This window comes from Cheilinus undulatus, linkage group 15, assembly GCF_018320785.1.
Source record: "Cheilinus undulatus linkage group 15, ASM1832078v1, whole genome shotgun sequence".
Taxonomy (NCBI): Eukaryota; Metazoa; Chordata; class Actinopteri; order Labriformes; family Labridae; genus Cheilinus; species Cheilinus undulatus.
The window spans coordinates 44,421,877-44,701,836 of NC_054879.1; the positions used below are offsets into that span (position 1 = coordinate 44,421,877).

At 38.7% G+C, this 279,960-nt stretch overlaps 4 protein-coding genes and 1 long non-coding RNA gene across 7 annotated transcripts; 4 read left to right on the plus strand and 1 right to left on the minus strand.

Annotated features, from left to right (window-relative positions):
* The first annotated feature begins 7,825 nt into the window (after positions 1 to 7,825).
* Positions 7,826 to 56,285, plus strand: fign (fidgetin). Its single transcript, XM_041806334.1, has 3 exons — positions 7,826 to 7,942; positions 8,744 to 8,778; positions 53,844 to 56,285. The coding sequence occupies exons 2-3, from the start codon at positions 8,754 to 8,756 to the stop codon at positions 56,078 to 56,080; spliced, it is 2,262 nt and encodes a 753-aa protein (XP_041662268.1). The 5' UTR covers positions 7,826 to 7,942; positions 8,744 to 8,753; the 3' UTR covers positions 56,081 to 56,285.
* Positions 51,845 to 127,564, minus strand: LOC121522194. Of its 3 annotated transcripts, none has more exons than XR_005992957.1 (4): positions 127,365 to 127,564; positions 126,552 to 126,596; positions 121,663 to 121,800; positions 51,845 to 52,181 (listed from the first exon to the last, which is right to left on the minus strand). It is a non-coding gene; the product is annotated as an uncharacterized LOC121522194 (long non-coding RNA). The 3 variants fall into 3 exon arrangements; XR_005992958.1 differs by lacking the exon at positions 51,845 to 52,181 and adding an exon at positions 117,227 to 117,547; XR_005992956.1 differs by lacking the exon at positions 51,845 to 52,181 and having other exon boundaries at positions 119,684 to 121,800.
* Positions 127,565 to 158,832: 31,268 nt separating this feature from the next.
* On the plus strand, positions 158,833 to 231,051 carry LOC121522742 (potassium voltage-gated channel subfamily H member 7-like). Its single transcript, XM_041807378.1, has 17 exons — positions 158,833 to 158,968; positions 159,259 to 159,489; positions 178,503 to 178,658; positions 188,799 to 189,239; positions 191,879 to 191,899; positions 193,713 to 193,924; positions 198,640 to 199,065; positions 209,268 to 209,667; positions 209,861 to 210,060; positions 210,193 to 210,195; positions 213,990 to 214,242; positions 220,574 to 220,779; positions 223,890 to 223,980; positions 224,140 to 224,301; positions 226,219 to 226,375; positions 228,936 to 229,116; positions 230,749 to 231,051. Exons 1-17 carry the CDS (start codon positions 158,893 to 158,895, stop codon positions 231,049 to 231,051), a joined length of 3,519 nt encoding a protein of 1,172 aa, XP_041663312.1. The 5' UTR covers positions 158,833 to 158,892.
* Positions 231,052 to 237,788: 6,737 nt separating this feature from the next.
* On the plus strand, positions 237,789 to 259,481 carry ifih1 (interferon induced with helicase C domain 1). The gene is made up of 16 exons (XM_041807726.1): positions 237,789 to 238,520; positions 238,683 to 238,854; positions 241,456 to 241,596; positions 245,023 to 245,088; positions 248,216 to 248,442; positions 249,068 to 249,278; positions 250,157 to 250,374; positions 251,941 to 252,042; positions 252,139 to 252,262; positions 252,337 to 252,552; positions 254,149 to 254,405; positions 254,496 to 254,645; positions 255,218 to 255,379; positions 255,461 to 255,654; positions 257,592 to 257,685; positions 258,624 to 259,481. Exons 1-16 carry the CDS (start codon positions 237,939 to 237,941, stop codon positions 258,816 to 258,818), a joined length of 3,111 nt encoding a protein of 1,036 aa, XP_041663660.1. The 5' UTR covers positions 237,789 to 237,938; the 3' UTR covers positions 258,819 to 259,481.
* A 1,289-nt stretch (positions 259,482 to 260,770) lies between these two features.
* Positions 260,771 to 278,344, plus strand: LOC121522256 (fibroblast activation protein, alpha). Its single transcript, XM_041806425.1, has 26 exons — positions 260,771 to 261,062; positions 261,233 to 261,314; positions 264,338 to 264,427; positions 264,526 to 264,620; positions 264,714 to 264,788; positions 264,906 to 264,958; positions 265,148 to 265,220; positions 267,269 to 267,389; positions 267,474 to 267,628; positions 267,902 to 267,999; positions 268,110 to 268,239; positions 270,351 to 270,389; positions 270,472 to 270,570; positions 270,653 to 270,723; positions 270,818 to 270,871; positions 270,975 to 271,099; positions 271,248 to 271,298; positions 271,696 to 271,794; positions 273,440 to 273,509; positions 273,610 to 273,804; positions 273,934 to 273,988; positions 274,086 to 274,185; positions 277,289 to 277,347; positions 277,443 to 277,515; positions 277,661 to 277,734; positions 277,921 to 278,344. The coding sequence occupies exons 1-26, from the start codon at positions 261,060 to 261,062 to the stop codon at positions 278,020 to 278,022; spliced, it is 2,241 nt and encodes a 746-aa protein (XP_041662359.1). The 5' UTR covers positions 260,771 to 261,059; the 3' UTR covers positions 278,023 to 278,344.
* The last annotated feature ends 1,616 nt before the right edge of the window (positions 278,345 to 279,960 follow it).

Consider the following 279,960-nt stretch of genomic DNA (forward strand, 5'->3'; position numbering starts at 1 on the left):
ATCAGCAAGTCTCTCATCCATTCATTTTTACTATTTCAAACACTGCAGGTGCTAGAAAACTGAAAATACAGCCTTAAAATGATTCTGATTAGCTCCATTAAAGAAGGGGAATATTATTTTCATAAATGCTGCACAAGCTTGATTTAATCCGACATGTATCGCGCTTTTAAAAGCCAATCATTTCACATTTTTATAGTAAATCCCCTTCCATCACATCATGGCGACTGGCTAACTTTTCTTTATTCCTGCAGGTTTGATCTGTGTCAAGGAGGATTGAAAAGCGTGATGGACATGAACTGTGCTCCCCGCAGCTGCATGTGCGGCTGTCTGCATGATGTGTGTATTGACGTGCTGTAGCAAGAGTTCAGGGAGGCAGCTGAGCAAAATAATTCAGAATGTCCTGCCTGCTGACACAAGGACAAAGGCACAGACTGAACATGCCCATATGAGGAAGGAGACAATGGACGTGGCTACACCTGGAAATGCACCGCTGTTGTTTTTCACCGTGACCTCTGCAGCACACTGAGATTTTCACAGGCTGGTCGTACAAGCATGCTGGACAATCACATCTGCTCGAATACGCTTATAGAGCTCTGGCATCATCGTGTAATTAGCAACCACGCTAATGGAATCAAACATATAAGGTCATTATGATATGTCATGCTAATTTCTTATTTTTCATGTTTAACCCACAAATGATAAGCTATTGCACAATATACCTACTATGTTTCCTTCAATATCCTCTGAAATATAAGGAATAAATTAAAGAGATGTAAACGGGGGTGGTAGCAGCATGGAAGCTTAAACTGTCATTGTCCAGAGCAGCTCCGTGCCCTGCCTTTTGGGTAGGATTTCTCCAAAACGCTTGTGCACTTGGAATTAGCATGGTGCAGTCAAGGGACTACTGAAGGCTGAATCAATGCATCACTCCCAGGGCCTTGGGTATGGATATGAAAAGGGCATAATGGGACCTCTTTGTTTTGTGCCGATCCTCATATCATGCGTCTAACAACCAGGGTCCTCATGCAAAGCTTCCCCAAAGGAGGCGAGATCACCCCCCGCTCTCAAGGCCATGCATGGATAATAGAGATGAGTGGGGGGGTGCAAAAAGAGTGTCAGTAAGTCAATTTAGACTTAAAATGAATAAATAAATAAAGTTTTTTGGATAAAATCTTCTTTATAGGATGGTTTGACTCTTTAAGAGTCCAATTTCTGCTTCCAGGAGTGAAAAGAGAAACTGTTTACTACTATAAATTTGTGCAAAAACACTGCAATGACCTGCTGACAGTTAGCTTAGCATAGTGACTTAGCATAAAGATAACAAAAGAGGACATAGCTAGGGGTAAAATTAAAAAAAAATCCACCTACCAGCTATTACATGTTCTCTAGAATACACAATATAATCTATTTACTTAAAGTTTGACCACAACTTGCCTCCATAGTCCTCCAAAAGATGTTTACGTGCCTGGAGGTGAAAAGGTGAGAGGGTCAGACACAGCCAGCAGTGGTGAGTGAGGAGACAGACCCAGGTCTGCTTAATGGTGATTTTCTTATTAAAAAGCTGGAGAATGTTAGTGAACATAAAACCAAAACTGTGGGTACATGCTGCAGTGATGAACTGTCTTTACAATGAAGCACGAGTCTTCAGATCCACCTTCAGGCAAAGTACATCTTTGCTAATGTTAGCAAAGATGCTAACAACAACACGGGATCAAGCCATGGTCATACCACTCTGTCCAGCTGCTTCAGGACAGTTTTCTTCCTCAGCTGCTCAGATAAATGCTGAAAAGTGCTCCAAAACTTTGAGACAGACCTGTTTGATAACAATATTAATCCAGTGTAGTAATCTGCGGTGGAATCGACAAAATTGAAGTTAATTAGCGAACTTTAGGAGCTGAAGACGGAAAATATGATGCGTTCAGGTAACCTCAGTAAATTAGATGACTGTAATCTACATGTTATGATGTGTTCAACTGTCACATAAAATGGGAAAATGTAGTTTATGACGAGAAACTTCAATAAATACAGTGTGAATATGTGTTTATATTTTGTCTTTTTTGCTCTTTTTGTCCGTCCTTATTTTGTCTTTCCACTAAACTATAGAAATACATGACAATAACAACTTTTAAAAATCGAAAAACATGGGGCGTGCCGATAGTTGAGTGGTTGAGGTGCACACCATGTACTCGGGCAGCCCGGGTTCAAGGCCCTTTTAAAAACACAAAAATATACTTAAACTATAAAAAAATGCTGTGATTAATCATGATTAATCACAGCGTAGTGATGTGATTAACTTGATTAATCTTTTAAATTGAGTAACAGCACTACTAAAAACATGGAAAAATACTTAAACTATTAAAAAAACTGTAATTCATTATGATTAATCACAGCGTAGTGATGTGATTAATTTAATTAATTTTTTAAATCAGGTATTGGTACTACAATTTACTCTAAAAATCTATCATTCTGGGACTTTTTGCAAGCACATATTTTTGTTAAAATCCAGGGGTTTAGTTGTGTCTTTAGGGTTATTTGACAGGCATTATTGCACTAAGCTAAACTAGCAAACTCACAACTGTGGCTTAATATTTAACTGGAGAGATTTAACCTCAAAATTCTTATCAACATCCCTGAAAAACAGCAAATAGACCAGTGTTGGGTCAAAACCTTGTACGTCCATTTTTATTATTATTATTATTTTAATCAGAGCTGTTGGTCAGTCCTTCAATCTGTCAGAATTTTTAAACAAGTTTCCAACCAAAGAGTCAGAAATATGCTGACTATAATCAGCATTCCTTTCATTCCCTGAAAGTGGGGATTTTGAAGATAGGAGGTTTTGGTCTGACGCCAGCAACATCGACCTGTCCAGCTGCTGTGAAACAGTGGTTTTCAAATTGTCTGGCCTCAGGACCCACCACCATTCCTTAATGAGAGGTGAAAATCTAATAGTTTTAAACCGATCAGACCTAGTCAGTGTAAAATAGTAGAGGTTAGACTTCAGATGGTACAAGGCAGTGGTTCCCAAACTTTTCCTGTCAGACCCCCCTTTGGCAGATGAAAATATTCTCAGGCCCCCCCTCACCCCTCACCCCTAAACATACATATCAACATGTAAAAATATGTAAATGTACAACTGCCAGTCAGGAGTAAGACAGTAAGTCATTAACTCAGTGGATAACTTCACCTATGGTGCAGAAGAAAAAACAACTAAGATCCACCAGAAACATGAGCTAAAGGAATCCCAGCAGTGATCACTGTACAACCTGCAACATCTAAACACAAACTAATACAGCAAAAAACACAGTGAAACACTTTGCACAAGGGCACGATGGGAAAAGGCGCCCACTAAATGTAGTGGGTGACGTTTATTTCAATTGCAGAGCTGGACTAACACTGACAGTGTTTACACTGTTTAGTAACTCTAACACTGAAGGCCATTTAACTGAGTTAAAATTACATTATGGGGGTTAAAATCAAATCTGAAATTTCCAACACTACAGGTTTTAAAAATAGCTCTACGACCCACTTTAGGGTCTTGACCCTCCAGTTGAGAACCATCGCTTTGGCATATTTTGTTGTCGCAGAAAAACACAAGTTACTCTGCTGTGAAAGAAGCAATGCCATTGGCTGTACATAAATATGGACAGCATAACCCTATCTCCTTCCATTGTACAAAAGTGAAGTCTAAAAACCCCAGCAAAAGGGAATGATGTTCCTCGGGTCATGTTAAAGATGCAGTGTGTAAGATTGGGAGCATCAACGGCCAGATTTTAGATTCTGATGCTCACTTCAGATGGCAATTAGTGGAATTTTATTTTTATCTTATTCCATCATGGCAAAGTCCACAGAGGTGACCCTCCCTATGTATGAATAATTCAAATTTTGTAAAAAATAAAACAAAACAAAACAAACAAAAAAACATATTTAGGTGATAAAATACTTAGTTTCATTTATTTATTTATTTATTTTTTACCAAGTTTGTCCCACAAAATGAAGCAGAAACTCAAATTAAAAAAAAAATTTAATGATTGTTTTGTTCAGTTTCATTAAATTTTTTTCACGGCTTTTCATACGTTTTAGGCATGGTTGGGCCAGAAATTCAAGGCTGCAGTAAGGCAGACATGTGGCTAGTAGAGGGCAGGAGGATTGCTCTGGATATCCTTGCATATTACCAGGGGGCATGGGAACTTAACCTGTTAAGAAAACAGCAAAACCCACACCTTTAGGGCGGAGTAAGGGGCGGATGGTGAGAGTAAGCATGGCCTGGGTTGCCATTCAGGCAGATAGTAGGGTTGCCATGAGCCCCTGGCAGGGGCATAGCACAGGGGGGAAAGGGTACTGATTACCCGGGCCCACAGTAGAGAGGGGCCCTAAAGGAATCTGTAATGAAAATTTTGTTTTTTATCTATTTTTTTCTTAGTAATTAGTGTCATTATTGAATCAATCAATCCTGCTGTGGATGTCCCTCCTTGGCAAAAAAGATGCCATCGAGTTTGACCTTGGCTGTTGAGCAACACACATGTGTCAACATGTGTCCAGCCTGACTTCTGACCTCCTTCTGACCCCTGGACTGTGGCACATTGGGTTCTGTGATGAATCCAAATTGTATCAATTGACTAATGAAAACTTAACTCTTTAAGCACCAAAGTAGCAACACTGCGACAAGCAACATTGCTGAATAAACAGGCTATAGCTGCAAATATGGTGCCTAATGTTGTTACTACTTTACACCAGGAGATGGCGGACATGAGTAACTTCAATCCCAGCAGCATTTGTGGGTGTGTTTCTATTCAAAGTTTTGGAGTTTATAGAGTTTGAAAGACGCACCCCCAGTCGAGGAGACGAAGAAGTAGTAGTAGTGGTTGTAGTCGGAGCGAGAAGAGAGAGAGAGTGAACTGTAGCGAGAATGCTCACAATGCCAGGAGGTCTGTTCACTGTTGAGGTATATTCACCGAAAAGGAATATTCACCTTCTGACGATGATATTCAGTCATCCGGGGACACCGAAACTGATGGTGCGTCTGTAAACAGCGACAGCAAGTCCGTGCGCCATGACAGTCCACAAGCAGCACGTACCAAAGCCGATGCTTTGCTTCACTGTGGCCGGGGTGGGAGTAGCAGGGGGGGTGAAAACACCACGAATAGTGACAGAGGTAGCAGCGGATGTGGTAGAAGCCATGGGAGAAAATGTACATCCAATGGTGGTGGAGACAGCAGTGGTGTTCATGGTTGATGTCAGAATATGCAAATTAGATGAGTGAATTTACTTCAGTCACGAACTTTGGGTCATACTAAAGATGTTTCTTATTTACAGTATGCTTTTATCTCTTACCACTTTCGAGCTACAGCCTTTTGAAATCTTGATATCAAAATTAAATATTTTCTTAAAAAAACTGTGGCGCCTAAAGGGTTAAAGGGGCTCTATGTAAGATTTTTTCTTTAAAACTTCCCACTTTAGCGTATATAATGGTGTGCACTTTATCCCGATGTGAAGAATAAGGCTCTTTATGTCTTCATTGTTTGCTTGTATAAGCCTGTGAAGTCATTTCTCTGTGAAGAATTTGGGCCGAATTTTTCGCGAAATCTCAACGGAAGTGACGTCAATTACTACGTAATGCGTGCACCCCCTTGCTCTGTTTATACCTGACAACAGCATGCTGCTTCCGTGAGTAAACGACCGGCTAGCTCAGCCCAAACACCCACACAAACTCAGCAAAAACATAAAAACACTAAGATAGTTTTATCTGCTGAAGCCCGTTAAGCTAAAAGAGAGCGTGACTGACACAGGGGGAAATCGAGGATAAATATCAGTGGAGCATTTGAGAAATGGAGGGAGCTCCGCTCGGCGCTCGGGATAAATACCGATCCAGAGATGGCCTTCTTTCTGTTGAAAAGGTAAGGCATCGCTCCGGACCATGAAATACAATGTAGTGTTTTATGTTGTATAAACCATATGCTACATCACGTTAGCTTGCTAACGAAGATGCTATCCAAACAACGAGAATGTCACATTGCTCATTTAGTGTTTTCCGTATAATACTGCATTTTTTCTTGCTTCCTGGCACTGGACTCAACTTACTGAGTTTATTTTTTGATACTTAGTTTGTAAAATATGTTCAACACATAATGTCAGCTATCTGATATCCACGGTGGAGGCACCATTATCAGAGCTAAGCAATGTTTGCCCTGTTGCTTCTGCTCTAAAATGCGTCCCATTCAATACACATTACACATTACACACGTAAAAAGACAATAAAATTGGTCAATGCTGCACTAAGAGCAAAGTTGTTCATTCATAGAAATGGTTGCCCTTTTTTAACCGCCTCATATAAACCGATATTTAATTTTGTGCTGTGTCCGCACTAGAGGTTCAAATATACTTTTATTCATTTTGATTTTTAGTTCCTGGAACTTTTAAGTGTTACTTCACTTACCTCCTCTGTATACGTGATGCCGGTAAATCACCTTGGTCCAGGTGTGTATCAGCTGATAAACCGGAGGCTCGTTAATGAGCAAGGAGCACGCCGTCGTGGACGAGCAACACAATGTTGTTGTAGTTTGCCTAATGGCCGTCGCTACACTGATATTTTTCTAAATCTTGCATAGAGCCCCTTTAACTAAATGGAAAAATGAACATTAAAAAACAAATCCCCATGATTATAAGCACCTATCATGATATTTTACGAATTTGAAAACAAAGTACAGTGCTTAACAAATTTATTAGACCACCTGTCATATTTGTCTCAGAGCCCATCCAACATCATGAAGTGCTTTAATGCGGACACTTTCATTTTCAGTGAGCTCCCCACGTTTTACCATTTTGAACAGGAATGAGGAATTTCAAACTGAATTCACCCAAATTTGAGCCGGCTCACTGGGCTTCTCTGAGAAGTCAGAAATGAATCAAGCATGGCATTCAACCACTGAAACCCATTTTTCTCTTCAGGAATGACAGTAAATAACTATAATTTGACATATTAATCAAGAAATATTAATGTGCTTTACTATTTTTTCAGTTTTTTTTGTAAATCAGTAAATGTGAAAATTAATGGATAACAATAATAATGATATTTTAGCATTGAAAATATCATTTGGGTTAAAGAGCTTCTACATATTGGTGTATTAACCATTGCAGAAAGATAAAAAAGGATTTTGGTAATTACTAATGCTGTTAATTTAGGGCAGCTGTGGCAGAAACCTTACTTTAGTTTGGGTTAGGGTGGTCTAATAAATTTGTTCAGCACTGTATGTGATGTGTATTTTACTTTAAAATTTGACCCCATGTCCCATCTGTTAACATAGAGGAGGCGGAGCTTGTCTTTACTCCCTGCTGCTGTTGTTACGTCCATCTTAATATACAGTCAATGTAAAGCAAACAAAGCAGCACCTAGAAATATAGTTCGTAGATTTATTCAAAAGCAAACACACCGGATCCACACTCCTGGGGCTTTATTATTGCTTTAAAGTCATGCAAACTTTAGACACAACTCCATATCTCTGCAGATGAACAGAGAACAGTGTCTAAAAGGGTGTGAGCGGAGCAGACAGGCTGCTAGAAAAGAGGCAGATCCCACTAGTGCGTGCAGACAGGCTAAGATAAAACTGTTAATGAATCACACAAACTACAGCATAACATTGCAATGATAGGCTACTTGTGAACTGCTGCTCATTAGGGCTGATTTTTTCTTTGAATTTGGCTCGCGCTGCAAAGCGCATGCGCAGTGCGGCGCGTGCTGCTGCCTTCAGTCAGTGGAGCAGCTGTCCAGGGTTTGGAATTCCAACATGGCAGAGGCTGTGGTCAGTCTTCCCCTCACTAACTTGGAATGGTTTCAAATCGCGAGCAGCCACGCTTAACCTCTCCAGCCCGTACCAGCCGCTCACGTGCACACTTTTAACGGATCGATGGTGCTATAAAGCGTGACGCTGCCCTGTCACCTCCACAGGTAAGTCTTCTTATTGTGTCTATCAGTGATGTTGACAATTAGAAAGAGAAACGGAGCAGGGCTGTAACGTTACGCACGCGGAGAGGCAGAGAAGGAGAGAGGCTGTGTCGCGCGTCACGGAGCTGCATTATTCCGCATTTTCCGGTCTTAAACCACTTGTCATCGCTTTGTGGAAGACTGAATAAACGCTAGCAAGTTCTGGGGGGTGTTTGCATACTGGAGTGGGACCTGTTTCTTAAATAACTTTGCAGCTACGGGAAGTTTTTTGCATGCCAGTCTGAATAAAACTTGCCGCGATATCCGCAGGCGGGAGGCTAATAGATGGCTTGTCATTGCGCTCTTAGTGGGACAACTGCTGGCAAGTAATCTATTTTAAAAGTAAAGGGAGGGTGTGGAGGGGGGGCATCACGCTGCTTTAGCCTCTTCCTCTAATAGGCGGCGTGAAGAATGTGTATTTTATGTCATCCACAGTCTCTCACACGCTTCCTATCCTCTCGTTCCAACTCGCGCAAGAAGTGACAGGCTGCAGCCGTGTGTGTGTCTCCATCCACGGCTGCTTTTCTCTTTCTTTCTTCCATTTTTTAAGTCCTTCCTCCCGCATGTGGGTTTTTTTTTTCTTTAATTAAACGTCCTAAATGAGCAGCCGAGGACAGAAAGAAAGGAAGGAAGCGTGCGTTTTTGAAACTTGTGAAATCCGATAGCAGAGGAGAAAAAGTGCCTGTAATGAGAAGCAACCTTTGGAATTCCTCCTCGTGAAAATTCCGATTCTGCCTTTTTTTCCCCCTCTCCTCTTGTTTTTAGGCTTGAAGACATGATCACTAGCACCAGTATTTATGGTACGTTCATTTTGGTATTCTCTCTTATATTATTCTTTATTTCATGAATATAGGCTGTTACTGCAGTCCTGTATGGTGTGTGTGTGTGTGAGTGTGTGTGTGGGAGTGTGTTTTTGCATGTTTGACTCAAAAAGTTAAATTATTATGTGCTGTAGTAATAAATGTCATATTGTTTAGACAGGGGGGCATCATACCATTAATAACACATAAGAGGCATTATAAGTCAGGTGGAATTATTTATGTTCTCTAATATTACTTACATTTATTTTTTCAAAATTGCACTATTTTTTATATATTTGCACGCTAAATGCAATGGCTGTGATTGGCTTAAAGCAAGCTCATTTAAAATATGAATTTTGCAGAAATATTCTTATATTATGCATTCATTTAAATTCAGTAATTGGCACTAAAATAAGCACCAGCTTTTAACCCCTTAAAACCTGTTGTATCATATTTGATACATACTTTTATGATACCTCTATCTGATCAAAAAGCTACTAAAAAAATTCTGAGTTAAATCTGATACATGATAAAAATGCCCTCAAGTGGATTATCAGTTACCAAAAACACCAAATGAGATACAAAAAATTATAAATGTTAAATTTGATGGAAATTTTGATTTTTTGGGATTTCAGTAGAAAGTGAAACAAACATTTCAGTTCCAAAAAATGAGAATTTTCTGGCTTTAATTTGTGTATTCAGGCTTTAAAGGGTTAAAATGAGTTTTATTTTGAAATTTGAGACAAGGTTTCAAGATTCAAGAAGCTTTATTGTCATACTAGCACACATTTACACATGGATAGCAGGAAATGTCACCCTCAAGGTCCTGTTCTTAAGCCCAATAAATATCTAAGAAAACAATATATACACATAGGATAAAACTAAGAAAGTATATACAAATAGCATAAAAGGACCATAAATATAAAAATATAAACATAGTTTAAGATCATAATCTCCTGCAGAAGTTTAAAAAAATATATGGCTTTATAATTTCTAACCAGCTATACTTTTAATTCAGCAGCGCATTGATGAACATTTGTGAATATTAACATCTGATTGCAGTTTTTAAAAAATAATATTCTATTGAAAATAGTCGCTCTTTAGGAAATCTTGCACCTGACCTTGTACGGTATGCTCCTTTAATGTATATCTCGCACTCTATAACTGCCATCTAAAGTGAAATTAACCCTCTTTCTACCACAGAAGCAGCTTTTAATCCTAAAAAAACAGACAGACATCAGGACACAAAGTCATCAGAAGTCACAAGTTCTGTTCCACCACCCCTCTCTCTATTCCAACAAACACTTTGCCCTCAGTAAACCTTTCCAACCTGCACACAACAATTTACTTAATTGTGTCCACACATTTCATTTGCATGTTTTTGCTTGGAGAGGAAATTAACATCATCAGCAGTGAGCTGAAGTATGTTTTCATTCCTCTTGAAAAACTAACAGCATGGCAGCATCCGTCACTCAGCGGAGGAGAAAAAAAATGTACATTACACTCACGTTCATTATGTTGGAGTGTTTGCTTGTAATGTGTTTTTGTAAAGTGGGGAGTAAATGTGTTAGTTAGCCCTCCCTTATGCATGTGTGGCTATTTTTGTCAGAAAAGAACTTTAATGGAGTCAGAGGAATTTTTGTTTTTATCTGCAGGGTTCATGATTGTGCAGAAAAAGTGATTGTGCAAGGCAAATTTAAAAATGAGTTGTAAAAGTCACTTTATTTTGAAAAACTACAAAAATCTGCCTGATCTTTTATCTGAATATCCTAATTATGAAATCCGCCTCACAGGGAGTCCATGTGTGCTCTCCTGCAGCGTGAGGTGATTCTTGCAGGTCCTTATTTAACCCCGCACACCTCCGCTGTGCATGGAAAAGCAGCTGACAGCTCTGTTTATTCCTGATAGGAGAGCACTTATGATAGCTATCTAAGCTGTCGCCTGACGCGAAAATCTCGCCGCCCGATTTGACAACAGATGCTGACCCCGCCTGTTTTCATCACCCCCTCTTTGCCGAGTGTCACACATGTTCACACTTTTAAGAGTGCTTGTAAATAATGACAAGAAGTTGTGTGATGAAAACTAAATAATTGCACACTTTTTTTTCTAGAGAAGTGCTGAGGAATTGAAGCAAGACGGCGCAGTTTATTTTTAAATAATAGTCAAACTTAGAAGCTTTAAATTCTACAGAAAATTGTATTTTTGGTGCACCAGAAAAATGAAATCATGCTCCAGAAATATTGCCAGTGTTTCCCCCAGTTGCAGCTTCTTTTATTCCTATATTTCTTGCCTAATATTTCTTGCTTTTTCTGTTTATTTTGCTGGGAAGGCATGCAGCAGCTTTAAGTGACGTGTTCATAACCTGAGGAGTGATCGCTAAAATTGACAGCCTGACTTTACATCATTCCTACAGGGAGGATGTGTGTTCGACAGGCCCCGGCTCTCTCCATATATGTGCTCTAATCATGACAATTAAAGGCAGCTCCTGAACACCCTGAGCCGCCTCTGTGTACACACCCCCTGGGATGTCTGCGGCGCTGCTGTAAATTGATGAAATACTCATCTTTACTGATGGATCAATTTGTCTGCAAACTACAAGAAAAAAAAAACATCTTCGAGTGTGCTGCTAGGATCAGGGAGGGATTGTCATCTTTGAGCAAATATGTTAAGTGGTGTCTTTTATTTGTCATATAAAAAAGCCAGGGAGGCCCCAGTGGAGGTAAAAGACGCTAGCATGAGTGACAAAGAAAGCCCTCTAAGTATTCTACGGTGTTCCCCCCCTTGTCTGTTGGTCTTGTATTCACATCTCTGCCGTTTCCCTCATGGCAGCCTTGCTGTGTGTTTTCTCTTCTCTGCACTGATCTAAGTTGGACTGCATTAGAAAGTGGAGGCAGCTGTCTGTTGCTATACTGAGGGACGTGTTTGCTCTACTGCAAAGATGAAGGACCATGAATCCTTGACATCCTCCCTTTTTCTCCCCCCCTCCTCCTCCTCCTCCTCCTCCTCCTACCATCTCATTTAGACACAGCGACTGTCTGCTCAGACTTGTTTTTTTTTTCTTCTTCTTCTCTTTCCTCTGAGTGACAGCATATGGCATGGACATTTTCTAAAATGCATGTGCCTACCACTGGCTGCTTGTACTTACCCTTCACATGTCTGCTAGGTACAGGCCCACCATGTTATCTCAAACCAAATAGCTCAGCTTCCTTTGCAGCATTTGTCTAAAACTGTGCATGCATGTGCAATCTTTATAAAGAAACATATCCTTCACATGCATCCTATAATGTTATAATGAGACATACATTAATGCACAAGGGGCTTAAAGAGCTTATAGGCTCCCCTTAATGACTGATTAGAACAGCAGCACGTTCATAAGTCATGTTTTATGGCAGCTTTATTCAGGCCAAAAGCGTGTCATTTACACTGTGTTGCGTTCAAACTCTCCTCCTCCTTTTTTCCAACATGCAGGCTTTTGTTTCATGCGAGGTGTCTCTGCGCTCATAAGGAGACGAAGGCAGCGCAGAGCCTGTGGGGGATTGGCTAGAATAGACAATCCCCAGGTGTACTAAACTAGGTTTAGCACTAAGGCTTTTAATCTGGACTTGTAGGGAGATTCATGTGCATTCATAGATTTGCCTCAGTAATTATCATACCCCCAGTGGCAAGCCGAGGAGAGAGACGTTTGCCTAAATCACTGATGTCCTCATTACACTGTTTACATTTTAATTAGACATGCTAAAGTCTGGATTGTTTTTCTAAGTGGACGAAAAGATGCGGATCTGTTGCTATGTTTAGTTTTAGGAAGGAGACACGATGCTTGGATTGCTGCCTGGCTGTAAACTGACATCTCTCGCCTTGTTTATAACCGTCTTTATAATGAATTATAGTCCTATTTGTAGGCTGCTGTAATTGGAGATAAAAAATATTAAGGCATGTTAAAAAAAATCCACCTTGACTAAATTATTTACAGCTTCTTTCATAGTGAATAATACTCCCTCCTTCAAGGACTTAAATAAACAAAATCCACAATCCCATCACTTTTTCAGAATACTTTGAGGTGTCATTGTGTGCCTGAGTCTTGTTGCTTATCATTGAATAACCTTGGTGTAGAGGTGTTTTTTCCCTGTCCTCCTTCCAAGGTGTTTTTTTTATTGCATGCTGTTGGGGAGTTTTCATATTGTGAGAAAGGCAGCGAGTCCTACAGAAGAGAGAAATCAGGGCTAGGGTTATTTAAAACAAGGTGTTTTCATGTGGCAATCAAGGCTGAGATTGGAGATCTTTTTCAGCTTTAAAGCAGGGGTGTCAAACTCAAGGCCCGGGGGCCAAATCTGGGTTGTGGCTTAGTTGTAACCGGCCCGCAGGATCATATCCTACTGGCCCACCAGTATGAGGTCTGCAGATTTCCTCCAGTATAGAAATGAAATTTATCCTTGATGATTGAAAATATCCTTGTTTAGTCAGAAAAATCTGAAAACATGAAGGGTAAAAAGATATATTTAGACAAAAAGTAAGGAATGTGCGAAAAGACATTAATTTATGTTTATTTTGCATCTCATAATTATGACTTAAACTCATAGTTTTGATTTTTGGTTTCATACTTTGATCTTTCAGATTCACAGTTTTAAATAATAACTCATATTTTCACTTTAAAATGCATGATTTCAAATTTCCAACCATCTAAATTCATGAGTTTAAATTTTATCTCATATTTTTACCTTTAAAACTTAGTATTCCATAATTTTACCCAATAAATTCATGATTTTAAAATTTTATTTCTTTTTTTGACTGTTTAGATTGACAATTTTAATTTATACTTTGACCTTTTAAACTCATAACCTTGACTTTTATTCCCACATTTTGAAATTTTACAATCATAATTTAAAATTGTATCTCATATTTGTACCTTTAAAACTCAGTATTCCATAATTTTACCCATTAAATTCATGATTTTGACATTTTATTTCTTTTTTTGACCGTTTAGATTCACAGTTTGAATTTATATTTTGACCTTTGAACTCCTACATTTGACTTTTAATCCCTTATTTTGACCTTTTAGACTCATAATTGAAAAATGTATCTCATATTTTGTCCTTTAAATTCATGATTTTGACGTTTATAACAAATTTTGACCTTTTAAACTTGTGATTTCAAATTATATTTCATATTTTGACCTTTTAAACTCCTAATCTTGATTTTTAATCCCACATTTTGAAATTTTACAATCATAGTTTAAAATTTTATCTCATATTTATACCTTTTGCTCAGTGGTTCTCAACTGGTCTAGCCTCAGGACCCACCAGTTTCTCCATTGACAAATCGGGAGCCAAAATAAAATTTTAAAAAGTTTATCTAATAAATATTTTTGCAGTTTCAATATTGGATAGTACAAAAGAATATTAGGGCCACTAAAAAAATTTAGAAATATATATACATATATATATATATATATATAGTGAGATTAAAGTCAGACTTTTGACTTTTTTCTCAGAAAAAAAAAAAATTGTCCCAAAAATGTTTTTTTCCATTGGCCGTGATCCTCTTCTGTAGGATAGAACAAGATAAATTACTGCAAAAAAAGGAGACATATAAACATGTTTAACACCCCACTTCCCCATGAATACATGTGTTTTTTTTAATTTCAAAAGATTTTCAGAAATTGCCTCAATATCATTGGAGTTGCAAAGTAATTTTTCCCAGAACAGAAGACAAATTTGCTGAAACACTGAGAAAACATTTACCCATTATTATGATAAAACACAGTGAAATAACATGCATAGATGCATGTCCAGCGTTACTTCTCGCACCATTTGCCACAATTTTTTTGCGACCCACTGGAAACAGCTCTGCGACCCACTTTTGGGTCCCGACCCACCAGTTGAGAACCATTGCTTTAGTTCATGGTTTCAAATTGTATTTCATATTTTGACCTTTAAAACTTAAGATTACCTACTTTGACCTTTTTCACTGTCTGTCTCATATATTTTCCTTTAAAGTATATTTTGACTTTAAATCTCAGATTTTGAGCCTCATTTTGACTGTTTTTAATCTCCACATCATTTATCATCACCCATAATTCATTAGTGGTGAAAATGAGGCTTACGGTTTATGGTTTAATGTTGATCTTGTTGGGCTCTCAGGTACTCAGAATCTGGCCCCTGCTGTGATTGAGTTTGACATCTCTGCTTTAAATAAATGTTTGATATGTAGTGGATTCTTAAATTTCGCCTCATCGGCGTGACCTCTAAATTATGAGCGTCTGATCCAAGGATTTTTGATTCTGCAGAAAAAGGAGCCAAATTTTATAAGAGACAAAATCTGAAAGCATAAGAGCAAAATTCAGAGCTTTTATTTTGACATAATGGGACGGTTTAATAGGGTTATAATTCATGCACTGATTCAACTCAAGAATAGGAAGGATCTGCTTGAACATGAAAGTCCATTGTCCCATACATTACATGCCATTCTAATCGACTTAAATTGATATTTGAGACAATTAGCTCAAACAGTGATCACACGAGATGCTTTTTTTCCAACGCAGTGATTCATTCATCCTCAGCGGAGTCGGGGGTTTGCTGGCAGGTTGGCGCAGCGCCAGGTGCTAGCATAGGGGGGCTTGAGTGCCAGGGATGAGAGAGAGCGAGAGAGAGAGAGGGAGAGAGAGGGAGAAAGGGTGGGCTGAGGTCTGATGCCTGATGGTGTGGAGAGTGGAGGATGGGGGGTGGAGGGGTGCTGCCGTGGAGGTTTAAGGTGTCAGGCTGCAGCGGCGCAGCAGGAGTCTGCAGTGACACTGAGCGGAGCAGCATGTGCAGAAGTGAGGGATTGGACATTTGGGGGTTAGCCAGGGATGTTAAATTGTTGTTTTAGTGACTGGCTTATTAAGGTGGAAAATGCTGCGTTAGTTAAGGGCACACACAACAAACAAGCTTTTGTTTTCCTCCAGGCAGCTGCAGCCGAGGTAAACCTGTGAGCTATTTGGAGAATTTTCAAAATGCAAAACAAAAGGAGTATTTTCTTCTGATTTCAGCCGGATTATCACATGTAGACAATTTAAATTCATAAAGCACTTCTCCCCCCTCTCTCTCTCTCTCTCTCTCTCTTTCCAACAACTGGAGTCTCACTTGTTGTAAGTGAATAGTCACTAGAAGCCTCGCTGCCTGGCGGGTGGCCTATTTGACAGTCCCTCTAAGAGTCCACACGGAATTAGATTAATTTAAATCAGAAAAATAAAGAGTGCAAGGAAAAAAAAAAGAGTGCTCAAGAGTTCAGCGTCATCGCAGAGCTTTATGAGGGCTGACACTTCTTTTGTGTTCATTATCAGGAAATCACCTCGGGGAGTCGTGTTGACTTTGCATGCTCTAAAATAGCTGGAACAGTGGACTGCCCCGCGCTCGCTCGCTTGTTCACTTCCACTTGAAAGTATCTGGGGAAGAAAGGTGGAAATACCAGACTGAGGGTTTTTAAACGCTGAGAGAAGATAAACAGTCTAAACTCCTACTTCTGTAAGAGGAATCATCCAGTCTGTCCTGTTGCTCTGCACCGGCCTCGGCTCTTTGTTGCTTGTTAGCACCACCGTTTCTTTCCCATAATTCCTATCACTCCTTACTGTGCTGGGGAATGGTGCAAAGGCAAAAACAATCAGGGCAGTCAAACTCAATCACAGCAGGGGCCGGATTCTGGATTTAGGTCTAACCTGAGAGCCTAAAAGGGTCAACATTTCACAAGTAATAAAATATGAAAAAACAAAACTGATGATAAATCATTTGGATATTCAAAAAAGTAAAAATGTTATATGTTTAAAGGCTCAAAGCTGAGATTAAAAAAATCCAATTTATTAGTTCAAAAGATCAAATATTAAAAATAGAAAAATGTTTTAAAAGAGCAAATATATGAGGATAAACTTAAAATCATACGTTTGAAAGGTCAAAATATGAGATTAAATTTGAAATCATGAGTTCAATAGTCAAAACATTTTTAAGATTTTAAATTGTGAGTCTGATAGGTCAAAATGTGGGATTAAAAAGCCAAAATTACAATTAAAAAGTTTAAACATGACTTAAATTTAAAATTGGGAGTCTAAAAGGTCAAAATAAAATATAAAAAGTAAAAAATTATAAATTTAAAATGTCAAAATATGAGAAAAAAATTGAAATCATGGGTTTAAAAGTCAAAATATTGGATTAAAAAGCCAAAGTAAGGAGTTGAAAATGTCAATTTATCAACTAGCATTCAAAATGATGACTTAAAAAGGTACAAATATTAGTTCAATTTATAATTGGGAGTCTAAAAGGTTAAATTATGATATAAAAAGTAAAATATATTAATTTAAAATGTCAAAATATGAGAAAAATTGAAATCATGAGTTTAAAAGTCAAAATATGGGATTAAAAAGCCAAAATTAGGAGTTGAAAAGATCAAAATATGACCTAAAATTTAAAATTGGGAATCAAAATGATAAAAACGCGATATATCAAGTCCGAATTCTGAGTTGAAAAGGTCAAAGTATGAAATGAAAAGTCAAAATCATAAGTTTGAGTCGTAATCTTGAGATGCAAAATTGAAAATATGAAATAAAAGCACAAATTTATTTCTTTCCCCACATTCTTGACTTTTTAGGAAATCTGTCTTTCTCTTTATTTTTCAGATTTTTATGGATTAACAAGGATGTTAACAAGGATAATCAAGTTGAATTTTACATTTTTATACTGGAGGAAATCTGCAGACCTCACACTGGTGGGCCAGTTAGAAAACAAAAACAATATGATCTTGTGTAATGTTCCGCGGGCCGGATTTGGCCCCTGGGCCTTGGGTTTGACACCCCTGTTTTACACCATACTTTTAATGATGATGCAGGTTCTGTTATTTTATTTATCCACAGCACTGAAAAGCACTAAACCTTTGAGAAATGTCGGATTTTATTTAGTTTTTTGAGGTGGCTTTCATGCCTTTATTTTACAAGGTGGCTGCTGTAGTTTCTTTTATTCTGTCCTGTAGTTACATGCTCACTAATCATTGCTGCAGATGGGAAGGGTCATGCATTCAGGGTTCTTAGCATGGCTAAATTACAGCTCATGTTTGATACTGGAATCAGAATACAAATCAAAGTAGAGACTAAATATGGACAAACAGTAAAATAAAGATTTAAGGTGAAGCATCCTGGAACTCTTAGGCTGTGCGCTACTACAATGCTTAATACCCAGTTCTGATTTTTCTGCTCTCATCTTTCTTTTGCGTAGCCTGTTATCAGACTCTCCCATTCACTTCAGTGGATTCTCATGAAAGCGGTGTAAAACAGGGAGAATTATGCTGTTCAAGCGGTTGTGAAAAGATCTCATTCCACTTTGTCCTGCAGTGTGAATGCATTCTAATGTAAAGCTTAGATAGAGTCAGGAACAAGGCTGGGGTGCACCGGTCTAACCAAGCCTATGTGCAGCAGCTGATCCAACCCAGTCTCATCAGTTTGCGTGCAAACAACACGACATTGCACTCTCAAAAAGTGTGCAATGCATGTGCAAAACTCCCAATTTTGCATGCAGTTGACTCTCATATTTAGGGCTGAGCAATTAATTGCAAAATTGCTGCTGTAATCTTCAAATCACAGAGGGTGAAATGTTTCTTTTACCCAAAATTTGTGTCAAAAGTCCAGTTTAAAACTTTTTTTGCAGCAGAGCATCATGCATTTCATTTCATGCAATCATTCTAGTGGCATATGTTTAGAATAGTGTACCAAAAAATCCTGTTTTCTTTGTTTTTGTATGCTTTTCTTGTTGAATTATATAAAATGATCATTCCCTTTAATACAACAGTTTATATCTAATTTGCAAAATGAGTCAAAATCATCACAATTAGATATTTTTTTCAAAATTGTTCAGCCCCAGTTTAATCTAATATTGTGTTGGTTATAGTGTAGAAAGAATGAGAAAATACATGAGATGGGGAACTTAAGAAAAATCATGTATTAAATCCCAATCATAATATTTGGTAAAGAAAATCACATTTAGATTATTGTCTTAAATCGTTCAGCACTATGCATACTCCTCACATCTATTCTAATGGACAGCAGACGCCCTCCAACCCAAACTCACAGGATCGAAATCCTCATCCAAGCGCTGTTCGGTGCATGCCGTCCCCTACTCTCCCTCCTATATATCCTGCAATAGAGGCAAAAACCCCAAATAATCTTCACAAAAATAAGTATCAGACGTCCAAGTCAAACCTAAGCTGACGGCTTTGAGGACTACAGCCTCTGTGCGTTAGTTAAGCCACAAAACCACGAGGCTATCCAGGTCATATCTGAAAACAACAGTCTAAATCCTGCCATCACATTGGCAACCAATTTGTACAATGTGGGCAATAACCGAGAGTTTGCATGGAATTACAAAGAAGACATTGGGCGCCTAGGAGTTCTTTTATTGCTCCTCTGGTATTATTCCAGGTATTAATATCTGCAGATTTACACTGGATTCATAGCAAAGTTGAGGATTTGTTACTGTAGCAGTCCTGAAATCCAAGCAATCTAAAACTTTGATTTGATGAAAATTAAAGCTGTCAGCATTTCTGTATTAATCATTATTGATTAAGGTCCATAATTAATGTATTTATCTAATTGCATGTTTTTTGTCCCTTGCAGCACTTTGTTTAAACCACAGCCACAGTGATGTTAAATAACTCCATCGCTGCTCTTTAATTTCTTATTTCATTTTTAAAACCTCACAGACAGCTCAGTGGACCAATCAGAAGTCACCTAAACAAAGTTTTCCCTCATGGTGAAGTTCATGCCGTTATCTTGATTTACCAGACATTTCTTATTTATTTATTTATTTATTTATTTGACAATAATTCTGTATTTAGGGAAAGGTTGAGGGAATTTAACAAAGCAAAAAAGGTCCACAGTGAAATATGCTAGTACGAGCTCTTCTTAAGAGTTCTTTCTTTCACAATATTCTCATTTTCTGTCTTTATTATTTGAATCTTTTCACTCAATAACTACAAACAGTCTTTACAGAGGATGTGTAGTCATTTACATTTGAATGCAGAGCTCAACAAATGTCCTTCTTCCACCGAGTAAGACCGCAGAGAAGAAACGATGAGTGTTCAAGAAAATACAGAATATAGAGGACTGCATGTCTGCATCATAGCAGCGCTCATACAGAGGATTCATTTATGGGGTTAACATCAGGTAACATCTGGAAAAGTGTCATACTTTAACCCACGTTGACTGTAGCTGTGGAAATCTGTGCATTTGTAAACAAAGTGAGAAAGTAAATTTTTGTATATCATAGACGTCAAATCCTCCCACTCCTCAGTCGTGGTGGAGTCAGGGTGCAGCCAGTGATGGGTTTATTAATATGACTATGTAAATATGTCTAGGTTGTTATGTTGTTATTAACAATAATGTTTGAATGTTTAATGTCTAGGCTAGACCAGTTGTTTAAAAGTTGTTTTTTTTAATGCAGTTTTTAATAGTTTTATGTTTAAACTTGGGCTGAATGATTTGGGAAAATAATCTGAATGTGATTTTTTTCTCTAAGTATTGCCATTGCGGTTTGATATGTGGTTATTAAGTTCCTTATATAAAATATATAATTGTGATGATTTTGGCTTGAATTGCAAATTGGATAGAAATTGATTTATTAAAGGGAGTCAAAATTTTATGTCATTCTCTTATTAACCCCTTAAAGCCTGAAAACACAAATAATAGCCAGAAAATTCTAATTTTTTGAAACTTAAACGTTCATTTAACTTTATACTGAAAATTAAAATATCATCATTTCCATAAAATTTCACAAATATATTTTTAGTATCTCATTTCATTCATTAGGTGTTTTTGGTAACTGATAATCCACTTGAGGGCATTTTATATCAGATTGCATTCAGAAGTTTTTTGAGTAATTTATTGAGCATATTGGTTAGATAAAGGTATCATAAAAGTATGTATCAAATATGCAACAACTGGCATTAAGGGGTTAAGTAAGAAAAACGTACAAAAAAGTAGGATTTTTGTAGACTATTCTGAAAAACTGCCTGTGGATGATTGCATAATATGTAATGCATAACATCTTTGCTGCAAAATAAAGATGTAAACTGGTATTTTGAAACAAATTTAAGGTTAAAGAAATATTGCATCTTCCGTGATTTAATCTAAGTTTTGATTAATTACCCAGCCCTAGTCTAAACTGAATTTGGATTTCATTTTTGATGTCTGTATCGCCTAAATTTTTTTTAAAATATTGGCATATCGGGTGAAAGCAAAAATCCAATATTTTGCATCCCTAAAAAGTAGGTGTGTATTCAGACAGGAAGTGAGACAACCCTAGTTATGACAGTAAAAAAATCAAAATAAAACAAAAACAGGGACGATTAATCCCAATTAAAAAATCTTAACTGTTTAGAGCAGTTTAGATTCAACATCACTACACCTGTGTGTATACCAAAGCAGCAAAAATGCTTCTTTGTGTATTTATTTTGTTTTAATAGCCTCCACCACACTGTGTTAATGTTACAGAAGCACCGGCGTCCTCCTAGTATTGAATGTTTCCATATTTCTGCAGCTATAACTGGACTCTCCGTCCCTGTCTCGCTGTTGCTTCTGGTTAAAAACTCGAGTTAACGTGTGGTAAAAGTTTGATTCTTTCCAGGATCACTGAAACAACAGAGAGTGTATGATTTAAAAACACATAATATTAGAAAGTATTCAAATATCAGCAGTCTTAATCTGAAATTGTAAAAAGTGTTGTTTTTCTCAGTGGTTGCTGCTGCCAGCTTTTCTGGCCCTCGGTTCATTTTTGTCCTGAGGTGAAATCAACAACTAAAAGTTGACTTTTTTTATTCTAATGCTCTCCTTATTTAAAGGGAGCTGCATGAAGTCATTGCTGGCATTATTAGGCCTGCTCTCAGTTTACAGCAGCATTTGTATACTGTACAGAACAATAGCGGATTCATTTACTGGGAGCGTGATGTTCCTGACTGCTCTGCCTCTCCCACATCTTTAAATGGATCCCATGAGTCTCCAGCTCTGTTGTTTCCATTATTCATTTTTCCAAACTTCCATGTAGCATGTAGAGGCTAGAGGGGTGAAAAATTATTTTGCGTCTGGAAAAAAAAAAGGAGAGAAAAAAAAGTGATGTAGAGCAAAGTCACTGCTTTATGCAAAGTGTGCCATGCCTTGGGAGCCTGTGAGTGTACTGTAGGAGTGAGGGATGGACTCCGTGTGTGTGTGTGTGCACTCGGTGTGTCGCTGTCAGTCTGTCAGCTTAGGCCCCTAATGTGGCTCCCTAGAGGTACCTGGGGGAGACCCATCTAGCACCCAGTCAGCCTCTGCTGGCGGCCAAGTGGTGACAACGGGTTCCCACAGAGAGAGGAAGTGTCATAGTATGTATGTAAACTAGTGACAGATGACTGGAGACATGTGGCCTGTAGACACCCAGGCCTGAAAGTAAAGCAGTTTCTGCCTCTTCTACTTCCTTTTTTCCCCGTCTTTCCTTTGAGACTTCACAGAGCGAGCATCAGGCTGCAGAATACATTGACAACAAGTCAAAGATGTGAATAAAACGGATGCAAATCATTTGGCATGAAAAGACAAATGCTATGCAAGAAAGGTTTTATTTGCCCTTTGAAAGAGGCTGCAGCAAAGGAGTGAGGTTTTTTTAGTGTGCAGAGCTTCAGGCAGCTTTTCTAGGCCACAGGTCATGTGGGTCAGTGTTACACTCCCTGCAGCCTCACTTCAACCCTCGGTCTGGAAATAGAACATGCAACGTCACCCAGCCAGGAGGGAGGTGGATTCCAGACCTCAGTGGCCACGGGGCTGCACATGTGGAATCTGCTCGTGTAGTTGACCCCAAATGTTTGAAACCCAGAATGCTCCCAGAAGGATTTTTTTTCATGCATACCCAAATGAGCGAGGCCGAACGAAGCGCCATGTACAAAGTGAAAGCAGCATACTTAAGACTCCTCACTGTCGGGCTATGAGCGATTCACCGAGGGACTTTGCTGTAGCCAGAGGCGGATTTATTAAACAGTATGCACATAACCTGTAAGAGAAGATAAACATAACAAATAAACAGAGCAGTTCTTTTTTTATTGCATATTTCAGCCAGCAGCAGGCCGTTCGCCTGATTCTCTCTTTCATTGAAACGGACGGACGGTTGGCACATGCACCGTACACGTTCGACCCAAATGTAGAGAAGAATCAAGCAAGATTTTGTTTTTCAAATGTCATCCAAGCCTTGCAAACATCAACCACAGAGCACTCCCTCGATTAGTTTGCAGCTTCTTTTAGAGCTGTGGCTGAAATTCAGTCAGTAATGGATATAATTGAGTTTGTTTTGCTGTAAAATGAGGCGTATGCAGACAACAAATAACATCATGCACACAAAATTAATCATTATTTTCAACTCATCCACGCTAATGAAGCTAGCAAGACAATGAGGGAATCAATAGCCTGACAGGAGTCAGGAGAAGGTCAAACACCGACTTCAATGAAGGCGCATCATGCCGCTCAGTGTGGACATTAAGCTGCCTGGTATATCTGCATAGACGAGTCAAAGGCAAAAATATTTCTCTTCTATTAAACTCGTTCAGTTACGCACATTTAGTCACTTTATCAGCTTTTGAATGCTGTGCAGAGAAAAGCTGGATTCAGCTTTTTTATGTTCTCTTTGAATGTTTAAATTTCTGCAGAGTGGTTTAGGGTTCATGATGTGACCAGTGTTTAAGTCAATGTATTTATACAGCTCTGTAAAGCAGTGGTCTCAACCTTGGGGTCGGGATCCCCTTGGGGGTCATGAGACACTAACAGGGGGTCTCCAGATCCCCCCCCCCCCCAAAAACTAAGAATATTTTTTTAAATTCCACTGTTGCCACTTTAAACCAATTTATCAAAATCTTTACATGTTTTCATCATTTTTTCCACAAATTTTAACACATTTTTTTCCATTTTAACCCTTTTCAACCACTTTTTTCTGCCTTGTTTTGCCACTTCTAAACCAGTTCTTGCCACATAAGCCTAATATTGCCTCTGTTGATCCATTATTGCCACCATTTACTAGGACTGGGAAATTAATCAAAAATTAGATTAAATTGCAATATAGCCTGCTGCAATTTTCAAATCACAAAGGTGCAGTATTTCTTTTACCTGTAATTTGTGTCAAAATACCAGTTTTAAACTTTTTTTGTAGCAGAGATGTTATGCACGACATATGCAATCATTCAGGTTCCCCTTTTTTTAGAATAGTCTACAAAAAATCCTACCTTCTTCATTTTAGTAATTTTTCTTATTAACCCTTTAAATCCTAGCGCGTTGCCACCGACGCGCTGTTGAAGCACACTTTGCATGACCATAATTGCATGACTGTTTGTGTTGTCGGAAAAATTCAAACAGTTTCTGAAAGCTGAGAAACTGTGCTTCACAGCCAGCATGTGGTTATTACTGTAATTTCCCCTTTTCTCACCAAGATTCTAGCATAAAGTTCCCCTGGTTTTTGTGTTTTTTCATTTTAAACAGATAAAACACTTTTAACATGCAGTAAAATGTGTTTTATCCATGTTAATTATTTTTCTGTCATTGAGTTATGATTATAAGGGTTTTCTCTGTTTTTTAAACTTATTCGGTCGGGAGCTCCTCGTTTTAGCTGTCTACAGTCTCATCTACAAACCAGAAGTCCCAACATGTAGTAAAATGTACATAACTGCCATGTATTAAAAGTTCTAAGTATTGTGGAAAAATGGGCAAAAGCACATACTCACAGGACATTTTCTGGGCCTTTTATGGTTAAAATAAGAAAAGAGTCCAGAAACTCAGGTTTTAAAAGGTTAAATATAAGAATGTCAAAAACCCTGCAATGCAATAACCCATATCAAATTTGCAATAAGAGTCAAAATCAGCAGAATAAGGCATGTTTAAAGAATTGTTCAGCCCTTGTTTAGGAATAAAAGAAAGTTGTGGAATAATCGCATTTCAAATCGCAATTGCAATATTGGGGAAAAAAATTGCAATTAGATTATTTTCCAAAATCGTTCAGTCCTACTGTTAACCCAGTTGTACCAGTTTTATGCCAAGTTTTTCCCATTTTAACCAGATTTCCCTGTCTGATATGCCCATTTTTTTTTAAAGTTTGACCAATTTCTGTCAGTATCTGCCAATTTTTTCTCTCATGTAGCACTATTTTGCCAGTTTATATCGATTTTTCTTCCTGTTTCACCAGATTTCCACCTATTTTTGCCAATTTAAAGCCTTTTTAGCCAATTTTTAATTCCCTTTTACCACTATGCCCATTTTGCCTTTTTTTCTGTTATTTTTTGCCATTCTTATATAATTTTTGCCACTTCTAACCCATTTCTACTACTTTTGAGATCTAATTTCACCACCTTTTCAACCATTTTTGCCATTATTAAACCATTTTAACCCATTTTATTGTTATTATTTTTTTTAACAAAATATATTTACACTTTGAAGAAGGCTATATACTACACAAATGATTCAAAAAAGACATTTGTTTCATTGATGGTTATTTTTTCAGGTTAAATGTAAAATATGCATATCACCATGATTTTGTTGACCTCCATGGGCCCCCAGAAAGCTCTCCCCTTTATCCCCCCTTAAGGACGGTTCAACCACCTTCAGGTACAGTGGGGGTCTCTGGTCTCTGGCACATTTATTTTGGGGGTCGTGGGCTGAAAAGGTTGAGAACCACTGCTGTAAAGAATGAAAAGAACCCTGCAGAATAATGGTTTTCTACAGATCTGCCATATTTCTATTGTAGACAAAACTTCCAAACAAAATATCCACATTAAGGTAGCAGAAAATGGAAGCTGGTTGCAATAACAGAAATACAGATAATTTCTCACTGCAAATACTGCAAAGAAAATGAGTTAATATTCATGTCTAAAATGCAGAATGCTCATTTTTTTCTCTTTGGAAGAGCTCATAAATCAATATTTAGTGGAATAACCTTTAAGTTTTAATTACAACTGTCATGGCTTGGCATGCTCTCCACTCTCTTTCACATTGCTGTGCACAAAAATCAAGCTGCTTGGCTTTGTTTGATTCTTATCAGAAGATAAATCAGCTTTTTTAAGCACAATGAGTCGTACCTGTGTTGAAATTCAACAAACAAAAGGGAAGAATTGTTTCAATGCATGCAAGAGAGATGATTTAAAGAAGAAGATGAGTGTTTTTTTCTGGAGCTGTATTTATATAAGCTTTTAAACTAAAGAAAATCTTACTTTATTGCTTTATTGCTTGCTTTTTGAATGACTTGTAGTGTTATGAGTACATTTTAGGAGTGTGTATATTTAGATTAGGGCTGCACAGTATATGGCATTTAATGCTGTCGAGGTTCACGCTAAATTTATCAGTTAAGTCAGAGTTTACTTGATGAAATGAGGACATTTTTAAACTATATTGGTGAGGAAACTTGAAAAATGTGGAGAAGACGTTAGGACATTATTCAAACAAACAGACAATGATGTACGGATGGACTGCCCTGGTACTGGACCTGGTCATGGAGCTGTTTCTAGTGGGTTGTGAAGATGTGCCTGGAAAATCTTTGGCATAGAGTCCATGATGTATGCAAGGCTGGTAGACTGAAGATTATGAAATTAACTTTACCATGTAAAAATGAACTTGTTATGGATTGTAGGAACAGAAAAGGTGCAGACGATGATGTCTCGTCCACTTGGCTGTCTGTACGTTTGATTGAGACATGAAGAAGAAGTAGTGTGGACTAGTTTTTACATCACTCAACTAAAGTGTGCAGAAAGAGACAATAAAGCATGACATAAATGGGATGAAAAGAAATGAATGTACTTTTTATTCACCTAAATTGCATCAGGATTAATGCTGACAGCCCTAATTTAACCCAATAGCTGAGTATAATGGTCAAGAATCGTTTTCCAAGACAGTCTGGCAGCAGGCCGTCCATCTCTAACGGCCACTCTCACAGACGCCGTCTCTGTCAGAAAGAAAGGGCCATAATTTGCTGGTAGAATGTATTTCCAGGTTTAGATTTTTTTTAAATACAACTTTATTCATATACAACGTCTGAAATAACCGCACTGCAGACATTTCAGACTAGGAGATATTTAACAGATAAAACAGAAGAAAAGGTCAGACCTCTAATCCAGGATTGAATTATGTAGACACGTTTTAGAGCTAGTTCCAAGAACAGCTCACTGTAGCTTTGCTAGCTAACATAGCTATGCTAGATACGTAAGGAGTGTTACTACATAAGCCAGTGTAGCTAAGTTAGCTTAAGCAACATGACCTTTAGCAAATGTAGCTAAAGCACATGTAGCTACATAGATAACGTAGCTAATATAACTTACGTAGCTGCTTGTTGAGCTTAGCTTTAGTTTTATTAGCTTTGTAGCTCCAGTTGTGTAGCAATTAGTGGATCTACGTAAGCTACATTTACTGAGTTTAAAGTGTTTAAATGGAGGATTCGCTTTTTCCTGTTAGCACCGTTTAGCCGGTTTTATTAAACTTCTTAGCTGCTTGGTGAGCTTAGCTTTAGTTTCCTTAGCTATGTAGCTCCATTTTCTATGTAGCTTACGCAACTAATGGAACTACGTAAGCTACATTTGCTGTGTTAAAATTAATGGAGGATGATATTTTTTTCCGTAAGCAATCTGTTTAGTTGGCCTTATTAAACTTCTGAGCTGCATGGGGAGCTTAGCTTAAGTTTCAGTAGCTATGTAGCTTTATTTTCAACATAGCTTACGCAACAAATGGAGCTACATAAGCCACATTTGCTGCGATAGAAATGTTTTAATGAAAGACAAGCATTTTTCCTGTAAGGACACTGTTTAGTCAGCTTTTTTAAACTTCTGAGCTGCTTGGTGAGCTTAGCTTTAGTTTTAATAGCTATGCAGCTCCATTGTCTACGTAGCTTACGCAACTAATGGAGCCACATAAGCTATTTTTACTGCGTTAAAAATGTTTTAATGGAGGATTTGCTTTTTTCCTGTTAGCACACTGTTTAGTTAGTTATCAGTTAGCTGCTTGGTGAGGTTAGCTTTAGTTTCATTAGCTTTGTAGCTCAAGTTATGTAGCAATTAGTAGACCTATGTAAGCTACATTTACTGAGTTTTAAATGTTTTCATGGAGGATTCGCTTTTTCCCCGTTAGCACACTGTTTAGGTGGTTTTATTAAACTTCTTAGCTGCTTGGTGAGCTTAGCTTTAGTTTCCTTAGCTATGTAGCTCCATTTTCTATGTAGCTTAGTCAACTAATGGAACTACATAAGTTATATTTGCTGCGTTAGAAATGTTTTAATGGATGATGAGCTTTTTTCCTGTAAGCAGACTGTATAGTCAGCTTTTTGAAACTTATGTAGCTGCTTGGTGAGCTTAGCTTTAGTTTCCTTGGCTATGTAGCTCAATTTTCTATGTATGCTTAACCAACTAATGGAGCTACTTAAGCTATGTTTGCTGCATTAGAAATGTTTCAATTGAAGATGAGCTTTTTTACCGTAAGCAGACTGTTTAGTCAGCTTTATTGCATGTTTAGTAATCAGGTTTTGCAGCTCATGTTTTTATCTGTTAGCCGTACCCTAAACATTACCATGACCCTTACCCTAACCCTAAAAGGAAGTTTAATCTGATTTTATTTCCAAAGTTTTTGCATTTTCTCCATTTTGCTGCTGTCAGGTGTAGATTAGTGAGAGCTAGCAGGTACCCTTGGATTAAGCGGTGCTAAATTAGATTATTATTTATTTGTTTAAACCTTTTTTTCAAGCAGGAAGAGATAAAGATCTGCTTATCAAGAGTGCCCTAGAAAAGACAGGAAGGAGCACAGCAGGTACATAAACGCATCATAAACACGCCATAATTAAATGAACAAATATCTGTCAGAAATTTGAACATTTCAGGCAGATGTGTTCATCCAGGTGTGTCTGGCTCAAATGAACTAAAGTCAACACTTAGTGGTGAATTTATTACAAATACATATATATGCATATGCAAACAGCAGGTAGATATATAGACTTTTCCTTACACTACTCTAATGGAGCCTCTTTTTGATGGTACTTCACAGCGTTATGAAAACTGAACCATTCCTCGTGCTGGCCCGATTTAGACTCAAGCATTTAGCACTAGTGAGCACCTGGCCCTTCTCCTACTCTCGGCCTTCTGAGAGCGGCCCGTGCGTCCAAGTGTCCCCTCCTGCTCCTGCTTTCTGTCCAGGGAAGTGAAAATCTATCAGCTCTGATGAGTTCCTGCTCTGTCAAACATATCTGTGCCAAACTGTTTGTGGCGAGCTCCAAAAGTGCTTTTGTGCCATTCTCTAGTCACATTTTAGCACAGGCTGACCTCAGGTTGTGTATATTGATGAGTGGGATTTGTTTCTTAATAGAATTGTCTAATTAATTAGCTTTTAATTGGTTGAACTCTGAACATGCAAATGCAGCAGAAAGTAGAACAATGACGACTTTAAAGAGCAGGCAGAGCTGTAGATTGAGGTCGGCTACTCTACATCACACTGTTTATTCCCACTCCTTAAAAAAAATCACTCTGTTAACTTTAAAGGAACGTATTCAGGTGCTTATTGCACAAAGAGAATCAAGAAATGTATGCATTACTTCACTCCAGACTTCTATTAATTATCTCATTTATTTTCACAATTGCTTCATGCCACAGATTAACCTTTTTTCTTCCCTTCATTTCATAATCTATTAAGGACGACTCAGGAATAGTTTCCCTTGCACGGCCCTTCTTGATTTCTTGCCTCATTTCTATCAAAGTGCTGAGCTCTTTGAAGGTTGACACTCTCTCATCCACCTGCTTCACACACTTTTCTACACACACTGACAGCTCTCACTCCAAACCTCTGCTGCTTTTACAAATCACGCCGCTGATGCAACTACAGAGCGCCGCTGCTGCAACATGCACTCTGAGAGGCTGCACAGCACTTTGAGCTATTTGCTCTAAAGAGAAACATTTGTACCTCGTTCACTTTTCCAGCTTTGATTTGATGATTATAGGCTTTTTTTTCCTTTTTTTTTTTTTTTGCAGGGTAGATTTTTTTTTTTTTTGTACGGCAAACTAGAAATATAGCAACATAGCGTAACTCATAATATTTTACATCATCATACTGGGTTCTCAGTGTGATTTTGTCATGTTTTTTCTCATTTTCAAAAGAAATTGGATTGAATTCAAATTATGAAAAACTTTTTTTGTGTGTTTTATTAATTTTTCTTGACTTCCTGTTTAAAAAACTGAGTATAAATGACAAGAGTATTGCATTATATTTCTCTCTTTTATTTCAATAGCTCATATTTGTATTGACTTGTTGTTGCATTGAGATGCATCCTTACATCTCTGCAACTGCTGATAGCTCCTGATCTGTTTTTAAGAGCATAAGTTTGTTCAGATGCCTCTTTAACCCTTTACCTACTGAGCCGGCGCTGTGTTTTATATGTCCGGAGTTTTATTACCATAACTCTTTCAAAGTTTGTCCGGTCAGAAAAATTCCAACTGTGTTGGAAAGCTGAGAATTGTAGGCATGCGCACATATATGGTACATTACGGTACTCACAACCATATGACGTGGGCATTCATAGCAAAACACCAGAAGTATCGTGAGACTGCTACATGGATTCTTAACACTACAACTCAACGAAAGTTTGCTTAATCTAAAAAATTCCAACGCTGACAGAGAGCTGAGAATCTGTGCTTTCTGGCAATATATGATGTGTGGTATATAGAGTGCTGAACAAATTTATTAGACCACCCTAACCCTAACCAAAGTAAGGTTTATGCCACAGCTGCCCTAAATTAACAGCATGGGTAATTACCAAAATCATTTTTTATCTTTCTGCAATGGTTAATACACCAATATGTAGAAGCTCTTTAACCCAAATCATATTTTTAATGCTAAAATATAATTATTATTGTTATCCATGAATTTTCAAATTGACTGATTTACAAAAAAACTGAAGAAATAGTAAAGCACATTAATATTTCTTGATTAATATGTCAAATTATAGTTATTTACTGTCATTCCTGAAGAGAAAAATGAGTTTTAGTGGTTGAATGTTATGCTTGATTCATTTCTGACTTCTCAGAGAAGCCCAGTGAGCCGGCTCAAATTTGGGTGAATTCAGTTTGAAATTCCTCATTCCTGTTCAAAATGGTAAAACGTGGAGAGCTGACTGAAAATGAAAGTCTGCATTAAAGCACTTCATGATGCTGGATGGTCTCTGAGACAAATATGACAGGTGGTCTAATACATTTGTTAAGCACTGTACTTCTTTAAAGATTGTCTACTGAAATATCAAGTAGCTTCTCTTTTCAGCTTCCCTTATAATGCATAATGCTGTTGCTCCACATGTATTTTTCTGTGCAGTATCATGTGCAAACCTTACATGTGCCTCTTTTCTACACGTATCTTTATTGTAGTGTTTACATTTGAAATGCTAATGCTGGAATATCCCTAGTTTGCATATTTATTGCTTCATACTGCGTTGGCATGTTTTGTTGTCATAAACGGGTGACAGACGCCGTTTGCAGGCTTGGTAGACATTTCCATGGTAGCCAGAGTCCCCGCCAATCATTGACTTCACTGTTGCACTTGTGGACTGTGGGTATTGTAGTGTTTTTGGCTGAAATCAGGAATAAGCAGTTCTTAGTGACTAGAGCACAGGTGTCAAACTCAAGGCCCGGGGGCCAAATCTGGCCCGTGGAACAGTTAAATCCGGCCCCCAAGATGATCTCATATTTCTGTTCTAACTGTCCCATCAGTCTGATGTCTGCAGATTTCCTCAAATATAAAAATGTGAACTTATCCTTGATGATTAAAGATTTCCTTGTTAAGTTACAAAATCTGAAAAAGTAAGAAGCAAAAATATTTAGATAAGAAGTCAGGAATCTGACTTTTTAATTTCACATTTTTAATTTCACATCTCACAATTAGAACTCAGTTTTAGGATTTTGACTTTTAACATATACTTTGCGTATTTCAACTCATAATTTTGACTTCTCATATAATATTTTGAGCTTTAAGATTCATAATTTTAATTTTTAAGTGATGTTTTGACCTTTTTAACCAATTATTTTGTATTTTATCTCATATTTTTAACTCCAAACTTTGACGTCATAATCCCAGAGTTTGACCTGTTAGTCTCACAATTCAAATTTTTTAATCATATTTTGACTTTTAATTTCATGATTACCAATTTTATTTCATATTTTGACATATTTTGATTTTATTTCATATTTTGACATATTTTGATCTTTTTGAACTGATAAATTTACTTTTTTTGCCTTGAATCTTATCTTTTTAACTTTATAAATATCAAAATATCAGAAGTTTTTTGATATTTTATTACTGGTGAAACAAGGTTGACAGTTAATGGTTAAAAAGGGGACTGTGTTAGGCCCTCAGGTAAGTCCTGAATCCAGAATCCGGCCCCTGCTAGATAGAATTTTACCCCTCTGGACTAGAGGTTGATTTCTTATGAGCTTGTGTCTTCTACAGGACCACATACCGTCGTTTCACTCTCAGGTAGCTCGGATATGTTTAATAATATGACCAATATTCAAATCGCTATGGAGAAAACAAACTGGATTTTTACTTCTGGTTCCACACTGTTGAGCCGGATTAAAGGCCCTGTCTCAGACGGACTTCCTTTCAACCAAGAGACACAAAGCAGTGGTGCTGAGGCAGGAAGCCTCTTAATGATCGGCTACAACATCGGCTTGCAGTCAGATCAGCTGTACTCCTAATTATACTTAAAAAAAAAAAAAAAAAAAAAAAACAAGTTATAAGAAAATTACGCATGAAATATTCCAACCAATTCCCTTCTCTTTTTCCTACCAGGGTGTAAACTAAGGCTGAACCATTTGCAAAAATAATCTAATTGTGATTATTTTTCCTGATATTGCGATTTAATGTGCGATTATGTTTAGGTTACCCATCTAATGTGTTAAACAAACACAAGCAGTAAATCACTCTTTATTCAAACAAGCACCATATTAGAAAAATAAAACTAGGAATGAATAATTTAAAAAAGAAATTCTAATTGTGGTTTTGGTTCATATGTCAAATTTGAAATCAGTTGCTTTATTGAAGGAGATGAATATTTTTTGTTATTCTTGTTTTGAATAAGAAAAGCACATACATGAAGAAGAAAAGTAGGATATTTGTAAAAAAAAAAAAAAAAATCTACAAAAGAAACTCTAATGTTTGCATATGTAGAGCAGGGGTCATCAAGTACATCTGCACAAGGGCCAGATTTAGTCTTGACAGAGACACTGGGGCCAGACTTTCAAGTAGACAAAAATTACATTATTGCATTAGAAATTGTATTTTTTTCACCATGCAGGACATTTTTAAGCATTACCAGTGAGATCTATCTCTGTTATCTATAATGCAGCACACCATAAGGAGACAGGCCTGCCACAACATTGACTGGGCCCCTGAAATTCCCAGAGTGGGCCCTCCCTAAATGTGATTTAGCACCAGTGTTAACTCATACTTGACACTTTTAAACCCCTTTTCACTGCTTCATTCGGCCATTTCTGCAACATTTTTCCCCCTCTCAACCCATTTTTTCCACTTTTGCCACTTAATGCCCATGTTGCCACTCTTTAACCCCTTTCACTACTTTGGCTATTTTTGCTATATTTTCTGCCATGTGTAACCCATTTTTGATACTTTTTGCCCCTTTAACCCATTTTTTTCCATTCATTGACCCCTTTTAAACCATTTTTCCAGCATGTTTTATCCCCTTTGTGCCACTCTTGTATCAGTTTTTGCAAAAAATTTAACCCCTCTTGCACCATTTTTACCACTCTTAACCCATTTTTGACATTTTTGCTTGTTTTTTCCTCTTTGACCCAATCTTTGCAGTTCTTTAACCCCTTTTAAACTACGTTTCCAGCATGTTTTCCCCTTTGTGCCACTCTTTTGTCAATTTTTGCTACATTTCAATTATTTTTGCCACTCTTTAACCCCTTTTATCACTTGATCTGGCCATTTTTGCAACATTTCTGCCAGTCTTACCCCATTTTTTAAAATTTACTAATAATGGCTGAAAGGTGATTTCTGTAAAAACAGATAAAATGTTGAGTCATTCTAAAACTATTTCAATATTAATGTGTTTTGGGGTGGATTTAACAGCTGCAGACATTTAAAGCCAAAAGAGACTCTTAAAACATCTTCTTTTCCTTCTCTGAATTTAATGATCTCCTAGGGGCCGGACAGGAAGCTTTGGGGGGCCTGATTTGGCCCTCAGGCCTCCAGTTGATGATCAGTGGTGTAGAGCATAAAAGGTCTACTGCAAAAAATTGTATCTGGTATTTTGACACATTTCAGGTTAAAGAAATATTGCACTGTCTGTCATTTGAATATAGCAGCAGGATTGCAACTGAATCTAATTTGCGATTAATCGCCCAGTTCTAGTGTAAACATGTTAATTTCTGCTGTAGAAATAGACATTTTCCTCATGCACACTGGAGGAACTGCAGTTTTTTGCACCTCTGCACTATAGTGGCTCTTTACCTCTTAAAGAAATTTTTTCATATTTAACCAAAGGATGAATGCGACCATGCTTTGCATTTGATGGCATTGTGTGAAAAAGGTTGGGACACATCAAAATCATAATCATCACAATGATGGCAGCTTAAATCAAAGCAGAGAGCAGATGAGCTCAGTAAAAACATTCATTTTATTTTTCAAAACTTGCTTGAACCTAAAGACATTAAACATGTCTTAACTTAAATTCTGCCTTAAGCATGCAAACATTTGCATCGACTGTGATTGAAAGTTGCATCAGTCAATCTCAGTCCAATTCCTACACACCCTCTAATTGCAGTTTTTTGGTCTGGATGCATGTAAATAAGTCGTTTTTTTATTTATTGTCCAACTAAAGTTTCTTTTTAAAATCCAATGCTGCAAAGCGCTCTCCTCTGACCACGCCACCTCGGCCCTTAGAAGCCATTGTTTGCCAGTGGGCGAACCAATCTCCTCTACAGCTCTTTCCTTGTAAAAGTTCCCCTTTATGGCTTCACTACTTCACTTCAGTAACTTTATTACACTATAGCTGAGAGATTTCTATTTCATATTGACCTAAGATTGCTTCAGTTGTCTCATTTCACCTTTTGCCTGGCCTGTGTTGGAGAAAGTGACCTTCTTTGAGACTTGCAGTCGATAGCAGAGAATGCTTGGACGGGAAAAGCTGCCAGTGGTTACAGGCAAACATCCCTTTCACTTGTTCACTTGGGTGTTTTCAATTGAAGTTCAAGTTCAACTTTTAATCAGTTTAATGGGTGGGAAACAACAAATAGAATGATGGATAACCCTGGCTTTGCTCGTCTACAATACACAGATTTTTTACTTTGGTTGCTGTGATTTTATTCTTTTTGTTTCTTTTGAGACTGAACAGAATACATCTACTTTTCTTTAGTTGGACATTCTGCACGTCTCGCCTTTATTCAGGAAAGATAGCAGCACTGTGCTTTCGAAGATGCTTTTATCAGGGGAGGTGACTGTAAATCAGTGTTAATTTTAGTCTTAGTTTTAGTCTTTAAATGAAATGTATTTTAGTTTTATTCCCATTTTAGTCATTTCTGTCCTTTTTAGTTTTAGTTGACGAAAACTCTAAACATTTTAGTCTAGTTTTAGTCTGTAAAAAGTCCTCACATTTTAGTCTTTACTTTTAGTCCAAGCATTAATTCTCTTGCCTAAATGTGGTACCAAATCATGGTAGTGTGTTCTCTGCTCTCTGCTAAACCTGGGGTCCCTGCTTTCTACAGCTGAGAGGCAGAACAGATACAGCTGCATTGCATTTTGACAGGTTTACCCACAGTGGAGAAATATCACAGATTTTTAAAGTCCAGTGAAAACAAAATTACATTTTAGTCTAGTTTTAGTCATCTTGAGGAAAACTAAACTCAGTTTTTGTCATTTTTATTCATCACAGATCTGTTTTTGTTAGTTTAATTCTAGTTTTTATCATGGAAAAAAGACTACTGATGAACATTTTTAGTCATAGTTTTAGTCGACAAAATTAACACTGCTATAAATATATATTGTTTATATAATAGTGGTGTCAAATTTTTCAATTTGTTCCAATTAATGAATCCCAGCCAAGTTTCTAATAGTTCACTAAAACTAACTAAATAACTAAAACTAAAATCCAAAACTCATTTTAGTTAACTGAAACTAAATCAAAACTAAGCTTTAACTAAAAAACGAAAAATAAAACTGTATAGTGCACTTACAAAACTAACTAACTAAAATAAAATAAAAATCCTACACCAGAGTCCGGGGAGTGTAAAATCGCCTGATCTGATTGGTTAAGACTTCACACAGTTTTATGTCACACAAAATCACAACACAAAATCCCTACACTTTCAAAGAAACTAGCTAAAATATCTTTGAAAAGTTCTGAAAAAAACATATTTATAAAAAGCACCCCTAAGTTTCTTCAAATCATCCCGAAATGTTTCAATGAAACTTTACCATAAAGTCTAAATTTTAATAAATAATAGAAAAGAAATTCTATTTACATTCCTGGAAAATTCTCAAGCAAATTCCTATAAATTTACAAATATATTCCCCAAGATTCCATGAAAAATTCCCCAAAATATGCCAACAAATTCCCTGAAAATTCCATTAAATCATAGAAATTAGCCTGCCTCCCAATTCCCAATCAAATTCCCAAAATTAAAAAATAAATGTCCAAAGTATCCATGAGCATTTTTTTTCCCAAATAAGTCAATACAGTTTCGCAAGCATTATAAATACAGTGCTTAACAAATCTATTAGACCACCACCCAAAGTAAGGTTTATGCCACAGCTGCCCTAAATTAACTGCATGGGTAATTACCAAAATCATTTTTTATCTTTCTGCAATGGTTAATACACCAATATGTAGAAGCTCTTTAACCCAAATCATATTTTTAATGCTAAAATATAAACACTATTGTTATCCATGAATTTTCAAATTGACTGATTTACGAAAAAACTGAAAAAATAGTAAAGCACATTAATATTTCTTGATTAATATGTTAAATTATAGTTATTTACTGTCATTCCTGAAGAGAAAAATGAGTTTTAGTGGTTGAATGTTATGCTTGATTCATTTCTGACTTCTCAGAGAAGCCCAGTGAGTCGGCTCAAATTTGGGTATAAAAAGGTGAATTCAGTTTGAAATTCCTCATTCCTGTTCAGAATGGTAAAACATGGAGAGCTGACTGAAAATAAAGAGTCTGCATTTAAGCACTTCATGATGCTGGATGGTCTCTGAGACAAATATGACAGGTGGTCTAATACATTTGTTAAGTACTGTATATTTTCAATACTAACACTAAATGACTGGAAATTTAGAAAAAAAACATCCAAGAAGAAATCCAAATTTTTCATTCAAATACTCAAAAAGTTCAACACAAAAACACTTCCAATAAGGCCCTCAAAAAAAATACAATAGTCTCCCAAATTTTCTATGAAAATTCTGGAAAATTTCCAAGATATATTCCTAAAATCATCACTGACAATTCCTGATAATTTGTCAGCAACTTCTCCTAAATGAATAACTTAAACTTCCATGGAGAGTACAGACAACTTTCTCAAAACTTGTAATATTAGAAATTGCTATTATGTTGTCAGAAAGCCAGGATGTAATGCCCTTATATGGGCGTGCAGGCTCTTAGGAGGTTAAGGAAGTATTTACCCAGTAATTACATATTAGTTATAAATAATTCTTGGTAATATTGTGGTGATTCTCTGTTAATCAGGTGGTTTTCTGCCACGTTATTTCATAGAAATAAGTTGATAATTTTCCAATTGCTTGATTTTTCCCTTGTAAATTCTTTATTTTGGCTTTTAAATTAAAATGAGTCCTTCCTGAATAATCAAATGATTTTGAAGGTTAGGGGTTAAGGGTTAGAGTTAAATACCACCTAATTACCAGATTCCACAATGTTACAAGAAATTCCATGATAATTAATACATTATTATTACAAGGCAAATACTTATATACAATATTTCCAAGTTATTGCTTGGTAAAATGCTAACTTATTACCACCTAATTCTTGAGAAATAACTGGTTAATTGCACTGATTACTACAAAAATACGAGGTAATGACCCACTAAAATAAAGTGTTACCTCCCTGTATTATTATGGAATCTGATTTTATTTCTCAGTGGGTTGGACTGGACATGCTGGTGTGGAGGGGCTCTGCATGTAATTCTTTTAAAGCTATCACTGCTGGTAGGCCTTTTCGGTTGGTTGAGTCTAAATAAAATTTTGGGACAAAAAAAACACTTATTAAAAACGTGTTGGCTTATAATGTTGTAAAGAAGAATGGAGGTTGTGTTTGTGTGGGACAGAGCACTTCCTGTTTAGATGCACTCTAAGCAGAGCAGCGCTGTTTCTGTGAAAGGCTGAAGCCATGCCATCAGCTCTATGCTGAGCTGTTTGGAACAAAAAGCACAATTTTATTGTGATTTGTCCCTCATGATGAGAGGATAAAAAAAATGAGATTTTTTTTACAGTCCGTCTTAACCAGGTTGACACGGCTGTAAAGTCTAATGGCTGCACGTGTGAGGTAATCACGGTTGTGAATCGGACCAGTGAACAAGTTAATTTCCAAAGGGGGCCTTTGTCCTGTTGGTTTGTGGCTCCTGGAGCCTTCGAGTCAAAGACAAAATCAGCTGAAAATCCCACCACAAAATTTGTGTGTGTGTTTTTTTGTGTGTGTGCCTCTTTGATCATCTTCCTCGGGGTAACAGGACTTTGGGGAATGAAGATGTTAGCGAGTAGCTTTTGGTCAATGAGCCTTCATGTAGCGAGGTCACAATCGGCCTCTCTTCTCTTTTGAAGTGTGTAAGTGATCCCCTGAGAGGCCGAGCAGCCAAGTTCACAGAAGCTTGTAAAAAAAGAAAAAAAAAAAACACTTCTTCTACTGTACAAGTTTCTCCAAGTGCTCCAACTCAATGACTTTTATTCTTTTAACTAACAAGCCATTTGAGTATTCATCAGTATTATGCACTACAGAACACTCTGAAGCCTGTCTCCTATAATTGTCTTACTTTTAGTCAGTGTACAAGTTCTCCTCATGTTTTGAGAGCTGTTAGTTTAGCATGTGTGCGGATTTAGCTGTACTTATGGTAGTAATGGAAGATGTAGCCCCAGGGGCCTCTTGGCCTGAAGAGTCCTAGTTTAATTAGCATCAGTGAGAGAGAGAGAGAGAAATGACAGCTCGGAGAATCCCTCAACCTCCACATAGTACTGGATTACAGAGAAATGAGAGAATTACACGTTTGCCTCAACGCTGTTTATCATTGGTTCAACCAAAACCTATAAGATTAGACGACGCCAAAAGCTCAGACATTTCTATTTTTCTGACACTCTCACTTTGCTCCAAGACTGTTTTGTTATTGCTTAAAAAGCAGATTTAACAAAGTTAAAATTCTCTTAATGCTTAGTTAGTTTGTACAACAGAGCAGCAGGACTGTGTATGAGGGAAATAAACTTCACTGTCCACTCGTTTTTAGGAGGAACAAAATCTTGGAAGCAAACCTCTGACAAACGATTAGGTACAGATATGACAAAATATGCTAGGTTAAAGGTCACATATTAGGCAAAAGACAATTTTTCAGGCTTTTCTAGCGAACACATGTGCACCTGGCCTGTCAATCTCTCCAGGAATCAGAAAAATCCACCCCCCTGTCTTTCTCCACCTTTCAGAAAATGTGTGCTGAAACAAGCTGTTCTCATATTTTCCTGTCATGATGTCATGTGGGGAGTTAGCCCCGCCCCCAGGTTCTGTTGGCCCTCCCCACTTGGAGAAAAAGTTTCAGCCTCCTCTCCTGGTCCTCCTCTCAGCTGAGAGGAGGATCAGATGAGCCACATCCATTAAGCCACAGCTATTTCCTGAGAGGGGCGGAGTCAGACTGCTCGTTGACATTTAAAGCAACAGACACAGAAACAGCTCGTTCTGAGCGGGGCTGAAGCAGAGGGGTTTTTTAGACATGCAGAAATTTCAATACTGGAGAGTTTTTTCAGAAACAAACTTCACAGACATGTTTTGGGGACCTATACATTTGTATACATACCTATACATTTCTGACCTGCTCACAGTTTATAACCCAGCCTGACCCCTCAGGTCCTCAGGTGAAGGTCTCTTAGCAATACCTAAAATCAGAACGAAGGCTGCTGTGGGGGCCTTCAGTTACTGTGGTCCTTTTCTTTGGAACAACCTCCCTGCAGACCTGAGGTTTACCCCAACTGTTTCCTTATTCAAAAGTAAACTTAAAACACGTCTATTCTCCAAAGCATACAAATAATTTCTGTGTGTTTTTGTAATCCATGTGTGGCCACATGCCCACTTTTGTCTCCCATTGTTTATTTCTGTCTTGTCTCTGATATGATTATTCTAAAGCCTTCTTAAAGGGTTTTTATGATTGTGAAATACTTGTTGATGTTTTTAAACCCTCCTTGTAAAGCACATTGAGCTTTCCTGAAATGAAATGTGCTATATAAATAAAGTTGCTTGCCTGCTATGAGACCAATATAAACTTGCCTTAACAGGGTAAAATACGTGACCTTTAAAAGACAATGCAATAACATGCAATTTTATTTTATGTTAAAGTCTGTTTTTTATTGAAGAATATTATTGTGAGATAATGTGCAAAAATATGACTTAAATATGGTCAACTCTTATTAATATCCTGCACAGTTTGATCTGAACAAGATGTTGGATTATGCGTGTGAACTTAATATGTTGTTTTTATTTTTTTATAATAAAAATAAACTAAAATAAATAAGAATAGCACCTTCACAGCATGTTAAGTTTGTTGAAATGATCCTTCATTTAACCACCCCAGATTTTAGAATAAGTGTTGATTTCCACTCAAATTCATTTTGAACAAAAATGAGATGCTGCCAGTGCCCCCCTCCCCCAGATTTGACTATGCTGACCTTATCTGGAATGCATTCTTCTCTTGTGTGTTTGTTGTTTCTGATATTGGCGCTTTCTCAATGAGTAATGATGTCTGATTTATTTTTATCAAATATTTAATAATCTCTGCTGTTCCTTAATATATAATTTAACCTGCCTTCATCTGGTTTATCTGGAGCAGAAATACATCCACTTCAGAACTATCTAGGCCTTGTGTTGTAATTCTGTTTCTTAGGGATGCACAATATTAGCGGTATGGTTACAGTGTCAGCAGATATGCACGTTTCTGCCAGTAATTACAGCTGATATTCTGGCTTTGAATATCTGCCTGTGATAGGTGTAAGAATTGGCCATATGAACAAATAAGTTTGTGGAGTTTTAGGGTGAACCAACAGATCTACATCAGCAGAAGTCTTTTTCCTTTCACTCTAAAGTCTGTTTTAAGGACTGAAAGTTGTCAATTTGTTCAGCCTCAACTTTAAACAGAGTGTTTAAGGACTAAACTTTAGGGCTGAACTACATTTAAATATCTGTGTTGATATTGATATCGGCTAAAATCATGATGTAAATATAGACATATCAGATAGTATTTAATGTTGTGCATGCCTACTTATACTTGAGGTCCTGTGTGCAATAGTTCTTTTTCTTAAATTTGGACATAAATGGCACCACACTGCTTCCTGTTTTACTCCTATTTGCTTTCTGTGTTTGCACACAGCTCTGCAGTCTCATGTCCTTATATGGCAGAAAGGGGTGTTACTCTATACCAATGAGGAAAATGAGGTTGAGCATCCAACTTTGGAGGCCATAGCATTCATCAGTTTAGGAACACATATAATATCATTTCAGCAGAGTCTGATGTAGTTTTTTTCATAAAACTATCTTAAGAACTTAGTTAAGAAAATCTTTACAGGATATAAGTAAATGATGGTTAACCCTTTACCTACTGAGTCTAAAAATGGCGATTTGGACATATTTTGTTATTATGGCTGTAAAATAGTCAGGAAATGCCCTAAGTCTGAGAGCTTTGGTCCCTTTTCCCAGGAGTACTTGAACTTGACTTTTCAACATCTGGTAAATGATTATTGCACATTATATGGAAATGTCAGCAGTTTAAAAGAAGAAAAACACAAAAACAGATTTGTTTTTCATGGCTTTTATGAGAAGAAATGTTGTTATTGCTCATGAAGTTTTGATTTAACATTTGAAATGTGAACCTATACATGTTTAGAACAATCACCAGTCATTTTTTGAGTCTAGGACTCTGGGTGTGCAAAACACAGTGCAAAAGTTAACTGTATACATAGGCGAAAATAGGTGCAAAGAAAGGTGGAAAAATGCATTCTCAACATTCTCAAGTCACATATTGTTATTGCACATGACAGACACGCACAAATGCCACTATCTAACGCTGTTTTTTGAGAACAAAACACCACTCTCTCTCGCTCGCTCTCCTTGTACTCTCTTCCTTCACTCTCCTTTCTCACTCTCGTCTTCTGCCAAAGCTGCCGTTTTCACAGTGCTGTTTGACATTACGAAATATATATACCACACATCATATATTGCTCGAAACCACAGATTCTCAGCTCTCTGTCAGCGTTGGAATTTTTTAGATTGAGCAAACTTTTGAGGAGTTACAGTGTTGAGAATCCATGTAGCGGTCTCGTGATACTGCTGGTGTTTTGCTATGATGTGTTGCTATGAATGCCCACGTCATATGGTTGTGAGTACTGTAAAGAACTATATATGTGCGCATGCCCACAATTCTCAGCTTTCCAACACCATTGGAGTTCTTCTGATCGGACAAACTTTGACAGAGTTATGGTAATAATACTCGGACATATAAAACACAGCGCCGACGCTGGATCAGTAGGTAAAGGGTTAAGAGGTGTCCAGTTATCAGGGATTAATGGAAGACGTGGCTGGACGCTTGCCTCCATGAAGCCCACTAATCCCTGGTAAGTGGACACCAAGAATTGATAAAACCACTGATTAATCATTTTATATCTTTTGTGATCAAAATAGAAAGTTTCATTAAAGCAACAATTCCTTTTCCCTAGCAATGCCTGAGACCTTGACTAATAGCTGGAATAGTCATTCCACTCCCATAACGTTCTAAGGGAATGTAAATGTCTCTCCGTACTCCAGTAAATAGAACGGGCCATAGATACAAAGTCACAACAGAACCAAAAAACTAGTTCGCTCAGCGCACTTTCTTAACGCATTTATCAATGAAAAGACATGAAGACGAGGGAGATGGAGGGTCATCTGTGATCAGACTATAAACCTGTGAGTTACCATGAACAGTCATCTGATAGAAAGCTTAGTCTTAGCAAACCAGCTGTTTGAATAAACAGAATAGTACCTCTGTCTGCACTACGAGGTCACAGAGGTAAAGAGGAGCTGTCCACGCCCTGCAGGTGCAGATTCCCCGTTAGAGAGATATTATCATGCCAGTTTATCAGAAGGGTTTCCTTTGGCTCTATTATAACCCTCAAACGGGTAGCTCGGTTGTGGTGGAAAAGAAAGCCCCCTGCTGCGCTGGGCTGCCGTGCCGAGTCAAGCTGAGCCGCACTTGTAATGGAAAAGTCCCATTATAGTGAGGTTACTTAGTGTTAGCTTAGTATACAGTCTGTGTGTCCCAAATCGCTCTCTTCTGTCCTAAAAATACATTTTTCAATCACCTGAGTGCACAAATGTTGAAGTTGTACTGTTAGCATGTTAGCACGCTAGCTAACATGTTAGCAATGGTGGCGGATTTCCATAAAGATAAACACATTAAAGGACAAATAAGTTTGTTGTTTATAAAATAAATAAAGAGTTAGATGAATCTAATACTGAAACATTAAAATAGCTGTCAAATTTTGATTATAATCACCCAACGTCTTCTAGGCTGTTTGAAGGGTGAGAAGAAGAAAACAGAGGCGTTTAGCCGAGGTCACTTCCCTGTAAGAGCAAAAAGGCAGTGCGAGATTTGGGCACATTATGTGTATTTTTAAAAACTTTTTGTCGACTGTTGCATTTTTCTATTAGAGTAATTGTTGTACTATGATAACATAAGTTCAGTTTCTTGAAGTGCAGTATTGGTCGTGTTTGGCCGTGTGTTTTCAGGCACACAGTTGGCAGAATGTGAAGTAAGAAGCCAGTCAGAGGCCGTGTTCTCAGCACCAGCAGCTCATGCTGGGTGATCTGGGTGCCTGCACAGAGGGGAGAGATCTGCTGGATAGTATGAACTCAGTATGCATGGTGGAGAGATGCCCTGATGGTGTAAGAAATTATAGAGACGGTCTTTGAGATTACGGGTAGTTAACAAATGTAAGACATTAAAACTAGTGAGAGCACATAGAAGAACATTGTCACAGCAGGATAAAATGACAAGAAGGTGGTGGATCTTATTAATTGGAGACAGAGTAAATCCAGTAAACATGTTTCATAAGTCAGATGTCTGTCAAGTATAAACTTTTTCTCGTTATAATTGCCATATTTATAAATACATGCAGCCATTTATGCTCTTGCTCCCATGCTCTGCTTTGACAAGACAGAGTTTGAGCACATTTTAATGTATTACATAAATCTGATCTGTTCATACATGCAATCTAATGTGTTTTTTATGAATAATCAATAAACAACAAAAACTTTCATCATCACTGTTAATTCACACTCTGCTTGTCTGCCACATGAGCAAATACATCATTATTATTCTAAATTTTGATTACTATAAATGAACTTTTTGTTCATTTTTGCCTCCTTTTCTCTCTATTATCTCTTCTGTACTTGTGGAGGTGTTTTCAGGCATAAAAACAACTTGCTTTCCTATTACCATTAAAATATAATACTGTGGATCTCCTCTTCTGACACCTACCCTGTGACAGTGCTTACGGACTTTAAAAATGCCATCTAGAAATGTGTTCTTGTTTGGTTTTATAGGTAATATCGAGGCTTCTGTTAAGAGTTATTATCAGTGCTTATCAGTGCTTCTTGTTTGTTTATTACATTTATTGAGTGTTTCTATTAGAACTTTTTGTCATTGATTAACCATTTGTACCTTTATCATATCTAGCCATTTTTTATGAATATAACCATTATTAGTATCTTACATGCTATCAGTTGAGGCTGTTTGTGGTGTTCAGATATTTTAGCTAAGGTCACATTTGCATGAGAATGATCCCCTGAATAAGGAAACACTTCTCAGTTTCCAAACAACCCCATGTTCAGATGACAACTTTGATCAAATCTCACCATGCACACGCATGTCTTTCTGCATGACAGTCCTATCTCTCCTCTCGTCTGTTTTTTTTTTTCTCATCATTTTCTCTGAAGGCAGCGCCTCTACAGCTTACATCAGAAACATTTCTTTAACAACATACCTTGCTATCAGTCTGTTAAGTGCTGCCTTGGTGAGACACTCTGCAGCTGGCGGTGATTCAAAATCCAGCCTTGGTTGTTTGGAGTGGCTCCTCCTTGGTCTGCTGTACTAGTGTGAGCTGTAGCTGGGTTAGCGGTAGAGGTGGGAATCTTTAGGCACCTCACGATTCGATTACAGTTCGTAGGGCAAAGATTTGATTCATAATCTATTATTGGTGCATTTTGCTGCACTTGTTTGTTTGTTTTTTTTATATGCTCCGTTCAAACAGGATACTTCAACATTTTGGCAAATTCGCCCATCGCCATAATCCCTATAGTCTTAGTAATAGGTTTGTTACCTTTATTTGTCTGTGCAAGCTGTTTTTAGATCGTGGGGACGGAGATACTAGCTGGTCTGCCAATGCTATGGAGTCTTATGGTAATTCCGGCTTTCCCTCATCAAATACACAATCCAAAAACTCCATAATGCTCTCGTGGACAAGTTGTGACCTGCACACTCACCACGCTATGAAATAATCATGGAACATTACGAGACAGAGTTGTTTTAAAGTGAAATGCAAAGCCGGAACTGCCAAGGAATTACAGCACTCCTACGTCACTCCGCCCAGTGGTTTATTCGGAAAGTAGTTCCGAGTATTTGCTTCATGTGTCATAATGTTACATTATTATACGTTATTATTTCACAGCGGCCAAAATGACCGGCAGTCCTCAAGAATTCTGGCCATTTAGAACAACTACCGGACATTTGCTTTAACATTATTTTGCTGCATTAAAAGCAGCAAAAAATAATAAATACCAATTTTTTTGTGTAAGTGGTTTAAAGTATCAAAATGAAAGCTGCGCTTTTCCTTACACATGCAGTCAGTTACACAATATACGCCCAAGTTAAACTCATAAACAACAACAGTTAGCTTCACATTAGCACCGTTAGCCTGGTAGCACATTGGCCACTATCATAACTTTGCAGCTTACAACAGCCAAATGCCATCCTCCACCGACAACAACGAAGCATCCAAACACATAACAAAAGTGCTCTCTTAACTGGACACTGTTAGAACTCAGATGCTAATATCAGTCCTCATGATGACAACTGAAACCTCTCTGAAGAGAGACAGAGCCTTCGTATCAGCTCCAAGTGGTCCATGCCGTTCTGCCAGTGTGATTCTGTGTTGACTACAATCAAACTTTATCTGAGGATTGGTCATAGGTCGTTTATTGAAGTCCACTACAACTCTGCCCGGCGTAGGCTTCTCTCTCTGCTGCTGCATCGGTGTTTACGATGCTCAGCTATACAGTTCCCTTTGTTTCAGCCTCTTCATTACTGCCAGAGGCAGTAATACCGCTGATGATATTAAGCCTTTGTTTAACCAGGAAAACCTCACTTAGATTAAAATTCTGCTTTACGAGAAAGCTCTGGTCAAACTTTTCCACTTTCCCTGCTGAGCCTCCATCAGTACTGAGCTCACGCAGAGAGATACATTTGCTTTGACGTCATCGTGCATACATAATTAGCCATGTGCTTGCCGTCTGAGGAGATAAACAACCCCAGCACTGCGGGACAATAGATGTAGTAAGATGAGGCAACTTTTAGTTTATATTAACGCATTCTTGCAACATATCTTCTAGGTTACACAAAATATAATATGCAAGTATTCAGTATTTACTTATCTGGTCATTTGCATGTTTTCTGCCGGACATTTTGACCGGTTATATTTTTATCTGCCCGACTTCCACCCTTTTTACCGGCCAATGACCGGCAAATGCTGGCTAACGGAAACTCAGGCTTAACAGCCCCATGTAGTCAGAATGGTACAACATCCGACTATGAGGTTCATAGTCGAATCAGACTCCTCCCAATCAAATCATTGAATTGCCAACTATTCCAGGTCACCCCTAGAAATCAGCGATGGCGTTCTTACTGACAGTAGATCAGCAGCAATGGACGTTGTCTGACTACAATGTACTCCATCAAAGCGACTGTTTGAACTGCCATTTTCCACCTTTTATGCTCAGATTAGTATAGAATCAGTCCTGATGTGTGTTCTTTTTTAGCATGGAGTAATTTGCTGCCACGGGTGGTCACACTGAAATGTATGGGCAGCAGTCCTGGAAAAGACAGTGACTGAGGGAGGCATATCTTTTCTAAATGAGGGGTTAAATGGCACCCTGCTGTCTAAAGATTGGAATTACTGCCACATGAAGCTCTAAATTGAGTTTGAATAGTCTTAACTTGATATGTGAGATGAATGAAACTCCGAGTCGTACTGATTACCATTGCACAATGTGTTAGGACGTTTCGCCCCTCCCACACTTAGAATATGTGGGCAGAATTTGAATATGAATATGAGCTTGTTTTTATTTATAAACATAATTACCGTCTGTCTGCAATATTTGCACGCTTGTCAAGTGGAGTGGCCTGTGTGCGCAGGATAAAAGCAAAATCTCCCATAATTATGTTTACGTCCGGCGATGAAAATCCCAGGGTTGTAATGATCAGTAATTATAAATACTTTTCAGCATGTCTGCGGCCTCAGCTGGGACTATTGTGCGGTGTGAAGTGCAGAGTTTGTGCAGTTTAATTATGACATTGTACATGACTAAATGTACCAGTCTGCTTTGGCTCGGCGAAAACACTTCCAGTGCATAATCACGCTCAAGTCTGACTTTAAAGAGCTCATTACAGTTAGTTTTCTAAAGAGCGGCTTATTAAACACAGTTACCTAATAGGCATCTTTGGTGGTGCAAATTGGTAAAAATGGTAATGAGTCTGATTAGGCCACATTTCAATTACGACAGCTTTCACTTCCCTCTTCCCTCAACCCTCCCACCTTCCCCTCCCCCTGAACCGAAAAAAAGGAGGAAGGAAAGTCCAGCTCTTTATGCTTGGGAATCCTCCTGGAAGGCATTTTCTCTCCCTCTCTCTCTCACAGAGAAAAAGGGGGGAAAAGAAAACGGACCCTGCCACCTCTGTGTTTCCTTTCAGCAGCACAGTAATGAATAGAGAACTGTGCAAGCGGCAGTCCAATTTACGCACTGGGAAATTGGATGGACAGAGTTTGAGGCCCACTCTTGTTTGCTTAAAAAACGGGCCCAAGCTACCAGATTAATAGTTTCCAAAAAGGTCAGCATCTTCTGTTTCATTGCTGATCACTGAACCAGAAATTAAACATGGTGGAGTAGCATAACACCATAGCATCACATGTCAGAAGGAGTTTGACTCGCACTAGTGTGAAATCTATAAAATAAAGCAGATAAAAATGAGATAAATGCCAGAGTAATAAAGATCAGATCCCCATATTACTATCATCTCAAATTCACCACAGAGGATTATTCAGATCTGTGAATCGACAATCACAATAGTCCTAACAAAGGCTTTATTTGTTGGTGGCTGATTAGGGGAATCTGAGCCGGCAGCCCCGAGGCGATCTGAAAACATTCCACTAATGGAGCGCTCTGTAATTATACCGTTTCAAAGAAAGACAAAGGAACCTGTGGATGTTGTATTAGGATTTTCCAGGCAGGTGGAATAAAGGACGACATTAACGCTAATTCAAAAGTACAAGACCATTATGCTAATGCGCTGATGCTAATGTGGGTGCATTTGTGTCAGTGTTGGTGTTTGTATGCAGATTTGTGTGTGGAGGCATTTACCGTCCATTAGGGATGTAATGAAACCTCGCAATACCATTAGATCAATACAACTATGGACAATTTAAATCTATTGATGCAAATGTAGAGTGGATTATTCTTTTATATAATCAGCAGAGGTCGCTGTCTGTAGCCGTTATTTTATTAGTAACTAGCAGAAGAGTACTGCATTCATACAAGAAGACATTTCTGCATCCCATGTATGCAGGTTCAAGTCCAGCCTTAGGCTTCTTTCCTGCATGTCTGTCCCCCACACTTTCATCCCTGGTTTTCTCTCTATTGTCCTTGTTTCTAAACCGATGGTGGGCAACTGGTGGCCCCTCTTCACTCAATGCGGCCCCAAAGTCCACTTCAGATACCAAGAGATTATAAACATGAAGAAAACACAACAAAAGTTTTTATTTGCATATTGCTGACGTCAGGCCAAAACCTTATATCTCCGTTTTTTATTATTTTATTTTATTTTTCATAAATCAGTGATATTGATCAGCCTATCCTGTGGCTGCAGGGATGTTTGTCCTTGTGACACCCCCTACTTCAATCACAATAAATGATGTGCCCCCCAGGACCAACATAGAAAGAATAGAATAAGCCTTTATTGTCATTGCAGAACACAAGTACTGTGCTATGGCTCTGTCAAACATTTTAAAGACAAACATCCACACACATTGTTCAACTTGCAAAGAAATGGGTATTTATTTGCAACATTTTGGTACTAGACCTTCATTAGGCAAACAGTGGCTCTGTACAACAAATGCAATATAAAAAAACACAGCAGGAAATAGATTAAAAAATATATATAAATAGATAAAAATATAAATAGCTACAAATATAATTTTACGCATTGTGCAAATAGTGTGCAAATATAAAGACTCATAATAATTTAACAGTGCAAATATTGTCATGTAGCAACAACATGCATTTAAATCATGCATCGCTTTCAAGAATTGGCGTCAACTTTAGTTGTTCATGAAAAATCCCAGTAAAACAGGCCCGTACACACTACCAAAACACCTTTACATGAACCAGTAAGCGTGTTTCATCGATTCTATTATGCAAACCTAATTTTGAGCAGACAACGCCTTGCTTGAAGTCTTTGGCGCCTTCTCTTGGGTGCCCAGACTAGTGTTATTTTGTCAAGTAAAACTATGGCTCAAACTGTTTGACTACAGCCTTTTTCTCATGAGATAGACTGGTCTAAAACTCACTTAAAACAGATCTTTGATGACTAAAACTGACTAAAAGTAGGTTTAGTTTTCATCAATATGACTAAAACTAGGCTAAAATGTCATTTCGTTTTCATCTGACATTCAAAATCCATGGTATTTCTCTACTGTGGGAAAATCTGTCAAAAAACAATGCTTCTGTATCTATTCTGCCTCTCAGCTGTAGAAAGCAGGGACCTAGGTTTGGCAGTGTGCAGAGAACACACGACCATGATTTGGTTCCAGATTTAGGCAAGAGATTAAATGCTAAGACTAAAAGTTAAGACTAAATTTTTATGGACTTTTTATGGACTAAAACTATAAAGGGTAAAAATGACTACAATGTGACTAAACCTAAAAAAGATTTAATATAAAAACTAAGACTGAGACTAGAGTTAAAAACAGATGTCCAAACTAACACTGGCCCAGACCTCAGGTTGGAACCAGTGAAATAAAATGTACTGAAAAGGACAAATAAGCATGCAATTAATCATGATTAAAAATAAGAAATGCACTAATTATTAATCTTGATTAATGCATTAACAGCTCTTAAAAATACATTTCTGCTCTTTTTTCTGAGTTAGTGACATTACTACTCAGGAGATAGAGTGGAAAAAAATTAACTCAGAAAAACAGAATTTTCCAAATAAAAATCTGTCTGGTATTATAGGCAGTGATATCGTTTAGTCTGAATAACAGAGCAAAGTGTGTTTTCTCATGTGAATGCAATATGCTTCTGTAATATAATAAATCAAAATTGAAAAAAGTGATATAATGATCAAAAATCCAGCACTTTTCCTGGCATAGAAATGAAGTTTAAGTATTAAATGCAATTATAAATGGGCCTAAATCCCATACCCCTGGTGTTGGGAATAAAAAAAGTTTTTTGTTGTGTTTTGGTTATCGAGATTAATCAAGTTAAATGCAATAAGTCAACATCCACAATTAGTGCACTAACTTTTTAATCGCGATTAATCTCACACTTTATTGTCACTTTCAACACACTTTGGTAAAGCCAACATCTCCCTGCATCCACAGTGATGACAAATAAGTCCATCACTGCTCCTTAATCTCTCATTTCACTTTAAAACAGCTCAGTGGACAGGTCAAAGGTCATCTGGACCTTATGGCTACAAAAATGTACCTTTTTAGTGTGCCCTTACACAGATCCATAGCAAACTCCTTTTTCTTTGGTAACATTGGTGTTAACCCATTAAAGTCTGAAAACACAAATTAAAACCAGAAAATTCAAAGTTTTTGGAACTGAAATGTTTATTTTACTTTCTACTGAAATCCAAAAAATTTAAATTTCCATAAAATTTAACATATATAGTTTTTGTATCTCATTTGATACATTAGGTGTTTTTGGTAACTGATAATCCACTTGAGGGCATTTTTATCATTTATCAGATTGTATTCAGAAGGTTTTTGTTTTAGTAATTTATGATCATATTGATTAGATCATAAAAATGTGTATCAAATATGATACAACAGGCTTTAAGGGGTTAAACTCTTCAATCCAAACAGGAAGTCAATTACTCTTATTGTCAAGAAAAATCCAAGAAAAGCTCTGAAAGCAAGATGGTGGAATTTTATAATGCAAAAAAAAAAATGGTGCGATTAATTACAGAGTTTCTAAGATTAATCAAGATTCAAAGCTTTTTGGGACTTTTTATTGCTTTATAAATGTGTTAAACCCACAGACAGATGTAAAGGGTGACCAATAGCATTGATTTATGAAAATGAAATTAAAATCATAAAAAATAGAGATAGGTTTTGGCTTATTGCCGGTGATTTCTTTTTAAAATCTGGAAAAAAAGACAAAATTTAACCATGAAATTTATCACACTATGAGTTGAGTCTATTGTTACATCCCCACCTTCCATTCAAAAAGTCTCTGTCCCACATACAAATCTGAACTGTTTTATGCTCAATGACATTTTCTTCATGTTCAGCTATATCTGCTGTCTTTTTCTTTGTTATTGTTATTTAACGTTCTCCAAAAATATGTGTCTTTGTGTTTTTCTGTGTGGGTCGTGTATTAATAGAAAAGACTTTTTTACCTGTAGAAAGGAGAAAGCTTCCAAATCCAAAGGTCCGTGTTATTTTTGACATCAAAAGTCTGTTTTAAACCTGTGTTTATGTAATCACCTTGGAAGGTTTTATAAAGCACCTGATGCTCAGAGATTTCAAGCACACCTTGCGAGTAGCTCTTCTTTGATTGTCTAGAGTGGCCCATTGTTCAGAGAGGATTAATAGCAGTAGAGGAAACTCGCCCGTGCAGTTCTGTAATTGAAAAAAAAAAAAGTTTTAATGAACTCAAGTGAATGATTTGCAGGAAAAAAAACATTCTTTCACTTGAACTGTGGTGTCAGGAAAAGCTGTGAATAGCAGGCAGGATTTTTTTTTTATTTTTTGGCAAAGAAAGCGTTAGATGGATTTGCTATGTGCCGTTTTGTTTGTTTGGAAAGGAGAATTTTTCTCAGCAGCAATGTGGAAAATATGTATTTAACAGTTTGTTTAAAAGGTGTCTGAATGTAGGGGGAAAAAACAGGTGCTGTAAAAAAATAATATTCCACTTTACTTTCACTTTGCAGCCACCTACAGACCCAACACAAGAGCTGACCTAGAAGACTGTGGGTGGCTCATACTTCATTGAATGTACATCAGTCTAAAGCAGCAGCCTCTGAGACTTACCTTTGTTATTCTCAAGGGTGTCATTCATACATTTCCTTCTTTTTGTACGAATCTCGAGCAAATCTGGTTTTGATTTGCATGAAAGGCGTCTTTTAATTGTCCCCTCTGCTAATGTCATCTTTCATATTCTATCTTCTGTATGAACCTCCAGCGCAGTATGGCAACCAGATTTGCCTGCCTGGGCTTTTTGCCTCCAGCTCTTTTTCTTAATCATTAGCTTGGAAGGTTGACAACCATGTGAGGCATAGCATGGATCCTTTTGACTAAAAACCTTGTAAATTAACACAATTAGTGCAGCATCATCCTGCTAATTAGCTCCTGGTGTCTAGTGTGGCGGGTGGGCAAATAGCTGGGAGGGAGTCAGGAGGGAATCTGCAGACAAACACAACGGTTGTAATCTTCCTCTGGACAGTGGCTTAAATCCTTAGATATGGACTTAACCCACTGGAGTAGAAAGTATAGCGCCTTACAAGCAAGGGCATGGACCATTGTAACAGGAAAGTTTGAAAGCTTAGTGTAGATTAAACATGGCTAAAGTATTTCTGATTGTTTTGAGCTGTAAACCCTGATAGTGTGAATTATTTGGGGGAATTTTATCCCCTGATAATCCCAAGCAGAGTTAAGATGACAGCATGGTTAAAAACCTTTATTTTTGGGCGGTTTTACATGATTATTTATGTCATTCAAACCCTTAAGGCCATGCAGAGAAGCTGAGACAGGCTGCAGAGAGGAGAAAAAAAACCCAAGTGAAGCATGCCCCCCCACCCCCACCCCCCCACTCTGTGGACTGGGAAGCAGTAAGCAGACTGAATGTGGATGTAATTCATGCTGGGCAGAGGGGGTTTGTGTGATGAAAGCAACAGAGCGCTGCCAAGGAAGATTGCTTTGCTGCTCTCCTCCAAGCAGATTTGAAACTGTCTCCGAATGCCTCAGATGAGAGTTGGATTATAGACTGACCCACGATGTCTGTGTCATTCTGCTCTGTGTTGGGTGGATTATACGGCACTAACCAGGTGTTTGGTCCATCATGCCCACACCAGACATGCTGCATGTCTAGCTAGCATTGTCTGGTGTCCTATAGGGCAGCTTAAACTAGCATTATTTAAAATATTACTTTCCTTTCCTTTGTTTTTTTTTTAGATTTCCACATTTCTCCTGCCTTACTTGCTGATTACTGTGGAGTACTGTTTCTCTGTTAGTCATGATTCACTGCCTTCTTTGACATGTCTCTTTCTTATGCGGGATATCTAGGTCTAAAGATGCAGTGGACCCCAGAGCACACACAATGGGCAGAACAACACTTTGACATCTCATCCACCACCCGCTCCCCCGCACACAAAGTAGAGGCCTACCGGGGGCACTTGCAGCGAACCTACCAGTATGCCTGGGCCAATGATGACATCTCTGCTCTGACTGCCTCCAATCTGCTGAAGAAGTATGCAGAGAAGTACTCTGGGATCCTAGAGGGGCCAAATGAAAGAGCCTTGCTGTGTTCCTACTCCGATGGCACCACCGGACTCATGAATGGACGAAAGTCAGAGAATGAGTCCTGGCAGGAGGGGATTTACCCAATGAACTGTGCTCCAGATGTTATATCTGTGAGCAAAGCTGGAATGACAGCTGCCCTACCCCCTACAGATGTGTCTGCTAGCATAGGCAGCTCCCCAGGGGTGGCCAGCAGCTTGTCTGAGCCGAGTTATTCCAGCAGTAACTGTGGGAGCCACACAGCCACTACTCTTCACTCGGGCCTCCCCTCTCAGGAATATACTGCCAGCTACAACGGCTCCTACCTGCATTCTAGCTACAGCGGCCAGAGTACCCCAGCCCTCCCCTCCCCACACCCCTCTCCTTTGCACAGCGCCGGGCTCTTACAACCACCTCCCCCGCCTCCTCCCCCTACCTTAGTGCCGAGCTACAACGCTGGGTCTCCAAACCTTCCCAACTACAATTATCCTCCAACAGGGTATCCTTCTCAGACTGCTGTTGGCCCCGGTTATAGCCCTGGGGGAGCTCCCCCTCCTTCGGCTTATCTGCCGTCCGGTATTGCAGCTCCCACCCCAATCCCCCCTTCCACACTGCCTGGCTATACCTACCAGTCCCATAATCATACACCAATTGCACCAACACCTTTGAATGGCAGTACATCCAACTCATTAAAACGAAAGGCTTTCTACATGAGTGGACATGGAGATATGGACTCGAGCTATGGTAATTTCAACTACAACCAACAGCGCTCTTCACAGAGCCCAATGTACAGAATAGCAGACGGCAACGTCTCAGACTCAAACAGAGGCAATGGCTATGACAGAAATCAAGAGACTTCATCTCTGCCGTTTAAGCCAACCAAACAGTCAATGTCCTCTGATCAACAACGAAAATTTATGATACACTCTGGCAGAGCGCTAACCCCCCCATCCTACGGATCGACCAAAAGCTCCGTGGGCGATCTCAGAACTGGTGATTCCTACAACAAGTTTGGGTCCCCCATCATGAGCGATCAAACTGAAGAGCACAGACAGCACCTCTCTCACTCCCTAACAGGGCCAGACATTGGTTCGGCTACCTCGTCCATCCATGCTGCGGAGGAACAACTGAAAAACAGTGACTCCAACCTGGTGGAGATGGTGACCACAGAAATCCTTCAGCAGGGTCCTCCAGTGGACTGGAGCGACATTGCTGGTCTGGACATGGCCAAAGCAGCCATCAAAGAGGAGATACTGTGGCCAATTCTAAGGCCTGATATGTTTAGCGGACTTGCCACATTACCTCGGAGCCTCCTTTTGTTTGGACCTCAGGGAACCGGTAGAACGCTTCTTGCCCACTGCATGGCCACCCAACTGGGCGCTGCCTTCTTGCGACTCAGCAGCTCCGCCCTGGTGACCAAGTGGTTAGCGGAAGGGGACAAGATCATACAGGCTTCTTTCCTGGTTGCCCGTTGTCGCCAGCCGGCGGTGGTTTTCATCAGAGAGGTGGACCTGCTCCTGTCAGCCCAGCTCAGCGAGGAGAGTCCAGTGAATCGCCTCAAGGCTGAGCTCCTCATGCAGCTTGACAGTATCCTGACCTCTACTGAGGACCACATCCTCGTGGTGTGCTCCACCAATAAGCCGGAAGAGATCCCAGAGTCCCTACGGAGGTACTTTACCAAGCGACTGCTCATACCCCTGCCTGATGGGACGGCACGACACCAGATAATCAGCCAACTGCTCTCCCAGCACAACTACTGTCTCAGTGACAAAGAGATGTCACTGCTGGTTCAAAGGACAGAGGGATTTTCAGGACTGGAGGTGACCCAGCTGTGTCAGGAGGCTGTGGTAGGTCCTCTCCATGGTATTCCTGGGACGGACCTGTCAAGTATCCACCCCACCCAGATGAGACCAGTTTCCTACCAAGACTTTGACAATGTGTTTTGCAAATTTCAGCCAAGCATATCACAGAAAGAACTCGACATGTACACTGAGTGGAATAAAATGTTTGGTTGTAGTCAATGAAGGGGACCCATCAAACTCATTTTCTTAAAAATAGCCGACAAGTGTGAGTCTTTTAGGCAACAAGAAAAAACTGTGTTGACATTAGCGTACCATATACAGCAAAGGGATTGTGCATAAAGGCTTTACAGAAGATTACATTCTGGAAAAAATTGGTAAAAATTCAAATGCTTTATGTTGCTGTTGCAATGTGCCAACTTGGAACCACTTGGACAAAAGACCCCTGTTTTTGTATATACATATATATAAATATATATACATACTATTCTGCTGATCTTGAGATTTAGTTGCTATCAAGTGCCTGAGGTGGTGCTGTCTAATTTCTTTCTTTTTTGCCTCACAATCTTTGTTGGTGACACGTGCTATTACAAAAAAAAAAAGCTTTAAAATGAGACAAAAAACTTGCTTTCTCTTTTCCATTAGAACAGTGTTCTACAGCTGTGTCTGTTTTGTGCTCTCTGTGAACAGTTGTGGTTAATTTGAGATAAATTACATTTACTTACATAATTACAGTTTGGCTTCATTACCAAACAGAGGTTTTATGTATGTGTTATTCCTTCAATTAAAATAACATCACCATACTTGGTTGCTTTGCTAGACTTTCCACTTTAGATGAAATAGAAAACAGCTATTTCAGTGTGACTTCAATCTAAATGCATATCCATGTAATTGCTGTTATTACAGTTGTAAATCACAATTGATTAACTTCATGTAAATCTATTTCTTTTCACGTTCTCTATTTGAAAACTCAGGAAAGTGATGCTGATATGTATAGTACCTCATAAGCTTGTGTCAGACACACTACAAGAGCATTGTGTGCATTTGAAATTCCATCAGAAGACGAGAAAAGGCTATATAATACCTCAAAAAGCTTAAGATGAAATGTGAAGGTTCCTGCAATGAATGTATGCGAGTGATTCTGCATTATGTACAAGACAAAAACAGATCTTTTTTTTTCAGATTGTGGTGATGTAAAGCGGGGAAAATTTTGAAAAAAGGTGCAGACAAACATCTCGGGGTTGAGGGAGACAAGCGCCCCGAGCTATTTCATTCCATCCTGCTGCTGCTTTATCATTAATGAAACATAAGGATTATGTATAGCCTAAGTTCCTTTCTACCTCAGTTTGTTACTTATCTCTGAAAGACAAATTCAAGAAGACAGTGAAATGTCAGCACCTGTTCTGCTTGTTTGATAGGAAACCTTCGGAGAGAACACCAAACAGTGTTTTGTTGTGTGCATAATCTATTAGCTTTACGTAGTGATGATAACTCTCACCACATAATGCACTTAAAGGGGAATACCACTGAATATCAGGTCTGAGACACACTTTGCCTTTGCCTTAGGACTATTTGGACTGGATGAGCTAACACTCAACAGTGGATATTGATTCCAGTGCTCGTTTGGCCCCTGAATCTCTGATGTCAAATAGAAAACATTAATGTGGTAGTATTTCCAACAATCTAGCGTCCACATTTTCATCATTTTAATACAGAGTTTACTTGAGTTTCTCAGGCTGGAGATGTGCTTGCTGTTTAACCTTGCATTAACAGATGGCGACATCCCAAATCTTTGTAATTATCTCTCTGTAGAACTGTTACAGCAGGCCGCTGTGTGGGATGTAAACTATAAGCATGGTGTTACTGGAGTCAGGGGTGTAGCTAGGGATTTTGGGCCCCCAGGAAGAGAATAACACAGGGCCCCCATAGCCATAGGGCCCCTCATTTTATGAATATCCATACCCATGCAACCCCTTAAAGCCTGTTGTATCATATTTGATACATACATTTATGATACCTCTATCTCATCAATAGGATCAATAAATTACTGAAAAAAATTCTGAATAAAATCTAAAAAATTTTTATAAAAATGCCTTCAAGTGGATTATCAGTTACAAAAAACACAGAATGTATCAAAAATGACACAAAAAAATATATATGTTAAATTTTATGTTAATTTGGATTTTGGGGGGTTTCAGTAGAAAGTAAAATTAACCTTTAAGTTCCAAAAAATTAAAATTTTCAGGTTATAATTTGTGTTTTCAGGCTTTAATGGGTTAAATTGTAATATGGCTTACTGCAACTTTCAAATCCTGGAAGGTGCGATATGTCTCTATTAAAAATGTGTGTAGAAAAACTACATTCAAATTTTTTTGTAGCAGCAGAAACAAAAATGCCCCAAAAGTTCAGCAAACATTCTAGTGTCAGTTTGTGAAACAGTTTGCAAAAAATATACAGTGCTTAACAAATTTATTAGACCATCACCCAAAGTGAGGTTTCTGCCACAGCTGCCCTAAATTAACAGCATTGGCTCTTTGCAAGTAAAATTAATTTTGAAAATTTCCGTTAAACTATATGTGTTTATAAAAATGTATAGCATTTGTTGTCTAGGAAGACAACGGGTGTGACTATTTGCTGCCATTAAAGAACTGGAAATGGTTTCAAAACAATATTCTGACTAAACTTTGACATTTACCAATCCCTGATATTCCATCAAATTTTGCACCTCAGATTATAACCATTGTTAAAATAATTCAGAATTTCAGCTTTTTTAACAAAAAAGGTATATTTTTATGTAAATGAGGTCCATTATACCAAAAACAACAAAAATAAGTGTAAAATACATGTCTATGTGTTGGAAATAAGTTTACTAAAAAGATGAAATGAGAAAATTTGGTAACCATTTTATAACACGCTTTATAAGCAGTCAATTTGACCTGGTAGGACAAAAGGTGTGTAGTAAATAGGAGGACAATACGAGGGTTAAATTTGCATGAGAATCAAAACAATCACAATCATGTTTTTTCAAACCCCTTCAGCCCTTTTACAGGGTCACTGGTTGAACGGACACACCTGTCTTACAGGTACAAAGCCGTCAAACGCTCGTGTTTAGTAAGTAGCAGTAAGCATGTCTCCATCCTTGGGCTATAAATGCAACATTCATGAATTGAGTGGCATTCCTTTTTAAGAACATGTCGGTAAAAATGTTATTTTCATCCTCATGTTGTCATTTTCACATGATAATTTTTTGTGTTTACAGTGCATATTAATCACTACTCGCTGCCATTAATCAGTACATTCCCCATTTTTGGCAATGAAAAATCTGGACTGGCTGTAGAATTGGCCCGTAAAAGTGTTATTGAATGTATCGCATCCTCTGAGCAGTAAGGAAAGCAAAGCACTCGCACAATGAAAAATGCCACTGAAGTAGAAAGCACTGTAGGTGTAGGTGTGTAATACTGCAGAGGCACTACAAGGACCTTGTGTTTGTTTTTCAAAAGGAGTTTTTTCATGCTTGTTGCCTATTGTACATGTTCTCCCAGTCCTGTCAGTTTTTTTATGCCTCCTTCTTTGGTATTATTAACTCTTTAATATCTGAGAGTATCAACAGAAAGGCAGAAGCGGGATCTTTTCATTGGTTAGAACATTAATTTAAACTTTTTCAGCATCATGTAATACACGGCTGCATGTTATCTTTACAAAATGTGTCATGTTGAAGTCTTTGTGTTAATTTGTCCTGCTTTAAAGTGTTTGTATTCTGGGTCTGATATGCTCCAAGGTTTAAATCCAAGCTTCAAACATCATAGTTAAACATGACTCATTTTGATGGGGGGTTATTTTTAAAAAGACTATTTTCCCTGCTTTAAATGAAGTGTGGAAAAAGGAGCAGAGAGCTTCAAGAACCGCAGAGCTCCCCTCAAATATTGTGTCATGTATTTTCTTGCACTTTGAGGCAGTAATTGGTTGAAATTTTCCTTGAAGCCAAAGCAGAAGAGCTTTCTTTTCATTGTGCTGAATTTCTCTAAGACATTGCTGATTTCCACGTGCTTAATTCCACTGGGGGAGATTGTTGGTATTTAAAACTGATCACTTTATTTGGAAAATGTTCACTCTTTCTGGTGTTTTTTTTTGTTTTAGCTTTATCCTGTTGGAGTTTATGAACAGTCATTCTCCTCTTCATGGAGATCACGGCTTGTCTGTTCGTCTGAAAAATGCCAAAAATCGATTCTCATGGGTGCATTTGGTCTCTGATTGCTGATTTAGACAATTCATTTTGCTCACTGAGAGAGTTTTTGACAAGAAGGTGATAAGAAGCCACAAGTGCCGTTAACAAGCGCAGAACAGACAAGTTAAAGAGGTCGACTGTTCGTGAACTTACAGAGAGATGATTGTTAAAAAGGGGAAATGTTCCACTCAGATTAAGTAGTACTTGTAATCACTCCGCAACAACAGGTCTTCTCATTTTTTAATGCCTCCCTGTCAGTGCAGTAAAGCACACACACACACACAAGTGTTTTCCTTTAATTCAGCTTCATCATGTAAGGCAGGGGTGTCAAACTCAATCACAGCAGGGGCCGGATTCTGAATTACGGTCTAACCTGAGGGCCTACCAGGGTCCACATTTAACCATTAACTGTCAACCTCAGTTTTTGCCAGTAATAAATTATGAGGAAAAAAAATCAGCGTTGTTGATAAATGTTGTTGAGATTTCAAAGTCAAAATTATGAGTTAAAGGGCTCGAAATCTGGGATAAAAAGTCAAATGTATTAGTTAAAAAGGTCAAAACACAAAATTTAATGTTAAAATAATGCTTTTAAAAACCAAAGACATAAAAAAGAAAGTCACAATCATGTTTAAAAGGCAAAAATATGACTAAGAATTTAAAATGGTGCACCTAAAAGGTCAAAATATGAGATAAAGTTTGAAATAACAAATTGAAAAGGTCAAAATATTAGACAAAAAGTCAAAATTATAAAATGAAAGGGTCAAAATATAAGATAAAAGTCCATATATAAATTGGAAAAGTCAAAAAATGAGATAAAAAGTCAAAGTAATAAATTAAAAAAGGTCAAAATATGAGATAAAAGTCAAAATAATAAAAACCCTAGTCAAAATATGAGATAAAAAAAGAAAAAAATAATAAACATCCAAGTCAAAATGAGATAAAAATTCCAAATAATAAATTGAAAAGGTAAAAAAAATAGATAAAAAAATCAAAATAATACATTGATAAGGTCAAAATATGACGTAAAGTCAAAATAATAAAAATCCTAGTCAAAATATGAGATTAAAAAAGTCAAAATAATAAATTGAGAAAGCCAAAATTATAAGACAAAATCAAAACTTTAAGTTGAAAAAGTCAAAATATGAGATAGAAAGTCACAAAAAGAAATGTAAAAATTCAAAATATGATATAAAAGTCCAAATAATGATTGAAGTTATAATTTTGCAATGCAAAATTGAAAATAAGAAATGAAAGCACAAATGATTTTTCTTTTCCCACATTCCTTTTTATTTTATTATTTTACTATTTGTTTTTTTCCACATTTTAAGGATATTTGAGATCATCAAGATTAAGTTAACATTTTTATACTGGAGGAAAATCTGCAGACCTGATATTTTAGAGCCATTTATAATGAGAATATAATATGATCTTGTGGGCTGGGTGTAACTGTACAACGGTCCTGATTTGGCCCCCGGGCCTTGAGTTTGACACCCCTGATATAAGGTAAATGATGGCAAAATTACTTGTTTTTACTTTGTATGGATTTATCAAAACCTTGTGGTATAAAAAAAGGGCCAACAGTCATAAAAACCTCTGAAAAGCACACCAAGTGTCACAGTGATGCCAACTCGTCCTGTTTTCTCTGTATTTCTGTCATTACATTTTTATTTTTACTGAAAAAAACAAAACAAAAACTTTTATGTCGTTTTATTGTCCGGCATTCTTTGAAACCATTTCTACCTCATTGCTACATATTGTACATGTAGTACTTATGTCCTGTCATTTTGAATGTCATGCATTTGTGGATAAAAATGTTGAAAAAAAAAACAACAAAAAAAAAGAATCTACTCGCCCTTGAATCTGAACAGTTTACCTCAAACAGACTGTCTTTACACTGTCGAGTACAAATCACAGAAAAAAAACAAAAACGAGGCACCTTGAGGGCAAATATGAAGTCAATCTGCACATCCAGTTTCTATACAGTATCATGTTTGGATTCAGTCGTCGTGTGCTGCGTGGGTCGAAGGGCGCCCATGCAAATTCCATTTCCTAAAAAGTAACAACTTGCTTTAACCCTTTGTTAACTGTTGTAGTGCGCATGTTAACGTGTAAGTATGTGCACTTGCAAGTGTGAAGGGATAACATGAAGACTTTCTAACTTTTCATATCCGTGTACAGAGAATAAAACTTGCACATAGCTGTATGTATTGTACATTTGCTAATGATATACAGCATACATACAAAAAATGCAGCCACATACATGTTTATATGTGTGTATGTATTGCCATACTTACAGTACAGTCAATTTAAATGTATTTTAATTTCAAGGTACATAAAGGTTATTGAAATACTGAATAAAGATGTTTTCTTTCTTTTTCCTGAAAACTGGATGCATTTTGTACCTTTACTTGATTAAATTTGCAATGGTGTGATTGATTTCAGCCTGTCATCTCCATTTTTAGCTCTTTCTTGTGAAAAGTGTTTTATTTATGACCGCAGCGATGATTATTCCTGAATCTTACTCATTTTTAATGGAAGTCTTTTGAAGGTAATCCTGTTTGCAGCAGTTTACAGTAATTTTTTTTTTATTAATATCAAACAACATGACTGTCATTAGCCATAATCTTTTATAAATCTGAAGTAGCTGTCAGAGAATGAGCCGGCACGCTCCAGATGGATCTTTTATGGTATTCTTTTGCTGCTAGTTTCACAGATGTGGGCAGTTCCTGAGTAATTAGAAAACTATATATATATATATTGTGTCAGAGTTGTGTGGGAGATCTGTCATCAGATCTAACTTAATTACAATAACTTTATCTTAAAGTTTCTTTAAAACAGGGGTGTCAAACTCAAGGCCTGGGGGCCAAATCCGGCCCCTAGTGCAGTTATACCCGGCCCACCAGATCAAATGATTTTATTAGAACTGGCCCGCCAGTATGATGTCTGCAGATTTCCTCCAGTATAAAAATGTAAACTTAACCTTGGTTTTATAATGTCCTTGTTGAGTCATAAATATTAGAAAAAGTAAACAGTAAAAATAATTTGATAAAAGTCAGGAACATAGGAAAAATGTGTGTTTTCATTATATTTTCAATTTTGCATCTCACACTAAAAGATATGGTTTTGACTTTTTATTTCATATATTAACCTTTACATCTCATAACTTTGACCTTTATCTCATATTTTTACCTTTCAGATTCATAATTTTACACTTTTAAATCCTATTTTGACCTTTTAAAATCATGATTTTGACTTTATCTCATGTTTTCACCTTTTCCAGCTCAAAACTTTGACTTTAATCTCATTTTTGTCTTTTTAAACTCATTATTTTTAATTTTCTTTCATATTTTGACTTTAAAAATTCATGAATTTGAAATTTAATCTCATATTTTTACATTTTAAACTAATGACTTCAATGATTATCTCATATTTTGATTGTTAAATATCATGATTTAGAATTTTATCTCAGTTTTGCTGACCATTTCAACTCCTAACTTTCACTTTTACGTCTGACCTTTAAAACGCATGATTTTGACTTTTATCTCATATTTTGACTGTTAAAAATCATGGTTTCAGTATTCTATCTCAGTTTTTGCCTTTTAAAATCATTATTTTGACTTTAAAGGTCATGTTTTTACTTTTAACACTTATAAGTTTGACTTTTCATCACAGATTCTGAGGTTTTAACTTATCATGTTGACCTTTTAATCTCAAAATCATTTAGTTTGACACTCAATGGTTAAATATTCCCCCCGGTAGGCCCTCAGGTTAGACCCAAATTCAGAATCCGGCCCCTGCTGTGATTGAGTTTGACACCCTGCTTTAAAACAAAGGTGCTAAAGAGTGCTCTGACATACAGTGTATTCAGAAAGTATTCAGACCCCACTCACTTTTTTGTTTTTGTTTTGTTGCAGCTGGATGCTACAGTGGAAAAAAATTCATTTTAATTTTTATTAAAACTCAGTACCCCATCATGACAAAGTGAAAACAGAATTTTTAAAAATTGTGATTTTTTTTTAAATATAAAACTGCAACAGAATAGAAACATCTGAGAGCAGATTTAGAGAAATATAAGGAACCTGAGCTAATGCTTATGTAGTGTGATATTTCATGTTTTATTTGTAAAAATTGAAAAATTCTGTATTCATGTTGTCATATTGGGGTACTGAGTGATTAATGAGAATAAAAAATGAATGTCTTTCATTCTAGCATCAGGCTGCAACATAAAAAACTGTGAATGGTTCAAAGCATAAGAACTGAAACTAAAAAAGAACCAAAGCCCAGCAAAAAAAAAAAACCAAGAACTAAAAAATTCAACCAACATGAATAACCCCACACGTTACCATAACAACAAAATGATTCACGATTATTAAAGTTCCTGTAAAGTCATGAAAAAAAATCTTAATTTCAGGTTTGCTGTGTCACAGTTCACTGTGTTATGAACCACCAGGCCAAATTACAGTCATGGAAAACACCTCTAAGTTTATAAAAATTGAGCCTCAAAATCATGAAAAAATTTAGGAAGTACAATCTGCTCTAGGATGGTGTGGGCATGTCAGATGAATGAGCTGAAGCCACGCCCACTCACGAAAAATCAATCCTCTCAAATTAAAAAAAAAAAAAGAAATGCTTCTGATTGGACCACAGCTGCCTGAGACAAAAGTTGGGGATTCAACTTACTGTTTTCTGGCACAAATCTCTCTGTTATGATGCTTTTAATGATCTGTAGGCCACTGTGGCTGATAGATTTGGTAAATTTACCTCACAATGAACAAAAACACAGCATGTGTTAACTCTCAATAAAGGCAGTGACATCAGCTAACAACAGACTGAGATGAACTGCTCTGTGGTTTTATATCATTGTAGTGTTAGAGAGCCGGGGTTATTCCTCATCAAGACTGGTGATGTCATAGGCTCCTATATTTGCCCTGCTCAAATAAAACCAAGCCAGGAAAGAGGTGAACACCTTTCTAAAGGTCTATATCAAAAGATTCAGCCTCACATAGATCTCAGGGTTTTCACACGTTAACAGCATCCTTATTCCATCAGATCTAGTGTGTAAAGACAAAGTTTGGATTTCCTTTTACAGGGTCTCTAAGTCTAGGGCTAAAACCCTGTGAGATCTTATCTTAGAGCAAATAGGTTATGGTAGATGTTATTGTTGCTTCACTAACCATTACTATTAGGGGCATAACTATGATTATGTGATTTGAAGACTGCAGTGGGACGTACGGTGATTTAATATAACTTTTGAATAATTGCCCAGGTTTAATTTGGGTCAGATTTTGTCTATTTGGAGGACACAAAAAATGACAGTTTGTCAAAATTTGACCACTAAGAATGCACTAAAAAGAGCACGACTACAGTTTATCCATTAAAGAGGCACAGAACAGGGCACATTTTCAAATTCTGCCCACTAGATAGACATTTTATTTAATTTTTTTTCCCATTTAGGCAATCCTCAAAGTAAGATATCCCACAAAGAAGGCACCAAGGAGGGAACTTTTCCCCCCATTAGAAGGCTCCAAAGAGTGAATTGTAAACTTTGACTGCTAATAAAGCTCCAAAGAGATCACTTTGTTTGTTTTTGCACATCAAGACTGCACCAAAAATGTCACTGTTATATTTCCCCAGGAAGAAGGCTGCACACAGGGCACTGTCGAATTCCCCACTTAGAAGGCACCAAGGAGGGGAATTTATCAAACTTTGCCCACTAACAAAGATCCAAAAAGGGCACTTTGTCAAAATTTCCACACTAAAAACATACCCAAGGCTGGATTGTCAAAATCTGACTGCTAATAAGACACCAAAGAGGCATCTTAAGCAAATTTTGCTCATCACAAATGCACCAAAACAGGCTGTGTTAAAGTTCCCATCAAAAAGGCTCCAAAGAGGACACCTGGTCAAAATTTCCTTGCTATGAAAGACCCAGACAGGGCACAAAAATGTTCCTCATCTGGAGGCTCCAAAGAGAAGATTGTCAATTTTGACTGCTAATAAGGCCACAAAAAGCATTTCATTAGGATTTGCCCATATTTAGGGCAACCTAGAGGGTATTTCTTTCAAATTTTACCCACTTGGTAGGCAACGATGAAGGATATTTGTCAAATGTTGCCCCATTAGATGGCACCAAAGAGGGCACTTTGTAAAATTTGAAACCACTTAGATGGCACCCAAGAAGGATATTTGTTAAATTTTACTCACTTAGAAGGCACCAAAGCAGGAACTTTGTAAAATATTACCCAATTACAATGCACCAAAGAGGGCACTTTGTAAAATTTTGCCTTTTATAAAGCATTTTATTATAGAATGTCCATATTGAGGGCACCCTAGAGGACGTTTTTTTCCAAATTTTCTCCACTTAGAAGGCACCAAAAAGGACACTTTGTAAAATCTTACCCACTTAGATGGCACCAAAGAGGGCACTTTGTAAAATTTTGCCCACTCAGAAGGCACCAAAACAGGGTTGTTGTAAAATTTTACCCACTTAGAAGGCACCAAAAAGGACACTTTGTAAAATCTTACCCCCTTAGAAGGCCCCAAAGAGGGCACTTTGTAAATGTTGAAACCACTTAGAAGACACCCAAGAGGGATATTTGTCAAATTTTACTCACTTAGAGGCACCAGAGAGGGCACTTTGTAAAATTTTGCCTGCTAAAAAGCGTTTTATTAGTTATTGTCTATATTGAGGGCACCCTAGAGGGGACTTTTTCAAATTTTTGTCCAATAAGGAGGTACCAAGGACAGATATTTGTCAAATTTTGCTTACTAAAAAGGCATTTTATTAAATGTTGTCCATATTGAATGCATCCTACAGGGAACCTCATCAGGTCTATCTTCCATAGGGGCTTCCTAGAGGGTACTTTTGCTGTGTCTTCTTCAAACATTAGGGTACCGGGGGGGTGATTGCCCCCTCTAACCCCCTCTCTGATTCAATCATTCCTAAATTGGATACCTGTTTTGCTACCATGGCAACAAAAATTCACATCAAGTCCTGTGCACAGGATTTGGTTTTAATAACAAAATATCGAATTGAAGCAACAATATTTGCAATCAATTCATGCAGTCTGTAAGTGTGCAGGAGTTTGGATGAATGAGACCACACATGCTGCCAATGATTTTAGACCATGTCTTCATCATCTCCTAAATTCTCTCTCTTATATTCCAGTCAAAGTGATCTTTGTTTTTAAAATGGGACAACCTTAGCTGGCATGTGTTTATCAGGACTGCTCCTTTAGCTGTGATCCAAACACCTCTCTGTGTGAGTACGTACATGTTTTATCACCCCACAATGTCTATCTTTGGCTTGTGCAGCAACCATGTCTCCTATGGCCAGACAGACAGATACATATAGAGAAACATTCAGCGCACATCCTTTCCTCCATCCTGCTGTCTGTGAAATCCTAGCAGCAAACACACCCTTTGTTTCTTTCCACTGAATTTTTAAACAGCAGCCATTTGACCAGGAGGAAGGCAGAGAGAAGGAAAAAAAAAATCCGGCCTGATAAGAGCAAAATAAAGTTGAGTCAAACAAATTACACTCAAGTTATTAGTGGCTATTTTGTAAATATCAAAGATCCACTTGTCCCAGTGTTCTGTGCTTCATTTGCATTCTGATGAAACTGGAGTGGATGTGTGTGAACTCGGAGGTTATCTGCCGAGCTGCAGCGCCCGAGCAGCCGAATCAGACAGCCTGGCGAGCGCGCGGCTCAAGAGGATGAGCCACAGACCTCTCTCAAATCACTTCCTTCATAACAATTAAAATATGCAAAGTGATAATTTTCCTTAAGTAGCCTTAAATGTGCAATCTATTTAAATGTGAGGGAAATTGCCTAAAGCTTGTGCAGCGTGTGAGTGTATATATGTGCAGGGGGGGTGGCAAGGGGGGGTATAAATTATGCAAATAACAGAAAGGACTCTTGAAAGCCTAATTTTTCTGTAATAAGCATACTGTTTCATTTAATTTTTTCCCTCTTATTAAAAGTGACAGTTCTTTTTGCTCTGTCTGATGGCTATATCTGACACAGGCCCGCAGAGCTGACTGCTGGACTAAATGGTAAAGCATTTTTCTGGCTTTTTAGATGATGGTTACATTCACAAAGTAATTATGCACTAGAGAGTCCAGAAATAAGGTTTAATTACACAGTAATCGCCTCTGATGGACACTAGGAAGTGTGAGCACTGCCAGACTGCAATCCATCAATGACAAACCTCTGGCCACTTTTAATTCCTCCTCATTTGCATCATAACCTCGGCAAGCAAGTTGCACAAACGCTGTTAAATGTTAATAGGACCTGTCTCTCTTCTCAAAATGGATGCTTAAGCCATTTCAATTCTCCCTTTTTCCTCTCTCTATCTCCGTCTTTCACTCCCTCTCTTCCTCTTCTTTCCCCACACTATCTCGCACACTCCATATCTCCTCTCTCTTGCCTCAATTCTCACACTCTCATGAGTCTTCACATAAATAGACCCCCGCCCCCCCTTCAAGAAGAGGAAGTCGAGCACGGGAGACAGTGCACGGTCACTGCTGTGCTAATTGGGAGCAACATGTAAAGTTTTATCTCTTGAGTGCTAACAAACCATACAGACACGTAGAATTCCTGCCTCCATGTGTATGCGTGAGACTCAGACACACACTCAGCCACATTTGCTGGACGGGAAGGCCCTCAAATCCCCTCAGAGCAGACAGAATTACCGGCATATTTTCATCAATTCAAAGGTTTAAAAGGTTCATTAAAGCCAGCGAGTACATAAACAGTTTATTAGTCACCTAACATCTGCAGAGCTTTTCAGAGCTGGACATTAGACCCACAGGAGCACTTGTGCAAACAGAGAGGACTGTGTTTATTTACTGCAAAACAGCACATTTTGTACTTGACTAATCCCTGGCAGCATCAAAACCACCATATACTCTTAGATACTTATCACATGACCCCGCTAATCCCCAGACAGTCAAAGCAATTTTATCTTGATTTGAAAAAATAATGAGATGTATGGAAACAAAGACAAAATATATTCACGAGTCAGAACTGTGACCCGTGAATGTAATTAGGATGTGAATTTCCTCAATGTAGTTTCTGTTTTACTGCAAAAATCAGAGTATTTAAAGGGACAGGCATCGTATTTGCATCAGCTGTAATATTTAGGACTATATCGCTATCTTTGTTCACTTATGGAGGGAAAAATACGGCCTTTTATTTCTCTCCTTTGTTTCAGGATTCCTACACACTTTCAATGATCAACTGTAAGCGTTTTCAAGATCAAAATGAATGAAAAGTGACTGAAATGGGCAAAAATCAACAGAAAGGTGGGGAAAACCAGGAAAGAGTAGCAAAATGTAAAAAAAAAAGTGGCATTTAATGACAAAAGGCTGCTTAAAATGGATGAAAAGTGGCAAAAAAGACAAAAAGGAGGCAAAAAAAAAAGAAAAATAGAAAAATAATACAAGTTGACAATCAAGTTGTACAAATAAAGCCTACTGTAGAAGTGTGGGAAACACACTTATTAAAGTGGCCTGCAATGGATAATTTCTGAGGTCAACGTTTCCTGTTTTTAAGGTTTTCTTGAGGGATAATATTTCAGATTAAAATATAAAAGAGCCACACACCATCGCAACAGAGCTACGCGTTGAGTACCGCTGATCTAAATGAAGAAAACTGAAAGGTTCATAGTGTTTAGTTATTCTTAGGTGTTTCCTATCTCTCTTTGAGATACTATCATCATCTTTTATTGGTGTAAACCATGTTAAGAGTCCAATTAATTTATTTTTGCACCACAAATTAAGCGAGCAGCTGTTTCAGAGTGGTCTGACTCTAACTGCAGAGTTCAACATCTTGACATCCACATTCTAAAATAAGCTAAACGAGACAGCAAACTCAGCTGGAATCAGCGTATAGTTCTGGTTTAATGGTATTAGTGCACCAGGCTTCCTCTCCCTCTCTCTCTCTCTCTTCCAGTATACCCTGACCTGGATAACAAGCTGGCCTCCTGCACCGGTGTGAGCACGTCTAAATGTCCTCAGGTCAGCACAGTTAGCCATCCACCTCCTATGTTTAGAGCTAATTCTGGGTTGTTGCTCTGTAATACGCCTTTACATGAGGATGCACACAGAAAATTTATTTCACAGTTTCTGCAAAAGTGGTGTATAGTCAGTGCTGTGTTGTCTCCCTGTAGAAATAGAGTGGAGGAATATTCATGCACTAGTCAGTAAAAAGGCATGTTTTCTCCTTTTTCTCATTCAGTAGAGTAAAGTATCCATTTCTGAAAAGCTCTCTGCTCCTTTAGCTGTCAATCACTGTTTAATTAATGAGTCTAAATTAAGGAACAACACCAAAAGTGACCTAAAAGTCTGAAACGGGGTCTTAATTACTCTGAAATCCCTAATTACATGTAATATTTAAAGCCTTTTTGTAGTGCATATCACCACAAATTTAAACTTTTCACACAGATGGTGTCTATTATAAGCTTTATAACAGCTGAAAAATATTTTCTTCATGTGTTTAAATACCCCCGCTGACACAAGGAGGCTTTGACTGGTCCGACTGGTGGATCTCTTTAGTGTGTCTTAACCCCTGACTGGGAACAAGTGGAGCTAATGGGGAGCAAAGACAGGGGAGCGCATGTCCGATAGCCACACGTCCTCCAGTCAAGGCAATCATGGGAAACACAGAACGTCACTCTTTCAATTTCATCCCTTTTCCAGTGTGCACGGCGCCCTCTATAACGTCATTATCTCCAGCAGATCTGCGGGGTCCTCTGACAGGGCCGTGTTATCCAGGCACTGGGGAAATGCAAATTGATTTCATATCAGCCATGGCATTTTTAAGGCCTCCACGTGTTACATAGACTGTCATTTCAGGCAGAGATATGAAAATCAGAGGGAAATGTCAAACTGTGGAGGACTATATTATATGCAGCATGTTGTTTACTCTGATCACTGGCTCAGGGAACACGATACTTCTTAATGCCACGTTGTCAGAAGACTGTTAACGGGTCTATTATGCTCCTGACCTGTTTGAGTGTAGTTTTCTCACATCACAGTAACAAAACTGATGAGACTAACAAAGATTTACATAAATAATATAAATGCAACAGGTGCTAACAGGAGGGCAGAGGTTGAGGAGTGATTGATCTAGAACAGGGGTTTTCAAAGTGTGGAAGAGTGAGCCTCCCCTAAGAAGAAATTATTCATATGGTGGACCCCAAACCACAAAAGGATTCAAACTGAAAAAAAATAAAACAACAACATTTCAAACATTTATGTCTAATCTTTAAACATTTTTAACATTCATATATTTTGGATATTTTGGTTTGCAAATGTCCTGAAGCATCTGCCTTTCCCTCTTATTCAGTTATAATGCCATTAAATCCCCTTTTTTCAACTTCTTCTTCCATTTTACAACTTCTTTTCGCCTCCTATCCCCCATTTTTCCCACTTTTATCCCATTTTTGCTCTTTTTCACCTTTTTTGCCCATTTAAGCTACCTTTTATCATTAAATATCCCTTTTTTTTGCTCATTTTTGCTACATCTTTGTCACTTTGTCACTAGTTCCAGTCAAAGGAACTCTGAATGCTTCAGCATACCAAGAGATTTTGGACAATTCCATGCTCCCAACTTTGTGGGAACAGTTTGGGGATGGCCCCTTCCCGTTCCACCATGACTGTGCACCAGTGCACAAAGCAAGGTTGAGAAAGACATGGATGAGAGAGTTTGGTGTGGATCAACTTGACTGGCCTGCACAGAGTCCTGACCTCAATCCAATAGAACACCTTTGGGATGAATTAGAGTGGGGACTGAGAGCCAGGCCTTCTTGTCCAACATCAGTGTGACCTCACAAATGTGCTTCTGGAAGAATGGTCAAAAATTCCCATAAACACACTCCTAAACCTTGTGGAAAGCCTTCCCAGAAGAGTTGAAGCTGTTATAGCTGCAAAGGGTGGAGCGACGTCATATTAAACCCTATGGATTAAGAATGGGATGTCACTTCAGTTTATATGCGAGTCAAGGCAGGCGAGTGAATACTTTTGGCAATATAGTGTATGTCAGTCCAAAGCTGTTTTTGCTGCCGCCAGGGGGATAAAAATCCTGCACTTGAAATAATAAGTAACATGTTCAGCCTTAGCTAGGAAAGAACGTTGTATGAAATAATTTCAACGGCTCTCTTTAAGCTTTGAAAGTGTAGAATTTCTGCAAGGTGAAAACGAGACTGAAGGGGAGATAAGGAAGAGAGAGAACTGAAAGCAGATGGCTAAAGATGAAGGTCAGAGCGGATTGAGAAGTTTGTCAAAATTTGATGACATAAGCAATCTGTAAGCAGTTATTGCACCCGAGCTCGAGGTACAGAGAAACATATTGAAATTCCAAAAAAACACTGCAGCTGCCAGCACACTGCCAGGACTGATTGCCCCCAGTGTTGTTTCTCTCTCTCTCTCTCTGTCTATCCCTCTCTCGCTCGCCCCTCCTCCCCCCCTTCACACGCATGGCTGCCTGCCAGATGTGAAGAGAGGCATATCTGGATTTAATGATATTACAAATGCTTTTCTTTATGCTCAATAATAACTCACTTTTGATTGATACGCAGCTCTCAGCGCCTTATCTTGATACAAATTGAGTTGTCTGTCATCCTGCATTGAGTCATCAATTTGAGGCGCTGATGAGGCTCGTTTGCCGTACCTAATCATGTGTCTCGTTGGGAAGCCTCTGAGGCCCATCAGATAGCACTTGTAAATACTCACAGCGGCACAAGCTCTCAGGGAGTGGGTCCCATTATTGCCTGCACTCTTAGCAATGTCCGACTTTCTTTGTACATAAAGCGAAAGCCTGGAATAAATCATGCAGTACACCCACATTTCTATTGATTAAAGCCATTCCCATGCCTGCTGCTGCTGCTGAATTGTCCGCAGAATAAAGAGCAGCTTTATATTTTTTTCCTGTCAAAATGTTAGGTCATTCTATCAAGGCCAGCCAGCTCCATACAATCGCACAGTAAGTCTTCTGTTGAAAGTACTGACAGGCACAGAATGAAGTCTTGTATTTTCTGCAATAGGAACCTGCTAGGAAATGAGCGTCCTGTCTTTTGTCCAGTAGATATTATGACTTAATACTTACAGTCAATGCTATTTTTAACTATAAAGGCAGTGTAACTAAACCATCCTCATCTAAAGAGCCAAATTGTTGAAAAATACATTTGCAAGAACTACAGTCTAAGTGGTGACAGGTGGCAAAATGGTTAAAAAGTGGCAAAAAATGGGTGAAAAGGGGCAAAATAGGCATAAAATTGCACAAACTGGGTGAAAAGTGGCAAAGATGGGGAGAAAAAGTGGCAAAAAATGAGTTACAGGTGACAGAAACGGTCAAAAAGCAACAAAAATGTGGCAAAATGAATGAAAAGTGACTAAAATGGGCAAAAATCAACAAAAAAAGGGGGGGGGGGCAGCAGAGAGTAGCAAAATGTGAAAAAGTGGCATTTAATAGCAAAAGGCAGCTTAAAATGGGTGAAAAGTGGCAAAAAATGGCAAAAAAAAAATGCAAAAAGCAGATTAAAGGTGTCAAAAATTAGATAAAAGTGTCAAAAAGAAGAGGCAAAAATGGGATAAAAGCTGTAAATTGCATAAAACTGGTCAAAAAAGGGAGAAAGGGGCAAAAATTACACATAAGGGCAATGGAAATATACAGAAAAACTAGAAAAACACTCAGAGAGTGCAGATCTCCGCCATTAGCCCTATCTCCCAGTAGTAAAGAATCCTTTAAAAAATCTTCAGTATGGCCCAAACTTTGTGATGGGACTAAACTACACTCAATCTAATTTGCATATTCTGACAGCACCAGGTGGTCTCCACTGCCATTGGCTGTGCATTTTCTCCCACGGCTTCTACCATGTCTCTACAGCCACAGTGTTTGTCATTCCCACATCTCCAGTGCGGTGTTTTGAACCCCCCAAAGATACCCCCACCATGTCTCCATGTGCCCCCCACCACAGCATTTGCCAATTACTCCCTCTCTGGTGGGCTGGAAGCACAGTGAGGAAAAGCATTGGCTTCACTATATGTGGACTGTCATGGCGGATGCATTGCCTGCTGGTGCCAACAGATGCACTGACAGTCTCACCCATGGTCTCACTGAACGACTGAAAGTCATGGCAGAGGGTGAATATTCCTCTGTTCCTCCCAGCATTGTGAGTATTCTTGCTACAATTCGCTGTCTTTCTCTCTGTTACACTCCGACTTGTCTCCTTGACCCGGCATGTGTCTTTCAAACTCTATAAACTCCAAAACTTTGAATAGAAACACACCCAAAAATGCTGCTGGGATTGAAGTTACTCATGTCTGCCATCTCCTGGTGTAAAGTGGTAACAGCGCAGACCTCGGCCATTAGCCCTATCTCCCAGTAGTACAGAATCCTTTAAACATTTCCTGAAAATTTGATCAAAATCCGTCCACAACTTTTTGAGTTATGTTGCTAACAAACAAACTAACAAACCCTCCTGATCAGATAACCTCCTTGGTGGAGGTAATAATATAGGTTGACAATTAAGTTGGACAATTTAGCCTACTGTAGAAGTGTGGCAAACAGACTGATTAAAGTGACCTACAATGGATAATTTCTTAGGTCAAATTTTTCCTTTTTGAAGGTTTTCTGGGGAATGATATTTCAGATTCAGACATAAAAAAGCCACAAATCATCACAAAAGAGCCACATGTGGCTCAAGAGCCACACGTTGAGTATCACTGATTAAGTGGACTAATAAAGAGTGTTTCCACTGAGTCAATCTTCACAAATAAACATGTAAAGACATTATAGTGTTTGATTTATAATATGTTAGATGAGTGGAATTTTGAGGTTATGAAAATCTGCATTTGTGAAAAACTTCTGCTTGAGAGCTGCTGTGCAAAAAACACAAAGTTTCCATATACAGTGCCATGATTCCTGTTTTTTTTTTTTTTTTTTTGCATATGTATCACACTTAAATGTTTCAGATCATCAAACAAATTTTAATATCTCACAAAGACAACCCAAGTAAATAGAAAATGCAGTTTCTAAATGATAATTTTATTTATTAAGTGGAAAAAACTCCAAACCTATCTGGTCCTGTGTGAAAAGTAATCCCCCCCATTGTTAAATCATGAGTTAATTGTGATTAACCACAGTTTTTGAGTTCAATTTCACTGTCCACACCCAGGCCTGATTACCACCAGATTAAGCTGTCAGATCTCAGAAACAACAGCAACAACAACTTTAACAGCAGGGAGACAAAACCAACACGCAGCAAACTTGTGTCTGGTATGAAAGCTGTTAAAGAGGCAACTAGCAGAAAAACCATCTAAAACAGCGGTTACTGCATAGGAACGGAGAGGAGCGCTCATAGGGAGAGCTGCGGAACTGTGACATCACACTACCGGACCACTACGCGGACCAAAACATGGCGGCGTCCTGATGCTCAAATTTACTCAAAACGCAGATATCTAGTGAGTTTTCCAGTTCAATATACATTTGAGAAATACAAATATCTATCCAACAAGATGAACTTGTCTGATCATGCAGGGTTCCTTTTAAGGGAAGTTTTTCACCCCTACCCCTTACCACTCTGTTTAAAGGGGAAGACGCAGAAATGGGATTGGTCCTAAATCTGGCCCTTGTGCAAATGTACAGGTGCATCTCAAAGAATTAGAATATCATAAAGAAGTTCAATATTTTTGTCACTCTTTTCTGAAAGTGAAACCCATATATTATATAGACTTGTTACACATAGAGTGAAATATTTCAAGCCTTCATTTCTTGAAATGTTGATGATTATGGCTTACGGATAAGAAAACCCAAAATTCAGTGTCTCAGAAAATTAGAATATTACTTAAGATCAATTAAAAAAGGATATTTCACACAGAAATGTCAGGCTTCTGAAAAGTATGTTGATTTCTATGCCTTGAATACTTGGTTGGGCCTCCTTTTGCGTGAATTACTGCATCAATGCAGCATCAATCAAGCACAGTAACACCATGGTCATTGAAGCAGCTTTTGGGACCTTTGGCAGTGTGGGCAGGTGCCGAGTCCTGCTGGAAAATGAAATCAGCATCTCCATAAAGCTTGTCAGCAGAAGGAAGCATGAAGGTCTCTAAAATGTCCTGGTAGATGGCTGCGTTGACTGTGGACTTCAGAAAACACAGTGGACCAACACCAGCAGATGCCATGGCAGCCCAAATCATCACTGACTGTGGAAACTTCACACTGGACTTCAAGCAATGTGGATTCAAGGTCTCAGAGTCTGGAGGACGAGTGGAGAGGCACAGAATCCATGTTGCTTGAAGTCCAGTGTGAAGTTTCCACAGTCAGTGATGATTTGGGCTGCCATGGCATCTGCTGGTGTTGGTCCACTGTGTTTTCTGAGGTCCACAGTCAAAGCAGCCATCTACCAGGACATTTTAGAGACCTTCATGCTCACAAGCTTTATGGAGATGCTGATTTCATTTTCCAGCAGGACTTGACACCTGCCCACACTGCCAAAGGTACCAAAAGCTGCTTCAATGACCATGGAGTTACTGTGCTTGATTCTGACCTGAACCCCATAGAGAATCTATGGAGGATTGTCAAGAGGAAGAGACACCAGACCCAACAATGCAGATGACCTGAAGGCTGCTATCAAAGCAACCTGGGCTTCCATTACACCTGAGCAGTGCCACAGGCTGATCGCCTCCATGCGACGCCCCACTGATGCAGTAATTCATGCAAAAGGAGGCCCAACCAAGTACTGAAGGCATAGAAATGAACATACTTTTCAGAAGCCTGATATTTCTGTTTAAAATATCCTTTTTTTAAATGATCTTATGTAATATTCTAGTTTTCTGAGACACTGAATTTTGGGTTTTCTTATCTGAAAGCCATAATCATCAACATTTCAAGAAATAAAGGCTTGAAATATTTCACTCTATGAGTAACAAGTCTTTACAATATATGGGTTTCACTTTCAGAAGAGTGACAAAAATTACTGAACTTTTTCATGATATTCTGATTTGAGATGCACCTGTACTTGATGCCCCCTGTCCTGTTGTATCGTATTGTACATCGTATCAAACACAAACTAAAGTAACATGTTTCATATCCTATTGTATTCTATTGTACAGTAATATTACGTGACATGAGATGTTGTCATGATGTAATGTAACGTCATGTTGTGTGGTATCAGATCATATTGTACTGTGCCATGTATTATAAAACCCATCATATGGTGTTGTAAATGACTATTTCAAACATATTTTTATGTCTTTAAGAGTGAATCCTAACATATGGAAATGTATCTGATGGTTTTTATCTCTACAAGGATGAATGACCATGTACCAGGAATCCCACTGTAAATGTTATTATTGTATAATTACTTTTAAAAGTGTTAAGAGTATCACAAAGGTGAATGCATTTTAATGAGACCAGTGCTGCCAGGCTCCTTTAAAACACTGTCTCCCATCTTTCTGCATCCTATACAATTATCCTGATGAGAACTTGAAAGAGCCGTGTTAATGTGGGAGTGTGAGAAGGCCCGTAGCCTATAGACCCTGCTTTCATTCATCTCACTAACATCAGGGAGCTCAAGCTTGGCGTCACTCAAAGCTTTTCTCCTTTGAAATTCCCCAGGCAGACCCACAAATTAAGCTCACTTCTGTTTGACCAAAGATGAGACCGGCCCTGAAGTAAGGCAGCTTTTCCCTCCCTTTTTCTCACCACACTTTGCAATCTATCCCTCAGAACTCCACAGACGTATAAATCTCTGCAAAATCTCTCTATTCACTGTCAGCCTGCTGGAGAAAAAAAAAAAAAAGAAGTGTATAGAAAATTCTCTCAGTCCAAATTTTAGTCATGATCAAATACAGTTTGTTGGCAAATGTCAGGGGTGCAGAATATTTTGTGCAAACGTTGAAAGAGTTGTAAACAAAATTTCTGTGACCAAAAAGTGAAGAAATATGAGCAAACCAGAAGTCTTCCTTGCCTTTAGGATGTAAACATGTACTGTAGGTCTACTTGCTCGGTGTATGGTATTGAAAAAGTGGCATCTCGATCCATAAATGTAAATTACCTGCTGGCTCATTTGTAATGATAATATATTGTTTGGATGAAGCCTGATTTCCAAGGAGGGAAAAAAATATTTTTATATAAGCTGGTGGGTAGAAATTATTGATTGAGGATTCAAGCAGCTCGCGAATAAATATTCATTATAAAGTATGATTCTGAAATTGAAAAACTTGCATGGATCTATTTATTCACAAAAACATCCATACAGCAGCTTGTGTTGGGGTTATGTCCTCAGACTGCAGCATGTGTGCTCGCCTGCATGTGCAAGTGTGGAACTGCAAGTTAAACCTCCCTAACTTGGAGGACATCTCATGACAAGCAATCACTCCTAATAGGATTCTTCTCCTGCAGAAAGATTCACAAGGAAAGATTATCAGAGTCTATTCTGAGCACATTCAAAGGCAAGGGACCATGCAACTCCCCCTTGCGAGTTCATTATCATTCTCAGGTTATCCGGGCCCGCTGAATCTGGAACACAAATGAATTAGTGAGAATTAAGAAGTCTCTGTGGTCTGAAACCTCTCCAAATCTCCTCCAAGATGAAAGGTACACAGGCACGGCTTATGCACCGTCACTTGAGCGCCCACAGAAGCCTTATATCTACACACCTACACCCCCCACCCCTTAAAACACACAATCTCCTCTCCCAAAATGGAAATGCTACGAGCGCTTAATGTTGCCTAACGTCGCCTGACCGCGGGTTTTGTCGTCAGGGAGAAGGAGAAGTTGCAGGACCCAGGCAGCCCCGTCGCTGGCGATTAATTACAACACTGTGGCGCTGGCACTTCGACATTGGTTGATCCCTCAGCAAGGCAGGGGCTCCCTCTCATCTCAGCCTCTCTGTAGCCTTCAAAGGGCTCTCCACTGCCTGCAAGACTGAACCCAGGCCAGGTAAGAAAGATGCCATGGCTCCATTGTGACAGCACTTCACAGCTTTCAATGGGACTTCAGTTGAAGAAGGTGTCGCTATCAATCCCACATTTGGACAAGCTGATAAAGAAGGAAGATAAAAACTAAAAACAGAACTTTCTAAATGATTAGGATGGAAATTCTCATACATTTGGAGATGTTTCTGTAATGTAAAGAGCATAAATGTCTCCCCACACTAAATTCCTCCATGTGCTTCCCCACCATTTTCCCTCTGACAAAAGAGATGAAATACAGTAATGGTCTGTCTGTGCTCAGTATTTTTCCCTCCTTCCCTCCCCGTCATGCAGGCCCGGGGTCTTTGTAACAGACTGCAGAGGCTGCCTCTCTCCCTCAGCTCATTCAGCATCACACCCTGCCCTTGTGCTGGACATCAAATGACCAGCTCGCCCCCCGAGGAGCTCTCAAGTTTCTTCATTTTCAGCAGCCGCCTGGCTCTCCCCTGGTCAGCAGCCGGCCACGCAGGGAAAGGGAGGGGTGGGGGGGACATCTGCCTGTCTGAGGATAAGGGACAGGCTGGCTCACTATCCGTCTGTCAGCCCCCCTCAGACTGGACCCCGCACGTCACTGCTCCGCTCCCCTTCCTTGTTATTCTGGAGAGGAGGCAGGGATCTGATATGTGGCATTGTTTGGTCAGGCTTATGCAAAAAATAATGCTGCAAGAACATCATGCATTTCATCTGCAGAGCATATCTATCTGCAAATGTGCTCTAACTGTTGAGTAGATCGCCTTTCTGCGCTGATGTAAACATGTTCCATTAACGATTATTCTCTAATGATTATCTCTATCTAATTACATGCGGTTTACTCCATCCTGCACCATCAAAGAAAGGCGCAGCGATCGATGCAGACATATTTGCATAAAAATCTATTTCCCTGTTAAGTGAGGGATCAGGCCTGAGCTCCCTGGATAAAGATGCCCTCTTTACAAATATAACCTGCAAAGTAATTTGTTTGCTTCCTAAACTTAATATTTGTTCTCTTCCACCACCGATGCAGAAACGGGGTTAGAGTGCAGACGCATGTGGATGCAGGAAGTGAGGAAACATATACAAATGTTAATTAGCACTCAAGCTGGTAACCTGCTGCTCCAGATTCGGTTTAATTTGATTAAATGGGAGCACGTTCATGTAGAATTACTGCAAGTTTGAAATGTCTGCTTTTGGATAAAAAATGGTGCAAAGCTTATACTCATTTGTGCAAAAGCAAAACAGAACAAAAGCATAGAATCTGACACCCCAGTGCACAGAGAGAGGCAGCGTACTGTAAATGATCCTGAGCGGTTGACTGCTGGCCGGCAGCCACATCTATACGAGCAGAGGAGGAGCGCGCACCTCCTGGACCGAGCCGGAGGTGAAGGAGAGAGTATCACACTCTCCTTGTCAGCTGCAAGGGTAATTACTGCTGGCTGAAATTACTCAACATTTGTTTATTAGCTCCCCAGAGCACACTGTAAATAGATTGTCTGTTATAGTCCGATCACATTAAACCCCCCTCTCCCTCCTGTTTGCTATGAGCCAGCCTGCTGCTCACTTATTGAACAGTGCGAACCAAGGAGCCATGTTAAATGTGATTGTTTTCCATTAGCTACATCCTGTCTAATACCTCACTTGTTCAGTGCAATTACTGAATTCTGCCATGCAACATAACCTTCATTAGCTGACTGCAGAGTCCTGCAGCTCCAAAAGCCCCCCTTGCACCATTTTTCATTTTTTTAAAGTCATGAATGGGGAGTATTTTAATTCAATATTGATTTCAGACACCGTGTGCCTGGGCTTTGAGAGCTGCACAGTTACCGTGCTTTAAGTGTATGCAGTGATGGAACAAAATAAAAAAAATAAAAACTCAACAGGCCGTGTCTTTCCTTGTATTCATCCTGCTGGTTTGGTTCCTGCCAAAGATGACATTCTGAAACATTTGACCCGCTAAAAATGAATTCTTGGCCAGAGCTCGGCGACAGAGGAGAGCAATTCATTCCCCCGAAAATGTGAGCAGATAAAAAGCAGAGGCGTGTAAGAGTGCTGTCAAAAGAATAGAGAGAGAGAGGGAGCGGGTGAGAGATGTGGGAAAAATAGAGGAATTGAGTACATTAATGTGACTAAAAAATGTGAATGAGATTTGTATTCACTGCCACGGGAATTCGAAACATTACACCAAATAAGTCACCTGCAGAATACGCTGCAATGCTGCGATGATAATAGCCCAAATGTTCCACAGACAGAGACATTTGTAAGAGAGATATTTAGCTGTAAAATGGACTAAAGCAGCATGCTTTGTGTGCCTGTGACAGCTAGAGCACGGCTCCCTGGGAACCAGAGTAATAAAAACACTATCTTTCTGTGGCATCTTCCCTTTTTCTCTAATGTTGCCCTAATAAAAGCAACCGCTGAGGTGACTGCGCGCAAATAAGGGCCTAAAGCTGCTGGACATCTATCCCAGCCCCCTGGAGCCACATTACACACACCTAATGGCCACTCCAAGCTTCATTAGGATATTAATTCTCGCCGTTTCTGAAGTGATTCCATCCGTAATGTGACAGTATCTGGCTGCTAGCGAGACAACTTGTTGTTATTGTTGTCCCACTCCCTCCGTTCCACTCATTTTATCCTCTGCTCCCTCTCCACCCCCCTTTTCTTGTCCAAGCATATTGTTATTCTTATAGCGCCACTGTCTCAGTTTTTCTCGCCGAGAGAAATCTGATAATACCGAGTGTCCTTTGAGATGGAGGCCAATGGAACGGCTCTGAGCGCTGCCAAAAAGCAAAGCTCCATCTGACCAGGGGAGCAGATGGTCAGGTCCAGCCCGGGTCTGGGAAACTAGTAGCAACGCTAAACATTAGATGTCAGATTTTTGCATTTTTAAATACGCATCATCTCCTTCTACCTGCAGGATGTCGGAGTGTAGGACTCACAGCCAGCAGTCACGCAGAGTGAATGTGGCAATAATGGCAAAAAAAGCTTTTTGAAAAATCCATCAAAGGTAAAGTGAGGACAGCACGAGTCAGAGCACCTTTAAGACCTGATAATTAGCATTCATTTAAAAAGTACAAAAACAGTGAGCAAATATGTGCTCTTTTTCTTATTATAGTCTTTAAAACACAAGCATTAAATCACAGAACTAATAAATATTGCACATTTATAATAATCAATGTAACATAGCTTTTAATACTCACCCATACATTCAAATACTTTGGTAAAAGGATTTTTAATGCCTTCCTATCAGTGTTAATTTTGGCAGCCATTTTTAATTTCAGTCTTAGTTTTAGGCTTTAAATGAAATGTATTTTAGTTTTGGTCCCATTTTAGTCATTTCTTTCCCTTCCAGTTTTAGTCTAGTTTTAGTTGATGACAGTGTTAATTTTGTTGACTAATTATTTTTGTTATAGTTTTCGTTAACAGCCTTTTTCCCCTGACGAAAACAAGACAGTAACTAATAAAAACAAGAGCACATGGACTAAAACGAAATTAACTGACACGTAAGTCAACAAATAAAAACAAGACAAAAATGTTTGAAAGAGAGTTTAATCAGACCTCGTCATGTTAAAAGTAGGGCCAAGTTAGGCATATATCCAATCACAGCTACTTTAGCTGTGTGGAAAGGTGGGCCGAGATACGGGGGAGATCCAATCACAACTGTTTTTACTGCGTGGTGGCGGGGTAAGTTGGGGAGAAAGCCAATCAGTCGACTAAATTAACTGTAAATCTCGTCGACTAAAATGTTAGGAAGTTTCGTCGACTAAAACTAGACTTAAACTAAAACTATTTAAATGACTAAATGATGACTAAAACTAAAAGATATTTTGGGCAAAAGACTATAACTAAAACTAGACTTAAACTAAAACCATTTAAATGACTAAATGATGACTAAAACTAAAAGATATTTTTGACAAAAGACTACAACTAAAACTAAATTTAAAAGTGTTGTCAAAATTAACACTAGCTGACAAAAACTCAAAACATTTTAGTCTAGCTTTAGTCCATAAAAAGTCCTCACATTTTAGTCTTTACTTTTAGTCCAAGCTTTTATTTTTTCTTGCCTAAATCTGGTGCCAAATCATGGTAGTTTGTTCTCTGTATCCTGTCAAATCTGGGGTCCCTGCTTTCTACAGCTGAGAGACGCAACAGATACAGCTGCTTTACTTTTTGACAGATTTACTCACAGTGGAGAAATATCAGGGATTTTGAATGTAGACAGAAACTAAATTACATTTTAGTCTAGTTTTAGTCATTTTGACAAACACTAAACTTAGTTTTTGTCAGTTTTAGTCATCACAGATCTATTTTTGTTAGTCTTTTTGTTAGTCTTAGTCTAGTTTTTGTCATAGAAAAAAGGCTGTAGATGCACATTTTTAGTCATAGTTTTAGTCAACGAAATGAACACTGCTTCTAAATGCAGGGACAGCTGAATAAAAGTAGCATAGTTACAGGATAGAAAACTTCTCATGCCTTTTTTTATGTTCAAATTTAACTTCCTGCACCGTAGCATGAATAAATAACACGTTTGCACTGCTTTACTATTCATCACACTCAAGGTTCTAATAGTTTTGGATTTTTCATTAGTTTTCATTTTTATTTCATTTTCACTTTCTTTATTCAATTTCAGTTTAGTTTTGATTAGTTTTTACTGCTGGTTTGTTAGTTTAGTTTTTATTTTGCATAAATGCTTCGTTTCAGTTTCGTTTTTATTAGTTTAAATGTTAATTTTAGTTTTTTCAGAAACATGTCAGGTCTGAGGGAACGTCATACATTTTTAAAAACATTCAAACAGGCTACTCTTCACCTTTCATTTTATTCATTTACTTCATGATGATGTTTAAATATAACTTCAGAAATAAAACTGCCACTGTATGAAGTCTTAACCAATCAATTCAATCAACTCTAAATTGGGCCCAAGTTGCAGTCAGGCTAATATCTGGCTGAATTTGTGTAGTCTGAGCTGGCCTTAAGACTAGCTAAAAAAAAAAAAAAGAAACTTTGATGACTAAAACTAGACAAAAATGTAATTTAGTTTTTGTCAGACATCAAAATCCATTACATCTCTCTACTGTGGGTCAATCTGTCAAATTAGAACACATCTGTAGCTCTTCTGCCTCTAAGGCCGGCCGGATACCAGACTAAGATTTTTGCAAAGACAAGGAGTCACTAACTAGAAGACTAGAATACAAATCCTTTTGAGACTATTTCCCATCATGCATCTGGTGGAAATTCACAACAACTACTTTTCAGCAGATAACAAGATGTAGAAGGAGATGGAGATCACATTTGAGTTAATATCTCTTATAATCTGATATTTTTAGATCATTTACATCGAGTACAAACAAAAGAAAAGTTAAACACAGAAGGAACTTTGCATGTTATTGCAACAACTGAGGATCTATCCCAGAAACACTTCAGAGTAAAAGCACAGTATAAAAACACAAGTCTTCTCATCATGGAAACAAACTTATTGGGCATTTACTTTGAAAATCTTTTGAGTTCTGAGTGGATATTCAGCGGCTCTAGATTGATCTACGCTCAGGTTTATATTTTGAAAAATGAAGTGAATTAATATGCTAGGCACAAGACCAGCTCCCATTGGTCCTGTACGACTGTTGCGTTACTGAAAAATACTATTTGTATACGACCAGACTAAAGACTTAATAATGTTAAACACATTTGATCATCAGAACACCAAGACTGAAGAAAGACCGCCTTAAAACGGCTAAAATCAAGTCTTATAACCACCTTACACCTAACGACTGAGACAACGCTGCGACTTTAGCTAGACTCCCATGATTTTATTCCAACTTTGGAATTTTTTCTGCAACTTTGAAATCAGAGGAATCTGTTTAACCTGAAAACCGATTCTCAATCTAACTGAAGATCAAGAGATATTAAAAGAGTCACAGCCCTATTAATTATTTAACAATTTTTACAGTGCTGAAAAAAATTAAAATATAACTTATTGATGATTCATTAAAAATGTAGCCTGTCCAAATAGGGGTGCAAATACCTAAATGTTCGGTGACGCACGCCCCATGAACTGAAGCTGGTCTTCCTAGGTTCAAATCTGACTTGTGGCTCCTTTCCTAGCTGTCATTTCCTTCTCTCTCCCTGATTTTCTGCACTGTCCACTCTCCTGTTATCTCTGAATGAAGACAAAAAACCCCAAAGGTAAATCTCTAATTAAATGAAACAAAACTCACAAGTAAGTTCTGTCAATAATCTTGAGTGCAATCATTTACACCTGACATGCATCTTAATCAAATCACGTGACTCACGTCCTCCTAAATTAGTGGGCTATTTAAGGTAGATTTCCAGTCTCTTCCTCTGCTGCATCGCTGCGCCTGGATCAGCAGTGTGCTCTCGTCTTCAACCCACCTCCACCCCAGCATTCATCTGTTTAAGCTGTTATCTTATAACTCTTCAAATTCTGTACGTTAAATCTGTGAGGAGTGATTAAGTTGGAGCCTGACACCAAACATTTCATTTTGCATAATAAATGCTTGAACAAACTACGTGAGATTATTGGTTGAAATGCAGCTTCTTACAAAGTGTGAAACCCCTCTCCTTAAAATGGTACGAGCCTGTTTTCATACATATAGTAGGCTGATCCATTGAACTTCACTGCAAAGGTCAATGCACACCAAGTTTGGTTTTGCTGTCTGAATTTTTTGTCCGTTAAAAACAAAAATCGATCTCAAGTTGCTCTAATCATATTTGCACACGACTCCAAAACTTTTGCCTGTCATTAATTTTCGGAACAGGTTTGATTTCGTGTGAATTTTCAAATCAGTCCAAGTCATTCAGATTAGTGATTGATGATCCCTTTCTCTCACTCTCTATCTCCCTGTATCTCTCACTATCTCGCACTGAAATCTCACTGATTCCCTGTTTATTATGTGGGTATCACTCATGTAAATACAACAGATAAAAGGCATGGGTTTGCAGCCTACTCACAGGTCACAGCAGAGACTAAAAAGTTGTTCTCCATCTCTCCGACCTGGCAGAGTGCTCTGACATGAGTGTGTGCTGTATGAAGCTCTCTGTCAGGACGGATGGATCTGAAGTTATTTTATAGGAGTGTCAGAGCCACGGAGGTCAGTGTGTTTCCTGGTTGAACCCAGACTCAAAAATCAGGAGAAACTCTTGTTATTCAGTTTTCTTCTTTTTGATGGAAATTGGAAAAAACAGAAAAACGAGCCATTTTATTTTGGTCACAAAAAGGACAAACAGTTTTTTCAAAAAGGGGTCCATTTTTTGTTTTCAATTCCATTAGTCTCTTTTCTTGTTTTGATGAAAAACGTGAGGGAAAGGAAATCACGTGTCCCACTGGGAAAGTTGAACATTTCAAAATAAAAGCCCTCATGTCAGTATTTAAGCCTATATAGACATCCACCGTGTTTTACAGTATAGTAATAAGCCTTTTTGCTCTATATAATGTATCAAAAATAATCTCAAGAGTAGAAGTACTGGTGATGTAATGGACTACATTGAAATTAGGAGAAAAATATTTTAATTTGAATGAATAAGCCTTATCTGCTTCAGGTGTTTATCCATGTACACAATGGGAGTCAGATTTTCAATTTATGATTGTATTTTTTTTTTTTTTTTGAAAGATCTATCTATTTATCTGTCTATCTGTATTAGATCCCCATTAGTTGTTACTGCAGGAACAACTATTCTTCCTGGGATCCTCAAAGAGACATGACAATACACAATACATAATCAAAGAATACAAACAAACAAAATACAGTAAAATACAATGTAAATGCAACACAGATGGTTAAACCATTTGTTTACAGTATCATAATTCCAGTTTCCATAACAGTCTTTTAAATATCAGTCAGATTAATTTCATCATTTACCAGCTGTTACTAGGAAAAGGCTTATCTGTTTTAACAATGGCTGTTCTTAATTCCCTTTTGAAAGTAGTCTTATTGATCATTTTGACCACATGCAGCGGTTTAGAAGTGTGTGTACACAATAAAAAAGTGAATAAATATAAATACATTAATAAGAATAATAATGGGAAGAAGCTTCATTATCATTGCACTGGTAAGGCAAAACAACAAAATCTTGTTGGCAGCAGTCATGCAGCAGATAAAAATAAATAACAGAATAGAAAAGAATAAATATTCTTAAAAATGTATAGTCAAAGTTAAAGCTTTAAAACATATCAGAAGCTAAAAGAAGGGCTTAAAATGCACACACACAGTAAAAGGCACAATCATGGTAAAAGTAGAGTCAATAAGAAAAAAAACAAAAAAACAAACAATTGGCCTAATAGGCATTTGATATTTGCTTGGATGGCTTAGAATTTGACATAAGTGCTTTTATTTTGAAATGTTCACCTTTCCCAATGGGTCACATGGTTTCGTTTTCCTCAAGTATTTAATTAAAACAAGAAAACAAAATAATGTAATTGAAAAAATAAACTAAAATTGGACCCTTTTATATTTTTTTGTTGAATTTGTTTTTCTGTTTTTTTGACCAAAAAAATAGAAAATGGATCATTTTCCATTTTCAGTGAACAACGAAAAACGTAATAATTAGAGTTTCTCCTGATTTCTGAGTCTGGCTCCAACCAGGAAATGGATCTACCAGAATATAAACTGACCCACAGACTCGCAGTACGAAACAGTTCGCCGCATTCTACGAATTTTCACAGTGACGGCAAATAAAACGCAACGGACTCAGTGGGCCGTGGTCAGGTGACTAAAGTATAATCCGATTTTCTGTCAAAACCAATAAACGAAAAATGTAAATGGCGCCCTTTTTCCTTTTACGTTTCAACCAAATGACAAAACGTTTTTTTCTGTCTGAACAAAAAAAATCAAATAATGGAAATAGAAATTAGATATATATTATATATTTAATTTCTATTTCCTGAAATTATTACAATGAGCCTAATGGAGTATATAATAAACGCGGTAACACTGTTCAAAAATAAAAGTGCTATTTAACGTAACTTATCTTATTATTATTAATAATTTATAAGTTTGGATTTTATTTCAGTAGGGAGTCCATTTACCTCATGGTCACATGCTTCCGTTTCTTCATTTCCAGACCTAAAACGGCAAAATGATAAAGGGAAAATCCAAAAACCAACATCGGGCCATTATTTGATTTTGTTTTTTGTTCAGAAAGAATAAAAAAACATTTTTCCATTTTTGGTTGAAAACGAAAAAGGAAAAAGGGCGCCATTTTTCGTTTTTCGTTTATTGGTTTTGACAGAAAAATGGATTATACTGACCGTTCGAGTGGGTGATGTTTGTCCAGATTAAAGATCTGAAAAAAAAAAAAAAAAACACATCCGGTATGTGAAGACCTTAAAGGCCAGTAATATTGAATGTGTGTTTCCATGCCAGGAGCTTTAAAAGAGTCAGGATGTTATAATAGAAAGGAGGGAGCTGGCTCGGTTGAAAAAATTCTGCATGAATAAAATCAATTTGCATTTAATACAATAAAACAATCAATAAAAATGTAAAATGATTACGCGATAATGGGACATTTTATACATAACCAAGCTAAATATGTTTAAAAGTTGATTGATTTTACTGATTATAATCACTGATTTGTAGTGCTGTCATATGTAAGAGTTTATCTACTAGTCCTTTATTGTTAATTCTGTCTTATTTTTTTATGTTAAGCTCGGTCAAATGTGGATATTGAAGGCAAAAACATCAGTACAATTTATCCACTGTTTAAAAGATGCTCAATGAAGCAGGACATCTTTAAATTTTAAATACTATTATAGGGACAACCAAACCTTTCGTATATGTATGGACAGGACACATGCTTGCTCAGTCTCTAATTCAAATCTGAACATTAGTTGCTTCTGTAGTTGATCAAACTTCCCACTTACACAGGGCAGTGCTAACTTAAAGGCAAAATATATTCTATATCACAAGGTTTTTTTATTCCATCCTTTCCTTCACACCAATTAAACCTGAAACCTAAAACCTCTGCAGCAGTGTGATCCTATCACTTCACTGCTCACATCCTATATCTTGAAATAACACAGCTGTTTCTCTGGGAATATCAAAGTGGAAGGGAACGATTTAGGAATATTTAAAATGCAAAGAAATTCGTCTCTTGTTTAAAAGACAGAGATATCAGAAGGTTTCGGGGGCGGCTGGTGGAGAAGAGACACTCATCTCTGTCGGCGAAGAATTCCATTCATCCCAACATCGCTGCTCCAGATACAAGTGAAGTGTAGGATTCTGACATTTGTGAAGTGAAATGATAATTGCCTTTAAAGACCAAGGAGGGAAAAGAGAGAGGAGATGAAAGATAAAAGGTTGGAACTAAAGAGAACATTAGGGGTGGTGAGAGTGAAAGCAAGCGGCGGAGAGCAGCCACATAAATAGTCATGAAATGAGAACTTTCTGCTTTGTATTGAAGTTAAGAAAGAAACATTCAGCGAGAGGCCAACAGGCCAGACTAAATAATCCTTGACTGAGCCTCCCATTCTGAATCCCATATTAGCTGCCCAGATTTTAATGTAAATATGCCATTACGCTGTCATTACAGTGATCAGACTGCATGGCTTACAGGTCAGCCCTGCCACTGTTAATTTTGCAGGCGAAAGCTTTTTTTCTGTCTTTTGAAATGTTAATAACTTTCTATTAGTTAATGTAGCGTGACTAAAATTTAAATTAGACATAATTTATTTTAATATCTGTGACTAGCTGTCTGACCATTTAGCAATGGTCTCCCGCTGAATACAACACTCTAAATTGTGCTAATTTGCATTAGACGGTCGAGGCACGCCTTGTCTCAGTGTTGTTGTGCTGCTGTAAAGTCAAGGATGATTCAGTTTTTGCTCTTTGAGATCCAAGTATTCAGAATTTCTTTTTCAAAAGTCAACCATCGCAGTGAATGAATGCATTTTAAACAGTTATGATTGTTGAGAGAAATGGGACATGATAAAGGTTTATTCTGCATCAATTCTAACAGGATGAGTTGCATTTCTTTGAGGACTCGAGGACAAAAAGTGTCTGTAGTGTCCCATTTTTAACCCTGACAGCTACCACCTTTGGCATTGGGTTCACAACTATTCCCTTCAAGCGAATACAGCATCTTTTCTTTTAATCCTCATCATCTTTATATACGCTTTAACCCAGGCTTTTCCAAACTGCAGCCCAGTTTGAGACCTGAAAATCTTCAGGGGCTCACCAAAACCCGTGCACAACCATGACACCAGACATGGGTCACATGTTAATGAGCCAATGCCATTTACTTTGTGTTCAGGATTCTAAAAAGTCAAAAAAGATTTATTTCTTTATATTCATCACTGTAAATGTACGATGTGGCCCAGGGGTGTAGCTAAGGATTTTGGGCCCCCAGAAAGAATATCACACAGGCCCCCCCTTGACCGGCTTGCCAAGCAACAAATGTGCATAATTTTTACAAATATATATCCATTTTAATGTATTTTTGAAGCATAGTTTCTCCATTTATGAGTAATATTTTTACTATGGTTAAACTGGATTTACTTACATAATTTCACAGCTATGGACTATACCATTTGGACATTTTTAAGGGAGGAGAAGAGGCCCCCCCAGTATATTATTTTACTCTATTTGATACAACTTTCAGTCTGTGGGCCAATTCATTCAGTCACTTTTGATTCAATAATGACACTTATTTTTAAGAAGAAATAAATTAAAACCCTCTTTTCATTGCAGGCTTCTCCAGGGCCCCTCCCTACTGTGGTCCCAGGTAATCAGTCCCCTTTTCCCCCCTGTGCTACGCCCATGATGTGGCCCAGCAAACTTTTCCCAGGAGCGATAAAATCTCCAAAGACAGTGGCTGGGTTTCCGTTACACTTGGAATTGCGCAAAATCTAATCTTCTCGAGATGAGATTTTACGAGAATTGCAAGGCCTATGCCCAAAACTCCCTTCAACAGAAACGCATTCAAAGCGCAATTGTACTTAATCAAAATTTAAGAAATATTGCTTTTATTTTGCAAAAACCTGTAATGGAAACCCAGCTAGTGATACATTCTTAAAATCAGGAAGCGAGCTGCAAAGGGGAATGTTTAACAGAGTGTCACCAGTTAATATAGGACCAGTTAAACTGTGACACCAGACAAAATAAATGATAAAAACATGCTATGTGTTCCAACTTTTGGCTCCGTTTTGTTGCTTCTGAGACTGAAAGGGATATTTCAGGATTTTTAAAGTTGGGTGGTATGAGGTACTCGGCTGTAGTAGTGGCATTAACCTCCAATTATTTCTGTACAAGTTGCTCCAGTGGTTATTATGAGCTCAGAGAGATCCAAGGCATAGTGGCTGTAGATGGAAACGTTTTATCCGCGTAGTTCAACCAGTTTTATATAAAAATGGGCCGATAAAATATGTTGGCTCGCCTGTACGCTGTGTCCAAAATGTACGAAGACCTTCATTTCTCCCAAAAAACACCCCTGTGTGTCAGGCACTAATTTGCGAAACAGCTTTTGCCATTTTGTCTCCTTCCGCCGTGCACTGATCCTCTGATCAGCTGTGTGGGTCTGCGAGCTTCAACAGGGATAACAACACCACACCAAGCTAGAACAAAGATAACATGAGCCATAACAGTACCGACAATCATCATGCATCCCAAATAAATTTCCATGTGAAATTAAGGCAAGTTAAACTTGCAAAGCAGATGGATACGCCCGTTTCCTTGTTTTTCACTGGCGAATCCATCTTGCAAAGCTCCCGTCTGAACTGTTTGGGCCCGGTTAGAAAGTGACAGGACCAATCAGCAACGAGGGGCAGTACTTTCAGGTGTGACATAAGCAAGTAGCAGCAAGAGGCCGGTGCAAATATGGCGGAAGAGCTTAGTGTGGATGCTGCTAAAGTGCCAGTTTTACCAGAACTTGACGACAAAAGTCGTGTACTGACATCCCTACAGTTGCCATGAGTTGCGTTACTCCTCAGTAGCTGTGCACCTCAGTAGTGGCTATAACGTCACGTGTTTTGTTGCTCTGATTGGCTCGTGAAGATGTGACAGAACATTCATCCAATCACACTCCGAGTTTTTTTTTTCAAATCTTCTGCCTTTCCCAACGCTTAGTATTGAAGGTTATCCAGATGGATGTGCGAAACAAATCCATCTGGCGTGTCATGTTAGCTCACCCGAATGAGGTCTGCAGATTTCCTCCAGGGTAAAAATGTAAATTTAACCTTGAAGATTTAAGAAAAAAACAAAAAAAAAAACTGTTGAGTCATAAAATCCTGAAAAAGTAGAGAGTAAAAACAGTCAGGAATGAGGGGAAAGAAACTGAGTTGTGTTTTCATTTCATAATTTTATTTTGCATCCCAAGAATATGGCCTAAACTTAGTATTTTGACTTTTCACATTTTGACCTTTTAAATTCATAATTTTGACTTTTTCTCTCATATTGTGAACTTTTTGATTCACAATTTTTCATTTAAATTATATTGTGACCTTTTAAACTCCTAACTTTGACTTTTAATCCCATATTTTCACTTTTTAAACTCCTGATCTAGAGTTTAATCTCATATTTTGGCCTTTTAAACTCTTAATTTTGTATTTCATCTCATACCTTGACCTTTAAACTCATGATTTTAAGTATCTATCTCATATATTTGCCTTTTTAAACTTTATTTTGACTTTTAATTTCCCACGGTGATGAAATCGGCAGGGGGTTATGTAAATGGTTCTGTATCTTTGTTTGTTTGTTTGTTTCTTTGTATGTGTACAAGATAAGTCGAGAACATAAAGTCGGATCTTCACCAAACTTTCAGGGAATATTGGGATAGTGACAGGGAAGAATCGATTAGATTTTGGTGATGATCCGTGTACTCGTTCGGTTTTTCTCGCACTTCGAAATTTTGAACACCATAGTAATCAATGGGAGCGTGAGTTCCTCGGTGGCGCTGCTTAGGCGTGGGTCTGCCGCCTCAGACGGCCATTCTTGTTTTGTATTTTGACCTTTAGAACTTATAAAGTTGACTTTTTATGTCAGATTTTGAGCCTTTAACACATTTATTTATTTAGCATTTATCTTACATGGACACACAGTAATGCTGATGCTGAGATATTTAATAAGATTGACTTTATTTTTAGAAATCTTAAAATCCTTTATCATCGCTGTTTAATTTTCCCTATAATTCATTACCTGTGAAAACACAGCCGACAGTTTTTGGTTAAATCTTGACCCTGTTAGGCCTTCAGGTTAAACCTAAATTCAGATTTTGGCCCCTGCTATAAAGTGTGCCAAAGTTGATTCTATTCATCAACAGTGACCCGAATGCACAATCACAGACATGTAGGATTAACAAAGCCTTTTGCTTTTCTACAGATGGAAAAAGGAAAGGAGGTAGAGCTACATTTGTTGTTTTAACATGTAAATAAACTGAAAATAACATGCTCAATGCAAAGAGGTTAAAAGACTGAATAAGTAGCCTAAAGGCTGTTTTTTTTTTTTTTTTTTAATTTATCTACTGGTCTCTGAAAATGTGCCAGGAGATATTGTGATAAATAAGAGGGGGAAAACAAATGATCAGACTTTTTCACTCACTTGTTTCAACTACTTCCAGTGTTTTTTATTGTGGCTCTTCACATCCAGACAGTGCTGTGAGTGTGTGAGCAGGAGAGGAGAAGCCCAGCTGATTGGAAACATCTGGGTGATTGTAGGGAGCACTCCCACATCATCCAGCGCTGGCTGAGATTTGACAGTGCCCTCTGAAGTGACAGCTTTGACCTCGGCCAGTGTGCATGCGTGCAGCTGCCAGAGACCGGTCTGGCTGAAAAAGAGGACAGAGCCCGGTGCTCTAGGCGCTGGATGGTACTGCTGCTTTTGATGGGAGCTCTGCTGACAGCCAACATATCAGTGGGGGTAAAATACAACCAGCTTGTTGATGCATTTGGTACCAAAAAAAAGTGACCATGCAACAGCTTTTCAGAATATTTAGGGCACATTGCTGAGATGTGTGCCATAACGTGTTGTTTTCTTTAGAGGAAGTTGCACTTCTTTTTTTGAAGTTTGATCCTTGTGAGCAGAAAAGCTGCATCTAGTGGGTAAAAATGCTGCATATTTTCTCTTACTCCTGAACTTAATCATATTTTGTTCCTCTGTAGAGCTAGTTTATGTCCTATGTAAAGAATAAAATGTCTAGCAGATGTACATTGTTATTCCAAACAGATGTTTTTAGACCTTACCTGCAAATCAGTGACAGGTTTATGATCATATGACTATTCCAAGCATTTTAACTGATTACCTGTTGTTCTAAATCAGGGAGGTCAGACTCAATCACAACAGGGGAATTTGGGTCCAACCTGAGGGATGAGCAGGGTCAACATTTAACTATAAACTGTCAACCTCATTTTTACCAGCAATGAATTATGGGAGGAAAAAACCTTGGCACTGATGATAAATGATTATGAGATTAGAAAAAGTCAAAATAACGACTTTAAAGGCTAAAAAACTGAGATAAATATTCAAACTTATTTGCTCAAACGGTCAAAACATGGCATTTAAAGTCAAAATAATGTTTTTAAAAGGCAAATATATGAGATAGAACATTGAAATTATGATTCTTATTGTCAAAATATGGGATACAATTCAAAATAATTGGTTTAAAATGTCAAAACATGAGAAAACATTTATATTTTGAGTTTCAAAGGTCAAAGAAGGAGCTAAAAAGGTCAAACAGGAGAAAAAAATTCAAAATATGAAATGAAAACAGAAATGCATTTTCCCATACTCCTGACTTTATATCTAATTATTTTAATTGTGAATTTGGGTCAAACCTGAGGGCCTAAAATGTAAATATTTTGGATTCAAAGTCAAAATAATGAGTTAAAAAGGTGAAAATATGGAATAAGGTTCAAAATCAAGGGTTTTTAAGGACAAAATAGAAGAAAAATCTATAAACCATTCATTTTAAATGTCAAGTTATGTGGGAAAAATGTAATTATGAGTTTTAAAATTCAAGATATGAGATAAAATGTCAAGATTTTAAATAAACAATGTAAATATTTGGGATTTAAAGCAAAAGTTAGGAGTTGAAAAGGTCAAAATGTAAAAAAGAAAAAATTAAATCATGAGTTAAAAAGGTGAACATATTAAATTAGGTTCAAAATCAAGGGTTTTGAATGTCAAAATATAAGAAAAAACTATAAATCATTCATTTTAATTGTCAAGTTATGAAAAAAAATTAAATTATGAGTAAATATATGGGATTAAAGTCAAAGTTAGGAGTTGAAAATGTCAAAATATATCTTAAAAATTAAAATCGCAAATCTAAATGGTCAAAATATGAGATCAAAAGTCAAATTTATTATTTGAAAATTTCAAAGCCTTAATTGTAAGTCATAATTGTGAGATGCAAAATTGAAAATATGAAATGAAATACGAATTTATTTTCCCATATTCCTGAATTTTTATCAAATTATTACAACCCCTTACTCTTTCTAATTCTTATGACTTAAAAATGATATTTTCATTCATCAAGCTAACATTGTTATATGGGAGGAAATCTGCAGACGTCATACTAGAGGGCCAGTTCTAATAAAAATATTAAATGATCTGGTGGGCCGGCTGTAACTGTAACAGGGGCCAGATTTGGCCCCCGGGCCTTGAGTTTGACACCCCTGTTCTAAGTATTGCACATTTAAAAGAAAGATTATTATGAAGTGTTTTCCTTTCTTTCCACAAACACTTGCATTCATTTGTCATTTCAACCTCACATGGCCACATAATGACATTAATATTAATGTTTATGGTAATGCAGGTTTTTTAAAGAGGACCACTTATTCATATTTGATTCATTAATGTAATGAATGCAAGGAAAGATCAGATAATATGTTCTTGTGTCCTTGATATGCAATGAGCAGTATTAGACTGACTTATATTCCAGATAGGTGTGCCTAAGCTGTATTAATCTACGCTGGAATATAGAAGCTATAAACTCTGCAAGAAAAGACGGCAGAAAACCTACAATAATATAGATTAAACAAAACAGAGTGAAATGGAGTTCATTTGCATCAGCCTCCTCTTTTCAGAGGAGCTAAACTGCTTACCATTATTCAAAGATATCTTTTAAATAAGGCCCAAATATGCGGGTGAAACCAATTTAACGAGCGGCCACCAAAGACGTTTGTCGAATGATCTATATTGAGATTTTGACTGTGTAAGCCTCTTATCATAACTGCTATAAAACACACATCATTCTGTTTCAGCACTGAATTTCAGAGATATGAAAATACAATAAATGTGACATTTTAAAGCTTGGCTTACTTGTTAATTACAAAACCGTTTCAAATTGAACTTGGGGAACTTAATAAGTGCATATTTGTGTTGAGGAATGAGATTCTCTCTGAAAAGGGAGCGAATCCTGACTGATACGTACCACAGGAGATCACCCAGAGGTCTGCTAAAGCAGGTCATTTGATTTAACTGCTAATCAAGTCGTATTGCAGGTGCTTCCCTTATTTTAGCGACTTCCAACCTCTACGCTCTTAAAGAAATTGCATCAAAGAGCAGGAAAGAAAACAATCTAACTTCGGTTTGTGTGTGTTCTCTCTGCATTTAAAGAGCGTTTAAGTTAACACAACAAAAGGATCTAGAGAAAATCACATCTGAGTGAAGCTGGGGACAATAAGGACAACAGCGCTCATGTGGAAGAGCTTAATTACCTCAAACGGAAGCAAATAAATGCATCCTCTTTAATTGTCTGCTGATAACAGAGGGAGGAAATCACTGTACACCTTGTTCAACAGCAGCAGTATGATGCACCATGTGTAGGAGGACTCCAGCATTATGCACACAGCATACAGCGTTGTGTATCTTTAGCATGATTTCATTGCAAACTACATCCCACCTATAAGCACTCTCACCATACAGATAGAGACTGCAGCTACATGTTTGCTTTTATCACTAATTCAACACTGACACTTAGCTTTGACTCAGGATCAACAAGGCCTGTCAATAGAGGACTGATATGTGAATTTAGCCCCATAGTAACAACAAAAAAAGAGACATTTACTCCAACAGTTAGATAGGGCTGGACAGGGGGGTCAAAATTTAGTATCAGATCAGTGTGATAATTTACATTCATGTTCAACATACCCCATAACTTGTTTCAGGCAGCCTCCAAGAACAATACCAATATTCTTGACTGCTGATATTTTAACTCTAGCAGAAGTATATGATGTATGCTAAGATTTATTTTGGGCTTTTCATGCCTTCAGTGACAGAGGACGACAGTGGACATAATCGGAACAGGGATGAGAGAGCAGGGAGAAACATGCGAGAAAGTGCCACAGAGGATTCGAACCCGGGCTGACCGTGTACATGGGGCGCACCTCAAACAACTAGACCATCTGCATCCCATATGTTATGATTTTGAGTATCAGAACCTCAATCAATTATAGATTAAATCCATCACAACAGCTAAAAGAAGCTATGTGAGTGTGGGGGTCAGTGTTAATTTCATCAACTAAAACTATGACTAAAACTATTCGTTGACAGCCTTTTTTCCCCATGATAAAAACTAGACTAAGTCTAACAGAAATAGATGTGTGATGACTAAAACTGACAAAAACTAAGTTTAGTTTTCATCAAGATGACTAAAACTAGACTAAGATGTCATTCAGTTTTCGTCTGACATTCAAAATCTATGATATTTCTCCACTGTGGGTAAATCTGTCTTCGCTGACTAAAACTATGACTAAAAATGTTTGTCGCCAGCCTTTTTTCCTTGACAAAAACTAGACTAAGACTAACAAAAATAGATATGTGATGACTGAAACCGACAAAAACTAGGTTTAGTTGTAATGTAGTTTTTCGTCTGACATTCAAAATCCATGATATTTCTCCACTGTGAGTAAATCTGTAGAAAAAACAATGCATCTGTATCTATTTTGCCTCTCAGCAGTAGAAAGCAGGGACCCCAGGTTTGGCAGAGTGCAGAAAACACCCTACTATGATTTGGTACCATATTCAGGCAAGAAAATAAATGCTTGGACTAAAATGTGAGGACTTTAAAGGACTAAAACTAGACTAAAATGATTTGAGTCAACTACAACTAGACTTAAACTAAAAAGGAAAGAAATGAGTAAAATGTCACTAAAACTAAAATGCATTTCATTTAAATACTAAAACTAAAATTAACTAGAAAAGCACTCAGAGAGCGCAGACCTCTGCCATTAGCCCTATCTCCCAATAGTAGGGAATCCTTTAAAACATCCCTGGATCCAGACGGTGATCCGGATCACTCCCAAAATCTAATCAGTTCATCCTTGTGCCATTTCTGACATGTCCTGAAAATTTCCGGAAAATCCGTCCCCAACTTTTTGAGTTATGTTGCTAACAAACAAACTAACAAACCCTGCTGATCACATAACCTCCTTGGCAGAGGTAAAAATAGCTGCCAAAATTAACACTGGTGGGGGTTTAAAATGATACCATTAAACCCTTTATAGGGCACTCATTAAAATACTTGGGAATTCAAAATTTAAGCCCTAGAACAGGGTAGTCAAACTCAAGGCCTGGGGCCCAAATCCAGCCCGTGGTACAGTTATGCCTGGCCCACCAGGTCATATTAAAACTGGCCCACTGGTTTGAGGTCTGCAGATTTCCGTCAGTTTAAAAAAGTAAAAATAACCCTGATGATTTAAAATATTCTTGTTAAGTCATAAAAATGAGAAAAAGTTAAAACAGTTAGATATAAAGTGAGGAATGTGGGAAAATGCATTTTTGTTTTCATTTCATATTTTGAATTTGTTCTCATGTTTTGACCTTTTTTAACCTGAAACGCCAGATCTGTTAAATCTTTCCACAGACAGCGTTTGGGAAAGGGCAGAGCCTTTGGAGGTGACTGGATGAATGTTCTGTCTGTCACATCTTTACGGGCCAATCAGAACAACAAAACACGTGACGTCATAGCAGCTACCGAGGAATAAACTCCGTATAGAACAGCATAAAAATGTCGTTTTTGTAAAGAAAACAACTCACTGCTGTTCTTTGTTCTTCTTTTACCGTAGAAATGTCGTCACGTTCTGATAAAACTGGCGCTTCAGCAGCATCCACGCTAATCTCTTCCACCATAATTGCACCAGCTTCTTGTTGCTTCTTGCTTACGTCACGACTCCACCACGCCCGAAAGTACTGCCCCTCGATGATGATTGGTCCTGTCACTTTCTAACTATTCTGACGGGAACTTCGCAAGATGGATTCGCCAGTGAGAAACACGGAAACAGGCAAATCCATCTGCTTTGCAAGGTTAGTCACCACCATGATGAGCTGAAAAATGATGGATGCTGTTCTTGCATTGGCTTGTCATCGTTTTTAACACCCTTTACCAGTCGCTAGCCGATGAGCCTTTAAAACAACACACTGTGCAGTACTTGATGCATTCAAAGACCGTTGCTACATGCAACCACATAGTAGCGCTCTGTCTACAGTTTCTAAATATGCACTGAGAAACAGCAAAAGGTTCTGAAAACAGGTCAAAATCACAGCTTTTACTACAATTAATGCGTAGTTAGTTGTAGTTGTAAATACAACTCGGGGAGACGTTCCATTTGCCTCCTCCGGATCTGAAGTCGGAAAAACAAATCGGAATACAAGTTAGGACGACAAAAGGAATGCAGTATAAGCTCACAAAGCAGCTACATTAGCTTAAGCTCATAATAGTCTGTAATGTTTTAAATGTGGTTATTTCATGAGCGTAACTGCTTGTAAAAAATTCTAAAATGACAGCACATCCATCATGAAGGGTCAGAGATGTACGGTCTGCAGCCAGACTGTCTTGAACAAAGCTGACAGTGCTACTCTCTATCAGCCTGTGCTCCTTATTATTGTTTTAAAATCATCATTATTTCCCAAAGCAGCTTTTACCCTCTTGATACTTGCATTTTCCTTCCTCTTACCCATTCTTTTACATTTATTTTTCATCATAATTTTACCTCTTTTGGTGTTTTTAGTTCTTACTGCTTCTCTTTTAACTGCTTTTAAACTTCGGTCCCCTGGTCTCAGGTTTTTGTTGCTGAGTTCCTGTGTGGGCTCATGGGTTCTTCTGATGTCTCAGTTCTGATGATATCTTAGGTTGTCTTAGCTCTTATGATGTCTTGGGATGTCTCGTGTTGTCTGGGTAATAATGTTGTTTGGGTTTAATATGTAGGCTGGAATCTGATCTTGTTTAGGTCCTATTACCTTGAGTGTTGTCTTGTTGTTTTGCGGTTTGCTGTTTTATTTTTCTGCATGTCAGCCACTAAGTAAACCCTTGTTTACTATACAAATAGTTATTATTATTTTTATTATTATTATTTTTATCATTATTGAGCATGGTTGTCTAAAGATAAAAGCCTATATATGTTAATTTCATTAATCTTGAAACCTTAACGTGTAAAAAAGAATAATAATGCAATAATAATGCAATTTAATCATATAACTGTTTGACCACAACTTGCTCCCATAGTCCTCCAGCACGGATGTTTATGAGAGGGTCAGACACAGCCAGCAGTGATGAGTGAGGAGACAGACCCAGGTCTGCTTAATGGCGATTTTCTTTCTTATAAAAAGCTGGACAATGTTAGTTAAGATAAAACCAAAACTGTGTGTACATGCTGCAGAGATGAACTGTCTTTACACCGAAGCACAACGAGTCTGAAGTTCCACCTTCAGGTAAAGCACATCTTTGCTAATGTTAGCAAAGACGCTAACAACAACATGGGATCAAGCCATGGTCATACCACTCTCTTCAGCTGCTTCAGGACAGTTTTCTTCCTCAGCTGCTCAGATAAATGCTGAAAAGTGCTCCAAAACTTTGAGACGGTCCTGTTTGATAACAATATTAATCCAGTGTAGAAATCCATGGTGGAATCGGCAAAACTGAAGTCAATTAGCAAACTTAATGAGCTGAAGATGGAAAATATGATGCGTTCAGGTAACCTCAGTAAATTAGACGACTGTATTCTACATGTTATGATATGTTCAGATGTCAAATAAAAATTAAAAATTTACTTTTTGGTGAGAAATGATTGAGGGATACACAAGAGATGTGACAGACTGAATCATAGCTTTATAACTCAAGCTCTACTCAGCTAAGAACACTGGGAGTTTAAATATTTGTCTTTATTTTGTCTTTTCACCAAACTATAGAAAGTATTGATAGTGATATCGATAAGGCCTCGGATCATCACATAGAATTAAAAGAATTAAAAAAAAAACCCACTTGACAATAACAACCTTTAAACATCTAAAAACATAAACATATACTTAGACTACTTTAAATGAAATTAAGTTAAATTTTTTAATTGAGTAACAGCACTAATATCGGTGATTTCATTTGATTTTTTTAATGAATATTTTAAAGCTAAATTAACTGTAAATAAAAATCTGTAACGGAGTACCTAACACTTCTTCTTCAACAATTAGGGGCAGACCTAGCGGTCAGTGTAATCTAAACCTTGACGTTACATTATCCTCTGTGTGTCTTTACACTGACTGTGTGGCTTATTAGGCTCTCTGTCTAGTTCAGCAAACAGCACACACTCCGCACAGCAGCGTGGCGAAGATGGATGAGCAACACTCCTCGGTTACTACAGCCACATTTATTTAGAAAACAGTGGGGAGAGTTTTTGGAGGTGAGGAATAATTCTAGCCAGCGGTTGGTGCCCAGTTTGAGAAAGAGGAGGAGGACCACCACGGGGCACCTGACAGTGATGAAGAGCACGGGCACATGCTGGCAGATTCATCTTGAGCCACAGAGAGAGAGAGAGAGAGAGAGAGAGAGAGAGAGGGAGAGAGATGGAGCTCAGGAGGGAGGGCAGACAATGGCAGAACACAGGTTTAACAATAAAAACAGCACTCTGTGTTGTTTTTCTGCAGCAGCAACATTTTAAACAGCAGGAAAAAACAGAAGAGAGATCTTTTTTTTTTCTTTTTTTTTTTTGACTTTCCAATTGACACCGGGCATTCAAAACATTACCTGCTACTTTGACTGCTGTTGGTCAACTACCTGTCACTCTCCTATTCCCCCACTTCCTCCGCTGTGTCCCCCGAGTTTTATTGTGAAAGGGGTTGATGCTGATCACACACAGTCCCTGGCTCTCTGTGGTCCAGCTGGCTGTCAGACAGGATCTGAGCGCTGAGCCGGGGCGGGAGACACAGAGATGCAAAACGAGTGGCGTGCCTTTGATGACTGAGAGATGCAACCCTGTCTAGTTTGTATTTATGCATTCAAGCTGCCCTCTGCTGTTCGCATTCCCAATGACAGGAGGCGCAACAAAAGGAAAGTTTAACATCAGATACCAACCGCTGCGCTCAGTCTGATCTGATCACCCATGCTCCTTTGCTTTGATATATCCTTTTTGCAGTCTGATTCTGCAGCGTTTGCTAGGTTTGCATGGTTACCTGGGTATTTATAGAGCCATCACAGGAAACGTGAAGGGTTATTATCACTTCTCTCCTTATGCATAAGTGACACTAAGGATGTAGACAGGAGCGATAATGGTAGTGGGTGGAGAGTCGAGGATAAAGTATATATTCCAACTGATTAGGCACCTGTGGATAAAGCATAATATTTCTTTTAGTCGCTTCCTATGTAACACGTGCAGAAAGCTGTGAAAAGCAACACATTTTCAAGTGCAGATGTTTGTATTTCCATCTTCTTTTTGGTTCATAAATGTTCTTTAATAGCCTCTATGCTCACGTGTTCAATTTACAAATAGATCCATCATGCCTCCTTTCTTTGCACCAAATTGTCTTTGACCTCCCTCTATTAAATGATGCATTCTTTCAAACCTGAGAATTAGATTATCACTGTGATTTCCACAAACGTGCAGCCTGAATGATAATAAGAGACAGAAATGCAAGTGGCCCATATGCTAACTAGGGCAACATATTTCCCCCCCTCTGCATTAACATATCATCTGAATTCAGTTACCTGACACAATTGCAGAGATCAACACAGTTGATGTGTCAGCTACATGTATGTGTTGGCTTGTAAAATTGGGCTGCACTCAAAGTCAAGTGGATGTTAATGCCCCACGGACCCGTCTGTCTGATTTCCCCTCATAAAGCGCGAGCGCATTTGTGCAATAGCTCTCCTTACATCTTTTAAGAGAAAATTGTGGAGTTTAACCTCCCAATATTATCTCTTCCTTTTCTCTTTGTGCAGGGAACAGGCGGATATCCACAAGGAATTTGGCACTGTCCACACAGTCAAGACGCTGATAATCCCAGGGCTTTGACTGCTGATAAGACGGCCAATTTAACATAATTATAAACCAGTAGTATGAATAGTAACGATTCATTAATGCAGCACATAGAGGAAGAGGATAATTCAAATCTAGCATTTACTCACAATTATCACACATGATAATGATTTCATTAAATCCCGCTCACTTTTCTGGCATTATAAACATAATTGTCACACAGTAAAAAACAGTTTAACATAATAAAATGCCGGCGTGTAAATTAAAGGAGCGGGCCGAGCCTGACAAACCCTCTCTCTCAAAACAAATGCTGTTGACCAACACTATTATTACCTCCACACTTAATTACTTTTTGCTTTTTTTGGTTTAATTGCTTCAATAAAAATAATCTATAACGCTTTTTTAATTACACTTTCCGAGTGACCTATGTAAAGAGACTTTTATTATGTGCGCACAGTAATTACCCTGTCACAGTCCAGTTGGGGGCTATTGTCTGCCTCTCCTTTTTCCTTTAACTGTTCCTGGCATGACCAGCATGCCTAACTACCTATTTACTGAGCACACAACTTCTCGAACAGTTGCACAATTCTCACAATATTGTGCCAGAGAAAATAAGAAATAGCAGCCTGGCTTACAAAGACATTTAAACACTATCCATGCACATTAAAAGTAGTGCAGCCAAAGATTTTTATATGCATAAAATAAAAAAATTATTCCCCTTCACAATATTATCAGACGCAAATGTGGGGGAGGGGTGTCTGGACGATAAAATAGCTCTAATTAAAGGCTGTAAATGTATGTTGCTAATGAGTTGCTAATACAAAGACAATAATTGAGATATTTTGTCAATCTTAGAAATGGCATGCTTAGCTAAATGTTACTGTGGCTCATAATTGCTTTTAGTTCCGTGCGGCTGATCATGCAATAAGAAAGCAGAGCATCTTCAAACTGCTCTCTTGTCAGAGCACTCCAAAATATGTTTTCTTCCATGCATTTGTGAGAACTGGATGCTGTTCAGTGAAATAAACGGAGGTGGAATACAGAATTATAAGAGAAGAAAAGAAATACACGGTGAGTACTGAGGTATTTGTGTTGTTATTAACGTTTTGGTTATTCATGTTCATTTTGCCGTCCCCCCCCCCCCCCCCCACGCTGTCCTCACCCTTCTTTGTATGGGTGGCCTTGTCAGTCCTCATCCAGCTCCCAGCAGCCAAGGCCTTTCGAAACAGCAGCCCCTCTCAGGAAAGACTCCCAGGACACTACAAAAGGATATATATGGGGTTCAAATCTGTATTTATGGCTTCTTTTACAATGCTTATAGCTTCTACTGCATACAGACGCATTTGCAGCTTTTAAAGACAGATTGCTTATCTTTCTTTTTTTTGCAACAAGAACAAAAAACAACTTAAATATCTTTTTAAGACCTTTGTTCCTCATGCTACCATTTAAGGCAGCTTTAATTACTTTAATGCATTTCATTAGCTGGATCAACAGTTTTCACATCTTTTGTGTGTGATGCATATTTTTATCATTTTTCCTTTTCTGTGGGGCTTATATTTTAATCATATATGTCTTTAAAGTCTTTACTTAAAGCTCCTTTGAGGGGTTTTTAAGCCTGTTATGAAACAGACTGAAATTAATACTGATGCTTCTTTATGACCTCTGAAGCACAAAAGATCATCAGCATAAACACTGATTAATTCCATACGGTTATTTTTAATGTCTGAATGTCCAACGCCGGAGGGTATGTGCAGCTGAATGTATCAACAGCAAGCTGCCAAAACAGAAGTAGTGATACTTGATAATAGGGCGAACCATTTGGTACAATAATCTGATTGTGACCCCCCCCCCAGGATTGCAATTTGATTATTCCAAAAGTGTTATGTATTTTCTAACAAAACCAGGCAACAAATTATTCCATATTATAACCCAGGGGTGTCAAACTCAGTCACAGCAGGAGCCAGATTCTGGATTTAGGTCTGACCTGAGGGCCTAGCAGGGTCAAAATTTAGCCATAACTGTCAACCTCATTTTAACCAGGAATAAAATATGAAAAAAAGCACTGATGATGGATCATTTGGAAATTTAAAAAAATGATTTAAAAATGATAAGTTTAAAGACTCAAATCTGAGATAAAAAATTTCGATTTAGTAGTTAAAAATATCAGAACACGTTATTAAAAATAGAAAAAGAATGTTTTTAAAGAGCAAATATACAAGGAGAAAGTTAAAATCGTGAGTTTGAAAGGTCAAAATATGACTTAAAATTTGAAATTGTGAGTCTGACAGTTCAAAATGTGGGATTAAGAAGCCAAAACTAGGAGTTGAAAATGTCAAAATATGAGCTACAATTCAAAATGATAACTTGAAAAGTTAAAAATATGATTTAAATTCAAAAATTGGGAGTGTTAAAGGTAAAAATATGTTAGATAGTAAAAATTATGAATTAAAAATGGCAAAATATGAGAAAAAAATTGAAATCATGTGTTTAAAAGTAAAAATAATATATAAAATTTAAAATTGGGAATTTAAAAGATACAAAGTCCAAATTATGAGTCCAAAAGGTCAAAATATGAAATGAAAAGTCAAAATCATAAGTTTGAGTCGTAATCTTGAGATGCAAAATTGAAAAACTGAAATAAAACACAAATTAATTTTACTTTCCCACATTCTTGACTTTTTATAAAATCTTTCTTACTCTTTACTTCTTCAGAGTTTTAGCTTAACAAGGATACTTTAAATAATCAAGTTGAGGTTTGGATTATCATACTGGAGGAAATCTGCAGACCTCATACTGGTGGAACAGTTATAATACAAATATGACATAATCTAGGGTACCGGATATAATCGTTACATGGGCCGGATTTGGCCCCTGAGCCTTAAGTTTGACACCTGTGTTACAACCAAAACAATATTAAACAAAGGCTGAACAATTCTTTAAAAAAGATCTAATTGTGATGATTTTGCCTCATATTGCAAATTAGATATGAATTGTTGTGATGAAGGGAATTTTATTTTTTCATCATTCTCATATTTAATAATTAAAAAGTACCAAAATTAAGAAAGTAAATTTTTTCGTAGACTTTTCTAGAATAAAGGCAGTTTAGTGATTGCATAATATGTAATGTGTGACATCTGTGCTGCAAAAAAAAAAATTTTAAACTGAGATTCTGACAAAAATTACAGGTCAAAGAAATATTTGAAAATTGCAGCATGCCATATTGTAATTTAATCTTAACTTCGATGACTTGCCCAGCCCTATGAGTCAATAAGCGGCAGTTAAGAAAGAAGGATGATCAGGTAAGGTTGCAAATAATTTTGACTTTCTCCCATCTCAACTAGAAACAGGGTTTAACAAGTTGGAAGAAAAGGGTCAGGTATTTGAACACCTTTAAAACAAATACAACCTTCCAGCTTGCAACATTTTTAAGAACTTAGACACTCTTAAAAGACACTAAAAGATTGGGACGAGCTGTGTGCCTACCCATCCAGTTTAGAGGTTTTTTTTATGTTAACCATGAAAGGAACTATTAAAAAGAACATATCACACATTTTAAACATCTTACAGGAGGATTTAAAGGAGAAGAGTTTAGATTAGGACTGTTGCTTGATTAAAAACAATCAAGTTAATCACATCTTTTTTTATAGTGTAAGTATATTTTTATGTTTTTAGATTTTTAAAGGTTGTTATTGTCAAGTGTTTCATTTTTATTCTTTTAATTCTATGTACAGCACATTAAAGTGCTGAACTTAGTCCTTATCAATACTTTCTATAGTTTGGTGGAAAGACAAAATAAAGACAAATATTTAAACTCCCAGTGTTCTGAGCTGAGTAGAGCTTGAGTTATAAAGCTGTGATTCAGTCTGTCACATCTATTGTGTATCTCTCAATCATTTCTCACCAGAAAGTAAATTTTTCATTTTTATTTGACATCTGAACACATCATAACATGTAGAATACAGTCGTCTAATTTACTGAAGGTACCTGAACGCATCATATTTTCCGTCTCCAGCTCGTGAAGTTCACTTATTAACGTCAATTCTGCCAATTCCACCGTGGATTTCTACACTGGATTAATATTGTTATCAAACAGGACCGTCTCAAAGTTTTGGAGCACTTTTCAGCATTTATCTGAGCAGCTGAAGAAGAAAACTGTCCTGAAGCAGCTGAACAGAGCGGTATGACCATGGCTTGATCCCGTGTTGTTGTTAGCGTCTTTGCTAACATTAGCAAAGATGTGCTTTACTTGGAGGTGGAACTTCAGACTCGTTGTGCTTCGGTGTAAAGACAGTTCATCACTGCAGCATGTTCAATTCACATTCAAATCTCACATCAATTCACTTGTTACAAAATTAAGACAGAAATTAGGATATTCATACAGACACAGAACTAATTTCCCCATTTCCTGTAGAAAACAAATTACTGAAGCCACTTTTTGTCTGTTTTCGATATGGTGGTGTGATCTACAGGCATGCTACAGCTAGCTCGCTTAAACCACTAGACTCAGTGTATCATTCCACCCTCAGATTCATTACTGGCGACAGTTACTCAACTCACCACTGCATCCTGTATGACAAAGTGGGCTGGTCCTCATGATCAGTTAGACGAGACAGGCATTGGTTGCTTTTTTATTTATAAAGCTCTGTCTGGACATCTGCCGTTATACCTCACCTCTTTATTGAACGTGTCCACTAGCCATTATCAAACACGTTCAAGTGACTGGATAACGCTTGATGTTCCAAGAGTAAACACCAAAATTGGAGAAACATCTTTCAGCTTTGGTGCAGCCCACAGCTGGAATATTGTACAGCAAACACTAAAATGAAGCTCAGTTATTAACATAGGACAGTTTCAAAGCATGATATGGAACTACTTTGTACATGTTTGTAACTGTTTTTAAACTGTGCTCCACTTATTCTCATGTACCGATGTCTATTTGCATTTGTGTTTTCTCCTTGCTTATTTATTGTCTTGCATATATTGTTTTAAAGTACTCTCGACGTCATTGTAAAGGAGAGCGTGCTCTCAATGGCATCTCAAGATTAAATAAAGGTTGAATGAATGAATGAATGTACCTATAGTTATGGTTTTATCTTAACTAACATTCTCCAGTTTAAAAAAAAAAAAAAAAAGAACACCATTAAGCAGACCTGGGTCTGTCTCCTCACTCATCACTGCTGGCTGTGTCTGACCCTCTCACCTCTTCACCCCCAGGCCATAAACATCCGCGCTGGAGGACTACAGGAGCAAGCTGTGGTCAAACTTAGTCATATGATTTGATTGGGTTATTATTTTTTAACGCGTCAATGTTAACAGGCCTCGTATTAATCCTTGCTAGTTCGATCACATCAGCTGTGTGTGTGTGTCGATGCAGCAAACAATCATAAAGTATGAGTGCACAGCAGCATCAGCAGCAATCAGCTGATTTTTTAACGTAGGCATGAGGAGCTTCAGTTTTGACAGAATCCCTCTGGCTCTGCTGCGTAGTCTTTATGTAATAGTAATAATAGATGGTCTAAAGGCAGGATGGCAGTTTTATTTGGGCCGCATGCTTGAGTTTGACAATATGTGAGAATCAGACAAACTGATGTTATTCACGCTTAATCATCTTTGCCGGCAGTGCCTCCCTTTGCATTTTATACATTTCTGTGAAGCTCTTTTGGACTTAAAGGAGCCTAAACTTGTCACAAAAGAGTCACATATGCCTCTAGAGCCAGGTTATAATAATTAACTAAAACTCACTAAATAAATGCAAAAAAAAAAGTTAACTGAAACTAAATAAAAGTGAGCTTTACTAGAAAGAATAACTAAAATGTAATCCTGTGCTTGTCAAACCAACTATGACAAAACTGTGTTAAGATTGTGTTGTGTACAGCAGTGGTTCTCAGTGGTTCTGAAATAATAACGTATACTTTATAACATTATGACACATGAAGCAAATACTCTGAACTATTTCTTGAGTAAACCACTGGGCGGAGTGACACAGTGAAGCAGCCATGTCTGGAGTGTAGTTCCGGCTTTGCATTTAGCTTTAAAACATCTCCGTCTTGTAATGTTCCATGATTATTTCATAGCGTGGTGAATGTGCAGGTCACAACTTGCGCATGAGTGTTTTGGAGTTGTTGGATTGTGTATTTGATGAATTTGATGAGGGAAAGCCGGAATACCGTCTGCTTACATTGAGTTGGCACAGCACAACTCGGCAGCGGCGATCTAAAAATAGCTTGCACCGACAACTGAAGGTAACGAACCTATTACCAAGACTATAGGAATTATGGCAATGGGCAAACTTGCCAAAATGTTGAAGTATCCCTTTAAGCTATAAAGGAGGCGGCTGGGGTGGAGGAGGTGAAGCTTAGCCAGCAGCAGCGTCATATTTAAATGGGCTGCTGTGTTTAGAGAAAGAGCTGTGATTGGCTGTGGGAGCTGAGACTGATATCAGCCAGCTATCAGCTGATCATGGCTGGTGGTATGACTTCTGTGAACTAACACTAAGCTTCTCCTAAATATAGGTAATTGCAGTTATTTTGGCTCATATTGAAAATTTGTTATCTATTGTGTTACTGAAGGGGATTATCATTTTATGTCATAAAACAAGAGAAGGAGGATTTTTGTAAACATTCTTAAAAAATGACACATGAATGTTTGCAAAACTTGCATAAAATCTCTGCTGCTGCAAAAAATGACTGTATTTGACACATTTTAAGTTAAAGGAATATTTCAACTTCTGCAATTTGTAAATTTCGGCAGGCCATATTTGTGATTTAATCTCATTTTGGATTGACTGCCCATCCCTAGTCCCGACCCACCCGTTGAGATTGACTGGTGTACGGGACATGAGGCGAGACTGCAGAGAGTAAAAGCAAAGGCAGAGAGGAAGACACAACAGCAGCAGAGCCAAAGTGGTGCAAGTTTTGATCAATTTTACTGATTATAGGTTAAATTAAATGCCCATAAAGATAATCAGCCAAATGCCAAATATGAAGGACAGGATATCAGTTTCAATTTTGGTATCAGGTAAAATAAATCTGTAAATATCAGCGTCACAGATTTCAATGTAAATCCAATATCATACATCCCTAGATAGAGGGTACTGTTTGTTTGTTTTTTATAGAGGAGAGACTCTGGAATGGTATGTGCTCTTTAATGATTTGTTTTTGGATGGTTTCACTGATTTCTGGGTTATTCCTTTGATGGTACAGGATAGGCTAAAATAAGAAAATTATCTTATTTGATACTTGTTTTTAGTCCACACAAGTAACCGAAATAAATTCTTAATTCAATCATTCAAAAGATTTCCCAGGCTGAAATCTCTTTGAATATACATGTCTAATTATTTCTGTTGAAAAAGTCAGATTTCCATCAGTCTTACCATCTTTTTAAACCATAATGTAAATTTTGCAGAGGAGATTAGCGGCCAAAGTCATAACACTGTTACCCTTACTGTAGAAGTGTTGAACTAAACTCTTAACTCACCAAACCTTTCATCACATGAGCAGTTCAGAGTCTGACCCTGCAAGCACTGACCATGTTGAAAGCAGCCTTTCAGAGAAATTCACATTTCCAGCTGCACTATATGATAGGCAGAGCCTCAGAGCAGATATATATCGTCCTTAGTATCTGTGAGTGAGGGGCTGAGTGGGGAGCAGTGGGACAGCCTTGGGACCAGGGGCCCTTCTTCATGCTGGCTTGCCAGAGAGCCGCCCAAAGCATGGACAATTAGAGGGGTCCCTGGTGCCTCTTTGCTCTCTGTGCGCCTGGTGGGCTGCTCTGAAAGGCACCGGGGGGCTCGAGGAGGAACTGACTGGGCCGGCTCGCGCTGCCCAGGCCAGAGGCATAGAGCTGGGGGAGGCCTGATCTCAATAATCCCTTTGCCCCCAAGAGGCTGTCACAGCACTCACACTGCTGGAAGCTAGAATGGAAATGGACCGAGGGCTTTTCTGAAGCTTTTACCTGCTGGAGGAGCTCATCATTGAGAGACAGAGACGCACTGGGAACTCACCAGGGTTCAAACACAGAGACAAGTTCTTTTTATAAAACTCAACTAAAGCCTTTGATCTGACAAACACGGTAAAACACCGCTTTCTTTGTATGTTATGTAAATAGATTCCCTGCTTAAGTAGCGGTAATTTAACACCAACGAAGACGACGTCTTTACTCTGTGATAAATCTTCACCTCTCGTGAGATCCGAGGTTTTTTTAGTTAAAAGGCAGAAAGAAAAAGAGCAATAACCCTGTCGCATTTCTTCTCGGCAGCCTTTCTCTGCTTTCATTAATGTACAATTTCATCTTGAAATTCCCCAGACTGCCACATAATCTATCGGCCAGGCGAAGTATATAGGATGTAGAATCACCCTGTTGTACAACTTAAAGTGAGCTGTCCCATATGAATACGGCCGCAGTCAAAACCATTGGCCCTAATTAGACCGACATGCCTCCGAATGTGAGGGGAAACTTAGCACAAATGGATAAAGGTCTTTCAGTACTCCGTCTCAGTCCCTTAATGTATTACCACCTGCACCCAGCAATCAGCGCAGGAACATTTAAATGACCGTGATTCAGAGGAGACCGCGCTGCAAACTGGCGGGAAACACACGAGAGGTGATTTAAGATATTGGCTGTAATGAAGCTGACCGTTGGCGGGTCTGCTCTGAATGTGATGGTGGAAATTAGGGGCGGGAACGGGTCAGAGGCGGACGTATACGGTGGGAAATGAAATGCAGAGCAGAAGTCTGCAGTCGGATGCGCTGTTTACTTTGGTGTCAGGTAAACATGAAGGAGCGTTGAGCTTTGGGTGTCTGTAAGGATGATATAATCAATGTTTTGTATTTGTTTTCAAGCTGCTAGAGTATATTGTGGTGTTCCTTTTCTCTCACCTCTGACTGCTCGCTTCCTGAACGACAGCCCTCCCCTCACAAGCCTCCCTGGAGGTTGAAAATAACACGTTTTCTTTATAGTTTTCACGCTGTGGGAGTGTAATCTTAAGTGTTAATTTAAGGCAGAATAAAACAATAAAAAATGGAGCGAAAAGGGAGAAATGGCAGACAAAAAGTAATGGAAAAGGGCAGCCTATGGGGGTAGAGGATGAGGATTGGAAGACAGGCAACATCTGGGTATGGCTCCTCAGACTGATGGCTGCTAACTGATCCTTGTGATTGTGATTGACAGGCACTGACCACCACTCGGCTGGCCCCGGCTTCTCCACACTGCTGAGCACAGCAGGTAGTGTGAAGGCTCGCTGAGATTCCCAATAAAATGGACATTACAGGGAAAAACAACAGCCGGCTTTCTCCGAGGTGAATGTTGGGCACGTAGCACTCCTCCATCACACAATGTACCAGGGTTCACTGCCTCTGCACTGTTTCGACGATTGCAGATATATAGAGGCACACTCAGGCAAACATCTTATTGAAAAAGCTGAAATGACCAGTGGATTTCTAGAGAGAGGAGTTCAAGTAAGACGCTGCAGCAGAGGCGCTTAATAGAGTCGAAGACGTTGAATAAAGCAGAAAAGCCCTGCTTGCTTCATTATTGTGACGGATTCAGCCATTAAAATCATTTAAATAAGTGTTTGTCCTTGAAAATACTCCAGCACCGGGTCCAAAAATTAAAGTATATGTCTAATGTAGGTTACATAAGTGTCGTCTTTATCGGCTAAATATTCCCACGAGCAATGAAAATAAAGGCTCAAATCCATTTACATCCCTAATTTTCACATCCATTAAAGAGATGGATGCTTTGATAGCGCTGCGGTGTTTATCTGCGCTCTCTGGGGATTCATTAAAGTGAACACTCCTTTCAAAATATAATCTATTGCTTAATTAAACTTCCCAAATATGAAATTTGAACCCAGAGAAGTTACTGCTTTTGTTGTTCCCCTCATTTGCGCCGGTATTTTAATGAACAACTTGCTAAGATGTATCTCCATTTGCATGTAAATAAAGCTTTTTTCCTCAAGCACTTAACAGCTTTGATTTGTGTAATATCCGGTGTTTTTTGTGCTCCCAAGAATGAGGATTGAAGGCGGCTGACTGCTTAGTAAATTTCACAGCTTCTAGCTCTGAAGCACGTCATTACAATGTGTGAAATTTTAATCAGAGATGTTGTGAAGAAACAGCGATCAGCCGACGAACATAATTAATGTCCTCTGTCATAGAGATTATGATGGCAAATTTGAATGTGCAAGTGTTTTAAAGAGCAAGAGGGAAATGCATTAACTAAATTACATAGCATGACGTGAATGAGCCATCATTGCCTCTTCGTCACTTTATGTATGCACAGATCCCCTTTATTATATAGGATGCCATTACTTCCCTTTTAATTGAACAGCGTTTTGTTTGGCACGGGCCTACTGAACTTTGCGTCAGCCATGCATTAATTTTATGCATGGCTTCCTTATATGTGTCAGGTTTGCAGAGAGAGGGATGCAACACATGACAGGATGTATATTGAAAACAGTAAACAACCATTTTATCCACTTAGATTCACTCTAAATAAGCTCTACATGCAACAATGGAGTTGTAATGATAACTACTCTACAACTGTGTTTATAAAATATTTAATTGCTGAATCCAAGCTGCAGCTTTATTTAAAGAGGCTGGGACGATTTGTTTTATAACGCTCACTCGCTCATTAAAATGCAAATTGTGCATATGCTTTCATTTTCCACTACAATAATCCACTCTCAGACTGTTTATCCAATCATCAACTTCACTATAAAGACAAGCCGGGGGTTTACAGGGGGTTGCTGCAGCTAAGACCAAGCATATGCACGGACACATGCACCCACTTACCCTTACGCACAAACTCAGTCGATACGACCATGCACACACATATAGATGGATTAATACAGTGGGAACATGAGGACACAAGTACTCAAAGTACTTCACAACTATGCTTGACTGAAGCACAATTCAGGACTCATTGTCAAGGACCAAGTTTAATGAAAATTAAAAAATATTTCTGTGTAACTTTTTCAAAAATCTTCTTTACATGAAAATTATGTATTTGGAGAACAGAGTGGTACTTGTCAAGCTTTGTCATGTTAAAGACCCATCAGCCTCTGCAGGGAAGCTCTGTTTGCACTATTTCTTAAATTCCTTGAATATGACTATGGCAAACACAAAAATTAATAGTAACAGAAGCAGTCTTGTTCATTCATTCCTTCATCAGTATTCACTGCTATTTTAACAATACTCTTCACTATTTTCTAATGTAAAATTAGAAAAGACACGTCATTTTTATTAACAGCTACCACTTACCAGGATTGATCTACTGACTGGCTGCAAACCACTGATTTAGGCCGGCCACACACTACAGGATTTTAAGTAGGGATGCACCGATCCACTTTTTTCAGTTCCGATCCGATTCCGATGAATATGTGCCGATACCGATACTGATTCCAGTATACATATATATTTTTACAATTATTATTGTTGTTGGTATAATGTGTGAGGTTACATGAGGCTGTAATAAACCACCCAGCGCCTCTTATTAAAAAGCAACAAAAATATAAAAGTGAACTGAATTTAAATGTATTCCAAACAAATCTATTTGAACTACTACTAAGAAATAAATATCAACATTATCCAAAAAGCAACAACAACTGAGTCTAAGTTATAAATCCTTGTCTATAATGGTCTATAATGAACCCCCCGCCACTAGAGACCGCTGTAGCTTCAGTTAATGGCCGCAGCCTTCCTCTCGGACCCTTCACTGCCGGATGTAAACAGTGAGAAGGACGGCGGTGGCTAAGAGCTAACCTGTTAGCATCTAGTAGGAAGACCGCGGTATTACAGTTTTCCAAAGTAGTGAATGGAAATAAAGTGGTATGTGGGCTGTCGAGGGTTAAGCTCACATATGACTACTCACCCGAAGTGGAAAGAGGCCAAATATCAAAGCACCATATTAATCTGCAAAGAGGAACGAAGGCAGGCGGTGCTAGCTTTCAATGCTAGCCACGCTGTAGAGGCTAGCATTGAAAGGCTAACGTCACACCCACTCTTCTTTGTGTTCTCTCATCTTTAGACTAGTTTTGACTATTCTAAATATAGATTTACGTTTAATCGACTAGGTAATTATACCGCTAAGAACATCCTAACTACTACTAGCTCAGTTACACACAGACTGTCTCATGTTAGACTGCGGTGCGTTCATGGTCTACCGCAAACTGTAGGATGGATTTGGATCGGTCACTTGGATCGGCGCCGTCAGTCAGATCTCAAATCTATTCATTATGTCCTTATCGGACACGATACAATATTGGATTGGATCGGTCCCATCCCTAATTTTAAGCCCAATTTGGAGCAAGATTTGCCTCCCCCGACGATCATGGGGGCATATCCAGAGAGGAGCCTCATCGCAAATCACTTTTTGTCTGAGTAGTCTGCATGTATGGTGTCAACACCATTGTTTTACTGCTCAAAATCGCGTCGTAGGATTTCATCCCGAGTCTTTTCCATGTTTTATGGTTTTTGCTGCACCTGTAACACACGCCAGGACAGCCTGTTGTGGAGAGACAGCAAGACTGTATCAACAGAAATCCGTGTTTTGTTTTGTTTTTTTCTGAAGTCACGTGATCACGCGAGGTCTAAGGCAGGTCAGCAGGTGTGTGGTCTCCAGTCATCTGACAGTCTGGCTGAGTGTGTGCGTTCATTTCAATTCACCCCCCAAAAATAAAAAAATAACAAAATAATAAAATTGACTTTCATGTCAACTTTCAATCATTTATTTTGTATGATATACAGAATCGATGTCATGGTTTAACTGGTGCTGGATTAACTAGCGACGCGGTTACATGTTCAACTATGGCACTTCAAGATTGTAAGAAATTATCAGTGCCTTTGGAGACACATTCAGGTTATTAGGGTGACATTTGTAGAGTCAGAGGTTACATTTAAAGAGATGAATGTTTGACAAAATATTATAGGTGACTTTGCAGATGCCTGTTGAAAATATAATCGCTACTAGGGCATGTTAAAGGTCATATATTTTACCCCTTCAAGACAAGTGTATATTGGTCTCAGAGGTCCCCAAAACATCCCTGGGAAGTTTTTTGCTGAAAAAACACTCCAGTATTGGATTTTTGCATGTTTTTCGCTTTGTTGCATGAATGTTTGCATAATGTGCATTAAATCTCTGCTACTGCAAAAAGTAAATATATCAAACTGGTATTTTTGTCACATTTCAAGTTAAAGAAATATTGCAACTTCTGTGATTTGTACATTACAGCAGGCCATATTGGGATTTAATATAATTTGCAATTAATTGCCCAGCTCAAGTAAAAATATGAAGGTAAATACTTTAAATCTCTTGTGTGAGGGTCTTGGTGGAAGATTTTCAGGTTTCCCTTTGGGTAAGTTAGGGAAAGACTGCTTTACGGTACTATAATAATGTAATAATTTGATTTGCATTTTTGCCCCATGGCCCCCCCCTTTTCCTCTAAGTATCTGTGAAAGCCCTAGCGCCCCCTGGTGACGACCCCCGGGGTCAGGACCCCCACTTTGATGAACAATGGGTTAAGGATTCTAGGTTGGCTCACTCACATGCAGAGAGATAATGCAGCTAAGTTATCCCGGTGGTCACATTGTGGGTGTTGTTAATGTGTCACTAATGTGTGTACAAGACTGAAAAAAGAGAGAGAGATGCTGCAAGGGAAGACTGTACAGCTGGCAGCGTGCCAGCGGTAGCCGGGGCCGCTCTCTCGTTTCTGTCACCAGAGTTTGTTTCACAAGCCTCCTAATCAATTGGAATGCGTCCCCTCTGAAATAGAAACTTGGCACCGAGCTCGGCTCCTCTATTGTGCCTGCTGGTCGACGCTCAGAGAATACCGCCCGTCACTCACGTCACTTTCCAAGTCCCCCCACCCCTCCTCTGTTAACAGGGGTAAGCAGGGCGGACATTAAACAAATCCTACATTATTGGCCTGCCAGCTTGTAAGAGGAAGACTCCGACTGTACAATAATTTACTCTGGAGTTTGTTTCCAGCTCTGCTCTGCCAGGTGTGTGTCTCCTTTGTCTTAATGAAATCAGAGCTGATGGCAGAGAGAATAAAGAGGAGCATTTACATTCATTCTAATTTACTTAAGACAGCACAGAGAGGGATAAGCGCAGCCATTAGTCCATTTGATACACTGTCAGGTGCTGATTTCTGATAAACAACCCCCTCAGCAGGAAACCTGAAGACAAATAGCCACTGCCTCTGTGACATGCCATCGCATCGGCCTCTGCATGTCGTCGTCGTGTTCCCCCGACTAATCAAGGGCAGTCCGCTTCTCTCCGTCTCCCTCTCAGCCTGCCAACAGATTCATCACCGGCTGGGTTAAACTGGAATAAAAACACATTAGTGTCATGTTCGACTGATAGAGAGAAGTGCCTGTTTGGGCGCTCCACAATGGTAAAAGTCGGTCTGCGTATTGATTTGTGCTACATAAATCTTGTTTTCTGTCTGCGCTAGTGAATCAGTCGTGACCCCCGGGGTTAACAAACATTTTCGAGGCTTTCAGCTGGTGTGTGAGCCAACAACGCCCATGCATCGCAATAGCCCATGCCCCATCTTGTCGTTCCTCAGCCTTCCCTGCTTTTTTTTTTTTTTTTAACTAATTGCTGGCAATCAACAGACAATATGACGAAGCTGGAAGAGGTGGTGGGTTTCTTGTGGTGTTTTTGGCTCTAACAAGGCGGGTTGTGAGGCTCCTGCAGCCAAAAACTATCAACAATGGATGTGAATTGGTCAGCAGGAGTCTGTGAGTTACAACCTGGATTAATTGGCATAAGGGGATCCAGCATGGCTAGCGCCAGATCACATTAAGCTGATGAGATTTGACTCAGTAAACTTTCACAAAGGCAAATCCCTCGTTACAGGGGATGAATGACACTATAGCATACTTTATCTGCTGAAAGGACTGTTAAATACTCTGTTGTGGCTGCTCGACTGTATACATTTCCTGTGAAAACTTGTTGTCACCATTAGCGCTTGTGGAGAATATATGAAGGCAACAAGTACACAATATGTAGGTTGATAATGACTGCAATATTTTGCGGCTCCCTGATGGCCACTTTTTTGTGTTTTAATAAGTCATGGAGACATCAGGTGTTAAATTGTTTAATCTTTCTGTAGTATATGAAATCCATTTGTTTGTGGGCTTCTAGGACGATTACCATTGAGGAAGTAATTACATTATTACAGGTGCTATCATCATCATTTATCTTTCTGACATTTAAATGCCAAACTCATCCTCAGAGACTTGATCCTATGTGATGATGTTCAAACACTTTTAATTACAGGATCTTTAAATTCTAATAGTGTCCATCTGCAAACTCCAGTCATAACAGAGGCTTGTGAAAACACACGTGGATCATTTGGACCGAATAGTTTGTATAAGAAGCACTTTGTTTCCTTGAAGCCAGGGGTGTCAAACTCAATCACAGAAGGGTCCAGATTCTGCATAAAGGTCTGACCTGAGGGCCTAACAGGGTCCACATTTAACTGTCAACCTCATTTATTATAGGGAAACATATATTATGGGGGGGGGAAGTTAGCAATGATGATAAAGGATTTTGAGATTTTAAAAGTCAAAACGATAAGTTAAAAGGATCAGAATCTGAAATAAAAAGTCAAACATATTTTCAAAAACACAAAATTAGATGTTAAAATAATGCTTTTAATTGGCAAATATATAAAAAAAGTAGCAATCATGTTTTTAAGGCAAAAATATGGCTTAAAATTAAAAAATGGTGCACCTAAAGATCAAAATATGATATCAAGGTTGAAATTATAAGTTGAAAAGGTGAAAATATATGAGATAAAAGTGAAAATAATAAATCTACAGTTTAAAATATGAGATTAAAAGTCAAAATCATCAATTGAAAAGGTCAAAATATGAGATAAACAGTAAAAACAATAAATCGATAGTTTGAAATATGAATTTAAAAGTAAAAATTATCAATTAAAAAGATCAAAATATGAGATAAACAGTAAAAACAATAAATCGATAGTTTGAAATATGAATTTAAAAGTAAAAATTATCAATTGAAAAGATCAAAATACTTAATAAAGCCAAAATTATACGTTGAAAAGGTCAAAATATGAGATAAAAAGGGAAAATAATAAATAGACAGTTTAATATATGAGATTAAAAGTCATCATTAATTGAAAAGGTCAAAATACTAGATGAAGTCAAAATTATGAGTTGAAAAGGTCAAAATATGAGATAGACAGTAAAAACAATAAATCGATAGTTTGAAATATGAATTTAAAAGTCAAAATTATCAATTGAAAAGGTGAAAAGATGAGATAAAAAGTGAAAGTAATAAATTGACAGTTTAAAACATGAGATTAAATGTCAAAATCATCAATTGAAAAGATCAAAATGCTAGATAAAGCCAAAATAATGTTGAAAAGGTCAAAATATGAGATAAAAAGGGAATATAATAAATACAGTTTAATATAAATAAGAGTATGATATGACCTCACAGGACGGATTTGGTCCCCAGGCCTTGAGTTTGACACCCCTGCTTTAACCAATCATAAGAAGTTAATTCCGTAATATCAGACACGTACGGGTCTTGCTGCAAGTGCCTCAGAAGCCGTAAATGTTCATGAGTCCAACATTAATCAGAGCGCCTGCTGAGAGGGAGGTTTGTGTTTGTGTGTCGGTGAAAGAGGAGGGAGAATGAAGTTAAAGAGAGAGAGAGAGAGAGAGAGGGGATAACAGAATTAAGCAGCTAGATATAGGAAAGGGGGGGTGGGGGGTGGCGTGTCTCTGGAGGCCTCCACACCAGTGCTCACCCTGCTGCCAGGCACGCTACACACACCAGAGACCTTATTTACCCAGCAGCCCCCGAAGAGGCCTGGGCCCCCTAGATCTTATTTACTCTGAGCCTAGGCAACCATCAGGTGCTGAGGGGGATCTGGCCAGCAGCAAAAGCAAATACCCCAGATCAAAACCAAGCATGGAGGAAGAAAGGGGCGCTCAGCCAAAGTCCTGGTCAAGCGCTAATGTTTACTCTTTGGTTTGAAGGGCTGTGGATGGAGTCCATTTGAAGAAATTGACACCCCCCACCCTAAACCCTTGGAAAGAGGGAAAAAAAATCATCTGATGGCTACCATTGTCTCATATCCATACATCTGGAGTACCTGCGGTAATGTGGACGTCTTCTCTCTTCGTCTTTTAAACCACCACTGCCACCGGTCTTCAGGATCAGACACGGTGTCGGGGGGAAAGAGAGATGAAGACAGAAAAAAAAAAGAGCCCAGCTAATGACTAGCTCTTATGCATCAGTGCACTTACTAATGAGCTTCCAGGGAGAGGCTGGCAAGAGCCGGAGCGAAGGCTGAGCCGGGGATGTGAGAGGCCTGGGCCATCACTTCCCCGCTGTGATCCCTGCCTTCCCACTCACAAGGAGCCCCGGCTCCCAGCCACTAATGAGTGTTAGAGGGAGAGTCCAAGCTCGCGTCCACCTGCCAGCCTTCAGAGCCCAGCCTGCTGCAAGACAGTAGGGGTCAGACGCATTCCTGAGCTCTTAATAATTTACATCATATTGATTTCCTCACTGTTAGACACTCTCACCTGCATGGGCTCTCTCTCTCTCTGTGAAATAAGCACATTCCACCAGAGAGAGGAGAAAGAAGGATACAAAAGAGTGTAACTTTGCCCTGGCTGCAAACCAGTTAAATACAACATTCAATTTAATAGACTGTGGACATTGTCTGTGTCAGTGGGGACAGCAGGCACTCTGAGGATGTCAACTGCTGCAGAAAATGGAAGACTAATATTTCTAAAGAAAAGTCCTCTGCACAAAGAAAGTACATCTTTCACTCTCTTCTGCAAGCTTAAAACAAATGACACCAATTATCCCTCATTTGCATGCCACACCTATCTCAGCATATTTTACTTTTAAAAAGGAAAAGACCTCTGCACAAAGAAGTTATCAAAAAAAAGAGAAGAGGAGTCAAATCAAAAGGTACAAAAATGCAAGAATGGAAATAAATTATGCAGTTTGCATTCTGCTTAACCTCTAATCAGACTCAGAGAAGAGGACATTAGTATTCTCCCTTTGTCAATATGATGATCTGTATACTCAATGCCTTAAATATTCATCAGCTCCGAACATAGACTTCTCCTTACTCTGATTTATAATTCAAATGATATGAATGTTACATAGGTATGGCACCGTTTCCCCCCGTCGCTTGAACAACTTTGGATCATCAGAGCCGCACTTAAGAATGACTTTTAACACCGGCCACCTTTCTTCATTGGAGAGGCAACTTCAAAGTATTCCTGTCTGTGCTCTAAAACAAAGAATCCAGCCAAGTATGAAGGCTTTACAAGACATTAGCACTGTTATTAGCAAGTTTCCATAATGTATTCCATGCAGTATCTATCTGTCTATATCTGCTACTTTTTCTTCAGCTTATGCCTCTTTCTGTCTCTTCTCACCTCCCTCCAGCGAGCACACAGAGGCGTAGAACCTGCCTGTGTTGATTCCCAGTGCGGTAGTCCAGCTCACACTGTGCCACATGTTTGGTCTTTCCCTCTCAGGTCAGTCTGAGCTCATCCATCCTGAGCTTGAACAACCTCAAGTAACAGAAAAACACACTTGTGTCATGATCCACGGCCCATTTTCATGCAAAAGTGTCGGGGAGCATTGTGATGTTGGTAGGTTCTAATAAAATTGCAAATTTTGCACAAATTTAAAATGCAAAGCTTATTTTAGTTTTGGAAACTTTCTAGCACAGACCTTAAAATCATGAAAGTGTCAAACAGTCAAATCACTAAAACATCAGTCGTACTAATAAACCCAGTTGGCTGCACGCAGGCCTCTTCTCTGACTTCTTAGGGTTGTATCTTGATCAACACTGCCCTCTTCTGTTTACAATGAGATGGTGCTGTTTCTAGAAACTTTTTCTGGCCAAGTTTCCTCCAGTGGATTTTTTGCAAGTCCAGGTAACATAAATATAACAAAAAGGCAGGTTAACAGTCAACACTGCTTATCCCTTAGGCATCCCTTTAAACAACTACACACAAATATCCCTAGGACAGGGGTTTTCAAAGTGTGGAAGAGTGAGCCTCCCCTAAGAAAAAATCGTTCATTCAGTGGGCCCCCATCCCACAAAAAGGATTCAAATTGCAAAAAAAATTTAACAACAACATTTCAAACATTTATGTCTAATCTTTAAAGATTTTAACATTAAAATATTTTGGATATTTTGGTTTGCCAATGTCCTTAAACATCTGCATCTCCCTCTTATGCCATTAAATACCCCTTTTTCTTATTTTTGGCCATTTTACAACTTCTAGATGCCTCTTTTTCCCAATTTTTATAACTTTTCTCTTTTTTTTTGGCCTTTTTTTTTTTACCTTTTTCCCCATTTAAGCAACCCTTCATCATTAAATATCCCTTTTTTCCAATTTTTTGCTCATTTTTGCTAGGTCTTTTTGCCACTTTTTCCCAATTTTTGCCACTTTTATCCCATTTATTGCCCTGTTTTTTTTTTTACATTTTTTGCCACTTTTCATCCATTTAAGTTACCCATTGCCATTAAATACCACTTGTTTCCTTTTTTTCCCAATTTTTCTTTTTGCCATTTTTGCCTATTTTTGCCCTTTATCACATTTTTTCCACTTTTTGCCCGTTTAAACTACCCTCTGCCATTACATACCACTTGTTTCCTCTTTTTTGCCCATATTTGCCACTCTTGACTGCTTTTTGCCCATTAAAGTCACTATCCACTGATATTTTTTTTGTCACTTCTCACCCATTTCTGCTACTTTCTGACCATGTTTGCACTTTTTCTCCCCATTTTTGCCTCTTTTCACCCATTTTTTTGCTGCTTTTTGACCATTTTTGCCACCTTTAACCTATTTTTATTGCTACTTCAAGCTGTTTTTGCCACTTTTTAACTCTTAGATTGTGGCTCTTGCAACGGTATTTTTCAACAATTTGGCTTTTTGGTTGAGTAACACTGCTCTATAGCATAGTCCCTGTAGTAACTATTTTGCTCAGTGCACAGCAAAGGTTCGCAAAGAAAATCACCCTTTTTTCTGGTTTATGGTCCAAATATCTTTGCACAGTTTCATGCCAATCACATCAACAGAACACAAACTAAACAGAATACAAAGAATGTACCTAAGTATACCTAAGGGTTAACAAAGTAAAGACTGCCAAAGAAATGACTGCCTCACACACAAATAAACAGCCATACATAAATATCACATTTCTGAGCCTTCAGTCCATCTCTGTTTCAGTGTTTCCCAATCATTTTTCCTTGGAGCCCCCCTACATGTACCTACGAAAAGCTGAGCCCCCATAAAACCCACTCAAAAGATAAAAATGTCGTGTTTATTTGCATTTCAATAATCAAAAGCTGGAAATAACTGACCCCACCATCCCACTTTTTGGCTCCTTCCGTAGGGTTGCCAAGCTTACCTATCCGTCCCAAAAGGGTTGAGTTACACACAGTGGAGTGCTGTCAATTTTCTTCACAGTCCATTTGAATTTCATGTATTATTTTTACAGATTTTGAATTATATTCGAATATTTATGCACATTTTTCATTGATATGTATGTAAAACGTTCAGTTGCTTTACTCATCGTGTAGTTACACATTTGTCCACTAGGGGACCCTCATATTATATTACAGATTGCAATGAAGAAATAATGAGCTAAAAGCAAAAGTAGTTTATGTTAATTTTTATGTATTTTTTTAGCCACCTGCACCATTTAGAGGCCTTTAACAGGTATTTTTGGTACTGATGGTCAACTTTAAAACAAATGGGTTAGTAATTAAATGTCAAATAAAAATAAATTAAATTGCGCCACTTACAGCGGTGATGACATCATGTTTATAATGAATAAAAAATGTTGGTACTGTCTAGTCCCTACTTGTTTTTACCTAATCCACGCTTTTCTTGTTTACCATCGCCCCAGCCATAGCGAAAACCCTCTCAGCCCTGACGGAGGTGACTGGGATGCACAGGTAACGGCGTGCCAGCTGGGACACGTTTTCCTCCACGACAGCGGGTTACTGTCAGTGGGCATCGCGGTTCTTTTCTCATACATCAGCATTTCTTCATGTAGCCAAGCCTCACTTGCCAAACCACCACCAGCGTGTGCACCACCTTAGCGATAAACATCCCCAATGGCAGCCGTTGCGGCACTTCTGTGTTTTGGTGTGAAAACTTTATTGTTCATCATGTCACATGACGTGATGAAACATTTGGTTCCTACACCTACATATAGGTGAAGTAGAGGCCAAGGAGAGAGGGGGAGATTTGACGAACGATTATAAACAGAAAAAATCTTTAAAAAACACGTTTGAATAGTAACTTTTGAATATTAATGACTTTTTAAAATGTTCAAAAGTTACTATTCGAACCCTGAAATTCGTCCCAACAGCCTTACAGTAGAGTTGACTTTTTGGAGTTTCTAACCCTTTGTTGCCCTTTTTTCTTGCAGTGCCTCCTGCACCCTGCCAGTGCTTCTGCCTGCCATCAGCTAGCCAACTCACTTTCATGTGCACAATCATTTCCTGCAACATTGGCACATGCTCTGCTTCTGGGTCCTACTCAGCAACTGGTCACAAAGAAATCATTTTCATATTGAATATCCAGTCAGAGTACAGTGTTTGAGAATGGTCTGGAAAAGCAGAGCCTTGTCTTACCATAAGACATGTTGGTTATGAAAGTGACTCTTTTTTTTTGTCTTTTACTTGTATAGTTATTCCCATTAAAATAAACATGATTTTCACTGCTAGAATGTTGGACTGTTTTGAGGAAAATGTGAAATTAACTGCCAGTAAATAGATAAATAAACTTTCTAACCCAAACAGGAAACAGCACACTTAAAATAAAAGATGCACAATCGTGTCAGAAGACAATGAAGCAGTGATAATCAACTGGAGGCCAGGGGCCACATCAGGCCCACCGCAGCTTCCCATCCAGCCCCCAGAAGATTTTAAAATCAGAAAATATGCAGAGGAAAATTATGTCAGTCATTGTTATTGAATATGACGCATGATAAAATCATGAATTTGTTCTTGATTAAAGCTGTTGTCAACTTTCCACTTTAGGTGCTTTGAGAGTTCAGTTTGTCCTGCCACCTCAATAAACTGGTTTCCTGACTCCCCACCAATCACAACACAGCATTCTAGATTCAAACCTAACGATGACAACATGCCAGCTCCAGAAGTATATAGCCAAAATGTCACAATCGCCCCCTAGTGGCAGCTGCAGTTAAGGGGACTGGCCCTGAGCTCACTGCCAAAGGCAAATAAATAATTTACATTTTTGAAATGTAGTTTTTGGAAAGTCCAGCCCCAACAGTGTCTTCCAAGTAAAATCTGAGTCCATGTACAAATGTAGTTGAGGACCCATGCAATAGAGCAAACGCTATCTGACGTTAAATTCTCTGAACCATCAACAACCATTTGCTTAATGCAATTATCTTTTTAACAGCAACACCAGCACCACTGACTTTAACCCACTTCTTTTTTGTCAGTCCAGCACATCCTAAGACTAAATTAAAATACGGCCAACATTGGAACATGAACCTTGTATTTTACTGTGTTGTACTACTTAGTTTTGGCATAAGGCGATGCTACCGTGCTAATTCTGTAAACAAACATTTTGACAATTGTGACTACAAACTCAGAATTCTGACTATAATCTCAGAATTCTGACTTAAATCTCAAAATTCTGACTTTAATCTCAAAATTCTGACTTTAATCTCAGAATTTTTACTTTAATCTCAGAATTCTGACTTTAATCTCAGAATTCTGACTTTAATCTCAGAATTCTGACTTTAATCTCAGAATTCTGACTTTAACCTCAGAATTCTGAATTTAATCTCAGAATTTTTACTTTAATCTCAGAATTCTGACTTTAATCTCAGAATTCTGACTTTAACCTCAGAATTCTGAATTTAATCTCAAAATTCTGACTTTAATCTCAGAATTTTTACTTTAATCTCAGAATTCTGAATTTAATCTCAGAATTTTTACTTTAATCTCAGAATTCTGACTTTAATCTCAGAATTCTGACTTTAACCTCAGAATTCTGAATTTAATCTCAAAATTCTGACTTTAATCTCAGAATTTTTACTTTAATCTCAGAATTCTGACTCTAATCTTACAATTTTGAATATAAACTCAGAATTCTGACTTTTATCTCAGAATCCTGAATTTTTTCTTACAAGTAAAAAAAAAATTGGATCTCAAATTTTTTAATTTTTAATTTTTATTTTGTTGCAGTGGCCCTAATCCTCTTCCGTACGTTATGAATTACCGTTTCCAGCAGTGAAAGTAAGAAAATGAATGTTTACAGCCTACCTTTCTCTGATGTTGAGCCCACAGAAAATCATCCTAGTTCCGGTCCTGTGTAGGGAGATTTTAATGTTTAATCAAGTTGTTGAGCGATCATCTTTTTGACAGTTTCAGATGTTGTACAAATGCTTTAGCGTCACATCACTTGGTCCACCTGGTCCACTTTATTTTTAGAAATAATTTCAACAACGTCGTGTTGTGCGTCTTCATATTAGCGCTTTCTAAAAGTCAGGACGCGGTCATGCCACGAGTGACACCTGAAACAGTAGTTTCACACAAGTTTTAATATCTGCTATCTGATTAAACAAAGAAAGAGGGACGGAGGAAACGTGGAAAAGATGATCACTTTTTCACATCAAACAGGTGCATCCGTCAAACTCTCAGAGGACTAAAGTATCAACAGAGAATTGTGGTAATAACTTCAACAACAGCATGACAAACTAAGACATGGACGCATTTAACAGCATCAGTCAGGTGAAGAAAGAGAAGGGAGGCCAAGGGACCAATGGTGGGCTGTTTCAGCCAAATAAACAGGTAAGCTAGCGTTGTAATTGTTATCCTTCACTTTGCTGCTTTGACATCTTCATTATTATTCATAAGAATTACTAATTTGGTGATGATTTAAATATTTTAGCGTGTAATGAACGTAAGTTCGTGGAGGAGTGAGCATTTGTGTTGTTGCCACCCCTAACCCTGTCACACCCTCGCTGTTAGCTTATGATGCTGCGGTTGTCTTTTTAAATACTGCTTTAGCTTCATCACATTGTTTGTTTTCTGTAAAGTCAGAAGTCTGATGCTTGTGTCAAAAGTTGACCTTACCTTTTTCAGTGTCCTCAGGGTTTACAAAGAGCTGTTCAGTTCATCATTGGTTATGGGCTCTCACTGCACGTGCTTCTCCGGTACATCCAACAGGTGTTGAGGCGATTTCTGCTACCTATCGAAATGTGCTCCACCACGCCGTCTGTGTCTTATTCTATATAAACAACCACGCACCCCGACAGTCCATGGAGAAAGCAGCTCACCACAGTCAGGTTCACCTTCAGACCAGGTGAGGAACAAGGCGGAGGAACATGAAGACGATTTGTTGCAATGATAAATAGTGCCAAACACTGTGGAAGCCCATATCCGCTAAAGAAAAAAAGAACAAAAAAATGAGACAGAAAGGCAATACTTAAAAAAAATCCTAAGTCATAGTTGTGAGATAAAAAGTATTAGATAAAATGTCATTATTAAGACTTTTGTAATCTCATAATTATTCTTTTTTTCTTTTTCTTTTTCTTTTTTTTTTTTTTTTGAATTGCCCGACTTTTTTCATTTTTGACATATTTTTTCTTTTTCTTTTTTTTTTTGTTGAGTAGCAGAAATGGGCTTCCATAAAATTTGGAGGCTTCATAACAGAAAAATAAAACGATCCATGATTTTTCAAAATAGCAATTGTCTATGTCAATGGTAATTTTTGGCCATTTTGATGAAAAATAAGCTAACTTACATGGAGCATTTTTTTCCCCAATATTTTCCGGATTTTGTTTATTAATTCTTTTCATCAACAGTAATATTGACCAGAACTCTTAAATATGTCAATAGTTTAAATTCCAATTTGACTACAAGACGTCACTGTTGTTTTTCATGAAAAAATCATAAGGAAACAAAATTGATTTTGATAAATTACTGGTTTTTGTGTAATGTAGAATTTAAGTGTTGCATCCTATTAAGACATTTGTGGACAAAAATGTCCACTTTAAATAACATTTATTTAAAAAGGATAAAAAAATATTCTTCTAAAATGTATGATTGATTCTTTTATTCAGCACTCATTTACTGCTTTTGAACCACTTTTTTAACCACTGATGCTTCACTTACTGCCCACTTATGTGACCCTAATGCAGGGGTTCTCAACGTTGGGGTTGGGACCCGATTGGGGGTCGTGAGACACTGAGAAGGGGTCTCCAGATGCCTTAAGAAAAATAAAAACATTTTTTAAACTAGAAAAGCACTCAGAGAGCGCAGACCTCCACCATTAGCCCTATCTCCCAATTGTGAAGAATCCTTTAAAAAAATCATGGATCCGTCCCCGTGTGCCCCCCACCACAGTATTTGCTGATTACTCCCTCCCCAGCGGGGTGGAAACATGGCGAGACAAAGCATTGGCTTCACTACGTGTGGACTGTCATGGCAGAAGCATTGCCTGCCAATGCCAACAGATGCACTGACAGTCTCACCCATGGTCTCGCTGGGCGACTGGAAGTCATGGCAGAGGGGAATATTCCCCTATACCTCCCAGCATTGTGAGTATTCTTGCTACAATTCGCTGTCTTTCTCTCTGTTACGCTCCGACTCATCTCCTCGACCGGGTGTGCGCCTTTCAAACTCTATAAACTCCAAAACTTTGAATAGAAACACACCAAAAATGGTGCTGGGATTGAAGTTACTCATGTCCGCCATCTCCTGGTGCGAAGTGGTAACAGCGCAGACCTCCGCCATTAGCCCTATCTCCCAATAGTACAGAATCTTTTTAAAATTCCTGGATCCAGACGGTGATCTGGATCATTCCCAAAATCTAATCAGTTCTTCCTTATGCCATTTCTGACAATTTCCTGAAAATTTCATGAAAATCCGTCCATGACTTTTTGAGTTATGTTGCTAACAAACAAACTAAGCAACAAACCCTGCCGATCACATAACCTCCTTGGCAGAGGTAATTACACTGTTGCCACTTTACACAAGTGCTGCCAAATTTTAACCACTTTTCATCACTTTTTCCCACCAACTTAATCAATTTTAACGTATTTTGCAACTTAAAACCCATTTTTTGTCCGTTTTAAACCCTTTCTTCCACTTTTTTTCTGCCTGTTTTTTCCACTTCTAAACCAAATCTTGCAACTTTCTGCCTATTGTTGGCTCTGTAGACACAATATTGCCCTTTTACCATTTTTAAGCCACATTTCACAATTTGATATGCCCCTTTTTTGCTAGTTTGACTTTTTCTGCCTTAGCTAACCTTTTGTTGCCAGTTTATATCAATTTTCATCCCATTTCACCAAATTTCCAGCTATTTTTGCCACTTTAACGCCATTTCAGACTCTTTTGACTCCCTTGTTATCATCTAAAATGCCTTTTTTTGCCACCACTTTTTGGTGCTTTCCCAGCAGCCGGCTTTGGAAAATCCCGGGGGACAATTTTATTCAGTCTGCAAGAGAACTACGGCTTGGGAAAAAGTCTATTTTCCAGCAAGACACAGACTGAAGCATTCAGAGAAAGCAATACAGAAATGATTTGAAGACAATTAGGTGAATTTTCTGGAGTGGTCGAGTCAACACCTAGACCTCAATCCAGTAGAGAATTTGTGGCTGGATTTGAAAAAGACTGTTCATGCCTGATCCCTGTGCAGCCTGACAGAGCTGAGTGTATTTTAAGAAGAATGGACTAGAATTTTAGTGTCCAGATGTTTGAGCCTGACTGAGACCTATCCACACAGACTCAGTGCTGTGATTGCAAAGGTGACTGTACTAAATACTGACTTTGACATTTAAGAGGTTTCTTTTCTGTTTGTATTTTTTCTGTCATAAGGCCAAATTATATTGACCATGATTGATTTAATAAATCAATCAAAGCAGGGGTGTCAAACTCAAGGCCCGGGGGCCAAATCCGGCCCGTGGAACAATTATATCCGGCCCGCAAGATCATATCATACTTGCATTCTAACTGACCCACCAGTAAGAGGTCTGCAGATTTCCTCCAGTATAAAAATGTAAACATCAGCTTGATTATTTTAAACATCCTTGTTAAGCCATAAAAACCTGAAAAAGTAAAGAGTAAGAAAGATTTCATAAAAGTCAAGAATGTGGGGAAAGAAATTAATTTGTGTTTTTACTTCATATTTTTAATTTTGCATCTCAAGATTAGGACTCAACTTATGATTTTGACTTTTCATTTCATATTTTGAACTTTCAACTCATAATTTGGACTATATATATCACATTTTTATCTTTTAGATTCCCAGTTTTAAATTCCATCCATCCATCCATCTTCCTCCACTTATCAGAGATCGGGTCGCGGGGGCAGCAGCCTAAGCAGGGAAGCCCAAACTTCTCTCTTTCCAGCCACTTTGTCCAGCGCTTCCCGGGGGATCCCAAGGCATTCCCAGGCCAGCCGAGCGACATAGTCTCTCTAGCATGTCCTGGGTCTTCCCCGGGGCCTCCTCCCAGTGGGACCTGCCCGGAACACCTCACCAGGGAGGCGTCCAGGAGGCATCTGGATCAGGTGCCCGAGCCAGCTCATCTGGCTCCTCTCAATGCGGAGGAGCAGCGGCTCTACTCCCGGATGGCCGAGCTTCTCATCCTATCTCTAAAGGAGATAGGGTGATAGATAGGTGAAAATGTCATATTTTGACCTTTTCAACTCATAACTTTGGCTTTTAATCCCATATTTTGACTTTTGAACTCAATTTTTCTCATATTTTGACATTTTAAATTATTATTTTTATACATTTTATATCATATTTTCACCTTTGTAACTCCCAATTTTAAATTAAAGTCATATTTGTAACTTTTTAAGTCATCATCCGAATTGTAGCTCATATTTCGCTATATTTGACTCTTGATTTTGGCTTTTTAATCCCATATCATGATCTATCAGACTCACAATTTAAAATTTTAAGTAATATTTTGATTTTTAAACTCATGATTTCAAATTTGACAGTTTCCAAATAATTTATCATCAGTGTTGTTTTTTCATATTTCTTGCTGGTGAAAATGAGGTTGACAGTTATGGTTCAATGTTGACCCTGTCAGGCTCTCAGGTTAGACCTAAATCCAGAATCTGGCCCCTGCTGTGATTGAGTCTGACACCCTTGAATTAAAGGGTTAAACATCTGCACTGTGCATAGAACACTCATCATAATCCCATTTTGTTCACATATGTGTATTTTGCTTTAAATATCTGCCCTACAGTGTGAAGCACTTACGATCTGTGAATTGGCGTTGGGTGTTAACAGTCAGCCTTTCTGATTAATTTAAGAAATTCATAGTCAAGCAAAATGGCAACCCCATCATTCTAAACTAATGTAAACATCCTGGCTTCACAGGTTCATTTCTTCTTGAATTATCCATCTATCTCTATTCTAAAGCCTTCAGCATTTTGGTCACTACCATGTTGTTTTAGAGCAGGAACGCTTTACAGATGAAATGATGAAACTTGAGAGGAGAGACGATTAGCAAAGGTAAAGTTACATCCTTATTTGCTGACCATCTTGTTTACCACATCCATCCTTTTTTTCTCACCACTTATCCCCCCGGGGGTCGCGGGGGGATGGAGCCTATCCCAGCTGTCGTTGGGCGAGAGACACCCTGGACTGGTAGAGAGACAGAAAACCACACACGCTCACACTCACACTCACACCCAGGGCCAATTTAGAGTCACCAATTAACCTAACGAGCATGTCCTAGGGAGGAACCCAGAGAGAACCCACGCATGCACAGGAAGAACATGAAGAAAGGCCCTGACCGGAAAGTGAACCAGGAACCTTCTGCTGTGAGGGTAAACTGTGAGGCAGCCCCTTATTTACCACAGAACATTTTCATCTATAGTTTAAAAAAGCTAAGAAAACTTGTCAAACAAAGCAAAATTCCCTGTGAATCAGTCTATCTGGTAAATCATATTAAATAGTAAAAATGTTAAAACAGATTTATATTATGCACGTGTTTAAGATGTTAGAAAGTCTTGAAATCAGTCAATCTTAATCACAGCAGGGGCCGAATTCTGAATTTGGGTCCAACTTGAGGGCCGCACAAAGCCAACATTTAACCATAAACTGTCAACCTCATTTTCACCAGCAATGAATTATGGGGGTAAAAAAACCTTAGCACTGATGGTAAATGATTTTGATACTTAAAAAGTAAAAATGGTGTGTTTAAAGGCTCAAAATATGAGATAAAAAATCAAACTTATTAGTTCAAAAGGCATTTAAAGTCAAAATTATATTTTTAAAAGGCAAATATATAAGAAAGACAGTTTAAATCATGATTTTAAGAGTCAAAACAGGAGATGAAAATTTAAAATCACAAGTTTTAAAGGTCAAAATATGAGATTAATTTCAAAATCACTGGTTAAAAATGTTAAAACTTGAGTAACAACAATTTTGAGTTAAAAGGTCAAAATAATACTTAAATTTAAAACTGAGAATATAAAAGGTGAAATTATTAACCTGACACACCAGATGGATTTGTGTCACACATCCATCTGGGAAAGTTTCAACAGGAGGTGTTTGGGATATGGCGGAGGACTTGGAAAAAAAAAAGTTGGAGTATGATTGGATGAATGTTGTGTCTGTCACATCTCTAGGTGTCAATCAGATCAACAAAACATGTGACATAGCCACTATCGAGCTGTGCGTGCGCCGCTACCAAGGAATAATGTGAAACATGGCGACTATAGACATGTCAGTACTTGACTTTTGTCGTTTTTGAAAAGAAAACAACTCACTGTTGTTCTTTGTTCTTCTTTTAACGAAGAAATGTGGTCAAGTTCTGATGAAAATGGCGCTTTAGCAGCATCCACGCTAATGTCTTTTGCCATAATCGCACCGGCCTCTTATTGCTGCCTGTTTACGTCATGACTCTGCCGTGCCTGAAAGTACTGCCACTCGTCACTGATTGGTCCTGTCTCTTTCTAACCGGGCCCAAACGGTTCAGACGGGAGCTTTGCGAGATGGATTCGCCAGTGAAAAACAAGGAAACGGGCGTATCCATCTGCTTTGCAAGGTTACCAAAGTATGAGATAAAAGTCAAAGTAAGGAGCTCAAAAGGTCAAAACAGGAGAAAAAAAAAGAAATCATGAGTTAAAAGGTCAAAATATTACTTGGTGTGCAGACGGTCGAGTGGTTTAAGGCACTACCCATGTATGCCAGCATCCCAGGTTCGACTCCGGCCTTTGGCCCTTTAACGCATGTCTCTCCCCACTCTCTTCACTGTTTCCAAATCTATCCGCTGTCCTCCTCTATCCAATACAGGCATGAAAAGGCCCAAAATTAAATCTTCATATATATTAAAATTTAAAAAGTTTAGGATAAAAAAGGTAAAAAAATTAAATAAATAAGATAGTCAAAAATGTGAATTTGAAAGGTCAAAATATGAAACAAAAACTTTGCCTGATAACTGTGAGATGCAAAATCAAGAATATGAAATGAATACAGAAATGTATTTTCCCACATTCCTGACTTTTTATCTACTAATTTTAACATTTTTTTCTTATTTTTATGACAGAACAAGGATATTTTAAATCATCAGGGTTAGGTTTACATGTTTAAACTGGAGGAAATCTGCAGACCAGTGGGCCAGTTATAATGAAAACAGGAATAATTTGGCCCTCGGGCCTTGAGTTTGACACCCCTGCTCTAATGGTTAGGCTGACAGTTAAATGCACGTTTCATGTTCTGGAGTTAAAGCAGGTTTAAAACATCACATGTAATTTACAATAGCGACCACATGATGTCAGCACAGAGCCATTTATTCAGCATCAAACCAAATACACTGAGTTCAACAGTATTTACATGTGTGTCTGTTTTTATTTATGTAAACAAAGATCATTTAGATTTGTGTTTTAATGATAAATTTAGTTAGAAATGTTGAAGAGCTGTAGGTGTAACTAGAAGGTTTATAAGTGATAAATATTTTATTTTTTGTCACACACTTATTTTATTGCAGCAATGATTTTTTTTTAAATGTTAACCTTTATTTGTAAAGACAGAGTCAAAGGGTGTAATCCTCTAAAGATATCTTTTACAGCATTAGTAAAGCATGATGAAATTACAAACAGACTGAATACTGTGAAGTCTATTATAATTCTTTTCTAGCCAACGCAAACTCAACTGGAATTCCAAATATCTGCAGAAACATTATATTCATGATGATTTGCATGACCTGTCAAACTCTATGCAGGCCTGGACAGCTCTTTATTCAGTTATAAAAGTATTTACACCCTACCTTTATCCGTACTGGACCACGTCAGTGATGAACCGGCCATCTGGGATTCGGGCAAATACCCAACCACGGTCTGTTAGGGCCAATCTGAATGACTCATCGTCCCAATTATAAAAAAAACCCAAATCATTACAAATGCTAATAATACAAGTTTTTAGTGACGTTATTTTAAAACTTATTGATGAAGGCCAAAAATCAAGACCCAGCTTGTGTTATTTTTGTCTTCTCTGCCCTTCCCCTGGTGGAAGTGGAAGCAGAAAGCTCAGGACTGAAATCTAATGTTTGCCCACGATCACTACGGCCAAATCCAAATCATTCAGGTTTCTAAATGACCAAAGGAAGCGGCAGAGAAAAATTTAGGATAAGAAAAAGAATACTATCAGCTAAGGGTGTGAAATAATGAGTGTGTTGTTGAAACATACCTTTGTCATTGCCACCAGGTAGAAGAGCTGCTTTAGAGGAAGTTTTGCAGCCAAAACAGTTTGGCTGTCTGAGAATTATTCTCTATCTTTGGTGGTGTGATTACCAGTATGCACTGTCCTTCAGAAGTGCTTTTTATTTGTTTCACTGAAATTGCTGTATTATTATAAACTGGCCTTAAAAAGTCACATTTTTTTTTTAAAATGACCATCCCAAGGCCTCCCATATGGGGGTAAAAAGAGGAGAGCTTTCTGGGGCCCAGTTAGCCAAATCAAGGAGCACTATAAAGTTAAGCTGTGATAATGGTATTCACTTTAACCCAAATAATAACCCCTCTCACAAAGAAATTAAACATAATTGTATTTATATATGCTGTAGTACAAATATAGCTTGTTTTGTTGTAAACCCCCTATCTTGAAACAAAAGGACATTTTTAGTGGATGGGTACATTGAAGTAAACCATTTGGAAAGTAATATTAGACTTCAAAGCTAGGCCACGATGTTCAGTAACATCAGGATGCCAGAAAATAAAACCGAAAAAAATGTAGGCAGCTTAAATGCAAAATGATTAGATCAGTGGTTTTCAAACTTTTGTCACACAAGGCACACCTGAGGTTAAGCCAAAATCTCAAGGCACACCATATTTTAATCGATAGAAAATAGACTTTTTAGATAATGTTACAGTCAAGGTGGCCCATAGGGAGAGATAAAGGGGAGAGCTTTCTGGGGCCCAGACAACTGGTGGATCATGGAGATGGCAAGAGTGGCAAAAGGTGGCAAAAATGGGTTAAAGATGATGAAAAAACATGGCAAAGTGGGCAAAAAGTGGCAAAAAGGTGGCAAAATAGATCACAAGTGGCAGAAAAGTGGCAAAAAGGGTTAAAGTTACTACACGGTGGTAAGAAGGGGTTAAAAGTGATGAGAGAAAATGGCAAAAAAAAAAATGGCCAAACAATAGCGAAATTGTGCGAAAATTGGCAGAAAGGTAGCAAAAATGGGTTAAATGTGGAAAAAAGTTCCAAAAAGGTAGCAAAAATGGGTCAAAATAGTCATAAGAAGAGGAGAAAAAGTAGTCAAAAGTAGTGGCAAAAATGGGTAGAAAATTTTTTTAACTTGGTTAAAAATAGCACAAATTAATCACTTCAACACCAATTCAACCCAATAATAGCTTGCCATGCTTTTCAGCTCCTAACGAGGTTACTGTTAGCCAGGATGCTAGCACTAATGCTACTGATCCAGCACACATACACTGATATCATCAATAAATTCCACCTGGGGAGGTCCCATTACAGGGGTCCAGATCTGTGGACAGGCCTGGTTACAGTTCTTGCCATAAAGTTGTAGTTGTAACATATGGTACAAATCCCCATGGAACACCTGCCTTAAGGCACACTAGTGTGCCTTGGCACAGCATTTGAGAACCACTGGATTAGATAACTGTGTTAAGTGGCAAAATCAGGGGAAAAGGGACCAAAAAAGTGGCTAAGAAACAGCGAAAATGGGTAAAAAGTGGCAAAAAGAAGGGGAATATGTGGGTTTTAAAGTGGAAAAAGTGAGTGGATAGCAACTAAGATGGGTAAAAAAGTGGCAAAATGGGTTAAAACTGGTAAAAAAGGGTTAAAAATTGATGAAAATAGGTCAAAACTGGTGAAAATGGGTTGAAAGTGGTGAAAACATGTTAAATTGGCGAAAATGGGTTAAAAGTGATGAAAATACGTTAAAACTGTCGAAAAGGGGTTAAAAGTGGTGAAAATGGGTTAAAACTAGGGAACAGTGGTTGAAAGTGGCACAAATGAGCTTAAAGTGGCAAAAATTGGTTAAAACTGGTGAAAATTTTTTTTAAGTGTCAGCAGGGGTGAAAACAGCAAACATGGGTTAGAAATGGTAAAAGAAGTAGCAAAAATGGGCGGGAAAAGTGTAGAGAGTGGCGGTTAAAAGTGAGTGTAATTGAATAATTCCACCAACAGAACCCAGTTACAGTTTGACATGCTTTGCAGGTCCAAAATGAGACATCTGCCATCCTGGATGTTAGCACTGACTTTACACATTTATATCATCAATAAATCACAACTGGGGAGCAGTGATAATTTTGGCAGCTATTTTAATTTTTGTCTTAGTCTTTGAATGAAATGCATTTTAGTTTTAGTCACATTTTAGTCATTTCTATCCTTTCTTAACCTGACAGGCTAGATGGATTTATTTCACACATCCATCTGGAAAACTTTGTGTTGGGAAAAGGGCAGAGGATTTGAGAAAAACTCGGAGTGGGATTGGATGAATGTTCTGTCCGTCACATCTTTACGGGCCAGTCAGAGCAACGAAACACATGACTTAGCCGCGACTGAGGTGTGCATGCACCGCTGCTGAGGAATAAAGCGAACCATGGTGACTGTAGACATGTCAGTACACAACTTTTGTCATTTTTAAAAAAGAAAATAACTCACTGCTGTTCTTTGTTCTTCTTTTAACGAAGAAATGTGGTCAAGTTCTGATAAAACTGGTGCTTTAGCAGCATTCACGCTAAGCTCTTCCGCCATAATTGCACCGGCCTCTTGTTGCTGCTTACGTCACAACACCGCCGCACCTGAAAGTACTGCCCCTCGTCGCTGATTGGTCCTGTCATTTTCTAACCAGGCCCAGATGGTTCAGATGGGAGCTTTGCAAGATGGATTCGCCAGTAAGAAACAAGGAAACGGGCGTATCCATCTGCTTTGCAAGGTTAGGAGGGCAGTGGATGGAATCAGAGATGTGAGCTAGTTAGAGACTTGCGGCAAAGTGCCATGGGCCAGATTCAAACCAACCAACAACATACTTGGGGCACGCCTTTAACCACCAGGCCACCTGCACCCCATAAATGTTTTCTTTTATGGGACTATGACATGTTGTGGCTCACAGTGCTCTCTTTAGTTGCATTACATTTTTGCATACTCCAGCCACTGCATGGATAAAATTTCATGTCATATATGTGTTTCATCTTTTCATATTAACATTTTAAGTTCTAAAAAATAAGGCCAGCTTAATCATAGTCCATTATTGGACCAGGTGTATAATGATAGACTTCTATCAACACCGTGGCATTTAACAGATATAACTGTTCCAGATACGTGTTTGACTCGACAGCAGCTGCATGAATTTATAATGTACTTTCTTATTGCTTTCCACTTAAAGATACTGTGCACACACTACACAACTAACAGTGAGAGCAATGAGAGCTGCATGTGCTTGCTTTTGGGGCATTTACACGGAGGTTGACCCCTGAGTGCCTCCATACTTTTTCCTTTGACATCAAAAAGTAGCAAACCTCTGTTTTATCTTTAGTCATTATGGATAATTGCATGTGCATCAGTGAAACCACAGTGGATGGTAGTGAAGATCAGAGAGAGGTACAGTAGAACACATGGGAATATTCATTAAAAAATACTAAAGTAGGCTGTAATTCTATTTAAAAACAAACTCTTTTCCTTTGAGGAATAACACAACACATAAGCAAGATTTAAAGGCACATGCCCCCTTTTTTTTTCTTGTACCGCCATTTATATTTTCAAGCTCCAGAATAACCGTTATTGTCTTGTTTGATGAAATTGCTGGAATTAAAGCTTCTTCGTTAATGCGAAGACTGAGAAATTAAGTTACTATCTTTACTTACATTTCTTTTTTAAAATACATTTTTTCATTGCATGCAAGACTTTTATTGAACAATTATATTCTCTTATTCTTGAAAACACACAAATATACCAGTAATTAAAGATTATAAAACAGATATTTATATTTTTCCATGCTCAAATGCATTTGGTCTTTATGAATGATGATGTGTTTGCATGCCAGGAGGAAACTCTTTATGGCTTATTGTGTCACACTGTCTTTTTGTTTGTTGTGTATTGATATCTGAAATCGTCTTACAGGTTGTAATGAGTGTGTGTGTGTGTGTGTGTGGGTGTGTTGGTGTGTGTGTGTGTGTGTGGGGGGGGGGTTGGCATGCATGCAGCAAGAACTTTTACTAGAGCTACTTTTAAAATAAATGTCTGTGGCTACAGATCTGTATTTTATAAAGTGCCTGTAACAAGTATTCTCCCCTTGGATGTTTTACCCTTTTATTGATTTTATACATCAATCATGGTCAATATAATTTGGCTTTTTTGACACAAAAGAAAAAAAACTCTTTAATGTCAAAGTGAAAACATATTTCTGCAAAGTAATTTCAATTAAATAAAAATATTTAATGTTAAATGACTGCATAAATATTCACCTCCTTTAAAGTGACTGATCTCTTTCAACAGAGGTCCAGCCAGTTGGTGCTAGTGAAATGGGGATAGTATAAAGACACCTGTGTCTGGAAGGTCCAGTCACTGGTTAATCTGTATTCCTGGCTACCATTGCCCCTCGAAGACAAAAGAACACTTCAAGCAACCCGGAGAAAAAGTTATTGAAAAGCAGAAGTCAAGGAAAAAAAAATCCAAGGCATTTAACATCCCTCAGAGTTCACTTAAATCCATCGTCAAGAAATGGGAAGAATATGGCTCGTGTAAGTCTGCCTAGATCAGGCCAGAAGTTCAAGAAGGAGACTAGTGAGAGGCCACCAAGACACCTATGACTGCTCTGAAGGAGTTCCAAGCTTCAGCAGCTGAGATGGGAGAGACTCTGCAGACAAAAAAATAAATCTTTAGAAAAAAAATAAACACACAAAGCACAAATGCATGGATAGGACTAACCACAAACTTAGCTGGAACCCTGATAAACCCAGAGAAAGGGCCCTCCCCAGTAGTGTTAATTTAGTCGACTAAAACTATGACTAAAAATGTTCATCGATAGCTTTTTTTCCATGACAAGAACTAGACTAAGACTTACAAAAATAGAACTGTGATGACTAAAACTGACAAAAATGTAACAATGTTTTCGGCGGACATTCAAAATCCCTTATATTTCTCCATCGTGGGTAAATCTGCCAAAAAATAATGCATCTATACCTATTCTGTCTCTCAGCGGTAGAAAGCAGGGACCCTAGGCTGGCAGAGTGCAGAGAACACACTACCATGATTTGGTACCAGATTTAGACAAGAAAATAAATGCTAGGACTAAAAGTAAAGACTTAAATGTGAGGACTTTTTATGGACTAAAACTAGACTAAAACTAATAAGGATTCGAAGGACTCAAATGTGACTAAAACTAAAATACATTTCATTTAAAGACTAAAACTAAAATTTAAAAAACCTGCCAAAATTAACAGATTTCACCAGGCAAAGGTCTATGGGAGATTGGCAAAGAGAAAGCCACTGTTGAAGAAAACTCATTAAATCTAGATTAGTTTTCACCAAAAGGCATGTGGGAGACTCCATGGTGAAGTGGAAGAAGGTTCTTTGCCCTGATGGGACCAAAATGGTGATTTTTGGCCAGCAGACAAGACGCCAAACATTGTACATCACCACAAACACTCCATCCCCACTATGAAGCGTGGTGGTGGCAGCATCATGCAGTGGGGATGCTGCATGATGGAAAGGTATGGTAGGTAAAATTGTATCATATCATTATGTATCGCATGGCATGGCATTGTATCATTTTCTAACATTTTGGATAGGATTGAATCTTATTATTTTTGCATTGATCGTTCATAAATAGGACCTATCTAAGAAGGATTTATGCATAGTCTGTGTAGCAGAAATGTCCAGGTGATTGCTGCATGTATCTGCTGCAGTGAGGTGCTGTGGTCAGCACCTTTGCCAGACAGCCTGAAAGTTTGACTCTCCAGCTGGCTGGGGGCCATTCAGTGTGGAGTTGTCATGTTCTGCTTATGCATGGATGGGCCACTGTCCAGATACTCCAGCTCCCTCCTACAGTCCAGACACGCTCATTAGGTGAATTGGTGACTCGGACTTACCCATAGGTGGGAATGTGGCTGCACCCTGGCTCTAACAATGGCAGCACAGATATTCTCCAGCTCTGTCTTGACTCTGTAAGGGATATGCAGTATAGAATAATGGATATTTCATGGTATATGTAAGCTAGTTTTTAATTTGATCCTTCCAGAAAGGCAGATATCCTGAGATACTCGTGGTGAGAGTTGACTCATCAGACACAGCAGGAAGAATCCTATATTTACTCTTCCTACAGGTCAAAGACGTATTGCACATCCTCAGACTGCTGTGTTAAGGTGAACAGCCACATGAAGGACAGCATGTAATATTAATGAACACATGCAAAGCTCAGTGTTTGCTGAAGCGACTGCTTCAAAAGTCATGGCCTTGTGTATGTTGACTTTTACTCACAAGCAGGGCTCGGTTATGAAGAAATATTAATATCCTCGGAAAAAAGCCCACACTGCTGGGGGCAAATGGGCACTTGCACCTCTACAGGGGCACACCAGTTTCTATGGTAACGTGTGATCGCAGAGGTGATGAGTGAAGTGAGGTAATCCCTCCATTGAGCCCTGCCAGCAGTTTGATTGTGTTAAGACTCCTTTAGCTAAACCTGGCAAGAAGACAGCAATAGCTTTGTTTTATGAGTCTTTTAACCCTTTATAGGTCAAGGAACCAATATGTGGTCACTTCACTGGCCCGGAGCATCTCAAACGTCCTGTTTAACACAGCGCAGTTTAACACCTCTCTCAGTCCCACACCAGCAGCCCTTACATCCTAACTAACTGTGGTAAGTTGTTAAAAACTCACATTATACAGGTGGATGGTAGAGCTAAATGTCATAATAGGTGTCATTTGCAAAGGATTTCTACCAGTCACTGCAATTTTAGCATGAAAATGTCCATTCTGGGGCGTGATAAGCCATCTATTTTTGGACATGTGCCCGATTAATCTAGCAAGCCACACTAAGTCATAATAATTTAAGATGATAGTGCTGAAAGGTGTATTAGATGTTGCCATAAGGGGTGCACAATATTGGATTTTTGCCCTTTTTTTAATTGTTAAGAAAAACACAGGCGTCTCTTGTGCAAATAGAGGTTGAGTCAAGTGGAGCTGAAAGAGGAGCTGGGACAATCTGGTAGTTCTTTTATGCTCAGGGCTTCATTCAAAATATTACCTTTTTTTGTAGCTTTTCTGTTGGAATTATGAGGAAAAATAAGTGTTACCACCATTACTATTCCAGTATCATGAAGCCGAAGGAGCTCAGCACCTAAAGGCAACCTCACCAACTCTGATGTCTCTAACCCCGTCAGGGGACTCTGTAGCTACAGCCCAGATAACTGTGAGGTTTGACCTGTCTCTGTTCAATGGCCCATGCCGTGTGTGTTGTTGAGAAGGTACACTATATTGCCAAAAGTATTCACTCACCCATCCAAATAATTGAAATCAGGTGTTCCAATCACTTCCAAGTCCACAGGTGTATAAAATCAAGCACCTAGGCATGCAGACTGTTTCTACAAACATTTGTGAAAGAATGGGTCGCTCTCAGGAGCTCGGTGAATTCCAGCGTGGTACTGTGATAGGATGCCACCTGTGCAACAAGTCCAGTGGTGAAATTTCCTGGCTCCTAAATATTCCACAGTCAACTGTCAGTGGTATTATAACAAAGTGGAAGCCATTGGGAACCACAGCAACTCAGCCACCAAGTGGTAGGCCACGTAAAATGACAGGAAATGACGGTCAGCGGACGCTGAGGTGCATAGTGCCTTGAGCTCGCCAACTTTCTGCAGAGTCAATCACTACAGACCTCCAAACTTCAGATTAGCTCAAGAACAGTGTGTAGAGAGCTTCATGGAATGGGTTTCCATGGCCGAGCTATTTAGACTATCGACTATATAGGAAAATCAGAGAAAAATATCACTTGCATAATAATTTAGAACGTGGTGTATGGTCAATGTGTTAACCTTTCTGCAACACAATAATAAAAGAATAGAGTGACAAAGACTTACATATGAAGTTTTGAGGGGTCATTTCTGATCAGAGATCAATTACTTCATTTCATTTACATCAGACACGAGACAAAGTGAGAGGAGACACATGCATACTTTATTATTTATCAAGCTGGATAGTTGATCTCATCACTATCTCCTGCCAACAAAAATGGCATTAAAATATCAGCGTATGCATTCAGCTAATGAGCTCATTTTTTAAAACATTACTGGCATTATACGCTTCATATTTCCCGCTGGAAGATCTGTTGTTTTTGCTGCTGTTGTGGTAGAAATAACAAAACAGTTTGCTAAATATTTCCTGTAAAATGACTCGTCTACAAAGGGATCAGCAGGTCGTAGTGATTTTCAGTAATATTCTTTCAGGCAGCATCTGATTTTAATGGGCAACATTTTAATTATCCATAAAGGTAAATTGATACTTGGAGAGTTCAGCGTCGGTGACCTTTGCATCTCGTCGGCTATTACTCTGCCCCTGAATAAATGATGTTTAATGATGTTGAGCTAAAGCCTTGTAGAGGTATCTCTGCATGAGGAAAAAGGGTTCTTGGTATATTCCAACCATTAGGACATGAATAAACTCTTCATTGTCACTTTTAGGTGTTTTTATATAATCTAATTGTTTCAGAGGAAGTGATGGTTACTGATGTAATCTGAGAGAAATGATCTAACTAATATTTCCTATTTGTTTATTGACTTCAATCCTAAATCTATATAATCTGTAAATATAATTTCCTATAGCAGGATTTGTGTAAGCTTAATGTATCAGGACTAATTCCCCATCCTCTGCTAGTCTGATAAACAACAATGGATGGCTGACCTACAGAAGATTCCCTGCTTTGTGATGAATCAGCAGTCAAAGCCTGGACAAATGGCAAAGTGAGCCACGCAGGCGGTCCGTTTCAGCGTCAGATGACTCTGTAGCCTATTTGTGGGTGGCAACATATGGTGCCTGTGCCTGGAGTCTGCAGCTGCATTCACACAGGCCCTCGCACTAGCTACAGTCACGATGGCGACACAAGGGACAGATGCTGCAGGATTTCTGACCCTGCAAAACTTAATGGAAACGTGATACAGGCTGCTTCTGAGTAATCTCTCAGCCCCTAAGGCGCTAGCAGGGGGATAACCGTAGATGCTTTAATTTAGCGTTTTTCCATATTTTCATGTGATTTTTGTAAGCCATTCTCAAAGCCCTGCCTGTGTGATAGGTCTAACATTTTCAATAGGGCCTAAAGGGACAAAGCACTGACCTCTGGCAGATTAAATGATATTGTGAAGTCACTTGCTCCATTTTTTTCCCTCCATTCAGGGCAGATGGCTGAGAATGTGTGCAGTGGCATATGGGGTAAGGCACAGCAGCAAAAGCAGCAATAGCACTCTGGTGTTTTGCCCTAGTGGATTATTTTCTCAGAGACAGGGACATAATGGTTTATATGGACAATGCGTAAACCCTGCATGGCTGTATGTGTATGAAGAGAGAGAGGGCTATACTGCCGTGAGACCTGGATTAGGCGCTGGACGGTGAATGCTGCAGCAGTTGCAGCTGTTTTTCAAATTGCTCTAAATTCTCAGAGATTATGCCGAATGAATGAATGACCGAATAAATGAATGGCCGCGTGATTCTGAAAACAGCAACACACTGTCCTGGAGGCTTTAGCCGTGGAATCCTTTCAAGCTGTACATTTTACTGTAAAGGAATAACAACACATTCACCATCCCACAGTGCATTTCCAGCTTTCAGAGTGTAATGGGCCCTACTGTGCCATAACATTTAAAATTTCACATTTCTGTAACTGCTAGAACAGCCATTAGTTCCAATCTGGCTGCTTATACATATGATTTTGGTTATTATCAGTTCTAGGAATAAAATGAACCTTGAACAACAAGTGAAAGAATGTGTTTTCCTTTTTAAATGGTGCCACATTTTTAAGGAGCATGCATTTGTAGGATGAGCAGCAGAGCTGAGTATGTGGGTTGCGCCCATGAAAACTGCCAATGCAAACAGCTTATTCTGACTCGTATTTTGAGCTTCTGGTCCACCCAGGTGCTGACAATCAGGAGCCTGATCAGCACCTGTAAGCATGAGTCCTGCTTCAGTGGTCAGCAGGTGTCTGCTCCAAGAATCGGCATGCCACCATGGATTGATCTGCAATAGGGCAACTTTAAGCTGGTGTCCCACAAAACCAAGCTGCGGCATTATTTGGAGTCCTAGCGCCGTCTCCAAACTGAAGGCCAAGTTCCATATCACCAGGGATGACAGAGGCAGGCTGTGACGTGGACGCCCCAAGAAGATGACATCTCAAGATGACACAACCATAAACACGGCTTTAACTTAATTCCAGCCTGGATTTCATCCTGAGTCTTTCCCTTGTTTTATGATTTTGCTTCACCTGTAACGCATGCCAGGACAGCCTGTTGTGGAGAGACAGCAAGAGGATATCAACAGACATCCATGTTTGTTTGTTTTTTTCTGAAGTCACGTGATCACAGAGGTCGCTGGCAGGTCGCAAGGTGTGTGTATGGCTCAGTTGTGTGGTGTGGGAGTTCAGAGGATTAAAGATGAAAATTCTTTTGAAATTGTCCTCATATCATGAACGTTCTCTGAGGACCTCAGGGCCGCAGAGAATGTTCATGTTTTTAAGAGCAGGCTCAAGACACACCTTTTTAGCTTAGCTTTTGATTAATATTTATCTATTTTATTTATGATATTTATTTATTTTAGGCCTACAATCTGTATTTATTTATGAATTTTATTCTTTTCCTACCTTAATTTTTTAGTTATGCTATTTTATATTTTAGTTCTTAGGTTTTATTTGTACTGAGGTTTTACTTATTTTTATCCTTTTATCATTTTTAGGATCTCCAGTGTTTCCTCTGGGGGGGCCCTCTGCACCGGGAGCGGTGGTCGGCTATGGCTGCAGGGGTCTGTCTCGTGGGTTCCTGGTGGAGGTTTGGTGTCTCTGCCTCATCCCTCCTCTGGGTCCTGCGTCGGTGTCCTGTAGCTGTGGGTGACTCGCTGCTCCTGGTGCAGACGGCCCCTCTGATGGCGCTTTCTCAACTGGTTCATCTGTACTCAGCCTCTTGTACTCAGCCTAATGTCCACTATTTGTGTGTGTGTGTGTGTGTGTGTTTGTGAAACAGTGTGTGTGAGTGGGTGTGAGTGGGTGCACATGTAACTGTTGTCTGTAGGGTGGTTGCGGGTGTGTGGGTGTGAGGGAATGACTCTAATTGTCTATATTACGCAAAAGGTGGGGGTGGGTGGGTTTGAGGGAATGTTTTTAATTTGTCCATGTACAGCACTTTGAGTTACATGTCATGTATGAAAAGCGCTTTATAAATAAAGTTTGATTGATTGATTGATTGATCTGTGGTCTCCCACGGCTTTAAAATCATTTCAGATTTAAAAACCATGTCGTGTGTGGCCGGCCTGAGGCAGTTGGATCATAGGGTCAAAGTGTGAGGAAGACATAGAGGACACTATGCTGATTGCTGCGCTGATTTCAGTGGAGGCAGTGTGATGGTGTGAGGCGGCATCTCCCTGAAAAAAACAAGGCTTGTCATCATTGGACGCAATCCCAGTGCAGAGAGATATGGAAATGAGATTCTGCAACCAGTGGCAATCCCACAGCTCCACAGTCAGGGACTGAACTTTATCCTCCAAGAAAACAAGGCTGGCCCCCACAGAGTGGAGTTCATCACAGACTTCCTCAAGAATTTAGGAGTGGAGCGGATGGAATGGCCTGCCAGCAGACCTGACCTCGACCCCACTGAATACTTGTAGGATCAGCCTGGGTGACTCAAAATAAATGCTGGTTGAAGAAAGTGGCTATGTGTGGTTCTTCCACACTATACTGAGGCTCCTGTTTGAAATGAATGAAATTGTTAAGTTGCCAATATGTCTTGTTTCTTAGGCTTCAATCCTCTGGTCCACATAAGAGTCAATGGTTGAACAAGTGGTTTGGTATTGGTGGAGAATTTGTTGCAAATTTTTCATGGGTGCAACCTGCATACTCAGTTCTGCTGCCCATCCCACAAATGCATGATCCTTACAAATGTGGTACAATTTAAAAAAGGGAAATAAACAGGCTTTCCAACAGTAAACGATTTACTGCCAAGAAGCATTGTTACAACAAAGACATAATCCATCAAACACAAATTTCCTTACATTTTATGCAAGGTTTAGAAGTCTTAAATGGGACGATTAATTCAAAAGACTTGAAAACAGTAAAATAAAAACGCTTTTTAACCACAGTGTCAACCTTGTTTCACCAAGAATTAAGTATGAAAAAAATAACTTAGCACTGATGATAAACAATTTTGACATTTAGAAAGTTAAAAAGATAAGTTTAAAGGCTCACAATGTGAGAAAAGGAAAAGTATTAGTTCAAAAAGCTCAAAACATGAAATTGATATTTAAAAATAAAATGATGTTTTTTTGATGGCAAATATATTAAAAAGAAGTCAAATTCTGGGTTAAAAAGTTCAAAATATGAAATAAAATTTGCAATCATGAAATTAAAAGTCAAAATTTTAAATTGTGAGTCTAAAAGGTCAAACTGGGATTATGAAGTCAAAGTTTGGAGTTGAAAATATGAGATAAAATACAAAATAATTGGTTAATAAGGTCAAAATATCACTTAAAAATTAGAAATATAAATCTTAAAGCTCAAAATATTATATGAGAAGTCAAAATTGTGAGTTGAAATGCTAAAAATATTAAATTAAAAGTCAAAATCCTCTGATTCCTAATTGTGAGATGCAAAATTGAAAATGTGAAATGAAAACAAATTAATTTCTTTTCCCACATTCCTGACTTCTTATCTAATTATTTTACACCTTAATTTTTCAGATTTTGTGACTTAACAAGGATATCTTGAACCATCAAGGATAAGTTTACATTTTTATACTTGAGGAAATCTTCAGACCTCAGACTGATGGGCCGGTTATAACAGAAATATGAGATCATCTTGCGGGCCGGATTTAACTGTTCCACGGGCCGGATTTGGCCCCTTAGCCTTGTATTTGACACCTGTGATCTAAAATTAGATTTCAAAAATAATAGTAATTGTTGTGAATTATAACATTCCATGAAATTTGGGACCACTTCAGTCACTCGTTCATTATTGTTCAATCATTTATTTTCTATTTAGGTTTGTTCTTAGAACTAAGGGTCACCTCCAGGAATACATCACAACCACAGACCATTCATTTGGGTTTAAAAATAATTACAGTATAGATATTTGTATTTATGGTCTACCATTTAGCATGTACCAGCAAAAACTACAACATTGCTGTGTCCAAAGCTTTTGATTGACTAAATCATGGTTATCTGTCTTTGAAATTATAAAACACATGGGCCCCCTCTTATTTCACAACATTTCTGTTATTTCCACCACACCACATCAGCTCAGTAAGGCAAGAGTAGATCATCAGCTTCTAATTTGTACATGAATGATCTCTGAGCAGTGAAAGCTTCTAAGACAGGATGTGCGGTGGGTGATAGACTTGTTAACCCTCTGAGGTATGCTGATGACTGAGTCATCCTGTCACTATAGTGCAGACAGAGTCTGTTCTAGTTATGGTGTGCAGTATGACATTTAAAAAAGTGTCCTAACGAAGGAGAGAGCCAAAGACGATCAGAAGCAACATCTGTGTTTATCTCTGGTGAAGCCCTTGCTGTGGTGGACAACATTAAATATCTGGGGCACATTATCAGGAGTGACTTAAGTGTTGATGATAATTTGCAGCGTCAGTGCTGCAAACTGTATGCACAAGCTAAGATACTGGCACGCAGATTTCTAATGTGTACAGACAGCTTCAAAAAGGATTTTTAGCTGATAGTGAAAAAGCTGCAGGTTGCAAAACAGTGCATCTAGAATATGTCTCAAATGACTAATACCTACACATTTCATGCTGTACTGAGAAATTTGATGTTTTGATAATTTTAGTGATTTTATTATTTTGTTGTAATTATTGCATTTACATTTCTGATGTTGTTTGCATGCTGACCTTTGTGTCTGTGAATAAAGTATAAACGAGAATAAACAAGAAATAAATTAACTGTAGCTCAATCGACGCTCAGGGAAAAAAAAAAAAAAACAGCAGCAGCAAAAAGAGGAAGTGACACGATACGCTCACCGTGCATCAACACGTCAGCCACATTGGTGGGTGGGGACCTGAGGGGGAGCAAACTGAAGTGGAAGAAACGCAAGTCAGGAGTGTTATACAAAAGCTATACATTTTTATGACTTTGTCATGGTTCAATTTTGGAACCAGTATACCCCAGAAGCCCTCTGAGAACTAAGAATGACCATTGGAGCAACAGGAAGAGTTGCAAGTCGAGACAGACATACATCCAGACAGACAGCTCTCCAATTATAGTAGCAAGATAAATGGAGGGTTCATCAAGCGGCTCACTTAGACTTGTCCAGCTCTACATGTTTGTATCTCCAAATTAAGAATCAAGCTCAAGACATGGACCTCCTTATCCTTTGGGAATCTGAATAAACAGACAAGGCTTTTCTTTAAAATTCTTGCATCCATGGGACAATTAGTGTGTGGAATCTAGCTAGCAAAACTGCTCACATTAATGTTGAAAATGATAGCTCTAAGGGGGCAGAATGATGCAAAAGGAACCTGGTGCATCATTGAACCACCCCTTTTGCCCCATCCAAGACAACCTGAATGTTTATCTCCTGGGCCAAAACAAATACCAGGCATGTGGGGATGCTGCCATTGAATCTGTGTCTGTGAATGGTGGGAGTGTGGAAGTTGTAAAGCAGCGCCTCATGTGGACACTAGTTGCATTGCAAGTTTTTGCACTTCCGCATTGGTTTCATTTTTCAGGACCAGAGGTTGCCGCTTGCTCCTCACTCATCACTGCTGGCTGTGTCTGACCCTCTCAACTCTTCACCCCAAGTCACGTAAACATCCTGGCTGGAGGACTACGGGAGCACGTTGTGGTCAAATTTAGTCATATGGTTAAACTGCATTATTATTTTTTAACGCGTTAATGTTAACAGCCCTTATATATATATAATAAATTAAACCACTCACAAATCACTGCTTTAACTTTATAGTCAAATTGATATTGATATTGAAGATATTAAGTTTTCTGGTCCCTCTCTGAATAGTCTAAATCAACTGTAAATCAACACTCTCTGCTAGGCAGGTGGACATTTCCTTTGCTGCTCAGAAGAGTGATGTTTCCTGCTCTGAGGTTGAGTTTGGCAGCTTCTTCTTCACAAACCCGCCGTCTGTCTTCCCTTTCAGACTCACTTACAGTAGAAACAATTGTTACCGGACAGACCAATTACCCGTCCCAGCCACAGAGTGATGAATGTCTTCATCTTATTCAGTTACGGACACTAGCACCTGTCATTGATGGAGGACTTAATGCCTTTGTGGATCTTGTTTGACATGCACCATTTGCAGATAAAAGATCAGGCACTTTGCCATTACAGTTAATGCTCTCTTTGAAAATCAGGCCTGAGCAGTTTGAGGTTTCACTCACTTAATTTTATTACTGGTAGTGGAGTGAGGGGGCTGTTTTCTTATTGGATGGCTGATTCCAACTAATGTGTTATCTTCCCTGTAAATGTAACAACATCCCTTTAAGATACAGGATTTATATCTGAGTCTTCTTATTAAATCTTAAAGTGTGTTAAACTTTAACACTCACTACTCAAAATCCAGCATGTTTAGTGGCTACCTAAATACTCTAGCAGGATATTTCTGCTGAATATACGATGTGAAATCTACATGGTGCAGATGCATTGTGGGATAAAATAGCTGTCTTTACCCAGAGGCTCTCCTCATGTGTGCAGCTCTCACTTAGCCCCCCCCCCCATTGCGATACCCTTTGCTTTCACCAGTCAGCATATATGCCAGGATTAATTAAGTATGTTTGCCTGTGGTAAGGTGCATACAACAATGATATTCTGCACACAGGTCATGGAACTGTAACTAATAGTTTGGGTGTTTTTCCTGGAAATGCTAAGCTAAACAAGAAACAGACAAAAAAAACAAGTCATGATTTTCTAACTTCGTTATAAGTGAGCAATGGTTCTTCTCTGAAAGGTTCAACCATACACTAGCTGTGTTGTGAGTAATGGATATGCACTACAAATTGGCTTAATGCAGCAGTGATTTAATAAAATACAGCAGACAAAGCACAGTGGCCCGGGGACTTCTGTGGTTATGTGTGCTATGGGTACAGGAAGAACAACTCTCCAAGATTATCTTGCGTGTCAGTTGCAAAATCAGAGTTGCTATAAAAGCTGACTACAGGAAACAATTTCCCCAGAGCTGTACAAAACAAGAAAGATAGATACAGCTACAAATTTGTTTTGTCCCTGTTCTATATGTAGGAATATAGGGGAAACCTTGAATGTTTTATTTTCACCCAAAGACACTAACCTGAGTAAGGCTCAGATCGTATTTTTCCACCAGAGAGCTTTTATTGTACTATGATAAGGTTTTTTTCTGTGGTTTTCTTGCACCCAGACAAAAATCATAAAAATGATAGGAAAAAAAAATATGTGGAAAGAAAGTGTGGGCTTTTATGTGTGGGTGCAAGCAGGGGGTGGCACATCAGTGCAGCGTACTTTAGCAGCTTTTACCCAGATCTCAGAGGAGTCAGACCAGGAGTGAAACTGCAGGACCTTGGACAGCGCCGAAGTCTGCTTCACCTCAGCTGACTGTCCTGGAAACATTAACACCAACCTGTTGGATTCACAAGGTGAAAAAATGCAATGAGAGTCATGAAAACTTTAAACTAACCCCCCCCCAAAACTACACGTGCCTCTTATTAAAAAAAAAAAAAAAGTCAACCCAGAAATGTGAACCCACTACCTAGTGCAGTGGTTCTCAAACGGTGTGTCAAGGCACATGTGTGTCTTGAGGCAAGTCAAGGTGTGCCTTGGGGATCTGACTGGGCCCCTGAAAAAAACAGTGAATGGGTCCTCCCCAGTTGTGATGATATCAGTGTGTGTGTGATGGATCAGTAACAATGGTGCTAGCATCCTGGCTAACAGTTAACTCATTTGGCAAGCTATTATTGAGTTGAAATTGGTGTTGAAATTAATAATTCATGCTACTTTTAACCAAGTCAACCAATTTTTCTACCCATTTTGCCACTTATTTTGACAACTTAAATCATTTTTGCTGCTCTTTTGCAATATTGCAACTTTCTTTTAATACTTTTGACCCATTTTTGCAACTTTTTTGGAACTTTTTGCCACATTTAACCCATTTGTGCTACTTTTCTGCTATTTTTTGCCTACTTTTGCTATATTTGGAGATTTTTTGCCATTTTTTTCACCACTTTTAACCTCTTTTTACAACCCTTGAGCAGTTTAACCCTTTTTGCCACTTTTCTGCAACTTGTAACCTAATTTGCCACCTTTTTGACACTGTCAACCCATTTTTGCCACCTTCGTGTCAATTTTCGCTCACTTTGCCTTTGTTTGGCCACTTTTTGACCAAGTCCACCTATTTTTTTAAAAATCTTTTTTAACCCATTTTTTACCACCTTCATACCACATATTACCCTTTTTTGCTACTTATAACCCGTTGCTGCCACCTTTTTTGACACTTTTAACATGTTTTGCCACTTTTAACCCATTTTTTGGCCCCTTATGCCAATTGTTACCCATTTTGATTTTGTCTTGACACTTTTACCCAATTTTGCCATGTTTTTTCATCACTTTTAAACAGTTTTTTGCCACCTTTCAGCCACCTTTTGCCCACTTTTGCCACCCCCTGTTGGCTGGGCCCCAGAAACCTCCCCCTTTTATCCCCCTTTATGGGCCACCTTGGCTGTCTATTTTGTATTGATATGAATATGGTGTGCCTTGAGATTTTGGTTTAACCTTAGGTGCGCCTTTGGCGAAAAAAGTTTGAAAACTACTGACCTAGTGAATATGTTCTTTTCTGTAGTCAAAGGAGGTGCATTTGAGTTATAAAACTTAAATAACCTTATTACAGTCAGGCATTCTACTACTATTACTGTTTCTGTACTACTAGTAAAAGCTCATCAGTTCATTCAGTTAGATACTTTTAAATGTCTAATGATAACATTAAAACTTCCAGTTTGCTGTTATTCATTACAGTTCTAAATGAAAGCTACTCAATTTTAAGCACTGGGTGAAATATTTTGTTAAAATGCTGCTAGTCCTACCTATGTCTCTAAGAATCAACAGTCCAGGTTGCTGCTTCCTTCAAGTTTTTAGCGAACTGTTTAAAACACTGATACTCAATGCGTGGCTCTTTTGGGATGACTTGAAATATTTTACCCCCAGAGAACCTTAAAAAGGGAAACTTTGACATCAGAAATGATCAATTGTGAATCACATTAATCAGTTTGTTTCCCACACTTATACAAAAGCTATATTTGTCAAACTTGATTGTCAACCTATATTTTTCCATATATTTCCATTGCTCTTATTTGCAATTTTTTGCCCCATTTTTCTTTTCTTTTTTTGCCACTTTTCATCAATTTATACTGCTTTTAGCCCATTTTGCCACTTCTTTTGTCACTTTAACCCGTGTTTTGCCACTCTTATCTCATTTTTGCCTCTTTTATCCTCCTTTTTGCAATTTTTTGCCCCTTTTTGCCATTTTTGTGCCACTTTTCACCCATATAAGCTGCCTCTTGCCATTAAATGCCAATTTTTCCCGTTTTGCCACTCTCTGCTCATTTTTCCCACCTTTTTTGCTGATTTTTACCTCCACCAAAGAGGTTATGTGATTGGCAGGGTTTGTTAGTTAGTTTGTTAGCAACATAACTCAAAAAGTTGTGGACGGATTTTGATATAGTTTTCAGGAAATGTCAGAAATGTCATAAGGAAGAACTGATTAGATTTTGGGACTGATCTGGATCACCATCTGGATCCAGGAATTTTTAAAAGGATTCTGTACTATTGGGAGATAGGGCTAATGGCGGAGCTCTGCACTTTTACCACTTTACACCAGGAGATGGCAGACATGAGTCACTTCAATCCCAGCAGCATTTTTTTTTTTTTTTTTTTTTAAAGATTTATTTTTGGCCTTTATTAGATAGGACAGTGGATAGAGTCGGAAACAGGGAAGAGAGCAGGGAGAGACATGCAGGAAGTGGTGCCACGGGTCGGATTCGAACCCGGGTCGCCTGCATACATGGCGCGTGCCTTAGCCACTCGACTACCGGCATGCCTCAGCAGCATTTTTGAGTGTGTTTCTTTTCAACGTTTTGGAGTTTATAGAGTTTGAAAGACGCATGCCCGGTCGAGGAGACAAGTTGGAGCGTAACAGAGAGACAGCAAATTGTAGCGAGAATACTCAGAATGCTGGGGGGAATAGAGGAATATTCACGCCCTGCCGGTGAGACCATGGGTGAGACTGTCAACGCATCTGTTGGCACCGGCAGGCAATGCTTCCGCCATTATAGTCCACCCGTAGTGAAGCCAGTCCTTTGTCTCACCATGTCTCCACCCCACCAGGGAGGGAGTAACTGGCGAATGCTGTGATGGGGGCATATGGGGACGGATCCAGGAATTTTTTAAAGGATTCTTCACTATTGGGAGATAGGGCTAATGGTGGAGGTCTGTGCTCTCTGAGTGCTTTTCTAGTTGCCCATGTTATATTATTTTTCCTCATTTTTGCCACATTTTTGCTGCTCTTTGACCATTTTTGCCACCTGTAACTAACTACCTGTACTATTTTTATTGCCACTTCAACCCATTTCTGCCACTTTTCCCTTAGACTACGGCTCTTGTGAACGTATTTTTCAACAATTTGGCTCATCAGTTGAGATGGGTTGAGTAATGCTGGTTCAAAACAACTGAGCTTGTTTGTAGACGGTGTTTCCTGAAAATCTGTGGCCCACAGAAAAAAAATTTAATGATTTTATTCGCTAAAAACTCTTCATACACCAGTGCAACTACATGATTTTAATCAGACTGATCACAGATCACATAATCAGATCCATGAATAGCTAAAATGCACAAAATCAGAATCTATGCAGGCTTTTCAGCATCACCTGAAATCATCACCCTCTTCAGCACCACGGACAGCTCCTCTGAGCTCTATGTAGCTTAAACATGGAAACAAAGCTTAAAGGGTTAGCACACTCAAACATGTTTTTTAGTAACTTTATCAGAAGAGACTTCTACATGGGGAAGAGCAAAGATATTCTCAAAATGATGTAAGGTCATGTAAGTACAAGTGCTTCGGTTGACAATGTGTTATTTTTTAATTTAGGAACCACCTTACAGTGTTAACAAAATGACCTATGAGTCAAGTAGATGTCAGTCAAGCACAGCCTGTATGCACCCACTCAGTCCCGAGGAACAGTCTAACATTTAATAATGGGATTAAGAGTTTGAAAGTAAGTTACAGAGCAAGTTGTATATATAAATGAAGGTTGCTAAGGGATCATTTGTAAAGGCATTGTTTTTAAAAGATGTTTCCTTGACATTAAATGTTTTAACCTTGTAAAGCAGATGGATACGCCCATTTCCGTGTTTCTCACAGGCAAATCCATCTTGCAAAGCTCCAGTCTGAACCATTAGAAAGTGACAGGACCAATCAGCGTTGAGGGGCAGTACTTTCGGGCGCAGTGGAGTCATGACGTAAGCAAGCAGCGAGAAGAGGCCAGTGCAATTACGGTGGAAGACATTAATGTGGATGCTGCTAAAGCGTAAGTTTTATCAGAACTTCACAACATTTCTTTGTTAAAAGAAGACCAAAGAACAGCAGTGAGTTGTTTTCTTTTCAAAAACGAGAAAAGTCGTGTACTGACATGTCTACACTCACCATGGTTCACTTTGTGCAGCTCTCTATCTTTGGTAGCGACGAACCTCGGTAACGCCTACATCATGTGTTTTGTTGCTCCAACTGGCCTGTAAAGATGTGACACACAGAACGACCATCCAATCACCCTCCGAGTTTTTTTTTCCAAGGCTCTGCCCTTTCCCAAACGCTGTCTATGGAAGGTTAACCAGATGGATGTCTACATGGATGGATGTCTACATCCATCTGGCGTATCAGGTTGTAATGTTTAATGTATATCTAGAAACTCAGACTGATTTTAAATGAACTTACAAATAATTTTGAATGCTTGAGTTAAAATCAAGTGATGTTTCATTTCCAAATGCATAACAGAAAAGGAGAACTGTTGGATAAACCTAAAAAAAAACTTACTACATTCAATTAAATTAAGTTTTCCCTTCTCAAAAAGAATTAACACAGTTTCTCTGAGTGAAATTTATTTTATCGGTTTGATTTATTTCAAAAATGTTTGAATCTTTGAAGCGACTTAGATTTAATGCAAGTAAACAGCCATTTTAAATTATATCGGCTCAGTTTTACTTTTACATTCATGTTGGGTCGTCTTAATTTTTTTTTAAGTCAAACTACATTTTGGAAGCTTTCCTATTCTTAAAAAAATCTGTTTAAATCCAACAAAACAACATGTTTAAATACTTCTAAAGCCACATGTTTTTCATCCACAACATTTACCCTTATTTCTATCACATTTTTAATCTTGAACATTTATTTATGCCATTCAAGGTACTCTATTCAAGTGACTACAACTGACAACATCTGAAAGGTGCACACTATAAAAGGAAGACCCTTTTCATCATATTCAGTATGCCATCCTTTGTGTATTGTGGTTGCTTCCCACTGGCGGGAGATGTCTAACTGAGTCAGCAACTTCACTCATGCTGCAAAAGTATCTAATAAAGGTGTTCTGGGAACACTGTAGATTAAAAGATGACTGTCAAAAAATCTGAGTATAATTACAAAAATGAGTAGTGCTCACCTAAAACTAAAAATGTGTCCTTTTAACAGAAAAATAAGGATAAAACAGCTGTTTTGTTTAACAAGCTTTAACTGTTCAGCCTTACAGTAAAATACTGATAGATTATTTTGATCAAGGAGTTGCACTATCCCGGAGGTCAGTTTGTTTTTCTTATAATATTTGACTTGGTCCCCACAATCAATAACTTCACACATGGTGGAAAAGTTTCCAATGCCCAAAGGCATTCTGGGAAAACTCTGAAGATTAAGCATACACACAGGCAACTCCGCCCCTAATTGATGCCCTTATCCTGAGCACATAGCTCTTTGTTAAAGGAATAACTCACAATTTCAGGTTTGAATAGTCCACTACCACCACTAAAGCACATAATTGGATTAGAATCAAGCAAAATACATTGAAAGTGTATCAGGATGTAACTAGGGTGTTTGATGGTTCAACTTTTTTAGCAACAGTGAAAGTTTGGTATAAGAAAGTAGGTTGCTACAATTTTCATGTGGCATAATCCTACTGTGTTCAACACAACATGGCTAATGTCATTAATTCCTGTGCATAAGCTGTATGAATGGGTCATTCTTCTGCTGGCTAACCCTAACCTCAGTATTGTTTGATAAAGATGCAATTTATTATTGAAAACTTTGTCAGTGGGAATTTCTTTAAAATAGATGTTTTTGAGTCAGAGTTTTGAGTAAGAAGGAAGCTAACATTTTCTTGTTATTTTGCTGTCAAACAAAACCCACAGCCTACAGCTTAGCTTAGTTTAGCTAAGCTTAATTTAGCGTAAATATCTTGTAAGCAAAATGGTAAAATAGCTAGCCTGGGTCTAGCTATGCCTAACATATCCTTGTTATGTCACTGTCAAATACAACCTAGGGCCTTCTAGCTTAGGTTAGCATAAATATCCTGTAAGTAATTTGGTAAAATAGCTAGCCTGGGTCGAGCTCAGCTATATCTTACATTTTCTTATCTCACTGTCAAAGTACAACCTATGGCCTGCTAGCTTAACTTAGCTTAGCATAGCTTAGCATAGCTTAGTGTAACCATCCTGAAAGTAAAAGGGTGAAAGAGCTAGCCTGGGACTAGCTATGCCTAACATTTTCTGCCTTCAAGCCCATTAAAGCCACTTAACCTGGATTCATTTTAGCCGATACCAGTATTATATCTATATTTAAATATGCTTTAAAGATAAGAAATTTCACTTCTCTTGGACACACTTTAAGGTTTGAGGATGACCAAGAAATCAAACTGTAGTCCTTAAGAAAGACTTAAAGTTTAAGGAATGAAGATAAATAAAGAAAAAGACTCCAAATGAAATAGGTCTGTTGGTTCAGCCTAAAACTCCACTAATGTTTTAGCATATATTTTGCAAAATCCACAGTAATTTATGCTGAAATACACAGGCAAATATGGGATGGAAATATCAGCAGGTACCAATACCGGACTCACAGTACTGTACATTCCTACTTAAAAATGTAAGGATTTATAGGAAAACAAAAAAATAAGCATATCAAATAAAATGTTCCATTTTTCCTTTGTGTAGCTGCTTGTACATAGAGACTATTCCCCAGTGCAAATGCAGAAATTAGCTAACTACTACATTATTTTGGTTAAAGTTGAAAATTATATTAAGAAATAGGTACAAAGCAGACCCAATGAGTTTCTTTTATCAGGCTAATTAACATGCTGAAGCCAGTTTACAGTAGGTTAAAAACATTCACATTAAATTATTGCAACAAGCACACATTATGATGATCTTCTTGATCGCTCATCTCACAGAACTGGTTGTAAATATCGGGGATTTACATTTTTCCAGTACATGATTACACCACAAATTCAAAATGAGCGAATACTCCGGTGATGTCTGCCTCTCTGACCACAAGGCTGGGGCTTTATCCTTACCGGAGGTGGAGGGAACTAAACCCCCTGGGAGCAACGTCACTCCCCTTGGCATATCAACCACTGTCCGCTGCACGCGCCCCACACAGCAGCACAGAGGACGTCAGGCTCGAGCCCATCCTCAACGCGAAATGCTTTGCGAACTGACTCTAACTCAAGCAATCCTCCCCGATTCCCCGCGTGTCGGTGAGGAGGCATTCACACGCGCAGGCATACAAGCAGGCTAAAAAAGAAGTCTTCGTGGGAAGTGGGAAGGTCATCGAAAGTGGGAAAGAGTGCTCGCGTCGACTATGGTCCGTGGTACAGGGACCAGCACAACGAGCCAACATCTGTAACTTCGGGATTTACTTGTAAAGGAGCTTTCAGAGGAGATCGTGGGATATTCTGTGTCCAAACATGCCTGTTAGAAGAGGTCACGTTGCGCCACAAAACACTTTCCTTGGAATTATTATCCGGAAATTCGAGGGTCAGAGTAAGTGCTTTCTTGATCCACAGACAGAGGCATACTTCTGAGAAAAGGCTGTGATTTGAAGATACTGAAAATAGATATTATGGGTGGAAGAAATGTGAGAAATTATAAAAATACTGTTCTTTCATAAAACTAATCTTTGATGTGTTATTATTATGTGAATGAAAATGCAAGATGTGAGTGTGCTTATCTTTACCACTGTTTGATTTTATTTGTAAGCTCAAACTGGGGTGAAAACCTAAGGTCAGATGTTCCCCAGCATGATTGAGACAGTACTTCCCTTTTCCCCACAGATCGTAAATTTGTCATAGCCAATGCCAGGGTGGAGAACTGTGCAATCATATACTGCAACGACGGCTTCTGCGAGATGACAGGCTTCTCCAGACCGGACATCATGCAGAAGCCGTGCACCTGCGACTTCCTCCACGGTGACCTGACCGACAAAGAGGCCATCAGCCAGGTGTCCCAGGCCGTGCTCGGGTCAGAGGAGCGCAAGGTGGAGATCACCTACTACCGCAAGGATGGTAAGTCAGTCAGTCAGTCACTGACCTGGCACGAGAGCGAGGGCTTTCACGGTGCACCTGTAAGCTGAGAGGGCTCCAGAGAAAGCACCCCACTGAAAGTCCAAACTGTGTCCGCGCCGTGATGTGTGGCCTGTCAGTCGGTTACTAACCGTCCAGCATCAGTTACAAGAAACACAGTCAGAGGGAAACAATAAGGGCAGTCAGCTCTGAAACAACTCTCTTTGTGTGAGTTTGAGGCTGAGGAAGGTAAACAGAAACACATATGGCATTTCAATATGATTTTTGTATGGAGAACAAGAAGGATTTCCCTAGTGAAATCATGTTTTTAACCATATAGCCTCACTGAAAACAGCACATAAAGTTCCTGCAAAACTACATCTATCTAATTTGTCACATGTGATCATAATTGCACATGCAAAATCTATGCACCTTTCCACATCATTCATAGGGATGTGGCAGATAAACAAAAGATGATGTTTTTGTAGTGTGAAAACAGTCAAACGCTGCATGCACGACCATAGTTTTGGCACCTTTCCGGAGTCACAGCCTTGTGTGCATGGGTGACACAAAAAGTGTTGCAGATTTTTTTCTTATTTTTGGATCTAGCATGAAAAAGAAGCTAGAGCATGCTTGTAAAAGTAGGCATTTCTTTGACTTGATTGTTGTCGATTTCACACCTGCTTCGAATGTTGATCATTTCTGCTGATGCTTATATGAATACTGGGATTCATAGAGCAGAATTTATAGATATGAATTGGATCTTATTATGTAAAATCTTGTGCATTTTTCCAACACAAGTCCTTCCTTTCACTGCTTCACTTTGTCCCATCATTCATTTTTCTCTGTTATGAATGGTGCACTGCAGGGACAGCAATCCTGAGTCAGAGGGAATTAATATGATGTTACCGCTCAGTGGCATAAATCCCCCGGATTGACTGACTCTTGCCATGCTCTCACATGAGCTTTTCATGGTCAACATGACATCGCTGTACAGGATCAATCCAAAAGTGCTCCTCTTACAGAGCCCGATTTTATTTTGTGAAAGAGATTGCTCAAACGAGGCCGACATTTTGGGATGTTGTGGCTATGAACTCATTGAGATAACTTCTAATCCTTGTACAAACAGCAGTATGTGAGGAGTCAAAGCTGGAATGTATGAAATCTAATATTTTATTTAATCATAGGGAGCTGCAGCTTTAATTTTTAATTGGGAGTTTGATTAGATTCTAGGTCATGGATACATTTTTAATCCAGCATCAGCAGCCATCAGAGCCGACTTTTTTTGTTGTTTTGTTTTGTTTTTTTGCCAATCAGGAAGAAATCAAGCAGCAGCTGGTACAACACTTAAACAGATTGCTCCAGAATCTCAAAGACAATTACCCAAAACACTCTAGGGTCTTTTTTTGTGAGAGCGAGAGCAGCTTGGCTTATTCCCCCCCTCTCTTTTTGACAAGTCAGATTTTAAACTTCAGCTCCTCGTCCTCCCGTTATGCACGCATGTAATTTTTTTAAAAAGAAGCCTTCCAACCCGTCATCGCCGCTCTCCGTCTCTCCACAATCCTCCCCTGGTGTGCATCGCGGCTTCAAGACACAACTCCTAATACTCCTCAGAGGAATTTACAGTGAGCGTGTGTGCTCATGAATAAAGATGTCAGGGCTGACAGTGCAGTGACTGGGAATGAGCAGCTTACAGAGCAAATGCATTAAACTGGTATGGAGGACACAATCCACACTCTCTTCACTTTGCTATAGGAGGGGGGATGAAAGATTCATGGCATCCTTGAGAGCGATGGCTGTATTGATTCAAGTGGCTCTGCAAATTGAGGCTGATGGGTGAAAAGTGGATGTATTCCATGTCTCCTCTCTTAACTGTATTTCAAGTTATCAGCCCTCATGCAAATCAGTTAATCCTTTGTATTAAACCCCCCCACCCCTCCTTCTGCGTATCCTCAGATGTGTTACCAGGATCCCCTTTTGATTTCTGCTTGTTTTCCACGCAGGATAGGTGGAAATTCAGCTTGAATTAGGATCTTGAATTACGAGCTGAAATCTTTAAAAGTAAGGTCAGGATTTGAGGAAGCTGTGTGACATCAGGAGCAACAAAGCTAGGGCTCTTTTCACCGCAAAGGCAGAAAGTTAAGCTGCTTACGCGTGTGCTTAGATATTAAAGTGGTGGAACAATGGCGACCGTGGGAGCACAGCAAAAGGCCTCCAGCATAAGGGCGTTTTTCGGTGACATTTTTTGGGTTGTGAGAGAAGATACCTCACACAGTCCTCCAGTCATGATACATAATCAATGAGGTAAATGCTTTCCCTTGATGGCTTTGTAGAGCTATCCTATTCCACGGGGTGTAATAATACTTTGTACCTGAATGAGTCTTAACAAAAGGAAGCTGACACCGCGCCGAGAGAAGTTAAATGGATAATGGCTACAGAACAGCGAGCAGCTTAGCTAACCGTGCTGAATGAGCCAGGGACATGTGGTATACGCGTGGGTGCAGGGTTTCATAGGTGACTCCCCACTGAGGGGACTGACAGGCCGTGCGCCCCCAGCTGAGGGGTTTAAGTGGCAGGGGTGGGATGAGACTGAGGGGACACTGACGGGGGGGTGTTACAGAGCATGAAATGTGCTAGGGGACACTTGCATGACCACCCTGCAAAAGAGCACATCCATTTTTCATACTGCTCAGACCTCTTTGGTGTCACGCAGTATGAGGTGAAACACAAACACAGCTTTTCTCATCAGGTTTCATAGGTTAGATAGCAATCAGGCCATTCAGGGAGATGGTACAGATTAAAAACAGAACACCTTGCAAGAATCAGGGAAATTTGCATATTAATTTAGCTAATGGATTCTTTGCTATAATTGTCTCCTTGCATGAGTTAGCATAGACTGAGCTAAAACCTGAGATCTAAACAGACTTAGAGTTTTTAAAAGCAGTCCAAAAGTCAAACATCAAGAGAAGTCAAAGATAAACTAAGATGATGGGAATATCTTTTTACTCGCAATAAAGTCGAGTAAATAAGGTAGATAAGGGCCAATGAAAGGATGTTTAACCCTTAGAGGTCCAAGACTATTTTGCCATTTTACTTACTGTTTTGACAAAATAAACCACTCAGAAAATGTATACCAGGCTCGTGTTTGGTATAATTTTTCTCCACTACTACATCTTTATGAAATTAAAACTTTTTTTTAGGTTTAGCATATTGTTTTAGATATAGGACCTTCAAAAAAACACAAGTTCCCCAAAAATAGATTTTTAAAAATTGATATCAAACAATATATGGACTTTCTTTGAAGAAAAAAAAAAGGAAATTATGGAAAAAATACCAGTGCCAGTGCTGTAAAGTCTGGTCCACTGTACCCTATGTGTAAAATTTATTTTTATATCAAATTCAAATAATCATATTTCCTGTTTTTCTTGGCCTATTGACATCAAACAAAAACTGAAAGGGAGCTTAAAAATCATGCTTGCCTGGGTCAAACCATGTCTAACATTTTCTTGTCATGTCACTGACAAAGTACAACCTACAGCCTGCTAGCTTAGCTTAGCTTAGCTTAGCTTAGCTTAGCTTAGCTTAGCGTAAACATCTTGTAAGTAAAAGGGTAAAAGAGCTAGCTTTGGACTAGCTTTGCGTGACATTTTCTTGTTATGTCACTGTCAAATACAACCTACAGCCTGCTAGCTTAGCATAGTGTAAACATCCTCTTAGGAAAAGGGTAAAAGAGCTAGCGTGGGCCTAGCTATTTGTGACATTTTCTTGTTATGTCACTGTCAAATACAACCTAGAGCTAGCTTAGCTTAGCTTAACATAAATATCCTGTAAGTAAAATGGTACAATAGCCAGCCTCGGTCTAGCTATCCCTAACAATTTCTTGTCATGTCACTGTCAAAGTGCAACCTACAGCCTGCTAGCTTAGCTTAGCTTAGCTTTGCTTTGCTTAGCTTAGCGTAAGTATCTTGTATGTGTAAGGGTAAAAGAGCTGGCCTGGGTCTTGCTATGCCTAACATTTTTTTGAAATGTCACTGTCAAAGTGCAACCTACAGCCTACTAGCTTAGCTTAGCTCAGCTTAGTGTAAACATCCTGTAAGTAAAGGGGTAAAAGAGCTAGCCTGGTTCTAGCAATGCTTAACAATTTCTTATGTCACTGTCAAAGTACAACCTACAGTCTGCTAGCGTAGCATAGCATAAGTAGCCTGTAAATAAAAGGGTAAAAGAGCTATCCTGGATCTAGCTATGCTGAACAATTTCTTATGTCACTGTCAAAGTACAACCTACAGTCTGCTAGCGTAGCATAGCATAAGTAGCCTGTAAATAAAAGGGTAAAAGAGCTATCCTTGATCTAGCTATGCTGAACAATTTCTGCCTTCAAGCCCATTACATAACAGCCGCTTAGCCTGGATCTTTGATGAAGAGGTTAACTTAAAAATAGGGATGCACGATAATTGATTTTTGCCCATTACACATTCATTTTAGCGAATACCAATACCTTACCAATAATAACATTTAAATTTCAGTTGGACACACTTTAAGGTTTGAGGATTGCCAAGGAAACAAACTTTAGTCCTTAAGAAAAACTTTAAAGTTTAAAGAATGAGGATAAATAACGAAAAAGACCCCAACTGACACAGGTCTGTTGGTTCAGCCTGAAGCTCCACTAATGTATTAGTGTATATAGACAAAATTTAGAGAGCTTAAAAATCATGTTTTCCACACTAAGTGATTGCTATGCAAAATGTCGCTTTTTTTCATGCTATCATGTGACAAGAAATAGCAGATGATGAACGATGCCGGCGTCATTAATTGCATTTTAAATTATTGTACCAGTAGAGGCAGTGGATACTACTAACACCCTTTCCTTATGAGTAGATGATTTGTGTGGATATGACAACTGAATAAAAAAATCAGAGATAACAAACCAAATGTATAGGATGGCAAAGGTGCCTGCCCGAATAGCGAAGTAACTTCAGGGTTAACTCTGGGCTTCCAGGACTAAAAAGGCTGCTCATGAGTGGGGATAAAGATAAGATAGATTGAGAAGGAAATAAGACAGCATTAAGAAATGCTTAATGGCACAAGGTGTACGAGGTGGCGTTTGATTTGTCCACCAAGCTTTCTGTGAGGTTTGTAAAATAAGGCGTTCTTATTTAACGTCGCTGTGGCTGCTGGGACATGTTGCAGTGGTTTACAAAGTGTGCTGAAAGAGACGATAAAGAATGTCCAACCGTTAATGTTGACAGCCCTACCGAAAACTGTCCTGCTCTGGAGCAGGCAGAGAGGTCAGTTTATAGACAGAAATGCCTTCAGACCATTGAGGTTTCTCAACCTAGGAGATCTGTGAGCTAACCTTCAGAGAGGAAGAGGGAGAGACACCAACAAACACGTCTGTCTGCTGCAAATGATCTCACCTATGACCTTCTGTCAGGAACACTGGTCATAGGTATAAACATTTATAACAATATGGATGTACAGTGTTGCTTGGCAATGGAGACTGTAGCTGATGGATAGATGGATGGATGGATGGATGGATGGACAAACAGACACAAAAAGCATTAAGCTAGTGTTAAATGCAGTATTTCCTATTCAGCATTGGTGACATATTTAAATGGACTGCCTTGTCCAGAGAAGGAGCTGTGTTGCTTGTTAGTGCTGGGAGAGAATAAGTCAATCAAACACCAAGGTGTATGATTTCTATTTCCTGCCTGAACAAACATTACATTTTATTATGTGAATAAGCATTTTTATTTACGCTTTATTACTATCACTAAATAGAGAGTGAAAAAACGGCGTAGTCTTGCAGTTGTCGTAGCGTCGAGTCATGTCAGGCCAGTGTAGAGCACTATTTATACAAACAGTAAGCCAGGTTTAATGCTGAACGATTTGGTAAGATAATTGTATTGCGTTTTTTTCCCAGTACAGCAATTATGATTTAATACATGAATATTTTGAAGTTCCTGATTATGTGTATTTCTCCACAAGCACAAGCAATAAATCATTAGGGCCTAGCACCAACGTGGTCAGCGAAGACTGCCTCTTTGTGGCTGGTTTTGGGGGCGTTAACGTGTAAAAAGTCACCAAATTTACCAAATTGCTCCCCTGCTGAAATAACCATCTTGTGGTGGAATTTGCGAGTCCATCACACAGGGGCCCCATGGGGATGGATATGTTTCACACATCCATCTGGAAAACCTTCAATACTAACGGTTTGGGAAAGGGCAGAGGATTTGAAGAAAACTCGAAGTGTGATTGGATGAACGTTCTGTCTGTCTCATCTTTACGGGTCAATCAGAGCAACAAAATACCTGACATAGCCGCGACCAATGTGCACATGCATACATACCAAGAAATAACGTGAACCATGGCACTTGTAGACATGTCAGTACACGACTTTTCTCGTTTTTGAAAAGAAAACAACTCACTGCTGTTCTTTGGTCTTCTTTTAACGAAGAAATGTCATCAAGTTCTGATAAAACTGGCGCTTTACCAGCATCCATGCTAAGCTCTTCCGCCATAATTGCACCGGCCTCTTGTTGCTGCTTGCATACGTCGCGCCCCTCGTCGCTGATTGGTCCTGTCACTTTCTAACAAAAGTGACCCAAAGGGTTCAGACGGGAGCTTTGCAAGATGGATTTGCCAGTGAGAAACACAGAAACAGGCGAATCCATCTGCTTTGCAAGGTTAGGTAAGACCTAGAGGCATGAAAATTGGTACACATATGTATCAGGTCAAGACGAAAAAAAGTCTCCTGGGGTCATCCTCTAAAATGTACAGGAAACGCACTACAAAACTAGACGACCTGGAGATAAAAAGATTTCTAAAGCTTAAGTTTTTATCATGGGACAGAGATTTTTACTATTGCATTTCCTCATCATTAAAATTTTGAGTATAGAATTGCACTAAAGTTTTGAGAGTGTCATTCATAGATGTAATGATATTTCCATTTTCAACCAAAATGTTGTCAATATTTTTCCTGGATGTATTTCTATTTGCAGTTTTAGAAAGCATATTCCATCCATGCTGCTTTACTTTCACATATTCATTTATCTTATGTTGATAATGTGTCTCTAATTCTTTTTGTTTAAGGTCCGGTAATAATTGTTCTCCAGTTTTATCAGATTTGTTTTCATCTGAATGGATTCTAATGTTATACAACTCATTTAACAGGACTTTTTTATTTTTTATTCATTTCTTATATCTTTATGACCCCTTAGTAACCAAATCCTAATAACTGAATGTCCCATAGGCTTTGTCCATCCATGCTTACACACCACTCCTTTGTTACAGTCAGGCATGCACCTACATTTTTAGTTGTCAAATATGCCATAAGAATATATGTTTATAAGCAACGCAAAATTAAGGGTGAATAAAAATAAGATATATTATAGACAGAGATACCACAAGCTAGTGATGGACAGTGATTTACAGCCTTAATTTGCATATACACAATCGTTTTCTGACACCTCTCCCTGCTGTGTTGATGCAGCCCATATTTTTTTGTCAACTTCTTCATATTTTACTTATATCACAATTTGCTTATGCAATATGGCGATCAGCTGATGGCAGACTTGATCATGTTTGTTCTGATGTGTCTGGTAACAAAGGTTCTGCTTGGGCTGGCCACACACTACAGGATTTTAAGCCCAATTTGAGGCAAGATTTTCCGCCCCTGACGACAGTGGGGGCGTATCCCGAGTGAAGCCTCATCACAGATTATTATTTATCTGAAAACTCTTCAAGTGTTTAGTGTTGACATGATTGTTTTGCTGCTCCAAATCACACGAAAGGCCCCCAGACCCCGAATCATGAATATCAGACAGGATTAATATTTACGATTCTGCAGCAGAGGGACAAGAGACTTTCCCATGTTTTATGATTTTTGCTGAATCTGAGGTGTACTGCATGCTAGGACGGCCTGTTGTGGAGGGACAGCATGAGGCTATTGACTGGCATCCATGGTTTTCCTTTTTTCTGAAGTCACATGATCACGCAGGGTCATTGGCAGGTTGGCAGGTGTGTGGTCTCCGGTGACCTGACAGTCTTGCCGAGTTGTCTAGTGCAGGGGTTCTCAACCTTTTCAGCCCGAGACCCCCAAAATAAAGGAGCCAGAGATCGGGGTCCCCCACTGTACCTGAAGGTGGTTAAACAGCCATGAACATTCAAGAATAGTCGTGTGCAGACAAGGCCGTCCATAAGGGGGGATAAAGGGGAAGGTTTCTGGGACCCAGCCAAGCTGGGGGCCCATAGAGGTCAGCAAAATCATGATCTATTGTGAAGTCAAGCTGTGAAAACCATATTTTATATTTAACCTAAATAATAACCACTCTTATCAAAGAAACAAACATCTCTATCTAATCATTTGTTTAGTTAGTAAATAGCCTTCTTAAAATGAAAATAACTTTTGTTAAAAACATATTTTAAATGGGCGAAAAATTGCTCAAATAAGTTAATATGGCAAAAAATTGTGGAAAAGGTGTTAAAATTGGATTTTTAAAGAACATAAATAGGTGAAAAGTGGCAAAAATTAGATAAAAGTGGCTAAAAATTAACCAAAAATGGTTTACATTGGCAAATATTGGCACAAAAAGTGGTAAAAGGGATTAAAAAGTGAGTAAAATGGCTTTAAAGTGCAAAAAGTTGGGGGAAATTAGGTAGACTGGGATGAAAAATTGATATAAACTGGCAAAAATGGGATAACTGTGGTTAAAATGGGCAAAAAGGGGTGTAAAAAGTGGTTGATAGAGGCAACAAAAGGTAGAAAGTGGCAAGAACTGGTTTTGAGGTGGCAAAAACAGGCAGAAAAAAGTGGTGGAAGGGGGAATAAAATTGGCACAAATGGGTTTTAAGTGGCAAAATGTGCTAAAATTGGCAAAACTGGTGTTAAAAAGTGATGAGAACAGGTTAAAATTTGGCAAATTGGTGTAAAGTGGCAACAGTGCAATTTTAAAAATATTCTTAGTTTTTTAAGGCATCTGGTGACCCCCCTCTCCGTGTCTCGCGACCCCAATGGGGTCCCGACCCCAACATTGAGAACTACTGGTCTAGCGTGTGAGTTCAGAGGATTAAAGATGAAAAATCATTTAAAGTTGTCCTCATGTTTTTGGTCTCCCATGGTTTTCCAGCCTTAGTTATTGAAAGTGGATAAAAGATTCCCCTGGAACTCCTTGAACTCGCTCCATAGGACAGGCCGCAGCCTGCACAGTTGCAAGAAACCAAATATACCTGGATGTGGAGAGAGAGGACAGCAGGAGGAGCCCTACAACAGTCAGGTGTGATCACATGTTGCACAGAATATCTTACTGGACTTTAAAAAACATGCACGGTGTCAGGGTTATGATGTGGCCAAGACAAGGTGTTGCAAGGTGCTACTGCACAGAAAAGAAAAGAAGGTTTCACTGAGGAGCAGGGTCGCTGGGATGTGTTATTATGATAGGATATAAGAAGAGATAAAAAGAGTATATTGCACATTACATGAAGTCTACTGGGTTTGTTTACACCTTAGGGGTTTGGAGTAAAAGCAGTTGAAGCTTATTTCTCTGAGTACAATGCAATCGTTCCCCTTCTTATTGAAACTATGGCCTACTTGCATTAGATCATAAAACACAAGCCCCTGAAAATCTATTCTAATTTGCAGTTGTAGAACAATAACATATGGAAAGTACAAGGGGGGCGGACTTCTACAAAGACAACATAAAATAAGATAATTAAATGAAGCTTTGAACACCACCACATTACACTTCTCACTTTGCACTGGGTAGGAATGCTCATCCAAAGGCTATTTTTATCTCATGGGATGCTTGTACTGGAGGTGGTAATCTAATATTCCTCTCCATACCATCTGTGTTTTTCTCTTAATCACTCACTGTACTCTAACTTACATTTTTCACCATCCATTGCGTCCGATCCACTGACGTTTGTGGTAAACTAAACGGAATAAAAGATCACAGGGAGCGAGAATATCATGAATCGATGATAAACATAAACACAAATGTGATGTAGTGGTGGAGCCAGAGCTCGCTAGTTATCCCTGATGGCTCCGGAGACGCTGATTGAAGATGAAATTAGGCCAGGCTGCATGGCTCACAGCAGCCTCACTTAGGCGAGATATTGCCACAAGGGCCAAGGACTGGAAACAAAGGGTTAGCTTGCATGGCCTCTCCCTACATGCCCTAGTCCCGATTGGCTACGCCCCAGTAACGTTGCGTATTGGCTTAAGCAGAATAGCCCTAAACGAGAAACATGTCAGATTTCATTATACAAGACTTATTACCAGGCAGTAGTCTGGGGCTGTGCTGTTTAAAGCTGGGGTTGTGTGATAGCATGCTGGTAGGAAGATATAAAAATAAAAATCAGTGCTCAACAATATTACTCATGTTTCCCCCTAAAGTAGATCAGCTTATGCAGATTAATATGAGGCCTCAATACATCAAAATCGAACAGCAGGGTTGAGATGAGGAATAGCTCCTCTTTTTTGAAATAAGATTAAAAATACAAATGTAGCTGTCCTCGCTTTGCAGAAACACAAACAGCAGCTACTCTGATATTAATGCATCTTTAAAACATCTTACAGCACAGCTGTCCGACCTGTACAGTAAGCCGTCCATGTAGGAGTCCAGAGCAGCACTTGATTAAGCAGCAATCTTTTAATTATTAATGATGGAAATAGAATCTACAGTTAATGAAATTTCCATCGTGAAAAGGGAGCGAGTCTTAATACTCCGTCCATTCATTCAGACAGGTGTAAATAACATTTTTTGGCTCACAGGGAGACACTAAAGGACTCTCAGACCGCTCAGCTGTCAATAATCTCATCTATGGTGGGCGGTGCAGCTATACAGCCGTCTTTGGACAGGGATGAGAGATTAATAGAATAATAGGGAGGTTTCCAAGCCGATAACTCGGATGGTCAGCATGTTTTTGATTTCACATATACTCTATACTGCAGCTTTTTTATATTCACAGGGATAAAAGTTAATCCCATCAAATGTAAAGAAGACGAATCCAAGGAGAATCTTAAGAAGCTAAGGGAGCGAGCACCGCTCAAGCCATCAAATACAGACGCACGCATTTACAAATATATATATTTTTAGAAAACAGTGGTCAGATTCAGGAAAATATACTGAATGCAAAATCAAGTGAAAGCAAACAAATTCACTGGCAACCTCCCCAGCCAGTGTTTGTCACCATTATTATTAAAGACCCTGTAAAGTGAAATCCACAATTTGTCCTAACACACTAGATATGTTAGAATATGGCTGCTGTAAACATGTGAGAGCACTGAGATCTACATGAGACTGAATTCTGGATTTAGACCATTAGAAGGTTTTTCACCTCTTTCCTGGTTGGGTTTAATGTGGGCGGGGCAAATATGTGGGCTGGTGATGTCACAAGCCCAGCTGGTGTTAAAATCAAGCTAGATCAAGTCAGAAATCTGGGGTGTGCTGGTGTTGTTTTAAAATAGTCTGCAGCCTGAAGTTTTACGATCACGTTCAACAACCAGAGAGCGATGTTTTCACAGGTTATCTAACGTAAGACGTAGATTAATAACTAGTTACAGATGAGAATGAACAGTTCAAAGGCTTCGTATTCACAAAACTTCCGCATTAATTTAGTTTCTCATCCATCGCGGATGGATCAGGCTGGTGTGAGCCTTCAGGTTCTGCTTTGTTTTCTTAAAATCATCCAGATAAACATCAGGAAACTTGATTTGTGGCCAGATACCAATATCCATAGACTAGGAAACAGTTTGAATCTCTGTCGAGTCCAAATATTTCCCATTTAGGCGGATATTGGTCCATTTTTCTCCTGTTTTCGCCCGCTTCTCACAGCATAGACTTCCGTGTTTGAAGCCCCAAGGCGAGCAGTTAAGTCGCGCACTGACGTGACGTCAGTGCAGCCCCTATTGTTGTGTGTGTAGCTCCACTTTTTTTGGTACGGTTAGGTAAGATTAGCACCCCCTACGGAAGGGTGCCGAAAAGTGAGTCAGTATGGGGCGTTTCTTTGGGACCCTTTCTCTATGGAAATAACCAAACCGAACTGAGCCGGACCTCTCGGTGGAAATGACCTATAACACTACAGTATAAAATCACAGTGGTTCTCAATGTGGGGGTCAGGACCCCATTTGGGTGGCGAGACACTGAGAGGGGGTCTCCAGATTCCTTTAAAAAACTAATCATATTTTTGAATGGCACTTTTGCCACTTTACACAGATTTTTTTCCAAATTTTAATTCATTTTCATCACTTTTCCCACCAATTTTGCCACTTAAAACCCTTTTTTTCTGCATTTTAAACTCTTTCTACCACTTTTTTCTGCCTGCTTCTGCCACTTCCCAACTATTGTTGCTTCTATTGACATATTATTACCTCTATTAACCACTTTTTATGCTGGTTTTAACTGAATTTCACTGTTTGTTATGCCTGTTGTTGCCACTTTAACCTATTTCTACCAATTTCTATTTTTCTGCCTTAGTTAACCCATTTTTGCCAGTTTAGAACAACTTTCATCCTCACTTTTCCACACATTTTTGCCATTTAAAACTCTTTTCAGCCACATTTTAATCTCCATTTACCATTTCATGTGCTCGTTTTTGCCACTTTAACCCATTTTTGCCATTTTTTGCCTCTTCATCTCATTTTGGCCACTTCTAACCCATTTTTGCTACTTACAAATCCCATTTCAACACCCTTCCCCCAATTTTTGCCATTTTTAACCCATTTCAACCATTTTTACCCATTTTAATTCAGTTTTTTAAGAAAAGCGATTTACATTTTGCCTCAGAAAGCTCTGGCTAGTCTTGAGTGTGCGTGGCTGTGTTCAACCACCTTCAGGTACAGTGGGGGTCCCTGGTCTCTGGCATCTTTAATTTCTTGAAACTCTTTAAATTTACCAAATCTTTTTTTAAATCATCATAACAGAGATTTGAGCCAGAAAATAGAGTCAGCATAAGGTCAGTGGGCGGGCTGATCGCATGAGTGTTTTCATCCAATCAGATTGCAGCATTTTTAATCTGAGAGGATTGTATTTCTCATAAGTGGGCGTGGCTTCAGCTCATTCAACAGACACACCCACACCATCCTAGAACAGAATTAAACCCTTTCTTTTGATTTTTTAAGCTTAATTTTATAAACTTAAAGATGTTTTATTTGTCTGAAGTTTGACCTGGGAGTTCAGACCACAGTGACCTGTCATACAACAAACCTAAATACAGATTTACTTTAACTTTTCAGAGTCTTTAATGAACAGATACCAACCAAAAACACTGCAGAATATAAACACACATGTACGAAGTTCACGTTAGTACTATTTCAGAACTGCATAAACCCCAGACAGATTTCATGTCAGCCAGTTTGCAAAGCTCCAGTCTGAAACATTTGTGCCCAGGCTTAGAAACATGCAGAATTAGCATGGTAGCATCGCCTTGTGCTGAAACCGAGAAGTACAATACAGCCAAGCAATGTTCTAATTTCATTTTACGTTCAAAATTTGCTGTGGGCCAACCAAAACTGGGCTGCAGGCCATAGTTTGGACACCCCTGTCCTAGAGTGACCCAGCCTCAAGTTGTTAAATCAAAGTGTTAACAGAGAAGAAAATCCTCAGAGTATGAAGTCAAATTAAGATAAAGAAAGGAGGAATGAAAACACTATTACAGACTCTTAAAAGAAACATGAATGCTGCTTTTATTTCTCATGAATAGCTCCCTCTGATGTAATATCAGTGTGTATGACATTTAAGCTTTTGATAGTTTTGTTTCAGCTCTACAGGAAAAGTCCCCGAGGCTTTTCCAAGGTTGTAATTATGCACCTCACGTGCCATGGCAACAACTCTCAAGAAGGTAAAAAACAAGAGAATATCATTTCCCTGTTCCTCCATCATTTTTATTAAGTGTCAGCTGACGGTTTAATGATACTGATGATTCTTCAGTCAGTCTATAAAGGTGGTATATCAGTCAGCAGGGGGCTGCAATAGGATCTAAATTTAATCTGCATTTCCATATTATTGTTGAATAGCAAATTCTGGTCAGACATCATTTTATTATAAACCTTTGTACACATGTCAGTGAGTTTTTTAAGGATGCCTTAAAACAGGGTGCCAAACTCAAGGCCTGGGGGCAGAATCCGTGGTACAGTTATACCCGGCCCACCAGATCAAATGATAATTTTATTAGAACTGGCCCACCAGTATGAGGTCTGCAGGATTAAAATGTAAACTTAACCTTGATGAATTATAATATCCTTGTTGAGTCATAAAAATTAGAAAAAAGAAGCAGTAAAACTAATTTGATAAAAAGTCACGAACCCAAGAGAAATTTGTGTTTCCTCTATATTTTATACAGTTACGAGTAAAAGTTATGGTTTTGACTGTTTAATTCATATTTTAACCTTTACACCTCATAACTTTGACTTTTTATCTAATTTTTCACCTTTTACATTCATAATTTTTGATTTCAAACCTTATTTTGTCCTTTCAAAGTCATGATTTTGACTGTTATCTCATCTTTTGACCTTTTTTAACTCCTAACTTTAACTTTTATCTCATTTTTTACCTCTCAAACTCATGATTTTTAATTTTATTTCATATTTTGACTTTTAAAACTCATGAATTTGAAATTTAATCTCATATTTTGACACATTAAACTGACGATTTTGATGTTATCTCTATTCTGACAGTCTATTTTGACTGTTAAATATCATGAATTTGAAATTTATTCAAGTTTTGCTGACCATGTCAGTTTCTAACTTTCAATTCTATCTCATATTTTGACCTTTAAAACTCATGATTTTGACTTTAATCTAATTTTTTAATTGTTACAAATCATGGTTTCAGTATTCTATCTCATTATTTTGACTTTAAATGTCATATTTTTACCTTTAAAACTTATAAGTTTGACTTTTTATCTCAGCTTTTGAGTTTTTAACTTATCATGTTGACCTTTAAATCTTAAAATCATTTAGTTTGACACTCAGTGGTTAAATGTTGACCCTGTCAGACCCTCAGATTAGACCCAAATTCAGAATCCGGCCCCTGCTGTTATTGAGTTTGACACTCCTGCCTTAAAAGCTCTTAACTTTAAAAAGATCTTTAAAATGCTTGAAATATTTAATTGTTTGAAAAACAGTGACAGAAGCTTCAAGAAAAGTGTGGCATTACCAGTAGAAAAATTAGTTTTAATTCAAAATAAGGGAGAAAGAAATCCAGATCTTAGAGTTGATGTTGATGTTGGCTCCTTGCCTGAATCTCCAGTGGAACAGCAGATGAATAACACCGTTGTTTCCGTCGCCGTGCTCCTTCAGGTCATAGATAAGTTTGCTCATCACATGGCTCACAGCCACTGACTGAAGAAAGACGCTCCCTGTTTTATTCCACCAAACTTCCCCGTGTTTACCATGCCAAGATTCAAGTTTACAAAGTGACGAAGAAAACAGCGATAGGAACATTTTACTAGATCAAGTTTCTACAGGCACAGTCTGTAGCTGCTTGTGAAGAAGCCTCTCTTTCATCCTTTTCAGTAGAGGTGACATTCAGCAGGAGATCGGATGAGAGGGGACCCCCACGGTTTAGCCTTTAAGCATGACTATTGTTTCCCCATCTGCTGAGGGAAACTCCAGCCCAGAAATTTCTCAGCTGAATTGGCTGTACGCGGAACAAAGTGATAAATAATTTACCCTAGATCTCCATTGTTCCAGCAAACATGATAATTCAGTATTAAACTCCTATTTTTCCTTTTCAGATGCACATCCTTAGTGCTTATCACATGTATTTTTTATCGCATATCTAATGCTTACATTGTCTGTTATGGTATGTAGAGACATGAACATTTAAAAATCAGACCATGTCGATGTTTAAACCGTAATGAAGCTGCAAAACAAATTTTTAATTTATATGCTACAGGATGCATCCAGTAAGCTTAGGCGATGCATATTTAATGCAGCAGTAATGCTATACTCAGAAAACTTTAGAAAACCCCGGAGATATGGGATATCTGGATCTGCCTCGCTGTACATTCAGGAGAAACGCTGAAACTTCAATTTCTCATTTCGACATTTAAATAATTCACATCTGCGTGGTTCTGTAAGGCTATGGATGGAGAAGTGTCATCTTGTCTTGTTTGAATATACAGTGCTAAATATGTCTTTAATTCTTATTACTATACAGAAAAGTGCAAATCGCATCCATGCATTTTATTTCCAGGGGTTACAAGTCATTTGCAGTTACACTATATTGCCAAAAGTATTTACTCACCCATCAAAATAATTGAAATCAGGTGTTCCAATGACTTCCATTAGCCCAAGAACAGTACGTAGAGAGCTTGATGGAAGGGGTTTCCATGGCCGAGCAGCTGCATCCAAGCCAGACATCACCAAGTGCAATGCAAAGTGTCAGATGCAGTGGTGTAAAGCACGCCGCCACTGGACTCTAGAGCAGTAGAGACACCTTCTCTGGAGTGACCAATCGTGCTTCTTCATCTGGCAATCTGATGGACGAGTCTGGGTTTGGCGGTTGCAAGGAGAACGGTACTTTTCTGACTGCATTGTGCCAAGTGTAAAGTTTGGTGGAGGGGGGATTATGGTGTGGGCTTGTTTTTCAGGAGCTGAGCTTGGCCCCTTAGTTCCAGTAAAAGGAACTCTGAATGCTTCAGCATACCAAGAGATTCTGGACAATTCCATGCTCCCAACTTTGTGGGAACAGTTTGGGGATGGCCCCTTCCTGTTCCAACATGACTGTGCACCAGTGCACAAAGCAAGGTCCATAAAGACATGGAGGAGAGAGTTTGGTGTGGATCAACTTGACTGGCCTGCACAGAGTCCTGACCTCAACCTGATAGAACACCTTCTCGTCCAACATCAGTGTGTGACCTCACAAATGCAATGAAACACAATGGATGGCTCTTGTTTGACATGGAAGCTTTTATTTTGAAATGTTCACCTTTCCCAATGGTCACATGATGTCCTTTCCCTCAAGTATTTCATGAAATAAAGAAAACAAAATAACGGAATTGAAAAAACAAAAACTGGACCTCTTTTTAAAAGTGTTATTTGTTTTTCAGTTTTTGTGACCAAAATGGAAAAAAAAAACAGAAAAACGTCTAATTTTTCAATGTTTTTCCATTTTTGGTCAAAAACTATAAAACTGAATAACGAGAGTTTCTTCCGTTTTTTTCAGTCTTGTTTCAACCAGGAAATGGATCTGCCAGAAAGTACACTGACCGTATCTCATGCTATGGACGTCTATCTCAGCTGTGTCTGATTAGAGCTTCCATAGAAATCTAGCATTAGGAAATCAGTCACAGAGTTTGAAAAAGTATTTAAAAGTTAGTTGAATTTATTTTGGGGAACTTTATTCCAAGTTATTCCCTGATTGTGAATGTTTCCTCCATTTCCCTTCCAGTTTCCGCCTTTGAACAAGGCAAACATATCCTCAAACAACCTCAAACGTGATATTTTTGGAGGTAGATTTGAAATAATAGTCACAAACTAGACTAATTCCTGCAGGATTCATCAGATTTTAAAAAAAGGACTCTAAATAGCCCACACTCAGTTTTCTCTCTGCTCTAAAAAATGAGCAGACAGTTCAATCAAAGCGATCAAAGTCAGAGCGCAAACCGTTTCCTCTTACCGAAAGGACAATGTCGAATTAAAAGGAGGATTTTTGGGAAATGTACGAAAGTGCTTTTATGAGAAGGGGATTTTCAGGACTCAAAGCACAGCTCCTCTACCTCACCACGCAGCATTTCCAGGCACCCGTGACACCAGAAGAGATGAGTGCGGAGAGCTGCTATTATCCACAATCAGGAGCAAATACAGTTAATTCTACCTCCATTCTCAAACGCGGCACATTTTTGATGTCACCTCTTGTATTAAAACCACATTATCATATTCCCAGCGGTGACAATGCTGCAATCCCTCTGGGAGATTTTAATGCAGAAATCCTTCCAACAGAACTCTGGCATGTTGAGGCAGACTGAGTTTGTTATATTTAGTCAGACAGCAAGTCTACTGCTAATGAATGCTGCTGGCAGGGTGTCTGTGAGCCCTGCGGAGATTACAGCGAACACTGGTAATGTGTCCTCTGTGAGGAGGAGCGACACAGCGAGCCAGACAGATAGACAGACAGGCCTGAGAGCGACAAAAGGACAGTTAGAGCTGCGGATTCTCACGCAGCCGACTTTCCTGAAATGTTTTAAAACCAGGGCTCTTCTTTTTTAAATGTGGCATTTTATCTTCTCATAAGTGAGGTAATTTATGAGTTGAAAACCCCCTCTATTGTTCTAGATTTGCAGCCTGTTTCTCCTCATATAGCACCTAATGTGTTGTTGTTTTGCTGTGATGGGTACAAACTTTTATTGTTTGTACGTTTGTGCCTGCAGGCATCAATAATAGCTTTCACTAACACAGCTATAACCACAAATGCAGTTGAGAAATCAGGATACTCTGGGGCTCCAGACTAAGTTTAGATCAAGGATTGTTTCCCGCTCAGCTGCCTCACACGATTCTCAGCTCCAGTAATTATTCCTATGAGCGCGTTGCAATCCTCTAAATTGGCTGTAATCTGCCCTCCCTGTTTGATCTGTTCGGCTAAACCCTGCTGTCTGCACCATACTGGGGATCTTGCATCACATTTGTCCAACCTCTGCAAGCATGCTCATTTTCATGCTATGCATTGCTCATTAAAACACATGTGGTGCATGTATACAGGCACACAAGCACATTTAACCCCTGGGCTTACTTATTTTTATCTCAAGTATTTCATTTGTTCTGACACGCAGCCATTGACCTTTAAATCGGATCAACTCCTTAGCGTTTTTCCCCGACATTCATGTGAAACCACAGGGAGGTGTTGGTCGTTTTTTAAATTCGGTTTCATAAATGCTCAAAATGAGAGTTCTTATGGGGTAGTGCTTGTTTATTTTCCTCTTTTTATCCACATGTTCAGGTTTAAATAAAGAAACCAGGATGACAGGATAATGTATGATTCAGCTTTTTAGAAGTGACCTTTTTTTTTTTTATCTTTCAGGAACTGACTTTCAGTGCACCACTCACGTCATCCCAGTGAAGAATGAGGAGGGCGTTGTGATGATGTTTATCTTGAATTTCGAATATGTGGTGGATGAGGAGAGTGACAACTCCACTGAGAAGATAAGCCCCACATCCCCTACAAAGTCAGATCAAAGTGAGTACTTGATGTACATTTGTCAAAACGCTGTGGTATAAAAGCACTGTTCACAGTATTTACACTGTATACAAAAAGTATTAATCTCCATGGATTTTTAGCCTTTTATTGGTTCAATCAAGGCCTATAGTTTGGCTTTTTTACAAAAAAAAAAAAAATCCTCTTTAATGTCAAAAAGAAAAAAGATTTCTACAATGCTGTGTCAACTAAATAAAAAAAATATGTAAAATAAAATCAGTAGCCACATAAATATTTACCCCTTTAAAAGTAACTGACCTAAATCAACAGAGGTCCAGCCAATTTGTTTTAGCAGTCTCATTAAAGACTTGAGATAATCTCTCAAGTGATGTCTAGAAGGTCCAGTCACTAGTTCATTAGTATTCCTGGCTACCGTTACACCACGAAGACAAAAGAACACTCCAAAAGTATAAGTAAAAAAAGTTTAAGTCAGTAATCTAACATGGAAAACCATCAATATACAGCGTTTGGGAAAGGGCAGAGGCTCTGAAAAAAACTTGGAGGGTGATTGGATGAACGTTGTGTCTGTCGTCTTTACGGTCCAATCAGAGCAACAAAACACGTGACGTCGTAGCAGCTACCGAGGAATAAACTCCACACACAACTGCATAAAGTGAACCATGGCGACGACTTTTTGTCGTTTTTGAAAAAAAAAAAAAACAACTCACTGCTGTTCTTCGTTCTTCTTTTAATGAAGAAATGTTGTCAAGTTACATGTTAATTTCCTTTATGTGCATTGGAACAACACAAAACAAACAGAAGAAAAAAGCCAAAATTTACATAATTTTATACAAAACTTAAAAAATGGACCGGACAAAATTGTTGGCACCCTCAACTTAATATTTGGTTGAACACCCTTGGGAAAAAATTATCTGAAACCAATCGCTTACTATATCCACAAATAAGCTTCATACACCTCTCAACTGGAATTTTAGACCACTCTTCCTTTGCAAACTGCTCCAGGTCTCTCAGATTTGAAGGGTGCTTCTTGCCACAGCAATTTTGAGATCTCTCCATAGGTGTTCAGTGGGATTTAGATCCGGACTCATTGCTGGCCACTTCAGAACTCTCCAGTGCTTTGTCTCCAACCATTTCTTGGTGCTTTTTGAGGTATGTTTGGGGTCGTTGTCCTGCTGGACTTGGTGACACACACAGGCACACAACACAAAGGTTGGTTAACTAGCTTCAGGTGTGATTTCTATATTTCCAGCACCTGTTACTGCCACAGGTGAGTTTAAATGAGCATCACAAGCTTGAAATAAAATGATTTACCCACAGTTTTAAAACTATTTGGCTTTTTTCTTCTGCTTTTTTGTGTTGTTCCAATGCATATATAGGAAATAAACGTGTATACCAAACACATTCGTGATTGCAACAATTTCTGGGAGAAATGATGTATTTTCTGGAAAAATTCCAGGGGTGCCAATACTTGCGTCCATGACTGTAAGTGTTTTTCACAGTATACATTTTTGTCCACGAATTGCATACTCGGGAAATGCCTACAAATGGACTCGTCAATCTTGCACTCGCTAATTAGATAGCTGAATTTAGCCATTCAGCTGGCTAACCATGCACATTCCTAGTTTGCCTTTTTCCTGTTTCCTTTCTTGTCTGTTGCACTACGATAGACAAGGAACAAGGAAAAAGGTAGATGACAAGGAATCAGGAGTGTTAGACAGGTCGATATCTTTATGTAATTTTTCTTCAGAGCTTGTTAGCTTTCTTTATAATATATAAAGATAGTTGTGCATCAATAATATTCATATTTGTGTTTGAAATGTTATGCCCTAAATCTCGCCAACACTGAGGTAAAGCCATGAGGCTCAAAGCTGTCAAATGCTCATCACAAAGCACCACATTCTCATTTGTCTGCATTCATAATAAAAGCTCTAGATGTGATATATTTAAGAGGAGCCTGAAATTCACAGGGCAGAGAATTCATTTTTAACGTAGTGCACAGTGAGCGTATGATGCTGCACGATGCGACTCATGATGACATGCCAAGAGACCAGCCTCCTGTTCCAAACTATCATCCAGGGCGCTCTGACAGTACAGGATGGACATCATGAACATGAAAGTGAATATGCTATTGGTGTGTTAGAGAGTGGGTTTACATATCTCTGTGGTATAGAATATGTTTAACCTCTTGTAGTTATTTCTGTTTGGTGTCTTCTGGGAGAGCAGCACATCCTCTCTGTACGTGTATACCTCATCTTTTATTTGGATGTGTGTCAGTAGGTGTAAATGTCAATCAGGCTCCTCCCTGATTGGAGGCACTCAGAGTCCCTCCTCTGACCGGAGCTCAGCTATCCACTTCACTCAGCATGAATTCCTCCAAGGCACTGGCATTCAGCTTGTACTCTTGCGTCTGTGTGTATGCGCGTATTTAAAGTGTGCGCCCGTGTGCATGCATGTGCGTGTCTGCTCATGTGCGAGCCAGCGCCTGTGTCCGTTGCGAGCACTGCTAATCAGAATTGATTGCTTGTGACAGTGCTTCAGAGAGGGGACCTGTGGGAAGATGGGGGAGTTAAACATATGATGTGACTTTAGATTAGAAACAGTCTTGACTACTTGCACACATCGCACTTAAAATATGACCTTTCCACTGTCTTTGTCTTTCAGCAGCCCTCAGATAACATCAGGGCACGAGGGTAATTTAATGCTTCATGTGCTTCAGCTTGAGCTGGATTTAACAAAGTGATGCAAATGATTTGTGAAAAATCCCTGCTTTCTAAAAATGTCCTGTTTTAAGTGTTATACCTGAAAACACTGAGCAAATGTCCACATAGTCAACAGTTTACTGGTGTAGCAGTAGGTAAAAAGTGATTTTTGGACATTGGGGGGCTTATTATGATCTCTTGTTGACAGCAGACAATAAACTTGCAGGTGTCAGCGAGTACAATATTGAACCTGGAAGAAAGAAATCCCTTTTTCCCTGAGCTGCCATCTAAAACCCACCATTCAGCAGCTTCTACCTGCATTTAAGGCCCCAAATCAGATACAACACTAACAAATTACTCAGCAGAAAGATGCACTGTTTGGTCCTCAGAGATTTAGTTTTTACTGTTTGGCCCACAACTAGGTAAAACATTTTTCTATTGCATCACATGTATGAATCCTCAATTTTTTCTCTCAAACAGTTTTCCAACTTTTTAAATGCTCTTACACTGGCACCTGACATGTGAGAAGGTTTATTATCTTGTACTCAAGCAGGACTTCAGTCCCAGCTAGTACTAATCATTAAATAAGAATAAACAATAAAAAAAAAGATGCCAGAGAACAAGGACTGCCACTGTACGTGAAAGTGGCTGAACACAACCATGTACATTAAAAAATAGTCATGTTCAGACAAGGCTGCATACATATAGCTTTAGCTACATTTGCTAAAGCTCACTTTGGTAAAGCTAAATCTAATGTAGCTACACTGGCTTTCACAGTAATGTTAACTAGGTACTCACGCAGCTATGTTAGTATATGTTCACGTTACATTCGTAGGTAATGTAGCTGTATTAGCATACCAAATGCGGCTAAAGCTGACTTTGGTAAAGCTAAAGCTAACATAGCTACATTGGCTTTCATAGTAATGATAACCAGGTGCTTACGTAGCTATGTTAGCTTTAGCTAACACTAACAAGCTAAGCTAAAGCGAGCCACTGTTGGTGTGACTACAGGTCTAAAAATAATTTCATGAGTATTTTATGAATAAATTTATGAATGACGTTAATGATAATACATTGCACTGGCAAAATTCTGTCACTTTTGTTCTGACGAAGGTAACGTCTCACTGCAGTCATCTGCAAGAGATGTCGTCTGAGATCTTCAATCTGCTGACAGTCTCCTCTCAAATGACTACAAGGCTGTCAGAAATTTTAAACATTTGTTTGTTTCCTAGCGGAATCTCACATATAGGTGAAACCATTCCAGTAACAACTGTGAAAAGATGTTTTCTCTCAGTCTAAGGAGAACTAAACAGTTCTTACAATCGGGTATTTACAAGTGCCAAACTCCATATGAGAGTCATTTCATCCTGTCGGAGTTGTTAATCGATATAACAGTTTTTTGAGTCCTACGCATAAGGTTTTGTTTGGGGCCATTGCAGGGGAGGTTTATTGCAGCTCTGTAAGCATTTCAACATTTTTGGCTTAGATTTTTTTCCTTTAAACACTGCAACAGCACACAAAAAAGAGAGAAACAGAGCCAGTTTGTTCTACTCATTCTATAAGAACATGGGAAGGGAATAATGCACAGTTAAACCCAGGATGCACTCTGAAGACAGCAGGTACTAGTCCAGCCTCGTGTTTAAACCAAATCTGAACACAACAACAATAGTGCCTTATCCTTTTAAGCAGAAATGTCAATACTGATACATTATTGAAACAAAACTGCCAGGGAACAATAATTGAACATTGTAAGGAGCATTCATTTGAGGAAATAAATGTGAATATTCTCAATAAAAGTCCAAATTTGAAAAGGATGAGCGGTTGAAGTTATCACTGAACAGCCATGCCTGAACAAAAGAAGAGTAGTCTGCATCATAACTCACAACCCCATCTTAGTATTCCTTCCTATGCTCCTATACTGACTCACTGTATTTACAGTAATTCCCATATGACTGTCATGTGACCCTGTGCCCTCCCGAGTGACTGGAAGGTGTGAAAACCAAGAAGCATGAATCGATAGAAGTGATGAAGCCTCCTGAATGCGAAGTGACAAACAGAACAACAAGTCTGGTTTTCTGTCATGTGGATTTCAGCTTCTTTGTCTATCTGCCATCCATCCGTCATATATGTGCTCCTGTCCTCTCACAGATTTATCAGCTCCATTTTAAAGAAGCATGCATTATTTATATTTTTTTGTAGAAGTCTGTATGCGCCTCTCAACATAAGAATCAGGGCTCTATTGTACGCCTAGAGCTAAGCGTTTTGGCATGCAGCACAGGCGTCCTCTTCTGTTTTCCACCTGATGTAGCTGTCATATTTACACCATGCGCTCACATTGTTTAAATCGCAAATGAACTTGCGCTCCCTATCGGGAGTGTTTGTCTTAAAAAGAGGAGAATCGTGAGGATGCAGAAAATGGCAGCACCTTTCACAAACAAACTGATTAATGTGATTCATTTCTGAGGTCAAAGTTTCCCAGACATATACAGAAGGCTTTAATTGTCAAACTTCATTGTCCCATTTATCCCATTTTTTGACACTTTAATCCCATTTTTGTCCTTTTCACCATTTTTTCCACTTTTCACCCAATTGAGCTATCTTTGCCGTTAAATACCACTTTTTTTCCTACTTTTTTGCCCATTTTTGCAACTTATTTAAGCCACTTTTATCTCATTTTTCCCCTTTTTTAACCCTTTTTCACCCATTTAAGCTAGCTTTTGCCATTACATACTAACTGTTTCCTATTTTAGTCACTCTTCTCTAACCTTTCTGCCACAGTTTTTCCACAATTGGACCATTTTTGCCCATTTTCACAATTTTTTTTTCTAAAAAATAGGAAACAGGTTGTATGTAATGGCAAAAGCTAGCTTAAATGGGCAAAAAAAAGGGTTAAAAAAGGTAACCCCTTCAAACCAGCTGAAATATATGACTACTTATATATACCACTTACAAGCAGACTTTAATGCCATGATGATTCTAGAGCCAAAGCATCTCCTCGTGGTTTTTCTCTTCTAAATGTCAGAAAAAGAACTGCACACCGCGTTATATCATAACATTTGCCATCAAGTGTTCATTACCATATTTTAGGACTGGCTCTGTGTGCTTTTGATAGACCTTTCCATACTGAATTATGTTAAATAGTTGTTATATAAGCGTTCAGCCTGAGCTCTAGTCAGGAGCATTCTGTAGTGATGACATGTCTCCCTGCAGAGCAGAGACAGGAAGGTTATCCATATCTGCTGCCAGCTCAGGATGTCATTAGGTTCCTCTCCAGGAAACTTGTTGAGTGTCACGGCTCTATTGTAAGCTGCTATAGTTGTAACATCAGCACATTTGGATAGGGGATGGAAACAGATGGCAACGGGGTTATGTAAGGAGGGTGCTGAGGGACAGGTGCCCCCGGACCGGGGCCGGGTTCACTTTCATTCTCTTTCTATAGTTAATGAGGCAAAACTTTCTCCGTGTCCCAAGGGGTCATTAGCGTTTTGAACTGTTTATATTAAGAAAATGTGGTTTCTGTGCAGATGTTGGGTCCCTTTCTAAAATCAATGAGGCATAAGAGTTTAACAGTGTAGGCTGCTCTTTCTTGTGAAAGGAGAAACTACATTGTTGTCTGACTGTTTTGGCAGTTTGATATCCAGTGATGCGGTTTGCACCGTGGTGTAGAGGTCAGGGTTCAATATACTGTGAAGATTTGATGTTGTGTGCAAAGCAAAATATTGCAGAATCTTAGACTCAGGCGTGCATGTGTGTATAAATGTTCTCTGCTTAATTCTTCCCGTCCCATTTACACAAGACACAATAATAAACCTTACGTGTTATCTAAAAAAGGCATCATTTTTAACAATAATGTTGCAGATATTAGATCTACCCAAACTAAAGATAAAGACTTAATAACAGTGAAGTACAACTCTCTCTGGGTTTGTTGTTCTCAGCTCTGTGTTCACACTGTCTATAAGATCCTTATGTTTCACTTAGCATGCATGTTTTTTCCATGTGAACTGGGGATCGACCCTAGACCTTCTCACTCAACCACTTACCCACAGTCTAAGACGGCGTTTTCCAACCATTTTTCCTTGGAGCCCCCCCCTACATGTACCTAAGAAAAGTGAAGAGAGAAGAAAAACTGAAACACTGCTGCCAAAAATCAACAGAGATTTTAACTGTTTCACTGTTAAAACCCTAAAAAAGGCCCATGCATGCTTTTCTTATCAATAGACCTTTGTATAAACTACTTAAAAACGGCCTTATCATGGTTTTAGTCAATTTTTGCTAATCTAAATTTGGCAGCCTCAGATCAGACAAAGCATTGTGCCCCCCCTTAAGATCTTTGATGCCCCTCCCTGGGGGTCCCGGACCCCAGGTTGGGAACCAGTGGTCTAAGACAGTGGTTCTCAACGTCTCCAGATGCCCTAAAAAAACTAAGAATATTTTTGTAATTACAGTGTTGCCACTCTCGCCAATTTGCCAAATTTTAACCCGTTTTTATCACTTTTCCCACCATTTTTGCCAATTTTAACGTATTTTTGCCAATTTTAATCCATTTTAAACCCATTCTACCACTTTCTTTCTGCCTGTTTTGCCACTTTATACCAATTCTTGCCACTTCACATCTCATTTTGCCTCTCTTGACGCATCATTGCCTCTATTAACCTTTTTATTTTTTTTTACCACTTTTTATGCCCATTTTCACCACATTTCATCATTTGATATGCTCATTTTTGCCATTTTAACCCATTTCTGCATACTTTTCTGTCTCAGTTAACCCATTTTTGACAGTTTATATCAATTTTTCATCCCATTTCACCAAATTTCCTCCCAATTTTGCCAATCTAAAGCCATTCCAGCCACTTTTTAATCCAATTTTACCACGATCTATGTAGTTTTTGCCACTTAAACCCATTGTTACCACTTTTTGCTTATTTTTTGTCACTTCTAACCCATTTCTGCTGCTTTCAAAATCCAATTTCACCATCTTTTCCACTTTTTTTTGCCATTATTAATCTATTGTAGCCATTTTTAACCTATTTTAATTCTGGTTTTAACAAAAGGGATTAACAGTTTTAAGAAGGCTATTTTCTACACAAATGAATAAAAAAGATATTTGTGTATTGATAGAGTGGTTTGATGTTAAATATAAGATATGGATACCACAACTTAACTTTACAATGAACCTTGATTTGGTGGCCTACGTGAACCCCCAGTCTGGCCGGGTTTCAGAAAGCTCCCCCCTTTATCCCCCCTTATGGGCGGCCTTGTCTTCACGTGACTATTCTTGATTGTGCATGGCTGTGTTCAAGCACCTTTGGGTACAGTGTAGGGTCCCTGGTCTATGGCACCTTTATTTCTGGGGTCATGAGCTGAAAAAGGTTGAGAACCACTGGTCTAAGATACCATGCCTATAAAAATATTAACTACCTTGGATGTTTTACCCTTTTACTGATTTTGTAAATCAATCATGATCAATGTAAAACCTCTTTAAAGTCAAAGTGAAAACAGATTTCGACAGAGTAAAATCAGTTAGTTAAAATATGTAATGTAGTAAAAGTGATTTCATAAATATTAACCCCTTTTAAAGTGACTGACCTAAACCAACAGAGGTCCAGTACATTGGTGCTGTTAGTCTCACAGTTAGTGAAATATGGGTCACCAGAGTGCAGTGAGTGTGTCTCAGTGATTGAGTTATGAAGACACCTGTGTCTGGAAGGTCCAGTCACTGGTTAATCAGTATTCATGGCTACCATTGCATCATGATGACAAAAGAACACCTCAGAAAAAAGGTTATTGAGAAGTGTAAGTCAACTGATGGATACAAAAAAAAAATTCCAAGGCAATTAATATCCCTGAAAATTTAGTTAAATCCATCTGCCTAGATCAGGACGTCCTGACAAACTGAGTGACCATGCAATAAGGAGACTAGTGAGAGAGGCCACCACTGAGGTGGGAGAGACTGCAGACAACAACTGTTGCCCAGGTTCTTCACCAGTCAAAGCATTATGGGAGAGTGACAAAGAGAAAGCCACTGGGTTGTCACATGGGAACCCCCCTTCACTATTGTTTCCTTCACTTAGTTCTACGGCCGCTCCAGAAAGCTGAACAGTGAGCTTCAGGATCACAGAACTACCCCCCTCCACGCTAGCTCTCACCGCCCACCATGCCAACACAGAGCCATTCTTTGTCTTATCTTCCCTACCACATGGCCATCAACGCCCAAACAGCAGTGCCACCTTCAGCAGGCCCAGGCTCCGCACGTGCAAAAACCATACCCATACAGAAGTATGTATAAACAAAGGCTGCAAGCAGCACTGAAGGGCCCTCGCATCCCCGCCCACGTCAGGGTGTGTGCCATCGGCCCCTGTGTTCTTATAGTGGGGTCTAAGCAAACTCGTGCAGTGAGTTACTGCCCAAATTTCAATTGATATAATTAAGAACCACCCTGTTACCACTGACTCATTCCACCTTAGAGGGTTAGTTGGAGACCCCACAATATATCTGGTGCAGTAACATGGCAATCTGATGTAAAATTTCAAAATAAAAGCCTTCTCAAATATGCCATATTCATTGTGCAACTTCCTAACTTCAAAATGATATAATTAAGAAAAGAACTGCCCAACCTTCAGTTTGAAACAATTAAGAAACCCCCTGTAACCACAGACTCATTCCACCTTCGAGAGATATTTGGGGACCCCACAATATATCTGGGGCAGTAACAAGGCAATCTAAATTGGACTTTCAAAATAAAAGCCTTCTCAAATATGCCATATTCATTGTGCAACTGCCTAATTTCAAAATGAAATAATAAAGAAAATCACTCCCCAAGTTTCAATTGAAACAATTAAGAAACCCCATTACCACAGACTCAATCCTAACCCATTATCATTGTGGAGTTTGGTGATGATTAAAATAAACACAAAAAAAAGTTATAAGGCAATACTGCTGTAATTTCACAGTTGAAAATTGACAAAAACAAAGTTTAAGTTTGTGCTCCGATAACGTTGCCACCCTATGGTGAAAACTCACCAAGAGCACAATGGAGGACCCCACACGCTTTCTGGAATCTCCCATTTGAATGCTAAAGGATAAACTGATTTTCTCCAGTTTTAAGGAAGACATGATGTCTTAAAGCCTTTGTGCGTGAGCAGGTGTTAAAGTATCCCTCCATCTGAGCTGAATTGTTCCCCAAGCCTGCAGGAAAGCAGAAGATATAGTGTGTTGTTTTTCTGCAGTTAATTGAGTCTCCCCCCAGTGACCCCTAACAGAACAATCAAAGGGTCAGGGTCTAATCTGAGATCTAATGTCTGAGATAGTGTGTGAAAGATGTCTCACCAGTATCTGTTGAAACTAGAGCAGGACAAGTGCATATGAATAAGAGAAGCTTCAGATTTGCATCTGACCTAGTATGGGCTGATCTCAGGGTACAAAGAGGTTAATTTAAACTGATTTTTTTTTCTCTTATTTTTAGGGCGGAGTAGATTCTTCCGCTTCCGTCAGGCTGCTTTGAGCCTAATGAACACCAACAAGCAATCTCTTCCACAAGAGGACCCTGACGCTGTGATGGTGGACTCGCCCAAAGAGAACGAGGACTCAGTCGCCCTGCAGGACTTCCCCTCCCCCACTAAGAGCATTTTCAGTCCCATTGAGGCCAATGACACGCACGGCCTCATAGGCTCCAGCCACCACTCGTCCCAGGCCAGCATCGGTCCTCAACCAATTGACCATTCGTCCCCTAAGCTCCCCTGGGAGAAGCTGTACCAGACGGAGCCCCACCAGTCATCCACTACCCTATCAAACACCTTCCCCAGAGGCAGCATCAACAGCATGAGGCGAGCCTCATCCGTCCATGAAATTGAAGGCTACAGCTCCAATTCCAAAAGTGTTTTCAGGGATCGACATACAAGTGAAGGTTTGTACCACTTTTGTAAGTACAGTGAAACCTGATGTGAATTAGTTTGATTTAGATCATTACCATAGACCAGGGGTGTCAAACTCAATCCCAGGAAGGGGGCCAGAATCTGGATTGAGATCTAACCTGAGGGTCAACATTTAACCAAAAACTGTCAACCTCATTTTCACCAGTGATGAATTATGGGAAGTAAAAAAACAACTTAGCTCTGATGATAAAGGATTTTTGGATTTAAAAAGGTCAAAATGATCAATTTAAAGGCTCAAAATCCAAAGTAAAAAGGCAAACTTGAAAGTTCAAAAGGTCAAAACACAAAATTATAAGAAAAAAGGATAGAAAAAATAATATATAAGGCAGAAATATGAGACTGAAAGTCAAAATCGTGAATTTAAAAGAACAAAGTATGAGACTGTGAATTTTAAAGGTGAAATATGAGAATATGAAATACAAAGTTGTGAGTTTTAAAGGTCAAATATGAGATAAAATAAAAAATCATGAGTTTTTTAAGGGCAAAATGTGAGGTAAAATTTAAAATCATGAGTTTAAAAGGTCAAAATATAAGATAAAAATAATAATTGTTAATTTAAAATGTAAAATATGAGATCAAATAAAAAGTTGTGAGTTTAAAAGGCCAAAATATGAGGGAAATAAATCAATATCATGTCTTTAAAGGTCACAGTATGAGATAAATGGCCAAAATTATTTATTGAAAAGGCCAAAATATGAGATAAAAATTCTAAATCCTAAGTTTAAGTTGTAATCAAAAGATGCAAAATTGAAAATTAGATATGAAAACACAAATTAATTTTATCTAATAGTTTTTCCTCTTGACTCTAAATTTGATGACTTAAGGAGATTTTCAGTCATCAATGTTTAGTTATGTTTAGTTTAAATTTTTATACTGGAATACTGGTGGACCAGTTATAGTTAAAATGTGATATGATCTTGTGGGCCAGTTGTATTTGTACCAGGGGCCGGATTTGGCCCCCAGGCCTTGAGTTTGACACCCCTGCCATAGACTGTTGAAAGAAGTGGATGGAGCTGCAGTTTGTTCATGAATACCCTTTATTAGAACCAAAATGTCAACATATTCACAGTCGCCATCTTAGTTTTTTTTTGTTTTGTTTTTAATTTGTTTGCTTGCGTTTGTTTTTTTGTTTTTTTATCAGAAGGGACAAACTGAAAAGGCATTGCTGAAGTCAGGCACACACTAAAAGATTTTTAAATCTTAACCGATTTTTAAATGTGAGAGACCACACACAAAATGCAAAATAGTAGCAGGTTTTTTCTGTTTTTTAAAGATTCTTTTGTGGCATTTTTGCCTTTATTATGATAGGAAAGCTAAAGAGAGACAAGAAATATGAGGGGAGAGAGCGGGGGAAGACATGCACCCTATGGGAATCGATTGTGCAACCTATGTGGCAAAGACTACAGCCTCTGTTAATGGTGCCTGCTCTCCCAGCTGAGCTTTTATTCAGCGATTTAACAATTTTGTTCTTAAACAGTGCTGTGAAAAAGTCTTTGCCCCCTTTCTGATTCCTGATTTTACTTTTTGCAGATTTATCACACTTAAATGTTTGGGATCATCAAACCATTTTAATATTTCACAAATCAAACTCCAAATCTTGCTCAGTCAAAGCAAAAACATGCCAAAAATGTTTAATTCAAGAAGGACCGTCTTCTTAGCAGATTGGGGAGGGTAAAATCACAGCAAACACCACAGGGAAATCTAGCAAGATAGTCTTACAACCTTCAACCCTCACACGATCCAGTCCTTTTTCGATGTAAGACTGAGAACATGTGCAAGTGGGCACAGGCACGATTGAGGCTGCTAATAAGGAAGCAAGCCAGAGGGGGACAGGGTGTTAGAAACAAGCATGCCTAATGTGAAAGTACCTTTAAATGCATCAAATCAAAACAGCATCTAGAAAAATGAAAACTTGGACATTAATTAGCATGATAGTAAACACTTTACACAAAAAATCAGGCTTGACAAAAATGTATTTTTTGTGTTTTTTAACTTTATATTTTTACCCATTTCCCATCTGTTAACACGGTGCAGGTGGGATTTATGACCTGTACTGCACTAATCTAGTAGGTGTAGCTCTATATATTTCTGCTTCACATCCTGGCAGCTGTTGTCCGTCCATTCTGATACACATTGCTATAAAGTGATCCGTGCTTTATCCTCAGTTTAACTGCACACATAGCCATAGTTTACAAAATGAATAAAATGCTATAATCGGGAAGATTTAAAATTTGCAATTAAAGCCACAAACTCATGAGCAAGATGTTTGCTTATCTAACAATTTAATGCAAAGATGGAAAACTTTTCCTTTTTCTTCTATTCAATCTGAATCTTATTTGTAATCTATGATTGTCCTCCTGCTGGCCAGTATGTATAACACAAGTTTATGGTAATATTGTTCACAAGAAACCAGCTGCTACCTCCATCTCTTCTGTACAGTCTATGATGCTTACTGTGTGAACTAGACCACGAGACACTGAAATAAATAAGGTAATATAAAGATAATGTATGCTTTTTTAAGTACTATATCCTCAAAATGCCCACAAAATGCTTTTAATCTTTGAATCTTTTATTATTGTGTCTTTTTCTGTCCATGAAATGCTGTCTGTAGACAGTGGTAGCCGTGTCCTAGGTAATAATGTTTCTTTTCCTCTGATTTCATCGCTCACTGCTGTTGTGGAGCATGATTTTTTTCAAGCAAGACAATCAGCATAAACACTCCTCACAGATCCACTTTTGAGCGACAGCTTTAGTGTGCTCACTGCAGCTACTCATGTGGAATAACTATATCCTGCTGTGCACTGGACAGATGTGGGGATTTTGTTATTTCAGCAGTCTATACGCTCATGATCATGTTATCATGTCTCATTGCTGCACTCATGCAAATCATTTCCTCCAGTTGGCCTGCATGTATGTATGCTTGGATCACATGATACTGTAGTAGCCTAGCAAACAAGCCCTCGTGTCTGTGCTAGCCACTAAGCATGCAGTATCTATGTGAAGATCTTTAATTATTGCATAGCCTACGAGTGAAATATCAAGATTTATGTGGATGTACTTCAATATCCAATCACTAAGACTGCATATAAAAGTGTATAGAAAGTGGCTGAAATGCCTTCATCTGGATTGGATTGGTTTTGTAACTGCAGGACCACCCCATTAATTGATCTGCAGTATTCCGCTAGCAAACAAAAGCTTTTTCGTCCATCCAGCCTCAGCTGCAGGGATGGACTCATTTTAGGAATCTTGATTATTTGTTCCCAAATAACGCTTCATATATACACTTCTTCAGGCTTTTGTAGCACAATTATACCCCTGGTCTGTCCACAATCCCCCCAAGAATCAGAAAAATCCATTTCCTTGCCCCCCACCCTTTCTCAACCTTTCAGAAAATGTGTGCTGAAACAAGCTGGTCTCAGATTTTCCCCTCATGATGTCATGTGGGGAGTTAGCCCCACCCCCAGGTTCAATTGGCCCTCCCTGCTTGGAAGAGAGTTCCAACTTCCTCTCCTGATCCTCCTCCCTGTGTCAACAGTTACTAGCAAATATGATGCATGTTAAACATGAATTTATCAGTCCATACAACAGCTATATGTCAACTTTTGGCTTCAGGAATATTCAGCTAAAATATCTCAGTCGCCCCCTTGTGGCTGGCTGTGGTCACTGTTCGAGCCAAACAATTAGACGCATTTGAATGAAAATTAAAATATTTAAGCAAAAATTTGTTAACAAGATCAATTTTAAAATTTCTTTATTTTTTGTAAGAGATCAGCCCCCATAGTGCATGCATAGGAAAAAGCTGGCCCTTGTCCAAATGTAGTTGACCCCTGCCATACAGGGCCATACCAAGCCACAGTAAGCAACTGAAATGGTGTAGAGCTGTGGTAACAGGCAGGCAATTAGACAAGATATCACTTCACTGAAGACGTACTGTTCATGCATGAGGGCAAGTACTAAAGCAGAGTGACTTGGTACCTAAATACCCAAAACAGTGGTTATGAATAGTTTTTCTTTATCAGCTGATGAGGACTTTCATTAGATCAGCTGATCTCAATAATATGGCAGCACTTGGCTCCCTGGCCTGCCTGAACTAACACTATACGCTCCATTTAATGTAACATTTAAGAGGCTATTTTGTAAAGCTATGGTTTTTGAAATGTTTGGCTTGATCTTAGGTGTGCCTTATGCAGAAAAAGATTGAAAACCACTGGTCTGAACAACCTCTAACTCACTTAGTCAAAAATAAATAACATGAGCAGACCTTTCATTTATGTAAATGTACGATATCCATCATTTGTGTTTTCTATCATTTCAAATGCATTAAAGTATACACAGAAATATGAGGATGAATCTAAATTTGAAATATGATTTAAATGTTGTTGCCAGTCTGCCAGTTGAGTTAACGAAGAAAAGCTAATATGACCGCTGTTTGTTTCAACAACCAGGCCCTTTTAATCACGTGAAGTCCAGCCTGCTGGGCTCGACCTCAGACTCCAACATCAACAAGTACAGCACCCTCAACAAGATCCCTCTGATAGCACTCCACTTCTCTGAGACGACAGAAAAGAAGCCCCATTCCCCGCCGACATCGGAGACCGCCATCATCGCACCAAAAGTCAAAGACAGAACTCACAATGTCACCGAAAAAGTCACTCAGGTGAGTCAGAGAGTTGCACTTAGTTTTCTGATCTGCTTTGGCTACCCATTCTCCTCTGTTGTACAGAATAATCCTTGCTTTTTCATTTCTTAGAGAACTTTTGATGTGTTTGCTTCACTGGTGATTTCTTTTATAGTTTCTGGTTTGTTTGTCCTTTAGGATGCTTGGTGATAGTGTGATCAGTGATCCACAGCCTGTGTTAAGCTTGGTGGTGCAAATTTCATGGTGTTATAAGAAAAACTCACTCAAGATGCATGACTTAACCATCGGCCTCTGCTGTATTACAGACAAGTGTGAAGGGTAATTGAGTATTGCAGTGAAGGTTTGGATGGTGAAGGTAAAATCAGTATTCACTGAGGGTAGTTGTTTTGAAAAAGAGAAAGGGACATCCCACTGATCCCCCATGAAAGAAAGTCATCTTTTTTACTTGCAAGCCGTAATACGGGTTCATAACACTTCTGCAGAAATTCAGCAGGGATTCCATTTCTTTCTCAAGGACGATGCAGAGGACCAAAACTTTTCTGTTTAAAGCTGAAACAAGGGATATCAAGGGGCAGAATTCCCTCTTGATAGGACAGGCAGCACAGGTCATGCCATAGCTTTTCCAAGGACGGCGAAGCGTGCTGGCATCATTGCTATTTTGACGAATACATTTTTAAATCAGGGTGGAAATATCCATGCAAAGCAGATCTGAAAACTGCAAGTTGGTCAAACCACAGCGTCGGTAAAACAACACTCTAAGTACTTGTGTATAATGTTTGCAACAACTAAGTACACGAGAGGCCCAGAAACCTTATATCTAAACTCCTGTCAACAGAGCTTTCTCATTCATAAATGAAGACCAAACATCATCAGGATTAAATGCTCGCCCTCCCTGCAGGCTTCAGTCGGGGGTTTGGAAGCACATCTGAGATGTGAAAACTGCACCCCCTTCCTGACTGCTGGCATGTGGAAATCTATAATTCATGCGCTGGAGATATGGGGATGTGCTGAAATGAACAGCAAGACCTGCTGCCCTTTCCGTTACTCCTGCACTGTTTTCTGGCATTAAAAGCTCTTTTTCTTTCTCTGCCATTGCTTGTTAAGGCAAACACAGGAGGTGACTCTGCCCTACCTCGCCCTTGTTATAATTTACCATCCAGTCAGTATTTATTGATGAGGGGAATTAGAGAAATGTTTGCAAAACATGTCTGCAGACATCTAACAGCACATTTTTTTCATCATTTGCATGGTAAGTGCTTACAGTCTTACCAGGAGAATAAAAAGTAGCTCTCACAAAACAAGTCAGAGGCAGTCACATTATTCACGCTGCCAGGACACAGGCAATCCAGCTGTCATTGTAGAGTGGATGTCTTTACCTAATACTGTTTGACTGCAGAGCACTTATGCAGGTGTGTCTTAGTCGCTGTCAGATCAGTCCTCCAAGTCTGCGAGCTGGCTGGATTACCTGGTGAGTCTCAGTGAGAATTTCCATAAGAATGAAATAGCTGAAGCTCTCGATGATTAGATTGTCAGCAGGAAGATCAACAAACAGGTTTTTTCAAGGTAAAACCATGAATTTCAAATCTGAGTTTATCTGTTATTCTTTTAAAGTAAGAGCTTGCCTTGATTAGAGATGAAGTGAATTTCAGGCATGCTATAATGAGCACAAGTATAATCACATTCTCAGCAGAAATCTTCCAGCAACTTACTTTTCAATACTTCCACTTAGTTTTTGGAAGGTATGTTTCTAATCTGATTTATTGAAATTTAGTCGACTGGTCCATAGATGTGAAAACACTTTGAAAACAGTCCAAACTGAGCGCTGTTTATTTAGGATCACATGCAGCAGGGAAATCACAAGCCAAGCTGCTAATGTTAGCAGTGCCCTTGCAGATAAATATCAACATGCCTCCGCCAAATGTGGCTCCTCATTTTACCTGACACAGCCTCTGCACAACTTTATCCTGATTTTCTAGAGTAAAATATTACCAAACTGCTGTTCATCAGGGGCTACAGCTGCTACTAGCAGTGGGCAGCTGTGTAACAGTTTAAAGACCCTGTAAAGTGAAATCCAAAATTTGTCTTACCACACTATCTACACTATATTGCCAAAAGTATTCGCTCACCTGCCTTGACTCTCATATGAACTGAAGTGACATCCCATTCTTGATCCTTAGGGTTTAATGTGACGTCGGTCCACCCTTTGCAGTTATAACAGCTTCAATTCTTCTGGGAAGGCTTTCCACAAGGTTTAGGAGTGTGATTATGGGAATTTTTGACCATTCCTCTAGAAGCACAATTGTGAGGTCACACACTGATGCTGGATGAGAAGGCCTGGCTCTCAGTTTCCACTCTAATTCATCCCAAAGGTGTTCTATCAGGTTGAGGTCAGGACTCTGTGCAGGCCAGTCAAGTTCATCCACACCAAACTCTCTCATCCATGTCTTTATGGACCTTGCTTTGTGCACTAAAGAAAATATGATAAATAAAAGGTTTATGTTTTTGGTTGGCCCCCAGAGGATTTTCAGGTCTGAGATTTGGCTGCAGCATACTGAGGTCTGGGAAAGACAAAAGCATCACTTAAATCAAATCTGGTGCAAAGGCATTGAAGCTGAAAATCTTACTGATATACATTGGCTTATTTTTAGCATTTATGGCTGATTCAAAATCACAGTAAAAATCTAAATAATACTGAAAATCACAGCCTGATCCAGCTTGTGTGAACTTTATCACTGAAACTCAGAATATGACTCAGGATGGCCCTGATCCTCCCAGACCTGGATCAGGACATTACTGAGCTTTGGCAGTGTTGGATGCAAAGATCCATGATGTCCCATATATAATCAATTAGACCTATGTCCACAGTGATGAAGGAACTGTCTGGACCTCTCATTCCCCTGACCTACCCTACCCACCCTGGCCACATGAGGCCAGGCGTGGTGCTGCAACGGAAGGAACCAAAAGCCCACTGCACTGTCTGATAATCACTCTGGGGATTTGTATGCTGGATGACTTTACAGGCAGAATAATTCTGTCTCCAGATTCTCCCATGCCTGTCTGTGCTTAGTGTGAATCTGTTTTCATTTGTGAGGAGAAAGGTGCGCCAGTTGTAGACCTGCCAATTCTCCTGTTCTCTAGTAAAAGCCAATGGAGCTGGGCGTGCGTTCAGTCTGTTGGACCCTCATGCCACCCTTGTGGAGTCTGCTTCTGTCAGATTTTTCAGATGCATACACACCTACAGCCTGCTGGAGGTCATTCTGCGGGACCCTGGCAGTGCTTCTCCTGTGCCTCCACAAAGGAGCAGATGCTGGCCCTGCTGCATGGTTAGGGACCCCTCTGTGGCCCTGTCTGGCTCTGTCTGTAACTGCTGGTCCCCTGGAATCTCTTCTATGCTCTCGACACTGTCTGGGAGACACAACCCACCAGCTTGTAGCTGAAACTGGAAAAAAATGTGGCTACCACATGCAAAACAATTTCCTTTTTAAGGGTCGTCTGTCCCTTTTGTTTTAGTCTCTTATGCTTTCTTGAAGTTGATTTGACCTGGTGGTGTACTGTGGCCATGAAGTATTCCTGTATTTTTTAGATAGCGCATATATTACCATGTTGGGAGAAATAGAATCATTAGATTTTGAAATAGCATAGCTTTAGGGATTGGCATGCTAGCCCCTGCTGATGCTGTAGCATCACCTGCAACAGAAGCAGTCTATACCAGTGGTTTTCAACGTTGGGGTCACTAGATCCTGAACGGGGATCTCCAGATGCCCTAAAAAAAAAAAAAAAAAGAATATTTTTTAATTACACTGTTACCACTCTACATCAATTTGCCAAATTAAAAGATTTTAACACTTTTTTGCCACTTAAAACCCATTTTATCCATTTTAAACCTCTTCCACCACTTTATTCTGCCTGTTTTTGCCACTTCTAAACCAATTCTTGCCACTTCACATCTAAGTTTGCCTCTGTTCACCCATTATTGACCTTTTTTTACCACTTTTATTCCCATTTTCAGCACATTTCATTATTTGATATGCTAATTTTTGCCATTTTAACCCATTTCTGCCTATTTTTCTGTCTCAGTTAACCCATTTTTGCCAGTTTATATCAATTTTTCGTCCCATTTCACCAACTTTTTCACCCATTTTTGCCAATTTAAAGCCATTCCAGCCACTTTTAATCCAATTTTACCACTATCTATGCTGTTTTTGCCACTTAAACCCTTTGTTGCCACTTCTTGCTTTTTCTTTTGCCACTTCTAACCCATTTCTGCTACTTTTAAAATCCAGTTTCACCACCTTTTCCACTTTATTTGCCATTATCAATCTGTTTTAGCCTTTTTTTACCCATTTTAATTCTGGTTTTAACAAAAGGGATTAACTGTTTTAAGAAGGCTATTTCCTACACAAATGAATAAGAAAGATGTTTGTGTATTGATAGAGTGGTTTAAGGTTAAATATAAGATACAGATACCACAGCTTAACTTTACAGTGAACCATGATTTTGCTGACCTACATGGTCTCCCAGTCTAGCCGGGCCTCAGAAAGCTCCCCCCTTTATCCCCCCTTATGGGCGGCCTTGTCTTCACGTGACTATTCTTGATTGTGCATGGCTGTGCTCAACCACCTTTGGGTACAGTGTGGGGTTCCTGGTCTATGGCACTTTTATTTTTGGGGTCACGAGCTGAAAAAGGTTGAGAACCACTAAAGTGATCTGATCTTTTCTTTCCACTTTCTTAGGTCCTGTCTCTCGGAGCCGATGTCCTTCCTGAGTACAAACTCCAGACGCCCCGCATTGACAAGTTCACCATCCTCCACTACAGTCCATTCAAAGCTGTGTGGGACTGGCTAATCCTGCTGCTGGTCATCTACACGGCAATCCTCACTCCTTACTCTGCTGCTTTTCTTCTCAATGACCAAGGGGAGCAGAAGCGGCGTGAATGTGGATATTCATGCAGCCCGCTTAACGTTGTGGATTTAATGGTGGACATCATGTTTATCATTGACATCCTCATAAACTTCAGGACCACTTATGTGAACCAAAACGAGGAGGTGGTTAGCGATCCGGCTAAGATAGCAATCCATTATTTTAAAGGCTGGTTCCTTATAGACATGGTGGCTGCAATCCCCTTTGACCTTCTTATCTTTGGCTCGGGATCTGATGAGGTATGTTATCCCTAATGCATATATTTTTCTACCTGTTTTTTTTTCTCCCATGGAGATTTACAGCACATAAACCCCCCTGGCCATGACCAGACTTGTGCCCCTGGGTCACTGCTTAAAGCCTGAATCTTTCTGTCTCGGCTCTGAAAGGATTACTTTAAATTGCATGTTTTTTTTTTCTTTTTTTCTGTTTTTTTTCCCTCTTTTTTTTGAATGGTCCTCATTCTAGAATCCATTTACACGGATTAATGGCTTACCAAATGGCAATCAATGATGCATTTATGTGAGGAGCAGGCCAGCGGGGCTGTGTGCGCAGCTTACATGCAGCTGTGAGAGGCCATTGGTAGGCTGGCTGCCAGGGCCTGCTGGCTTGTTTGTTGGTAGGATATGTCCCCTCAGGCTCTGGATCCACTTCAGTGCTTTATCGTGCTTTGTAGGCACTCCATTACACCAGAAAAGCTCCTGATTATAAACCATAATCATCTTTTCCACTGCTGCTGCGGCTGCTACTGCTGAGTCAGATCAGTGAATGACAACAAATCAAAATCAAAATGGACGTTTGTTTGCCTCACAAGACAGTGTATGGAAAAAATCAAACAAATGAGTTGCAAGTATACAAAAAGAGAGCCCCTCTGCAACAGGGAATTCATGCTTACGATGACAGTTTGACACTTTTAGTTCAATTCTAAAGAAAAAACTAGGGATTCCCCTTTCACATTTTTATTTTTTTGCTTCCAACATTCATATTGACTATGCATGAGGACGTTTGGATGGTCCACTGCAACGCCAATAAATTTTATATGTTATAGCAGCTAGTTTAGGGACTTTTCAGTCTATTTAGCTTTGTAGTATACTCTGATCTCCTGCAGGTGGCAGTGTAACCTGATAAAAGAACCACAAAAGTCATCCTTACTCATTCAACAACATGCTATGACTGTCTTTGTTCAACCGAGAAAAACAAAAACCTCTAGGAGCGCTGCAACATGTATTCCTCAGTGATGATTACCTCCGCCAAGGAAGTTATGTGATCAGGAGGGTTTGTTTGTTTGTTTGTTTGTTTGTTTGTTTGTTTGTTAGCAACATAACTCAAAAAGTTGTGGACGGATTTTGATCAAATTTTCAGGAAATGTCAGAAATGGCATAAGGAAGAACTGATTGGATTTTGGGAGTAATCTGGATCACTGTCTGGATCCAGAAATTTTTTTAGGGATTCTGTACCCTTATTCTGATTTTTGCCCATTTTGGTCACCTTTCAGTCATTTTTTTGCAACGTTTTTGCCTACTTTCAACTCATTATTTGGTCATTTCCCACCCGTTTTTGCCATTTTTAACCTATACTAATTGTCACTTTTCACCTTGTTTGCAATTTTTTGCTACTTTAATTCCATTTTTATGCTTTTTCACACTTTTATCCAGCTGTTTGCAGTTTTTTGCACCTTTTTTTTTTGCCTCTTTTGCCACTTTCGTCCATTCAAGCTGCCCTTTGCAAGTAAATGCCACTAATTTCCCATCTTGCCACTCTTTGATGCTTTTTGCCCATTTTTACCACCTTTATTCATTTTTTTTCCCATTTTAATCGCTTTTCACTCATTTTTCTCCATGATTTTGCCACTTTTGGACAATTTTTGCAACCTGTAGCTCATTTTTTTTTTTTACCACTTTCATCCGTTTTGCCACTTTCTGCCCTTTTTTGGCACTTCTCTCCCAGTATTTGCTGCTTATTGCCAAATTTTTGCCACTTCTTTTTCTTACTTTTCTCCCATTTTTGACACTTTATCCTGCTTTTGCAATTTTTTGCCCCTTTTTGCCATTTCTCGCCCATTTAAGCTGCCTTTTGCAATTATATGCCACTAATTTCCCATTTTTCCTACCTTTTTCTGATTTTTGCCAATTTTGGTAACCTTTCACTCATTTTTTGCAATGTTTTTGCTACTTTTAACTCATTTTTTTGGCCATTTCCCACCCATTTTTGCCACTTTTCTACCAGTGTTTGCCCATTTTTGCCACATTTAACTTATCTTTATTGCCACTTTCCACCTTATTTGCAATTTTTTGCTACTTTAATTCAATTTTTATGCTTTTTCACACTTTTATCCAGCTGTTGGCATTTTTTTGCCACTTTTTTGCCACTTTTCGTCCATTCAAGCTGCCCTTTGCAAGTAAATGCCACTAATTTCCCATCTTGCCACTCATTGATGCTTTTTGCCCATTTTTCCCACCTTCATTCTGATTGTTGCCCTCCAAGTGCTTTTCTAGTTTATTTATGTGAATTTACACGATTATCAATAAACGAATATAATATTAAGCCTTAAAATTTGCCTAAAAAAATCCAAATAGTCTAAAGAATAAAATGCAATAAGCCTCAAACAACAGCTCAGTTCGTTATGTATTGCAATTATATTATATTACCTAGAAAACACTCAAGTCACTCAAGTTTCTCACAAAAACCTGTTTTTTTCCTATAGTCACACTTTAATGTATCATTGGGATAATCTGAAACGCCAGATGAATTTGTTTCACACATCCATCTGGTAAACTTTCCATAGACAGCATTTGGGAAAGGGCAGAGCCTTTGAAAAAAACTCAGAGGGTGATTGGATGAACGTTCTGTCTGTCACATCTTTACAGGCCAATCAGAGTGACAAAACATGACATTGTAGCCGATATCCACGAGTAAACTCTATATAGAACTGCATAACGCGAATCATGGTGACTGTAGACATGTCAGTACACAACTTTTGTCGTTTTTTTGAAAAGAAAACAACTCATTGCTGTTCTTTGTTCGTCTTTTAACGAAGAAATGTTGTCAGGTTCTGATAAAACTGGCGCTTTAGCAGCATCCAGGCTAATGTTTTCTGCAATAATTGCACCGGCCTCTTCTCGCTGCTTGCTTATGTCCGCTGTGCTCGAAAGTACTACCCCATGACACTGATTGGTCCTGTCAGTTTCTAACAAGGCCTAAACTGTTCAGATGGGAGCTTTGCAAGATAGATTCACCAGTGAGAAACAAGGAAACGGGTGACTCCATCAGCTTTGCAAGGGGGATGTTTTGACCTTAAACACATCTTACTGTAACATCAACTAGTTTTAACACAGATTTTTTTTTGGATTGACATTTCATTCTAATGCAGCGATTCCCCCTGGGTGGACCCAAAGCACCCACAGGGGAGCTCTACAAGGCTACGTAAAAACAGTGTGCACTATTTTGCACTGCTGGAAAAGCATTGCAAATTTGTTGAGACAATTTACAGATCAGCCAAGGACCTCCAGCAGGCGCTTGGGCGGTTTGCAGCTGAGTGTGAAGCGGCTGGGATGAGGGTTAGAACCACCAAGTCCAAGGCCATGCCTCTCTGCCAGAAAATGTTGGGTTGCTCTCTCAGGGTCTTGTTCATGATTGATGGTAGATGTGACTGCGAGATAAACAGGCGAATCAGTGCAGTATCTGCGGTATTGCAGACTTTGTACTGCACTGTTGTGGTAAGGAGAGAGCTGAACCGGAAGGCAAAACTCTCAATTTACCGTTGAATCTTCGTCCCAACCCTCATCTATGGCCATGGACTCTGGGTAATGACAGAAGGAATAAGATCGTGGGTTCAAGCAATCAAAATGAGATTCCTCAAGGGGGTGGCAGGGCTCAACCTTAGACAAAGGGTGAAGAGCATGGATATCCGGAAGGATCTTGAAGTGAGCTGCTTCTCTTTCGCGTCAAAAGGAGCCAGTTGAGGTTTTTCCGGCACCTCCCTGTGGAGGTCTTCCAGGCATATCCAACTGGAGGTTGGATATGCCTGGAACATGAACATGCTGGAAGGATTATATATCTTGCTGGCAATTCATGTAGCACATAAACAGTAAATATTAAGACTACACCGCACACACAGTGCTTCAGAGTATTGAGCACAGGTGATCAGTTTGGGTGATTTGCCATTAGCATTATTTCCAATTTGCAAACCCTTTATTTGAATAAAAGTCAGCCAGTACCGGTCAGTTGTTGATCAATCGAGACATCCCTAGAAAAAAACCTGAACAACACTTCTTCACCATGATGGCATGTTGATACATGAATAACCCTCCAGTATATTTATAACCCAGACTGAGCATGTTAAGTCCTGCTCAGCTGCATATTCATTCAGGAAATTACACTGAGACATAATAGTGACTCAACTGAACATGTGCAGAAGGCTCATTTATTGTAGCAACTAAACAAAATGAATCTGACCTCCAAGTGCTTAAATAAACCTTTTGACTTGATCATAAAATACAATCCAGATAGATTTCAAGCAATTTCTTGTTGCTTTCAGAACAAATTAGTCTTTCCAGAAGATTGAACACAGTGTGAGAGGAATTATACAAATAGTACAAAAGGCACCACACAGCGATTTGTTAATAATGTTAATTTAACATTAGGAAATCAAAGGATTTATTTCAAGCTGTTCACTGTAATAGAAATGGAAAAGAGCTTCAGAGTCATGTCCTGACTTGAACCTCCTAAATGTTGTTCCCATCAGAGCGGAACAGACAGAGAGGGGGGGTGGGGGGTCTGTGCAGCTGTGTTACATAATTGCCCATGCAGGTACACTTTAAGACTTAATTGAAGTTGCACAAGATTGCAGAGTGGAGTGTGCTTTCAGGTTTAGTCGATATTGACTTTCAATGGCCAGGTTTAATTTACTTTTACATGGTGTTTCTAATTGTTTTTGCATTTTGGTTGTCACTAGCTGATAAGTTAAAACAGAAACAAAAAGGGCCAGCATTATGCCTTCAAGTATGTTTGCAAGTCATAGACCTGTGCTTCATGTGATAACCAAGAGAAATCCAAGGCTGTAGAAGCCTGACTTGTTCACGAAAAAAATTATAGCCTTCAGCAGATATCTTCATTATGACAAGAGTGAGCCAGAAAAACATTTTTTGTGTTTATATGTGCTGTTAATCTGCACTGCCGTGCTGTGAAACTTCTACCCTTAAATTCATGCCTCCTCAGGCTTAAATGTGCAGCAGACAGAATAAAGGTTCTGTGCAACAACAGCAACAAAAAGGATCTATGAGATAACAACAGGCAAGTAATATAAACGTATTACTTTTGTTAGTATTAACGTAGGCACGTTACGCCAAAGTCATCCTGTGTTCACCCGGATGTGACGTTCCCACTGGAGCTGATCAGAGGCGAGCCGATAAAAACCCGTGTCCATTGCAGGGTCAGTCGACGTGGGTCTGAATGCAGATTAGAGCCTTTCCCACTGCCGAAAGAAGCCGATTGTTAGCAGGTTTAAACTGTTTTTTTGGCCAGTGGGAAAGGGGTAAAATATATCACCTTCCCCACTGCCTTACCCTTAACCTAATCACTAAGGTTATAATGCCTAGGCCTAACCTTAGATGTACGGACTTCCGGTTGAGACTTCTGGTATGGATTGGATGTATGTCGACCATTTTGTCTGCAGCAAGGTACTCTTGATATTATGTGACTCCAAGTCCGAGGCGATGGTTCACTGCCAGAAAATGGTGGATTGCTTCCTCCAGGTGGGAAGTGAGTCTCTGCCTCAGGTGAAGGAGTTCAAATGTCTTGGGGTCTTGTTCACAAGTGAGGGTAAGATTGATAGTGATGCAGCGTCAGCAGTTTTGCGGGCATTGCACCAAGCCAGTGTGGTGAAGGAGGGAGCTGAGCTGGAAGGCAAAGCTTTCGATTTACCAGTCAGACTTCCTCCCAAACCTCACCTATGGTCATGAACTCTGGGTAATGAAAGAAAGAATGAGATCCCGGATGGATGGATGGATGGATGGATGGATGGATGAATAGATGGATGGATGGATGGATAGATGGATGGATGGATGGATGGATGGATGGATGATTAGATGGATGGATGGATGGATGTGGCTGATTTACACCCCTGTAACAATGCCATATGAATGTTGCAGAGGCATACTGGAGGGATGAAGTGACCCCCCCCCCCCCCCACACACACACACACACACACACACACACTCCTGTGCTGGCTTCAGAGATCGTAACAGAGTTGTTGTAAATTCAATTCAATTCAATTCAACTTTATTTATAAGCACACTTAAAACAACCACGGTTGACCAAAGTGCTTCACAGTATAAAAGCAAAACTTAAAACAATAACACGTCACTATTAAATGGTAAAATTAATAAAAACAGAACATTATACAGTAATAGTAAAGGTGAGAGCAGGATTGTCGGAGCCAGTAAGGGAACATGGGAAATTTGTCTTCATGTCTGACTGATGGAATGGCCAGATTCCATGTCTGTCATCAGGAAGATCCATCTCTCAAAGCTCCAAACCAAAACTACCATGCAAGGTCTGAGAATGGACCGTACCATTACCATCCTTTTAGGAGAACTAGATGGTAGGTAGCTACAGGCAGGGTATAGTTGTGCTGGAAGCTGATAGCAATGACTGCCACCGGTGCAGCAATTAGCTTGGATGTAGTTATAGTATAGCAGTAGTTTTATCAGAACTGGACCGCATTTCTTTATTGAATAAAGAGCAAAGAACCACACTGGAGGCTTTTCATGGCTGAAAAGATAACTTCACTCTTCTCCCATTCTGCTTCACATGAGTTTGGATAGTTATGGGTTTTAGTTGTACTGTAAGCCGGTAAATACAATGGCTGCTAGTGGAATTATAAACTCAGTTTTGAACAGATCTGGGCAGAATTTTTTTTTTATTTAAAGAGGAGCATCGATCCTCCTGAAATTTTTCTGCAAGGAGAAGACGTTGTTGCACTACTTCTGACTGGCTTCATCATGAGTTTTATCCACCAACAAGTGCAACTGTTCATAAACAGCATCAATCTGCCTGCAAAGCTCACACGTCTTATCTGAGCTGTGCATGCCTACTACCTCATTTTCTCTTGGCCTTCAATGAATGTGATGGACAGAACATTTGCTCAATCACCTGCAGAGATTTTTTTAAAGCCCTGCCCTTCCCAAACACTTCCTATGGGAGGTTTCCCAGATGAATGTGAAATACTTCCCATACATTTGATATGTGAAACAGTCTATGTGGTGTGTCAGGTCACACTAATACTCAAGTGTTTTTTTCATTCAATGGAGAATGGTGATTTGGAGATAGGTGGTTTTACCTGATGACGACGAAATATCTTAACATTTTTATAAATATCTCAAGGTGGAGTCTGTTGCAGAAAACCATATTTGATATTTAACCTGAATAATAACCCCTGTTATCAAAAAACAAAAATATTTTTGTTTATGCTGCAAAAGATATAGTCTTTAAAAAGAAAAAGAAACAAGTAAACGTGTTCTAATGACACAGAATTAGCTTTTTAGTAATTTTAACAATGTGAATGTCAGACTTCATAGCATAACAATGACACACACAGACATCAGGATGCTAGTGGTAGAAACAGAGACAACTTTAAGAAAAAAAGAATATTAAATAACCAGAAAAAGTAGCAAAAAAAAGTGGCAAAAATGAGCAGAAATAAGTTGTGATAAGTGGATACACAGTAGCAAAAATTAGTAAAAAAAAAAAAAAAGTGTGTGGAAAATGGTGAAAAGCAGTTAAAAATGGCAAAAACGGTTGAATGTGTCAAAAAATTGGAAAAATGAGTGAAAGTGACACCAATGGGTTACTGAGGCAAAAATAGGCAAACAGTAGTTTTTGAAAATGTATTGCAATAATATCTTATCGTGGGGCCACAAGGGATTCCCACCCCTAGTAAAATGTGTAAAATTGGGTGGAAAACTGGTTAAAAAGTGCCAAAAATGAGTAATTTAAACATCAAGACCCCAATACTATCTTGACATACTTTTAGGTTCCAAAATGAGGTAACTGTGAGCCAGGATGCTAACGTTAATGCTATCGACCCAACACAGATTAATGGAAATCCTCAATAGATCACAGCTTGAGAGGACCCTTTATCCACAGTCCAACAAATCTGTCATCACACCACGCGTGCCCTGACACTATGCTGGGATCCGGTGCTATACTGCCACTAGAACTCATGACTGTGTCTGTTTTATTGAGCATGCTTTTCACAACCTCCATTACTCATTAAGATGCGAGTCTGTCCATAAGTGTCCGTCCTGTTGTTTTCATTTATCTTCATGTCAAGACTGAATAGCATTCTAAGCAATTAGGAAGGACACTCTCTCCTGTGTGTAGACGTTTACTTTATTGTCAAAGATCATTCAGTAATTGTCAGGTTGATTAATGTCAATGCTAATGGAAACGGTTGTTAGTGAAGCTAAATCCTTTTTTGATGACACAGACGCAGGAACAAACTCCTTGGGACCCGCTGAGGCTGAGAGAGAGAGTTACGGCCTGTTCAGAGTTCGATAAATGAGGATTTATGTTGGGCTTTCTGCTTTCTTCACTTCTCTGTTTGTTTGCTGCTGCTGACCAAAGCCCTGAGTGGAGATTTTTTTTTTAGCTTTTTTGTTTGTTTTGTTCTGTTTGGTCTGACTATTTACGAAGGAAAGATCGAATCTTTGTTGGAACTTTTATGTTGTTGTTCAGAAACAGGAACAAGCCGGTGAAAAAATTAAACAGTGCTCGTTTAAACCAAACACTACTGCTTCCTTTCTGAACTCCTAGTCGAGCAAATGCTGCCGAGCAAACTCGCTCATGCTTCCTTGATTCCACAAATGTATTGGCAACATGACACCACCTCTGCACCCTGTTTGTAAGAGCCAAACTTAGTTTCATTGCCAAAAGAACTTTATAAATGCAGATATGTAATGACCTATGTACAAAGCATTCCAAATTATTATGCAAATGATAGTTTTCTATATAATAGTCAATGCAAATGACAGTCAGTATAATTTTAAGTCATCAACCGTTAGAGCATAATCCAAATTCTATTGAACAATTATTAAGCACAACAGAGTTTCAAACCTTTTTTGGTTGCAAAGAACTGAAAATGCTCATTTATTGAATCTGCAGCATTAGGAGGTCATATTTACTGAAATCAAAGCTATTTCGATCGAAAACATCATAACAGGCCAAGCTCCATGCTAACATAGGAGCCCTTCTTTGATATCACCGTCACAATTCTTGCATCCATTGAACTTGTGAGGTTTTTGAGAGTTTCTGTTTTGGTGTGAACTGCCTCCCACCCTCATAGATCTTTAGCTTGGGGATGCTCCAAAGGTTCTCCATAAGGTTGAGGTCAGGGGAGGATGGGGGCCACACCATGAGTTTCTCTCCTTTTATGCCCATAGCAGCCGATGACACAGAGGGATTCTTTGCAGCATGAGATGGTGCATTGTCATGAAGATATTTATGCTACAGAAGAAGGCACGCAAGTGGTCAGTCAGAAACTCTATATACTTTGCCGAGGTCATTTTCACACCTTCAGGGACCCTGAAGGGGCCTACCAGCTCTCTCTCCATGCTTCTGACCCAAAACATGACTCCGCCCCCTCCTTGCTGACGTCGCAGCCTTGTTGGGAGATGGAGGCCATCCACCAACCATCCACTACTCCTCCATCTGAACCATCCAGGGTTGTGCAGCACTCATCAGTAAACAAGACTGTTTGAAAATGAGTCTTCATGTATTTCTGGGCCCACTGCAACCGTTTCTGCTTGTGAGCACTTGTTAGGGGGGGCTGAATAGTAGGTTTATACACGACTGCAAGCCTCTGGAGGATCCTACACCTTGAGGTTGGTGGGACTCCAGGGGCACCAGCAGCTTCAAATACCTGTTTGCTGCTTTGTAACGGCATTTATTTTTCACAGTACGATCATCACGCTTAAGATTTCCTGAAATATCTCATGTTTTCATACTTTGTCCAAGACATTGCACTATTTGAGGCTTTTCAGCAGAGAGATCCTTTTTCTTTCCCATATTGCTGAAACCTGTAGCCTGCTTAATAATGTGGAACGTCCTTTTTAAGTAGTTTTCCTTTAATTGGGCTCACCTGGCAAAATAATTATCACAGTTGTCTGAGATTGATTTCAGTGATCCAAAGAGCCCTGAGACACAACACCATCTATGAAAAATGAAGACTTTGTCATTATAAAACATGGGATTCAGAAATCATCAGAGGTTTGACAATCATAGTTGAAGATATGATAGATGAGCTTCCTGTGTCAGGAATTATCTGAAGATTAAATCAGGTTAAAGTCACGTCTTCTGACGACATTTTCACCTTTAATTTATCGGACAAAATGCCTTGAGAACTGTTGTTGCTACTGCTGACTATGATTTCCTTTTCCTTGTTTAGACCACCACTCTGATTGGCCTGTTGAAGACCGCTCGGCTCCTGCGACTGGTCCGTGTAGCCAGGAAACTGGACCGCTACTCGGAGTACGGCGCTGCTGTCCTCATGCTCCTCATGTGCATCTTCGCTCTCATCGCCCACTGGCTGGCCTGCATTTGGTATGCCATCGGCAATGTGGAGAAGCCATATTTGGAGCATAAGATTGGCTGGCTGGACAATCTGGGCGTGTCTATTGGAAAGAGATACAACTACAGCGATCCAAACTCTGGCCCGTCTATCAAGGACAAGTACGTCACAGCACTTTACTTCACTTTCAGCAGTCTGACCAGCGTGGGCTTTGGAAATGTTTCCCCTAACACCAACTCAGAGAAGATCTTTTCCATCTGCGTCATGCTGATTGGCTGTGAGTATGTTAAGGTCTTTTTAGTTTCTTTGGCACAGTCTTTGAGATGATTTACTCCTTTTTGTCAGATCCTAGACGACAGATTGTTTGTGTTTAAAGCAGCATTTATTCAAAGTCACTGGCGTGAGCAGTGTGTCCCTGGGGATGAGAACAGTCTGCTTTTTTTTCTGATTTATCCTCGTCTGTGTTTCAGCCCTCATGTACGCCAGTATTTTTGGAAACGTCTCAGCCATCATCCAGAGGCTGTACTCAGGTACGGCCCGCTATCATGCTCAGATGTTACGGGTCAAGGAGTTCATACGCTTCCACCAGATCCCAAACCCACTGAGGCAGAGGCTGGAGGAGTACTTCCAACACTCGTGGACCTACACCAACGGCATCGACATGAACACGGTAAATAAAACACAATCCCACTGTCAGACTGTGTCACATAATGAAAAATCACAGTGTGTACAGTATTCTAAAAAGACATTTCTCATCCTTGTCTGCTTTCCTCTGGATTTATCTCCACGACGCTGAGAGCAGGAGGTACATATTTTTATTTCTTGTCATTTCATAGAGAATTCTCATTTTTTTCTGCACCCTTTAGTGTCAGTATTGAACATTTTTAACACTTTTGCATGATTTTCGCATGAATTCAGATTGTTGTTCAGGTAAAGCTACACGTCTTAAAGTGAAGAGGGATGTAGATTTAATATCAATTAATTTCAACCCTATCCAAATGCTTTATAAAACATTCAATTCAATTTTTTTGTGCACAAAAAACAATCCATTGGAATGCTGTGTTTCTGTGAAAGGAATCTGATTATGGAACATTCTTGGCAGAGAAACCAAAGAGTCTGAGTTAGACATTATGTTTAAAAGAAATATTAAAGCTAGTATGATGACAAAGCATGATTTATTTTATTTATTGTATTTAACCAGGTTGGTCCCATCGATATCAATGATCTCTTCTTCAAGGGAGACCTGACCAAGAATGGCAGCAATACAAAGTTTCATCCAACAACACACACAGACTCATACAGTACACATGACATGATAGAAAACAATTATAAGTCATCAATTAAAGCAGTGACATTCAGACAGTTTGGACTCAAAGTTTTCACTGCAGCTTTAAAAAACATTCAGAGACACCAAGTTTTGCGGTTTAAATTCAGTCTGCAGATTGTTCCAAGCAAAATGTGCTGAAAACCTAAAAGCTTTCTTTCCCAATTCAGTTCGGACGCTGGGAACAAACTGCAATAAGTTCAATGATCTCAGGTTGTGTGCTACATCTTTCAAGATTAAAAAGAAAAAAAGAGGAGAAATAACCAGGAATTTTGCTGAGAATGGCTTTGTGATGAACACGTACAAATGTCCAAGATAACGTGTACTCAAAGCAGTCCGACTGACTTTAGAGTATAAAGAACCATGACGAGTCATAAATCCACAATTTGTGATAACTCTCAGAGCTCCAGCATATGAAGACTCTGAGCAGAAGCATTCATGTGCAAAACATCACCATAATCAAGAACGGGTAAAAAAGTAGACTCAAACAGTCTCTTTTTGACCATATAAATGAAACAGGACTTGTTTCTGTGGTAAAAACCAAGTAAAACCTTCAGTTTTTTAGCAACATACTGAATGTGCTCCTTAAAAGTTTTCATCAAAGTAAGAACCCCAAATATTTAAATGAAGATACCAGCTCAATGTCTTGACTGTCTTTAGTGACAGTTTTCTCGACAGTGTTTCTTTTGTTGCTCTTGAAGATGTAAACAACATGAGTTTAGTTTTATCTACATTTACAACAAGCTGCAGCTGGCTAAGCTGATCTAAGCTAGATCAAAAGCATGCAGAAGATTTATAAAAGCTTGTACAGGCGTAAGTGCACAGCAATAAAAAAAACAGTATCATCAGCATAGAAATTTAAATAAGCATTTCAAACAGTCCATCAAAGGCGATTGATGTAAATAGTAAAAAAAAGTGGTCCCAAAACTGAACCCTGAGGTACCCCCTTTTGGATTTGTAGTACCTCTAATGTGACCCCCTCTGACTGAACAGAGGGTCTTACTGTTCTGCAAGTAAGATAGTCCGCAAACCATCTAACCCAGTGATACTCAATCTGTAGCTCTGGAGCCACATGTGGCTCTTTTGTGATGAATTGTGGCTCTTTAATGTCTTAATTTGAAATATTATTCCCCCAGAAAACCTTAGAAAAGGAAAACTTTGACCTCAGAAATTAATCACATTAATCAGTTTGTTTCCCAGACTTAACAGAAGGCTTTAATTGTCAAACTTAATTGTCCCATTTATCCTTTTTTTTGCCACATTCATCCCATTTTTGCCCTTTTTCACCAATTTTGTTCCATTTTTCACCCAATTAAGCTATCTTTGCCAGTAAATACCCTTTTTTCCTACTTTTTTGCCACTTCTTTTTGACACTTCTTCCAAATTTTGCCCTTTTTCACCACTATTTTTGCCACTTTTCGCCCATTTAAGCTGCCTTTTGCCATTTAGTACCCCTTTTTTTCCTATTTTTTGGCCCATTTTTGCCACTTCTTTTTGCCACTTTTTCCCATTTTTGCCACATTTGTGCCATTTTTATCAAATTTTCACAATTTTTTAACCACCTTTTGCCCATTTAAGCTACCTTTTGCCATTAAATACCACTTGTTTCCTATTTTTTACCACTCTTGACTGCTTTTTGCTCATTTATTTCTCTCATTTTTTGCAAGGTTTTTGCCACTTTTTTTTTAAGATTTATTTTTGGGCTTTTTCGTGCCTTTTTTAGAGAGAGGACAGCGGATAGAGTCGGAAACAGGGAAGAGAGCGGGGAGACACATGCAGGAAATAGTGCCACAGGCCGGATTTGAACCGGGTCGCCTGCGTACATGGTGCGCGCCTTAACCACTCGACTACTGGCGCGCCTGATGTTTTTGCCACTTTATGACCATTTTTGCCACCTTTGACTTATTTTTATCACTACTTCAAGCCGTTTTTGCCACTTTTCCCCACTTAGATTGTGGCTCTTGCAAAGGTATTTTTCAAAAATTTGGCTCTTTGGTTGGGCAGGGTTGAGTAACACTGATCTAACGGCAAACGATGAAATAAGAAACATTTTGTTTTGTGTCGTGGTGGCATGATCTTGATTTACTGATTGTGAAAACGGGGCAGATATTATACCTTTATTCTTCTTTCTGCTCCTTTTCATTCAAAGTGAAAGATTTTACATTGGATATGACTTGTTTTGTTTTATCAAATGAAATAAACATATAAAATACAAAGAAGTTATTTGAAAAAAGCTCCTCAAGCTGGATTTAGTAGTACCTCTTACTTTTCCAGCCTTTTGTTGTCCTCTCCAAACTTTTTAAGATGTGTTACTGCCATCAAATTCAAATGCTATCTAAAAATAGACTTGAGGGCTGTTTTGAGTGTGTGTGTGTGTGTGTGGGGGGTGTGTGGGGGTGTGTGTGTGTGTGTGTGTGGTGGGGGGGGGTGCATTTGGCCCTTGAAAATTTTCACCAAAAAATGTTCACAAACACTGATACAGAAATGCAAACAACAACAGAACAGTCTATAAAGACAAAATTTCGAAGGGAACAGTCATACTGGAAGTGCTACTTGGTATATTTTTATGTAAAATATTTATAAGTAGGATATCTAAAAAAAATTAAGACCTGATGTATTACATGTGGTAAAAAACAACGTATTCATAAAGTGTATCATTCAAAAATCTTGGAAGATATTTAATCATGCCTCCAGATACAAAGCATTAGAATTTTTTGACAACAGTTTCATGTTTTAGGCCTTGATGGTTAAACTGGATGCATGCAACAAAAGTCTGGATTAAATCCTTGGCTTTAACAGATGGATGGAGTTTGGGTATCTGTTAGATTTCTCTCTTTGTCACAAAAAATCATTTTCTCCTCATTCCAGTATTATTATTGAACAATCCAGTGAAAGAATAAAGAGCAGGCATCGGGCTGAGTGTTTAGCTCAGTGGGTGGTTACACAAATCCAGGTGGCAGTTATTTCTGCAGAGTACATTTGATTTTTACAAAATCATTATCTTTTCCCATTTGATTGTCCTAAACTGCATGCTTTATTGGAAAAATGTTCCTATCACATTGTTGATATCATATTCTTGCTTGCATGAAAGACATCTGACAAGCATACCTCAGACCTCCCTTACCTCTGTGCTGTTTCAGGCTTAATCACATCTTCTCTTGCATTTACTTCCACTGATTTTCCGCTCACACCCTCCACTGACCAAACTCATCCCATCTGAGGATATCAAAGCAGCGTTTTGTGCATTTCCCTCACGGATTTTGTCTGCCTCACAGGTGTTAAAAGGTTTTCCTGAGTGCCTTCAGGCGGATATCTGCCTTCACCTCAACAGAAACGTTCTTCACAACTGCAAAGTTTTCCGTGGAGCCACCAAAGGCTGCCTGAGGGCGCTGGCCATGCACTTCAAAACCACTCACGCCCCTCCTGGGGACACCCTGGTCCACAGTGGGGACGTGCTCACTGCTCTCTACTTCCTGTCCCGTGGCTCTATAGAGATCCTGAAAGACGACATTGTGGTGGCCATACTGGGTAAATACAATGTCTTTTGAGCTGTGATTGATTGTTTTTGTCTGACCTTTTGCCTCTGTCTATCTCCAGTATCACGGATGTATTTCAGGCTTTGGTTCCAAAAGTCACCTCCCGGTTGTGTTGAAGATCTCTCAGCTGATTGTGTGTTAAATGTCAACTTTAAGCCTATAGAGACAAAAATCTCACTTTGCTTTTTTTGATGAATTCTGATCCAAAAAAAAGAGGAAAGGCTGTTTGAAAGAGACGCTGTTCTGACCTCAGTGTTGGTTTTATAAATTCAAAGAGGGAGCATGATGCCGTTTCACTTTTAAGGTGTATTTTTGAGCTGATTTAGGCCAATGATCCTGCCAGTATGTGGGCTGTAAATACAAGCATGTCTGCTGATAATTTACTTTTTAAGCTAATATCTGCTGATACAGATATCATAATGATAATGTGCATTTATAATATTTTTGCATTTTTGGATTTTCATACCAAAGAGAGCAAAGTTTCAAATCAGCAGATCAACTTTAGTCAAGTAATCCCTCAGTCTTCAGACTCATTTTTAACAGCGATCCCTCTAAATCAGGGGTGTCAAACTTAAGGCCTGGGGGCCAAATCCGGCCCATGGAACGGTTATATCTGGCCCGCAAGAGCATATCATATTTGTATTCTAACTGGCCCACCAGTATGAGGTCTGCAGATTTAGTCCAGTATAAAAATGTAAACTTAACCTTGATTATTTTAAATTTTCTCGTTGAGCCATACATTTCTGAAAGAGGGAGAAAAAATAGATAAAAAAGTCAAGAATGTGGGGAAAGAAATTAATTTGTTATTTATTTCATATTTTCAATTTTGCATCTCAAGATTACGACTCAAACTTATGATTTTGACTTTTCATTTCATGCTTTGACCTTTTCAATTCATAATTTGGACTTTATATGTCATATTTTTATCATTTAGATTCACAATTTAAAATTTTAAGCCATATTCTTACGTTTTCCACTTGTTTTAAATTTCATATTATATTTCATACATTTTCAACCCCTAACTTTGGCTTTTTAATCCCATTTTTTGACCATTTTTATATATTATATCATATTTGAGCATTTTAGACTCACAGTTTTAAATGTCAGTTATATGTTTTAACTTTTTAAGCCATTATTTCTCTATTTTATTTTATATTTTGAAATTTCCAACCCCTAATTTATGCTTTTTAATCCCATATTTTGACCTCTTAAACTCATGATTTCAGTTTATTCTCATATTTTGTCATTTTCAATTCATATTTTTTATTCAGTATATAATATTTTGACATTTTAGACTCACAATTTTAAATTTCAGTCATATATTTTACCTTTTTAAGTCATTATTTTGAGTTTTAGCTTGTATTTGACATTTTCAACCCCTAACTTTGGCTTTTTAATCCCATATTTTGACCTGTGAGACTCAAAATTTAAAATTTTAAGTAATTTTTTGACCTTTCAAACTTATGATTTCAACTTTCTACTAATATATTTGCTTTTTAAAACATTATTTTTCTATTTATAATTTCGTATTCTGACCTTTAGAACTAATAAGTGGGACCTTTTAATCTTAGATTTTTACTTTTTTGAATTTCCAAATGATTTAGCCTGACTGCTGTTTTTTCCATATTTTATTACTATTGAAGATGAGGCTGACAGTTTAAGGTTGTGTTGGCCCTAGTAGGCTCTCAGGTTAGACCTAGGTCCAGAATCCAGCCCCTGCTGTGATTGAGTTTAACACAGCAGACAATGCACATAGCTACATGAAAAATGAAGCTACGATCATTTGGCTTGTTAACTCATATGTCAGGCTAAAATATAAAGAAATACAGACCAGAGTGGCAATATGTCAGGATTTGTTCTAAAGCTTGTGTTTTACAGCTAGATAAATACAATAAATAAAAGTGCTATTTCCATGGTCTGCAGGGCGAGGCAATTTTGAGGTGTTGGGTCGCTTGCATCCCAGACATTCCCAGTCAGTGGGAAAAAAGCCCAAAGTGTAGGGATCAAACCATGTGTATGTAGAAATCGTCTGATGATGCCTGCTGCATGCAGGCTTATATAAAGCTTAAACATACTCACTTCCTCCATTCCCAATGATTCCCAATGCAGCGTTTCACTTCCTGCCCCCCATCTGACCGTCATGCATCATCAGGATCACGTGACTGCATACAAGCAAATAGTATGTTTTTTTTCATGGATAAACTTATAAGAATTGGACAAACATCTTAGAAGTCAAAGCAAATGCTTGAACTGTGGGCGTCCATCTTCACATTTTTGCATAAAGATGTGCGAAGCATTTTTTCCCCAAGAAAACTCAGCATGTACCTTTGAGACACAAACTGGTTTCCAATCCAATGTTATCTTTGGAGAAGGTTTTGAATAATGCAGTTTGCTCTCATTTATAGAAGTATTTGAATTATTGATCAAGCTAACCTCCTTATCTGCCCAGGATTCTTGATATTTTCCAAATAAAAGGAAATGTTGGTGTCATGAGCTTAGAATAGGATAGAAAGTGTGAGTTTCATTGAGCACACATGACTAAAAATGGCAATACTAGTGTGCAACTAGTGTGCACATCAGCCTGTTATAATGTGAGTACAATTTTCAAGTCATTAAGGAGCCTAAAACACATCATGTTCACACATTTTGACAAGGGTAGCAAGGTGTGCTTCCACCTCTCAGCCGTGTCCTCTGGGCAAATGTGCTGCTCACATGGCAGGTTTGAGATGCTGACATTTCTGTTAAGTGACTCTATGAAATGTTGTTTGGCAATTTTAAAGAGCATGGTGAAATAGCTGCCACTCTTTGACAGCAGAGGGAAATGAGTTAAAGCAGATAAAGGATGATTAAAAAGGCCAGTAAAAGTAGAACAATCAGCACAACTACGTATGATATAATACAGTGTTACTCAACCCTGCTCAACCAAAGAGCCGAATGGTTGGAAAATACCTTTGAGAGAGCCAAGATCTAGGTGGTTAAAAGTGGCAAAAACGGGTTGAAGTAGCAATAAAATCAAGTTAATGATGGCAAAAATGGTCAAAAAGCAGCATAAGTGGGTAACAAGGGGCAAAAATGGGGAGATAAAAAATGAAAAAAGGGTCAGAAAGTAGCAAAATGGGTGAGGAGTGACAAAAAGTTGGCAAAAAAATGGTCCAAAAGGGGAAAAACATGGCAAAAAAATTGTGAAAAGAGACTAAAATGGGCAAAAATAGGAAACAAGTGGTATTAAATGTTAAAAGGTAGTCTAAATGGACAAAAAGAGTCAAAAAATTGTGAAAAATGGCAAAAATGAGATAAAAGTGGCAAAAAAAAATGGCAGAAAATGGAAACAAGTGGTATTTAATGGTAAAAGGTAGCTTAAATGAGCAATAAGTGGCAAAAATTGTGAAAGGGCAAAAATGAATTGAAGTAGCAGAAAGAAGTGGCAAAAATGGAAAAAAGGAAACAAGTGGTATTTAATGGCAAAATGTAGCTCAAATGGGCAAAAAGTGGCAAAAAATGGTGAAAAGGGCAAAAATGGAATAAAAGTGTCAGAAAGAAATGGCAAAAATGGTCAAAAAATAGGAAACAAGTGGTATTTAATGGCAAAGGGTAGCTTAAATGGATTAAAAGTGGCAAAAAAAATGTGAAAAACAGCAAAAATGGGATAGAAGTGGCAGAAAACAGTGGGGAAAGTGGGCATAAAAAGGGAAACAAGGGGTATTTAATGGCAAAAAGAAGTAGCATAAATGTGTGAAAAGGGGTTAAAAATTGAAAAATCAGGTAAAAGTGGCAAAAACTGGGAAAAAAATGGCAAAAAGAAGTAGCAAAAATGGGGGGAAAGTAGGAAAAAGTGGTGTTTAATGGCAAAGGTAGCTGAAATGGGCGAAAAGTGGCAAAAAAAAAAAAGTGAAAAACTGCAAAAAGTGTTCTTTTTTAAGGTTTTTCAGGGTGTATAATATTTAAAATTCAGACATAAAAGAGGTAGAAATCATCACAAAAGAGCCACATGTGGCTCCAGAGCCGCATGTTGAGTATCACTGATATAATAGTTGCCTTCGTGACATATCAGTACTGAATTCTCTCAATACCTCTCCTTATATAATAATTATATTTTCATCACTGGTGAAACACAACCAGGTGCTACAGGCCAAGCCTGGATTAAACTTGCCATTTTTCATGAGATGAATGCTCTCCAAAGCTGCACCTGACAGAATGGGGTTTAAGCTTAGCAAAAGCTGCTGCATCACACAAAACACATTATTAACAAGCATGCTGGAAAGTCGCAGATCACATAGATCAGCTTATTTTCATGCACTACCAACAAAATGCTCAGTCAGCACCATTTTCCTCTAATTTGTCTGTGAAAATCATATGTAACTCACTACTATTATGACCCAGTATGCTGTAGTAGCTGTTAATGAGGTATCGGTTTGTTGTTTAGAGCCAGAGTGTTTTAAGACAGCTGCATTGGTACTATTAAAACAAAAGTTTACAGTCTTCATACAGGATAATAAAGGGTCTATTGTTCTTCTCATTTAGCATCTGAAACTTGATAAATAGTAAAATAATTTTAAATGTCACCTAACTTTGGATGAGCCATTCTGATTGTTGGTGTTACTGATGCAACAGCTGCTGATTTTAACTGCTCATCCAGGATAAATATTTCTGCCATGGTAGCTGAGAGTGGGCTGTTTTTGATTCAGTGATCAAGCTACCACTACATACAGTAGCCATCATTTGGCATTGGATTTTTTTAAAGATTATTTTTGGGGCTTTTAGTCTTTATTAGAGAGGACAGCTGAAGGTAAACAGAAAATATGGAGATTAATGATCCAAATGATGATGCCAGAGTGTTCTTCAAATGAGTAAATAGCTATTAAATCACTTGACTGATCAAATGTAAACCAAAGTTAGACTAAAGACTGCATACACTGTATGATTTCAGGCCAACTCTGTGGCAGTCGTGGTGTAACATAAGCTCATACTGTGCACTTAAAGCACACGAGCATTGGCCAGAATTAATGTGCTCACACTTTCATGGTGCATCGCCATCCATGTCAGCTGGAGGTCCATGGGTAGGACTTCATCCTGGTCTTTTATTTCCTTTGTTATAGCAGGGGTGTTGGGGCATTAGGTACCAAAAAAATCCTCAGTAAAGTTTTAAATTCAGAGACTCAGTTAAACACGTCAAATGAAAAATAACAATTTTGTGGAAAAAAGTTCACCCTTAATATGTTTTTGCAGATCTTATGACATAAAGCCTGCACAAAGGCTGAAGCTGAGAAGGGCTAACCTCTTCAGTGTTTATGCTACAAATGGATTTCTGGTTTTAATTTAAAAAATAATAAGAAAACATATAATTACAGAATGAAGTCAGTAAAATAAGGGAAAATTATGTCAACCTGATATCCAGTGGAATCAGTAATACTGCTACATGCTAACTGCTGCGCTACATTTATTGTCACTCAGCATTGCTCTTAGTGCAAAATTACATGATTTTTAAGCTAGGTTTTCTTAATGCTATGAACTTTTACTTTCATTCAGATTTTTCTAAATGCTTAATGAAATCCACATAAATCTTTCTTAATTCATTTCCAGAGGCTTTAAACCAACTCCCAGGCTAATGACTGTTAAATCCGTGTGTTGAAAGCTGTATGCAGGGGAGAGATTCACAGCTCTGTGTGAGGCTGTCCTCACTGGCAGAAAGGTGTCCAGTTCACACTGTGAAAGCCGCACTGGCTGCCAACATATCCTCGTCTACTGAACCCCCACTGACAGTGCTGCCATTTACCCGACCTAAGAGTCAACAAAGGGCTGTTTTCATCACGGCCTTTGAACCAGACCTCAAGTCCTTATTCCTACAGAGGAAACTTTTCATTTTACAGTCCTATGATAAATCTCCCCGATGTTCAGTGGAGGACTGGCTTCGTTATGCGATAGCCATTATCAACTCCAATTTTTGGCTTTGAAGCAAACAACAAGTGGTGTCAATCACAATCGAACCCTCCTTTTTCCCTCCACATCAAAGTAGCTTTGAGTTAGCAGCGATTCCTCAGCGTAAATAATGGATCAAAGTCAGAAAGACAACTGATGCACGGGCCTTGGGAGAACATCTACACAGGGAGGAGAAGCTGTTTGATTTTCACTCTCCACAAAAACAAACCCGTCTGGTGCCCTTTAGTGCGAGCCCCAGGAACAGCACCCCCAGTCCCCGTGGAAAACGAGACTCAAATTCCTCCACAACACCCGTGATTATTTGTGCAAGATATAACAAGTGAAATTGACATTTTTCTCTATCCCAGTGTGAGAATGTTTACTATCCATGTTTGTGTTAACAACAGGAAAGAATGACATCTTCGGAGAGATGATCCATCAGTTTGCCAAGCCGGGAAAGTCCAGCGCTGATGTGCGAGCGCTGAGTTACTGCGACCTGAGCACCATTCAGAGAGAAGATCTGCTGGAGGTGCTGGACATGTACCCGGAGTTTGCTGACTACTTCTTTAACAACCTGGAGCTGACCTTCAACCTCAGAGACGATTCTGCTAAGGTAGGCATTACTAAATCAATCTGCTAGAGCTTGAAAGCAAATGTTGGGAATTTTTGGTTGTAATAATCCCATCCTGCTGCATTTCAAATGTCAAATGTCTATTTTTTTAAACAGAGGATAGAGGCAGATAACATTTAAGTCACATTTAAATAATCCTTCTTGTTGCTGTTAGTCTTATTTACTTTTGTAGGATAGCTGCATAACAGCTGTGTGATGGCTTGATTTTCATTTTGGTGTGCAAGTTAACAAGTCAGGGTGAAAACCTCCCCATGAATGGCAGGAGATTGGATTAAGCAGTGCTTGCCATAGAATTAAAAACTATCAAGTTGCATTTTGTTCTTAAAACAATAAAAAAAAACATAATTTACAATATGTTTTTCACCCTCAAATGACCAAGGTGCAATAAATTGCAAATCAGTTAAATCGCAATATGGCCTGCTGCAATTTACAAACTGCAGAAGGTACAATATTTCTTTAACTTGAAATGTGCCAAAACACCAGTTTAATGCATTCATTTTTGCTGGAGCATAAATTTTATGCACATTATGCAAACATTTATGCATCAAGTTTTTAGAACAGTTTATAGAAATCCTCCTTTTTCTTTTTTTATGCATGTTTTTCTTAATCTAAATGACAATTACATAAAAATTATTATCCCCTTCAGTTATTTTATTTTATTTAACCTTTATTTAACCAGGTTGGTCCCATTGAGATTAAAACCCTCTTTTTCAAGGGAGACCTGGCCAAGACAGGCAGCAGCAAAAAACACAAAGTTAGAGACGGAAATACAAAGAGAGACAAAGTACAATTTACAAAGCACAACGTTTTGGATTAAAACCATCCATGAGTCGTATCCGGGAATCAATTGTTCAAACGACATCCTCTAGAATCTGCTTCTATGTCTTTCATTTTAGATTTAAAAACATTTAAGGACACCAGTTCCTTGAGCTTTAAGTCATTCTGCAACTGATCCAGGCTGAGGGTGCAGAGTACCCAAAAGTCCTTTCCCCATTTCCTGTCCGAGCGTTTAGGTTGGAGATCAATTCAATTCTATTCAATAAATCAATCGATGTCAAATTTGCATGAGGAGCAAAAACAATTGCAATGAGAAATTTTTAAACAATTTTGCCCTAGTTCATTCAAGCTGTTGATGAATCTTAGCGTTAGTTTACAAAGTCATACAGCAGATGGCCAGCTGATCCCCCAATTATCCCCTCCCAGTTCCCAAAGCCAATCACAGCTCTTTCTCTCAACACATTGGTGTATTTAAATATGATATACTTCTCACTAACACCGCTTGCATTAATGCTGATGCACCACACTGCTGCTGGGAAAGCGTTACCTCCTTCACCCCAGCCTCCTCCTTTACAGCTTAAAGCTTTTTGCACCCTCATATTCAGATTCATGCTACTAATGATTAATTGCTTCTGAAATAATTTCATTTTCTATAAACATTGTCATAAATGTGTCCATCTATATGGGGGTTTCTAGCTCCCTGGAAAGTCAAACCATGCTGCTTGACTAACTCAGAGAGCATCATTTCATCAGAGCTTTCTCTGCCAAGTTAAACTGTAGATCCATTTTGCAGTAAAATGGATAAATTTATGATGAGAGTGTTCCTGACTGAATGTAGGATAAATAACGAATGATTTATTGCATGTTTTTGTTGAAAAATATGTAAGATGAGAAACCTAATAATAGTTAACTCGCATTCCCTATATTGGGGGAAGAAATTCGCAATTAGATTATTTTTACGAATCGTTCAACCCTAGTCAGCACTCAAAAATGTCTTTTCAAGTTATTTTAAACCTGGCTAAGATACAACAACCCCGTTTCGACAAGCAGTCTTCCTCAGCGTTGTGAAACAACATGCAGCTAACGCTTTCACTAGAAGACATCATTGCTTCCCAGAAGTCCCTGTAAAGTGAAATTCAAACTTTGTGTCTTAACACACCACATATATTGAAATAAGGTAGCTGTAAACATGCGATAACACTGAGACCTATGTGAGACTGAGTATTTTTTTTATATCTTTAGACCAAAAGAAAGTAAATCACTGAGCAGTTCATCCTAATACAGTCTGTTCTTAGCTGATGTCACTGTTTTTATTGAAAGTTAACAGCTAGCTCCATGCTATGTTGGTGTTCACTGCAAGGTAAATTTCCCAAATCTATCAACCATGGGTCATTAAAAGTATCCTGATGGAGAGATTTGTGCCAGAAAACAGTAAATTTAATCTTTTTCTCTGCTCAAGCACAGAAGCAGGCAGCTTAGCCCTGATTAGAATCATTTTTATTTTAATTTGAGAGGATTGTATTTCTCCTAAGGGGGCGTGTCTTCAGCTCATTGAACTGACACGCCCACACCATCCTGGAGCAGATATCCCTGCTTCAATTTCAGGATTTTCTAGCTTAATTTTACAAACTTAGAGAAGTTTTCATGACTGAAATTTGGCCTGGTGATTCATACCACAGTGTTAACACTTTACAGGGACTTTTAACTACTTGAAAAATATATAGAAGATATATATATATATATATATATATACACTGCCTGGCCAAAAAAAAAGTCGCCACCTTGATTTAACTAAGCAAATAGGTATGAGCCTCCTATTGGATAATTACTGCATGGTCGATTATCTTTCAGCTGGCAACAAGTTAATCAAATTGTGAAAGAGTGGTTCAGGGAGCATGAGACATCATTTTCACTCATGGATTGGCCACCACAGAGTCCAGACCTTAACCCCATTGAGAATCTTTGGGATTTGCTGGAGAAGGCTTTGCGCAGTGGTCAGACTCTCCCATCATCGATATTAAAATTAATGCAACACTGGATGGAAGTAAATCTTGTGACATTGCAGAAGCTTATCGAAAAAATGCCACAGCGAATGCGTGCTGTAATCAAAGCTAAAGGTGGTCCCATGAAATATTAGAGTATGTAACCTTTATTTGGTGGCGACTTTTTTTTTTTTTTTTTTGGCCAGGCAGTATATATATATATATACACACACACATACACACACACACACACACACATATATATATATTTATATATATTTTTATATATTTAATTAATTTAATTAATAGATTTTAATTCTCTCATTGCTGCAGGCCTCAGGTTCCCAAGACTGTGACTCAGATGACGGGGAAGGCAGTAAAAGCATGAAAAGAAGAATTTCTTTTACACCAGATCCAAATAAAGGTAAGAAGAAAGCATCCTGCACAGGTCCACTCCAGCCTCCTTTGCATGCTTCGTGATTGTAAATGACTTCTTTGTTATTGTTCCCTGAGAGAATACCTACTCCCTGAGGCCTACACCGCAGTGTTATTCCACTGACTGCTGTTGATTGCCATCCTACAGGGGAAAACAAGGAAGTCGCTGAAGACACGGGAGGGAAGAGGGAGTCCAGCCTGTGCCTAAAGAGATCGTCTGAAGTCCTGGGTCCGTCTCCACCCAGTCCTGCAGTTCTGGAGTCAAGTCTTATTGTTAGAGACAGCTTGGGAAGGAGACCGTCATTTGAAGGTGATATATTCTGTGTTACTGATCTAAGTGTTACTAAAGCATAAGTTTCTGTTTTGACCTGGAGTCTTACAGAAGTGTTGCTCAGGACTTGGTAAGAGCAAAAACAGAAATGGGGATAAAGGGAGGCAAAGCATGTGAAGGAGTCATGTATTTCTGGTAGGAACTTTTGAATTTTGAATTTCTTAAAAGATCCTGAGGGTTATGGAACAAAAAAGCCAAGTGGTAGACCCCAAAAAATTTCGCCGGCACTGAGCCGGAGGATCCAATTGGCTGTCCGTCAAGACATGGGATGATCCTCAACCCAAATTAAGGCCGTTACTGGTGCCGACTGTAGCCCAATAACCATCAGACAGCATCTGCAAGGGAAGGCCTTAAAAGACAAAAAAAATTTCTTCAAAGGCCTCGTTTCCTTCAACGCCACAAAATTGCCCGTTTGGACTTTGCGAGGGAGCGCCAAACATGGGACATTGTAAGGTGGAAAAATGAGAAAAAATGTAACCTTGACGGCCCCGATGGCTTCCATTACTGGCATGACAAGGAGATCCCACTTGTGATGTTTTCTGTGCGGCACAGTGGAGGGAGCGCCATCATGATCTGGGTGCTTTTTCCTTCAATGGAACAATGGAGCTTCAGGTTGTGCAGGGGCGTCAAACGGCAGCTGGCTATGTGGAGATGTTGCAGGAGGCATCCCTCATGACTGAGGGCCATCATCTGTGGGGTAATGACTGGGTTTTTCAACAGGACAGTGCTGTTCACAATGCCTGCCTGGTCTCTTTTGGACCATCTTGCTTGTTCCTCTGATCTAAATCCAATTGAGAACATTTGGGGATGGATGGCAAGGGAAGTTTACAAAAATGGACATCAGTTCCAGACAGTGGATGCCCTTTGTGAAGCCATCTTCATCACTTGAAGCAACATTCCAACTAGTCTCCTGGAAACACATCAAGCATGCCGGAACTAATTTTTGAAGTGATCAACAAGAACGGTGGAGCTACTCATTACTGAGTCCTTATTTTTGAAACTTTTAATTTCTGTTTTTAAGGGGGGTTTTGGGGTTGTTTTGAGCTGTGGTCGTAAACTTTTGAACAATTCTGATCAGGAGTGTATACATGTATTCAAAAATATTGCATCCTTATGTATCCCTCTCAAATTTTCTGAATTTAGTCATCTTTCGAGGGCCGGATGGGAAGCTGTGGGGGGCCTGATGTGGCCCCCAGTTGATGATCACTGGTTTATGCTATTATTTTGAAGGCCGCTTTCCAACTTCCTGGTCCAAAAACCAGATTTAAGCTGTACAATCCTTTGTTTCAGGTCAGTGAAAAACAAAATGTTTTAAAGGAGTATAAAACATTAATGATCAATCAATACAGGAGCATAAGGATGTAGTTTTTAGCCTTCAAAATAAAAGCCCAAATGCTTGCAAACAGAGCAAAATGATAAAAGATTGTTAAATGCATGCTTGATTGGTTGTAAACATTACATTTAACTTTTGTCGTTCTTATTTTAAAGGGTCGTTTACACTGATAGGTGAACAAGAGGGCAAAGATAGATGCCATCTAAAAAAACATCCTTTGTGGCTCATCATGGTTGTGTAAAACCACCCGCACAGTCTGCTTCAGCAGATAGTGTGATCACAGAAGTACTAACCATCTCTGTGTTTAAATCACAAAAGAGGCTCACGACGTATGAGTGGAGTGTAAGCAGAACATGAGCAGGTGCTCACGAGAGATAACACCGGCTTTCGTTTGCTGCAGGAAAACATTGCATTAATGACTTTCCCAGTACAAGAGCTTGATAAATGATAACAAAAGAGCTACACAGTGCTCTCCTGTAGAGATTAATTACATTCTATTTTTTTCTTGTTTTAGTGATGACGTTGCTCTGACCCACATGCGTGTTTTGCTTTGGTCTTTCCAGATCTGTGCTGTGATAAATGGGCCTGTAAGAAACCTACAGACTTCTTGGATGAGTCAGCACACTTTCAGGACCTGAGAGAGGACGATAATTCTGCCAGCGATATCATGTATGGAGAGGTGGAACAGCGCTTAGGTCAGCTTCAGGAGCACCTCAACAGGTACATACCTGCACACCTAAATAAGGTTGATCCTCCTTTAACCCTTTAAAGTGTGGGTATTATGCCTTTTATCAAGGCTTTACACCATCTCTCTGATACCCACGTAGTAGCTTCACATGGTTTACAGCTCAAAAAACTCCTCATGTTTCTCACACTGGCGTCCTGAAAAACCATTATTTTAACCTCCATCTAAAACTCTTCGTTTTCACTGCTGTCTGTTTATGATCTAAATATTGATATCAAAGATTCTTAAATTTTAAAAGATTTTAATCCTTTAAATGCCAGGTTTTTGTCATGATGGCACCATGTTTTCAGGTGGAAAAAACAGAAAATATTAATTATTTTCAGTATATTACATGCAAAGTAGATTTTTTTGGGGGATTATTACAGCCTGGGATATGTCTATGATGAGCAGCAGCATTGATTTACATGCATTATTATTTTTTGTGCAGTGACAAATTCTCACATTCAGGACCTTTAGCACATAAAACGCGCCATTGAAACCCATTCTAACTGTAATTTTTGATATCCCTGCCATGAAAGCATATTACATACATTTTATTATATCTGGGTGTCAGTCTGGCTTTTGACCTTGAAATTGATCATTTTTAGTACTCTCCATCCAATGGCATCATTTTGCCCATATTTGAGGATATCTCTGTACTTTGCTCCATTTAGCTTTCCCTCAGCCCTGACCAGTCTCCCAGGCACTGCTGCTGAAAAACACCCCCACAGCATGATGCTGCCACCAACATGCTTCCCTGTTGGGATGATAATGGGCAGGCGATGAGTGGTGCCTAGTTTCCTCCGGACATAATGTTTAGAATTGAGGCCAAACAGCTCAATCTTGGTTTCATCAGACCAGAGAATCTTGTTCCGCACAGTCTGGGAGTCCTTCTGATGTTTTTTTGCAAAATCCAATCAGGCTTTCATGTGTTTTACACTGAGGAGAGTCTTCTATCTAGCCACTCTGCCATAAAACCAGGATCAGTGGAGGGCTGCACTGCAGTGATGGTTGTCCTTTTGGAACTTTGTCCCATCTCCACGCAGGATCTCTGGAGCTCAGTCAGATTAACCATCAGGTTCTTGATCTCCTCTCTTACTAAAGCCGTTTTCCTCTGATTGCTCAGTTTGGCTAGATGACCAGCTCTTGGAAGAGTCCTGGTTGTACCAAACTTCTTGTCCTCACTGTGCTCTTGGGAACCCTAAGTGCATCAGAATACTTTTCAGAAAAATTGGAGATACCTGTGCTAAATTAAAGTGTTTTTTCAACAGCTCTCAATATTCATATCAATGTGATATTTCAGTTTTTTACTTTTAATACATTTGCAGAAATGTATAAAATTCTTTTTTCACTTTGTTGTGATGGGGATGGTGTTTGAAATTGTTAAGCCACGTTCTGAGGGTGCAAATGTTTATTTTCTAATAATTATACTACGGTTGTTGTCTCCGACTCATAGAGGATTTGTTACCTCCACAGTGCTTGAAATACTGCTTCAGCTGCTATCATTGAAAATGTTTCACATGTCAACATAATAAGGAGGTAGAGGAAGGAAAATATCACTGAGGCCTAATGTGGGTACAAAAACACTCCCTTGGCGACTAGCTGTCATTTAGATAATAGGTATTCAAGTGGCTCTTTCCAGAATTAATACATTTCATTTTGGTTGTCATTATTTCCTGGAGCAAAGATCCACTATTGCCATTTTAAGCAGCACACCTGCAGCCAACAGGCCACCTGAAATAGACACACAAATGAACAGCAGGTGGTATTTTTAGCTGGAATTATCACAGAGGACAGACCGCATTGGTGTGCCGGATATTCTGGACTAGCTCATTTTTAAACACAAATAAGACATTTTATCCAGTGCACTCCACCTGACCTTGCTTTCCCCCTCTAATGCAAGCTGGCTGCAGAATGAGCAGCTCTTCTCTTCCTTTTTTTTTTTTTTTTTACCTTTTTGTGGATTTGACTGGTTTGGCAGGATATGACAGGTGAAAAAAAGGATTCTTGCAATCTGTCTACGAATCTCTATGTGAAGCCAAGAAAAAAATCTGTGCTACTTCTGCAGTGGTGTTTGATAGTTTTTGTCCTTTTCAATCATCTAACTGATAAACAACTGCAGCCTCATTAGAACAGAGCAGCACAGTAGAACAGCAGCTGACAGGCTGCAGGTAATGAAAAGGTTACTCAGCATCACCCCATTTTGCCTCAAACCCTAAAAATAGAGCTTTGATGAAATCCAGTCATTATTAGATCAACCAAACGAGTGTGATATAGTCATTTCCACAGTAAACGCTGATTTCACACCTCCCACACAAAGCTCATTATCACTCCAAGCCGGGGAAGCATCTTCCACTTACGACTCCAGCACAATGTGCTTTCACATCTCTGCTCCTGCCTCTTAATTCATCCACCAAGGAGCACAAGCTCCATCTAGTGCTCACTGAGGTGTTCTTCAGCCATCACATGAGTAACAGGATGCTGCATGCATTGCCTCTCCTCTTATTATCTACTTCTCAGTCTTCTTACTCTGTTTTCCTCCTGTTTTTGCTTAAGGCTGGAGTCTCAGCTGGTGTCAGACATGCAGACAATACTCCAGCTGCTTCAGAGACAGCCGGCACTGGGACCTCCAGCTTACAGCACTGTGACAGCCAGTCCAGACTATCACAGACCTGCAGTGAAGGTTCAGCCTGTCGCGCTGACGACAAGCCATTTCTTCAGCCATACAGGAACTCAAGTAAGGAGGCGTAGATTGTGTTTCCAACACACAAATTATATTCCAATATGTGCAATATGTGTATTGTGTTGTGTCAGCCTAGCACCAAAGTCATGCATCAGCTGGGTTTTATATTAACCAGTCCCATTCTCATCCAGCCATCAGTGGTGAAAGAGACTAACGGTTGCACAGTTCTGCTGCCACCTGCTTCACGCTGATACTGCTGGATGTTGATGGATGTTTGACTGCCACATTGTGGGCAAAGAGCCTGAACAATCACAGGAAAGAGTCTGAGCTGCTGCCTCATGATTTACAGGAAATCACATCTCACCCGTCATGATAAGGATGGCACAGGTTAAAACAAGGAATGGGGCATTTGTTTGTTTATCCATACATTATTTTCTCCCCTTATTCCATTCATGGCTGTGGGAGACTTGATCTGATTCTAGCTGTCATTGGGCAATAGACTAGGTACACCTTTGACTGGTTTCCAGCCAATCACAGGGCTGGCATATAGAAACAAACAACCAGGCATGCTCATAGTCACACCTATGGGTAATTTAGAGCAGTGGTTTTCAAACTTTTTTTTGCCAAAGGCGCACCTAAGGTTAAACCAAAATCTCAAGGCACACCATATTCATATCAATACAAAAAAGACAGTCAAGGTGGCCCATAAGGGGGGATAAAGAGAGGTTTCTGGGGCCCAGCCAGCAGGGGGTGGCAAAAGGTGGCTGAAAGGTGGCAAAAACTGGTTAAAAGTGATGAAAAAACATGGCAAAATTGGGCAAAAATAGGCAAGACAAAATCAAAAATGGGTAACAATTGGCATAAGGAGCCAAAAATGGGTTAAAAGTGTCAAAAAGGCAGCAACAATGGGTTATAAGTTGCCCAAAAGGGTTAAATGTTGTATAAAGGTAGTAAAAATGGGTTGAAAGAGATTTAAAAATAGGCAAACTTGGTCAAAAAATGGCCAAACAAAGGCAAAGTGAGCAAAACTGGCAAGACGGTGGCAAAAATGGGTTGACAGTGTCAAAAAGGTGGCAAAATAGGGCACAAGTGGCAAAATGGGTAGAAAAATTGGTTGACTTGGTTAAAAGTAGCATGAATGAATAATTTCAACACCAATTTCAACTCAATAATAGCTTGCCAAATGAGTTAACTGTTAGCCAGGATGCTAGCGCCATTGCTATTGATCCATCACACGCACACTGATATCATCACAACTGGGGAGGACCCATTCATTGTTTTTTTTCAGGGGCCCAGTCAGATCCCCAAGGCATACCTTGACTTGCCTCGTGCCTTGACACACCATTTGAGAACCACTGATTTAGAGTCACCAGTCAACCTAGAGAGCATGTCTTTGGCCTTTTGGAAGAACTTCCAGAGATCCCACGTTAACAGTGAAGAACATGCAACTGCGCACGGAAAGGCCCTGTCCAAACAGGATTGAATCCAGGAACCTTCCTGTGAGGCAGAAGTGATAAATGCTGTACCTCCATGCAGCCTTTTCATTTATTGGGATAAATTTTTTTGGTATGGTCCTTTTTGCACATGGTGTTAAAACTCAATTATGTAACAGCTGTTTGTATTTTTCTGGATATTCTAGCCTAACATCAGAGAGTTTTCTTTAAAATCAGCTACTCTTCCTTGCAGGGCGCCAACCTCAAACTGGAGCGAGCGATTCAGGAATCCAAAGACTCTGTGTCGAGCTTGGCCAACGTGAATGCCCCCATGGAGGACAGCCTTACAGCACTGCTTGTACAAAGACATACAGATCCACAACAGCAGCGACAGCAGCATCGGATCCCAGGACATGTACAGTCTACGCTGCTCCTACTCCCAACGGAAACTTCCTCCAACTCCTCCTTCTCCTCCTCCCCCTCTCCCTCTGACTCCCACTTCAGTGCCGCTGGACTCCACAGATCGGTGTCAGACCCAGAGTGTCCGAGGCCGTGAGCCCTCCTGCAGCACATCGTTCTAATATCTGGGTTGTAATGCTGTAATTACTAGGTAGCAGCTTTTTATCAGCATGCTGGCACAGACATCTGTATTGTTAATTTGCATTGGAATTAGAAGTAAGATGTTTTTTTTTCATTATGCATGTGGATAAATACTGTTCGCTGCAGTTTACAGTGTGTTGGCTGTTTCCTGCAGTTACCAGTGTAATGACATAGTTACATATTGTAACAGTAGTTCTATCAAACCAGAGGCTGGCTGATGGACTACACAACCTCTAAACTGATTTCTACCCCATATGTGGGGATGATGGGTAAAGGGATCCAACTTGTTGAGATAGAATTAGCACAACACCTAAATAAGTCAATGTTTCACCCAGGCTTTGGACCCTAATAGACTTGGTGCTCTGTATCTTTTCTCGTAAACCTTCACAAGCATCACTCATCTTTATCTGTATAGCAATAGATCACAACAAAAACTATCTCATGACACTTCACAAAGAAAACTGTCTTTTCTATACTGATTGTAATTCCATTTAGGATCAAAATAATCCACCAACAGTTTTATAGAATACCTTTATCATCATGGTCAGAAACCCCATCTAGAACCAGATTCTCTAGTGCACAGACAGCTGCCATCTTGAATAGTTAAGCAAGAGGAGATGGTCCACCTACCTCACCTACCTGGAGGGTGTCACAGTGAAAGCTAGCAAGTTTATTAGCATCCAGTGCTTTTCTATCAATAAAATTCTACCAGTTTTCCTACAAATTTTGTAAATATTAACACTTAAAAAGGGAGTTTCACGCTATAAAACAAGTTTCTCAAAAGTTTTTTTGTTCAGCAGATGCAGCAGATGTGAGGATTTTTTTACTAGACCACGACACACAATGATAGCAATAATTACAAAACCATACATGGTTGAAAAAATACTGCTGTAAACAGTAATGAAAATTTAGATTACACTGGTGTAGATTGGTGCAGTCAGGATGTAATTTTGCAGGCAAAACCCAGAAGTTAGTGTCGCATGGGTTCGAGCCGAGCTTATGGGATTTTTCAATGGGTTTTTGGATCATTGCTGAAAATAAGATCTGTGTCCAATAAAAGTTTATGAAACGTAGACATTTGGTTCATAAAGATAATCTTCATAGATTAATAATATAAGCATCATATTTGGTTTGTAAATATAACAGACTGAAGTAAAAAGCTAATGCCATGCTATATTGAACTATGAATTTAGCGTCATCACCTGAGGATACGAGTGAGCGGCAGGCTCAGCTGCAGCACTTGTGGTGATGACGAATAAATGTCCCGACAAATGCTGTAGTAAGATAAGATAAGCTATTCCTTTATTAGTCCCACAAGGGGAAATTCCAAGTCCTCGTTAGCTTAGTTATTAAGAAAAGAAAAGATATACAATTCAAAGCTGGGGTACTTTGCAGGTATATTTTATGTCGTGGGATAAAACTTTAAATCCTCTTGAGCTTGTGTTCACCACAGACTTTATTTCAGGCATTTAACCAAAAACCCAACAATAAATCCCAAAGGAAGTGCTAAAATGCTAACTCACGTTCGTGTTTAAGGACTCATTCAGGGTTGCCAGGTCTGCGGGATTCCTGCGGAATTGGGCTACTGTTTGCGTACTGCCACGGGTTGATTTTTTTCTTCCGCAGGTTGAGCAGATGCATTTATTATGTCTTTTGTATGTGTATTTAATATCCAAAGCAGAAAAACTGCTTTATTTCCCCTAAAATACAACAAAATCAACCAGCAGAGAAGCAGGAAAACACAGAACATGGCACACAACCAGAGATCCGCTGTGCCACACTGCCACATAGACATACAGTGAAAGAGTATTTGCCCCCTTTCTAATTCCTGAGTTTTTTGCATATCTATCACACTTAAATGTTTCAGATCATCAAACCAATTTTAATATCTCACAAAGACAACCCAAGTAAATAGAAAATGCAGTTTCTAAATGATCATTTTATTTATTAAGGAAAAAATCCAAACCTATCTGGTCCTGTGTGAAAAGGTAATTATTCCCCTTAACCTAATAACTTGTTGTGCCACCCTTGGCAGCAATAACTGAAATCTAGCACTTGTGATAACTGGTGATGAGTCTTTCTCATCGCTGGAGGAATTTTGGCCCACTCTTCTTCACAGAATTGTTTTAACTTAGCCATATTGGGGGGGTTTTCAGCATGAACTGTGCGTTTAAGGTCACACCACAGCATTTCAATTTGACTTGGCCACTCCAGAACCTTAATTTTCTTTATTTTGAGCCATTCGGAGGTGGACTTGCTGGTATGTTTCTGGTCGTTGTCCTGCTGTATAACCCAAGAGCACTTGAGCTTGAGGGCACTAACTGATGGCCGGACGTTGGCCTTCAAGTAGCTAATATATTTCCTCAACAGTAATTTTTTATCCTCGAAAAACATCAAAACAAACAGCTTACTGCGGCCATGTTTCCCGAGCTTATGCAATGAAACGCATTTACCTCGGAAGTCGGAATTTCCGACCCAGATCTTTCCAAGTTCCGAGTACAATCGAACACAGCATTATGGTTGACTCATGAACTCTGACCCTAACTAAGGCCAGTGAGGCCTGCTCCTGGGAAGGTTCACCACTGTTCCCAGTTTTCTCCATTTGTGGATAATGGCTCTGACTGTGGTTCGCTGGAGTCCTAAAGCCTTGGAAATGTCTTTGTAACCTTTTCTAGACTGATAGATTTCAATCACTTTGTTTCACATTTGTTCTTGAATTTCTTTGGATCGTGGCGTGATGCGTTTCTTTCTGAGATCTTGTAGCCTACTTCACTTTGTCTGACAGCTTCTATTTAAGTGATTTCTTGATTTAACAGATCTGGCAGTAATCAGGCCTAGGTGAGGCCAGTGAAACTGAAATCAGCTTTCCAAGAACTGTGATAAATCAGAGTTAACTTGTGATTTAACAAGGGGGGGCAAACTGCATTTTCTATTTACTTGAGTTGTCTTTGTGAGATATTAAAATTGTTCGACTATCCCAAACATTGAAGTGTGATATATATGAAAAAGAATCAGGAATCAGAAAAGGGGGTGAATATTTTTTCACGGCACTGTACATACACGCCACACACAGAAGCAACACTCCTGCCCACACACAGGTAATACATGTGATGTGGCAGAGGTATTACTGGTTATGTTAAATTTCAGCTTTGGGCTTGGTTTTGGGCCGGTTTTTATCGACCAATGCTAGATTTGTCACTCAGACCTGGCAACCCTGGACTCATTCCTGCACCACTCTACTGGAGTAGTGATATCGACCAGCACTTTATGAAGTGGAACGGCTCCACGGTCAAGCCGTTTCCCTATCCTTCCCTCATGCAGTGAGAAAAAAAATATTACAGAGCTGTTCTTTCTTCTCTTAAATAGGGCATCGATCTCTGAGGCACGGCCAAGGACGAGTGATTTTCCTCCAGTGTCATCTGTTAGTGCCTAAAGCCTGAGTGAAAACAAGCAGACCCTACCAAATGAACACACTGTACAAACTTTTTCAGCAGCTGTTATCGTAATGCAGCATTATCACGAAGGTGTGAGAACAGTTTCTTATCCTTAGTTGTATGCCTGTCTTCTCTGAAGTGTGACTCAGGGGTTATGGACAATTGCACTGCAATATATAGTACAGTATTATGTATACTGTCATTTTATTTATTTATTTTTTATTTAACAATGTGCATTATTACTGCAGTCACTGACGTGCACCTACTGTACCAAGTCAAGCCAACAAAAGTACCATACCTGTTTGTCCAGGTGTGACTCAGAGCCACGCCTTCCACAAACAGGTATGATGTTGGGATTTCTTCAAAGCAGTGCATGTGTTTTATAAATATATATTTACTGTTTTCCACTGCTTACGAGCCCAAAGTAGCACACTACAACATGAAATGATGTCAGCATACTTGTCTCTGTTTTAGAATGCACTTAGAGCGCGTGGGTTGTGGAGGGGAAGTTAATACTTGTGCATAAACAGACCCCAGAGAGGGTCTTGTGCCTATACAACCGATCCAAATGCTAAGTCAGCATCTTCATGTAAAACTGACCATATCATAAACAAATTATATTGTTTTCCTGTACTGTTTTGTTGGCAATGTACATTAAAAATGAAATGTTATTAGACAAGTGTTAGAAAATAAACACTGTACATGATATTGCCAGATGTAAAAAATGTATTATTTTTTTTTAACTGAGTAAATTATATGAGAAACTCTTTAGGAAAAGTAGTACATATGTTTGTTTTAAAGCTGTGGAAGCAATAAATACGATAAAAACACCACCTCTTATTACTTGTTTGTCCTCCTTTAATCCTAATAAATGACTCTATAATGATTCTGAGATAAAATTCAATTCAATTTTCTTTATATAGCACATTTCATACAAATGTAAACTCGGTGTGCTTTACAGAGGATAAAAACAGACGCAAAACAAACAGACAACAACAAAGACACACCACTGAGTCAAGAAAAACAGAATAAGCAAAATATAATTAAAGCTCTTGGACACACCTTGTCCCAGTCTTTACAACATGTTGCATATACTACTGGAGCATATTCAAATCCATGAACAAGTTTGCACACAAAGATAACCTAACAGCCAAAGGCTTGCAAGAAAAGCAGCGCTTTAGGGCCACTTTTGAAGGAACTAAGTGCTTCAGCAGATCTCAGGTCAGCAGGCAGTTTGTTCCAGAGTACAGCACCATAGTGAAGTCTATTTTATTGTTGCTCAGTCCCGCTCAGAGGATTAATTTAATTAGGCTCTCAAATGCGGAACATGTGCAAGAAAAACAGCTGATTTTCTTCCATGCAATCGTCTCTTTTTGACTTTATATGCTCAAAAATTCAAAAGCTTTAGTTCACATACGTTTCTGCTCATAAATGTACAACTTTTTAAACTTGAAATGTTTTTTTCGCCCCACAAAATAAACAGATTCCTTATGTTTAAAGTAGGCCAAATATACTGTTGTAATGTTGGGATTTTGTTGATAAAAACTATTTCAACTAATGATTAATTTTTCCATGTGGGTGGGGGGCTCACCTTGGGGGGCTAAAGAAAAAAGGTTTTGAATTACCTCACTACATAGAAGTGTGTTTTTTTCTACCTTGATCCTTCTTCATCAGCTTCTCCCCTGGTGATGAAAACATCCGTTGACATGACAGGAAACGAAAGAGACATGTTTCTGTTTCTGTCTCGTAGATGTTTGTTTTCTTCTTTGATATGAAAAATGAAAATGAAACTATTTTTTAACTATTGCTTATCACATTTTTGACCATGAAAAAGGAAACTCAATTTAATTTTAATTTCTCTTTAAAAATATCATTTGTTTAATGTAAGATGATATTAATTCATTTTTCAATATTTAGTTTTACAGCGTAAGGTTATTATGATTTTATGGTAAATGTGTTAGTATTCATCTTTTTAAGGTTAAACTTTATTTTAAAAATAGTTTCCTTTAAGGTTGCTCACAGTTACAGCTGGCACTGATACAGCTTGCTAACCCACAGCCTCAAGTACGGTGGCCTTAAAGTGCAATGCAAAATAAAAGTTTCTGAAACACTTTTACAAGGCTTGAAATAAATTTACAACAACAAAAACATTTACAAGGCTTGAAATAAATTTTCAACAACAAAAACATTTACAAGGCTTGAAATAAATTTACAACAAAAAAAACATTTACAAGGCTTGAAATAAATTTTCAACAACAAAAACATTTACAAGGCTTGAAATAAATTTATAACAACAAAAACATTTTTACATTTCATGACACAAATTTACATTCTACAAAACTTTTACAATTGACAAAAAATAAAAATTTACAAAACAGATTTATTAATTGAAAAAGTTTAACAAAGAACGAAACAAATTTACAAAGGGGAATCTACCAAATGCTGGCCCTTGTAAATTTGTCTCATTTCATGTAAAAGTGTTTCATGTTTAATAAAACATTTTCACATTGGATAATTTGTTTTGTAATTTGTAAAAGTATTCTGCAACTTTTTAATTTGTCTTAACTCATGTAAAAGGAATTTTTGCATTGTTAAACTTTTTTGTACATTAATTTTGTTCTTCATGAACATGTTTGGTAAAATGTTATTTTCTTTCAATATTTGTAAAAGTGTTCTGTACAATGTAACATGTAAAAATGTTTCCAAAGTTAATTGGTGTGAATATTTTACAATTTTTTTAAAAGTGTTTTAGACACAAATTTGTATGGGGTTTTTTGTTTTGTTTTGTTTTTTGTTTTTTTGTTTTTTTGTTTGTTTTTTTGTAATTTTCTTGTATGAGATGTAGAAATGTTTTCATTGAAGTAATTTTTTTGCTTTGTTATTTTGTATTGCACTCCCAGGCCACCGTACCCAAGACAGAAACTGTCAAAGCTACAGCTTTAACACTCATTGAATTACCAAATTCCACAGAAGAGGATTAGGGCCACTCAAAAAAAAAATTTAAGATGCAATTTTTTTTAACTTGTGTCAAAAAGTCTGAATTCTGAGAAACAAAAGCCAAAATTCTTGCTTCTTTTCAGAATTCTGACTTTTTTTTCCTAAAGAAAAATTGTGTCTCAGTTTTTTTTTAGTGGACCTAATCCTCTTCCGTACAAATCAGACACGGACCAGTATCTGTAGAAAATTTGATGCTAAAATTGAGCACATTTGTAATAAATGTCCGCCTTCTTATCTTTACTTTATAGTGGAGTTCCTTAAGAAAATGTGTGATAATATTTGCTTATATCGGACACATTTGTCCTTAGTTTTTAACCACAGAAAGCAAACCCAGACTGCTTAGGTATCCTGATGTACATGAAGTCTCTTCCACCGCTCAATACTGACACCTAGCGGTCACGTGAATTAACACATGGAAGTTCAAGAGAAACGAAACCGAAAGAGTTTCACTTTCCCAACTACATTGAGTCAGCGTTTCTACCCTGTTGCTTATAAATACAGCCGCGCCTTCCGGTGGCACCTTTCAGTCTTGTTAGCCGTGATCTTGTTCTCTGGAGTCGTCATGGCGTCTGATCAGGATGATGCAAACGTGTATCTCATTCGGCTCTTAACACCGAGGCTGCGGGAGCTTATTGTGGTGCATAGAGTCCTGGACCGGATAGACTTTCTCCCGAACGTAGACCGGGAAAGGATCAAACAGAAAGCGAGGACCGAGGGTAACGTACTGGCTGCGGATCTCCTCATCGGCGCCATCACTAAGAAGCCTCACAGCCCCGGCTGGTTCAGGGCGTTTGTAGACGCGCTGAAGAACTCAGGCTTCAACCATGCTGCTGACTGCATTCAGGGGAAATGCAAACCCGAGGAGGAGGCAGAGAGTGACTACTGTGTCAAACTAATCCAGATACTGTCGCCGAGTCTCGTGGAGATGAACACGAAGGAAGTGTGTCTGGGATGCTTTTCTAAAGAGCTGCTGAGCCAAGAGGACAAGGAGCTGGTGAGTTACTCTTAAAACATCCTAACAACACGACTGCAAACAGTGTTTACTTTCTAGGCCAACTTTGTCAGTCCTTGTTGTATTTGCAGCTTTTGACCACACGATGGCAGACGAATGCTCTGTTTTTGTTGAACTAAAGTCACTCTTGTATATTCTTAACAGATTGAAGCCAAAATACAAACTGAGGGACCCCAAAGTGGAGCCCGAGAACTCCTGAGCGCAATAGTGAGAGGTCACACTCAGTGGTTCTCAACATTTCTGGATGTTCTGAGGGAAACTGAACACCAGTACCTGTATGAGCTGACAGGAGGACCACCTGACTGTGATAAGCTAGGTGACTGATTTTATCAGAGCACACACCCATCACAGGGAAAGCTGTTTGACTGCAGCTGGATCAGTGCTTGCAGGGTATATAGTCACACGGTAGTAAAGAAAAAATATAATAATAATAATAAACTTTAACTAGTGACTAAAAGAAGAGTAAAATCAGGCAGTGTAGTTGGTACACCTAATAAAGCTCAAAGGTCATTGAACTCAAATAAGATCACTAAAGACTATCTGGGTAATGCATTGGTTCTCAATGTAGGGGTCCTGAGACACTGAGAGGGGGTCACCAGATAACTTAAAAACAAAAAAATATATATTTTTTTAATGATTCCAAACTATATTTTAGCAATTTTAATGCAACTATATGCATAAAATTAGTGAAATTAAAATAAAAACATAGTATTTGGTAGGACTAGGCAATTGATTGAAAATTAAATCGCATTGTGGCCTGCTGCAATTTTCAAATGAAGGTGTAATATTCCTTTAACCTGAAATTTGTGTCAGATAGCAGTTTTAACCTTTTTAGCAGTAAAGATGTTATACATTACAGGTCATTCGATCATCCACAGGCAATTTTTAAGAATAGTCTAAAAAAAATCCTTCTTTTTTGTATGTTTTCTTATTAAATATGAGAGTGACATAAAAATTATAGCTCCCTTCAGTGCATCGATTCCTATCCAATTTGCAATACGAGTCAAAATCATCACAATTAGATATTTTTCAAAAGTTGTTCAGCTCTAGTTTTAGCTAGCATTGTGTTGGTTATAACATAGAATGATTTATTGCTTGAAATACTGAAAAAAAACCTGAATATAAGGAACTTAAGAAATAATCGCATATCAAATGGCAGTTGCAATACTGGGGAAAAAAATCGCAATTAGATTATTTTCCCAAATCTTTCAGCCCTATAATATGGTGAGATTTATGCTGAAATCAAAACAGTGTTTAAAAAGGCTGTAAAAAGTAAGTCTGCACATAGAATGTGGTGGCCCTCCCCACATGTGATTTATTGATGATATCAATAAATATGTGTTTTATCAGTAGCATTGTAGCATCCTGGCCAACGGTTGACTACTTTTGGAGCTGAAAAGTATGTCCAGCTTTTATTGGGTTCAAGTGTTTATTTGTACCACTTTTTAAACACTTTTCCCATCAAATTTTGCCACTATTATTGGCCAGTATTCATCATTTTTGCATAAATCGCACCCATTTTCGCATCTTTTTCCCTCTTAACATCAATTTTGCCACATTTTAACTTGTTTAACCCTTTTAAACCCTTTCCACCATTTTTACTGCCTATTTTTACTTCTAAATCAATTGTTGCCACTTTTTGCCTGTTGTTACCTGTGTTGATCCAATATGCACACCCATTTTAACCACATTTCACTGTTCATTTTGCCAGTTTGACAGATTTCTGCCACATTAAACAATTTTTTCCCCATTTTTTTAGTCCCATTTCACCGCCTTTTCCACCCGTTCTCTCCACTCTAAATCCATTTTTGCCTTTTTTTAATCCCATTTCATCACCTTTTATGCCTATCTCTTAGACTTTTAAAGCTAATATTGCCACTGTTCACCCCTTTTACCACAGTTTATGCCTTATTTTGCAACTTTAAAACCGTTTTGGCTACTTTCTGCCTCTTTTTTTGCAACTTTTTATCCATACCTGCTACTTTTAATATCCCATTTCACCACCTTGCCACCTTTTCCAACCTTTTTTTTTTCTCATTTTTAACCCATTTTAATTCTGTTTTTAAGAAAGGATTTTTAAGAAGGCTATACTCTATGGTACGAATGAACAAAAAATAAGTGTTGCTTTGATAAGAGTGATTATTCAGGTAAACAAAATTAAATATGGTCGTCACAGCTTAACCTTACAATGGACCAGGACTTTGCTGACCTCTAAAGGCCCCCAGTTTGGCTGGGTCACCGGACGCTCTCCCTATAATCGCCCCTTATGGGCAGCCTTGTCTGCACATGACTATTCTTTACAGGGTCCCCTGTCTCTGGCACCTTTATTTTAGATGGAAAGGTTGAGACCACTGGGTTAAAGTATGAATTAAGAAGAGATTTAAAGGAGGTTACAGAGTCCCCTTTAGTTTTCAGCCAGATTAGAGACCCATGCCCGAGGATCTCAGGGTACGTCCTTGCTCATATGGGTTAAAAGGTCTGAAATGTAGGTGCCAGACAATGAGAGCTATAAGAGGTATCAGTAAAATCTTCAAGTCCATTCTAAAACATACATGGAGCTGATGTCAAGAGTTTAAAATAGGAGTGATATGTTCAAATCTCTTTGGTTAAAAGCCTGGCGGCTGAGTTTTGGACCAACTCAGTCAATACCTTTCTGGCTCAGGAAGGTAAAAAGGCTTTTAAATAATCTAGGTGCAAGGATATAAAAGCATGTTCAAGTGTCTCCTCAAAATTAAAAACTGATCCTATTTTTGATATTTTTCTCAGGTGATAAAAACTGAAATTTTGAGTTATGTTTCTTGCAGCAGGCGTTGTATTTTATAAAGGCACCCAGCAGATGGCAGCGCTTTCTCTGTGATGTGAAAAGCAGGTATGATTTGTCTACTGACAATGTGTTATTGATTTGATTTCTCATCAGGCTCAGCTGAGAAACAGTGTTCATGTAAGGATGAATCTACAGGATGTGATGTCACCATGGAGGGGAGTCCGGCTGCAGCTGAGGGAAGCGACTGCACGGAGTATATGGAAGTGTGTGTCGCCGAGACTCCTGCGGATGAAGGTTAACACAGTTCTTTTTTCATTTCAATTAAATAAGTGAATGATAGTAACAAGGATGCAACATTATAGTGAAATACAATTGCAAATGCATACAAATACGTTCAATTTTATTAATCAGATTAGATAATAATACATTTATCTGGCAAAAGTATATCCCATACTACTTTTATAAATCTGTTTTTTGACATAGGAGTATTTTAGATTCACTTTTATTCTAATCAGAAGTTTCAAACTGTCTTTTTTAGCTCTTTCTGAAATCATATACTACATATTACCAGTGGTGTAGTGCAGGATATACTGGGTATGTACAATATACTCACGTACTTTTCAGACCCATAGAGCTGTTGTCCCCCAACTTTTTTTCCTGGGGCCCCTTTTGGTGGTTTACAATGTTTTCAGGCGGGTTAGTGAATCTCAAAACACTTCTGTTAACAGCATTCTTAATGGCTATTATAATCGAGATTTCACAGTTGTATTTACTCACTATTAGATTCATGTCACTTGTATTTCATACTAACATTGTTTGCTTAAAGAAAATTAACCTTTTCTGCCTTAAATGCCATTTTCTTGATTGAAATCTGCTGCTTTTGCCAGTAACACCTTAGCTAGCTCGTGAATGCTAACAATAGCAGGCATGCTAGCTCGCTAATAGTACAATATCCAGAATATGGCATTTATTAAGTTTGCAAAATATCATTTGTTGCAAACTCAATTCTTGGACATTTGAGTGACTTCTCAGTGTGAACACAAATACATATACAGTGCTTAACAAATTTATTAGACTACCCTAACCCTAACCAAAGTAAGGTTTATGCCACAGCTGCCCTAAATTAACAGCATTGGTAATTACCTAAATCATTTTTTTATGTTTCTGCAATGGTTAATACACCAATATGTAGAAGCTCTTTAACCAAAATGATATTTTTAATGCTAAAATATCATTATTATTGTTATCCATGAATTTTCAAATTGACTGATTTATAAGAAAATGGAAAAAATAGTAAAGCACATTATTATTTCTTGATTAATATGTCAAATTATAGTTATTTACTGGCATTCCTGGAGAGAAAAATGAGTTTTAGTGGTTGAATGTTATGCTTGATTCATTTCTGACTTCTCAGAGAAGCCCAGTGAGTCGGCTCAAATTTGGGTGAATTCAGTTTGAAATTCTTCATTCCTGTTCAAAATGGTAAAACATGGAGAGCTCACTGAAAATGAAAGAGTCCGCATTTAAGCAGCAAGATGCTGGATGGTCTTTGAGACAAATATGACAGGTGGTCTAATAAATTTATTAAGCATTGCATATGTTTAGTTTTTAGCACAGAGGTATGCCATGTGGGACACACTGATTGCTTGCTTGCTCCCTAGTGAGCTCTGCAGAGACACAGTGCATTCTGGGGCGTTCCAGTATGAATAGTGTGCTCTTTTTTCATATGTGAAAAATATGGCCACTCTGGTATACATCAGCAGATTTCCAGCATACTCAAACGCCATTTTATGATGAACTGGGATCTCAGGATGTCAGCTTTGCTTTTTGGAAAGACTTTTTAAATTATTTACCTGAAACTATGAAGAAGAATCAGAAAAGGAATATTTTGAAGTTCTGATCGGGGGAGGGAGACTGTAAAAAATGCACTTTATAGCCGAAGGATGGACTTTACATGGGACAGGAACTTACAACTAGGCCATCTGCGCCCCCACTCAAAACATTTTTAAGTGGGTTGTAATTCACTCCTGCTGCTGTCCTTGTTGTCCGCTTATGGGACAATAAAGGGAGCCTGAATCTGACACATAAAGCTTACAACAACAGCAATAAGGAGAAAATAATTATAAGTAATAATTATTTAAATTTAAAAACATGATCTTGATGTCAGCATCCTAAATTCGTATTTCCAATAAGCCCGGACTGGATGAAAATTATTATGATTAGCCTCATGGCATAATAGTTTATGTCATTTTTTTGGACTTGTGATATCTGCCTAACTCTGCTTTCCTAAAGCTGCTGACTTATTGTGCCTCATTTTCTGAAAACCTTAGAATATGATTTAGGCAATTATGCTATCATGCTAACAATAAGTAGTAAAAATGGTGCTGTGACAGACTGCTTGTTGCTTTTTTTGTACTGACTTGATCCACAGTGGGTTTTTTGCTCCTTGAAGAACGAAGCTAAGAAGCTTTAGAACAGGAGTTTTCAAAGTGTGGAAGAGTGAGCCTCCCCTAAGAAGCAATTGTTCATTCAGTGGGCCCCCACCCACAAAAAGGATTCACATTGATAAAAAAAAAATTAAACAACAACATTTCAAACATTTAAATCTTTAAAAGTTTTTAAAATTAATAAATTTTGGATAGTGTGGTTTGCAAAAGTCCTCAAACATCTGCCTTTCCCTCTTATTCAGTTATAATGCCATTAAATACCCCTTTTTCTTATTTTTTTTGGCCATTTTACAACTTCTTTTTGCCTCTTCTTTCCCCATTTTTTCCACTTTTATCCCATTTTTGCCCTTTTCACCTTTTTGCCCATTTAAGCTACCTTTCATCATTAAATATCCCTTTTTTCCAATTTTTTTGCTAATTTTTGCAACATCTTCTTGCCAGTTTTTCCCAATTTTTGCCACTTTATCCCATTTTTTTCCCTTTTTTTTAACAATTTTTTGCCACTTTTCATTCATTTAAACAACCCATTGCCATTAAATACCACTTGTTTTCTCTTTTTTGCCCATTTTTGCCACTCTTGACTGCTTTTTGCCCATTTAAGTCACTTTCCACTGATGACCATGTTTCCACTTTTTCTCACCATTTTTGCCTCTCTTCACCCATTTTTGCTGCTTTTTGACCATTTTGCCACCTTTAACCTATTTCTATCAATCTATAGATTGTGGCTCTTGCAAAGGTATTTTTCAACAATTTTGCTCTTTGGTTGAGTAACACTGTTCTATAGCATAGTCCCTATAGTAACTATAAGTCTATCCATTTTGCTCTATGCACAGCACAGGTTCACAAAGCAAATCACCTTTTTCTGGCTTATGGTTCCGCGCCTCCCCTGAAGCTCTGTGGCGCCCCCCAGGGGAGGCCCACTTCACACTTTGAAAACCACTGCTTTAGAAGTTCCCACTCTGCATACTTCACACTATCCCCACAAAGGTCAGTGTCCCAGCTTGCCCCCCTGACTCAAAAAAGTCTGGACACATCTCTGTGCATGCAGGTCTGTTAACACAATTGATGGGTAGCAGACAGTGAGAACTAAACAGTATTAAAGCTCACTTCCCCTGTCCGGTAATACAGACAAATTTTAAAGCAGCAGCAAGAATGTGCTTTATAGTTAGAATCCCTGAATGCAAAACAAAGATATTTAGATTAGATTTAAAGTACCTCTATGTTTTAGATGTGGCAACTGCCCTCCTTTAACTGTGATTTCATCTCTTTTCAGACCTCTGCCAAGGAGTGAGAGTTGAATTCACATCCCAGTCAGAAAGTATGGAGCTCTCGCAACCAGGTAGGACTTATTCGTTCATGGTAAATTTAGCAAGCTTTTAAAAAATGTCTACAGAATAAATGATTTTGGACCACCCAGGAAAAGTAAACTCAAGTCACAGTGAGAAAAAAAATGATGCCATGCAGCATCATAAAGGCAGAATGAGCATATTTGGAGCAAGTGGAACATTTGAATGTCCTGCCAAAAGAACTTGTTCCATGTGTGTATCATGATGAACCACAAAGAGGTCAGAGAGGAGAGAAAGCCCATCCAGGGATTAAAATGCAAAACACATGCTGGCCCATTTTAATGTAAAGTAAAAGTTAAGTTCAAGTAGAGTAGTGCATCTCCGTGCATTGTGATTAGCCTGTTTGACATGATCATGTGATAATTGATCACTTTAGGGATAATAAAACCGTAGTGCAGTACAGTTTTCACTTTGTGAGAACTGACATCAGGGTACATGGATAAAACAGAAGGGGTAGATGGTTAATTGTTTCACCAGCCGTTGAGAGCGTGCTGCATGTGCAGAATTTCTCTGCACTAAATCAAACTGAAACACAAGCCTGTTGGTTTTCCTCTGCTTATTGGAATTTCTGATTGTTGACTTTCCTTTTCTAATAACTTTTGCAACCAGAAATCCAGGGGGCCACACAAGCCAGTGTTTACCTCTCATTGTTGTTAAAGCTCATTCCCCGTCAGCACAGATGTTTATTTACGACCGTGACGTTGCTTGAAAGAGCACTTTAACCTCTGACATACAAAGTCTGAGAAGCAAAATTAAAAGCTGTCTGCGTGGGGGAAAGAGTAACTTTTGGGGGGGTTGTGCTCATTACTAGGGGGGACTGCAGAACTCGGAGTAGAGAGGGTGAGAGGAGGAGAGGGGGCGCACTGTGAGTGTTAACTAAGTCAAGTTTTATCCCCGGCCCAGACAGAGCAATGCGTCATAGACTTCTCCAGTGACTGGAAGTCTGTCTGAGGTGGATCATGGTAACTCTGCTGTCTTTGCAAACAGGGAAATGAGGCGCAGTGCCAGCATAATAGAGTGAAATGGCAAGTCATGAAAGGATGCAATCCTTAAATCTACTTGGGAAATTGAGAAATACATGCAGATGTGAGCTTGTGCATGGAAATATGTGGCTTAATGCTCGTACTTTAGTGACTTTAATGTATTTTGAATACCTTGGGCTGACTTTTATTGAGGTTTTTGGTTTTAAAGGTCCTTTGGGCAGGTTATGAAACACACTAAACTAATTCTGATACCTCTGTATGGCTGGTATGATGAGTGAAAGGAGGTGATAAATGTGCTGGTACAATGTATTTCCTTTTTTTAACTCAGCTTTATTGATAAACAGCGTTTGGCAGTTGCATTCATGAAATAACTGCATTGCCAACATTACAGACTGAGCAACAGTTCATAAATAAAACAGAGAAAAAGATAAGGGGTCTAATCCGGGATTAGATTAGAAAAAACTGTTTTAGATGTTGTTATACGGACGGGGGCCCGCTTTAGCTTTGTTTAGCTGTTAGCTTTCGCTAAAGCTAACATAGCTACGCTAGCTACATAATTAACATTACTACATAAGCCAAGGAAGCTTAGATAGCTTTAGCAACAGGAGCTTTAGCAAGTTAAAGCTAACATAGCTATATGGATAACATACCTACATTGCTTACATCGATGCTTTGTGAGCTTAGCTAGAGCTGTTTCCTACGTTAGCTACGCAGCTTTGTTATCTATAGCTTAGTTAGCTGTAGTCAGTTGTAGTAGCAGGTCTCAGCCTGTAGAGGGCAGTCACTACTTATATTTCTAAGAAAAAAGTATAATTTAGATCAGGGGTGTCAAACTCAATCACAGAAGGGGCCAGATTTTGTATTAAGGTCTAACCTGAGGGCCTAACAGGGTTCACATTTAAACAGAAACTGTCAACCTCATTTTTTTGCCAGAAATAAAATATGGGGAAAAATGAGTGAAAAATGATTTTCAGATTTAAAAAGTCAAAATGATATGTTAAGCCTCAAAATCTGTGATAGAAAGTCAAACTTATTTGTTCAAAAGGTCAAAACACAAAATTAGATGTTAAAATAATGCTTTTAAAAGGCAAATATATATAAAAAAGAAAGTCACAATCATGTTTTAAAGGCAAAAATATTACTTTAAATTAAATTTGGTTAACCTGAAAGGTCAAAATTTGATATAAAGGTTGAAATAATAAATTGAAAAGGTCAAAATTTGAGATAAAAAGTGAAAATAATAAATTGACAAAGTCAAAATATGAGATAAAAAGTCCAAACTATAGGCTGAAGTCATAAATCTGCAGTGCACAATTGAAAATTTGAAATGAAAACACAAATGAATTTGTTTTCCCACATTTCTATTTATCTAGTGTTTTTTTTTTTTACTCTTTACTTTTTTTCCAAAATTTTTATGACTTAAGGATATTTCATGTCGTCAGGGTTAAGTTAACATTTTTATACTGGAGGAAATCTGCAGACCTCATAGTTTAGGGCCAGTTATAATGAGAATATGATATGATCTCATAGTCTGTGTGTAACTGTACCACAGGCCAGATTTGGCCCCTGGGCCTTGAGTTTGACACCTCTGATTTAGATCCTTTGTACTCAGATACTGAGATTTGGGTCCTAATGGATCAATGTTGCCTCTTGGGTCTTTTGAAACTCTTTTAAATACAGTTGGAAAGCTAGTCTGCAACCCTAATAGACAAACTGATTTTATAAATTAATTCTGACCAGATCAGTTAAGTTCATGCACTGGTCGGCTTTTGTGCAGGCTTAAAATCTTTCAGTTTTATAGTCTGGATTAAGGCGGAGACTCTCATTGGCATGATTTACAGCACACTTAAACTCTTGAAGCACATGGTTTCAGGAGCTCCTGATTTTGTTGTAAAAAGAATAAAGTAACAGTGAAAGTGCAAAGAAAAAGACTGAGTACTCAGAGTTAATGTTATGATTATATAATTCAGCCCATTTGCATGCAGCAGCCACTTTTTTCCCTTTTAATAGCAGCATTAAAAATAAACATACCACTACAGGACAGAAACAACAATGACAAGCAGGATGTTTTCCTGTACTTGTGGCTTGCTGACATGCACAGAAGTTTTGTCTGTCTTAACCCTGCTCTGTATTACAGATGGGGCTGACTCACAGGCAGCTCCCAGAGGCCCAGGGAGAGAACATATTGTTCTTCGAGATTATCAGATGGACGTCGCCAGACCCGCCTTGGAGGGGAAAAACATCATCGTATGCCTCCCGACAGGAAGTGGTAAAACCAGGGTTGCGGTTTATATTACCAAAACACATCTGGATGGCAGGAGGGCCGGAGGGCGATCAGGGAAAGTGGTCGTCCTGGTTAACAAGGTACTACAACGCCCTGCGTCTGGTGCATTCCTCAATCACCATATGGCTTTGTCTTGTTATAGTAACCTACTTAAATCCCGTTCAAATCCAAAGAAAACATTCTATCATTCAGTCAATTTGCACATGTGGGTCAGCTCACCACGAATTACATGCCGTGAGGTTTAGTTATTCCCTTGCACTTTGTTACTATTTGGCCCTGCATGGATTTGCTCAGCACTGGAAAGAATCAATCCTTACTTGCCTTTGGATTAAAGGTTTTCCAGAAAAAACTTGCAGGTCAAGTTACAAAAACAGCAATAGAAACAGTGATGGTATGCAAACAAGAAGTATAAAACGGTGATTTGGCCAGTTGTGGTTCTGCAGAAAAAGGGACTGTCCTTTTGTTTGATCCTTTAAGAATTAACAGCAGAGTCGACTAAATCATTGCACAAGTCATGTTAAAACAATCTGCTCTATCTACTGTCAGCAAAAGCACAACACTGTATCATTGCAATGTCAAACAAATCACTAGCAGCTGTGCAGTAACTAGAACAATGCATTCATAATGACATGTTTTTCATTCTGTTAGTTTGCTCTGTACTGAGATAAAAAACATGATTTGATTTGTTGTACTTGTGGCCCACAGGTTCCCCTCGTGGAGCAGCATTATTCTGCAGAGTTCTTGCCTTTTCTGAAGCACGAATATAAAGTGGAGAGAGTCAGCGGAGACTGCCAGCAGAAAATCTCCTTCACAGAGATCATTAAGAGGAATGATGTCGTCATATGCACGGCCCAGATCCTGGAGAATTACTTGGAGAGGTCTAACGAAGGGGAGGACGAGGGGGTGAACTTGAGCGGTAAGAACACAGCGACGTGAAAATTATAGGGTTAAAATGCCCAAGATGTAGTTTTTCAAGGTTTCCTTAAACCTTTGGTTAAAATCTGCCCAGGCTCAAACCTCACACGCTGACAGCTACTGGAACAGAAAGCCGCCTGGAGGACTCATAACATGTCCCATGATAATACCTGACAGGATCTTGTCAAAGTCTTCCAGCTCTGCTGTTCACTCTTGTTGGCACTCACCAGCCCAAGGTGGAATAGCCACCTTAATGGAACATATGCTGTTTGTTGAAACGCCTGAAAGCGCTTTTTTTCCCCTCCCAATCTCCTGCTTTCCAGGCCACACGTCTGTTCAAGCCATCAGTGTGTGGCTGATCAAATTCACATGAGAGCTTCCATCAGCCACTGTACATCAAGCTGCCACTCTCCATACTCTCCTTCTCTAGGGACTAATTCCTACCTCTTTGTCGCCATAAATAATTATATTTCCCCCCCCTATTCTCTTATATAAAGTACAAGAAATAAAGTTATTTTAAAGGTAGAACATTTCAACCAGTGCGGCTTAAACTGCTACGTCAGGATCCTAGAAAAGCCTTGGTTTGTGTGGGAGGATCTCTCCCTTTCGGAAAGATGTTAAAATCTGTGAGAGAAAGCCACCTCTATTTATTTAAGCAGTACAAATACAGGACACAACACTGCCTGAGAAAACGGGTGTGTTGCCTAAAATGTAGGCACTTTTGTCTATGGATGATAATCTTAGAGTAGAAATGTAAATGTTATTGTTCCTACAAAGCACCCTGTAATCGTTCCCTCTATATTTATAGTGCTGTAATTAAATGAATCTTTGTGTTCCTTGTTATATATCGTTGTCATGTCTTCTACTTATATTCCATAGATCTGTCGCTGATCGTTATAGATGAGTGTCACCACACCCAAAAAGGAGAGGTCTACAACCACATAATGATGCGTTACCTGAGGCAGAAGCACAAGAACTTTAGGCTTAAGAAGGAGCAGAAGAAGCCGGTACCTCTCCCTCAGATCCTGGGCCTGACTGCCTCACCGGGGGTAGGGGACGCCACAAAAATGAAGCAAGCAGAGGAGCACATACTGCGGGTAAAAGGAAAAAAGTCTTTCTGTGTGGTTGGCTTAAAGGTTGGCACATGCCTGCTTTCTCAATGTATAACGGTCTGTGTGAGGTAGCTTTTTTAGTACTGGCAGGCCCGTAACCCCATTTTCAGAGTGCTTCTCTTTAGCCTTAATCATTGCATTGTTACAAAAAAAATCCAGCTTTTCTTGATAGAATCTGTAACGTTGTTTCAAAATTGCTGTGTGAAATGTTTCCATATTTCAAGAAAAATGTCAAACAAAAATACCACTGCTGTTACTCAATTTAAAAAATTAATCACATCATTACGCCGTGATTAATCATGATTAATCACAGCATTTTTTAAAATAGTTTCAAAGGCTAAAAATTCCCCTTGAAAAGAGACAGAAAAAGTTAGATTGGTGTCTCTTCTGCTAGTGATAAGAGCAACCCATCCTGGGACATTGCCCTAACCAGTGTTTCCCAACCATGTTTCTGTGTCTGCGGCTTTAAATGTTAATGAGCTGTCTGACTCCACCCCTGACTCCACCCCTCTCAGAAAATGGATGTGGCTCTCCTGATCCAGCTGAGAGGAGGATCAGGAGAGGAGGGCGGATCTTTCTTCCAAGCGTTGAGGGCCAGCTGAACCTGGGGTGGAGCTAACTCCCCACATGACATCATGAGGAGAAAATCTGAGAACGGCATGTTTTAGCACACTTTTTCTGAAAGATCGAGAAAGAGGGGGGAATGGATTTTTCTGATTCTTGGGGGGGATTGTGGCCAGGCCAGGGGCACATGTTTTTGTTAGAAAAGCCTGAAAAGTGTATTTTGAGTAATATGTGGCCTGTAATGTGCCTGCAGCATATTCTGTTAAAAAAAAATGATGGAGGGGAGGAGCTTTGCTGCCGTGTTGGATTTTAAGGCGCTTCCTATAGGACTGAACGGACTTCCAGCTGACTTGCACCCATAAACATATGTAATAAGTGGAAACAAGGGGTCATAGAGCAGGAGTTATGCTGGCCACCTTTGCTTGATACTTGTCTTGAATTGAGAAGGCTTTTCAATCAAGGTTTATTAACTTAACAATAAACCTACAGTTTTATTTAAATGCAGGATTCTGACCTAATGAGGGAGAAACTATGGTTAAAAAGTGGCACCTGCCCCCCATTAGGGGGCACTTGTAATAATTGAAGCCATTCAGTTTCACAAAAGTATAATTCATTCTTGTATAATTTCTATGATAGATTACATTTACAACTGTGGATTTTATTATCCACAAATACGCCACAGTCCATCAATCAGCAACAAAATTCTCTCCCTAAACTTTCACTTCTCATTGTTTATAAAACCTTCCCCAGTCCCTCTGCCTCACTGTTTCAAGGATCATGTTCATCTCAGAAAGCTGTTTCCAATACTCCACACCGCCTGTGCACTCTGGGCAGCCATAAAGCTCCCCACTAGTGCAGTGCAGAATAAAATGAAAACGCTCTTGGATCACACTGTGTGTTGCAGATAGAGACGTTTATTGCAAACAGAATGTGACTGATGTTGGATTTGATTAGCTGTAACTCCGTACATCTGTATCTCTCTTGTAGATTTGTGCGAACTTGGATGCTTCCAAAATCATGACAAGAGGCCTTGGAGAATTCAGAAAAGACCAGCGGACAAAAATTGTAACTGTTGAAGATAGAAAACAGGTATTTCTTTTGCACAAAACGTAACACCATGCTTTAGTATACAGCTTATCTCTATTTATCTATCCGTGTTTAAGACAACCAAATATTCCTTTTCAGGATCCGTTTGGGGATGTGATCAAAAATATCATGAATGCCATTCATGTCCATGCCGGCCTGAGTCCCACCTGTGAACTCGGCTCTCAGAACTATGAACAGTGGGTCGTTCAAAAGGAAAGAACAGGTGAGCACAAGTCCTTTGTGCTTTCTTCGGGAACACCAACCCTTGGATCAACTAACTGTCTCGAATTATTTTAGCGGCAACCGATGAAGACCACAAGGTGCGGGTTTGTGCCGAGCACCTTCGACAGTACAACGAGGGCCTGAATCTTAGCAACACCATCCGCATGAGGGATTCTTTCAGTTTCCTGAACAAATACCACCAGGAGGAGTTAAAGCGGAAGTCACCGCCTGAGGAGGATCATATCATAGAAATCACGGACACTGAGCGATTCCTCTTCAACTTGTTTAAAGGTACTAGCGCAGCGTTACTCAACCCATGCTTAAGCAAAGAGCTAAATTGTTGAAAAACAGCTTTGCACAAGACACAATCTAAGTGGTGAAAAGTGGCAAAAATGGGCTAAACGGGCAACATAAGTGTAAGTCATGTTATAACTCACATTAATAAATTGCCCATCATTGTGTGTCTGAGACTTCTATTTTTGCTGCTGTGGAATCAGTCATCATCAACATTCATCCTTACCAGAATCATATTGAATTTCAGGATGATGTTATCATAACAGCCACACATTAAACACAGCCTGACTTGAATGAGACAACTGAGGAATGTAAAAACAGAAATCTGGACCCAGCAGTTAAAGTGGCAAAAAATTGGCTAAACAGGAAATAAAAATAAGTTAAAGTGGCAAAAATGTGCTAAACGGGCAACAAAAATAAGTTAAAGTGGCAAAAATGGGCTAAGCGAGGCAACAAAAATAAGGGGCAAAAATGGGCTAAACAGGAAATTATTAGTTAAAGTGACAAGAATAAGATTAAAGTGGCAAAAATAACCAAAATATTGCAAAAAAGTAGGTTGAAGTAGGAAAAAGTGTGTGTAATAAATCATAAAAAGTGGTTAAAATGGACATAAAAAGGAGTTAGTAGTGGCAACATTGGGGCACCAGTGGCAACAATAGGCATAAACTGGCCAGAATTGGCTTAGAAGTGGGAAAAACAGGCAGAAAAAAAGTGGTGGGAAGGGTGTAAAATTGACAAATGCGTTCAAGGTGGGAATAATGTGTAAGAAGTGGACCGAAAAATGGGTAGAAAAAAGTGATCAAAAGGGGTTTAAGTGGTAAAAGAGGAAGAAATGGGTCCAAACTGTGCAAGAAATGAGGAGAGGTTTTAGATAATAGTGGCAGAATTGTTTGGGAAAAGTGGGTAAAAACCGGCACAAAATACTTTCAGCTACAAAAATAGGTTGCTGTTATTCAGAATGCTAGCTGCAATGCTACTGATCCAAGCGTAAGTGATGTTATGCATATATTTCCGTAAGAATAGGTTAAATATACATATATATATATATAAATATACATTTTTTGAAGCATTAAAAAAAGATTTCATGATTTGAAGGCATCTGGCGACCCCCTGTCAGTGTCTCGCAACTCCCCAGGGCATCCCAACCTTCGGGTTGAGGCCCACTGATATAGAAAACATGCAGATGTGAAGCACAAAGCCAACATGCAGCACAAAGAGGGAGGTTTGAATATCTAGACATCCTGACAGCTCTCCAATTATAGTAGTAAGATTGGTAAGCACACTGGCTGTAAAATCCCTGGTGTTAAACATTTTTGTATTTTATCTGTCTGTCCAAATATCATTACTTTGGTACTACAGACTGGTGCAGGCCAATATCCCACCATAATGGATTTAAAATTGTACTCTACAATGTATGGGGTGACCCTAGCTCAATAGCTTCTTATTATGGGTTAATGCCCTTTTCAAATCTCTTGCTAAACTTAAAAGCTGTTTGTTGTAGTTCTTAATTTAACACACTGGAATTATATCAATCTTCTTGTATAATTCTTGGCAAAAAAAACACAATTTCTTTCTTTCATCCATTTCTTGCAGAGAAAAAGGAGGAGTTGCAGAAACTTGCAGATATTCCAGAGTATGAAAACGACAGCCTGTCAAAACTAAGAACTAATATTCTGCAAGAGTTCACCAGCCGGGACAAGGCCAGAGGGATTGTTTTCACCAAAACACGTCGGAGTGCCATTGCTCTAACTCAGTGGGTCATGGAAAACCCAAAGTTTGCTGACATTGGGGTGGCAGCCTCTTATGTCATTGGGGGAGGAGACCAGAGTGTTGTCAAACCGATGACCGCAGTGAGTCCAAGCTGCACTTATAACCACAGCATGTTAGCATGTAACATCCTGTTATGTCAAAGTAAAACTATCTATCTCTGTGTTATTCAGGCAGAGCAGAAGGACGTGTTGAAAAAATTCGGCAGTGGGGAAATCAACTTGCTGATTGCGACCTCAGTGGCTGAGGAAGGGTTGGACATACCACAGTGCAATATTGTGATCCAATATGGCCAAATGACCAATGAGATCGGTATGATACAGGTCAGTGAAGTCAGCGGTAACATGGGATTTGCTCCAACCCCTTTTGGTCTAGTACAGTGGTTCTTAACTGGTGGGTCGTGAACCGGAAGTGGGTTGTGGAGCAGTTTTCTGGAAAAAAACGGTGGTAAAAGTCTATGAAGAACATGCAACAATACCGTTAATTTAACTATGTTTTACTGTGAAAATTGGTCAATTTGAATGTTTTATTAATATCTCAGCTGATTTATCTCCTGTTCTTGCAATACAAGAGCTGTTTTTACGATGTTAATGAAATAATTTTGCAAGATGTCTGGAAAATTGGCTAAAATTACACATTATCATGGGAAAAGGGGGTGTAAAACATGTCAGTTTTTTCCTGTCTCTTGTCCCTGTCATAAATTCTGTGCCATCCAAGATCCTAAGTGCAACATTTTTATTAACTAAATGTGCACTGGTGAAAATTTTTGGAAACTTGGGTCACGATTTGTCATCCGACATGGATGGGTCCTGAGGCTATGCCAGTTGAGAACCACTGGTCTAGTAAATATTAAAAATCCTTACTGATAGCTTACCAGTAATTTCTTCCTTCCCAGGCTAGAGGCAGAGGAAGAGCTGAAGACAGCAGTTTCATTGTGATCGAGGTGAAGAACTCCTGGGTGGCTGAAAAGGAGTGCGTCAATGAGTACCGCATTAACATGATGAACAAAGCCATTGACAAAATCAAAGCCTTACCTCAAGCAGAATACAACAGAAAGGTGTCTACATTTAAAATTTTTCCTCTCAGTTAACCTGAAACCTCACCTGACTTTTAGTAATGGTTATTTTCCTCTGATCAGATTGACGAGTTGCAGTATCAGTCTATCATGGAGGAGAAGGTGAGGATGACAAAGAAGAGGCAGAAGGACATTATGAACGAGAACCCGTCTGACGTGAAGTTCGTCTGCCGTGGCTGCAGCGAGCCAGTCTGTACTGGTGAAGACATCCAGGTCGTGGAGAAAGTGCACAGAGTCAATGTAACAACAGAATTCAGGTATTTATAACAATCCATCTCTATTTAAAAAGATACACTGATACATGATGAATGTATGCTACAACTGCAAATACATAAGGTTGTCAAAAAGCATTTGTTACACTTGTTGATGGTTTGTTTTAAAATGGTATGGCTGTTTTTTAATGAAGCCTAGCATTAGTTCATGTAGGACACAGTAGTCATACGCCCAGCTGTGATCAGCTGATCCTAATTACCGCCTCCCAGCTCCCACAGCCAATCACACCTCTTTCTCTGAATGGATACATTTCTTTAGAACTAATTTGTTGTGTTTAGTATGCATTGTCATGAATGCATCCATCCATAAGGGGGTTTCTAGCCATGCATACGCTGGAAAGTCAAAGCATGCTGCTTATCTAACCCAGGGAGCATCTTCTGAGCAGACCCTTCTCCACCAAGTAAAACTGTAGATCCATTTTTTTCACTAAAATGTTTAGATGTATGACAAGTATTCCTGAATGAAATGATTACTATGACGTACACCTGCGTTTTCAGCAGTGACCTTCTGTAGCTTATCCCCCTTTTGGAGAGTGTCAATGATTGTCATCTGAACAATAATACAGCCATCAGTCTTACCCATGATTGTGGTCGTGTGTACTGAACCAGAGTGCAATAATGAAGGCTCAGGAAACCTTTGCAGATTTGGACTTTTCCACAATAGTCTAATTTATGAGATAGTAGATTTTTTATTTTTGTGAGCTGTAAGCCTTAATCATAAAGAATTAAATGTTAAAACAGCCTTGAAAGATTTTACTTTGTATTAGAAAAATCCAGAATATATGGACATGTAATTTTTTGAAGTAAATAACGTGGGGTAAAACATGATATTCTAAGTTTTTGAGATGCACCTGTATTTTTTTTGTACCTTTTCCAACTTTTCATAGTGGAAACATAAACGATTGAGCTCTGTACCAAACTGAACTGAACCAGACTGTTCAGTGGAAATGCAGCTTTAGAGTCCCAAAGTTTTCAAAAACTACAAATCATCTGTCAAATTGGGAACCAAAGCTGCCCAAAGAGAGAGGCAGAGAGGTAGCCCAATTAAATAAAGTCTATTTAAAATCTCATAAACATGCAAAAGTTAGGTTTTTGTCTCATACAGACAGAGAGCAAAGGATGTGATGCTGTCTTAATTGCACCATAATGTTAGACTTTTTTTTTATGGAAAAGACATTGTGATTGTGCAATTCAATAGTACGCATAGGTTTATTTGAAGATATTTAAAATCAGAACTGCCCCAGTATTAGGAACATAGCACCTCTATTGTTTTTGCTGTGGTAACAGGTGTCACTAACCTTTCAAAGGTGATGGATTCTCCCGTTTCCTTCTTACTGGTGAATCCATCTTGCAAAGCTCCCGTCTGAACTGTGTGGGCCTGGTTAGAAAGTGACAGGACCAATCACTGATAAGGGGCAGTACTTTTGGACGCGGTGGAATCGTGACGTAAGCAAGTAGTGAGAAGAGGCCGGTACAATTATGGCGGAAGAGATTAGCGTGGATGCTGCCAAAGCGGCAGTTTTATTAGAACTTGACGTCATTTTTTCGTTAAAAGAAGAACAAAGAACAGCAGTGAGTTTTTTTCTTTTCAAAAATGACAAAAGTCAGAAATCTCTATGGAGTTTAGTCCTCGGTAGCATCATTGGTCAGTAGTGGCTACAGCGTCATGTGTTTTGTTTCTCTGATTGGCCCATAAAGATGTGACAGAACGTTCATCCAGTCACCCTCCGAGTGTTTTTTCAAAGGCTCTGCCCTTTCCCAAATGCTGTCTATGAGAGGTTTTAGTTTTAGGTTAAGATATCACTGGTTTCATATTTAAAGTTTTAAATCCTGGTGTTATTCTAAAAGTGAACCCTATCCTGCACTCATAAAAGTTGTGCAACATCACATTGAAAAATGATGTTTTCCTCTGTTTTTTCCAGTAAACTTTACATTCAAACAGAAAACACCAGCCTTCGAGAGAGACTGCTAGATTATGAGACAAACGGCTTCATTTCCTGCAAACGCTGCGGACAGGTAAATGTGTTTTAGTTTAAGCAAACTCTTCCTCTTGTTTGAATTGTTTAGAGAAAAATTAATCCCAGAAAATGTCCTAGTATTGTTCAGTGATTGTCTGAAACGCCTCTTGGAGTGACACCCAACAGTTTTAGGCTTCTTTCTATCCAAGTTCATGAAACATGAATCAACGATTAAAATTATTGCAACCATTAGAAGGGTTTATGGTTGTACTGGTGCTTGCCAAAGCTGTTTTTTTCCAGAGAGATGAAAAGAGAAGTTAGAAATGAGTCAAGACCTGCCATCAGCAGTAAAATAAGTTTTTCCAAATGTGAAAAACAATGAGTCAGAGAATCACGAGATACTAGAGGATTCTTTTTTCTTCTAAAGTCTCGATTCTGAGTTTTAACCAAGTTTCTCACCATTTTTGCTATTTTTAACATATTTTCATTCTGTTTTTATCAAAAGGATTTACATTTTTAGGAAAGCTACTTACTACACAAATGAATTAAAACGTTATTTGGTTTTTTGATAAGAGTGGTTATGATTCAGGTTAAATATAAAATACCACAGCTTAACTTTACAATGGACCAGGATTTTGCTGGCCCCCAGTTTGGCTGGGCCCCAGAAAGCTCTCCACTTTTCCTACCTAGGGCAGTCTTGTCTTCACATGACTATTTTTGAATGTGCATGTCTGTGTTCAGCCACCTTCAGGTACAATGGCGTTCCCCGGTCTCTCTGGCACTTTTATTTTGGGGGGCGCGGGCTGAAAAGGTTGAGAACCCCCGCCTATGTCGCATGTCTAGGAGTTCTGTTTTTGTTTTCAAAATGAGCATTAACATAATGTGCTCTTAACAGTGTCACAAATGTCAAATCTGATAATGTAGCCCAACCAGATTAAATCACATCCACACGCTCCTATTTATAACTGATGTCTTGACTCCTGATTTTCATTGCAGCGATGGGGCTCCATGATGATGTTCAAAGGGCTCGAGCTTCCCTGTCTCCATGTGAAAAACTTCACGGTGACCGTCAACGGAAAGAAGATGAACAAATGCAACAAGTGGAAGGATCTCGCCGTAAAGTTTACTGCCTTTGACTATGCTGAGCATGCCAGCCGTGTGGTAGAGAGCTCTGATGATGAAGAAATGTGAAGACTGTTTTCTTCACTGTGAGAAAATCCAAAGTTAAACTGATGCATGAAGTGTTCGAGTGTTATAAAAACTGGAGGGTTAGGTGTGTGCTGGGAATAAGTGAAACTTCTCAAAAATGTGGTTGTTAAAAGGCTTAAATGTGATAAATGCCTTGGATTGTTAATATGTGTGGCTGCACTGTTTGGGTGATGCTGTAAGTTAATTTTACAGCTAGGTTTCTTTTTTAAAAATCTATAAATGTGAAAAATTAGCTGGAGAATGCATTTTTTTTAAATGTCTCAGCGCCCTGCTGTCTCATGGGATGGGAGCCACTGAGCCTGTCATAGCCCCTCAGAGCCCACCTGTCAACATGCATGCAGACAAACAGGTGCTGGTGATTTTCCATTGAATCCAACTGTTAGTGAGTCACTCCTGTTGAGCCAGGCGGAGCATCTATTTTTAGAATTACTTTTATAAGAATGCATAAAGATGAGTAACCTGTACCATCTTTGACAAGTACTGGAATCACGGGCCTACATGTGTGACCACTACCTGTTATTTCAGTGTTATTCAACATGTGGCTCTTTAGTGATGATTTGTGGCTCTTTTATGAATTAATTTAAAATGTTATTCCCCAGAAAACCTTAAAAAGGTCAATTTGACCTCAGAAATTATCTATTGCAACTCACATTAATCAGTTTGTTTCCCACACTTCTACAGGTGGCTTTAATTGTCAAACTTTATTTTTTGTCTGTATATTTCTAGTGCCCTTATTTTCAGTTTTTTGCCCTTTTTCAATTTTGTGCCTCTTTTAATCTATTTTTGCACCTTTAAGCCCACTTTTACCACTTCTTTTTGTCTCTTTTATCCTGTTTCTTGCTATTTGAATCCCCCATCCATTTGTTGCTGTTTCCCTGTTTTAGTCACTTTTCACTCATGTTTTGGTATGTTTTTACTCCTTTTTTGACTATTTTTGCCACCTGTAACCCATTTTGTGTGACTTCTCACCCTTTATTGCTACTTCTCCACTCCATTTTTGTCACTTTCACCAAGTTTTTCCAACTTTAAATCCATTTTACAGCTTAATGGCCAATCTTGCTGCTTCTTTTTACCTATTCATGCTACTTTTATCCTGTTTTTGCACCTTTTTACCAGTTTTGCCTCTTTTGTCCTGCTTTTTGCCATCTGAAAGTTTTTTTTCCCTTTTTTCCTGCATTAAAGGCATTTTTCCCCATTTTTGCCATTCTTTGCTGCTTTTTGCCTGTTTAGATCACTCCTCACTCTTTGTCAGCCGTGTTTTTGTGGCTTTTTGACCATTTTTGCCACCTGTAACTCATTTTTCAGTCACTTTTCACCCATTTTTTTCCCTTCTCTGGCACTTTTTCTCCCCATTTCTGGCATTTTTCACCAAGTTCATTCTGCATTTTATGGCTACTTTGGCCCCATTAATTAATTTTTTGCAACTTTTCATCTGCTTTCTGACCATTTTTGCCACCTTTATCTCATTTTTGTGTCACTTCTCACCCTTTTTTTTCACTCTGTGCCCTTTTTGGCACTTGTTTCTCTCCTTTTCACCCAGTTTTTTTTCTCCATTTTATGGCTATTTTGCCCCATTAATGAATTGTGCTGCTTTTCATCTGCTCTTTGACCATTTTTGACACCTTTAAATTGCCAATTTTACAATTTTTTTCACTTTTCACTACTTGGATTGCTGCTCTTGCAGAGGTATTTTTCAACAATGTGGCTCTTTGGTTGAGCAGGGTTGAGTAACACTGTAATTTTATTTTAGATCAAATCAATGAGAATAAAGCTCTTCTTTCTTATTCCCTGACTCTGCAGTGTTTTATTTGAAAATGTGAAATTAAAGTGTTGGATCACGCATGGAAGGTTCAGCTGATGGGGGAAATTTTGCGCCCTTGGTAAAAAAAAAGAAAGAAAGAAAGAAAAAAAAAAACAGAAGTCACTTCCGAGGTACCAGCAAGTTGTGCGCTCTTGGAAAAGTTGTGCAAGCTGCTGACTTCAGGGAGACATCCCTCTGTCTGGTCTGGTGTCGGACTTCTTTTCAGGAATGCAGCGGGAAGTGTGAGAAGCAGGAAGGAGCTTGGTCTTTCTTTAACTCACCAGCCATTGTTAGAGGCGTTAATTGTAGGGAGAGTTATGTTATCAAGGCTACTCCTCCAAGAAGTGACTTTGAACGCCTCACCGCGGACTCTCGAGGACTTTTAGGACTGGAAAGAGGCTTCACGCGACTTCTTCTGCGCCATGGTCAGTAATCGATTTACCATCACGTTCGTAGAGGTGGGGGGAGAAAAACATTAAGAAATGCAAAGAAAATGGAGCAGTTAGATGGCTCATTTGTTAGCTTGAAATGACAGCCAAACGGCAGCCTGCTATGTGGATTAAGTGTCTTCTCTTCTTTTGTGTCACCTTTCCAGGGCTGCAGCAAGGTGATGTTGGGGGTGGTAGGGGCGGCTGTCGTCATCACGTTAATCACAATCACGTCAGTTTATTTAAGCAGTAAGTTAAAGCTCAAGCTCTGTGTTAGCATGCTGTCTTTTGTGTCGAGTGTGCTGTCTGTTGAAGTTGTATGTGAAAATAAACCACCAATAACTCGTGCAAAGCTTCATATCACGAATTTAAAAAAGGATGAAAATATTTATTTTGCTGGTACATTATTTTTTTTTAACTTTTAGTCTACTGTTCGGTTTGTATTGTTAGTTGTCTGTTGAACCTGTCTGTATGGCAAAGTTAAAGAATGAGGATATGAATGAAAAGTTTCTCTGAGTGAGTGCAGTGCAGCGTGTTGCTGAAATGGCGCCATCTTGCGACGGAAGTTAAAACTAAACGTTTTATTTTCCTTATTAGATTAAAAGTAGAGTTTCTCATTTACGGTGTAAAACGGCCCTAAATCAGTCTCATCTTAATGCGGGGTTCCTTTTATGTATGGGGTTCCAAAAGTGTCAAAAGTCATTTTCCCATTTTCTATTCGAGCTTTAGCTCTTCCTGTTCTCTATTTGTGCTACCTTTGCTCACCTGACCACACCTTTGCTGGTGTCAGTGGCTCAGATAAAGAGCCATCTGTCTGTGTAAATTTAAGCTTAAACTTTAAAGTTAAATGTCATGCCTTTCATCTTCATGTCATCTGACAGTAGCACTGCCTCTTTTGTTAAGACAGGGCTGTCAAACTCAATCACTGAGGGGACCAGATTCTGGATTCAGGACTAACCTGAAGGCCTAACAGGGTCCCCTTTATAACCATAAACCACAGGTGTCAAACTCAAGGCCCGGGGGCCAAATCCGGCCCACAGAACGATTATATCCGGCCTGCGAGATCTTATCATATTTGTATTATAACTGGCCCACCAGTATGAGGTCTGCAGTTTTCCTCCTGTATGATAATGTAAACTTCAACTTGATTATTTAAATATCCTTGTTAAGCTTAAAAAACTGAAAAAGTAAAGAGTAAGAAAGATTTCATAAAAAGTCAAGAATTAATTTGTTTTATTTCATATTTTCAATGTTGCATCTCAAGATTATGACTCAAACGTATGATTTTGACTTTTCATTTCATGCTTTGACCTTTTCAACTCATAATTTGGAATTAATATGTCAAGTTTGTATCTTTTACATCCCTAATTTTAAATTTCAAGTCATATTTTGGCCTTTTCCACTCATAATTTGGACTTTATAATTCACATTTTTATCTTTTAGATCCCTAATTTTAAATTTTAAGTCATATTTTGACCTTTTCAACTCCTTACTTTGGCTTTTTAGTCCCACATTTTGACTTTTAAACACCTGATTTCAATTTTTTCTCATATTATGACATTTTAAATACATTATTATTACATTTTAAATCATATTTTTACCTTTTAAATGCCCAATTTTGAATTTAAATCAATTTAATATTTTCAACTTTTTAAGTCATCAATTTGAAGTCTTGGTCATATTTTGACATTTTCAACTCCTAATTTTGGCTTTTTAATCCCACATTTTGAACTATCAGGCTCACAGTTTTATATTTTAAGTCATATTTTGACTTTTAAAGTCATTATTTCAAATATGATCTCATATTTTGACCTTTCAAACATATGATTTCAACTCTCTCCTGGTATATTTTCTCTTTAAAAACATTCTTTTTCTATTTTTAATATCGTGTTCTGATGTTTTGAACCAATAAATTGGAATTTTTATCTCAGATTTGAGCCTTTAAACTCATCATTTTTCCTTTTTTTTGAATTTCCAAATGATCTTTCATCAGTGCTTTTTTCACGTTTTATTACTGGTGAAAATGAGGTTGACAGTTATGGTTAAATGTTGACCCTGTTAGGCCCTCAGGTCAGACCTAAATCCAGAATGTGGCCCCTGCTGTGATTGAGTTTGACACCCCTGCCATAAACTGTCAACCTTGTTTCACCAGTAATAAAAGATGAAAAAAAAACGTGATGATGCACTGATGATAAATGATTTTGACATTTAAAAAGTTAAAAAGAAAAGTTTAAAGGCTCACAATCTGAGAAAAGTACATTTATTTGTATAAAAAGGTCAAAGCATAAAATTTAAAATTGAAAAATAATGTTTTATTTATTGCAAATATATTAGAAAGAAGTCAAAATTATGAGTTTAAATGGTCAAAATATGAAAAAAAATTGTAATCATGAAATTAAAAGTAAAAATATGATTTAAAATTTTAAATTGTGAGTCTTGAAGTTCAAACTATGGGATTATGAAGTCAAAGTTTGGAGTTGAAAATATTAGATAGAATACAAAATAATTGGTTAAAAAGGTCAAAATATCACTTAAAAATTAGAACTGTGAATCTTAAAGCTCAAAATATTATATGAGAAGTCAAAATTATGAGTTAAAATGCTCAAAGTATGAAAGTATGATGGGCCAGTTAGAATAGAAATATGAGATCATCCTGCAGGCCGGATTTAACTGTTCCACAGGCCGGATTTGGCCCCCAGGCCTTGAGTTTGACACCTGTGTGTTAAGACATGTGGTTTAATTGTCTTAATACTTGTTTTTTTATTGGGGTATTTTTTGTTGTTTTTTAACAGGTTTTTTTGAACATTATGCACACATACCATTAATACAGCTAGATAACAATCAAATCATAAAGTTGAACTATACATCGTAAGGAAGATAAAATAAATGAAGAGGTAGTAAATAAATGAAAAAAAAAACAAACAAGACAGACCAGTCAAGGTTAAAAAAATATCCCTTACTGTGTCTATTTAGTTCCACCCCCCTTTATTATTTTAGGACAACTATACCTTACAGGCATCCTTTCCCCCTTAACACTGTATAAGCCAGGACACATTACCACATCCCAGATTATCCAACACCAAGGCCGTAATAATGTCTGTTTTCTTTTGTTTGTTCATTTTGTTGTGTATTTTTGTTACTGTTCTGTGTATGTGTAAAAAAAAGATATAAGTAGGGTCGGGGGGGCTAAGTAAATAAGATCGGGAACCAGTGTCCTGGCTCTGTGGTAGCTCTGCTTCCATCAAAATAAAGACAAATGTGCTTCATTTCAGAATCTGGTGGGACCAAAAGACCATTCACTATTGAAGATTACTTCAATGACACGATAAGGTGGAGATCCTACAATTTATACTGGATATCAGGTACAGGGAGCTCTTTTTTTGTTATAAATAATGTATGAATGTTTATTCTGTGCAGAAAATCCTCTTACAGGTACAGTTTTTGTCATCTGTTATTTCAGACAAGGAGTATCTGCATAAAACTAGAGATGGGAATGTCTTTCTCCACAACGCTGAAACACAAGAGGAATCTTTATATTTGAGCAATTCAACCTTTGTAAGATACTTTTCTCTCAACATGTTTCTTTACTCTAATTTTTCCTAATGATTCACTCCTTAAATTGATATTTTAACAATCAATTTCCTGCAGACACAAGTGGATGCGACAGATTATTTGTTGTCAGGTGATCAGAGATACATCGCTTTTGAAAGCAATTACACAAAGGTGAGAAACGGTTCCTCAGATACATTTGTGTGTCTGTTTTTTACTTTGAAATGCTAGTGTTGCTGTAAGTTTGTTGTCAGCTGTCTAATCAGAAGTGCTTTGTCTGAAATCCAACAGAAATGGAGACATTCGTTCACAGCCTCATACTCCATCTATGACAGAGAGAGATCGTAAGTTGCCTTGTTTAATCACTAATAAGCTGGGGGATTCAGAAACTCAAGCATGAAATATTCAAACTTAGTGTTTTTATCATGAAAGTCTTGTTTAGTCGGTCATCATTTTTCATCACATGGAGACATGAGAGAGAAATGCCCTGATTTACCAGGGATCAATCTCATTATTTTTATCTTTCTTTCCAGAACGTTTGTTACAACTGGAAGTCCTCCAGCTGATGTGCAGTACTTTACATGGGCCCCCACAGGAAACAAATATGTAAGTGAGAAATGCAGCAATTTAGTTAAAAGGGCAAACGTTGTTTATACTTTAACAGCACTGACTTTGGGTCACACTGCCTTAATACTCTAGAGCAGTGGTTCTCAACTGGTCCAGCCATACGGCCCACCACCTACTGTAATGTGAATTATTGATTGATTTATTGATATGCACAATCATAAATTAAGAAACACATACAGAGATACAAGGTAAACAACTGTGCAGGAGAGGAAAGAAGCCAAAGCGCTTATATAAAATCCTCCCCTCGAAAACGAAATCACCCTATTAGATCATCCAAAGGGAAAGAAAGAAAAGAAAAAACAAAGGAAGCCACAAAAGGATCAGAGACAAAAGAAAAGTAATAGTAATAAAAGGTTAAGAAAACAACAAAACGACAATGATTGATAAACTTTTGACTTCATCCATTTTTGCTAGGCATGATTATTTTGCCTGTACAGAAGATCTCTCATCCAACCAGACCTAAACATTTTGCAAGAGGATAAAAGTTTAAGAGATCTGTCTAGGGAGTTCCAGAGTTGGGGACCATGAAATTTGATGAAATTTTTATGTCTGGAGGTACGGCACAGAGGTAATTGGAAGTTCTTCTGACTTCTTGTTGAATAGGAATGACTGTCTGATGATACCAGAAAGCAGTTCTGAAAAGTGCCTGGAATGTCTTGTTTGTGATGAATGAATTTAAACATAAATAGACGTGTTTGAAGCTTGTTAATTGAAAAAACTGACAATAATTTAAATTTCCTAAATAAAGGTGCAGAAGGTGCTTGATTGGTAGAGTTTGATATCATTCTTAAGAATCTTTTCTGAATTAAGAGTGTCTTTTTAAGGTGAGAGGAATATGAGGCAGCCCACACGATGTTACAGTTATCAAGTATGGATAGATTAGGCTGTAATACAATGCCATGAGACAGGGTCGATCAACTAAGTGAGAGATTTTCCTGATAATACCATAGGACTTCATCATTTTTTTCCCAACATACTCAATGTGGTTTCTCCCGGATAATCCTTCATCGACTAATATACAAAGAAATTTTGTGTAAGAGACTTGTTTGATTACAATGTTATTGATTAGCAGTTTTGAGTCCTGTTTAGAAAAAGTTTAATTTTTGTTTCTAAAGAGTATATAGTTTGATTTGTTAGCATTCAAGGAGAGCTTGTTCATCTGAAACCATTTAGAGGTGCATTTTTGATTAGGCATCCAAAGTCTGAGTGGGACATGACAGTATTTGTATCATCCGCAAATAAAATGGGCAGAGAAGACTCAGTCATTACAGCAAAATCATTAATAAAAATTAGAAACAGAAGAGGCCCAAGAATCGACCCTTGTGGCACACCATAGTGTAGTTTAACTTTCTTAGAAGCCTGACCATTAATACATACATATTATTCTCTGTTGCTAAGGTAATCACTAAACCATCTAAATACAAAGTCTTGAAGCCCATACCGGTGGAGTTTTAACAGGAGAATATCATGGTCTACTGTGTCAAATGCTTTAGAGAGGTCCAAGAATATGCCAATAGCAAACATATTTTTATCTAGTGCAGTAGAAATTCTATCTGTAAGTTGCAAACGTGCCATATATGTTGAGTGCTTTTTACGAAATCCCCCTTCAAATCTGAGAGACCTAGAGCAGTTTGCAAAAGAAGAGTGGTCCAAAATTCCAGTTGAGAGGTTTAAGAAGCTTGTTGATGGTTAGAGGAAGCGATTGGTTTCAGTTATTTTTTCCCAAGGGTGTGCAACCAAATATTAAGTTGAGGGTGCAAACAATTTTGTCCGTCCCATTTTTTGAGTTTTGTGTAAAATTATGTCAATTTTGTCTTTTTTCTTCAGATTTTTTGTGTTGTTCCGAAGCACATAAAGAAAATGAACATGTGTATACCAAAAACATTTGTAATTGCAACAATTTCTGGGGGAAATGGTGTATTTTCTGGAAAAATTCCAGGGATGCCAATACTTTCGTCCATGACTGTATGTTTGCAAACAATATCATAGAAAGTTTTTTTTTTTTCATTTTAAATTTTGTTTTACAGGCATATGTTGTAGATTACAACATTTTTCTTAAATCAGACGTCACTGCTGAAGCTGTTCAGGTGACCCACAATGGGAAAAAGAATGAGATCCTTAATGGCATCCCTGACTGGGTCTATGAAGGTAAGAACATTTTTAGACCTCAGAAAAACATGTGACTCGTTCTTTGCACACAGGATCATTGCAGATTTTTTTTTTCCATTTCAGAGGAAGTGTTTGCATCTAACGGGGCAATATGGTGGTCCACAACCAGCAGTCTTTTGGCTTATGCTGAGTTTAATGACACAGACGTTCACAAAGTGGAGTTCTCCTGGTATGGATCTGAGCAGTACCCAGAAACTGTGGCTGTCCCATACCCTAAGGTTTGATTCTTACATGGAAATGAAATATTATGAGCACAGGTTTTCAAACAGGTTGTTCAAGGAAAAACTGCCTCTAAATTTGACAAGATTACTTTTTATACCTTATACCTTTTATATATGCTCTGGCTTAATACGGTAAAGTCAACTAATAGTGAATATGAAACATTACATTTCTAATTAAAGAAAAAAACTCAGATTTCTCTGTCCTTTTATTTTAAGTCTTGCATGCACAGTCATGGTGCATAATTAGTTTTGTTTTTGTGTTTGTTGTAGGCTGGGTCGACCCTCACCAAGGTGAAACTGTTTGTGGTTGATACTACAAATCCATCCCGACGCACACAGGTGGCTCCTCCAGCGTCTGTTGCTTCTGGGTCCGTATATTCTTCACTTTATTTCATCATTTAACACCAGAGGCAAATACAGCATCCTCGTGTTCTGTGTGATGTGAAAATCTTCTCATCTTCTGTCGCCTTTTGCTCAGTGATCACATTTTGTGCTCAGTGAACTGGATTACAGACGAACGCGTCGCTGTGCAGTGGCTCACAAGAAAACAGAATTACGTGGTTGTACAGATCTATGACTTCGATGGAAGCAACTGGAGAGAAAAACAGGTAGCTGTCTGGTCAGAAAACCCTGTGTGGCGTCAGAATAGATCCTCTAATGCAGGGGTTCTCAACCTTTTCAACCCGTGACCCCCAAAATAAAGGTCCCAGAGAATGGGGACCCCCACTGTATCTGAGGGTGGCTGAACACAGCCATGCACAATTAAGAATAGTCATGTAGAGACAAGGCCGTCCATAAGGGGGGATAAAGGGGAGAGCTTTCTGGGGCCCAGCCAAACTGGGGGCCCATGGAGGTCAGCAAAATCATGGTCTATTGTAAAGTTAAGCTGTGATATGCATATTTTATGTTTAACCTGAAAAAAGAACCACTCTTATCAATGAAGTCTCTTTGTGAAATCATTTGTGTAGCATATAGCCTTTTTGAAGATTATTATTTTGTTAAAAAAAAAATTAAATGGGTTAAAAATTGAAAAAAATAGTTAATAGTGACAAAAATGATGGAAAGGTGGTGAAATTGGATCTTTAAAGTAGCAGAAATGGGTTAGAAGTAGCAAAAATTATGTCAGAATGGCAAAAATAACTGAAAAAAAGGCAAAAATGGGCATAAATTGTGCTAAAGTGGAATTAATAGTGGCTGAAAAGGCTTTAAAATGGCAAAAATAAGCATTAAATGCCAAAAATTTGTTAAAATTTGTGGGAGAAAATGATGAAAACTGTTTAAGATTTGGCAAAATTGGTGTAAAGTAGCAACAGAGGAATTTTAGAAATATTATAAGGTTTTTTTGGGAATCTGGGGACCCCCCCTCTCAGTGTCTCGCTACCCCTAAGGGGGTCCTGACCCCAAGGTTGAGAACCACTGCTCTAATGCAGTGGAACTCAATCTTGTCACACTTGAGGGTACACTGAAAATATTCTGTCCATTAACATCCCCTGCTTTTGAGAAAAAGGTGAATAGTTTTTTGTGGAATGAAAAGCATTATTAATGGTGTGTTTAGTGATAGGGTTAGATCTTTTTTATAGACATTTATACGCTTATCATAGTTCATATAAAGAATAATACATTTTAACAGATTAACAGAGACGGATTCTGCAGCCACAGCCATATCTGAAGCCCATGCTAAGGTCATTGAAGACTGATTCATGTCATTTTAAGAATGTAAACCCACGTGCGTAGGCAGTTTTACCATCAGCATAGGTAGGAAATAACCTGGGCTGTTGTGCTCCAAGGGGACTAAAGATATAGCCATGTACTCAAATATGAGATATATGTCTAAGATTACTTTCAGTGATGACCTGAATGTAAATAAGGGCTCAGGAGTGAATAAAATAGCATCAAAATAGATTTTGATTATCCAAAGAAGCCCCTGGGAAGAACTCCTGTCCCAGACAGCAAAGTCCAAGCCCCTTAAAAGGCCCTAGATGTCTACATATCAGGCAAATTACAGTAAGGTAGATCCCCATGGACATATTGTAACATAAATAGGTGAATTACTGTGTGGTAAAATGGCATGCATTGAATAAAAATGTTTGATTTATGGTAGAAAAATGGATTCTGCAACAATAGTGAGCATATCTAGTGCTTATAAAGTACATACCCCCTTGGATGTTTTACCTTTTTATTGAGTTTCTAAATCAATCATGTTCAATATAATTATGCTTTTTGTCAAAGTGAAAGTAGATTTCTGCAAAGTAATGTCAATTATACAAAAATGTAATACAAAATAAGTGACTGCAATATTCACCCCCTGCAAAGTAACTGACTTAATTCAACAGAGGACCAGACAATTGGAGCTAGTAGTCTCACAGTTGGGGATCACCTGAGTGCAGTTAATGTGTCTCAGTGATTGTAGTATAAAGACACCTGTGTCTGGAAGATCCAGTCACTGGTTAATCAGAATTTCTGGCTACTATTATACCATGAAGGCAAAAGAACACTCCAAGCAACTCAGAGAAAATGTTATTAAAAAGTATAAATCAGGGGATGGAAATAAATCAAGGCGCTGAACATCCCCCAGAGTTCAGTAAAATCATCAAAAAATAGAAGGAATATGGCACATGTGTAAACTAAACAGAACACATCCCACCCTCTCCACTGCCCAGCATCGCTCTTTATTTCCTTTCATTCATTTATACGTGATTACATCTTTGCTTTTTTACAGAAATTTGAGCAAACAAGCAAGACAGGCTGGGTCGGCCATGTAAGTTACCAGAATGAACTTCTGTTGACTCTTAAATGTCTGTTAATTGTTTGTATTTCTATAAAACATCTGTCTTTTCCAGTATGTGCCCTTGCCTCTGTTCTTCTCTGAGGATAAACTCAGTTTCTACAAAGTGATGAGCGACACTCAGGGCTACAAACATATCCATTATGTCAAAGATGTAAGTATTTTATCTGCTGCATGAGAAATAAGCTGCGCTCCACTTTTCTTTGGTGTTGAGTTATATATTTACTCTCATTAAGGGCAAAGCAACACCTATTACCTCAGGGAAGTGGGAAGTCATCTACATATCCAAATTAACAAGAGATGCAATGTAAGTGATGGCGCCCTAAATTTACTGGAAAAATTCTAAACTTAAAGATAAATATGAAGAAATATGTAAATCTGATTTACGTTTTTTTCTATAGATATTTTGTGAGTAACGAGTACCAAGGAATACCTGTGAAGAGAAATCTTTACAAGTAAGGTCTTGCTTACTGCCTATTTGTGTTCCTTTTTTTAGCATGCACATAGCATGACCTCGGTGACATCAGTGATGCAGGTTGCTTCTTGTTTGTTTGCCAGGGTCATGATTGGAAGCAGTCCCTCGGCCCCTCAGTGTCTCACCTGTGGCTTGTATGAGGACAGGTGTCAGTACAACTCAGCTTATCTCAGCTATGACGCCTCGTACTACCGAATGGACTGCTACGGTCAGTTAGCCACCCGCGTTTTCCCTTTTAAGCAATAAACCATCCACAGCAGATGTGTTAGGAACACCTGTACTCACTTCCTAAGTCATACACATGACTTTATGTGTGAACAACCCTGAATGCATTTTGTATTTTTTGCTCTAAGCAGGACCTGGATTTCCCCTTTACACTCTCATGGACAACAGAGGAGCAGGTGGAGGTCTGTATGCTGATGAAATCATGCAGGTTTCACTTTCTACTCTAACTCTATTCAAATATGCCGGGTGTAAGTTTGCAAAAAATACAAAAATATCTGATGATTTTTCATCATTTCTCTTTCTCTGTATAGTTTTCTACACTTGAATATAAAGACATGAAACATAAGAAGGGGTGGGGGAAGACGTCTGGTTCAAATGGGTCCCAAGGGGAGGATAACTGAGGCTCTTTGCGTTCTAAGATCTGCCTCAAGCATCCAATGCTAGTGATGATTATGATAAAGGATTAAGGATATAAAGGTTTAAATAAAATTTCTGACATGTTTTAATTCATTTTTGTTAAAAGTTATAAAAGTAAACCAATTTAAAAGTAGCTTTTGTTCTGCTTTTGTTTTTTTTCAGAGATCTCCGTTCTTGAGGACAACAAGGAAATTAAAAATATTCTTTCAGAATTCCAAATGCCAACAATGCAACATGGTACATTTAAGATAGCAGGATTTGGTAAGACAACATTTCTTAGTTTATTGTTGCAGAATAGACTAGAATGTCTTTATTCTCACTGTAAATTGTACAACCAAGTTTGCTGTATTTCTCTAAAACAGACGAATACCTTCCATCATATCCAGCCACGTACACATAAAAGTTATTTTAAAAAGGTGATTTAAAAAGATGTAGATGAAAGAGAGAAATATCAGTATAAATCAAGTTTATTGAGTGTAGTCTTCAAATCACAGAACGAAAATTCAGCCACCATGGGGCTTTCAATCAAAACAATAACATAGATTCACACTGCTCAGTTTCACCTTCTCCACTGCTGACCTCCTGTTTTGAATTTATCACTCTGAATGATTTTCACATTAGTATGGTGAAAAGCTGTTAAAATTTGTTTTCCTGTTTAACACTGTAAGCGAGGGATTTAACGCTTTCAAAATTTCATTGAACAAAAATACCTCTGCAACAAGTCCACAGTACAGTATTAACTGTGGTATAAAACAAAAAACGTCGAATGAAGACTTGGTAAAAAAAAAAAAAAAAGATGTCAGCATTTATTGAGCAACAATTGCTCTTTGTGCAAAAAAGTGCCAATATGTGATCTGTTGAGATCTCATGCTGTGTTCGGAAAATGGGCTTGAAAAAACATCCTTAAAGGTCAGATATTTTACACTTTTAAGACAAGTTTATATTGGTCTCAGAGGTCCCCAAAAAAGGCCTGTGAAGTTTGTTTCTGAAAAAAACAACAACACACCAGTACATGATTTTTGCATGTCTAAGAAATCCCTCTGTTTCAGCCCTGCTCAGAACGTGCTGTGTCTGTGGCTTTAAATATTACTGAGCTATCTGACTCCGCCCCTCTCAGGAAATGGATGTGGCTCCTCTGATCAGAAGAGGAGGGCGGAACTTTCTACCAAGTGGGGAGGGCTAATCAAACCTGGGGGCTGGGCTAACTCCCCACATGACATCATGAGGGGAAAATCTGAGAACGGCTTGTTTCAGCACACATTTTCTGAAAGGTGGAGAAAGAGAGTAGGGAGGGAATGGATTTTTCTGAATTTTGGGGGGACTGTGGACAGGCCAGGGGCACAGATTTTTGTTAAAAAAGCCTGAAAAAGTGAATTTTTTTGCAAAATATGTGACTTTTAAGTTCTGGCCATAAATAATAGGGAATGTGTGATGCCTGACATTGCACATCACATGCACATGGACTAAATAACAAAATAATTTTTATGCCACAGTAGATTCTCTTTCACTTCACTGCAAGGTTAATTTCCAGTGTATGTTCCCCGTAGGTTTAATTATGCACAACATCTACGGTATGTAAGGTTTATATGTGGTTAAAGCACTTTGGTATCTTCTGTTAATATGTTGAATTAAGGTTGAAGTTGAGCATATCAAACTTTCCACCATCAAATACATCAATTAGAATTCATACAGTCAATCAACATGCAAGTTACCATAAAAGTGAAAAATTAGTTAAGGCAAACATTTTGTTTTTTTATGTTTGTTGAATTTCAGTAATGGCTTTTGTGGTGACATCTGAAAAACAGGAGCATAATTATTGTATGCCTGAAAGTGTCTGCAATAGAGAATTAATCTTTATTTATTAAGATATAAATGTGTCTTTTAATATCCTTTTTGTTTCTGACAGATCTCTGGTATCAAATGATGTTACCACCCAATTTCAAGAAATCCAAGAAGTACCCTCTCCTCATTGATGTGTGAGTAAACAGCGTGTCTTCGTTACCATGTGGCACTTCAAATAAAAAACGGGCCTGTATTAAGATTTGACCATTTCTGGCCCGTTGCTGACCTGTGCAGGTATGGAGGCCCATGCAGTCAGCGGGTTGACTATCGGTTCAAGCTCAACTGGGGAACATACCTCTCCAGTTCACATGGGATCATCGTCGCCAGTTTCGATGGAAGGGGAAGCGGTTACCAAGGTGACGATATACTGCACTCCATTTACAAGCGCCTTGGGACGTTTGAAGTTGAAGATCAGATGGCAGCTGTGAGGTAGAGTGTGTTCCAGTCACCTCAGTGACATTACATTCAGTTAATGTCTGTATTAATAAAAGTGTGATTTACTGCATCTTTATATGTTACAGTCATTGCTGCTCAGTAAATAGAGTGTCTATATTTTAGGAAATTCATCGACATGGGCTTTATTGATAAAGACAGAATAGCAATATGGGGCTGGGTGAGTTTTTCAGTCTTTTTTTCCACTATAAACCTTTTATTCCTCTATTCAGTCTTATTTTAAATATTCTATTAATGTAAAAATTTCTGATCCTCAGTCCTATGGTGGTTACATTTCCTCCATGGCCCTGGGTGCTGGAACTGGACTCTTCAAATGTGGAATAGCAGTCGCCCCTGTAGCCAAGTGGGAATATTATGGTTGGTATACACACAGCACATACAACATAACTCTTTTGTATAGTGAAGCTTTGCACTCCATAAGATAATATCAGACTGGGAAATTTGTTTTAACTTAAGCTCCTGTGAGGAGATTTTAGATGAAAGTTAACAGACTGAAATTAAAGCCGATGCCTCTGTCTGGGCAGCAGGGTTAGGGTCTCTCCAGAGGTGTTTCAGGTCAGGGCTGTGGCTGGGCCGCTCTAGGACATTCACAGTTTCCCTAAGCTACTCCTGTGTTCTCTAGGTTGTGTGCTCAGGGTCATTTTCACCAGAGAAAGGAAACCTCTGGCCCAGCCTGAGTCCTTAGCACTGTGGAACAGAACAGTTTTTTTAAAGGTGCAGTGTGTAATATTTAGCCTATTAGCATTTAGCAAAACAAGCTTGGTTAAAATGAAACATAACATTTATAAATAGATTGATCTAAATTAGTGTTGACATCTGATGACACATTTTTTAAATTTATGTTTTAAATTAACTCAGAATAAGCATTTTATTCATACATAGGGAGGGTCCCCTCCAAGGAAGCTGCCATCTTGGATTTTTGCATTTTGCCTGTTTCTAAGGCACCATAGAAGGAACAAAATAACAGTTAAGCATGTATTGATTTTTAAACTTCACTGGTTCCCACAGTTATCACCAGAGAAATGAGCATCACACATTTCAGAATTGACTGTTAGATGTTGATAGTCCCATTTTTACACACTGTACCTTTAAATTTAGGATATCTCTGTACTTTGCTCCAGTCAGCTTTCCCTCAACCCCTACAGATCCGTGCTGCTGAAAAACACACCCACAGCATGATGCTGCCACCAAGGCCAAACTGTTCAACTTGGGTTTTTTTGAATGTCAGTCTGACAGTCCTTCAGGTGCTTTTTTTTACCAACTCCAAGCAGGCTTTCAGAAGCTTCTGCCCAGCCACTCTACCATAAGCCCAGGTCAGTTGAGGGCTGCAGTGACGTTTGTCCCTCTTAAACTGTGCCCAGTCTCTGGTTCCATTCTGAAGTCTCAGAACCTTGGTGCTTTCTGGTGAACCAGCCTGCATTCACACCAGTTTAACCTGAACCAAAATGGGAGGACATGCTGGGCATGTATCCAGCTCCACTTTTGCTCAGGTCTTTCCTGCTGTTCTGGTATTCCTTCTTCAGTTTCTTAAGTTTATTAATTATTTGGTCTGGTGTTCAGGTGAACCCAGTCTTCACTATCTCTTCTGCAAATTCAGTATGTAACTTGCTCTTCCTTGTTCTAGTCTCCAGCCTCCCCTGGAATTCTGTTGATGCCCAGCTTACAACCAAGCATTTTGTCTCTCCAGCAAACCACTTTTTCTCCATTTTCTGCTCGTCTTCACAACCTAGAATGTGACACGCCCACTGATGATTTCACGGTTCCCAAGAAAGAGCCAACTATTTTTGGTTCCAGCTGAGAACCAACTTTTCGGGTTCAGAACCAATTTTATCCCGGTTTGAATGCGCCGGCAGGTTCCAAACTAGGTTCAGGAACCAGAACTGGCACGGAGCCCTGGCAATCTAAAAGGCCCTTTACTGGGGCCCTTCTATTCCAATTGTTCAGTTTGGTTAAGAGACCAGCTCTTGGGAGAGTCCTGGTCTCTGAGTTCCTTTGACTTCATGGCTTGGTTTTTACTCTGATATGCATTGTCACCCGTGAAGCCATTTATAGAGAGGGGTGTGCCTTTCTAAATCATGTCCAATCAATTTAATTCACTTCAGCTGTACTCCAATCAGTTGCAAAGGGTCTGAATACTTATGTCAGGGGTTTTCAAAGTGTGTGAGAGTGAGCCTCCCCTAAGAGAAAATTATTCATTCGGTGGACCCCCACCCACATAAAGATTCAGACTGAAAAAAACCTTAACCATATTTTTTAACATTAATGTCTAATTTTAAATATTTTTAACATTTTTATATCTTTGATATTTTGGTCTGCAAATGTTCTTAAACATCTGTTTTTACCAAGTAATCTGTTATTTGGTTTCAGTAATGAATTTATTCCCAATACTACCTGATTATTCTGCTCTGATAATCCTTAAGGCAGTGTTACTCAACCAAAGAGCCAAACTGTTGAAAAATACCTTGTAAGAGCCAAAATATAAGGGGTGAAAAGTGGCAAAAACGGCTTGAAGTAGCAATAAAATTAAGTTAGAGATGGCAAAAATGGGTGAAAATGGGCAAAAATGGGGATAAAAAGTGAAGAAGATGGGTGAGAAGTGGCAAAAAATGAGGAACAGGTGGCAAAAACAAGGCAAAAAAAATGAGTAGAAAATGGGTAAAAAGCAGTCAGAAATGGGTTAAAAGTAGGAAAAAAGTGGTATTTAATGGCAAAACGATGCTTAAATGGGCGAAAAGTGGCAAAAAATGGTGAAAAAGGGCAAAAATTGGAAGAAAGTGGCAAAAAGAAGTGGCAAAAATGGGCAAAAAGTAGGAAAAAGTGGTATTTAATGACCAAGGGTAGCTTAAATGGATGAAAAGTGTCAAAAAATGGTATAAAGGGGCAAAAAAGTTTCCCTTTTTTAAGGTTTTCTTTTTAGAATGAAGACATCAAAGAGACACTAATAATCACAGATCACACGTTGAGTATCACTGCCTCAAAGTAACTTTAAGTCTATTCATTTTGCTTTATGCACAGCAGAAGTTAGCAAAGCAAATCACTTTTGTTTTTTTTGGTTTATGGTTCCGCGCCTCCCCTGAAGTTCTGTGGCACCCCCCAGGGAGAGCCACCTCACACTTTGAAAACCGCTGACTTATGTCAATGTAATATTTCAGTTTTTACTTTTAATACATTTTTAAAAGATTCCAAAATTCAGTTTTCACTTTGTCATGACGGGGTACTGAGTGAAGATTGATGAGAGAACAAAATAATTCCAGCAACTGTTGCATCAGGCTATAATGCAACACAGTTTTATCCACATTCTAGCACCTTCTCAGACCACAGAATTCTTGATCCTTCCCATAACAAGACCCATCTCTATTGAAACATAACATTTATTTTTTATGGCAACAAGCAATCTATTTTAGAGTTTGTTTGGAGTGTGTTTTCTGTGAAGTTGTATTAACTTGTCTTTCTTTCACAGATGCAGTGTACACTGAACGCTATATGGGCAAGCCATCAGAGAACTCAGACTCCTACAAAGTAAATATTTCACATGTCAGCTTAAACACGATAGCACACTCACTGAGAGATAAAGTATGTTTATTAAAGGGGGGAATCTCTGTTTTATTTAACAGAATTCTTCAGTGACAGCCAGGGCGAAGAACTTCAAGGACGTAGATTATCTGTTGGTTCACGGTACAGCGGATGGTACGTCCAGTAATATGTTCTATTTTTGAGCTCTATTTCTCAACAGTGTGCCAGGTAACACAGCAAAGCTTTGCACAAATGCACTAATGGAAAGTGGAGCTTTAATGTTCAGTCACGTAGTGAAAACGCTGTCTTTCCTGTGCAGACAACGTCCATTTTCAGCAGGCAGCACAGATCTCCAAAGCTCTGGTAGAGGCGCAGGTGGACTTTGAGGCGATGGTAAATATTGGCTCAGGGAAGTGGGGGCTAATATTGGCCTTGAACATGGTGATGAAATACAGCATTGCATGGGGGAGTTGGCAGGTTTTATCAGGCACTACTCATAAAATAAGCTATTTAAAATATGATGTGATCCGGTAACATAACAGACTCTCTAAACTCACCTAATGTCTTTGTTGGTTTCAGTGGTACACTGACAAGGACCACTCACTCAGAGGATCAGCCTTCCATCACACTTACACCCTCATGAGCCACTTCCTGCAGAAATGCCTTGTTAATCCCAAATAGATGTGAAAACTGTGACTGCATTTTTATCCAACATTAACACACTTTTTGTGTGTGCGTGTGTGTGTATTTTTTATGTGTGTGTGCATTGATTATGTCAGGTCAACCCAGTACAATTATTTTTGTGCAATGGTGGTTTTATTACTTTTGCAAATGAGCATTTGTATTTTATCTTACATTTTATACGTACTTAAAGCCATGGCATGCATTTGGGATTTTATGTCAGTCTAAGCTGTGTTTCGCTGCACTGATTTGTTGTTGAGTATATAAAATGTGTTGCAGACATGCCCTTATGAAAGAGAAATAAACTTTGTTTTAAAAAATCCAACTATGCATATTTTATATCTCTCAAAATGCCTCTTATATGTTTTAAACAGCCTTAAATGAAGAGTATGTAAATTCCACCACCAGGGGGCGCTCAATCAAAACAATAATGAAAGATGACATGTAGGGATGTGCTATTTAGCTCCCCCCACTTCTGCTGCTTGTTCAATAAAAACTACTCTCCATGAAGAGTTTGTTCAAAACAGTAAGCCACTGTTTTCATTTCATGGATGAATTTCACCTAACAAGAGAGAAAAGCTGCTAAAGCTGAGGTTAGGGGAGGGGGTGAGGAGGTCAATAAGGTGGTGGTGGTGGTGGGGGGGGGGTGTGAAGGTGTGGATGCGAGTTTCAGCTGCAGGGAAGGAGAGTAGTGGGCGGATGCTGACTTTATTTTAGGTGGAGGAAGGCGATTTTTGTGAGCTGGGTGACCTGCTGATAAAAGGAGAGGTGACTGTCAGTGACGCCAAGGTTGCAGGTGTGAGGGGAGGGGGATAGGGTGAAAGAGTTCATTTGGAGGCTGATTTCATGTTTTCACTTCAAAGAGGCAGTTGGCTAGGGAGGAGTGTGTATCTGTGGTGATGGAGGTAGTGGAGATGTATAGCTAGATGTCATCAGCATAGCAGTCAAAGTGAAGTCCATTATGGCGAATGATGTGACTGAAAGGGAGCAAGTAGATGATGAATAGGAGGGGACCAAGCACTGAACCTTGGGGGACACCTTGTTTCAGAGGAGCTTTAGAGGAGCAGTAAGTCTGATGAGAGGAGGAGGTCGTTCCAGAATATTGGCCAGAAGGGGAGGAGTTGATGATGTTGGTAATAAAAGGGGAGACGGCTGGGAGGCAGTTTTTAATCACTTTACTACTAACAACTGGGCCTAATGTGAAAGCACCCTAAGTAGCTCCATTATCTAAAGCCAATTCCGCTTTAGCAACGTGAGCTTTAGCAAATGTACTCCAGGCTATTTTAGCTACATAAGTAGCTGCTTTGTGAGCTTAGCTTCAACCATGTTGGGTACATTAGCTACATAGCTTCATTAGCTATCATTATCAGGTTAGATGGGATTGGGTCAAGAGGAATTTTTCATTCCAGTGGTGATGGTAGCCAGGTCTGTTGACTCGGTAGCTCTATTATCTATAGCTAAGTTACCTTTACCAACATGAGCTTTTGCAAATGTATCGCAGGCAATTTTAGCTACATAAATAGCTGCTTTGTGAACTTAGCTTCTGCCATGTTGGGTACATTAGCTACATAGCCTCATTATTTATATAGCTAGGCAGCTAACGGAACTACATAAACTACACTAGCTGCATTAAAATGTTTTTTTTTTGAGGACAAGCATTTTTTCCTGTAAGCAGACTATTTAGACTGTTTTAATCAGATCTTGCAGGTTACTTTAACGCTCAAGAGAAGTCTGTGAGACAACATCCAGCATTTACACTGCAATGATAATGATATTGTGACTGTCATGGCAGTGACAAGACACAGGCTTTTTAGCCAATAAAAATAAAGAATATCATGCTTTGAAAACTGCTGAATGCATTGAAGGGTTATAGTGGCACAGGAGTCACCATTTTTTCATCAAAGCTGATATTTCAGTGCAAAATCTTCCTTGAAAAGA

What these genes read in the sequence shown, in the direction of transcription:
- LOC121522742 (XM_041807378.1), top strand. Translation starts at nt 158,893, where the DNA reads ATGCCTGTTAGAAGAGGTCACGTTGCGCCACAAAACACTTTCCTTGGA. An exon ending in CCCTACAAAGTCAGATCAAA is followed by an intron (nt 178,659 to 188,798) that starts GTGAGTACTTGA and finishes TCTTATTTTTAG; the next exon opens with GGCGGAGTAGATTCTTCCGC. An exon ending in TCAGCCATACAGGAACTCAA is followed by an intron (nt 229,117 to 230,748) that starts GTAAGGAGGCGT and finishes TCTTCCTTGCAG; the next exon opens with GGCGCCAACCTCAAACTGGA.
- fign (XM_041806334.1), top strand. Translation starts at nt 8,754, where the DNA reads ATGATCACTAGCACCAGTATTTATG. An exon ending in CACTAGCACCAGTATTTATG is followed by an intron (nt 8,779 to 53,843) that starts GTACGTTCATTT and finishes CGGGATATCTAG; the next exon opens with GTCTAAAGATGCAGTGGACC.
- ifih1 (XM_041807726.1), top strand. Translation starts at nt 237,939, where the DNA reads ATGGAAGTTCAAGAGAAACGAAACCGAAAGAGTTTCACTTTCCCAACT. An exon ending in TATGGAGCTCTCGCAACCAG is followed by an intron (nt 245,089 to 248,215) that starts GTAGGACTTATT and finishes TCTGTATTACAG; the next exon opens with ATGGGGCTGACTCACAGGCA. An exon ending in CTGTTGAAGATAGAAAACAG is followed by an intron (nt 252,043 to 252,138) that starts GTATTTCTTTTG and finishes ATTCCTTTTCAG; the next exon opens with GATCCGTTTGGGGATGTGAT.
- LOC121522256 (XM_041806425.1), top strand. An exon ending in CAATTTATACTGGATATCAG is followed by an intron (nt 264,428 to 264,525) that starts GTACAGGGAGCT and finishes CTGTTATTTCAG; the next exon opens with ACAAGGAGTATCTGCATAAA. An exon ending in AGAACTCAGACTCCTACAAA is followed by an intron (nt 277,348 to 277,442) that starts GTAAATATTTCA and finishes TTTATTTAACAG; the next exon opens with AATTCTTCAGTGACAGCCAG.